The 288,358-nt window shown below is 40.6% G+C and overlaps 8 protein-coding genes across 15 annotated transcripts in view; 3 read left to right on the top strand and 5 right to left on the bottom strand.

Moving 5' to 3' along the window:
* robo2 (roundabout, axon guidance receptor, homolog 2 (Drosophila)) overlaps positions 1-128,329 on the bottom strand; it is a 573,599-nt gene extending 445,270 nt beyond the window's left edge. For 3 of the 7 annotated variants that reach the window (XM_072691587.1, XM_072691592.1, XM_072691591.1), the window contains exon 1: positions 16,337-16,733. In XM_072691587.1, coding sequence (XP_072547688.1) covers positions 16,337-16,460 — 124 coding nt within the window. In that variant the 5' untranslated portion in view covers positions 16,461-16,733. Of the gene's footprint in view, positions 1-16,336; positions 16,734-118,336; positions 118,469-126,018; positions 126,039-128,149 lie in introns of those variants that run through there. The other 4 variants (XM_072691588.1, XM_072691590.1, XM_072691589.1 and 1 more) reach the window with 4 other exon arrangements.
* A 5,152-nt stretch (positions 128,330-133,481) lies between these two features.
* Positions 133,482-145,099, top strand: trpc2a (transient receptor potential cation channel subfamily C member 2a). The gene is made up of 13 exons (XM_072691741.1): positions 133,482-133,496; positions 135,350-136,042; positions 136,135-136,335; positions 138,014-138,178; positions 138,891-139,065; positions 140,042-140,242; positions 141,600-141,762; positions 142,361-142,450; positions 142,557-142,749; positions 143,446-143,573; positions 143,692-143,753; positions 143,851-143,955; positions 144,852-145,099. The coding sequence occupies exons 1-13, from the start codon at positions 133,482-133,484 to the stop codon at positions 145,097-145,099; spliced, it is 2,439 nt and encodes an 812-aa protein (XP_072547842.1).
* Positions 145,100-146,726: 1,627 nt separating this feature from the next.
* Positions 146,727-162,948, bottom strand: LOC140565697 (protein sel-1 homolog 3). The gene is made up of 23 exons (XM_072691740.1): positions 162,895-162,948; positions 161,032-161,524; positions 160,805-160,931; positions 160,467-160,588; positions 159,412-159,527; positions 159,015-159,079; positions 158,803-158,935; positions 156,862-156,991; positions 156,617-156,760; positions 156,319-156,518; positions 154,709-154,888; positions 153,929-154,048; positions 153,700-153,840; positions 153,354-153,416; positions 152,009-152,182; positions 151,519-151,646; positions 151,153-151,236; positions 150,943-151,033; positions 150,583-150,670; positions 149,364-149,473; positions 148,887-149,014; positions 148,672-148,774; positions 146,727-146,879 (listed from the first exon to the last, which is right to left on the bottom strand). Exons 1-23 carry the CDS (start codon positions 162,946-162,948, stop codon positions 146,727-146,729), a joined length of 3,147 nt encoding a protein of 1,048 aa, XP_072547841.1.
* Positions 162,949-164,062: 1,114 nt separating this feature from the next.
* On the bottom strand, positions 164,063-222,305 carry stim1a (stromal interaction molecule 1a). 2 transcript variants are annotated; one of them, XM_072691584.1, is made up of 14 exons: positions 221,688-222,305; positions 217,574-217,703; positions 206,717-206,847; positions 200,007-200,121; positions 197,202-197,313; positions 196,337-196,452; positions 191,808-191,985; positions 175,749-175,926; positions 172,933-173,100; positions 171,988-172,088; positions 171,072-171,304; positions 170,186-170,266; positions 168,679-169,060; positions 164,063-168,021 (listed from the first exon to the last, which is right to left on the bottom strand). In XM_072691584.1, exons 2-14 carry the CDS (start codon positions 217,683-217,685, stop codon positions 167,517-167,519), a joined length of 2,412 nt encoding a protein of 803 aa, XP_072547685.1. In that variant the 5' UTR covers positions 217,686-217,703; positions 221,688-222,305; the 3' UTR covers positions 164,063-167,516. The 2 variants fall into 2 exon arrangements, with proteins under 2 accessions (XP_072547685.1, XP_072547684.1); XM_072691583.1 differs by lacking the exon at positions 170,186-170,266 and having other exon boundaries at positions 168,997-169,060.
* Positions 222,306-224,873: 2,568 nt separating this feature from the next.
* rhoga (ras homolog family member Ga) lies at positions 224,874-229,174 on the top strand. Its single transcript, XM_072691582.1, has 2 exons — positions 224,874-225,028; positions 226,784-229,174. Exon 2 carries the CDS (start codon positions 226,804-226,806, stop codon positions 227,377-227,379), a length of 576 nt encoding a protein of 191 aa, XP_072547683.1. The 5' UTR covers positions 224,874-225,028; positions 226,784-226,803; the 3' UTR covers positions 227,380-229,174.
* Positions 229,175-233,304: 4,130 nt separating this feature from the next.
* chrna10a (cholinergic receptor, nicotinic, alpha 10a) lies at positions 233,305-243,766 on the top strand. Its single transcript, XM_072691167.1, has 5 exons — positions 233,305-233,362; positions 236,223-236,368; positions 238,029-238,183; positions 240,946-241,478; positions 243,057-243,766. Exons 1-5 carry the CDS (start codon positions 233,305-233,307, stop codon positions 243,764-243,766), a joined length of 1,602 nt encoding a protein of 533 aa, XP_072547268.1.
* Positions 243,767-248,875: 5,109 nt separating this feature from the next.
* On the bottom strand, positions 248,876-254,294 carry mrps23 (mitochondrial ribosomal protein S23). Its single transcript, XM_072691043.1, has 5 exons — positions 254,137-254,294; positions 251,558-251,740; positions 251,379-251,456; positions 249,497-249,620; positions 248,876-249,227 (listed from the first exon to the last, which is right to left on the bottom strand). The coding sequence occupies exons 1-5, from the start codon at positions 254,178-254,180 to the stop codon at positions 249,078-249,080; spliced, it is 579 nt and encodes a 192-aa protein (XP_072547144.1). The 5' UTR covers positions 254,181-254,294; the 3' UTR covers positions 248,876-249,077.
* A 3,289-nt stretch (positions 254,295-257,583) lies between these two features.
* Positions 257,584-267,571, bottom strand: LOC140565158 (nitric oxide synthase, inducible-like). The gene is made up of 25 exons (XM_072690970.1): positions 267,521-267,571; positions 266,193-266,294; positions 265,852-266,000; positions 265,592-265,754; positions 265,407-265,498; positions 265,162-265,303; positions 264,905-265,044; positions 264,312-264,486; positions 264,102-264,203; positions 263,208-263,402; positions 262,815-262,900; positions 262,555-262,699; positions 262,194-262,298; positions 261,966-262,015; positions 261,698-261,872; positions 261,485-261,605; positions 261,303-261,381; positions 260,996-261,180; positions 260,599-260,765; positions 260,280-260,490; positions 260,024-260,111; positions 259,730-259,851; positions 259,279-259,427; positions 258,171-258,362; positions 257,584-257,673 (listed from the first exon to the last, which is right to left on the bottom strand). The coding sequence occupies exons 1-25, from the start codon at positions 267,569-267,571 to the stop codon at positions 257,635-257,637; spliced, it is 3,225 nt and encodes a 1,074-aa protein (XP_072547071.1). The 3' UTR covers positions 257,584-257,634.
* Positions 267,572-288,358: the final 20,787 nt, after the last annotated feature.

Genomic DNA, 288,358 nt, shown 5'->3' with positions numbered 1-288,358 from the left:
ACTCACAGGCCCATTCTGTGCAATATAGACCATAGGGGCTAGCCTTCACTCCCCCTCCACCCCATGCCTGGCATTAGGCAGGGTGCCAATAAGTTCATGTTTATTTGCTCCAGATAGTCCCATGCTAAAAGCAATACTGCTCCACAGGGACTAGACAAGCTATGTGTGTGCTTTTGCATATCTGTGGCAGAAATGGGTGGCACTTAAGGTAGCTGAATGCGCTCATTAGAAGGGGTGTCCATACATATTTGGACATGCAGTGAATGTAGATTACTTCTGTCCAGTTCTAGCAGGTCTGTGTTTCATTGAAGGGGCAAGTCCAGCCCAAAAAAAACGAAATAACTTGGTTTTGTGACATCACAAAAACATTTAATTAAAACTGGGCCAATTCTGCAGCTTATCCCCGTTTATGGAGTGTATGGATTAGGAACTGACCAGTAGGTTTTGAAACTTTAACAATGTTTATATTCCACATCAAACTTTTATTCCAAACCAACGAAATTTCATTTTCCATTACACTGATGCTTTAATACCCTTCAATACTTGCTGCCTTTAATTTGTAAAATATTATTTCAGCCAAAGTAAGACTTCTTAAGAACCTGCGGACACCCCATGGAACAGCGGAGATATTAAACCCTGCAGGAGTCTAATACTTAACCTGTTTCTGCGTCTCCATTCCCTTCTTTTCACAAAGCTGGTTTCACGTTTTTTGCAATTCAAAGCACTGGCCGTTATTACTTCTGCAAGCATTCACTAATCACCGATACAGCCTCATCACAGGTCATTGAGCAGACGAGTGTTCCTTTATCCTAGGTATCCAAGGTTTGATCTGTAAGGATAATCTATACACAGCCCTGTCTGGTGGCTGTGAGAGGAGGATCATGTGTGGATGAATGGTGCGCTCTTCTTAAAAGCCAATAAAAGTGTAATTACATGCCTTGGGCCTTGGTGACAATGCATGGTGCAGGTGACAGCTATGGGGCTGAGAGAGGCAGGACGGATTACCGTCACCCCACCACGTGCTCTGTGTCTTCGGCCCGGCATCACCTCAGCGGGGTCACCTTGAACGCAGGCGCTACAATTTTACCAGTCATTAAACTCTTAATCCAGCCTGCGCGCAAGCTCCTCTCGTCATCGCTCAAAACTGACAGGGCTGTCATATTACCGCCGCTGCGTGTCTCTCGACAGCAAACGAGGAGCGCAAAAGACACAGAGGGAGGCACGGGCGGCTGAGCTTTTCACCCGCATGCCGGCAGCCTGCACTGCAATTAGCAGTGCCATGTAGTCAGCACTGTGACACCGCCAAGCCAGAGATACCTCAGCCCACCAAAATAAAAAAAAAACAGATGCCTTTATGCGATTAACCAAATCTGCATGACGCTCTTGACACTTGACTTGAATCCCTCCTGTCTGGCGCTCCCAGCGCTGTATCGATTCTGCTCAATTCAACACACTTGGCACACATTCTTCACGAGTCTGTTCTAGCATTGTTCAAGGTACGCATGACGACGTGGCTTACTTAATATTCTTCGCATACCATTTCCAAAGCGCCAGAGCTCACGTATTCACTGATGGCTTGATATTTTTCAGGCCAGACAAAGCGAGCGTGATGAATTGGACAATAAACACTCTAATCCAATATGGGAGACGTGCATAGGAGGCTAATGCCGCGGTGAATATGAGCTCCGTGCTTGCGGGGAAGCTGCACCTGGAGCGAGCGGATAGACATACAGAGAGAAAACGCAGCCTCAATATTGCCATGGTCACACTCGGCTGCTCATTACGGCCCAGGAGCTGGAAGGAAGTGCCTTCATAAGCTGATCCGTGATCAGTTTCAGAGGGTTCAAGCCAAGTTCTCCCTGCTGATTCAAGCTGAAATTCAAACTTTATGAAGATGACAATCTCCAACAAAAAAGGGAGCTGATCACAGGGCTATTTTTGGCCCGTTTCTTTTGGTGTATTTTTGTCGACGGCGAAAGCTGAAATGGATCTACAGTGGAGGATAAGCGTTGACAGACGCAAAATGTGTCAAATGTAAAAATAGCCGAACTGTGAAAGTTATTTTTAAGGACTGCAGCTACTATTTGGCCTGTGATTAGTTCCCATTGTGTGTATCCCTGCAGGGTGACAGCTAGTTGTACATGAAGCAAAACACACACACACATGCACGAGGAAGTAAGTCATAGGGTATTTTGTTGAAGCATCATAAACTGTGTCAAAAGTTTTAGAACATCCGCAATGTTTTCAGCAGTCCACTGGCACTACTGCTTGGCCCAGACAAGTCTGCTTTTCTTGTTTTGCCATCGTAACAATGCCCTTCTTACTGCCATGCCACCCGTGAAACCTACAACTCAACCTACAACTCAACCTACAAGGCTTCTCTTTACTGCTGAAACTGAGGCTTGGTCCAGTGTTAAGATGAGCTACATAGTGTTATCGTCTATGTGAGTGATTGACTCTCAGAAACTCATCTTCTGATGCTGTTGTGGACTTAAATTGGTCAGACCTCTTCCTGTACGAGACCTCTTCAGTTTCCAAGAGTCTTTTGATGGTGTAGAACAAGGCTGTTCAATCCTGGTCCTGGTCCTGGAGATCTACCACCCTGCAGAGTTTAGCTTCACCCTGAATCTAACACACCTGATCAGGTAATGAAGGCCTTCAGGAGCAACTAAACAGTATAGTCAGCTGTGTTGCATCTGAACTCTTCAGGGTGGTGGATCTCCAGGACCAGGATTGAGCAGCCCTGGTGTAGAACATCAGAACTCATGACACTCTGTAAGAAAAGAGCTCCACTTTTTAAGGGTGTTTACACACTTGACTCGAATACACAAGTCTGCACCCTAGACTGATCCTGAGCTTGTTGAAGAGAGGGGCTCATTATTGCTGGTTCTCTCTTACAGAATTCCATACAAACCATGGATTGATTGGACAACTTCAAATGTCACTTTTTTTACACACATTTTTGCAATATGATAGGGCCTAGATTCATCCACTCATTTTCCACGGATACAAACTCTCAAGTAACAAATAACCATGCAGGAACACCTGCAAACAAGCATCCGTTCTCATAGGAGAGGGTTTTCAGCCTTGCAAGCGATAAGTTGAAGCAGTCATGTGACAAAATGAACCAATCATACAATCATGATAATGGAAGGGGAATAGATTCCACACCTGCAGCAGACTGTACCAGAGACCACTTTATAAGCTAACCCTTGATTTCAGGAGGACCAAAGATCAGTGTTTTGGACCCCAACTTTCACACTTGAACATACATCCAGAACTCTCCAAGCCAGCGGTCCTGAGTCTGGAAAGAAGAGTTCTAATGCTCTACCTGTGTTTCTTTGTTAAGTATCATTATCTAGATATTATGATAGCAACCTAGACGTGCAGTTTTGTCTAAATACTGCAGTAACACAGTGTTTGTATAAGGGTTTCTAAATTGTCAACTGTTTGCATCAATTTTCTTTCTGCAGATTGCTACAGATAAAGTCATTAACCAACTTGTTTCCTTAAAAAAAAGGAATGTGCAGAACGGTGCTCTGTTGATGGCAGGGAGGTGTGGAGTCACCGCCACTGATCAGTGCACATATCAGCTGTGAAGACAAGTGTGCATTAGGGCATGTAATTGAAGTCAATAGGCAACATACAGCAGAAACCTTCAGTACTTTCAAACTTATTGGTCCTAATGACTGGGGTTAGTGTTCTAAACCATGCTGAATAGACCTGGGTGACAGAATCAGAGCTCAGCCTTCGTAGACACACTTTTTTCAAAGAGAATACACTGAATGGATCTTCAACTGCTTTGCAAAACGATGATAAATCTCCTTAAACGCTGCATACGAGGATATAATGTATTAAACATAAATGATGATAGAATAGTTATCTTCATCCATCAATGCAACCGCTGCTGGCCTGGAGTTAATTCATCATTATAGACTATTAGTGGGTAAATGAAGGTCTTATGGGTTAATTAAGTGGGCTAAGGGCATTGTTAATAATGCAGCAATACCACCAGGTCTGATAAGAACATTTCTTGATTACAATTTTAAGGTGTTATTTAAAATCTATAGTCTACAAAGCTCTTCTTTATAACAACTAACTATATATACAGCCTACCAATCAGCCATAACATTAGTACTATGTGTGTAATGTTGAGTTGGACCCCCTTGTGCCATCACAAGAGATCTGATTATTCGAGGCACCTCTGAAGATGTCCTGTGGTATCTGGCACCAAGATCCTTAAAGTCCTGCACGTTGTGAGGTGGAGCCTCCATGGATCATATTAATGAGCCTTAGGTGTCAATGATCCTGTTGCTGGTTCTGGTTGTCTTTACATGGACCACTTTTGGTAGATACTGACTGCTGTATGTTTTGGAGATGTTCTGACCCAGTTGTCCAGCCATCACAATCTGGCTGTGGTCAAAGTGGCTCAGATTCAAATGCATGCTTCTTAATTTTTTTTACACATCACCTTCAAGAACTGACTGTTCCCTTTCTGTCTAATATATCCACTCTTTGATAGATGCCACTGCCGATGAAGATAATCTTTCACTTCTTTTTCACTTCACCTGTCAGTGGTACTAATGTTATGGCTCAAAAAAGTACAGTAGGAGATAGGTATGCACTGCTTGATGTTTAATTTTTTTTGTGCAAGTTTTCAATTGGGTTTAATTAAGTGAACTCAGCCCTTATGTCACAGCACACAGGTTCTCTTTTCCACCAAGTCAACAAGACTGTCGTACTCCATCTTAAAGCACTGCTACCGTGGCTAAGGCGAGGGTTTAATTATGCATTAGCGAGAAATGCTTCTTAGCTTTTTACCTCTGCACTGAGCTCCTGTAGAGCGCCCGACTCGAGATGAGCAATCCTCTTACCATAAGGCTTCCTATTGTATTTCCAGCCTTGCATTTCAGTAGCAGTCATATTTCCAGTGCTACTGAATCATATTTTCTTTCCTCCATAAGCTTCTTTCAACAATCAAAACTTTCCACAGCTAAACAAGTCGCAAAGCTGTGTTCACAGCTAAGGTCACGGCAAACCTCCTAATCCAGTCAGCACACGGGAGCACACACTCTGTCCTGCTCTGTTGGCTGACTTCTGCATAGAAAATTGCTCTAATTTAGCTTCATACATTAACAAACGGTTATGCTGAGCCAGTTATCAGCCAATATGCTGTCTGAAATTGCGACGTGCCCCAAAAAATTAAACGTCAATGATGATTTCTTGCAATTTCGCTTTAATCTTCGCAACTCATTACAGGTGATAACACCCGTTCCACTCCGAAATGTGTGCAGGAATAGCAAAAGATGATGCATATTTGCCCACGTTTCTCCCTGGATCCCATTCTCCTGTTTCTTCAGCCCATTCTTGCCTCATCCACTACACTCTGCCACTGCTTCACTTTCTATATTGGACAAGACAGAAACATGGAACATTTAGAGGAGGCAGAGGAGCGTGGACCGTCAGCAGCAGCCTCGCCAGCTGTGATAATGATGTATAATTTAATCTAAGGCTGCGTTTCTACCCTCCACAGGCCCCCAGCCACTCCTCCCCATGACCATGCATTATTGAAGCTAATGGTGACCCTGAAATAGAAAAAAAAGGTTCTTATCTCTTAAAAGTTTCATTGCTCGGAGTGTGCTGAGTGGAGGAGTGCACAGCAAGCGGCGTGTCAGCTCTGATAGAAAGTGAAGGATGACTGTTTTTGGCCTAGACAGCGTCAGCTTCCCTGACGACAGCAGAAAATCTCTGATTGGACGAGGAAGTGACATAATTCCTTGAGGGATTCTCTCCAGTGGTCACGGTCCGTGCCGTCCATCCGGTTCATGCAGCATGGGGTGATGTTTAATTAGAACGACATTATTTTGACTCTGACATCATCTGGGAGATAAGCAGGGTCACCGGACGACGTCAGTGTTGATGCTGATGGGTTTAAGTGTTTTTCAGCAGCTGGGATCAGGAAGCCACCAGCAAAGACAGTGAGACAATGATGTAATGCAACGAACTCACTCCAGTCGCTCCAAACCGCAACAGTTTTCAAACTCTGAGGTCATTAGAATCAGTGCATCAAAGAAAAGATTTAAAGGAGCACCAACGAAGGTCATTTGAAGTGGCATGAACCTGCAGAATATCAGCTACAAAATGATGACTCGTTCAGACACTACAAAATTTTGTACCTTGTACTTGTAACCTTGGTTGCAATACCTTGTTCTGTCCTGTGTCCAGTTGCTCCCATCTCCCCAAAACACACATGGTAAGAGTAGGCAATTGAAGGTGTGTCGTATCTTGAGGTAGACTGGTAGCCTTGCGCCTAGTGATTCCAAGTAGGCTTTAGACCCACCATAACCCTGTCCAAGAAGCAAATCAGGAAGCCACCAGCAAAGACAGTGACATAATTTGGGAGCTAAGCAGGGTCACCGGACAACGTCAGTGTTGATGCTGAAGGGTTTGAGTGTTTTTCAGCTGCTGGGATCAGCAAGTCACCAGCAAAGACTCAGTCACTCCAAACTGCAACAGTTTTCCAAAGAAAAGATCTGAAGTGGAGCTGAAAGAAAACACCAAAGAAGGTTATGGGAATGGGTGTGAACCCTGCAGAATATCAGCTACTGACTGTGAGTGAATAAGTGTGTGTGCTACCCTGTGACGGACTCAAGCCCTACAGGGGGTATTACTGCCTTGTGTACAATGATTTCATAGGTTGGCTCTAGAACCACTGTGACCCTGCCCAGGAAGAAGTGGATCAAGATGCCATCAGCAAAGGCAGTGAGCTAATGATGTGATGCAATGACCACACTCGGTTGCTCCAAACAGTTTTACAACTCTGATGTCACCTAAATAAGAACTTCATAGAAAAGATTTAGTGGCGCTAAAACAGAACACCAAAGGTCATGGGAAAGGGTGTGAGCCCTGCTGAACATCAGCATCATCACTGGTTCAGAAATTCCATCCCTGGTTACAGTACCATGTTCTTCATGTGTCCACTCTGGGTGCCTCAGTTTCCTTCCACCTCCCAAAAACGCACAAGGTAGGTTGATTTAGAACTATACTAATTTGCCTGTAGGTCTGAGTCTATGAGTGAATGGATGGTTGTGGTACCACTGCGATGGACCGTCACCCAGTCCATGGGGTATTCCTGCCTTGAACCCAGTGATTTCGGGAAGCCTCTGGACTCAATGCAACCCTGACCAGGAAGAAGCAGATAAGAAGATGGGTGGATGGATGGATGGTTACAGTATCAATGAAAAGGTTGGACACTCCTTAAAAATGTCAAAGTAACAGGGCTTGGGATTCGAACTTGCGACCCTTTGACTATAGTCACAGCATAAAATCCACCAGGTTCACCATTTATAAACTTCAGCTTGAAGATGAAAAAAAAAGGTGTTTACAAACTTAACTACACCACCTACGCTTCCCTAATCTGCACTATTTTACTTGAACTTGAAGACAGTCGGAATGACTGAGGGGGGATAAAGAAAAGGTGCCAGTGGTGCAAAAAATGGACGAAAATAGATCCGTCTCATCCATCACTAATTTCTAACAGACTGTACACTAAAAAGGTTGACTTAGCACTATCACAAGCTATACTGTAATGCTGTCTAAGCAGTCCTCAGCCCTTTAAGGCCTCCCTTATTTTAGGTGTGTGTGTGTGGGTGTGAGTGAGTGGAATGGTGGGTGTTAATGGGAAGGCTCGGGTGGAAGGGTCTTGAGCAGTAAAATCTACCTGCTCCTATCCATCAAACACTGCTGTCATATCAGCAGTCTAAAATCCCCCATAAAACACTGTTATTGTTGGACGTACTTTCCGTGGCAATTAGATAGCAGCTTCATTAGTGTGAGTGTGACTGAAATGTGGCCGTTAAGCTCTGTAGCCGGGGAGAGGAGGATGAGTAGGAGAGAGAGAGAGGGGGGGGGGGGGGGTGTAGAGGAGCCCAGGGTGAATCCGGCTGACACACAGCATCCAGCAAGTGTGTCACTGGCAAATGTGTTGAAAATGCCATTTTCTACAATCAGATTTTGAATAAACAAAATAAACATGCAGTGTCTCTCTCTCTCTCGCTCCGTCTGCTCTATCCCTTTGCTCTGTAGTTGATGTGCCAGATTCACAAAGCTACTGTGAATGAAATCTTTCAGTTTATAAATCTCCAGATTACCTGAGCTGAGATAAAACCCCACACGTTTGACAACACCACCTTTAATCTGTCTCACTTACAGCTCCAAAAGCTTTCACAGAATGGATCATATGTGGCAGCTCACTAATCCGCTTCTGTAGTAATGATTCTAGCTTTAAGGTGTGTATGTAAAAAACAGTGTGTAGGTGTGCATTAGCATGTGAAGGCATGCAGACAACTGAGTAGACATGCGTCATTTTTTAAGGTATTGTTACAGCGAGCAGTGCAGTGAAAGTAGTGAATACGAACTTCCTGTTGTAATCTTTGGAGAAGCAGAAGCAAGTAAGTAAGAGCATACTGAACTGATACAAGGTCAGCAAGGATGCCGGGCACTGTTCCTTGGATAAATTGTCATCTATTAACAACATTGATCTAAACAACGTGAGTGCAAAAGGTCGGAATGCTGACCCTGCATTGCTGACTCCAAGTTCGCACACCATATAAAGGCAAATAAAAAATTGTTGCTTCGCTTTTGTTAGAGAAACTGTCTCTACTCTCCAGGGAAAGCTTTCTACTAGATTTTGAAGCATTGCTGGGAGGATTTGATTGCATTCAAGGCAAGAGCATTAGTGAGGTCAGATTCTGACTCTGACTCTTGGCATTGATGGCAAAGTAGCAGGGCTTGGGATTCGAACTCGTGACCCTTGGACTATAGTGACAGCATGAGCCACTCAGAACCTTGAGCAAGACTTCTAACATTACGTTTGCCTACCTGTGTAACATGGTTCAAATGTAATTTGCCCTGGATTAGAGTGTCAATCAAATACCATGTATATTGAATGATCACCACCCTACTTCATTCCCAAAAGTATTGGATGGAGCCTGGCATTAGACATGGTGCCAACAGGTTCATCAAGTTCTCTGTTCCAGAGAGTCCTATTCTATTGGCAGTGTTTCTTCCCTACAAGGACTAGACAAGCTGTGTGTGTTTGCATTTGCACATCGGTGTCAGCAATGGGTGCAACTAAGCTAAGAAGCTGAATGGATTCAGTAGAAGGGGTGTCCACAGACATTTGAAGTGGAGATAGCCTGGCCACCAATGCTCCTCCTGAAGATCTACCTTTTTGCAGATTTCACCTTCAAATTTAAATCTAACACACTTCAGTCACAGCGACTCAAGGCAATAATTAGGTGAGGAAGGGCAGATTGGTGCTAAAGCTAAAGTCTGTGAGAAAGAAGATTGTCAGGATGTCAGGAACAGGGCCCGACTCCTGGTCTAAAGAATATGAAGCAACCAGCATTAGCACTTAGCAGTGAAGTGTTACGCTCACTGCACTTTATGCACTATATGTCCAAAAATGTATGGACACCCTTCTAATGAATGCATTCAGCTACTTGAAGTTGCACCCATTGCTGACATTGATGTGCAAATGCACACAGACAGCTTGTCTAGTCCCTGTAGAGAAGTATTGCCAATAGAATAGGACTCTCTGCCAGCTGTGGGCTTGAGGAGTATATGCCCCCCAGTATTGAGCTGTGGAGCAGTGCTACTGTGTTCTTTGGAATAATGGGCGATGCTCCATCCAATACTTTTGGGATGAGATGGAGTGTTGGAGATGTGAAGGGGTTGTGATCACCCAACATTCTGACCTCACTAATGCTCTAATGTTTCTGAATGCAATCAGATCCTCACAGCAATGCTCCAAAATCTAGTAGAAAGCCTTGCCTGGACAGTAGAGACAGTTACTCCAAAAAAAAAACAAAAAAAATGGATGAACTCTTTTTTAATGGTCTTGATTTCAAGAGAAACAATCAATTATCATGTGTCTCAATACTTTTGTCCACATTACACTGTGACATTGCCAGAAAGAAAATGTATTGGCTGTTACTCTTATTATCACCCACAGCAAGGTTATATTATTAAGTTATGTTAATGGTGCAGAAATTCCATATCGGCACATTCCTGAGCACCACACTCTGCTACATTTTGGAGCGTATAAAGCATCAGTCTCATCAGGGTGCTCTGTAGAGTTGTTACCACAATGATGAAGAAGGGAGCAAATAATTGAATTTGCCATTGTTGTCAGGCACTCAGCGAGCACTCTTAGCGGCGGAGTATTCAAAGGAACAGACAAATTATTTTTTCTCCCCCACACATTTGATATCGCTTGTCTCGTAGCCATATAATGGAAAGCCTAGAGGGCGGCAGCAGTGGCACGGCAGCTTGCCAAAGAGACCTGAAATTCAATTCCACGTAGGTGGAAAGTTGTGGGAAATATTAATTACTTCTTGACTCTACCTGCTCGGTAAATCTGGCCACCTGGACCCCGGACACTCAGTCACGCTGAGGCCGAGAGCAAAGAAGGAGTGTGCATGAAGGATTCATATGTGGAGCACCTCTCCTCCACATTAGTCTTCCAGGAGCAGTGGGCCTCAGCTGGCCACTCCACACTCAGGCTGGGACGAAGGCCTCAGGGAAAAATTACACTCCTGAGTCCTACTTCCAACACCTAACGCATCAGTCTACCGGCCTGCTGCGATAGTGCATTCCACTCGCTACACACTGCACATAAAAATGCAACCAAATTTCTGCGGGGTCGTAATGGACTTTAATATTTCCCCCTTTTCTCTTAACAGGGTGGCTTTCAGACTCTACATTACTGCTGGTCTATAAAAGGAACCTAACGTGAACGATATGTTGCAGAGTAGGAGAAAAATGGTAAGCATTCAGAGCAAGACTGTCCATTCCATGTTCACAAGACAAGTGGTGTGTGATCAAGCTGACTAACAGTGAAGCAATTAGAGTGACATTCAATCGGTATGGGCAACAGTCAACCAGTTAGAACAACAGTCAACCAGTTAGAGTAAAATTCTACCAGCTGGAGTGACACTGAATAACATCAATTAGTATGACCAACAATCAAACGGTTAGAACAAAAGCCAACCAGTAAGAGAAACTTTCAATCATTGTCACTAACAATAAACCAGTTAGAACAACAGCCAACCAGTTACAACAACAGTCAACCAGTTACAGTAAATTCCAATCGTTGTCACTAACAATAAACCAGTTAGAACAACAGCCAACTGCTTAAAACAACAGTCAACCAGATAGAACAGCTAACCAGTTAAAACGATAGTCAACCAGTTAGAACAACAGCCAACCAGTTGCAACCACAGTCAACCAGTTGCAACAACAGTCAACCAGTTAAAACAACAGTCAACCACTTAGAGTAACAATCAATCGTTGTCACTAACAATAAACCAGTTACAACAACAGTCAACCAGTTAGAGCAACTTTCATTTGGTGTGACTAACAGAAACTCAGTGAAAACAACAGACAACCAGTTAGAGTAACATTCTACCAGTTAGATACATTGAATGACATCAATTAGTATGACCAACAATCAACCAGTTAAAGCAACAGACAAGTCATTTTCCATCAGTGTGACAAACAATAATGAACTTGAACGTTCCCAGTCACCAGATCTCAATCCAATAGAAAACCATTGGGATGTGGAAAAACGGGAGATTCCCAACATGAAACAGCTCTTGAAAAATCTGCAAGAAAGATTCCAACATCTTGTGGACAAACTGAGGCTGTTTTGAGAAAAAAAGGAGATGATTGACAGCAGGGCTTGTTAGTGTGCACTGGTCATCTATTGGCTGTTTCTTCATGGGGGTGTGGCAAGTCTCAAAAAGATCGGGACATAATACGTAAAACAAGTATAAGTCCTAGTACTTTCAACTATGATGAAGACATGTGCGGTCACATTGACTGGGTCCACCCTGCTTTCTAAACATAAAGCCACACAGCTGTCCCCAGGGAATACACCTCTATTAGGATGGAGAGAATGACTGGCACGTTCAAAATGTGTGTGCATACAACTCACCAATCTATGTGTGTGTGTGTGTGTGTCAGTGCACGAGGGAGAGAAAGATAGAGAGGGAGTGTGTAAGACGAAGAGTATGAGAGAGATAGGGCACTTGTGTTGCCCCCTGAGAATACCCTACTATCAGGACGTCCACAGTGACGGTCGTATTAAAATACATGGGGGGGACAACATGCTTGAATTTAATTTCAGATAACCTGTGAAGCTGTGGAAGGGCATTAGAAGGGCATGGGCTAAATGAACCCTAGTCTGCAGCCTGTTTGCCATCTATTCAACTCTTTTCAAAGCTTAATGTAACAAATGTTAATACAGATTCTCATACAAATGGCTTAAATGCACTTCACTGCGTCTGTGTTAAGATTACATGAATAGGAGCTCTGGCAGCAGCCTTGACTTAAGGGTCAGGAAAGTGGCAATTTAGAAATTGTGCTCTTGAGAGTTTTGCAAAGACAATAAAAGACTTAAATAGGATGGTTAAATCACTACTGGTGAAGGATGCTGCCTGACAGAGAGCACGCAACAAAAATACATAACTGCAGCCTACATAAATCAATACAGGGCTCATATTTTGGCACATCACTTTTGATACCAAATTCATTTAAGTCTGCAGACTAATAAAACAGCATATTGCAGCAGTTACAGAGATAATAAAGTCTATCACCAGACTGTACCATATAACCCCCCCACACACACACATACACACATGTAAAATTGGAACCAGGGGTTGAACATCATCCCATGCTGGTAATAGCGGCATACCCATAAATATGCATCCCTTCCAGGCAGATCTTATCATATCCGCGGGTAAAATTACACCTTTTCAAGTATGCGATGGAGTTGTAATTCCACATGTTGTGCCAGCGCTCGGTGCCTGAATAGACTGCAGCCCCACAGCTGGGCTAAACAGGGCCTAATTGCTCCATGGGAGGTCACTGCCATCCATCCCAACCAGAGGCCAAAGAATACAGGCATGTCACGTCTATTTATTACAGTGTTTGAATGCACAAAACTGAACGTGGTGCCCGATTATTTTCCTCACTCCCATCATCACCTGAACTGAGCTATAACTATAGGACATATTCCAGTGCACATAGCCAACTGTGTATGGATGCTAGTCAAGGACATTTGCTGTGCTTATTGACAGGAACATAATGCAGTATGTCTGTGTTGTTTGACGGAGGAAGGATGTTGCTGTTGCATGGCAGAAAAATAAAAGAATAAAAATACCACTTTGAAGTGTAAGGCTCAGTCAATCTAAAGAAGAAGATTGCATCTCTCTTCAATTTCCCAGTATTAGAAACTGGGCCTTCTTTTATTATATGAGGTCTACAGACGAAACAGGCACTTTCCGTTCAGTAAGCATGGCAAATGTCCTTGAATGCTGTGCACACCTGAATATGTCTAAAAGAGTAAAACCACAAGCTTACAAATGTAACTTTTTTTCTTTGCTCTGGAGATTCCTATCTCATATCATACTGCAGCCTTCAGTCACAGGCAATACATGTAGCAGTTGCACTGAAGTTGGCTTTTCAGCTGTACGACTGGACTGGAATGCAAGCTCAAGCTCAACTCTGTTATCCCACCCATAATGCTAAACCTGGGGTTCTAATTTTTTGGCTGTATTTTATGACTACAAGCCAGCTGTTGAGATGTTAAGCAGATTAGGTGTAGATACTGTATGTAGATGTAAATATGTGTTTATTTGATGGAAGCACAAGCATCATCTCCAATAACATATGGCTTTTATGAGTCCACTGAGCCACCAACAATATTCAGACTCATTACACCCCAAAATGCTTGGAGCAGACTCTTCGAGTTGGGTTAATTACCAGTCTCGAAGCAGTTCTTAAAGATCCAGGGTGCGATAAATAAGGGACTAAAAATGATCAATATTGTTCAAAGAGGGGAGTTGTGAAACACACAACTATGGGGTTACATATAGGGGCCCTTCACCCCTATTCTAATCCCCGCTACATTACAACCTCTTCACCAGGGTAATCAGCAAGGCACTTCCCTCAGTCAGTGCAATGCTGGCTTAAGCCCACCTCAACCACCAAATACACTTTACACTTTAATGTTGATGTGAGCAACTTGATAAGGATCCAAGGTAGCACAGAAGCACAGTATCTTACTATGTTTACTGGTCCACTGCCTCAACCGCCAAGTAGTCAGACCTATGAAATATAAATAAGCAATAATAAAATGAAACACTGCAAAAAAAACAAAACCCTACACCTAATAATCATTTTCATCCATATTCTAACCATCCATCGCATTGCAAGCCTCTCACAAGGGTCATCAGGTAGGCACCTCCCTTCGGCTGTGTTTCATGGCACCTCTCGAAGGCAGTGAAATCCGGTATCCCAGACACACTTCCCTTCAAGCTCACTTCACAGGATTTTGCCAAATTACTCACAACTTTGATAAGATTACACCAACAGCATGCACACTGCAGACGTACATCTCCCACCAGATTTTGACTTCTTGTTTCAATTTTCTGTTCCACCTTAAAAGGTGCCTCAGTTATATGTTGCCATCTGCACACTATTTAAGGTGGAAAGGAAAATTTGAAGGTTGGGGTATAAGAAGCACTTCAGAAGAACTTCAGTCTTCTGAAAAGAGGAACTGCCCCAGAATGAACCCCTTATTCTTAACAAGTATCGGTTAATGTTCAAAGAATTATGACTAGAGTAAGAACTTTCTCTAACTGCTTGAGCTCCAGCTTATTCTGTGAAACAGGTGATGGTAAGGTGTGTTCAAACAGTTGTCAGCTGTAATCATTTGTCATGCAAACGAAGATTACTTGGTATAATCTGCAAATATGCCTCTCAATGATGTGTAGATACTCACAAATTGGCTAAACTATGCTTAGGATGGTCTAATATCAGCTATATTCCATAAATTCCAGAGTCCAATTAGCCATAAGTCAGACACCCTTTAGAACCTTCTTAGGAGTCACTACGAACGCTGAATTCTTAAAAATAAAGGGTTCTTAATGGTTCTTGGCTTGGATAGACACTCGCAAATCTAATAATCCATTCACTAAAAAAGTCACTAAATGAAGCAATAGTGGTTCCTCCACATCATCTCGGTAAAGAATCCTTTTAAGGAACATTTTTCTATGTGTATGAAACTCCTGACAGTCCAATATGCTCCTGCTTTGGACTTGGGTGACGATGACTGGCTTAACATGCAGTTCCACTCGGGAAAAGGCACGCGAGCGGTAGCCATCCGAGGCTGTCAAGTGCATCGCTACGGGACCATGCATCAGCGCGCATAGCGGCTCAGCGGGGTGCGCCAGCCTGGTGTCTGTAGAGCGACTCTGGTGGGATCCGGAGCTGGTGGGCTTGAGGCGAGCATCACTGTGCCTCCTGCTTCGCTTACCCTGCAGCAGCCGTTAAGATTAGAGCCCCCTTTAATCCGACAAAGGGGATTAGACTCCGACTGGGAAGAGGGAGAGCAGCGCTACCGTGGAAAAGAAGCAAAAATGGAGGGGCGGGGGGCAGCATGAATTATTAACAACTCTCCACAAGAGCGGTGAGCCGGGTCTTTAACCTAAAATCACAGCATGGAGACGGGGGGGCTGCTACTTGCACCCACTGGCATAATCTTGGATCTATCTGGCATTGTCTAGTTTGGTGGAGGACAGTGGAGAGTCTATGCCGGTCTTGCTTCAAGACATGTCCGATAAGGTCCCGAAAAGAAAGGGGGAGAGAGAGTAAGAGAGAGAGAGAGAGAGAGAGAGAGAAAATGAAGCAGCCATCTGGAGTGAGTTTAGCTGAGTCGTGTCCGCATGCGGGACAGGACAGCACCAGTGCTGATGGGACAGGAAGCAAAAATAGCAGCTTGTCGAAAATGCACACCAGCAGCAGGAGTGGTCAACTTTCAGCATCCACACTTTCCAGGAGTCCGGGAGGAGAAGGACTGGGAAAGGACTTCAGACAGTATAGCACATATGTCAATATAACCAAACATAGGAGATGTTACCTCAGAAGCTCTGACCCCCTAAAGGACCTACTATCAGGTTCTATTCCTACTACAAACCTTAGACAGTAGTTTCATAAAAGTACTAAATAATCCATCATAGCTATAAGCCATTAAGTCATAATAACAAGCCTACATATACACTACACCCACAATTCCAAGTTCTTCTGGTCCTTCAATCAGATCCGAGGACGCTGTCCACACAATGTTCCTCAAGCCAGCCTCCAAAACATGAGTGAAAACACGAGCTGCCCACTGTCAAACAGCCAGGACAACATGAGCACATGGTGAATAACAACCCAAACAAGCATGAATCCAGAGGAGGGGCTGCTGAGCTGAGACCCCCAAACTTACCCCCCTTGTTCCATCTGCCCTTATTCCTGCCCTGGAGCGAGGGCTGTGGAGCGGACAACAGCAGCAGCACCAGCACTAGACGGAGAGCCGGAGAGAGGAATCCACGGCCGCTCCTGAGGAACATCTCCAGGAGTTTGGGGCTGTGGGGGGGAGGTCTTTCACCTGTCCGTGGAGGCGCTCGGCCGGACGCTGGGCGCTGTCATCGGTGCTCTGTCATCAGTCACGCTCCAGACAGAGTGTAAGAGTATGTGTATGCTTCTAGCAGGCTTTTTCTGTGCAAGAACGAAGCTCTGCTGCTTCTTACAGCATCATCTCCATCGCACCAGCCTTCATCATCATCCGAGAGAGAGAGTGAGCGAACGAGAAGCAGGCGCAACATAAGGCACGGCACAGCTCTCACTGCCTACTCCGCTTACACACACACACACACACACTCACACATGCGCTCTGACAGTGCACTCACACACACACACACACACACACAAGCTCTCGTGCTTGCCGTGCCTGCAGCCGCTGAGGGATTCTCCTGCTTCTCCTTTTTCCGCTTTTCGACTATCTATGGGAATTCTCTCTCTCTCTCTCTCTCTCTCTCATTTGCCCTCCATCACTTCACCACAGCCACACACAGGAGTTCACACTGTACGAGTGTATGAGACATATGTGTGTGTGTGTGTGTGTGTGTGTTTGGGGTGGGGTTGGGGGTGTCTGGGAGCAAGAAATGAGATGGCAGAGCAATGCACACTGTTGGATCATTAAGGGCGTGAAAGGGAAAACAGTAAGATTTCAGAGAAGGATGAACAGAAAATGAGAGAAAATTGAGAAAAGATAAGAAAGAGATATGAAGAAAGGAGAAGAGAGGTGATGAGAAGGGTAAAGAGAGAAGAGAATGAAAGGAGAAAAAGAAAAGAAGAGGAGTAACAAGAGAAAAAACAAGGAGAGGGGGTGAGAGGAGAAAAGAGAATTTAAAGAAGAAAAGAAGAGAAGAGAAGAGAAGAGAAGAGAAAAGAAGAGAAGAGAAGAAAAGAGAAGAGAAGAGAAAAGAAGAGAAGAGAAGAGAAAAAAAGAGAAGAGAAGAGAAGAGAAGAGGGGAAGAAGCAAAGAAGAGAGAAGAGAAGAGAAGAGAAGAGAAGAGAAGAGAAGAGAAGAAAAGAGAAGAGAAAAGACGAGAAGAGAAGAGAAGAGAAGAGAAAAGAAAAGAGAATTTAAAGAAGAAGAGAAGAGAAGAGAAGAGAAGAGATGAGAAGAGAAGAGAAGAGAAGAGAAAAGTCGAGAAGAGAAGAGAAGAGAAGAGAAGAGAAGAGAAGAGAAAAGAGAATTTAAAGAAGAAGAGAAGAGAAGAGAAGAGAAGAGAAGAGAAGAAAAGAGAAGAGAAGAGAAGAGAAGAGAAGAAAAGAGAAGAGAAGAGAAGAGAAAAGAAGAGAAAAGGGGAAGAAGCAAAGAAGAGAGAAGAGAAGAGAAGAGAAGAGAAGAGAAGAGAAAAGACGAGAAGAGAAAAGACGAGAAGAGAAGAGAAGAGAAGAGAAAAGAGAATTTAAAGAAGAAGAGAAGAGAAGAGAAGAGAAGAGAAAAGAAGAGAAGAGAAAAGAAGAGAAGAGAAGAGAAAAGTCGAGAAGAGAAGAGAAGAGAAGAGAAGAGAAAAGAAGAGAAGAGAAGAGAAGAGAAGAGAAGAGAAGAGAAGAGAAGAAAGTAGAAAAAAAGCAGAGATGAAAATAGATGAGAAAAGATGAGAAGAACAGATAAGATAAAAGAAGAGAAGGGAAGAAGGGAAGAAGCAAGGAAGAGAGAAGAAAAGAGAAGAATCAAAGAGAAGAGAAAAGAGAAGAAAGTAGAAAACAGAGCAGAAAAGAGAAAAAGCAAAGAGAAGAAAAGAAAAGGTTTTTGTGGGTTTTAGGGATTTTATTGTCTGTGGCCTCACTTATCAGTGAGGTGAAGAGCTGATGTTTTGCCACACCACTGCTCCAGGGACTAAGCTGCAAGGTTGTTAAAGAAGAGTACATAAAACGGATGCTTCACAGAGCCAGCTGGTACACACACACACACTAATACACACCTCACACATAGTGGCTTTAGTGTCCTAATTACAGCTTCTGAGGGAAGCCATGATTAAGTCCATATTTTTTATACAGAGAGCAAAATTAATATTCTAATTCCACACATGAGCTCCATGGGCAAGTGGCACTGCAATGCTCATGCTCAGTCTCCAGTTTCCAGTGCCAATTCCTCATTGCCTATAGCAATGAGCAATAGCAATAGCTATAGCTCCGTAAGTGAACAACACACACACATGCTTACACACACATATACACACAGACCCTCTACTTCTTCTGATCTCTCGCCTCTCCAGCTATCTTACAAGTGCTGGGCCAATGTAATGGCAGTGCAGTAATTAAAGCCCTGCAGAATGAGAAGAGAGCTGACTTTAACTTTAACAACATCTGTTCCCAATATAAACATGCAGGGGAACAGAAACCAGGATAACTCTTTATACAAAGATAGATCTGATACAGCCGCTCCAGTCGGGATGCGGCCTTAATCAAGACAAACTGAGCTGCTGACAAACTTTGTCCTACTGGCAGACTGGAACAGTGAAGTTGGGTACAGACGGAGCTTTAGAATCACCACATTAACTTCTTCACTCATCTGTATGCAGTGCGTTTTGCTCGCTGGCAGAATTTCTGCAGATTTTTTGAATAATGTCAAAAAGTAAAATACATAAATAAACAAATAGAAGTGCTCGAAGTGGGCCGGTGCTCACTTGTACTCAGGACTGGCACTTCTACAGTTTTTGCTTGGCTGTACTGGGACTTTGTCAAGCGTACAGGCACTTCTCACAAGTTGCCGGAACTCTCTTCTGCTCTCTCCAGATCAGGTTCTGGGCGATTTGCAATGACCCCATGGTAGTGAGTCTCAAAAAAAATCATAATTTATCCTAATTAAATCAAATTGTATAGCGCTTTTTACAACTCAGCAAAAATCATAAAGACCCCCTGGTCTTCATGTGTGCAATAACCAAATTATACTGTTATACTATAATATGCAATAATAACAGTACTGTAATTCAATTTAATATGTAATAATTTCCCATATTTATCATCACACATATTACCACTATTCCATTATCTTCATATAATTTATATAATTTACTATATATATATATATTATATTTCTTTGTTTTATTTTTTTTTCTTTCTTTGTTTTTTATTTTAAATAGTGTTTATTCTTACACAAATGGTTGCAACTACAACAACTGTAATTTCACTCCTGGGATCAATAAAGTATTTCTGAGTCTAGGTTTGAGTCCAAATCTGAGTCTGAGTCTGATTCTGAGTCCGATTCTGAGTCTGGTGAGCGAGCCACAGTTAAAAAAAGGAGAAACTCCCTCAGAGCTGGAAGAAGAAACTTTGGAAGGAACCAAGACTCAAAAGGGGGACCCATCCTCAGCCAAGAACAAGCCAAGACTGTTCTCCTGCTCAGGTGTGCTGATCTAATCATAATATAATATAACTAATATAATCACGGTAAAAATGATAAAAGTAATGAAAGCAAGGACAATGGTTAATGGTGGTCTGGGGCGCTGTATTGGGGGAAACCTCCAAAAAAGGTTAATTAAAGGTTCATCAAAGCTCTTAAACTTTTACCAGTGCAGGAGGACTGAACACTGTGCAACAGTGGATGTTTTAATAGCAACTGACTTTCTTTCAGTTTTATACATTTCATATTGGCATGAAATATAGGAATAATGATAATTAATATCTCCTACAACTTACCCAGAGGAAAATGTTATGGTGCAAATGTTGGAAACATATTTCAGGAAACATATTTTTGATCTCAGTAACATTTGATTTAGAGATCAACACTGTTACAGATTCTTCTAAAACTGCTTAGCTGAAACAGTGTTAGACAAAAAAAAATAGATATAATTATTGTCCTAATTTAATCTCTTTCGATGTCTTTTCTTTTAGAATGAACAGGAATTCCTCAATAAAACTCTGAAAAAGCTGTGAAATCATTCAGATAGACTAAAGTTTCGTAACCCTAATTAAACACATTAAGCTCAATTAACACAAACAACTGTCCATTCAGCTTGACCTTTAACTCCTCAACCTTTTATTTCCTGAACAGAAATAATTCTACACAATAAAAACAAACATATGTTTTTTTTTATTATTATTATTTTGTGTGTGTCTTCAGGTTTATTAAGCAGCTCATTCATGATTTCCCTGTTTATATCCTTTATATCTAGTCGCTGGTCATGCTTTTTCTCTGCAATCCTGAGCACAATGTGAGCCTTTATTGAGATCTGTACTAAAACCCATGCAAAACCTATTGCAATGCTTTATCCAAAGGACACTAAACAAGCACAAAAATGTATCATAACTAAGTAACGATCCAAAAGCATGGTATCAATTGCCAGAGATAAATTATGCAATCTTCAGGTGTGAAAACATCTCTCTGCTCATGACTCCACCATCATAAAAACACTGGGCAGGAATGTGATCCATGGTAGAGCAGCAGAAACCATTGCTAACCAAGAACAGTATAAATGCTTTGCCAAGAACCGCCTATATAAGGTCAGCAACCTGTGGCTATTTCTATCCTCCCTTGTGGCTTCACAGCAGAGGTGGGCAAATGGGGGGCCGGAGTCTAGCACAGTTTGCTGATTTCCTTGCTATATCAGGCCTAGTAAACCTGGCAATTAACAGGTGAGTTAAATGTGCAGGAAAAGCACAAAACCCCTCCGGGCCTGGAATTGCCCACCCCTGCACTGCAGCATAATTAGCAAACAGGTTAAAGTGAAGTAATAGCTTCAGCTAAGAATTCTTTCTTGCCAAACACTTCAGTACAGTTTTAAAGCAATGTCTGTAATCGCTGGACTTCAGGTTATGTATTACTCCTGATGTTCCTCCTTTTAAGCATGATTTATGCTGCTTTCACAGCCGGTCCCATAGCAACACAGACGTGGGAGTCTCGCGCCGCTCAACTGTCAAAGAACATAAAGGCCATGGCACGCCAGGCACAACCACACTGCACAGTACTCAAAAATGCATTGTTTTTAACAAAGGTGTACAAAGCGCCGGACATCCAGTGTCTTGCTGATGGGCTTGGCGACGTCCTGCACTGTCCAATTTCTCTCCGAGCAAATTTTACTATTACTGCAATTAACTGCAGAATGGTTGTGCAGCTAAAGTGGATTTCTGGGGTGTTGCTAATTGGTTTCTATGGTTTTGTTAAGTGGCTGCTAGGATATCATCAGGTGGTTGCTATGGTTTTACAGATGGTTGAGATGGTGTTGCCCAGTGGTCACTACGTGGTTGCAATGCTACCTCAGGTGGTTGCTGTGATGTTCCTAAATGGTCGGTGTGGTGTCCCAAGTGGTCGCTATGGTGGTTCTCAGTGTCCACTGGGGTTTGCCACATTGTAGCATGGTGATTGCTCTGTTATTTCAGGCAGCTGCCATAATATTTCCATGATTTTGCATGAATTAGTAGTGGTACCCTATGTGCTTGGTTTGGTATTACAAGCATATTTGTGTCAGCAGTAATTTAGTAACTCAAAACAAATGTACCTGTAAAGAAGCATTTGAATATTTTGGTTAAAAGTTAACAGACACATTTCAATGCATTTCAATGAGAATGTTTTGGCCACAGTTTTTGTGTTAAAATTATTGAGCTTATCCAAAAGCTCAGTAACTGTAGGAGCAGTAGTGGCATTAGAAAGTATATATATAGAAGAGCAATAGTGTAATATAATGAAAGAATAATATAGCTGGGATTGCAATACAGTTGCTTTGCAATGTGAAACCATAGTAAAAAGATACAATATAAAGAGATACAGTATGCATTTGGTTGGAGTATTGATATTTTCTTGAGGTTTACTATAAACTTCACCTGCAATTGCATCTTACAATCCTGCTTGAAAAGCATGCAGTACACCAATACAATTCTTACCTTAACAAAACAATGAACCAAAGCACACAAGTACATCAACCTAACAATGGTTCCAAAATAAGAACATTTGGAAAAGTCCTGAACCGAACCTCATTAAAATGTTGTGATAGGACCTGAAGGTCTTTGAGTACTTTTGAAGGTCATTTATTCTCAGCGAAAACACAAATACTTAGATGCTATTTGAAGTACCACTCCAGTATTTTAGCACACTGATGGTTACTGCTACTGTTTTAAGCTATGTGATATTCTTCGGTCCACTTTAATAGATAACAGACAATACAGATAGTGCCCGGAACCACAAGGATGTCCATTAGAGATCACTTAACAACTCAATAAAGTTTAAGGCAAGCATGTGCAAGCCATGCAGTTTGCTCAATACTAATAACTGGGGTATAGGCTTCTGCTGCCTGTAAGCTATCATAGCTCCAGTGCAAATCTAAGGAAGCAAACCTGAGACCCCTGAACATGTCCTGGCTGATCAACCAGTCAAGTGGTACAGGGAACATTAAATAAATATCATTTTTGCCAAACTATTCCTTTGTGAAACAGTATCAATATAATGTAATATCAAGTGCAGGTATGTGCACACATGGCCAGGTGCAGCTGAGCTTCTAAAACTCCATCTGTACCCAGGTTCGCTGTTCAAGTCTACCAGTAGGACAGAGTTTTGTCAACAGCACAGTTTGTCTTGATTAAGGCTGTTTCCCAACTGGTGTGGCTGTATCAGATTTATCTTCCTTTACAGGATTTCTCCTGGTTTTTGTTTTGTATGTGCTTGTATTGGGAACAGATGCTGCTAAAAAGGCAAAAATCAGATCTCTTCCCACTGTTACTTTTTTTTTAATTGTTGTTTTTATCCCCCCACCAAACTACTGCTTTAAGGTCGCAGTGAAGTGCTCCCAGCACATTAACAGTGGGGTGGATTAATAAGCCAGAGTACGCCAAGGGCACGAGCGATCCGAGACTGTGTCAGTGCCACGGCTCATGGGAACGAGAGAAAACAAACCCACGCAATGTCACAGCAAATGCTTGCGCCACACAAAAGCGTGGCAATGCCACTGATTGTCTGATAACTGCATATTCATTTGCATAAGTCGCTAATTGCTCCCACGAACGGAAGCACAGATAGTAAACGAATATTACGGAAGCATGGTGCTGACAGAGGCCCTCACGTTGTGCCATCAACTGCCATGCCCATGCAGGGTTTCAATGGTGATATGATGGAGATATGATGAGCCTGGACCCTGGTGTAACATTAAATCAGACAAAGGCATAAATCTGTGCAGGCAGAGGAGTAGTTAGTGTCCATATTGTCTTAGTCCAGCGTCCCCGAGAGGCCATTCGGCTGAACGACTCGCAGATGGGTTCGCTACCCAAATCAATTCCTACCTCTTTATTACTATGGCCACAAACTGTCGAGGGAGGAGGGAGCAGTGGGCCGGCCTGGGCTGTGCAGAAAGCGATAGGCGAGCATGGGGGCCGTGCTCGGAGGCTATAGCCCCTGCCATGGTGCTCGGCTGGCGGGGAGGAAAGGGGGTAAGAAGCCCCCGAATCTACGCTGGAGGGAGCCTGTTGGCTTATCACCCCCAGACAAGAGCCCCCCGGATAAACGCAGCCCAAAACGGAGCCCAGGCAGGAGACAAACAGTGGCGGGGTGCAGGACAGTGATAAGCAGAGGAAGCTCCACGGGGCAGTAGAGAGAGAGTGAGAGAGAGAGGGAGAATACGAGAGTGGGAGAAAATGAGAGAGAGAGTGAGAGAGAAAGAGAGAGAGAGAGAGAGAGAGAGAGCTTTCTGCGGCTAAACCTTTTTAAAAATTTACACATGGACATTCGCTAGGTGTAGAAGATGTAGGTTAGCACAGCCCCAGTGTGTGTGCAAGTGAACATAAGCGAGAGAAAGAAGAAAGGTTAGCAGGGGTTTAACAATTCACATACTCCAAAATATCCACTGATACAATACAGCATCGATTCGATACTTTTTTCAATGTAGCACAAAAAGGAGTGCCTGAAATGTGCCTTATATTTTCATAGCTTTTCACAGCATTCTACCTGTTCTAACAATGCTTTATAGCGCACAATGTGTCTAATGTCTAACCTCACATTACTATATTAGCCCTAAATGAACATGATAGTACAATATCATATTTTGTATATAAACAATAAAAGTATATCGGTGTTGTCACCATCATGCTCCTCATGTCCTGATGACCACTCTTCAGCACGTTTAGACAAATAGATTCTCTTAGAAGATGATTTTAAAGGCATGCTTTGTAATAATGGATGGGAATGAAAGGCAGGTCCAAAGGAAGGCATCTGTTTCAGTGCTGTTGTGTTCACCGCTCGAGTTGCTCCTGACTAAAGGTCCTTTAAGCTACTTGAAAACTTTCATTTGCATTATTTTCCTTTGTAGTTTTATTCTTCTTATTCTTTTTGTATTATTTTCCAGCGAATATCTCTACATTTACCCATGTAAAGGATTCGGCCACCCTGGTAATGCCCCTAGAGAACAAAGTAGTAGTTTGTTTATTACTACCAAAATGTACTTATTTACTTGGTCCAACTTTTTTATAAGCAAATGTACTTTTTTACTTACAGGAAAGAAGCGAGATAGGTTGTTTGTTTATTTATTTATTTATTCGTCACTGTAGTGGCAGCAGCAGGCAGCAGTTGCAATGCCAGCCGTAGCTTAAACAAGAATAAACCATTTAAATAGTGAGACACTGAAGCGAAAGGAAAAAGTCTCTCTTTTCAGTCACTCTGCCAGAGCACTCTGAAGTAAAGCTCTTGAAGACACGCCATGAAATGGGCTTTATTCACAGGAAGTGCCAGAGCGTGTGCTCAGAATGGATCCCCTGATGGAAATCTGGCTCTTGTGTAACTGGGTCCTCCCTCGTGCAACTGCTAGACAAGATATTGGATAATCTGATGGCAGTCTTTTTCTCTTTCTTCTCGTAGTCCTAATCTAAACCCCTCACGTTCCCTTTCACCCCTCCCCAGCGTGGCTCTTTTATAAGGCTGGGTTACGGTTGGTAAATCTGTATTGGACCACGTTGGGTTGTTTGTCTTTTTTGAATGACTGTAATGCAGCTCAGAATAATTCTCCAGCATTGCTACCATCTGGCCCTGTGATTAACATTCAGATTAGAATTCACCACAATCAGAGCTCAGCAACTTCCCGCACGGAAAATAACTGCTGCGACTGAACTATTATTAGCCTTCAAATGCTTCGGCTTATGAATTTTAATTCTACAAAAAAATATAGTGCGAGGAGATATTGCATTAAAAGCTTCTGAACCGGTGGCAAGCGAGCTTTAAAACCCACAGCACCGGCATGCCAAGTGCTGCATTTCAAAGTCAAGGAGCCACAGGGCCTATTGGAAAGCGCAGATAAAGTGGGACATTTCCTTGTAAATTTAACCGCATTCTAGTATATCAGTAAACAAGGCTTGTGTTCAAACGCCTCGAAACACACGGTCTTCACAACTGCTTGTGTATTCAAGTCCAACTCCAGGCCCATGTTTGAAGTAGAAATAGTAGAAACACACACAAATTTGATGTTTTCAGGAAATAACTATTTTCTCTGTCCTTATCAGCATCAGGATGGAACGTACAATTCTGTGCAGATCCTGTGCAGAATTTAAACATATCAAATATCAGTGCAGATCTGCAGAAAATCTGCGAGACTTAAGCCTCACGCTGACTCCACTGGCTGGGTAACCTGCGCCTACTCTCAGTTTGACCCAAAGTGGACTTTATTTCTTGTTGATTTAGCTTGTTTGCTTTTCTTTGAGTGATGCCTATGAAGAACCACTCAAATGATCCTTTAAACTGATAAAGGTCTTTTACATCAAGAGATTGCACACACACACACACACACACACACACACACACACACACACACATACACACACATACACACACACACACACATCTCTATTACAAAAAATGACTCTTTATGGAACCAAAAGTGTTTTTTCTACAGCATCTCATCTCTAACCCGCTGTAGCACATTTATTTTTAACAGTGTTTTCTTTATCACCAACAGTAAAGGTTAGTTTTTAGGGTTGGAAGGTACGATTGGCTGTGTATTGGTATCGGCCATTTTTCAGACCAAATATGTGATTGCCGATCGGCCGATAATTTAGCTGATCCTGAGAGCTGGTCAGATCATATTACCATTGGGCAATATTCACTAGTTTCATACTGTCATTATAACATCTCAAAATAATAGTGTGGTATAAGGTATAGCCAGCGTGGGGCAGGGGGGAGGGTGGTGTTCAATGTTTACGTGGCTTCTCTTCAAATGCATTCTGCCTTCTTTTAAAACTAAAAATTATTAAATAAAATGTGAAGTTTACAGGGTGACAAACTGTGTGAGTCATTCAATAAATATCAGTCTGACAATGATAAACGTAAAACTGCTCTGAATCAGGAGAGAGAAGCTGGTTAGTATTAGCTTAGTTAGCAGGATAACAGTCTACTCACACAGAACAAATTTGAGTCTTACTGATGGAAACCCCATTTATAAGCACTTAGATGAGAATGACTCGAGCGCCTGGTCACTAATGATGGAGAGACTGCTGTTGAAATGACAGAAAGCTTAATTGAAAAAAAATTGCCATGGTTTTGGACCTGTAGAGCACTCACTAAGCTAGCCGTTGCTTAGATAGCTCGGCTACAGCCCCACCGAGTATCAGACAGCCCAGAGTGTTGACCATATACATAAACTTGACTTTAAACTATACATGTCTGAGAACAAAGTCGAGTGACTGGTGTTGGGAGCAACAGAAAGGTGAAATGAGAGGCCGGTTCTGCTGTGTTTGGACCCTTAGCTGGCTATCTGGGCTTAGACAAATTAGCAAGCAGGCGAAACACCACAGCATAGACCACAGTCCAGCTAACTGAGGCTCAAACCATTACATTACATTTACATTTATAGCATTTAGTTGACACTCTTATCTAGAGCCACTTACAACATTACTTGTATTACAGAGGTGGACCAATGTAGTGTTAGGAGTCTGGCCCAAGGACTTTTATTGGTGTAGTGCAGCATAGGCACCCAGACCGGGAATCGAACCCCAGTCTCCCACATGGTGTGGTAACTCACTGACAAGAAGTGTTGTTATTTGTTGCACCACACCGACCACAAACCACACACATTTAGAGGAAAAAGCCTCATATCTGAGAGCACAAAATGAAGTGAATGGTTTTAGGAGTGTTTGACTGTTTTTAGGCACATTGAGTGGACTGGTTCATGCAGGTTTCCTCGCTCTGTCGGTCAATCAAACTCATCACAATCGGAAATTGCTGCAGCTCTGCTTATGGTCACAGAACCCTGCAGTTTCTCATTTAACTGCTAAATAGCTATACAAACCTCACTCATGGCTGCCGAAGCCCTTATAACCAGTGTGGAAACCATGTTTTACTGTATCTAACTCTCATATTTGTAGAATGTGCAAAACTTTTAACACCACTAACCGGATACCCCCCTCTCATCACTTAACCCAGTACAGTGAGTATCAGCAGAGTTAGGAAACACTGCTAACCACACTCACAGATCTGGCAGCGTTGTGAATGCGGTTGATTCCAAAAAGCGAAAAAGTACATTTCAGCTCAAGAGACGAAGCATGGGACATTACAAAAGCCCTGCACAATGATGCATTGCAGAGTTTGCTGGGAAAGGTGATTTTTGACATCCAGCCCACCCTCGATCAGTATTGGTGATCGACCGATGGGTGATTAGTATCTGTCTCAATAACACTGATCGGTCTATCTGTAGAAAGCTCTACAAAGAACATTATAGTATAAAATTGGGAATAAATTAGAATCCAAAACATTCAAAGACAAAAACATATAAGAAATATCACTAAAAATCTCATTATGCATAATTATTGAGCAGAATGTGCAATCAAAACAAATCAGACATGTTTGTCAAGCACACATATCACGTTCTCAGGCACTCCCACTGAGTGTTCTCCCACGGGCCAAAAAATTACAGCTGTTAAAAAAGTGCTAATTAGCACAGGCACAATTTTCCTCCTTATAGTCATATAGTTGTAATCATGAAGGTTTACACCTGTTACTTAAGGGGTGTGACTCTGACCTCAAAACAATTCAATTTGATTACAAATACAATGATTAATATGATTCAGTGTAATTGAATCAATCTGAGTCATTTTAGTACCCACTGATAGTAGAGGTGCAGGAATAGGCCCTATAAATTTGAGGGCCCCTTAACATCTGAGCACCTTATTTCATAAATTATGCAATTTACACCCATGGTTCATAAATAGCTACAACAACACTCTCAAGCACTAGCCTACAATAGAACACTATCTTGGTGGAGCTGTGGTATAGAACAATACTGAGTTAACAAGAAAATTATGTAGTATTGTTTTTATGTAGTCTACATTTATACAGTAATTGGGATAGACAAGTGTCAATATAAAATATGTAATACCATAATAATAACCTTTTATTACAGTTTATGATATTATAATAATATTGGATTAGGAGAAATGTAGTCTTTTCTTCACAGCTAGAGGTCCCATTTCCCACAGCGTAGCAATGGGTTGCTTTAGAAGATGAGATATAGATGCACTGTAGTGTCTGGCACTAGGACACTACAGCAGATTCCTTGTGAAGTGGGGCCTCAATGGATCACATCAATGAGCTTTGGGTAACCATGACCCTGTCACCAGTTCGCTTTTTGGCAGGTACTGACCATTGCATACCAGAAACACCTGACACAAGACCTGCTGTTTTCATCTTTACACTTGAACATCTTTCCTGCCTCCATGTTCACTTGAACACTTCAACTTGAACGGACTGTTCACTTTACCTGTCTTCGCTGGTTTTAATGTTATGGCTGATCAGTATATGTTGTTGTTAAATATTATATATTGTTGCTGCAGTTCAAAATTGTCACTATATATATATATATATATATATACACACACAAACACACACACCCAAACACACACAGACTAGCTGAAGACGAGCACTCCTTCAGTATGCAGCAGTGTTCTTATGAGAGATGGATCATATTCCTCACATTTCACTGTGTCCTTTTCACTGACGACCCCGGCACACTGATTATGCTCAACACACTGAATGCCACTGTCAGAAGGGTGTGTGTGTGTGTGTTTGTGGATGAGTGTCTGGGTTTGTGGGTAACACCCCGAACACCTGACCCAGCTAAGCCACAAACACAAACAGCATTAGCGCCAGCAGTGCTAACATGTTCCTGAGAGGCACCTCATGTTTTCGATGCCAAACCTTCGGCTAAGCGCAAGCTGCCTGGTCCTATAGGAGGAGGACTGGTGGAGAACTAGCAGGAGTGTTACTGGAGCATGGCTTCAGCACTCACTCCACATGAATAAGACATCATAATCCACAGTCACATATAAAATATGGATTACTGCACTCACTGCACTCTATGTGCCACCACAGAAAGTTACCAGAAGGACACTACTGTATATTCACATACAAGTGTTTTTATAGCTTGGTCCTTAATGTTGCTAATTATTGCTGCAAAATATGGTGACAATATCACAATAAAATATAGATTATGAATGAAGAGTTTACATGCAAAGATTGGTGGTGTAGTGGGTAACACCACTGCATTCCCCAAGGCAGACTGGGGTTTGATTATTTGGCTGGGAAAGCCCTCCACATTACACCTTGGACAAGACCCATAACAGTGTATTTTTAAGCTATGAATATGAATGTAAACAAACACTACCAACACACACATTTTTACACACTTCTGAAAAAACTAAAAACATATTTTCTGGACATTGTAGGCCTTCAAATGATTCAGCCACAGTATGGAAGACAGACATTAAAGAATCCTTATCATAAGAACTGTATGCTCCCAATATGCCATTCCTAGAATAAGCTGATGCAGATTACTTTTTGACAGCATTCAAGCTCTCAAATCTCACGCATGTTCCCGAAAGCTGAAAAGCCATACATCAGAAGCTCGGCAAGGCTGATTTAATGCACTCCACCACGCCCCACAACACCTCACCCCACCCCATTCAGCGTCCACACACTTTTGCGATTATGCTGGAAAATGGTGACTGAAGTCGATGCTGTGGTGCTTGTTAAAAGCACAATTACACTGGAAATAAATCCTTTTACAGTCCAGAACACAGGACAGGCACGGAAACAGTGCATGTTGGGAGTGGCAGCAAGCTGTTGAGGCAGCAGCAGCGGCGGCGGAGTGGTAGAGGAATAAGAATCAGAATGAGTTAGTGATGGAGGCCATAAAATATGGCAGGAGCTTCTATTTACAACCTGTAATAAAAGTGCCACCAGTGCGATTTATAACAGAGTTTGGCCCGCAAAGCCAAACCCCTTTTTTTTTTTGCCAAGGGCACAAGAATACCCTCCGCTCTGCGTTGGAACATGTTGGCAGATGGAGTTTTTGTCTAATAGAGCATTGCGGAAAGGGGAAGTGGGAACCGAAACAGGCCGGGCTGCAGTGGGAAGGTGAGCTGACACCAGCGGGTCGGCTCCCAGCCCTCTCATGTTTTTGCATTGTTCCGAGACAGACTGTGCTCGTCATTGCGCATGAACTTCTTCCTGTCCCATAAGCCGTCATGGACCCCACAAGCCCCTCCTTGTATCCTACTGACGTACCGAAGAACAGTTATTAATGGGGTCGCCCCGTTAAGTAATGGCAGCAAATGTGCCATGAGTTATGGGTGAAGCTCTCTCAGCCAGCCTGACCCAGTGTCTTGGCTCGCACTTTATGAGTTATGCTATTGATTTGAGAGGAGTGATCTTGAGTTATGGTTCAGATTAAGCTGCCATGACAGAGAGGGTGCCAGACGCAAGCCAAGGTTTGAGACTTTTTGAAAAGTTTGAGCCAGTTCTTCTGACCTACCTCGCAACTTTGAGAAACTGGCAGAAGCTGGCAGGAGCTGTCATCCAGCAAACCAAGCTGTCTCGCTTATGAGAGAAAAAGACTGCACTATGTGGCTGGGTTTGCTCACCTAATCCTACAGCCAGTCTAATGCTTTTGCATTTTCCCCCTCTAGTCTCTGAGAAGATGCAAGGTTTTCATACACTTAAAAATAACTTCCAAAACCCATCCACTGGAGTGATGACAGAAGTTCTGGAGAACCCCCTGTTTGTGTTTGCCCTGCTCATAACACACCTGACCCAGCTAATCAGCTAATTAACACACCCTTCCTGAGTTAAAGGTAGTGTGTTGAAGCAGGTGACCACTAAAATGTACAAGGCAGGGGTTCTCCAAGACCAAAGTTTATAGACAAAAGTATTGGGACACCTGCTCATTCATTATTTCTTCTGAAATCAGGGGTATTAAAATGAGTTTATCTTGCTTTTGTTGGTGTAACTACTTGGTCTGTCCAGGGGAAGGGTATCTTCTGATTCTGGAGGGTATCTTCTGAGATTTTAGAGTGGGTTCACTGCTCCACAGCTTTTTTTTCCTGTCTTGCCCACGCCTGGCATTAGGCAGCATGGTGCCAATAGGTTCATGTTTATCTGCCCCAGAGAGTCCTATTCTATTGCCAATACAATTCTCTACAGGGGCTAGACAAGCTGTGTCTCTGTGTATTTGCACATCTGTATCAGCAACATCTGCAACTTAAAGTAGCTGTATGCATTCCTTAGAAGGGGTGTCCACAAACATTTGGACATATAGTGTGTGTGTGTGTGTGTGTGTGTGTGTGTGTGTGTGTGTGTGTGTATTTGTATTTTTATGCATATGAACTAGTCCTTCAGTTTCAGTCATGTTCATCAGATGCAGATTCTTTTTATTTTTCTCCTACTGTGGAAGGTTTCTGTGCACTCCTGCCTAGAAATCTATTTTTTTCTTCTGAAGGCAAACTGAAAAACACTGAATTACATACCCACCATCCCTATTAATAAATATGTACCTGAGGCATCCAGAAATCCAACATTCAACTACATTGTTAAAAAAAAAAGGAAAAATAAAGTTTCTGAAAGGTCCTAGGCATGGATCTGTGGTTCTAGGAATAGCCACCATACATCACAGTCAGCTACTGGCCAGACTTGTATTAGGGCATATCAACAGCTGCACTACTATCACTAAATAGGTACAATAATAAAAACTATGGCTGCATGGAATATGGAAATTGTGGGCTGATACTGATCAAAGTTTTAAGATTTGATTCAGCATATTTTTTCACCATTGCACACCATGGTACAACTCAATTCAGCCTTCTCATCTGACCCATCTGTGGCATTGAACACACACTCCTGATTAGGGGAGTATGAACACACAGTATACGGACACCTCAAGCACCCGGGGAGCAACTGGGGGTTAGGTTTTGCTCAAGGGCACCTCAGCTATTGATGCTGGTCTTGAGGGTTGAACCAGCAACCTTTAGATCCCAACACTGCAACTTTAACCTTCTTCTTTAATTTAATTATATTGTATTAATGAAAGGTATTTAATTAGTGGGCAGAGTGCAGATATTCTAGTGCAGAAACATCTTAACATGCAGCTCTGGAGTGTAAAATGTCACCAAATACCAGTCTGAAACATTGATTTAATCTGTCAAATCAAATCCAAATGCATATATCTATCATAGGCAATCATCTGTCCATTCCAATATGATGCAAATATCCCTATTAAAAACTTAAATGAACAATATCTGAGTGACATGTTCAAGTGACTAATGGCAATGTGTCTGAAATGTTGAATAATGATGATTTGTCTCTAAGTGAAGTTCAGTGGCATTAATATGAAATCAGAGTAAGAATTAATCAAATACGTTTGGTCATTTAAATGACAATATTCATAGCACAAATTAGTGTGGCCTAATACTGTATGTATTTCATGTAAAGCCCTATTTGCTGTTATTTCTATTATTTTGTTTGTTATTTCTGTTATTTCTGTCTGACTGACAATCTTGCTTTAACCCTCCATGACCTTGCTTCAGTTGCTCAGCTGGAGGGCACATATTTTTTCTTTGTTTTAAAAGGTGACCAGCGTTTACATGGAAATGCTATGTCAGTTTATGATTTTAGTCTGTGAAATTTTCATGGTTGACCAACGAGGCACCAAGAAATCGAAAATTCAAGAAAGCTCGAAATTTACAAAGGACTTGGTCATGCACATGTGACAGACAGCTGCCCCATGCAGAACTGGACATTATCTAAGATTCCATATGGAAACCATTAACATTTCACATGCTTGATTCACTCCATTGACATTTAGTGAAATTGCAACATACCAGAACAGTAAAAACACATTTAACACTGCACAGTTTGAACACTCATATAACCGGAGGTCATCGTTCAAGGTCAACTGAACACACAGGTGACCAATTTCAGAACACTGCCTCATTTTTCCCCTTCTATTTCAGCTTAAGACTGAGCTATAGACTTCAGCTATAGCCACATTGGCCAAGTACTGTAATAATGATGTCATCATGCTATCATTTGTTTTATATATATATATATATATATATATATATATATATATATATATATATATATAAAAGTTAGGTATATACAGCTTGACGAATGTAGTAGGAAATCTATATATGGAAATGCTATGTTTATGTATATATATATATATATATATATATATATATATATATATATATATATAGATAGATAGATAGATAGATATCGCAGTTAAACATAAATAAATATTAAAAATACAATAAATATTACAAAAACTATTACAAGTAACGCTATATGTACAGTTTTTGAAGATAGTGTGTTAAAAGCAGGAAAAATGGACAAGCATGGGAATCTGAGCCACTTTGACAAGAGCCTGTGAACTGTGAAGGCTAGACGACTGGGTCAAAACATCTCCAAAACATCAGGCAGGTCTGGTAGGGTTTTTTTTTTTTCCTGGTATGATTTGGTCAGTGCCTAACAAAAGTGGTCCAAGAAAACATAACCAGTGAAAACGCAACAAGGTCAACAACTTACAGGACCTGAGGGATCTACTGTTACAGTCTTGGTGCCAAATATCACAAGACGCCTTCAGAGGTCTTGTGGAGTCCATGCCTTGAATGGTCAAATCTGTTGTGGTGAACACAGACCTCTTGAACATTGCAACTAAATACAACAAACACAGGAAACGAATGGTGACTTAAGGAAAGAAATGATACCTGTGCTAACACAGAAATGACCTCAGGCAAAGAGAAGAGCACCAGGGCTGCACTGAAAGAGTGGTGCTTCACAGCAGTGTGACTGTATGTCCTTAAATTTTCATATTTGTACTCGTTTCATCCTCCTACCTCTATTGCTGCCTGACAGTAGAGCAGCATTTATGATGTGTTTTCCAAAAACTTTCCAAATTCCCCCTCTCCGTTTCATCTTTGAGTGATGTTGCAACATCTTCACTCCGACACCAGAAGCACTTTGATCTGTTTGTGTGAGAAGGCTCTGCAATCATGCGCTTGAATGGCAGCGCAAGTGTTCGCCATGTCTGAGACCGCTCTTGAGTGCCCCGCTGAGCGAACCAGTGAAGACTTGCACACTGATTACAAAGAGACTGCTTCCTGTGCAAGTGCCCTGTAATGAAAATAATCCCTGCTAATTTCGCACAGTGGAGTAACTACTGCTTAAAAAACTTTTCACTTTTTTTTCAAGAGTGACTATTATTGACTTAACTGTAAAATTTGTGTCAGGTCGATTTAAAATGCTAAAACAAAAGTTAAAAAAAGAAGTTCCCCTAACTTATTAATTCTGCATCTCAGTTAAAACATTATTATATGAGCTGCAGCTTTGTTTACTGTTTTTTCTGCAGGTTAGGACTCTTATCACATAGGAGGCGACCTTTCTTTTTGGAGACTCCCCTGTGAATCTACTTGTTTAGATCTATTTGTATATATGCCATCTTTTACTCACTGTTAACTGGCTGTTTTTGAGCTGAAAGAAATGGGCTATAGGGCTACAATAGTAATGTTAGCTGATGTAACCTAGCCTTAGCATTTGTTTATTTACTAAACAACTGGCAGTCTTACTCTATGTCAGTTATAAGTCATGTGATCTACTGTGGCTTTCTGTGGTCTCCATATGGCTTTAATCTAATGTAGTCATACTGTAAAAAGGACGTGTGGCGAGCTGAGGAATTGAAAAGTGCTCAGAGTCATGAAGTGCCTGCGTACGTCAACGTGCGGTGCCTCCAAACAAATTTTTGACCACGGTGAGTCCAGTGTGTGACCAATCCAGCTGTAAAATCTGATTTAATGTTAGCTAGTTTACATTTACATTTTTGGCATTTAGGAGACATTCTTTTCCAGAGCGACTTACAAGGTTACTTGAATCACAGAGGTGGGCCAATGTAGTGTAAGGAGTCTGGCCCAAGGACTCTTATTAGTGTAGCACAGCACACTAAGTCACCCAGACTGGGAATTGAACACTGGTCTCCCACATGGTGTTGTTACTCAGTGGTAGGTAGTGGTGTTATCTGTTGCGCCACACCAACCACCAACCACCAGTCTACCTGTCTCTCTTCTCTTCTCTCCTTGTTTTTATTTCTCCCTCCTTCTTGTTGGGTGCATAGAGATGGGAAGGCTGGCTTGGGTATCATCATATGTCACCACTTTCCTAAAGGCTTCGTTCAATTAAAAGCCCTCTGCAGAGTTTTGTTATTGTGTTTTCATGACATTTCAGAAAATTCTGAAATAGTGGCGGCAGTATTTTCTTATGCAGCGAAAACACTGACATTTCTGTATTGTAATCTAACGTAATATCATAGCTCTTGAGTGGCCCTATGGTCTAACTGCTGCTCATCAAGAGTGAGGAGATCATAAGTTCAAATCCCTGCAAGGATTTAATAATTCATTCTTTAAAAAGCTAGGAATGTCATGTGATGCAGGGCAATAGCCAAAGGTTCTCCCAACTTACTTTAGCATCTCAGATAGGTCAACAATCCATTTTAAGATGAGTTTATTGTCATCTGCAAGTTAGGACTCCCCCTATCACAAGACGTCCCCAGACTGGAAGGAGCTTTGAGCCCTTGTGGGATTTAAACTTATAATCTTCTCATCACTCTTGCTGCGCAGCAGTTAGACTGTAGGGCCACTCTAGAGCTGTGAAATTACTCTTCATACAAACACAGTTCTGAGTAAATCTGTCTTTGCTGTGATGAGATGTTATTGCAGGTTTTTGGGGTGTCCAAAAAAAGGCTTCCTGGACAGCCCAAAAATAGCAATAGCATGTCATCACAGCAAAGACAATGTTTGGGAACAGTCATCAGTGATTCCCTCTGTACCTGAAAACGCAGAGAGAGAGAGAGAGAGAGAGAGAGAGAGAGATGGAGCATCAGTGGAGTCTCCATTAGGAGCGGAGGGGCGGGCTTCTCCTCCTCATTTGGCTTGGAGGGGTTCACCTGAGTGCGTGCTAATTAAGGCCCGCATCTGCACTCAAGGTCGTCTGCTCCTCAGACAAGTGCACGCCACGCTCCATCTCGCACATTCAATTAACGGACTCGTCTAATGACTTCCTGTGGTCCCCACTCACCACTCCCCCTGCCTCTTTCTCCCATGCAGCCGTGGCACAACACAGACACACACACACAAACACCAATAACACCCTCCATTACAACAATGTGTCCTGATCTGTGTGGGAAGGGAAAAAAAACAATTTCCAAATGATTGTGTTGACAGCATATTTGCGGAGCATATTGCTAATGAAGTATTCTGTCGGGCGCTGCGTGAGAAGCCACATGGTACCGGCCTAATGAAACTGGAGTTTAAGGAGTGCAAGAGAGCTCAATGTCAAATTAGATTAAAAATGAGGTGATGAACCATTTAGAACATAGCGCTTTCCACAAACAACACACTTTACAGGCTTGTTTAAGGAAAGGCTAGGACAAATTTTGACATTATGCTCTAATGACAATATGCTCCATCGCTTCTAAACACAGGTGATCAGCAACAGGAATTAAAGCACTCTAAGAAATGGCACTAATCCTGTGCAATCACAATGCAGGCTTTAGCCTCTTAGCTGCTGGTAGTTTGGTATTTAACAGACATGCCTTTATCCAAACTGACTTACAAAATATCCCTATGGATACCTAGATACACAATATTCAGCATACACTACACTTTGCCTGAATATCAACCAAATCAGGCTATACTTGAGTACAATTGTAAGTCTTAATGAGTGCAGGATAAGTGCTGACTTAAGTACTCTTGGAAGAGATGATTCTTCAGCTGACATTTGAAGACAGCAAGCTCACACTCTATGTTTGGACACCCAGGGGAAGTTAATTCCACCACTTTGGTGCCAGGACAGAAAAGGTCTGGGTGCCTGTGTTCCAGTCATCTTTAAGGATGGTGAGTCAAGCTGAGCTGTACTTGAAGCTTGAAGGGGTCTTGGGCTTAAACCATTTCCATCAAGCATGAAGGGGATGGTTAATTTGTGGCTTCGTAGCCCAGTGTCAGGGTTTTGTACCTGATGCGGGTAGCTACAGAAAGCCAGTAAGGAGAACGCAGCAGTGTAGACCTACATGCCTGTCATTTATTAGCTTCTACATTAGTGTCTAGAGTTTGCATTGGCTGTATGATCGTATTTATGTAAAGCATGCTGGGTATTGCAGTAAGACAACCTTGATGGGCAAAAAGACAAATATTCTATCAAACCGATGAGGCTGAGGGATGTAATGCTGCATAACAGAAAACTGCCTGACAACATGATAAATGATGTCCCTTTAACTTTGGAATGGAATAGGTCCTGGTTCTTTTTAGAGCCTATGGCTCCCATTGGTTCCAGTCACATTCCACTCTGCAGACAGCAGGAATTTCAGCCATATGTTATGGCCATGCAGATACACTGTATTGACAAAAGTATTGAGACACCAGCTCATTTACAGTTTCTTTCAAAATCAAGGGCATTCAAATGGGAGTTTATCCTGATTTTGTTGGAGTAACTGTCTCTACTGTCTAGGGAAGAAGGCTTTCTACTAGATTTTGCAGCATTCCAGGATTTGATTGCATTCCGTTACAAGAGGATGTTGAATGATCACCCCCCCACACCTCATCCCCAACTCATCCCAAAGGTAGAGAACATGGTTCCACTGCTGCACAGCTCAATGCTGAGGGGCTTTATACCCCCTCTAGGCCACACCTGGCATGACGCATGATGCTAACAGGTTCATCTTTATCTGCCCCAGAGATTCCTATTCTATTGGCAGTTACTAGAGAAGCTGTGTGTGCCTTTCCACATCAGTGAATGCATTGATTAAAAGGGGTGTCCACAAACATTTGGACATAGCAGTATGTGTGGTGTAACAAGTTTGCATTAAATGGATATTGGCTTTAATTTGTTTCCAGATTAGCTGTTAAGGCCCTTTGAGTCTAGCCCGGAAGTAACTCAGCAACATACTGATGACCCTCATCTTCTCCAGGCCCACTACTCCTGCTGAGGTACTGCTGAAGCTCCTCAGCTTGCCCTACATACCAGGCATCCACACAGTCTCTATCAGGTCCAGCACTTGGGCTTGCTTGACACTTCAATAGCACTTTTGATCACCGCAAAATCGAATGAGCATAATAAGGCGGTCAATAGGTAATTTATGCCCTCATAACCAGCTCAGAATATGGCTTCTGTGGGATAAGGGGCTGAGTGCGGCACTCAGACTGGAGTCAGATGCCCCTTAATAAAATATTTCTGCTCTCTCCCACTCTCTCTCACGCTCTGAAAATAGGATCGCTTTTCATGTTACGCAGCGAAATGCTTTCTGGAGGCTTCTGCTGATGGGACTCAATAACTCTGAGTGGGAAGCTTCCTCAGTCTCGCTCAGCCCACAGAAGCAGACTGAATGTGTTTAGCGAGGGTACAGTGCAGCCTTATGTCATAACAAGTAACGATTAAAGCTGATAAAGCTGGTCTACAAGCCCTTCTAGCTACTGTCTGGTAGAGCTTCAAGTATTTGTCTATCTGAGTCTGACAGGTCTGACAATTCATGTCTGATTGACCGAGTTTGGACTTTGTTAACCAAGTTATGTCCAGTCCCAGAATGCATTTACAATACATGGACAAAAGTATTTGGACACCTTCTCATTCAGCTTCCAAAATCAAAAGTTTATCCTGCTTTTGTTGGAGTAACTGTCTCTACTGTCCAGGAAAGGCTTTCCTCCAGATTTAGGAGGAGCATTACTGTGAGGATTTAATTGCATTCAGTGACGAGTGTCAGTGAGGTCAGTATGTTGGATGACCACCACTCCACCTCATCTCCAACTCCCCTACTCATCCCAACAGTAATGGATGAAGCACCACCCATCGTTCCAGAGAGCACAGATCCACTGATCCACAACTCAATGCAGGGGGGCCTTAAACCCCTCTAGCCTAAAGGTTCATGGTTATCTGCTCCAGAGTCCTATTTTATTGGCAATACTTTATTATTATTTAGGATCTATAATAAGTCATTCAGTATCTACTATGAATTATTCAGTGTTCAGTGCAACTAAGTCAGTATCCACTATAAATGATTACTGTCCAATATGACTTATTACAGACTTTTTCACTTATTCCATACTACCGTGCTTTTGCATACTTCGTATTAAACTAAGGTGTTATTTATGTCACTAGAGGACAATAAATGTAAGTATGGGCCCACATACAGGCCTACCCTGGCCTCCAACCCTGGTCCTGAAGGCCCACTGCCCATTACATTTTAGTGTTTCCCTTGCTCCCAGTACACCTGACCCAATTAATTAACCCATTAACAAGTCCCTACTGAGTTAAAGTGGTTGTGGGGAAATCAGGGGAATCACAGCATTGTGCAGTCCAGTGGGCCTCCTGGACCAGAGTTGTGGACCACTGCTGCAGCTAAAAAGGTTAAAGACCAAATGCTAACCCAGCCAACTGGTTACAATCTCAGCTAGCTAACCATATACCACACCAAGGGGACATTGTCATTGTACTGTGAACCAGCCAATCAAAGAAGTAAGAGCAAAGCGTTTTTTTATATCCCACCATACATGGAAAAGTTTACCCCCAACAGTCACATACTCACTATTTATACATCAAACAACAATCTAAATATAATAAATACAATACTTTTATTATTTATTATAAAGTAAACTAAAATTTAAAAATAATAAATATATGGCACAATTAAGCTTAATTTTGGATATATGACAATCAGGTATTTTTATCAATGACCTGATGGTGGCCAAAAAAAGTGGAATTTTACTCTGGAATTTATTCCAGATGATGGCTGAGTTGGGTTTGGAGAGGATTTAGTCAGCCTACAGTAAGATTTCAAAAGGAACTGTGTCAGGCTTCAGTCAGGTTCAGATTCTAAACGGTGCTGTAGCAAAGGCTGGATCCAGTCAGGCTCAGGCAGAACGTTCCCGGGCTTCATTCAGGAAGGGACGTAAATTTCATGCCCGATTAAAGCTCTGCAGCCTGGCACTGTGTTGCAAAAGCAACACCCTAGGAGTCCGTACAGGGCATTAAATCTACCAGGGGAGGAGCGCTGGTGTCAGCCTCAAAGACAGGAGGTTTGAAAATACATTCTGGAATTTCATCACAATGACAAGTTCCCTCCACCTCTCAGGCCGAGCTGACAGGGATGACAGCCCTCCGACATTTTCCAAGCCCCCGTGAAGGTTGGGGGGAGGAAAGGGTGAGGCATCCAAAGACAGAGAGCAGGCAGGCGGGCTTGGCTGGCTGGCTGGCTGGCTGGGGGGGAACTGAGGACACTGGTGTGATTTAGGATGAGGAGTCTGCTTCCTAACTTTTAATAAACTGCTCCACTGAAAGTAAGGAATTGCTAACCTTTAATAAATATGGCACGAGGCGGAAAATTCATTGGTAGAGCATCATTTATAGTGCTGGAAAAAGGAGAGGTCACGACAGTCCAGGGACTTGTGGGGGTCCAGAAATGCTTGAAAAACCACAGTCAACAAGGCCACAGACAGAACTCGTCATCTCCTGAACTTTGTAGATGCGATGCAACTGGGAATTAAACTGTTCAACATAACAAATGGGCTGTCAGGGTGAGCTGTGTGTTTGTGTGTATCATGTATATCCATCTTCAGATGGACCCAAGTATAGGGTACACTTCTGTTAACATCATTTACAGCGGTCAATAATCAGCTGCAGCAGTGTTACATCCCAACACACATTAGCAATGCATTACGTTCCCAAGCTGGGAGCGCCTCAGCCAAGAAGACGAAAGTTCACATGTTTGATAAAACACACATCTAATGCAGACGAGGACCACTGGCATATTGCATTCTATCGATCAGCCGTGATTGATTCTCCACGGGGAATTCAACACGGATCAATGTGGCATTAAAAATGTATGCTGCCGAGTTGACGCAAGAAGCGTGGATGAAGAAATTCATTTATTAACAGGGATAAGTGAACTATAACAGTGAGTAACATGGCGGTATATGTTAACAGGATGTGGAGGAGATCTGCTTTGGACATGCTGAAGAGGAGAAGGAGGGAAGGAGAAGGGAGAGTTGAGAAGGTGAGATAGAGAGATAGGTAATATGAGAAGAAATCCTTTCTGGAGGTCAGAAGGTCAGCGTAGATGAGTGAAATAAGTAGGTTGCTTAGACAGAGGACAAATCCACCAGGGCTACACTATCATTCTGATGAATTTGCAAATAATGAGGTCAAACACTTGTGTGCCTTAAGATGAGCATCAGCAGAAAGGATGCTTAATCAATAGCGCATGAACTACAGGCGAAGAGAGCCACACACAGTAAGATAATGCACACATTTAGCTGGGTGTGTTTTAAACAAACCTATTTGCTTAATTTTTTTATCACTTGCAGCTCACTGATGCAAGAGGAGAAATGAAAGTTCTAGCAGACGTTCTACTAGGAGTCTCTAATGCAGCATCACCTTTCTTCACCCAACCTCTAGCCTCCATTTGCATTAAAAGATCTTTAATTACACTGTTTTTGTTTTTTGTTTTTTTTTGCTGCTTTCAGAAGTGACGTCATGTCTCTCCTTCCCCACCGCCACCAGTTCAGTCCAGACTTTAAGATTTTATCTATCAAAGATAGATTTTATCTAACTTGCAAACATTGTTCCCATCTTATTATTTATCAAGATTAAAGTTTGAATCCGAACATTTCTTAGTATCAGTTTAAAGATTGGTATCCACAGATTTACAGGAAAGGTACCAGAAGGAGACTCTGGAGACATGAGAGCAAATGTCTCCAGAGTCTACTTTCGGTACCTTTCCTGTAATCAGTGAATACTAATCTTTTAACTGATACTAGGAAATGTTTTGTTTTGAATTAGAGCGAATGTTATTGAATAGTGAATAGAAACAAAACCCTCCAGGGTTGCAACTCATAACCCTGGTAAAGCTGAGTGTTTTTAGCTTGTAGTTTCTACAGTAAACTAATATTATCACTATTATTAGTGTTCAGGGGAACTGTGGAGGTCAAGGTGAGATCTGGAAAAGTCAAAGAGAACTGACTATTGACCAGGAAAATGCCTGTACATTTAGCTATAGAGTCAGGAGGGTGATTCACTGTTCCTTTCTGCAGGGTTGTTTGCACAAATGATCTTCATGGAAGTGTCATAGGAAGGAAGCCTCATCACAACACTCACCGTGTTTAATGAGATATAATACAGACCATCCAAAGGAGGCAGATGGGCTGTGAACTAAAGAAATCAAAATAGAAATAGTATTTGCCACAGTCTGCAAAAGTGCAATTTGGAGAAAAAGAAAAACTGCATTTCATGAAAAGAACTCCTTTCCAACTATGGAGCATGGTGGTTGTGCTGCTGCCAGTGGCATTGCAATACTGCAATGGTGAGGGGGCAAATGGAATCCACAAAACACCAGCAAGTCCTGCATGTAAGCCATCTGTGAAAACAAGATGGCTTTTAGAACAGGATAGTGATCCTAAAGATACCTTAAAATCTCAATGGACTACCTGAGGACACATAAAACTGACTGAGTGTGCATTACTGACACAAAAATCTCATTTGACCAGGAGTGATCGAATAGTTTTGCACTGTTTTTGCACTATTAGCCTCTATTAAAGAACTCTTTAAAATGATTGAGAATTGACTTCAATGAATGTTTAATATCCAAATGAATTTAATCACTTGTTACCACATCCTTTTAAGCAGTGGTGGCTCAGAGCGCCGGGCTATTGATAACAGGGATGTGGGTTCGATACCCGGGCTCAGCAAGCTGCCACTATCGGGCCCTTGAGCAAGGCCCTTTACCCTCTCTGCTCCCTGGGCACTGGAGTTGGCTGCCCACCGCTCTGGGTGTGTGTGTGTTCACTACCACAGATGGATTAAATGCGGAGGACACATTCAGCTGTACATAGCACAGTGACAAATACGTGCACCTTTACCTTTTACATTTTTTAACAGCATTTACAAACATCGCAGTAAGTCTCTAGACCTCTAAGGTCAAAAATCATATCTGTACTAGGAATAAACATATGCTCGTTCAAATCCAACATGCACTGCGCTACTAGACTTATCGGCTACTAGGAGACCTTGCTCTCACAGCCGAGACATTCTTCAACTCATATGGAAATACAGTGAATAAGAGCGATTTTGACCTCTGACCTGTTTGCAGGCTGCTGATGGGCAGAAACGTCCCGCTGGTGCAGGGACGGAGCCAGCAGGCCCAGATCCCGCCCATCTCCGTGCCTTTCACAAGGTGATTTAGTGAGGGCCATTCAGACCATAACGATGAGTAAGTGTGCTAGATGGACATGGGATCGTCCACGCTGAGCCGTTCGAAACAGGCCAGCCTGGGGTTGAATGGCGGGTCGCGGCCCATTTGGAAGACTGACAGCGCAATCAGAGCTGTGTTAATCACAACCACACACCCAGTTAATCAGGAAAAGTGTCTGTGCTAATGGCGGGACAACCGCGGCCTGGCGAACGCATTTCCATTTCTAATTTGGAGGCCCTCCAACGCTGTAGAAGAGCTGGAGAAGTTGAGCAGCGGCACTTGTGGTAAGGTCGACTCCGAAGTTGCCAGTCGAGGTTTCGTTTAACATTTCTTATATTTTCTCTCACCTGTTGTGGTGGGTTTGCAGACACCTTTAACCCTTTAGCACAGGAAGGTTTCTTACACACTATTATTCAGTAACTACAGGGACTTCTGTGCAAACTGGTGGTAATGTTTTTAGTCCGGCGGCGACCCATAGGTGTTTTAAGGGGTTAAAACAGGAATGACACGTCTTCTTTTGAAACTGCTGCTGAAAAAATGGGTCTATTCTGTTTCGAGTGATTTGTGCTGTGAATAATGAATAAAAGAGTGTGTTGCTTTGCTCAAGTTCCCTTGAATTTACAAGCTGTTTTAATATTTCATGTCCTTGAATTAGCATGAATTTCTGCATTGTTGAAAAGTCTACACAGCAAAACCAAACAATTGCTTTAGAGAGCGGGATGGATTTCTTTCCACTTTCGTTTTTTTTTTTGTTGTTTTTGTTTTTTCACATTGCCGGAGACACATGCCCACATACACCCACCATTACTCTCATCACACAATTATCTTTGTTACGCACTGTATGCATTCAGTTACTTTAAGTTGCACCTTTAGCTGACACAGCTGTGCAAATGCACACACACACACACATACACAGCTTGTTGTGTCCCTGTAGAAAGGAAGTACTGCCAACAGACTAGGAATCTCTGGAGCAGATAAACCTAGAATAACCTATTGGCACCATACCCAATGCCAGACGTGGGTTAGAGGGGTATAAAGCCCCCCAGCATTGAGCTGTGGAGCAGTGGGACTGTGTTCTCTGGAATGATGTTTGGTGCTCCATCCAATACTTTTTGGATGTTGGAGAGGAGGTGGGGTGGTGGTTATCCAACATACTGAACTCCCTAAGGCCCTCGACACTGAATGTAATCAAATCTCCACAGCAATGGTCCACGATTTAGTAGAAACTTTTAATACCCTTGATTTTGGAAGAAACAACGAATGAGCAGGTACCCCAATACTTTTGTACATATTTATATATCCACACGCACAGACATATAAATATATATGTGTGTATGTGTGTATGAGGACATTTCACAGCTTGCCAGTACTTGAAAACAGACAGACGTATACATGCTCACGTTTGGCATTCTTGTAGTTGCTCATGTCAGCACGAGTGTCATTCCCCCCCTCCACACACAGACCTTGACATCCCATTAAAACCTTCAAAGGTCACCATGCCAACCAAGCAGCCAGGTGTCTTTCGCAACGCAATGAACTACACACATCTCTCCCTTTCCTAGAGCGCTTGACTTGTCAGTCCAATACCATACAAGGACATTTAACATTTCGACCCAGGCTAAGGCATTGATTGCCCACCAATGTATACATGGCCAGAGGAGATTGCCTGCGTGCCGAGCAGAATTTACACACTGACTTCTGTGGTAGCAAAGCGAATCTGGAGTTCAGGAATGTGGGTGAAAGTTGCATGCAAAGTCTTAGAAAAGTGTTAGAAAGCAATATTTTCGTGAATAAAAAATATTAGATAAAATAGAACAACTACACACACTTCCAATGTGTTTATAAAGGAATTAAAAAGAAAAAAAACATACCATAACATCTAAATGTCTTCCTGGAATCCTGGAATATTTGCTCCTAAAACATGGTCGGCAATAAAACCAATTGCATGCAATGAGATTTCACCAGTTGTAACATTAACGTAGCCACCACGAGAGTCCATGACAGCAAGTGACCGTTTCTTTCTAGACCTCCAAGCATTTTTTGATGCCTGCCATGACAGCTGGTTTAATAAAATATTCATTTACTGTCAGTGGCAGTGCTGATAATAAAACAGACTCGGATAACAATGACGAGTACAAAAAAAAATAAAATAAAAAAGCTACTAGAAACTTCAGACTGAAGTGGGAAGACTGTGTATGGCTGTTCTACTTAGGATGCCAGGGTGCCCACCTGTCGTGAAAAAAACTGACAAGTCCACAATATCCGAAATACACAATATCTCAATGCACCACTGCAATATTCAAAAACACAAGCGCTGTTATAGCTCAAAGACCTTTAGCGATCCCAATAACAAAGCAGAAGATGAAGGTGGGTCGGTATGATCTTCAAATCTAGTTGGATATATTGTGGAAAATAGACATCCTTCATTTCATTCCCTTTTACAGGTATAATAAAAAAATGGACATGTAGGATGTGGAGGCACCTGACTGGGTTTGGTACTGATATATATATATATATATATATATATATATATATATATATATATATATATATATATATATATATATATATATATATACAGTGAGTCCAAGAAGTATTTGATCCCTTGCTGATTTTCTTTGTTTGCCCACTAATAAAGACACTATCCTTCTGCACTTTTAATGGTAGATATATTCTAACATGGAGAGACAGAATATCAAGACAAAAATCCAGAATATAATTTTAAAGAATATATTTTAATTAATTTGTATTTCAATGAGGAAAATAAGTATTTGATCCCTCTTGCCAAACACACTCAATACCTTAGTGGCAAAGCCTTTGTTTGCAAGCACAGCGGTGAGACGTTTGTTGTAGTTAACCACAAGTTTAGCACACACACCAGGGGGAATTTTGGCCCACTCTTCTTTGCAGATCCTCTCTAAATCATGAAGGTTGGTGGGCTGTCGCTTGGCAACTCTGACCTTCAGCTCCCTCCATAGATTTTCGATCGGATTGAGGTCTGGCGACTGGCTGGGCCACTCCATGACCTTAATGTGATTTTTCTTGAGCCAATCCTTTGTTGCCTTTGCTGTATGTTTAGGGTCGTTATCATGTTGGAAGACCCAACCACGGCCCATTTTCAGATCCCTGGCAGAGGGGAGGAGGTTGTCCCTCAGGATTGTGCGGTACATGGCTCCATCCATCTTCCCAGTGATGCGGTGAAGTAGCCCTGTACCCTTGGCAGAGAAACACCCCCAAAACATTATGCTTCCACCTCCATGCTTGACGGTGGGCACAGTGTTCTTGGGGTCATAGGCAGCATTTTTCTTCCTCCACACATGGCGGGTGGAGTTGAGGCCAAAAAGTTCAATTTTGGTCTCGTCTGACCACAAAACCTTCTCCCAATAACTTGGTTCATCTTTCAAATGATCATTGGCATACTTGAGGCGCGCCTCCACATGTGCTCTCTTCAGCAGGGGTACCTTTCGGGCACTGCAGGATGTGAATCCATTGTTGCGCAAAGTGTTGCCAATTGTTTCCTTGCAAACTGTGGTCCCAGCTGCCTTCAGGTCATTTGCTAACTCCTGCCGAGTGGTTGCAGGACGATTTCTGACTGTTCTCAGCATCATTGCCACCCCACGAGGCGAAATCTTCTTTGGAGCACCGGGCCGAGGTCTGTTGATTGTCATGTTATACTCTTTAAACTTTCTGATAATTGCACCAATAGTTGTTACTTTCACATCCAACACCTTACTAATCTTTTTGTAGCCCATTCCAGCTTTGTGAAGGTCAACAATTCTGACTCTGAGGTCCTGTGACAGCTCTTTGGTTTTACCCATGTTGGAGACTTGAAATCTGTGTGATCTGTCTGATTCTGTGGACAGGTGTTTTTCACACAAGTGATTAGTGAGAACAGGTGGCTTCAGGTCAGGTAACAAGTTGATTGGGAGTGTCTAACTGGTCTGTAAAAGCCAGAACTGCTAATGAATACTAAGGGATCAAATACTTATTTCACTCCATGAAATACAAATCAATTAATATATATTCCTTAGATTTATTTTCTGGATTTTCTTTTTAATATTCTGTCTCTCCATGTAAGAATACATCTACCATTAAAAGTATAGAATGATCATGTCTTTATTAGTGGGCCAACGAAGAAAATCAGCAAGGGATCAAATACTTCTTGGACTCACTGTATATATATATGTATAGATAGTACTGTCTCTGTTGTGTGGTTTTTTTTTTATGTAATTGAAGCATAAGACCCACCTAAAACATAATGTCCTAGCCTAAGTAACATAACCAGCTTTAGTTTACAATGCAATACATCAACTGACAGAGTCAATTAAATATATCCAACATTTAAGATTACCCAAAAGACCTCAAGACCTCAAAACTCATTACTGACAACCTCATATCAGTGTCCACAGAAGTGACACAGAAGTGATCCAGGATTGATTTCAGTTGATGGCGAGAGAGAATCACAGAAAAAATATAGGACACCCTATGAAAAAACAGCTTAGATTTTTCATTGGCAAGAAAAAAAAAATAAATAAAAAAAATAAATAAATATTTATATATATATATATATATATATATATATATATATATATATATATATATATATATATATATATAATAAAAAAAACAAAACACAATAACACTGTTTAAACATATGAACATTATTTTATATGTTTGATGCATGCACTACGACAACAACTGTGGTAACTGTGGTATCTACCTGTAAGTCCTGTGATGGCATTTAAGGATTGTAAGAGACTCTTTACATATCTTGTGGTCTGCCCTTGGTTTGAACTTCATTCCAACTGTGAAGCATGGATGTGGAAATGTCATGGTTTAGGGCTGCTTTGCTGCAGCAGGGACTGGCAAGCTCTCCATTATGAAATCCAGAATGAATTCTTTATTGTATCAGATGATGAGAAAAATGTGAGACCATCTGTCCAGAAACTGAAGCTGGAACAGCTGAAAGATTCATGCATGGAGGAGTGGGAAAACACTTCAAGATGATGTCTGATAGAGACTGGTAGACGATTATAGCGAATTAAGGTTATTTCAGCCAAAGAGGGAAATACCAGCTATTCAGGCATAGAGTGTGCAAACTTTTTTTCTCACACGAAAACTGATTTCTATTAATTGCATTTTTAAAATTATACAAGTATTTTTTTTTTATGAGAAACTTGCTTAGTTCCATTGTTTTTTAATATGGCTAAAATAAAGATCAAATGTCTGTATGTTTTTAATATGTTAATAAAAGCCAATGTTTTAATGGGGTTGTAAAGCGAGTACATCACTACTTTTAAATGTCCAGAAAAGTTCTGCAATCAGTGAAAATGGGACAGAGAGGTGAAGGACAGTGGAAGTAAAAGGTGCTTTAGAAACCCGCCGTTTAATTCAGTGCTTCCATGGAAGACCTCATCAGTGAATTGATTTGAATATAATGCGATGGCTGACTGCTACTGCCGGAGAGCGATAATGTTTGAGTGGACGGCGGCTCTTGCCAGTTACTCTCTCTGCGCTGGACTTTGGTGTTTATTTCTGAGCGCCTCTCTTTTTTACCCCCTCTCCATCGCCACCTAATCCTCCACACACAGCTGTTCCTGCAAGATTAACATGCCATCAACCCACCAGCACACCCAAATACCCAAATAACCAGGGGTTTGATCGAGCCAGCATCATGGCCAAAATGAATAAATAAAAGGATAGAAATGTGTTTGTATGTGTGTGTGTGTTTGTTTGGCTGAGCTTTTTTTTTCTTCTTCTTCTTCCATTGGCACACACACTAAAGGACTGCTCTTTGTCACATACTTAAGATATGCTTTCACTGGCCTCACATTGGAGGGACAAAAAAGAGCGAGGGGGAAATTGGGATTTTCCACGTTGTTTGGAAAAGGGCAGGCTTTGTTTTTCAAGGGGGTGGGGTGGGGAGTTATTGCTCTGCTGGAATGAGAGTATGATGACAGGGTGTATGCCGGTCCAGCTTGTGAAGATATGCACTGTTAGAGTAGGCAGAGACTAATCAATCTCCACATCACGGCCTATGGATCACTATTCTACTGTGCAGACGTGTGGAGACTGCTTATACACCTAGAGTATGCCGTGCCATCAGATTATTGCTCTCTGTGTGATTCTTAAAATTAGCTTCTTCAAAGGTTCCTCAGTAAATGCCATGGTTATCTACAGAACCACCACAACCCAAAGGATCGCCAGAATGATTAAATGGTTGTTTACAGTTCAGAAAGTGATTGTGTGCACGATTTGCCAAGGTTAGAAGGTCATGGAGGTCAATCATTAATTCTAGGAGCTTTTGAGAGTGTACAATGCAGGTTGATATCTATTAAGCTAGTTATAATAGAGTAAGCAGATGTCCTCTTGTTGACAGACATGTTCTGTTTTGGGATCTAAATGCATCTGAAATTCTAAATTGATTTGTCTTGTTTGCTTCTACCATCACCTCATATTCAGGATTTTTGTACAGCATTACTCTTTATCTTTAACTTGTCTCTCCACAATAACTGTTTCATATTTTGTTTCGTTGCTGTCCAATGAAAATCTCCAAAATTATGGCGACTTTACAGGAGAAGGTAAAATAGTCTCAGCTTTAAATGGAGGCAATGGTAAAAATGAGTTTATTCAAAGTAATTTAGAGCATTTATATTGGTCCATTCATCCAGAATTATTTACACAGTGTACAGAGCAGCTACAGGGTTCTAACGATGGAGAAAATTTAAAATGGACAATACATGGAGATGGAGAATAAATGGAGATACATGTTTTTCATATGCAATATGGACCTGCATTTACAGAACTAGTGGTCAAGCAACATACAACAACCTTGTATTTCCAAATCTGCAACAAGGAAAAGCCTCTCTTTCAACTGTATAAAAATATCAACTACATAAACCAAATATTTTATGTTTTAAGTCATTTTGAAGCATTTCTATTGCACTATTTATCTTGACATTCTATCACAATAAAATAATAACTACTAGATTAAAAAATGTCAAAGGATATGTATATTTGACATATATATTATATATATATGATAATAAGTACAAGGGCTTAGGATTATCAGGTCATAAAGCTAAGCGGACAATTCTGAAATGTCCAAATGAATAATCAGATCAATATCATACACAGTTATAGCCTGTTGTACAGACCAGGAGGGCCGTCCAGTAAAATTGTGTTTCTATGGGTATTTTTTGTTGTTGTTGTTTTTTGGGGGGTTGTTTTAGGTGCTTAAATTTAGTTACTCACTGGTCTTGGTAAATGAGTGTGTGTTTATGTACTAATGTAGCTGCATGTTTTTAAAGGTATTAAAGTCCCTCCTACCCACACACATACACACTGCCATGGTCCTACATACCAGGCCTGCGTCAAGCCCCCTACTGACCACAACATTCTAATCATGGTGGACAACTGTGTGTTCCCAGTGTCGTCAGGCCCCTGCAACTTATCCAGAATGCAGCGGCACGGGTCATCTTCGACGTTTCTCAATTCAGTCATGTCACTTCACTGCTGCGCTCTCTCTTCACTGGCTTCCTGTAGCTGCTGCCCAGGTTATCAGATTCAAAACCTTGAAGCTGGCCTACAAAGCCAAGACTGGACCAGCCCCTCCGTACTTGATTGCGACAGTCAAAAGCCGATCTGCACCAAGAGCCCTTCCAGCTTCAAGTATGGTTTGGCTCGACCCGCCATCCCTCAAAATCCATGGAAACAAGCATCCAGGCTTTTTTCTGTCCTGCATCGAAGTGGTGGAACGAACTTCCCCTGGGTGTCCGAACAGCAGAGTCTCTTGATGTCTTCAAATGCAGACTGAAGACCCTCCTCTTCTGAGAGTACTTGGTCTCCTTATTGACTTGTGTTTAGTAGTGTCTAAACTTAGAGGTATCTTTTTTGAATTTTTAGTCTATTTAAACTAGCTGAGGTTAAGAGTCACTCTGGATAAGAGCGTCTGCTAAATGCTGTAAATGTAAAATAATAAAGAGAGAATACTCTTTAGAATAATCTATACTTATTATTTATTTTTTATTTTTTTTATTTTTTTGCATTTAAGAACTTTCTTGAACATTCATACATTTTTTTCTTAGGAAAGCTTTTGTGTGTCTGGCTCCAGGTATTAAATTATCACTACAGTTAATACTGTTCTAAGAAAAAGTTTAGAAATGGATAAACAAACACATTAAGAGACATAAACTCATTATTTTCTGAATTAATGTCATTTGCATTTATTCTAATATCAATGTTTATCTGGGCAAATTGATTTTCTGTTCCCCCACAGTACTATAACTAGTGGTGGACCACATGAAGACATATCATTACATATTCGGTATGTCCAAATGTTTGTGGACACCCCTTCTAATCAATGCCCTCTGACTTTAAGATGTGCAAATGCACACACACAGCTTAGAATAGTACTCTCTGGAGCAGATAAACATTAACCTATTGGCACCATACCTAATGCCAGGGATGGGCTACAGGGGTATGAAGCCCCTAGTATTGAGCTGTGGAGCAGTGGAACCCGTAAATAGTAACGTTAAACGCTCTCTTCTCTGCTTTGCTAAACTCGTCACAGGTGGATTCCTAGCGGATTCGACCAAGACAAACTAGCCTTTCGTCTGTGTCGGAGGGACTTCCAGACATGTTAACTGCCCTCTTGTTGGCTGTGTTGAAGACCAAAGTAGATTGTTGTAGATTGTAGGTTGATCACCGGTGAGCGCTCTGTCAAACAGTGCCGGCTGAAGTTTGATAACGCTACTATTCAGAACCATAGTCATGGCGAATGTCCACCACAGCTGAGATGAACTTGAGATAGGACTGACATGTGGTACTGTTTGCTTGATACAGACTAAATTTCCTCACTTCATCAACTCGCCACCGACTACACAGCATGCTCTCTAGACCTTCCTTCAACTTCCTCCAGGAAGGACTTTTACATTCCAGTGTCACGCTGTCTGATACGTTAGAAAAGGAAAGTTCTGCATATGTATAAAATGCTTTATATATACACACACGCACACATTCACACACCGTAGGCCTTGCATAGTAATGTCTAATGCTTCTGCTGTTTTTGTTTCAGGGCAGCACATGAAGAGGCAGCACATAAATCAAAATGTGGAATATGCAGAAAAAGGTTTACTGTATCTGTGAAATGCTTTCATTTTTCAACAGAACACCATTCCTGGGGTGTGTATGCATATGGAAACCAGTCAGCAAGCATGAATGTCAGTTTGTGGGTGGGTGGAGGGAGGGGGGAGAGTACGAGAGCACAGGAGGACGAGAGAGAGAGAGAGAGAGAGAGAGAGAGAGAGAGAGAGAGAGCGAGAGAGAGAGAGAGAGAGAGAGAGAGAGAGAGAGAGAGAGAGAGAGAGAATGTGTGTGAATAGAAGAGAGCGAGAGCTCATGTTTACAGTTGCACTACTGTGACTGATTAATCGTGTTTACACTGACATTATTAATATTACCTATGCTGTTATATGAACCTCTGTCCCCGAAATGAACGGCCTTGATAAATGACAAGCAAGTATATTGTTTGTTCACATATCACCCCCGTACAAAAACAATTAATCAAAATAGGTTCAAGAGAGGCAGGCCTGACAAATTACTGTGACATGGGGTCAGGCAGAAAAATGAAAACCTGGGGATTTCTGTACGTATAATGTACAGACCCGCTAATATACGTCACCACATAACGCCAAGTTAAACAACACATGACAAACTATGGAGTCAGACGTCCAGCATAATGAAATGGATTAGTCTGTCCAACCTGACTGTAATGCAGTGTGGGCAAAATTCACAGAAACCACAGAGGAAAAGTCTGTTTATACACTATTCGGACTAAAGTAATGGGACACCTGCTCAATCACTGTTTCTTCTGGAATCAAGGGTAAAAAAAAAAGTTAATTGTGCTTTTGTTGGAGTAACTGTCTCTACTGTACAGGGAACCAGGCTTTCTACTAGATTTTGGAGGAGGATTGCTGTGAGCGACCAAAGCATCAGCGAGGTCAGGATGTTGGATGGTCACCACCCCACCTCATCCCAAAAGTATTAGATGGAGCAACAGCCATCATTCCAAAGAACATAGTTCCACTGCTACACAGCTCAATACTGGAGGGGGGGAGGCTTTATACCCCCCTAGCCCACACCTGGCATTACGCATAGTGTCAATGGATTTATGTTTATCTGCTCTGAAGTGTCCTATTCTGTTGTCAGCACTTCTTCTCTACAGTGACTAGTTTTGTGTGTGTGTGTGTGTGTGTGCTTTCACTGGAAGGGGTGTCCACAAACATTTAGACATGTAGTGTATGTTTGTTACTTTCAGTGGGGCAGAGTGAAACATGTGATGTGCAGATACAAAGACTTACATGGAGCTGTATGCTGCATGTACTTCCCAGATAAGCACATTAAAATTTTAGTGAGCGTCTCTTTCTTATTAGGTGAAAAAGGTAAAGGCGCACGTATTTGTCACTGTACAGCGAAATGTGTCCTCCACATTTAACCCCTCTGTTGTAGTGAACACATACACACTAGTGAACTAGGTGCAGTGAGTACACACACACCCAAAGCCAAGGTACCAAGGTAAAGGGCCTTGCTCAAGGCCTTGCTCAAGGCCTTGCTCAAGGGCCCAACAGCGGCAGCTTGCAGAGCCCGGGAACCGAACCCACAACCCTGTTATCGATAGCCCGGCGCTCTAACTGCTGAGCCACCACTGCCCGTACGCACCACTGCCCTTAGGTAGGCCTAAGAGTTAGCCATGGCCAGGGATGTCAAAACTGTGGAGATATCTGTGACCCCTAGTTCAACTTCAGTAGATGTCTAGTGTGGGCAGAGTTCATCTCAAGCTCAAACAGAGCTGGATGAAAAAGACCAATAAGGAATTCTGAATATAGATACAGTAGCCAAGACGCAAAGACGTCCTCTTTCCAGTGTGCAGAAGAAAAACCAAATACTGAATTATGCTACAGTTTATTAACATTCACATTTAAATCATGTAGATTCAATACACTGCTATTATCTTCATACAGACATTCTGGGCCTGTTTACGCCAGTTTTAAAACCTGTTTTGTATCTCAATAGGATCTGGATCTACTTTGAGCAGAGTCTGTTTAAACATGACCAGATGAGATCCAATTTTACTTTGCAGTGTAAAAAGCTCACCAACACGTACATGATTTCCCTTTAATTAGCTGTAAACAACGGTCTCTAATCAAAACTGTCCTGCTCTTAGGGGCCCCAATTGGTCCTGTGGAATAAGGCGCGGTCACTATGACCAGAGAATCGCTAATTCGAATCCCGGTCATGCTGCTAGCCGTCGGTAGCCGAGGCCCCCAGAGAACACAATTGGCCCTATTCTCTTCAGGGTGGATAGATTGCACTTTCTCCACACATCACTCCAGTGCAACATTGGCTGGCACTGGCATCAGAGACGGATACATGGTGCTTTCCTCAGTATCAGTTGCTTGCCTGTTGACGTTGTATTGGCGGCAGTTCAGGAAAATAAGCGCTGGCTGGTGGTTCTTCACCGATCCAGAATGGGAGTACTGCATGTGATTGGGGCGAGGGGGGGAATATGCATGGATTGTGTTATTGGCAGAGAAATTGGAGAGAAAATGGGTCAGACGTCCAGCGTGATGAAATGGATTAGTCTGTCCAACCTGACTGTAATGCAGTGTGGGCAAAATACTCAATCTCTGGCTTTCACGGAAACCACAGAGGAAAAGTCTCTTTATACACTATTTGGACAAAAGTAATGGGACACCTGCACATTCAGTGTTTCTTCCGAAATCAAGGGCAAAAAAAAAGTTCATCCTGCTTTTGTTGGAGTAACTGTCTCTGCTGTCCAGGAAACACAGCTTTCTACTAGATTTTGGAGGAACAATGCTGTGAGGATTTGATTGCATTCAGCGACAACAGCATAAGTGAGGTCAGCAGGATGTTGGATGGTCACCACCCCACCTCATCCCAAAGGTACTGCATGGAGCAACATTGAGCAGTTCCACTGCTCCACAGCTCAATGCCCCCTTAATACCCCTCTAGCCCACACCTGGCATTAGGCATGGTGCTTATGACCACCTCTCAATGTGGTTTAAGTGATCAGATCGTAATCCGATCACAATGCTTCTGAATGTGTTCATACCTGGCTTTCCATTCAGACAAGTGAAATCCGATGCTGTTAATGCCAGGTGTAAACAGGTGCTCTTACTGGGATTTTTATACACAGACATGCTTAATTACAGAAAACACCCCCCCATCACCCTCGAACCTGTACACACAGTGAACATGCAACTGATGAGAGGCAGGAGAGTGCTTAAAGCGGCGACACAGAAAAAACACTGCAGACCTGATACCAACCACCCATATAATTAACCCAGTGTGTGTGTGTGTGTGTGTATGAGTGAGGGAGAGAGAGAGAGAGAGAGAGAGAGAGAGAGAGAGAGAGAGAGAGAGAGAGATAGTGACAGAGTGAGAGCAAGCAAGGGCGAGAGGAAGCAAGAGGGAATGTGAGAGAGCGTGAGAGAGAAAGTAAGAGAGTGGTATGAGCAGAAACAAGAGAGAGACAGAAGGAGTGAGAGTGATGGAGTGAATGAGAGGAGAGAGAGAGAGCAGGAGAGAGATAAACAGAGTGAGAGTAATAAGGTGAATGAGTGGGTGAGGGAGAGAAAGGAACATGTGAGAGGGAACGGAGGAGTGGGGAGAGAGACAGAGTGATAGAGTGTGAGTGAAAGAGTGAACGAGAGAGAGAGAGAGAGACAGAGAGAGACAATGTGAAAGAGATGGAGTGAAAGAGTGGACGAGAGACAGAGAGAGCGAAAAACAGAAAGACAGACAGAGTGAGTGGGGGGGTGAGTGATGGCAGGGGAGAGGGACAGTGAGGGTCTGCCGCTGCTGCTTTAGTGTGTGAGGGTAAACCCAGACTGACAGGTAAGCTCAGGAGAATTGACCAGCGAGGATCCAGCTGTCAGACAGGGAGCTTATCCAACACCAGCCCAGTCAAACCACACGCCAACCAAACAACAAGAAGGAGGAGGAGGATGAGGAGAAGGAGGAGGAGTGGAAGGACTGCCACATATCTAATCTACATGCTTACACAGCTGTGCATCATCAGCTTCTCTGTCTGTCTCACTCTCTCGCTGTCTCCTCTCTCTCACGCTCTCTGTTGGACTACATTTGGCTTTGCTGTGACGCACTGAATTGACCTTAGATAGCAGCTTCAGAATCATCACTGATGCTCCACTGACTGTAATGAAGAGAACGGCGTCTCTGTCACTGCCACTCCAGGCCGACACGCTGCTACTGCACTATGAAACTTGGGTGGAGCTGCATAAGACCTCCTACCGTGTAACGCTGCGTAACCCAAGTCATATTTGTGTACAAACCTGTCTCTGTCCACATGCTTCTTTACCTTCAGATACCAGTTTCCGACCAGATGTACACGTGTACACCCTGTAGGGGGAGCCCAGAAGCAAGACATACCAATATTTGCATAATGATGCTTTAAATATGTATAAATAAGTGTTTTATTTACGTGGAAATGATGAACACACCAGGTAAATTCAGTGTGCTACAGTCTATGGGGAAAAGGCCACTTCTACAGTATAATGTAATTCTTGTATTTACATTTACATTTACGGCATTTAGCAGACGCTCTTATCCAGAGCGACTTACAAAGTGCTTTGCTATTTACCCAAGAAAGAAACCTTAGCTAGTTAGAATAGACTAATAATTCAAAGATACCTCTAAGCTTAGACATTACTAAACACAATACAATAAGGCGACCATAGTACTCTATTCGCCCAAGTACTCTCTGAAGAGGTGGGTCTTCAGTTTGCGTTTGAAGACAGCGAGTGACTCGGCCGTTCGGACACCCAGGGGCAGCTCGTTCCACCACTTTGGTGCCAGGACAGAAAAGAGCCTGGACGCTTGTCTTCCGTGGATTTTGAGGGATGGCGGGTCGAGCCGAGCCGTACTTGAAGCTCGAAGGGCTCTTGGTGCAGACCGGCTTTTGACCATTGCCATCAAGTACGGAGGGGCTGGTCCAGTCTTGGCTTTGTAGGCCAGCGTCAGGGTTTTGAATCTGATGCGGGCAGCTACAGGAAGCCAGTGGAGAGAACGCAGCAGTGGAGTGACATTTGCATATTTGCATACCCCAGCTTAGAAAGTGGAGGTCAGAACGTGGGTCAGACATGCTACAGCATCCCTGGAGCAAAGGGGGTTGAGTCAGGCTCTGCCCCCACATCTGCCCTGTTTGGGTCATGTGCAATCAATCTAAGCACATGGCTTTATGTTTTTGTTATGACGCATGTCTTCACTCCCTCCTGCCTACCTTTTAAGACCTATTTACACCGAGCCAGCAGACTGCAATGCTGCAGAAATGATCACCTGCATAAAAGGTACCTTTAGGGGTTCTTCAATTTAAAACTGTGGAGGAACCTCTAAAGGTCCTTTGAGGAACATTCAAGGAAACTTTTTTTTCTTCTAAAAACCTTTTTTTGAAAAAATATTGCAATTGCAGTAAACACAGGTTTTCAGCAGATTTATCCAGAAATCAGAGATCCAACATGTCATGACACTGCTTTTGATGCTAAAATGATATATTATGCAGCTCTAGTCTGATCTATTTTCCACATTTTACAGATGTGTTAAAATCTGACCAATCAGAGCTTTGTTGTCATGGCGGCAACCAAACAAATGAGCATCAAGATGATGACAGATTACTAAATCATCCTGTTTGTAGCAAAACACAAACGTTTGTATGATAAGTAACATGTATACTCTAGTATATATACATATATATATATATATATATATATATATATATATACTAGAGAATACATGTTACTTATCAGGATGATTTAGTAATCTGTCATCATCTTGATGCTTATTTGTTTGTTTTGCAACAATGACAATGAAGCTCTGATTGGTCAAAAAACATCTGTGTTTTTTTTTTTTCAATGGATTTTATTTTTTTTATAAATTAGATTTTATTTCAAGTTATTTTGGCATATTTCTATAAATACAAACCTAAAGAACAACCGCCAGATTCATGTTATCTCAAAGTAAATATGAAAAAAAAACTGAGGTTCAAAGGTTTTCCATGACCACAATGATCTAGTCCTGTGTTTGTGTCAGTCCTTTATGTGGTGGTGTTGGGTGGAACACTTTTAACGTCTTCACATGCCTTGCTGTTGTGTCTAGCTCAGCCCGTGATCTGCTCTGGCTTCATTTTGATGAAATGTCAGAGAGTTTTACTTGTGTTTCCTTTATTCATTGTTGTTTTTGTTTTGCTGTTTTATTTTTAGTAAAGGCTTTGCATTAACACCCAGCCTCTCTGCTCATACGTGGCAGTTTGTAGTAGGCACTTTATGGTGTAATACTGTTAGTGACAGTAGTGTTGGTAGAAGCTTTTGCAGTTGATCAAACCTGCCAGCACCAACCAGCGGCACACCACCCTCCACCCCCCACCCTTCCTGCCAGAACGCAAAAGCAAAACAATAATTCACAGGCTTTCCAATAACCAATAAGAGAACACGTAAGGAAACATGCACTCTCAGCCCAGAGGCCATTGAGGGGAAAAGGGTCAGTAGGATTTCACAAAATATAATTAAGTGGTTATAAAAGAGAAAAGAGAAAATGGATTTTCTTCGTCCCATAAGAACAAGTTAGACGGGAAAAAAAGCAAAAAGAAAAGCTGTTTGCCTCTTTCGATTGATTGCAGAGGGTATTGATTTGTTGCTAAGCCCTGTGAGTTTGTTTAAGATGGATCTATGGGCACAAGGCAGACTATCTTGTAGCGAAAAGCAAACAGACTTGATAATGGAGGATCAAGCCACTTTATGGAATGCCAGGTTCAGACATAAGTCCAAAAACCTCTGAATGGGAGTTCAGGAGATTGCACACGGCAATAAGAATGGACAAATATTCCACTGACGACTGAATGGGAAAAAAATGGATCTTCTGGTTATTAAGGGCTCCATGACAGCTTGGGGCGTGTGATGAATGACAGGGTTGGTGATCAGTTTCTATGGGGGAAGTCGTGGAACTGAGGCGATGGCATTGTCTAGACCAGCGGTTCTCGAACTGGTCCTCTGGGAAGCCCGGACAGTACAGATTTTTGCTCCTACCCAACTCACAGCACAAAGGGAACCAGCAAAAAATCTGGACCATCAAGTGTTTTCTGAAGATCAGTTTGAGAACCACTGCTCTCGATCTACTGCTCAATGCCATCACGCCTTATTTCAACTAGCGGCTGACGCATTACCCAGTTCACAACACACAGGGATATAGTAAAAATCTGGACCATTAAGGTGTTCCTGAGGGCTGGTTTGAGAACCACTGGTCTAGACCTACAACTGTTGATTGGAGCAGTAGGACCAGTGGTTCTCAAACTGATCTTCAAGAAACCTCTTGATGGATCCAGTCTTTTGCCGTATCTGCAGAGCTAAACTGCTGTATGCTGTCAATATGTTGGGTAGCACAGCAGGTGGTATGTGTGCAGATTCTTAGTCAGCTTAGTTTCTCCATATACAAACTGTCTGCACTGCAGAGAGAATGGTACTTGAAACTTTAACGATGCTTCCATAATACATTGATTCTTTCCTCTTTCCATGATATGAGCCCTTTACTGGTCATGTAGTAGAACTCTAAACGGTTCTGTCTTAGCACAAGCCTGCTCCTCAGGGACGCAGGTGCTTCTTTTATCCTCCTTCTGTCTCTATAATGCTGCTCCAGCAGGGGGCAATCCACTGGATGAGCGAGTGAATTAAAGCTTTGCTTAGCTTGCTTCATGCCAACGGCTCAAAGCGGCATGTGTATGTGTGTGTGTGTGTGTGTGTGTGTGTATGTTACAACTCATCTGAACAAGCCCAATGAGGATCTACCTACAAGCACAAGACACCAGCAACACTTACACATTCACAGCTTACATGATAATCACACCTGACACTTAAATGGCACTTTGATTAAAATTCCTCTGGAAATATTTCATCCAGGGGAGAAGCTTGAGACACAGAGAGACAGAGAGAGAGAGAGAGAGAGAGAGAGAGAGAGAGAGGGAGAGACAGAGCCAAGAATCTTAGCCAAGAACATTGATGAATTAGTGTTTCCTCAAAAACAACAAAAAAATGATCATGGGTGTGACGTAATGGTACTTAAAGGACGCAGTAAACTATAGGATAAGAGTGATACATGGGTATCAGCTTCTTCTGATGCCTACATCAAGCAGGGCTAACAGTGGCAATGTTAGTCTTCCTTTGACTGCATTTTCCCATCACTCCTGCCAATTGTTCATATGTTCAAATGTTTGTAGACACTCCTTCTAATAAATGCATTTTATTAGAAGATTGAGTTTGTGTTCAGGGTTGGGATTGGGTTTTGGGTTTGGGATGGAGTTCGATTTTGTGTTTGGGATTGGGCATGATATTTAGTGTTCTTTGTATGGAATAGGGATTGGGTTTTGGGGTTTGGGATTGGGCATGATATTTAGTGCTCTATGTATGGAAAAGGGATTGGGTTTGGGTTGGGCATGGTATTTAGTGTTATATGTATGGAATAGGGATTGGGTTTGGGTTGGGCATGGTATTTAGTGTTCTATGTATGGAATAGGGATTGGATTTTGGGTTTGGGTTGGGCATGATATGTAGTGTTCTATGTATGGAATAGGGATTGGGTTTTGGGTTTGGATTGGGCATGATATTTAGTGTTCTATGTATGGAATAGGGATTGTGTTTTCAATATGTGTTTGGGATTAGGTATCCATTTTTGGGTTTAGTTTTGGGATTTGGATTGGGTGTGTTTGAGTTTGGGATTGGGATCGGGAATTGTTATGGTTCTTATGTTGTTATGGGTTTTTTGGGTTGGGATCTGGAATCTTATAGTTCTTATATTCATCTTTGGTATTAGGATTGGGTTTCTGTGTTTGAATGGGATTGAGATGGGTTTATTGTTTGGGTTTGGAATAACTTTCAGTTTTGTGTTTAGTATAGGTTCGTATTTAGTTTTGGAATTTGGAGTTTTCTTCAAATTTGGGAGAGAGTTTGCACAGTAGTGCGTCAAGTTGAAAACGTTAAAATAAAAAAAAGTAAAATTATTATCCTTTGAAAACAATCAGTAATAAGTTAAAAGTTTTTGGTAAAACTACAGGACATTAAACAGAAGAGACTTCGCTACTTTTTGAAAACTCTGTGAATAACCAGAAGGTATTAGAATTTACAGAGCATCTCTCCCGTCACTTGTGTTACTCCAGATGTCTCAAGGGGTGGAGCTTAATACAGAGAGCTCAGGTCCATGCATGCCAGCGCCAATCCATGCTCTTCAGCCGAGCACATTAGCTGATGGAATTTGCCATCGTTCATTAGCACATTAATGAATCCGTGTTCAGAGCCACAGCATGCGGCTTCCTCATCTGTAGACGGCTGATGCACATGGGAAGAAGCTGACACTGTGGCACTCCGGGGTGGCTAATCCTTCTACTGGAGGGTGACCCAGACTAGGTTTCCCAGCTCAGCATCTTGGCCAAGTTCATGTTGAGGAGGGAGTTTGTTAAATGGATACTGAGAGAATGATTATTATTTCCAGTCATGGCACAGGGTGTTTGGATGCGGCCTGCACGAGGTACAGGGTCTCAAATGGACGTTTGTTGATGTCTTCAGTGAATTAGGGGGCTGATTAAAATGTAAGACATGTCAGGGTTGGTGGAACACATACTTCAGCTCTGTATTTTCAATGAGAACACACTGATACATTGATACTTTTATTATTTAATTATTGGTATTATTTTAAAGAATAAACTTATGTCCTTTTTAGGGTTTTTGCAGTCTTCTCAAGACTGGTGACCTTACTGTGCAAAATCAGAAGTAGCAGTTAAGCAAAATCAATGAAAGGCTCAAGTATCATAGCACAGACTTATTGCAAGGTGTCTGAGGGTGTGTCTATACTTGTAGTTCAGTTCCCTTTGTCCAGAGCAAGCAAGAAAAGATTGCATATGTGATCCATGCAATAGCTAGCAGGCGGGATGTAATTAGCAAAAGCGTCGCGATCAAAGCTGGCAAACATCTAGCAGCTTGTTGGTTAAAGTGGGAGGGTAATATTCCCCTCACTGGGAAAAGCAGAGCATGGGCGGATAGATCCCTGGCTGCTCTTGGAAGTGAAAGTTAACTGCGAAGGAAAAAGAAAACACTTAAAATCTAATCCCTGGCTTATTAAATAACGTCGTCTTGACATCCATATTAAACCAAAGTGATTGCATCCCAGCTCACACGCGTCTTTGCTTTACTGAGGCAACTACACTAATGAATGCAATTCTAATGTTGGCTAGTTTTAAAACACTGCGCAGTAGTGTGGTACTGTGTGGTTTGGGACACAGCCATGCTAAACTGAAGCATCAGAGAGAAGAAGTTAAAGCATAGAAATGTGGGCAGCCCTGCACGGGGACTCACCCATGCTCAACTCTAGCTAATCTTGTGACATCACACCCTGTGTTTGGGTTGCGTAGATGCCTTTGGGTCGTACTGTGTTCATATTATAAATGAACCGCACCAGAATTCGTTTAGAAATGGGCCGAGTCCTACTTGCTTGTTTGGTGCGCACTAGATTTTGAAAGGCAGCATTCACACTTACTCCAATGCCCAATTATGAAGCCCTACACAGATGTCTCTCTTTCCTTTCCAGAAATGAGTGAGGCAAGATCGATTGCATGCACGTTTCTCTCAGTTCAATGACTTTATTCCATGTACCATTTTTTAAAAACATGCGCGGGAATGAAAGCAATGAGCAAACACCCAGAAGGTTTACAGTAGGGATCCACTGATCCAGCTTTTTTGGTTCTGATACAGATACCGATACTGATACATGAACTTTGTGCATTGGCTGATACCCGATACTGATTCAATACCCTTGTCGAATTAATGTATATAGGATTCATGTAATCATTACTTTTTTAACTTTGTAAAACAAACTATAACAAATGAGCACAGATGAAAATGAACCCGATTTGCCACAGTGATGTCCAGGCTCAGGACTTTTATTCTGAAATTTGAAGTCTACAAGATTAATTAGGAGTTAGCAGCTCCTCCCTTCTCGGTTCTGTCTATTCAAATCTTGCAGATTTAATGAGATTTTCTAGGAAAGATTGATATTTGCCATCAAAACAGCAGCTGGGAAACATGACCTCCTGGTCAATAAACCATCTCCCTGAAGAAATGGCAGTTGGAGATATAATTAGCTAATTAATGAGCAATGAAAATCAAGCACAGTCCCCTGACCACCTCAGTTTCTCAGTGTGGTACAAAAGTTCTGTACCTGTAGTTCCAGGAGACCGAAGCCAGAACTTTTGGCAAACTAACTTTTAATCTAGGCTGGGCAAATCTCAGCACGGAAAGGAAAGCAGAGATGTGTGTAAAGGGCTGTGTGGCCCCACCACGGCGAAGGCAATAAAGCATGCAGTGATTGGTACAGTCTGTTCAGCTCATCCCCCAGCTCTCTCAGGCCTTTATCTACGCTCTGCAGCTCCAAGCGCACAAACACCAGTGCTACATATGGGAACCTATTATTCTGATGCTCTCTCCAAAGAGGCTGAGTGTGTGTGGAAGACAGCCACAGAAACAGGGAAGGCAAGAGACAGTCAAAGAGAGTGTGTATTGTACACTCTCTCTGTCCAAACACAGAGGCCCAAATCACTGGTATCAGACCATTTCTCTGGGACAGCGGAGTGCTGTCCAGTTCTCTGAAAGCAAACTTTTACTAGTTAAGTTGAGAAACAGATGAGGGCAGTCACTATTTCTGTATATCAGTAATTAAGTAATCTACTGTTTATTATGACGATTAATGGAGTAAAGCATAGGAGTACTGTACACTGAAGTGACATAACATGAATCTCAAACACTGCTGTATCCTCCTTCAGAAGAAAATCACCAACCAAAACAGGACCGGAAAGCAGGCTAATCCCATGTTCTGTGAGAGTATGGTGTTGTTGATACTGGAGAGTAGCACATCACCATCAGACTCTGCTAATTAGGGGAATACAGGTGACTACAAGAACCTGGCCTCGTGAACATGACCTTTCCTGTTGCTGTGTCTGCAGAATAGAAGCTCAAACACACCATGCAACTAAGCAAAAGCCTCAGAGAACAGGGATTCCTCCTATGCTAAAATGCATTTTTGCTCCCTTGAAAATGCTGGCAATAAACTTACATAAGAAAAGAGTATAAAAAAAAAAGTATAGCTTTTTTACCAGTAAGATTCAAGAAAGCCAAACATAGGAAGCAAGTGGGGGCAAGGGTACAAGCTAACCGGCTACAATTTCTTCGGCTTGCTTTTAAACAAGGAATGAATGGACAGAAACTCCTGTAGAAACGGTAAGAACTTTACCTTCTACTATGGTTATGGGTAGGGACAGGGTTAGGATAAGGTTTTGGTGAAGTTTAAGTCATGGATATGGTTATGGTTAAGATGATGGTAAGGGTTGAGATATAGGTTAGGTTAAGTTTAGGTTAGGTTGAGTCTAGGATTAGGTTTAGGTGTAGGTTAGGTTAAGCTGAGGTTAGGTTAAGGTTAGCTTTGGGTGTAGTAGGTTAATTTTAGGTTTCGGTTTAGGTAAAAAAAATCACTGTTTGATTCCTGTGTGTCTGGGACGTGTCTGTAAATCGTACATGTGCATGAGGGTTGAACTGTATTTAGTACACATTTTACAAATGAAGACAAGCGTCCAGGCTTTTTTCTGTCCTGCACCAAAGTGGTGAAACGAGCTTCCCCTGGGTGTCCGAACGGCAGAGTCGCTCGCTGTCTTCAAACGCAGACTGAAGATCCACCTCTTCTGAAAGTACTTGGGCGAATAGCAGAGTGGTCTCCTTATTGGCTTGTGTTTAGTTGTGTCTAAACTTAGAGGTATCTTTAAATTATTAGTCTATTTAAACTAGCTGAGGTTTTTCTTGGGCAAATAGCAAAGCACTTTTGTAAGTCGCTCTGGATAAAAGTGTCTGCTAAATGCCTTTAATGTAAATGTAATTGTAAATCCTGAAATGCTCTTTTAGTCATATATGTAGGAAGTAAGTGCAATCTTACCGTGTTCAAACTATGCTATAACATGCAGGTTCTGTGAGCTTACTGTAGTGCAGCAGAGACCTCTGTAAAAAGGAAACCACTGTGTTTCATTCTGAGGATTGTAAAAAAAAAAACTGAGCATTTTTACCTCATCCAAAGTCACTTACTTACTATTTATACATCGAAACATTGTACTAATGCAATGTTTGGCACCTTTAAATACGCCAAATCTAACATAACATGACCAAACATAAAAATGATCTTAAATGAAAGGGGCATTCCAGCATTAAACAGCATTAAAATAGATTGCATTATATGAATACATCATACAACCAGCGGGAATCCCAAAGGCACTCAAGAATCCTGGCTGCAAGCCGGTGATCTAAGTTTAGTTATAGGTTATTGATCTCCTTACAAGGGAAATTGATCATTTTGCTTTCTAACTGTTCCCAGTCTGGGAGCAGCACAGAGTCATCAGCAGAGCAGCTCTGCCTGGGGCAGTGGGGGTTATGTGCCCTCCCTGAGGGCATAGACAGGAATACTACAGACTTATGAGTTCTACACACTTATGAGTTCTTGTGTGCCATTAGTATTTACTTTTTGTTGTTTTAGCCAATGTTATCCTTTGCCTTAGGGAGATTTCACAGAACAACTTCTTTCCAGACCCAGGTCCACTTGTTCCATGGGTTTGGCTTCTTTGTTCAAGTGTGAAAGCGGTTTTGGAGGCTAGGAGTGGTCCAGAGCACCGATATCTGGTCCTGGGGTTCGCTTCAAGCTGACTCTGGAGTGGTCAGCTGCAGGTGTGGAAGCTATCCACCCCTGGTGTCGCATGTGGGGTTGTGTTATTTTGGGGTTATCTTTATTTTTTAAACGTGACTGCTTCAACTTATCGCCTGCATGGCTAAAAACCTGCATGGTGAAATGCCATGACTGCAGAAAAGCCCTGCTCTTTGTTACCTGAGTGTTTCTTGGCAAGGACGAAGATGAAAAGTAATAAACATGTGAACCTAGACTCCACTATTTAGCAAAAATGTGCACAGAAAAGTGACGTTTGAAATTTCTCAATGGATCACATCTCAATGATTCACATGGAATTCTGGAACCAGTGATAATGAGCCCCTCCCGCAAACGATCACAACATCGGCCCTGGGTACGGACTTGTGTACCTGGGACAGGTGTAACAATGCCCATAATCTTGTCATGATTCTGGAACTATCACAGTGACCTGTGCTTGCATGTCAGTAAAGGTTTGTGGGTTAGCTAGTGGGAATGAACCCACTGAGTGAATCTTAAAGGTAAACAGTAAATCATCTTTTTAAAAGGCAGCAGTACAGAACATACTCTGTGTTTGAGTATTTCAGGCCATCTACTTCTAAATGCCTAACAATAAAGAGAATAGTGGAACTGGTAGTTCTCTAAGATTCTGGAGCAGATCAACATGAACCTATTGGCACCATGTCTAATGCCAGGGGTGGGCTAGAGGGGTATAAAGCCCCCCGGCATTGAGCCGTAGAGCAGTGGAACTGTGTTGTCTAACTAAAAGATCCTAGTGCTTCACGTTTCTTTAATATTTTAAGTTGTCTCAGCAGGTTCTTTTTCACAGTGTAATCCTTGCTGAAAAGGCACGTTTTAATCAACGGTAAGTTTAAAACAAGCTTAATCGGCCAGACAGCTTTAAAACACATACACTGTGTTCAGCTGATACTGACAGAGAGATACAGATGTAGACACACACATACACACACACAAACGCTTCTGTCCACTGTCAACCCGGCATGCTCGCCTCACTACATACGGCCCCTTGCCACAGTCAGGCCACTGAAGCATAGCACAGGCAAATTGAAATGCCGCGGAACATGAGTGAAGCACACGCTCGCACAGGCCTGGACAGCAGCTGTCACAGTAAACTGCTGCTCCTCCGCCAGCACTACAGCTTGTTCAGTATAGACACACATACACACACTCACTGGCCACTTTGTTAGAAACACTTATTTTCTGCCTCCAACTTGCTGACAGAGACTGGAGCCCATCTGTTGGTGTACAGTTGTAATGGTCTTCATTGGTCAGCTTCTAATCACTGATGCCAAATTAGACAAGACAAGACAACCATATTCGCCATTAATACACACTAGTGAGCAAACACACACAGTGACAGTGAACACACATGCCCGAAGCGGTGGGCAGCCATCATTGCTCAGCGGTGCAACAGCCCATTGCTCTAACTGCTGAGCCAACACCACCCCTGGAAATGCTGGAAATTGGGATATCGTGTGAGAGAGTGCAACACACCAGTGAAACGAATGCTGACAGTAAGGGTGATCAGATACAGACAAGCTGACTGACCCCAGCTCAGCTTCTCAGCAGCTTCATAGTATTTACGTTCAGCTTAAATGGTAGGAAGAGTGTCTCTTGTGATGCTTGCTTTACCATTTAACAATGATCTTTAATCTGTGCTAATAGAAAAACCCAGCCCTACAGCTGAGAACACGGATCAGAAAACAGCATGTCGTAATATTACTGGCCTTTAATTGTGTGCTCATCCTGAAGACTAAACCAAATAGATCACATCTAAACACACAGTAAATGAGAGAATTTTATAGAACATTCAACACAGTGAAAGTGATTACAGGTGGGTCTTGGCATGTAATAGTCTGGGAGCCACTGCCTCAAGTCGTTATGCTAAGCTTTGCTCAAGCTGACTGGTTTCTGAATATACACTATGTGGACATAAGTAATGAGACATCGTCTCATTTTCTTCTGAGATTAAAAAAAGAATCCCTTTATCTTGCTTTTATTAGAGTAACTGTCTCAGGAAAACTTTCTACTAGATTGTGGAGGTCAGGATGTTGGATGATAACCACCCCACCTCATTCCCAACTCCCCAACTCTCCAGCACAGTGCCACTGTTCTACGTGTTAATGATTATCTGCTCTAGTGAGTCCTATTCTTTTGGCCATGCTTCTCTACGGGGACTAGACAAGCTGTGTGTATGTGGGTGTGCATTTAAAGGTAAAAGTGCATGTATCTGTCACTGTACTATGTACAGCGAAATGTGTCCTACCTATCTGTATCACACACATACACTTATGAACTAGGGGCAGTGAGCACACACACACCCAGCGCGGTGGACAGCCTCCAGCAGGTCTCCAGCACCCAGGGAGCGGAGAGGGCGAAGGGCCTTGCTCAAATGGCAGCTTGCCAAGCCCAGGTATCGAACCCACAACCCTGTCATCAACAGACCGGAGCTCAGCTATAACCGGTGATGTGCCATTTATACATCTGGGTCAGCAATGGGTGCAACTTAAAGTAGCTAAATGCATTCATTAGAAGGGGTGTCCACAAACATTTGGACATATAGTGTATAAACGGTCGTGTGAACCAAACTGTGAGTTTTGTGCCCTGGTAAGTGATAAAATCTGATAAAATCAGATATTGATGATGGTTGACAAAGAGGCCAAATAGAGACTGTCTTTAAATGCGATAATCAACATAATGAGAAAGAGAACTGAGAGAACTAGAGAGCTCAAATTTTACTGTGAGAAGCTTTTTAAATATTAAATAATATGTATATGTGACATTTGACTCCTGTTTAATGTTAAAACAGTAAATTATTATGGGGCATTAATAAACCATTAAGCTGCAGTACAGTAAATTTACCACTGCCTCACTGGGGGTCTCACAAGACTTCGATATGCTAGACTCAGCATTTTTCACACCTTACGGGTCATGCAGACACTTCGGCTTGTTTTTACACATTTTTGAGAATTACTTTTACATAAACCTCCCCTGGGAGTATCGTATTCCACAACAGTGAAAAGACAAGTGGCTGTTTCAATGAAAGCATGAGCGTGCAGAAGAAGAGCTTACAACCAAAAAACAAGATGCTGGACTAATTACACTTCTTATGCTGCATGACAGCAGTGCTCTAACAGCCAGGCAGCCACCCAGAACCAGCCATGGGGGTCTTCAGCCTCATCACAGAATATATCCAGCAGAAAGCCAAGTGCAGTTTATTCTTCTTATTCTATTCAAGTCTGGAACAAAAACAAAGCACCTTCCCTGAGTGTCACATGGAAATAGGTGGGATATGATACACTATGTCCAAATGTTTGTGGACACCTCTTCTAATAAATGAATACACGTACACACAGCTTGTCTAGACCCTGTAGAGACATACTGCTAATAGAATAGGACTCTATGGACCAGAAAAATGTATTGGAACCATGCCTAATGGTAGGCTTGGGCTAGATGGATATAAAGCCCCCCAGCTTTGAGCTGTGAAGCAGTGGAAGTGTGCTCTCTGGAATGACAGTGCTCCATTCAATACTTGGCATGTGTTGGGAAGTTTGGGATAAGGTAAGGTTTGTGATCATCCAACATCCAGACCTCACTGAAGCGCTTGTCGCTGAATGCAATCACATTCTCACAGCAATAAGATATATATATTCTATCGCCATAATCACGTAAAAAGCCTTCCCTGGACAGTAGAGACAGTTCCTTCAACAAAAGCAGGATACAATCTTTTTTAATATCCTTGATTTCATAAGAAACAATGAATGTAGGTATCCCAATACTTTTGTCGCACACATGCGAGGACAAACTGATTTAAAAGACAGTGTTTCAGTGTTTCTATTCCTGCCAGCTGTTTCTCTAGGGAGCGTCACCCGTGAGTCAACACCATCGCACTCAGTAAATGGGTGTTTACCCAGGTGGGCTCTGCAACTGCACCATCTGGCGTGGCTGAGTGTGCCAGCAGGTAGCGCTCTTCTAACTTATTAACTTCTGCACTCACGCTTAACCAACCAATGACCACACACACACTCTCTCACACACACACACACACACACAGGACTGTCAGATGCTGTCTCTTTTTCCCTCTCTCCCTCTAATATTATATAAATAGATGTTTCCTGTCAACAGGAAGCAAAGTCATTGCCAAAGTTAGTGTTGGTTTTGTAATTCTGCCAAAAATGATCATTACTCTCACGTAAAAACCTCAATTTCTTTTTTATTTGACCAAAATGCTCCAAAAGGAGCATTTTTTTTTTACATTTTTGTTTTACTTAAACTTTTTGATTTAAAGTAGAGGCCTGCATAAGGCGGATGTGTCCACTGGCCCTGTGATTCACACAATAACTAGTAAGAAAAAAATTAAAATCTAACTGATAATTTCTTTTTTCCTCTCTAATTCTCGCCCCGGCAGGTTCTGGTGGTACCAGAATGCTCAGAACAATCCTTAAATAAATAAATAAGCAAACAAAGAAACAAACAAAATCAGATTTAGCTTGGTGTGTGAAACATGCAGTGATGAAAAATGGGCTGGGTTAAGAAAGAGCAGGAAATTGTGATGATGAAACATGCAACGTTAATCACGGTGGTGAAGCTCACAAGGTTAATCGTTCGCTAATGCTACGGAGAACACCTTGTAATGGCGTTCACAACAGTTTGTCAATACGATAAACAATTAATCCATGGAAAAAACAGTGAGAGTGCTCCCATTCCAGGTTTCTTCATACACTCCATCAACACCTTCTCCTTTTCCAAAGAAAATGATCGCACTTCATCAAAACCACACCACAGCCTAATAGGCTAATTTGTCCATTTTCAAACAATCGCATGCAGTCCATTTGTATCCATAACAGAATACAGGTAGGTGCCTGCCTCTATCGACGCAAGGTTTCTCCTCTGTAGTAGTGGTAATTAAAGCTAGGCCTCGTCCCAGGTCGGATGTTCATTAGTGGGCGCTGAGGAGGGTGGCGGGCGTGAGGTATTAATAGGTACGGCCTGCCACAGCTGGCTTTGCTTCGTGGGTGTGTGCCTCTATGTCTAATGACCTGCGGGGGCACGCTGCCATCACCACGTAACGACTGCTCTTTGCAGATGTGCAGTCAATTAGAGGAGCGTCTCTCCTTCACCACTCCCTCGCTCCTTCGCCTCCCTCCCTCACAGGATCTCTCATGCACCTCCATCCGTCTTTCCTTCCTCTCTAATGGAGCCTGTCTTCCAACCTGTCGGGCCTGAGGGGATGGTGGGGTAAACAACATTACGCAAACGATAAACAGAAAAAAACACAAAAAAAACAGCCGATCTAATGTGGCGACAATCTCGAAAAACCCACCTGCTCCGACTCACAATTTTTGGGCATTGCGGAGAAACAGAAACACACATCACTGGATGCACTGGCAGCACAAATTCGGCTAATTTGGATGCTTAAAATCTTTCCCACACTCCAATTACCAAATTACCAAATGTCTACTGAGCTGTGATTTTTTGAGCCTTCTAATTGGCAATATAAAAAAATATATATTTTTTAAAAGAAAAAAAACATTGAAACGTTGAAACATTTAAGTCTCAGTAATGCTGTCCATGCTCAATACTATGGGTGTAATGGTACGGGTATTCGTCCTGAATCATCACGAGACAGACGTTACGGTTTGGTGCATGCAGTCGTACGGTGTAAGGGGTTGGCCTGTGTGTAATGATTGATGGATGTAATATGAGGCCAAATATCCGAGCTGTAAGGACTGATGAGCGTAATGCAACTTTAAACATCTGTACCTTGGCGGTTCGGTGCATGCAGTCGTACAGAGAATACGCGTTAGCCTGTGCGCCATTTGCACTCACCACAGTCAGACGCCAATCAGCTCGTGCTAAGCTTAGTACTGCATATTGCTGCATATGACTTGCAGTTCACCGCTTAAGGTTTCTGGTGGACCAAGGTTTCTTGGTTTCTCATTACATTCATCAATCTTCCAATAAAGGCAAAAAAAATTATGTAAATTAAGACAGAAAACTGTGAAGAATGATGAATGTCAGGCTAAACTAAGCTCAATCTGATGGGGTCTGACTATGGTCATGTGCAAATGCCAGGAAATCAGCATGGGTCTTTTCTTTGGGAGGGTTGGGCCTGAGCTTTAAGTGTTTTAACACAGCCTAAGTGGAACAGGTGGAACACCTTTAATATTTTAATCAGCCCCATGTGTATTATATTATATTATAGTTATGATCAGTTCAAAAGTGTAGACATTTTTTTTTATCAATAATCTATAAATAGTTCTGATCAGAGGAAGATGGGTCGGGTCTCTGAGTCTTGGTCTTGAGTCTTGGTTCCTTGGTTTTTCCTTGCCACTGTCGCCGTTGGTTGCTCACTGGGGGTCTTGGATCTTTCATGTCTTACGTCATTTCTTTTTTTTTCTGTCTTTTCCTAATTACTAATTATGTTAAGCTGCTATGTGATGACAACAGTTGTAAAAAGTACTATACAAATAAATTTGACTTTACCGGACCCCTATTGAACCATAATGTCCAAACCGTACAAATTTACAACCTTCATAATACTGTAAAAAATAAAAAATATTAAAAATTAAAAAGAAAATTGTGTCAAAACATCATGATGGATGGATGAATAGAAATAAAATATTTTCATACTTCCATTGATAGGTTAAAAAAGTTGTTTTATTTTTTTTCCCCAGCAAATTATCCATTTTGGACATACAAGACTTTTGCATGATAGTGACGATATATTAATCAGCCTTACCCATTTTGGCTAGAGATTGACATCACTCATTAGAAACTGTCTGTAGAGTCCAGTGCCACTACATGACTTTACAAGGCCAGTATAGCAACCTACTAGTAGAGTGACTTTGCCTACCGGCCATGTCTTCTCACAATGAAACAAAGCCTTTTCATTTGGTTCCCTTTCAGTGTGATTCTGTAAGGGCTTTACTTGAGCCCTGGCTAATTTAATATGGCCCTGTGTCTGTGTCTTGTGCTTTTCATGAGAAACCCACTGTGAGTTCATGACATCTGTCAAAACACTGTTCAAATGTTCTCTTCACGAGTTCCTTATGTAAAACAGAACATGACCCAAGCTCGACTGCTAAAGACTGTACAGGCAATGTCTAAAGGAATCAGTGAATAATGTGAATGATACATGACATGGACAAAAGTACTGGGACACCTGCTCATTTATTGTTTCTTCTGAAATCAAAAAAGCTTATCCTGATCTGTTGGAATAATTGTCTGGAAGTAGAGGCCTTCTACTAGATTCTGAAAGAGCACTGCTGTGAGGATTTGATTGCATTCAGGGACAAGAGCACTAGTGAGTTCAGGATGTTGGATGATCATCATCTCACTTCATCCCCAACTCCCCAAGTCCCCCGAAAAAAAGACTGGATTGAGCACCATCATCCTTCCAGTGAACATAGTTCCACTGCTCCACAGCTCAATGCTGGGGGGCTTTATACCCCTCTAGCGCAGGCCTAGCATTATGCGTAGTTCTCTACAGAAACTAGACAAGCTATGTGTTTGGATTTTCTAAATCTGTGTCAGCAATGGGTGCAATGAATGCATTCATTAGATAGGTGTCCACAAACATTTGGATATATAGTGAAAGGACCTTTTATGCAATGGAGTCAGACAGGGCTGTTATAACTGAGAAACACTGGTAATAATTACATTACTCACCCATTTATGAAGCCTCTTCTAAACCTCTTTTGACTGAAGCCTGCAGTTGTTCAGCGCTCAAGTGCGAACAATACCTGTGATATGCTCAGAAACACTCTGTGACAATTTATCCCGACACTCTCACAATTTCACTCTTTTGCTCTAGTGCTGGGACGACCAGACGGGCTGAAACAGGTTCAGCGCAAGAGTTTCCGAATGGAATGAGTGCTCCTGTAGAGTCTCCCTGTGCTGTGGCAGCTGCTATGAGTGTGAAGGAGCTTTGGAAGCCCGCGAGACAGCGGAGGAGAGATGATGATGGATTCCAGCCATGCTCAGACAGTGGCTGCTCAGTGAGAAGGACTTTTAAGCTAAACTGTTTGCGGATTTATGATTGGGGCAGTGCTTGAGAGTGTCTCCTTCAACCTCAGCAGGGTTTTACTGCACCTGCAGGAAAATTGAAATCTTCCTTTTGACGGCTATTTCCAGATTGAGCCATGTTGCGCTGATTTGTGGCGGTGACCTCGTGCAGTCCACTGCCTCTTCTCACACGCTGCTGTAAAGCACAGTTTATCAGAAGACTTCTGATGATGATCGGCCAGCAGATTAGAAAGTCAGTGAAGCAAACCGAGAGTACATCAGTGTGAGATTCACCTCCTACAAGTACAGTGCAATTCCAAGGACACGTTAAGCCTTTTATATGCAGGAATTACAGTATATTTATCAGTCTGTGACAAAAATAGTTTTCCAAAAATGAATCAAATTCCCTGACACTGGTGTCCCAAGTCTGTTTTTGTCAATTTTGAGTTGAGGAAAAAGTCAAAATTGATCAGACTGTTGCTTAAAGAAGCAGGACTTTCTTTTGTCCGTGTTGAGTCTTGTGTGAGTGACCGAGAGAGAGTCAGAGGTATAAAGAGAGCCAGGATGAAAGAAACAGACATGTCTTTTTTTACTGTCTCTTTCCCCAGCATTGCAGCCCCTGCTCGACAGCAGAGCTGTTCAACAGCTCCCCCTCTTCAACCCTTTTCCCTCTTCTCACTCACCCGCTTTTCATCTGGGGCAGAAAAGCTGGAGTGTTTGGTGTCAGTAAGCGAACTGTTAGGACTGACGGTCATGTCAAGCTGACAGACTCGCCTCCACATGACCTGCATTGGTTAACCTCTTGTTCCCCATGCTCAGTGCTGTGGTTGTGTGTGAACGTGTGTAAGAATCAGACGTGTGTTTGACTGAAGCTGCATGTGTATCTACAGTACAGTATCCTTTATAGTGTTGTGAGAAGGCAGGGACAGGAAATCAGCAAAATATGGATGAACAAATTCAGATTTGTTCACACTCTATCAGACCACCCTGAGAACTATGTGGGCAAATGCTAACACGACTGGTTGGATGAATGGACATAGAAACAAAAAATAGGCAAAGTGACAGACGGTTGAACAAACAACCTAACGAACAGATGGACAAACGGACCCGTTAACCAGCTTGCTCTTTGGTTATGTTGGTTGATTTAGCTTTAGCTCGCTTGTTAGGTTTTGATTGGCAGGTTTCTCTGACTAGAACACAATTTGACAGAGCAGACTTCAATGTGCAGTATATGTGCAAATGTTTGTGGGCACCCCTTCTAATGACTGCATTCAGCACCCATTGCACCAACACACACACATATACACACACAGCTTGTCTAGTCCCTGTAGAGAAGCACTGCCAATAGAATAGGAGCAGATAAACATGAATCTATTGTTCATGCTTAATGCCAGACGTGGGCTAAAGGGGTATAAAGCCCGCCAGCATTGAGTGGTGTGGGGTGGTGATTATCCAACATCCTGATCTCTGATTGCATTGCTAGTGCTGGGGGGGGGGGGGGGGGGCACAAATAGGTGGGTTAATTGGCAGTACCAAATTGGAAGGAAAAAGTGAGCGTGGGCTCAGTGAGTGTGGGGATATGCTGGATCAGTGGTTAGAGCACTGGGTTGTTGATAGCAGGGTTGTGGGTTTGAATCCTGGTTTGCTAAATGTGGCAGCCCATTCCAGTCTAGTGTGCTCACACTCACCAGTGTGTGTTTACAGATGGGTCAAATTTCATCTGTGCCCAACACAAATAATGTAAATGTCTTTACAATTTGTGATTAATTGCTTGGTTTGGCCATAAGACACTAGACATTTGCAGTTGTAGCACCTGGCGTTACAGCACTCCTATCTTTCCAGCAGTATTTATAGACAATCTAGCTTCCATATTTATTAAAATAGGGATCACTGTTCAAGCCATGATGCCACTAAAGGACAGCTGGTCACACAGTGTTTTTCCAGACAAGGAAAAACATTGCATGCAGAAAGACTCAACACTGCTGCCACTTTCTGCCTTTTCTCCACAGTGGTGCTGAACCCCTCAGGCAGCATGACAGGTCTTTTCCAACCCTCTCTATTACTGATTTGCATCTAGCATTAAAAAAGAGGCTTCACACACTCGCTCTCTCACTCTCTCCGCCGCCTTGCACACCGCCTTACAATCAATAGCTTCCCCAGTCGCTCACTAAAAATGGTATTTCCGTCTGTGTCGGAGCTCAGAGGGAGGCGGCGGCGGGCGGAGAGACGCCACATATCACTCTCCCTCACGCACAGCAGCTGATGAAAAATCAGAGGCCCGGTGTCAGCCGGCGCTATTGATTATGAGTGAAAATGTGATCATTTTGTATTAACTCGCCCCCCAGCGCCCTGTTCTGTCAGCAGGGCCCAGGGAAATTAATGCGCTCATATTGCGATTAAGAAAAATATGAGCCCCTGCTCGTTTGGCCCCCTCTAGACAAAGAGGTGTATGCCACTCACAGCAAGGTAATGGCTTTCAGAAGAGAGCACAATCCTACAGATTAGATTAAAGTCATTATTTAACTGCTCCTTTTTTTTTAATCACCCCCACCCCTCCTTTTCAGAGTATTTATTATTGGCACTGACATCTTTTTAATGAAGGCCGGATTTGGCATTTCAAATATCAATTTCTGCCAATTATAGATTCCATTATTTAAAAGGAGAAGAATGAACGGCAGAGACAGGAACACGGACGGCCTGCATTAAATCCTATAAGCGTCTGGTGCAGTCAGCGTTTCTATCAGTCAGGCAAGAGATAAGATGCCACGCCAGGCTTTAAACAAGAGAGAGAGTCAAAATCATCAAGTTTAAATCTTGTAAAAGGGTGGGAAATATGGAAATAATATATCAGCGCCACATGAAAAGACGTTTAAGTCAAAAGAGAAAATGCACGAGCCGAGTAGTACTACACAATTCAAGAAGGCCACAGAAAATATCAAATGCTATTGTCTCTCATGTTAAAGGGCTCATATCCTTGGTTGGTGTGGCGCAACAGATAACACCACTACCTGCCATTGAGCTACCACACCGTGTGGGAGACTGGGGTTTGATTCCTGGTATGGGTGACTATGTATGCTGCACTACACCAATAAGAGTTCTTGGGCAAGACTCCTAACACTGCATTGATCCACCTCTGTAATATGAGTAACCTTGTAAGTCGCTCTGGATAAGAGCGTCAGCTAAATGCCATAAATGTAAATGTAAGAATATCCTACATTTATTACTGCATGTGTACTGTATAGAGGTTCATGTGTGACATTTGTGTGGTTAAATGTACCAAAAACAGTCATAACTCAATGTGTATGATCATTTTCCAGCAGCTGAAGCTGAAACACTCCTTCGGTGTGAATTGGAAGAGAGAGAACACGCTGTTCTAAATAAGGCTAAATAAGTGGATATGTAGAAATGTGGAATGGAAATAGCTTCCATAAATTGACAGGGAACACAACGGGATGTTTTCAAACTTCAATAATGTTACAGCAAACTGTGTTATTTATTTTTTATATTCATTTTGAATGAACTTATTTATTAATTAAGTCAATTTAAAATTTATTTATAAAATAAACCTAAAATACTTAAAAGACCAGGTTTCAATCAGGTAATAATCACCTCTGCAGTTCTATCCCAAACTTAGCCCTCCTCCACTCCCAATCACATAATGCAACCAGTGCTGGAAGCATGAAAGCTAGCACCTGCTTCCTCACAGTCACATAAAATCAGATACTGGATCTTTTCAAACTGCCGCTAGCTCAACGGGCCTGCGTGTATACGGCTGCTCCACTCAGAGGCCGCCCAATATTAATTTTAGGGAGCCAAAAATTCCATTAACTAATAATACCAGTCAATTAAATTTAATATGGTCCAAGAGCTTCAGCTTAAACAGTGCTTCCTGACTAAAAATTTTATTAGCAGTTTTTGCATTCCTTAAATTTGCTAGTCTTGACTCTAAAGACAAGGTCACTAATGTGAAATAATTACATTTACAGAACTAAATAGCTCTCCTCACTTTGGAGTCGCCTGTTACAATACAAAACAAGCCAAATAGCATATACCGCTGCTTTATTGGTGGTATTTTCCACTCCAACAAATCTGCAAGACCTCCATATCGTGCAATATCATTGGCCAAGAGATATCAGCTGAGCTCTAGCAAATTATTAAAATATTGGTAACAGTCGTATAGCTCACCTCTAGGCAGCACATTATTGCTTTCCCAAGAACTGTGCACTGTTCCTAACCCCACACACATATACACACACAGACACACACCCCTCTTCCCCCATCACATACCCATCACTTCTTCCAAAAGCATGTAAATGAAAGGAGCTTAGAGACGGGCGCTGAGTGCAGTGGCGTGTGGCTGAGGCTGTGTTACTTTGAGCGGCAGATAAAGGCGTTTGCAGAGGGATGCAGGTGGAGCTCTGCCGCCCGTCACAGAGAGCCTGTCAGTGCCAGGGCCATAATTATAGCCTACAGTTAGAAGGCCACTCACCCCCCCCTCCCTTCCGTATCCCCCTCCCTTCCCTATCCCCCTCCGCCACACAAGCCCCTTCTCCTCCGCAATAATGAATGCTGCCCCACAGGAAAACAACCTGTGGCACTTTATTATCGGGTGGGAAATTTTCTCATCCTGTTCCAGATTCAATAAATCTGCAGCAGGCTTCCAAAAAATAAAATAAATCTCGCTTTTAGGCAATAATGCACTTTTTTTTTATGAGGGTAGTGAGGAGAGCAGCCAAACAGGTGACACTAGGGGTGGTCCGCGATATTGTGTTCATTTTTCGCATCGGGGTGGGCCATGCGACGTCGGAGTTCATAAAAGGATGGACTGAATAAATAACTTGGATGAATAATAAATGGACAGCCGCCAATATCTGCAATAATGGTTTCATAAAAGATGCATTTGTGGAAAAATGTAGTCCATTTCCTACAGTGATAAAGTCTCATTTCGGGAGGTCAGCTTTAAAATGATAGGCCAAGCAGGCCAAAGTCACACATGAGCCTAAAGCGTTATGGTTATGGTTGTTTATAGGACAGTCAAAGCAGTATATTGTGAAAAATGGCCTTTCTTTGCTCCTGGGCTCCCCCTAGAGTTGGGAATTGTAATTTAGTTAAACTCCATTGCAGTAAATACAAACCGTGCTTTGAGCGCCCCCACGTGGACAGCTGTGCATGTGCATTTGTTAACGAGCTGAGATCAGAACCAGGAATTGACTCATTATTCAGTTCTGGTGAGTGCTATCCTGCCCACTTCACCAAAGTTACATAGTGCAGTTGTAGAGTTTCGGCCTGAAGTGGCAAAGACAGAGATGCAGTTCTCCCTAATACAGTCAGTCGAGCATCTTCATGATTCTGAAGGTGGTTTTTTTTTTGGTACAGCTGCTGCATAATGTAGATTTAAGGACCCACACTGTAGATGCGACCTACAATTTGATAAAGCAAGTATGGTGTGTAATAGCACAGAAGACAGACGAATGGCAAACCACAGATGCACAGATACACAGGTGCATGTTTAATGCAAGCGGAAATCTGTGCAAAAGCTTGTCTGAGTGGTTGTCTGGCCTATATATAGAGAGAGGTCAAGGCTCTGACAGTAATACAGCACATCCAGAGTTTGTCCAAACAGGCCTTTTCAGAGAGCTATCACGCTGCCGCTGCTGCTCACAAAGACTGCCTCTCTCACACTTCCTGCGAGTGCCACCCAGGTGTCACAGCAGAGAGCCACTTTCGATTTCCCCCTCACAGCCGACAGGTGAGAACAACTGCGCTACGATGAGCTGTACATCAGCATCTGGGAGTGAATGAAATATATCAGCGGCCTGGTTGTCGACACCTTTAGAGGGCAGCAGGGAGGAACTCTCCTTACAAAACAGGAGCAAGAGATAAAACGTTAACATTAATGGATGCATGGCTGGAGGAAAACGACTGAAAGCAATGAAATAAATCTGAATTTTATACCAGGTCAGACTCTGCAGAGAACACCTCCCTACATCTAGTATTAATATATTCACATACATTTACATTATACTAGAGAGCTGCACAGGAATGGGGATGGCAGTAACACTGGGTATGTGGGAGAAATGCAAGGGTGACACGTTACACGACTCATCCACAAGTTAACACAGTTCCCTGGGGTCTTAATCATTCATGTCCCGATCAAGTCCCCCCCCCCCCAATCGAATTCAAGTCTCTTAATGATCTGATCAGATCTTGTGTTTGTATGAATAATAATCCAGCCCCACAGTTTAGATAAGGCATGCTGCTAAAATCCCTTTATTTTTAGCATCAGTTTCTATAATCAGACATTCTGGACTGATTGATTTAGTTTAGTCGAGACTTTTCTTAAAATCACTGTTTTATAGTGTTTTTAATATCTTATAATCCAGTCTGACTGTCCTCCCTGACCAATCAGCTCCCAGCTCCTTTACAACAATGCAGTCTAATCACTTCCTTTGTGTGTGTGTGTGTGTGTATGTGTAGTGGTACACACTCTGGACCGATATCTGATGTTGTTGGTCTATTGGTGTGTAATAGCTGGTTTATAGTGAGTGAATCTGCTGTGTGTGATTTGGGTTTCTATAGCAAGTATGTGTGTGTGTTAGCATTAGTGCCAGCCTCCACTCGGTTCTGAATGTGCTCTTCAGTGCTGGTTTATAAAAAGAGAAAGGCCAGTGCCGGTTCTCCCGCTGGTAAAACAGAGCATTTCAGTAATAGTTTTAGAAAGGGTCAGATATTCTGGTCTGTTTTCATGTTCCACTGTAAAATAGCTCCACACTGCAGACTCTCAACTCCTTTATTTACCTTCTGAGAACATCCGTGCTGCTACCGGCTGGGCTATAATGTCTGATAATGGCATCTTGAGGCCTCCAGATGGTGCTCTGAACAACGTGGTTAAAACACAGACTCAGAACTGGTTTAAAATAGCTGATCCATTAAATCAAATCTTCCAGACAGTTTGATGGCATGAAAGTGGTGTCTGATTGTAGCTTTGAGGATGCAGAAATGTAGCCCAATTTCATCTGCATTTTCTCAAATCTTCTCCATTTTAATGAATGACTAAATGTACTTGACCTCATGTGAAATAAGAAGGCAGGTAAGACCACAAAGAGAGTTCCTAAGTCCTCTAAAGACTGCCGTTATGCTGTAGGAAATGTCTAATGTCTAACCTGGAAATATCTAAGATCGCTTGCTTTTTTTTAAAAAGTATATTTTCTCTTTTCATAATTTTGCCTCTATAAAAGGTTAGATTTCTCTCATTTCCAGCAGAAGATTGTTTGATAAACTACCATTTTCTTCTCTTCATCTTTCCCAAAGACGTCAACAATTCTGGAGGGAACTGCATGTCTACATGAACTGATCACGGCCTTCACAGAACAGTCTCGCGCTCCACCTGGGCCTGAAACAGTAGCATATGATGAAATGATAATGCAATACCAATGCACTCTCTCATTTTATGAGGAGCCGCCATTCTCCACGGTCATTTACTCGCAATAGTCTCTGTACAGTCTTTGTACAGACATTCTTTTTTTGCAATTCTGCTTCATTTGCGTGCCACTAATAAAGCTGTCCTTGTTTGTGTTTTCCCAAAACCACATACAAAGCATAACTTGAAGCCAAGTGTTTAAATGCTAATTAAATGGAGTAATAAGTGCCTAACTGGTGTCGGTTCATTCTTTGGAGAAGATCCCTGAAGACCAATTCTGCTTAACTACTTTGAATTCACTACAAAATGTGTAAGGGACAGAACAACTGCTCAATCTGAACAATGCCTAGAAGATGCTGTAGGACTGTCGGCCTTTAGCGGTACATTACTCGGTGCTGTTCAGAAGGTTGATGGCCTGTATTATACACTGCTGAGTCGTGTCAGATATTTCATGGAATACGTTATGCTCTTCAAAACTAATGATAACAATGTACCTTCTCTCACCAAGCAAATGGACAAATGAAAAGATACAAATACACTATATGTCCAAATGTTTGTGGACACCCCTTCCAATGCATTAATTACATTCAGCTACTTACGCTACTTTACTGCACCCATTGCTGACACAGATGTGCATGTGCACACAATCACATCACATTGTCTAGTCCCTGTAGAGAAGTATTACCAATAGAATAAGACTCTTTGGAGCAGATAAATATGACCATATTGGCACCATGTCTAATGCCAGGTATGGGCAAAAGGAGCATAAAGCTCCCCAGAATTGAGCTGTAGGGTAGTGGAACTGTGTTCTCTGGAATGATGGATGGTCCAATATGTTTGGGTGAGGTAGGGTGGTGATTATTCAACATCCAACATTTACTGACACTAAAGATCTTACCTAAGGTCTTGTGATTTCCAATGTGGGGAAATCTGAAAAAAGCTGAGACACAAAAACATGCTTCAGGTTTAAATATAAAAATAAACAGAATTTAAACATATTAAACGGGTTGTGTATTTTGTTCTTATCCTATGCTGACAACATTTACATTTGCTGATGTTTAGGCTACTCTTTGCATTTATGCTGCTATACTTCTGTACACCTTAGCATCTAGCCTGTGAACCCCAGTGAGGTGTGTTGTGGGTTAGCTGACTGATTTTGAGAGTGAAAGGAGTCTTAGTAGAAGTCCATAATGGAAAAATAAGGGTTCGGTACATGGAACTGACATACAGTGAACCTCAAAGACTGTTGTTACTGGCATCACCAAAACAGAGCTGAAACAGGTCAATTAGAAAACCCTAAAACTGTTGAGTAGCAGTTTCGACTAATTTTTGAGTCATATTTAGGCACCACAATTTACATAAACCCCGCCCACTTATGCAAACCCTAGTTAAAGTTGGTGAAACGGTGAAACATGATGGTGACTTGATGGTGGGAAAATATAGAGAACCAACCAACCTACTACTTACTATTAACACTCCCTAACAGCAAGCTAAAATTCCCAATCAACACAAAATTCAATATGTCAATATTCATATTAATGCAGGATTATGTGAGAATTGGCATTTCTTGGTCCTGTGCTCCCCTGGGCTTGTATGTCTGGATGCTATTACAATCAGTGAAGCATCACAACAATTCTGAAGCTGTTATTTTAAGGTATTTTAAAGTGCTACATACTGCCATTTTTAAATATGCAATGCGAAACATCAAGCTTTTATGTCGCTGTTTTAAGCATCACAGATTATCATTCCTTCGACATAACTAGACAATCTCATACTTCAAGGGCAGCAGTTTGAATAAACTCTGTGGCAGTGACTGAAATGGATCTCTATTTGCATTTTTAGGGCACTATTAAGTACATCTGCCATTTCCCACAAAGTAGAATTTCAGATTGGTTTTGAGGCCCTGTAATCTCCTACAATCCACTCATGATTCCACTAGTGAACACCGTAGGTCACTACATCAGCTGAATGTGGACCAGAAAGTCATGTGAGTCCCTTGTTAATAAGCAGGGGCTATTACTTACCCTATCAGGCTCTCCCCTCTGGAGAAACAACAGCAGCTCTGTACAGTTCAAATCCAAGACCATTGTTTACTGCTGCTCATCATACAGGGGAAAACCTACCTGCAGATTAATTGCAGTCATAGACCAATAATTGAATTACAACCTGGTTATTTATACTATAACTATACTATAACTCACTACTACTATAACTAACTACTTATAACTATATTCCTCCCTTTTTTGAACTGTGGTGTTGTCCATAAGAAACTTCTGTCTTGCTCAAACATGAATGCTGGCCTGTTTATACGAATGGTGAAAGTTGACTCAGGTTGATGATGGAAAATGATGGAATACATTCATTCAAAGTGTTTAACTGTTATTTTGTAAACGTAATAGTTCCTTATTCATACTTATGAGGGAGCCATTTAGGCTTCTAGCTGAAACTAGCTGAACATTTTGTCAAATCTAGTGTGATTTCTTTCCTTCAACCCCTGAGACCCTGTAGCCCACACTTCTTCACTTTCATAACTACATTACTGTCATAATTAACATCAGATTCATGGGCCCTAAAATAGAACCCTGTGGGACCCCACAAAATATGCAAAAGCAAACTATTACCAAGTAATTCACAATAGTTTCTACATTAGGATTAATAACCTAGGTTTCAAGGGGTTAATGAGCAACATTAAAGTATTCAGTTGTCATTAGCGCCCCCTTGTGGAGAAGCCTTCTGTATGAGTGAATGTAAGACATTTTTAGAACTTTCCTATAAAACAGTATCATTCAAAAAACTGTCTCACCTGTAGTGTGTAAGACAGCCCCCTATATTATATTATATATATAATATTTAGATCCATAATTAAAAATGAATAAATCTGTGAAAATCTAAGAATAAGAAATTCTTAAAAATAAAAAATTCTAACAAAATTCTAAAAAAAAAAATAAGAAAGGCTTCATACCATTAAATTATTCAATTTCGATCCCCAGCCCTAGTATGTGAAGTGTGTGTCTTCAAAGAGGTTGACACAGAAAGCAAACATGTTGGAGAAGGACAGACAGTGTGTGTATTATGAGCGTGTGTGTCTGATCATAAGTGAGAGTTCTGAGTGGTGTTTCACAGAGTGTGCTCCTCTACAGAAGAGGCTAATTAAACAATCACTGTAAAGTCGCTCCTCTGAGCCTTACGCCTCCCGTCCCGCTGACTTTGTCACGCCGCTCAAACAGCCTTCTGCCACAAAGCCAGTCTCCGACAGCAGCCTCCTTCCCTCTGGCCAGCTCAGAGAAGGAGGAAGAGAGGGTCTACATCAAAGCAGGACGCCCAGAGAGCCCGTGATGGGGAGGCAGAGCTCACATTCATTTATCATTTGGATCCGGACAACAAGCAGAGTCATCTCTGATGGGTGCTGTGAACCGCCACCGCAAATGCGAGACAGCGGCACATGAGTAGTCAGCATTGGGTTGCCAATAAATGTTTAATAGAGGCACTGAGGCCACACTCACAAGGACGCTGTGGTTTGCATTAAAGGCATACCTCATCTTTGATATCAATGAGAAGTATGTACTGCTGGATAGACACCCACATATTAGAAGATTTGAGAATTACACTTCGCTGTCCATTGACAAAGCTGGTTGGGTAATTATTAGGGGTGTAACAGTTCACGGGGTCACGACTCACACCTGGACATCACAGTTCGGTACAACAGGAAAAAATCCATCAAATGCTAAGGCTAGGTTTCTTTTCATTCATTTTTAACAGAAAGCAGTGCAGCAAAAAAATTTGTTCCACCTAGTGTTGTATAGCGCACCCTGTGGTAGCTGGTACAGCCTGTAGTGTACACACCATACAAGCTATACAAATGCAGTGAACATACATTCTCGCATAGGTTATATTTATAACGCTATGACCCGAGGATCGCAAGTTCAAATCCTGGGTCATGCTGCTTTGCCATCAGCAACCAAAGCCAGAGAGAGCACAATTGGCCATAAGCTGTCTGGGTGGGTAGATGGCGCTTTCTCCCTCATCAGTCCTATTGTGATGCTGGCCAGCACAGGTGGTTGTTGGCTGATGTATCCAGCACTTTCCTCCAAATGCATTGGCTGCCTAGTGATGATTCATTGGTGGCAGTTTGAAACAATGCGGTGGCTCTCTTTACTGGAGGAGGCATGTGCTTGTCTTCATTCTCCTAGTGTCAGGAGCATTTCGAGTGATAGGGGAGTACTACTCAGTTGGTGGGTTAAATGGCTTAGCTAAACTAGGGACAAAATAAAATGATGAAAATATAAAAGGGAAATTTCACTAAATGTAAGCATTCAGTGTATAAGCATGACCCTCCCAAAGAAAACAAAGACACCCTTGGTTATTTGAAAGAAGCAAGGAGACCTTTGATCACATGTACAAACTCATGTACATCATTTGCATTGCTGGAGTCACCCCCCAGTCAGGTTAAGCTTACTAACAGCTGACAGTTTAAGGTTTCAGGGTGGAACTCATACTGATAAATCTGGCACAAAGTCATCCACGTATTCTCTGTATGACTGCATGCATGCCAAAGCATCTGTACTGTAATAGTTTTGGATAATAACAAATAGTGTTACTCCTAGTAAAAATGCTGCTGAAGTAAAAATTTTGCAGAAAGGCTAAATCTTGTCTTGCTCAGTACAGTTTGGACTGTCAAGAAGGCCCAAATAAATCTGGTACTGATTATTAGGGCTCGAGGAATATTATAGGGAAGCTCTTTTTCTGGTCAAAAGGACAACAGACACATTAGTACTACAGTACTAATTAGTATTACCAAAGGGCTTCTTTGGTAACAGAAGTTTGTAATAACACTTTCGACCTGCCGGCTGGCCATAGGCTGTTTAGGGGTTAAGGGTTGGATATTAGCTGGACTAGGGTCCTGAGTTTAGTGCATTTTTACATTTCAGAGCAGTCACAGGAGGACTTTCACATGAACTGTAGTAAGTCTATCGCCGGCAGATTGTCAGTCTACTGGGATTTCAGCTTCGGCTTGCGTTCACACCTAAAAACCCTTCCTGTTTAATTACTGTTAAAGTCTGTTGTAAAAGGATTGTGTGAAGTGGGCTCTAGGGAAGTTCTAATTGCAGGGGAAATGCTGGCATTACAGATATCCAAATATTGAGAGCACAGGAGTCCTACTGTATGTGTATATGCATTAACAGCTCTCAGATGGTCAAGAAGGAAAATTCATTATTTTAAATAGTGTTTTAAAATGATTGTAGTCCAGTTTTGAACTTTCCTGACAGTCAGGGAGAATATAGGTTATGAAAATAGTCTGAAAATAGTCTGAGAAGGGGTTAACTTAAGCGTTGCACAGTTGAGAGACTAATGCTAATTCGTTTGGCTGGAGATAAGCATGGCTGGATTTTTACAGTCATGAGCACAGTCAGGCTTATGCGATAGTGAGGCATTTGTCATCCAGCAAACTGTCACAGATGCATACATGCCTGACATTCCTACTTATTGCATTTAAAAACAACAGATGTGCCTGGTTAGCTATTAAGGAAACCAGGCCACACTTTCTGGGCATATTATGTTTTGGTTGCCCACTGATTAAACATTCATTATAATGACCAAAATCAACCTTTTTTTTCCAATACTGATGATGCATGTTGAAAGTATTTTCTGATAATAAAAAGCTGTTCTGTTTGTGATTAACAGAGGTTTAAACCTGAAAGTCTTGGATGGCTTTGCTGGTCCTGTATATTTGTTTACTGACAAAGTTTCAGTGTAAAAAAGGCAAAGTTTGTAATCCTTGAGTTCACATTGTCCACCACTGTGCAATTCTTCATCTTTATACTGTGTAAATGTAGTGTATATATTGCTATTCCATTCTTAAATATTACATCTTATATTTTACTATGTATTTTTAATTATTTTATATTATTATCAATATGTATAATCTTCTTATTTTATGTTATTTGACATCTTTGCTTTATCTTTATATTTTACTTTTTACTTTTTTGACAGTTTTTAAAGTATTTCACTGCTATTTGTACCGTGTATGATTATATATGTGACAACTGATTTGGTTTAATTTTAAACAAGAGAAGACAGAAGACAGAAATGGCCACATGTCTAAAGTGGTGTGGAACTGGTTCGGTTTTAAACCATATACAGAGCAGAGAAACCACAATAAGCCCTTAGTTTTCCTCAGAGGTCAAAACGCCATGGTTCTCAAAAGATGAGGACTCCATTAGTCAAAACCACATGACAAAAAATTCAATTAAGACATTGTTGTTACACTTAACACTGTAAATTAAAAAGAAGTTGACTTCCAACTACAAAAGAAGCTTTGTGGATAGTTTGTTATGCATCAGGTCATGCTCTGAATCTTCAAGCTGATCAGTTTTGTGTGCACACCATTACTCTTCTGGTAGAAGAAAAATCCAGTGAGAAAATCCATTCTTCCATTCTGCTAGTGGAATGGCCAATAGGAGGCCTTCACAAAGATGCTACCAACATTTCAAATACAGTGTTGACCTTGCCAAGTTTGGTTTTGGAGATAAAAGCAACAGTAGACTGAATGAAATTAAAAACGTTCTAGATGTTTATTTATAGCAGTTAAACATTCTCACTTAAAGAAAGATTGTGTTATAGAAGAACCACATTTGGTTCCATAAATAACCATGTTTGTAGGAATGTGTTGAAGAACCTTTCAGTTGGTGCTAAACCTTTACAAGTAGCGAAGGTTCACAACTCATTCATGGCTATTCCAAACATGGTTCTTTATGGACACAAAGTGGCTCCTCTATGGCATTTGTAGCACCTTTATTTTTAAGAGTGCTCTTCAGGAGAAATGAATAGTGAGTCTGGCCACTGTTTGCGGCTCAGCAGATTGCTAAAAGCCAAAAGCCACACATTGCTGGAGAAAAGCTAATGCTCCCATCAATTATCAAATATGATTAGCCTAAAATTAATAGCCAGACAGGGCTCCCTGGCTGCAAAACGTTTGAGAACCCCTGCTTTACAGGCCTTTAAATTGGGAATTAGGCAATGCATATCTTCACTGTTTTAATACAATGCAAAGTGACAGAGCTCCCACTCTGCAAAAACTTATATTAGGGAGGTAGCACCAGGCTATATGTAGCGAGCCCCAGTGTGCCACCATATATAGTGATCTCCCTTGTGCCACCACATATAGTGACCCCCCTATAGGCTGTATATTTGATATATTTTTTCTTATGCTATACTTTTTGATGTATAATCTGTAGACCAAGGTGGATGTATGCAGAACATGTGACATTAAAATATGCGCTTATAATATAATATAATATAATATAATATAATATAATATAATATAATATATTATTATTAGAGGTGTCAATCAATTAAAAAAATATTCACATTAATCACAATAACAAGAACAAATACTGTACCCAATAAATTGGCTAGAGGAATCATTTCTTTTTCTTATAATATCTAATATAGTATAGTTTACAGAACTTTAGACGAAGCTCCAACACAGAAGCTTTAATAGAGAAAAGCAACTTTTTAGGACAAACAAATGATCAGTTTTTTAACTGTTAAAAAAGGTTAACGTGTTAAACTATGCATGCGTTAAGGCTTTAACGTTGACAGCACTGATTATTATCCAAAGACTGGATCAAGATCCAGTCAGGATGCTTTTTCTGTCACTCTCTTGTTCCATCTGTCACTCACTTGCACTGTCTCGCGATTTCCGGGATACTGCACATGATTCACGGACGCCAGAGAGCCTCTATCAATATGCAGGAGAATCCCGCAAGTCGCAGGAGAGGTGGGATGTCGGAAGAAATGTATGGTAGTTGTGGCGTATGACATCACTGGTGTGACATCAGCAGGCAATGATGAGGAGAGAGGCTGAAAAAAGAGGAGAGGAGGAAGTGAGAGGTGAAATAGGAGAAGTAAAGAGATTGTAGGAGAAAGAGAGCGAGAAAGAGAGAGAAGGCGAGAGGGGAAGAGTAAGAGAGAGGAGAGAAAGGCACAGAAGCAGTTCACTCTGCCACTCTCGGGATGGATGTCTCCCATCATGCAGCTCAATCAGCCGCCCAATGATTCATTTCACAGACACTTGGGTAATTCTAGGAGTCAGCTCCTCACCTCCAGGAGAGAGAGAGAGAGAGAGAGAGAGAGAGAGAGAGAGAGAGAGAGAGAGAGAGAGAGAGAGAGAGAGAAAGAAAGAGAGAGAGAAAGAGAGAGAGGATTTGAATAAGAAAATGTGTGTGTGTAAGTGAGAGAGAGTGAAGGCACAGTGACGAAGAGAGAGAACAGAGAGAGTATGAAGGAGTGAAGGACAACCATGTGTGTGTGTGTCAGAGTGGTGTTTGGCTCAGTGAAAGAGAGATGACACACAGATGTGCAGCTGATGATGATTATGTTGTTGCCGACGACAACAACATAGTGAGTGACTAATGAACTCTCGGTTTTCACACAAGTAATGATGAGTTTTTTTTAATAATGCAGTCGGATTACCTTGTTGTCGTGGGATTGATACAAGGTCGTTTTCTAATCTTATCCACTTCATATGTTGTGTGAAACATTGAAAAATGGGAAATAATTGAGGTGAGAATGAGGAGGAAATTGGCAGCTGATGAGCGGGAGATGGAGAAACAAAGAGAAAGAGCCGGAAACGCAGAGGGTGGAGGCAGAGGAGGGTGTCCTAGAGTCAGGGACGCAGAGATGGCAGACTGGAAGAGTATTGTTGGGCTTTGAGCTATTTCAAGTGTAAAAGCTCCCCCTGTTGGTCATGACTGCTCATGTTAGATTTGATACTTGAAAAGAATGAACACCGCCACCTTCCCTGTAATGTCTTTATATGCCCATATTCCCTACAGTTACACACTCTGTCCATAAGTATTCAGACACCCCTTCTAATTAGTCAATTCAGCTGCTGACACAAGCACAAAGACATCTTGTGTAACCTCTATAGAAATACACCACCAACAATACAAGATACAGGAGGCAGCTTGACATTGACCAAAATCACCACGCCCAATGCCAAGCATTGGGTTGTGGAGCACTGGAACTGTGATCTTTGGAAAAATTGAGCTCCATTGAATACCTTTGGGATGAGTTGGGTGGAGTTTGTGACCCAGAACTAAGCATCTAAACTCTGCACCGTTCCTCACTAATGTTTGTGGATGAATACAATCAATCCAAACAACAAGTAAAGCCCCTCCAGGATAAAGAACCAATTAAAGAACCCTATAAGGTCCAATTAAAGGACCATATACATATATATAGTACATTAACATCTACAATATATGCAATATCTAGTCAGCCAATCATGTGGCAGCAGTGCACTGCATGAAATCATGCAGATGCAGGCCAGAAGACTCAGGTATTGTTCACATCAATCCTCTGATTGGGGATGAGTTGATCTCAGTTATTCTGGGCATGGCAGGATTGTTGCTGTCAGATTGGCTAATTTGACTATTTCTAGAACTGCTGATCTCCTGGGATTTTTCAGCACAATAGTATCCAGAGTTACTTAATATGGTGTGATAAAATATGATGTGTGGCAGTTCTTTAGCCTTGTTAATAAGAGAGGTCAGCAGAGAATAGCAAGACTGGTGTGAGCTGACAGAAAGGCTATAGTAACTCAGATAACCAAACATCTCAGAATATACAACACATTGGACCTTGAGGTAGATGGGGGTAGAAATTGAAGGTTGCAGTGGACACAGACTAAACAAAACTGGACAGTAGAAAACTGGAAGAACATGCCCTGGTCTGATAAATCTCAATTCCAGTTGAAGCACACAGCTGGTAGGGTCAGAAGTTGTGCCAACAGCATGAATTCATCGACCCAACCTGGCTTGCTCGGGCTGGTGGAGGAAGTGTAATGTGTTGGAAAAGTTTTCCTGGCACACTTTGGGCCTGTTAATACCAATCAGTTATAGCTTGAATGCCATAGCCTATTTGAGCATTGTTGCCAACCACGAACACCCTTTCATGACCACAGTTTATCCGTTTTCTAATGGCTACATCATAACATGAAATTGCTCTAGAGTCTAAAATATGCAGGATTTGTGTGATGCAATCATGCCAACATGGATCACAATATCAAATGAATGTTTTCCACTTATTGAGGAATTTATGCCACCAAAAATTGAGGCTGATTTGAGAGCAAAAGGTGGACCCCCTTAGTATTAGAGTAGTGTTCTTAATAAAGTGTACCCTACAGCAGGTTAGCCCAGCCCATTTATACAAACATCATGAGGAGTTTCAGCCTGCAGTGCTTTTAGAATTAGGCTTGGAAACAGGGTAGGGGTCAGTCAGAGCAGAGGTCATTTACATATGTCAGTCTCTTATGGCTCAGGAGCAGTCAGTTCCACTCTGAGGGTTGATGAGGGGCGAGAAAGAGGTCATGAGGTCAACTTAATTATGACTGTTTTTGGTGCATAAACCCACAAAAAGTGGAAGCAAAAAGGTAAATCTAGCATCAAGACCATTTAATATTTTGGATTTCAGAGAGAAAATGCAGGATAAGCTTTAGTCTAATTACTTTTTAGCACAGTTTAGCTCCAAAAGTAACTGTCATTAGCATATTCTGCATATTTCCAGCCCAAAGTAACTTTCAAATAGTTCAAACTGTTTCATTTAACAGACTGAAATAGCAAAGGCTCATTTAATCACCTTCACAAACGCTGGAATTCTCACGTCACGTCTTTGAGCTGACTGTGGCATCAGGAACAGACAAGATCATTAGTATTGATTATGATAACTGTGAAAAATGGCCGCGCTTTAGAACCAGCGGCGCTGGTCCCACGTGCCGCGGTGGCTCTAGCCATTGTGTTTGTGTGAGCTGCAGGGACTGTAACGAGTGGCCATTGATTTTTTACTGCTGTTTTGCCGCCACGCAGCGGTGAAATATTCATGGTGGGGGGCTTGTTAAAGCATATCAGATTGAGCCAGCAGGCTAATTCAGTTCACTGGACTGTTTAGGCATTGATTGCAGCGCCACAGAGAAAACAAGACAGCCATTAAAGCAGAGACACAGATTCAGTGGCCCTATGGAGAGCGTACAGCAGCTGCAAAATGCTGCACTTCCATTTATATTACATTTGCTGGCCGCTGTACATGACAAGGTCACCGGTGCCATTTTTCCCATGCTGAATTGCTTAGGCCATACGCAGCCCAGGCGAGACCTGCATAGCAATCGTCGTGGATATCTTCATGCCGTATAAATTCAAACATCCTCTTACATGAGGCAATCTCTAGCCATATAAACTACCCAGAGTACAATACAGCCCTTCTAGCATTTGTGGATCTACACCCAAATGCCTTCCAGTGCAACCTGATCCTGTTTGCGTAATGGCTGCTGTATGTATCCATAAGCTCAGGTGCAGTGCAAGAGCTCAGAAGTATCCTTGTCATTTGCAAGGAAATCATGCAGCCCATTACATGATTTCACGAGTTGTTTTCCCCCCTTCTCCGTTTCCATCTGGCTCCCTGCAATGGCTGTCTTTTAGCTCTGTGCACAGAAACAGAGATTCCAAGACTGGTTGAGCAGGTGCAGGGCCAACGTGACAGCCGCAATTTATCGGTTTCTCCCGCACTACAGAACACATTCAATAATGCACCGGGAAGACTAATCCATCCACACACACACAGTCAAATCCAAACCCGTTCACTGACACGTCTGCGCGAGAGTAATTTACACATGCAGGCAGCGCGACTCAGCAGTACGAGTGTTCGGAGCTGTAAAAAGGCTGTGTATTAGTAGTTGGAATCCATTTAATTAGTGCTTAAACTTTCCAATCTGACAACATCGTAAATTAAAAACAGTGACTGCAGCATGGAAGGCCGTGGTGCAGTCCTACGAGGTCTGTGCAAAGCTGCTCGCTTTGCTGTTTGCAGCCACAGATGCTTGCTTAAGTAGGAGAACGTCGAACTCAACTAAACTTGCAGCTATAGAGGCATGTCGTGCCATCTTAGATGCCAGGTATGTACATGATGCAACTGGAATACATCTACCACCTGGAACTACATCCACCACCTGGAACTACATCCACCACCTGATGTAGTAATTCAAATTAGGGCGGTCACGATTAACCGATTAAATCCAACTATTTAATTGCATAAAAAACAATTAAAATGTTTAATGAGTCTGAAGTGTTTAGCTGCCAATTTACATGATGTTAATACATACATTAAACTGTCTTAGTGTTCTCATTATAGGAAAGAGAGCTAATTGAGAACTACAGCAATCTAATTTAATTTTAAACAGCTTGCCGAATAATATAACACTACATAATATGTGCACACAATATTTAATTGTGTTTTACTGGTGGATTATTAAAGGGCATTATTAAGCTGTTAGGCTACTACAAGTAGTAAATGATTTGCTGGGGGTTTCCCAGGGTAAGACGCATCATTTGAGGTACATTTTTGAGCATTTTCATACCTCAAAGGAGCCCAAGAATGGAACATTTTCATGGCACAGTTGATTAATTTACATATAAGAAACATATTATAAGTTACATATAAGAAACTGACAAACCGTAAAACCTCCAACACTGAAATATTCAATCCGGCATAACCAAAACAGAGCCGGAAAACGGGTCAATTCCAAAACCCCACAACTGTTTTGTAGTAGTCATGACTTTATTTATACAACCCCAAAATGTACATAACCCCCACCCACCAACAAAAGCCGTAGTCAAAGCTGGTGAAGCAGTAAAGGTACCCGTGACATTAGGGTTTAATATGGTGTTGTTGATACTGGATAGCAGCTCATCACCTCCAGACTCTGCTATCTATGGGAACACGGGTTGCTACACAAACCAGGCCCCGTGACCACAGCTTTTCCTGTGCCAGTGTGCCGCAGAAGAGGAGCTCAAAACCTGACACATGCAAAGCTAACCTTTCATCGTCTCTGATCCTTGCACAACCTCTGCTACACTAGCCTGCTCCCTTGAAGACAAACAGGACTACCTCAGCTGAACCAAACTGGAGCTAATCACACATCAGAAGGGAACGTAAATCCTGTTCCTAAATCCTTAATTTGCTCCTAAATTCAGCCATGTCACTCCACTGCTGCGTTCTCACTTCACTGGCTTCCTCTAGCTGCTGCCCACATCAGATTCAAAACCTTGACGCTGGCCTACAAAGCCAAGAATGGACCAGCCTTGTGGTCACCCTACTGACTTGTGTCTAGTAGTGTCTAAACTTGGAGGTATCTTTGAATTTTAGCTGAGGTTATACTTAAGTAAATAGCAAAGCACTTTTGTAAGTCGCTCTGGATAAGAGCGTCTGCTAAATGCCCTAAATGTAAATGTAATCCAGGGAAGTGAGTGGGGGCACATCTAAAAACTAACCAGTTACAATCTCTTCAGCTTGCTAACGGCACGTTACAATCAGAGGACACAGCGAGAGGGACAGACACCCTCTGCGGTAAGAGTTGGGAATAATTACAGTGTTTTTGTTAAAAGTTGAACCTATGGCATCACATGCGGCTTCGGGGATCCGTAAACCAGCTAATAGAAGCCCAGCTTTTTTCCAGGAACGGAAAATCAGCTGCTTCATCCTGAGGCAAAATAACAGGTTTATAAATACGCTGTTAACATTACGTCTATTGATATGTATCAAAAAACAACTTTATGCAATATTTGGCATTCTTTTGATGTAACTCTCACCAACAGACTCTCACAAATGCATTTCAACCTCTTAACGCAGCAAGGCTATTACACACAGTACCTACAGGGACTTCTGTACAAGCTGGTAGGGCTATTCGTTGGTAATAGAGGTTTGTAATAACGCTTTCATCCAGCTGATGGGCCACAGCGTTTTAAAGGGATTAAAGTGACATAATAGGTTATTTTCCTCCATTCATTCAAGTACTTTTTAAGTTTCTGTCACCAGTCAAAATAATTATTTTGGAGTCACTGGACAAAAATATGCTTTTGCTATTATTTAGTTAAGCCCATTATCATCACCTGGCCTTTAAGAAAAATTAGATTACTCTATTAATCATCCAAATAACCAAAAGATTACATCTAGGGGTCTCCAATAACAGAACTAACCATGTTCTAACTCAAGATCTAATTCCACAGAGTGTAAAAAAGTAGATCACGCTGCCCACTCTAATCCTGGTAACAGGGTGGGCAGGTTTGGTTCTTTTCTTTTAGAAGAAAACCCGGAGTCCATACTAAAATAAGAGCATTAATAATCTGTCATAAAACACATCCCGCAGTCTCCGGGCATCAGGAAGCTGATCGCTTGCTCCCTTTCTCTTGCCCATCAGAGGCGCCCATCACCCTCAGGCCCGCAGTGGGGCCACACTGCAAACAAGCAAGGAGATTTATGAGGCCCACGCAGACACGGGAGATAAAAATGCAAGCTTCAGGGCTGTCGTCCTAACAAAACAGCGCATGAAACAAACAAAAAAAAAAGACTTCCTGGGAGAACATTTCTCCTCGGGGTATTGCTGCTATGACATCACACTTGTGCTTCACATAATTTATAAGCTCTGGTAGAGGCCTGGTGGAAAAGAGCTTTTTTTTTCTTTTTTTTTAATCTAGCGAGAATAATATTAATAGTATCTCCATAAGCAGGCTTGACGCTCTCCGCTGCTGACCCAGCAGATGGAGAAAAAGAGTAAAGCCTGAGGAGTGACAAATATGTTGAATTGGGATTCCTGCTCTGAAATATGCTCACCGCACTATTCTTGATGAAACGGTCTGCTTACATACAAGATTTACACCACCAGTGGTGTTTGCTGTTGGGCCTTTCATTTCAGAACAATGTAGATGTATCTGGTCCCACGAGCACATGCTTCAATCTTTACCTTAGTTAATATTAGCGTGAGAGTTTCTGATCTGTTCTAAGCTCTGAGACGGTGTTTAATATGAACGCTACAACTGGAAGAAAAACACTCTGCAGAATGGGAATGTAATGTATGAACTAAGACAAATGGTGATTACATTTCTATAAAAACAATGTGGATTTTACAAGAGTAACCATTTAATTACAGAATAAAAAAACAGTGTATCGGAACATAAAACATTCACTGATACGGCCCTTTCTGGCCCCTGTCTCCTTTGCGGACCCAACTAGTGGAGAACGTAGTAGGAACAGTCAGCAATATTTTTGAAAGGTTTCAGGTAGGTTAGTCTGTAACGTTACAGTTAGACAAATACTAACGTTACAGAAATATCTGAAATAACACAAAAATTTTAATATTTATTTTATTCTAAATTTAGACTGATAATAAAAAGTTGAACTTGATCATTTTTCAACATGATATCAAACATGATACTCTAATACTGCTGAAAAGAGCATGTCATCTTGCCTTTTAAAGATGAGTTCATCTTTTATTCACTACACTATTCACAAAATACAGTTAATACTTCAATGTATAGTTCAATGTGTACTTCTAGGGCTTTATATAGACACATCTGTTGAAAATATTTGTTGAAAACTAGAAGCCCACCTTTTGATAGACAGAAAGAATGTGAACACAGAGGTTTACATACTGAGGGAGGTTATTAGCAAACCAGCACAGCTCTGCAGGAGACAAGCTTTCATTTGCATGTTAACTGTTGCACTCTGGACATACATACCCCCCGAATATTTGGCAATGCCACTTCGTATTAGCCTTATTCTGAGGATACTCTACACTCCAGGCGACAAACTTCAGCATAATGAGCTAAAGTTCACTCTCAGAGTTCTTCCATTCCTAAAGGGCACAGCGCTGAGATAGAGGACATCTCATACAGTATCTCTATTCATAGGAATAGAATTAACACTGCTTCTAGAGGGCACTGTTGCCAAGTCTGGTTTCAGGCACAATTGTGCTTTTCAATGGTAAAAAAAATAAATAAATAATAATAATAATAATTAAAGTTTAGCTTTAAGGATCAGTCCCCTGGAATTAACTTGAACACATCAAGGACGTTAAAGCTCAGTGCAGAAAACTGAGTGCAACAATACTGTCTATCATATTGAAACAATTTAGTATGCAAGGGCATGAAACAGACTTAAGCAGAGTGCTCATTTTAGTACTGATTATTCTGCATAAAGTCCATTAAAATATACCAAGCAAGCCTACAATAAGGGTAGACCATGGGTGAGTCCCAAATGTGTACTGCACACTAATACTTAATAATAATAAGGTATGGTATGGACTATATGCATATTTTTAAGACTGTGGGTTTGGTAGCTTAGTACACAAAATATTAATATACCAAGCCTAACAGTAATTTGTACTAACAGGAAATGATGAGACATACTATGCCAAGCTTTCTGACACCATCACCTCAATGCACTGTAATATACAGTGTACAAATGGTGTACACTAAACAGACATGAAATGCCCATAATCCATTGCATTGTTTGGTTTGAGGATTCACTTGCAGCTTCTCTGTGGAAGACTGACCGTCAAATTGTTTATGCAACCCACTCTGCTGTCACACAGCAATGAGCTCTCACAGGATAGTGAATTGGGCAAGCTTTGGTTTTTGAGAGTGGTTATCTGTTATCCCACAATGCAATGTGAAACGGAAAGGGAGGAGCTACTAAAAACAAAAAACGGATAAGTGCAGTTGGGGGATGGCGTCAAGAGGACTTGATATATGTTGTTTTTGTAATTAGGGTATATTTTGGACTTGGCCAGAACTGGACCACAAACTGCTAGTTCAAAAATAATCATTACAAAAAAAAACAAAAACATCCTTGGTTCAGAGCAGGCCATTAAGAGACACATAATTTCTAATACTATTTTTTATTGTGCCACATTTTTCTGGTATGAAATTTGAAACATTGCAATATGAAAATATCAAGTACCATGATTATTTGTCTACCATATCAGCAGCCGCTACTGGCTACAATAATTAGCTTTCATTTAAGGCCATTTTCAGTCAGACTCGACCTCTGCTGGAGTGGATCGGGAGCTTGACCACATGTCCGAGAGTGAGAGAGGACTGAGGAACGCATGCATAAACGCTAGAGTGAAAAGACACAGGGGTGGGTCCCAGCCAGAGCAGCAGGCAGACAGACATGATGTACAGCCCAGCATAATCAGCTCCCACTCTCATTAATCTACAGCCACCGCAACACTTGATGAGCGTGTGATGCATGGGAGACAAAGTTGCTGTCCAATGTCACCCTGAGCAAGCCACTGCTTTCAGCAAATACACAGAACTGGAGGAACCTAAGAGTGACGAGTAGGACAGCTCATTCACATAAACTAGGCCTCCTTTAGTAATAATAAGAAACCTGCTAACAGACAATGCCATCACCTTTTGGCAGCTAGAAAACAAGGCATATACATCAGGTGAGTAATCCTACAATGAAGCATGGCTTTATTCCCAATGCAGACCAATAAGGTACACTATTTTTCTATGTACTCTGTTTCCTTTGTTGCTGCCTTGCTTGCAGTGCAAAGTAGTGTAATTAATGGACCTGCCTGTCATGTAATTCCGATGTGAAACACCAGGCTATAACGGCCATGCCATCTGTGGTAATTTGGGAAAATTGCACATATACTTTATTTCTTATAAATTGGCCAGACAAATGTGTACATCACAGAATTTCCACCTCAAGCCATTCTTTAGTCACACAAACAGCAGCTGTTTTAGCATTTCTAATAAAACATGCGTCAAACAGGACTTCCACAGATTTCTATGTAATTCAGTGTCCTATTTCTTTGCAGTGGTGGTGAGAGGTACCAGGGTCACAATGCCTACACGCAATGTGTTTTCCATTTTATTTACTTGCCAAGACCACAAATTCTGCATTCTGCAAATGTCTCCTGAGTTTTACATGTAATATTAAAAGGTAAGATAGTGGAGAGTCAGGTTTAATTTTCTTTCTAAAACCAATGAAAAAAAATGCATAATAATAATAATAATAATAATAATAAAAATTCTGAGAGAAGGAAAAAACCTTCATAACTTTTAATAGAAGGCAAAGTGAAAAGATTTTATTCATCCATTCGTTCGTTCATCCAGACGTATTTACACAGAGTATGGGGCAGGTACAGGGTTTAAAGGATGGAGAAAATGAAAAACTGATAAAAATAAAGATACATGTTTTTCATTGAACAGCAGCAATATATATATACACTGCTTTATGGTGATAATATATAATATATATACACTGCTTTATGGTGATAATATATAATATATATACACTGCTTTATGGTGATAATATATAACATATATATACTGCTTTATGGTGAAAATCAGAGAAGTTTTTGGCCTGAACCATTTTTACTACTGCCGTTTTAGTAGTTCATAATTTCATGTTGTAACTTTCTATGATGTTGCTTTGTAGCAGAAAAACTGCAATAATATTACTGGTATACGTCCACTACATCCAACCTACACGTAAGATCAAGATACAAGCTTCAATTCAATCTAGGAAATCCAATCTGTTTACATGACCATCAACATTTGCACGTTTAACATTGCTGCCATTGCTGTTATTATTCTATATATTATATTATATTACAGGTATAATGCACATAAATACACTCCACTCCACCTGACTGTTACAAACTAAATATCCAGAATGACCAAAACCAGAAGAATCTGTGAAATACATTCCAACTGATCTGGATGTGCATCACATTAAATTAAAGATGAGAGTCAACACCTGATCATTCTATTCAATTACGATCTTCTACAGTCCAGAGCCAACAAAAATTACTGCCCAGTTTTCTGCACTGTATCTTTTAGTAGTTGACCAATATGTGTTTTTGGGGCGGATGTTGATAGCAATACCAGATACACTGGGCTATCCACTGGACATACATTCAAGTGTACATACCTTGACTGGACATAATGCTTAATAAAGCACCAAAACTCCGTTTTGCATCAGTGCATAGAGCTTACAGACAATGTAAATATGGTTTCTATTGTTTCGTTTAAAGAATCTTCTAAAGCATTAATATTTTAAGAGTGTATGTTATCACAACGACTAGCTTTACATGCTTCTCTGTGTTTAGAGGAATGTGATCTGAGGAGAATAAAAGAGGCTTTCTCGCCCTTTTATAGTGAGCTTACTCTCACCAAAGAAACGTCCCAATTCAGACTATTTCAAACTCAGAATTTGGCCTTTTTGTGTCGTTTCCACCTTAAATGACGGCAGTGGTAAATTTGAGCAGGGTAAACGTAAATACACTAAATGTATGTAGTGACTCAGAAATAAGCATATTAGGAAATGCTGGGTGGGTTTGTAATGGAGAACAAGCCTGTTTGAGGTTTGAGACATTCAGTAAAATTGAACTTCACTAATAAACAGTCATGCAATCTCTTCGCCTACTGTTCGGCTGCCTCGCCCTCAACCTCATAAATGGCATTTGGAGCATATTTAGAAGCTATAACTACAACAACACTGCATCTAATTCTGAGGCAAAGCGTCAGAAAGATCATGAAATGCCCCTAAGGGCTGAACACTAGGAGGTGGCGAATGATATCCAGGCCCGTAAGGTCTCCATGGAGATCAGATTGGGGCTCCTGGGACTGCAAGAGGCACAGACTGAGGCACACTCCAAAGGTTAAAGGTCACCGCTGAGCTTTTCTTGTGTAATTGTAACATTTCCCTGAGGGTGGTTCATATCAACAGCAACATGTTCCATCATACTTCTGTGTGTTTATCTGAAAGAGCAGACGTGAGCTACAATCAGAGCAGCTCCATTAGATTTAACCACCACGTTTCGGGTCAAGAGGGATCCTTTTTTTCCTGGAAGGGCAAAATTCTATTTAAAACTAATACCATTTCACATTTAAAAAATGATAATCTCCTGGTATTTTTCATCATGATTGGGCCATCATAACACAATAAAAGTGGAAAATTGTATGTCCTCAGGGGTTCCACATAGGCTGCAGTGTTTTAAGGGACAATTACTAAAATAATGTTCTTTCTCAGACAACAGCCTATATGAAATTGCCTCCATTAAAGACGGGTACATATTAACTGCTAACTTCACTTATTCTCTCAAGGTTATCAAGCAAAAACACTCCATAGAAAACCCTCGACCGACAGAAATACACTTCTACTAAGCATTACAGCCACTCTTTTCATTTATATGGAAATAAAGATCACTAGCATTTCCATTAAAGAAAAACTTAGGCCCTGCTAAAGAACGGCTGGAGGAAGAGTTAATGGGGCTTGTAGAGTGTTGCTGAAGTACACCGGGTCGCCCACAATGCCACTGTGTTCATGAGCTCCCCATAATGTTTCATGAGCCTCGCTATTGACAAGCGTGAGGAGAGACGCCGAGCGGGCCTCACAGCTGTGTTAGCATCACATGGCTCAGTGACATCAAGGTCATCTCCGCAACTTAATGAAGGCAGACGCCTTAAAAAGGGGGGCTTAAATAGTGAGTCATAAATATGTCCATAATGTCACTGTGAAAGGGTTATAGGTCCCGCTGTACAGAGACCGTATGGAACTTGACTACCAGGAACAGGGACTACCAGCAATATTCATAAACAATGAGGGAGTCGCTGGTATTAACATGCATCACTGCTGCACCTTTAAACTTTAAACTTAAACTTAAGCTTGTTTAAGATGTTAAGATGGAGATTCAGTCTCTAGATCTTTAGGTACTACTGTAGTAAACGTAACACTTGAACAGGTGGGGTGCAAAAAGCATCAGTGCATTGTGATCCTAGCACCTTTGGCATTGGTCTGAAGGTGTCAGTTCTATAGCAATGCTAAAGTCATTAACAAATTAAAGTGTCACCAAAAAAAGCTGGGTATATTGTAATGTATATTGTTGGTGTATTATAATGTTTATATGCAACTGCTGTCTAATTTACAGTCGTATGTAAATGTTTGGACACCCCTGATCAAATTACATGACATTTATAATTTCTAGGTGAATTAAAGCTAAATTCTTTACAGAACTTAAAGAATATACTACAAATTAATACAACATACAGAATATCTGAACCCGAAATAATACTACAAATTAATACATCATACAGAATATCTTAACCCAAAATAATACTACAAATTAATACAGCATACAGAATATCTGAACCCAAAATAATACAGTATACAGAATATCTGAACCCAAAATAATACTACAAATTAATACATCATACAGAATATCTGAACCCAAAATAATACTACAAATTAATACAGCATACAGAATATCTGAACCCAAAATAATACAGTATACAGAATATCTGAACCCGAAATAATACTACAAATTAATACAGCATACAGAATATCTGAACCCAAAATAATACTACAAATTAATACAGCATACAGAATATCTGAACCCAAAATAATACAGTATACAGAATATCTGAACCCAAAATAATACTACAAATTAATACAGCATACAGAATATCTGAACCCAAAATAATACAGTATACAGAATATCTGAACCCAAAATAATACTACAAATTAATACAGCATACAGAATATCTGAACCCAAAATAATACAGTATACAGAATATCTGAACCCAAAATAATACTACAAATTTGACCACTAAAGACGCATGTTAATGCCAGGCCCCAACACATCTGACAGTATTATGGTCACTTTTTCAGTTTTCCATTTGTAGTCCTGGTTAGACTACTGCTCCCATTTGCAGCCAGTAATGTAGTATCTTAAAGGCCCATAGTGATGTACTTCTCATTATGGTACTGGACCCACATATCAACACCCTGATTCCACTGCCATTCCAATTTTTCTGGCAGTTAACATGGCTCATCACACCTTCTGTACAGTTAATGGCTGCATCAAGTTGCATAGCTCAGTTGGCCGTGTCTGCCTGGATACCACAGTGTAAATTCAGGATTGGACAGTTATCTGTTTTCTTCCAATTTCTTCCTAATGAATTAAATGAGAGAATAAGAAATATTTTCTTTATTTTTGAAGAGCAGAGTATTTTCTACACAAGACTGGAGGACTGCTTTTAGCTCTGCTTCCCACTAGGCACTATAGCCGTGTGCCTTCTAAAAAGCAGGACACTAGTGCCCTTTAGTGTTTATTCTGAGTGCTGCAGCTGCTTAAGGCGTGGCTCTGGTGCACAGCACCAATGGTTTAGATAAGGGCTGCATGTTCTACTGCTTTCTCTACTGTAATTCAGACAGTTTTAGGCTAATTTAGGCTTGATGGAGCAAGAAAATGCAAATAATAATTATAGAGTGGTCCTCTAAAACAGCACTCCTTCTACTTTAGGGGTTAAAATGCAATTGGGCATTGGACTGTGTCTCAGACACTATGAGGACAAAAGTATTGGGACAACTTCTCATTCATTGTTTCTTCTGAAATCAAGGGTATTAAGCAACAAGAGTGTTGGTCAGGTAAGGATGTAAAATGATCACCCCTCCACCTCATCCCCTACTTCCCAACTCAGCCCAAATGTATTGGATGTAGCACCACCCATCATACCAACCATCATTCCAACAGTCTCTACCCCACACCTGGCATTAGGCAGCATGGTGCCAATAGGTTCATGTTTATCTGCTCCAGAGAGTCCTATTCTATTGGCAAAATTATTTGCACATCTGTGGCATCAATAGGTGCAACTAAAAGTTGCTGAATGCATTCATTAGAAGGGGTGTCCACAAACATTTCTACATATCGTATACTTTCGATTATAAAGAAAAGCCCTGTGCAGCAGCCTCTTCTTTACTGAACAAAATACAATTTAACAATTTGAGTTACTATTTAGGGATAGATTTGTGGATACTGTACTGCATTTATTAATAAAAATAATTCTGAATTAGAATTAGTTCTGCCTACCTGCTATTTAGAGTAGAACAACTTATTCAAATAGAGAAAATCACTGTAGTTTTTAAATGCCTTTTTTTACTGTTTTAATGCTTATCAATTATCATTATATTTATGGTGTATTTAATCATTTCAACATTAATATAAATGTTATTAATAAAAATAATACTAATCAATAGTAATAGGTCTTTAAACACACAGCCTGTGCACTCTTAAATCTGAAGATGCCAACAAATGATTCTTTAAATGATGCCATTGAAGAGTCCCATAGCTTTTGCTTCCACAAAGAACCATTTTAAATGAGCTGTAAGTGTGAAGACTCTTCAAATTGGTAAAGAACCCAAACATCGACTTCTTTAAACCTTCAAAAGGTTCTTCACACCTGTGTCACTGTCACAAAAAACAGTCTTTATGGAACCAAAATGGTTCTTCACCCCAAGAACCCTTTGAAGCACCTTTAATTTTAGGGGTGTAACACAAGTGTGACTAGACTGAGAGCACTGAAATGATGCTCCGTTCATTGCTACTGATCAGAAGTCTCACCTACACTGCGAGATATAAGATGTTCTGGTAGTGTTGTCGGCATGAACCACTGGAGGGCGCCAGTGCTCTGGCTTTTGTGTTAAATTTGAGCCTTTTTGGCATGGACAGGATTTATGAACAGTTTTCACTTCATCTGTGAAAGACCAGCATAACATAACGTTCCTTCTTTCTTGTCCTTCAAGTCTCATGCAGCATATCTACACTATATGTCCAAATGCGGACATCACTTCTAATGAACGCATTCAGCTACTTTAAGTTGCACACAATGCTGATTACGGTTGCAATGGTATGAGATTTTGACATTATGATGACCATCTCAGATCATATCACAATTTTATGGTATTTATGGTTTGTTGTTAGTTGTTATTGTTAGTTGTTGTTGTTGTTATTATTATTATTGTTGTTGTTGTTATTATTGTTGTTGTTGTTGTTGATGTTCTTCTTCTTCTTCTTTCTCATTATCATCATCATTATTATTATTATTATTATTATTATTATTATTATTATACACTGACACATAAGGAATTCAAATGTTATTTTCTGTTAAACAAAGTATGAACTATAGTTAAAATCATTTATTAATGAAAGTAAATGTAAATGTCTCCCTTTAGAAAAAAGCTGTCTTGGGGTAGAGCTAATTTGAATTTATATAATAATCTACAGATCTTTTTCTCCATTAATAGATCAGTTCCATTAATCGATTGGTGGGATTTTTTTTGCATTTTGAATTTGGCCATATTTCATTTAGTATTAAGCACATGTACACAGTATAATAACCACCATCCAGTTTCATACTGTGGTTTACCTAAAATAGGTAACCCTACTGACAACACACATGTGCAAATGCACACACACAGCTTGCATAGTCAATGTAGAGAAGTAGTGCCAGTAGAATAAGACTCTTTGGAGCAGGTAAAGATTAACCTATTGGCACCGTGCCTAATGCCATGTGTGGACTAGAGGGCTCTAAAGCCCCCCAGCATTGAGCTGTGTATCAGTGAAATTCTCTGGAATGATGGTTGGTGCTCCAGGCTTTGGGATAGGTTGGGGAATTGGGGAAGGGATGCTGATCATCCAACATCCTAATTCTCACAATGTTCCAAAATCTAGTACATGGACCTTACCTGGACAGTAGAGACAGTTACTTCCACAGAAGAAGAATACCCTTTTGTGTGAATACCAATGTCCTTGTCTAAGAAACAATAAATGATAAACAGGTGCCCCAGTACTTTTGTCCATACAATGTACATTTAGGCACCTACACACTAATTTGCAGTTATTGAATAGAATCAGATGTCTATTCCTTTAAGGAGGCTCATTTGTCCCACACTAACAGTAGGTATGGCCTTGAGAAATTACAGAAGATAGATATTTCAGTAGACGTTTCCCCCATGAGAAGAATACTGGACGACAGTCTGATGCCAAAGCCGTTTAGAGCAGATGTGATACATAGCTTAATAGGATCAGTCTGGCCGACAACCTGCACTCTCCCATACAGGCCTTAAAAACATTAGTGTCTTCTTGGCCAGGCTTAACTGCCTCTCATGCCCTCAATATCCATCTGTAATTTTAAAAACAAAAAGCTATTGCCAAGGTACCTGGTGCACCCTGCCAAGAGTGTCCTGGTACAAACTAGAACTCACCTGATATGAAACCTGATTGTGTGACTGATGTGATTTTAAGGGGCTGCAAGTTCTGGTAAGCAACAACATCAGCTAATAGAACATTGAAGGGCCAGGAACCTTAGCCTTAGTGATGGTCCTTATGGTCCCAGGCCTGCTTCTCTAACCCTTAGGCCACACCTGCCCCCTGCTCCAGCCATCATGGGGCTCACATGGGTGAAACATAGACAAGGGGGGTTTCAGGTGAGCATGGGCTCTGAGGGGGGTTGTACATATTTTGTTTCTGGGACCAGGTTGGGCTTTCCAAATTACAGTCCACCTTAGTCTCTAGGCCAGCTGCTGCAGACTTGCTGCTGACACCAGTCTAGAACTAGATCTTGGGATTATGTTGAGATTAAGGTGCCAGGATGTGGGCTAGGATTAGGTTAGAGTTTAGGTTAAGGTCAAGGTTAGGAGCAGGGTGAGGTTTAGGATTAGGTTCTGGGTAAGGGTTAGGTATGGGTTAGGATTAGGACCAGGTATAAGGGTTAGGATTAGGATTAGGTTTAGGTTAGGGTTAGGATTAGGGCCAAGATGAGGGTTAGGATTAGGTTTAGGTTAGGGTTTGGAGCAGGATGAGGTTAGGATTAGGGTTTGGGTAAGTGTTAGGTATGGGTTAGAATTAGGGCCAGGATGAGGGTTAGGATTAGGTTTTGGGTAAGGGTTAGGTATGGGTTAGAATTAGGGCCAAGATGAGGGTAAGGATTAGGTTTAGGTAAGGGTTAGGAGCAGGATGAGGGTTAGGGTTTGGGTTTGGGTAAGGATTAGGTATGGGTTAGGATTAGGGCCAGGATGAGGGTTAGGTTTATGTTTGGGGTTTAGATTAAGGTTAGTTTTAGGATTAGGATTAGGTTTTGAGTAAGGGTTAGGTATGGGTTAGGATTAGGGCCAGGATGAGGGTTAGGGTTAGGTTTTGGGTTACATCAACAGTAAATCTACTGAATGTCAGTAAAGCATCAACAGAAACATCTTCAAGATTATCCACCTCAGATGCTTCAGTGCTGCTACTGCACTGATATGTTGCTGATGGGTTACTGAAAAAGTTTATTTAACATTTACAAAGGACCACTCAAAGTGTTACGATGTGTAAAGAATCTTGTTAAGGTATATCAAGGTCAATGTAAAGGTTCTTTATCAATTTCAAGGTTCTGCACTCATCTCCCTCTCATCTTTTGAGAGCATGGTTCTTTATGGTACCAAAAGGGTACTTCTATAGTATCGCTCCAACAACCCTTCAAAATCTCTGTGTTTTTCAACTTTAAGTGTAACACTGAATTGACATTTCATAATCATTTAAATATAGCGTACGTAAGCACATAATTAAACATGCATAGTTAGTTCCACCTTCCACACTACAATTTCTGTATTTATCTGCTTGTTCTAAAGTGGGATAAAATGTCTTTAAACTAAAATGTTAATAACATGAATCATCTCATATTATTAGTCTACAAGGGACCACTTCAAATAAAGTATTACTGGGATGTTTTGTTACAACAGCAACAACATTAGCATCAATATCAGTCTGCTTTTCCATTCCTGCACCGCCATTGCACATTTAGCCGTCTTCATCAGTTGAAAGCCCGCGCAGCCCATCAGAGCACAGTGACTGGACACACTAACTAATTAATGGCCATGCTGAAAAATAAATCTGACCAACATAAAATGGTTCTAGGTAACAGCGAAAATGGTTTAGATTACCTGAACAAGATTGTCAACTATCCTTTGCAGCCACTTATTTCCATGTCCTTTTTCATTACAGCTACATATGAATATTGATTGATCAGTATTATTGCTAAATTAGTTCATTTGTGTTTTTGAATGTTGTCAGTGCTGCCAAATGAGGAGTCAATCGAGAACTGAGAGAGGCAGCTCTTATTGTCCAGCTGAGCCAAATGACTTGCTGGAACAGAACTGGTGCATCAATAAACTGTGGGGAAAGTGGGTACACTATTCAATGTCATTTTGGAAGATAGTTTTTTGGAACCATGTGATAACATTGGTAACATACTATAAACAGAAACCTAGCTAGTAGTGCTCACTACAGCAAATGTGAATTACAGTAAGGGCTGTGTAAAATACAGCAAGTTGCTGCCAACTCTGCTACCAGTAAAATGATGTAAACTCAAACACAGGGTAGCGCATTGGATTTGGTACAATATTATTCACTACAATGTGAATTAGAGTCCTAATAAACTGTCTGACAGCTCTGTTGGAGGAATGCTGTCATTTTAGGGGATATTTATAGATTGACAGCACTGGGCAGTTTACCATCAGCCCCGATCTGGCCTCTGTGCTCGGAACGGTGGAGCCGGCTGGGTCTGCGCTCCGCAGGTAGCCTCCTCCACTCTCACAGATGGCCACTTATCAGAAATCAGAAAATAAATCGCCAGGCAATTTGTCATCTGTGATTTAGCTAATATGATTCATGGCTCATGGAGAACGGGGGTAAATAAAGCCATTTTGTGATGATATACAGGCCTGCTTACCGCCCTCATTGCTCTACTGTAGGAGAGAGCGATCTTTAAGTTGAGCTGTATTGGCCATATAAAGCCATCAGTGCCCCAAAACACACTGAGAAATGTCTTTCTCTGGCATTAATAACTCAAAAGCACTACACTTTACAAATTGACCCGAACCGTGGTTAGACACGAGCCGGCTGTATTTCACTCCAGTTTGTATTCAATTGCCATTGCTCAGCGGTTTCTGCCCTTAATATCAATCACCCTTCCATTTATTTGCAGGCAGAGGGGAGGGGCGGCCACCTAATGGACGACTGCGAGCAATTTCTATGATGAATCCACAAAATCATCTGTAGATGAGTTGAGGAATCCTTTTCCACTGGATTTATTGTGCAGTAGCTACACTGTTTGATATACTGCCCAACACTATCTCGCAGGCAGATTTACAGGCCGCATCCTGCTGTATGTGTGTTTTTCACTCTGCTAATTAAGGACAAGGTATTAGCAAAGGGACGCTGGATCAGACACCAGAGCTCTTTAAACAGCCTAAGGAGCTTATTTATGGAGCATAAATAGTTCTAACAGACAAAGGATTTCTATATATAGTCAGGTCCATAAGTATTTGGACAGTGATTTTTTGTAAATTTGCCTCTGTACACACACAACGGATCTAAAAAATAAAGCTGAAGATGAAGATGCTGATTTACATTTATGGCATTTGGCACTGGAATCCTATTAATCTCTGGATGCAATTTCTTGAAATCTGAAATCTATGAACATCCTCAAATGCTGAGATTCTTCCCTTGAGATGCTTTAACTGTAGCTGCCTTCAGTTGCTGCTGGTTTGTGAGTCTTTCTGCCTCCAGTTTTAAATTCTGGTCTCTGCCATTTAAAAACATACAATTTCTTTGCTTTGCGGCGATCTTGGTTTGCTGTTTACATTTTGATTTGGGTCACTATCCATCTGTGGTGTAAAGAGCCATCCTATCAGTTTTGCAGCATTTGACTGAATCTGATCATTTATATTTACGGCATTTAGTTGACACTCTTGCCCAGAGCGACTTACAAGGTTACTCATAGTACAGAGGAGGGCTAATGTAGTGTTGTAAGTCTTTCCCAAGAACTCTTATTGGTGTAGCACAGCACAGTCATCCAGACCGGTATTCGAACCCCAGTCTTCCAAAAGGTGTGATAGCTCAGTGGCAGGTAGTGGTGTTATCTGTTGCGCCACACCAACCACAGAGAGTGCAGCCCTATCCAAGTCAAGTCAAGTCAAGTCAAGTGGGTTTTATTGTCATTTCAACTACATACAGAGAACACAGTGAAACGAAACAACGTTCCTCCAGGACCATGGTGCAACATAGACACAGTGCATACAGAACACAAGTGCAACATAATACAAGTGCAGACACACAATACAACACAATACAGACTAAGAATAATAAATAATTAGGGTTAGTGTGCAAATTATGCAGTGTGCAATAAATATTGAGTCCAGGGAGGTAGTATAGTTGTATAGTATAGTATAGTGTGTGTGTGTGTGTGTGTGTGTGTGTGTGTGCAAGGAACAGAAAAACCATCAGTTCAGTCTCTGGAGTTGACAAGTCTAATGGCTTGGGGGAAGAAGCTATTGCAGAGTCTGGTCGTGTTGGACCGGATGCTGCGGTACCTTCTTCCTAATGGCAGGAGGGAGAACAGTCTGTGTGAAGGGTGGGTGGAGTCATCCACAATGCTGGTTGCTTTGCGGATGCAGCGGGCAGTGTAAATGTCCATGACGGAGTGGAGAGAAACTCCGATGATCCTCTCAGCTGTCCACTTCAGAATCTCAACCTCCTAATTTTACGAATTACAGTTTATTGTAATCTTTGAATCGCATGAAAGTCATTTCATTACCCAATTTCTAAAAACAAATCAACCCAAACTTTTAGGAAAGTTCCTTGAAAAGTTATCATTCTCAACCTTAAAAAATCCACTCACCTATCAAGCACCGGTAAACATACTGTATGTAAGCAGTGTTCATTCCGATGTGCCCAAATTAGGCCAAGTTCTGCCTGTCAGTACCTCAGCTTCCTCGCTAAAAGTAACTTTCCTGTCAGCGCTGTATGAACACCTACCTCACCTTGACAGTGTGTCATCTCCCAGACGCAGGAGCTCGAGGGGAGCGGGAGATACGGAGGCTGATGAGCAGATGGGACAGAGTAACACCACATCCAGCCACGCCACAGCATATTAGCTGCTTTTAGAGCTCTGGGCACCCAGAGCGAATGACACGCTGGCCAAGTTGGCAAACACAATACACAGAAACATATCGGACAGAAATACCTGCTACTTTTTTCTAATTTTTCCAAGAATGTCCTTTCAATACATTCCTGTTATGCATTTTAGCCTGTATGCTTCAGACTCTAAAGACCATTAAGTGTCCAATTCTGGAAGCAGCTCCACGTAGTCTTTAAGTAAATTGTACTCTGCATAAAATCAGTGGGTCTCAGAAATTCTACATTTCTGCTTTATTCCACTACATTGTGGGATGGACTATAATAGGGAGAAATCACTGAGGACCAATGGTCCTGTAGGGTAGTGTTTAGGAACCCAGTACAATGGAATGGGGTTCTGGTGTCTAAAGTCTGCTTCTTTAGCTTTGCCCTAATGCTATTATGCAGATCTAACTAATAGGCACATAGAACCTGATGCATACTGCATGCCTAAATCCCATACACTATGTGGATGAAAGTACCAGGATACCTGCCCATTCATTTCTTTCGAAATCATGGGAATGAAGAAGGGGTTTATCCTGCTTTTGTGGAGTAACTGTCTGGACTGTCCAGGGAAGAAGGCTTTCTACTAGATATTGGAGGAGCATTGCTGTGAGGATTTGATTGCATTCAGTGATGAGAGTGTTAGTTAGTTAGGTCACTGATACTTCTGAGGACACAGAGACACTTTACCCACACATGGACACTTTATCATGCTACTTCACCTCATATTGTGATTAGATTTCTTAAAATTTCTTTCCCACTTTTCCTATTTATGTCTACCCCTCTTATATTTTAGATTTTTATTATTACTATTTTATTTATTTAATAATTACTCGTTGGGTGTTACTGGGACCTTGAGATCTCAATTTCGTTCCACCCCATGTACCACATGCGATGTGAATGACAATAAAGTCTCCTTAAATCCTTGAATCCTTGAGAATAAGATGTTGGATAATCACCACCCCACTTTATCCCCAACTCCCCAACTCATCCCAAAAGTGTTGTATTACGCACCATCCTTCATTCCAGAGAACACAGCTCAATTTTACACAGTACTAACTGGTGACATATGACTTTATTAACTATGCTACTGTAGCTTCATAGCTCCACAAAAAAAAAATCCCACTTTTAAAAATTCTGGACTCAGCTATAAACTCAGTGGGACCCCAGCTCATCCAGGCAGTTAAGGAAGCCTGACAGGGGGTGCAGGGGGTGCAGGTGATCCAGCGATACAGTACAGTGTGTATCTAAGGCAGCTGGCATATTAAGGCAACAAAAATGAGAGAGGACAGCTTGCACACTTCAGACCTATGAGAGAGATAGGTGTGTGTGTGTGGGGGGGGGGCTGGTAGAGGCATGGAAGCAAGTCTATGCTGGACTACACGAGAGTGTGTGTGTTATTCTGGGACCTGGGGAGGGAGTGCATCTGGCAGGACAGCTGTTTGCAGTGCAGCAGTGTATACTGATCACACAGCGCTGAGATAAATCACAAGTCATGCAGCATTACAGACTTCGCATGGACACAGACAGTGCAGGTAGTACAGAGAGACTCTCATAATAAACAACATCAACCCAAAATGACCATATTTCAATAAAATAAAAAAGAAATTTACATCACAAATCTAATAACACCTACTGGCAGATACACCAGAACAATCCATAAGATATGCAGACCAAATGGTGCTGCATTAACACTGCTGCAGCTTTTAACACATGTTGGTCTCTGCAGCATTTCTTCAGCCGAACGGTTGAGCAATCAGTTGTGATGATGCTTTGAAAGGGATTGGAAGTGGAGCGAGTGAAAAGCTGCAGGGGTTACCCGTAGTTACTTTGGGGCCCATTCTAATTTAGACTTCAAAAGGGATGCTTAATCGGCATGGTAATTTATTTATTTAATTCATTATTCCACTTTTGTGGATGCTTCCAATTTCAAAGCATCTTTATATGGAAGCATTTAAAAGAGGTGCTATTGCTGAAGTTCAGGTCCATAAAGCTGAAATAATGTTCAATTTACTGACAGAAGAGGTTGAACCTATGGAGTATGCTGTCTGAAATAATAATAACAATAATAATAATAATAATAATAATAATAATAATAATACTCTTACATTGATCAAAAGCACCAGGTCGGAGGTACAGCAATTTGCAGTAGTATATCCAAGTTAATACTCTGTAGTTCTGTGCAATAAAACCAGTGTGTTAATGTAGTTTCCCAGGGCTACCACATGGCTAACATTTCCATAGATGTCCATGGCCATCGTTGTGTTAAGTGTGAACCCTCTTTTACACTTTTCTATATTTCTGCATAAATTTGACCTGAAACGTAATTATATCTCTATTCAAGCCCTTAAACTAGATCATGAAAACCCAATAAAACAAATGGTGCAAAAACATTTTAGTTTTTGCATGTATGGATTGATTAAAGAAAAAAAATCTACCATTAAATATCTGTGTGAAAAAGTATGTGAACCACTTCTTACATCCCGGCACATCTCAGGTCACCATGAATAATAAACAGGAGTAATACAACAAACAAACTACTGGGGTTTGCAGCGTCCAAAGAGAAGCACTCAGAAAAATATACACAGACTGAGTGCTCTCCCCGTCCCTCCCAAAGCATAGAGCTGCAACCTGAGCCGAAGCCACACAGGAGACAGTAAGGCCAGCGATGAAGACTGATACACAGTAATGCAGTTAGTATGCAGCCACAGTGAGCGGAGGATTCCAGCATGGCTGAGCGTAATGGAAAAAAAACAAACAGGCACAACCACCCAGATATGGCACACTTGATACATCTGCCCAATTGATTCCAGGAATTCAGAGAAGCAACAGGAGGAATTAATAAACACAGTTTATGTAGCATTACAGTAACATTGCCAAGCACTGGTTCCTAACTGGCTATTGGCATAGATGTACAGTTCTAGAAAAAAACTTTAATTGGTACCAAACCTTTACATTGCGTAGAGTTTTCTCAAAATAAAGGCCTGTAGTTCCCTTTCCCCCAGTTGTACATGATTATTTTCATACTTTTGGGTCTTTATATCATACAATTAACAGGCTGTTTTTGTTACTGTGTCACTGTGGTCTGATTGGCTGTCCTGTGTTATGTCTGGTCTAGGCTGAAATACACTACAGGCCCTATTTAGTGATCTTTAGGCGAGCCATCAATCGCACACTGATTTAGGACGTCAGTGTGTATTTGCTATCGTAATGATGGAAAAAGTACAAACGCACAAAAGGTATGGACTAAATCTCTTAATTATTTATGAGTGTGTTTTGGGAATAACGTGCAAGAAACCAATCAGCTAGGTGCGGTCTGACTTTGGCAGATTTCAATGGCGCATCACACACGGTCCTGGGAAGGCTTGCTGAAGCAGTGAAGCGCCTCCCCTCTAGAATTATGTTATTTTATTTTGTATTCTGTTTATTGTTGATGTAAAAATGTACATAGCTGCCGACTGGCACAAGCTATGGGTTTGTGCACTGCTGCGTACCCATGTGTGCGTAACAAGTGGGGGTATACATACGTTGGGCTCACAAGTCAATGCCAAGATTGCAATGAACATATGACTGTAGACATCTACCTGGGTTGTTTTCAGTCAGTGGTGCTCCTGTGTTTTCCGTTGTCAAGACAGCAATATGCCAGAAAGTTACCTGAACGCACCTCATTGACCACCACGGCCATCATCCTAGATCTATTCGCAAGTTTAAACAAACTTTAGATCTATTGCTGTTTAAACAACGCAGCCAGATGGCGTGAAAATAGACTGTTGGCGGGGTGTTAGATAGGGCCCATTATAAAGGCTTGAACAGGTTTAAGTTTAAGTTTAAGTTAAGTTTACCAGTTTAACAATTCAAGATGATTTGCAGCTTACAGACAAAAAAAAATTATCTCCAAAATGCCAAATTTACAGGAGAAGGAAAAACCTTCTCATCTTTCAGTGGCAGTCAATGTAAGATTCTATTCCAGGTAGTTTTGGCATTTCTATTGGTCCATTCATCCTGAAAATCTGACACAATGTAAAGATCAAATGCCAGATTCACATTTTGTCAAGAAGTTAAAAAAGCAAAGATGGAGACAAGATGGAGAGAAGGTTTCGCATTACGGCAAGGATATGGACTACAAGGACTGGTAAATTTTAAACAAAATTAATTATTACAAAATTAATATCTATTTCCATGAGAAGAGCCAATTTCCCTCACACTAATCTCTCATTTACAAGCATGGGTCATTAAGGAAGCCTCCACTGAAAGGTTCCTTAGGGAACTAAAAGTAGTTTGTCGACAGAATCCCTCCACAGAAGCTTTTTTAAGAGTGTAGATGGTAATACAGCCCACTATTCATCCAACCCCAAACCGTCCGATTCTCCTCTGGCCCTTTCCACTATAATTTACTGCCCTTGTGAAAGGCGAACTTCAGAAGTAGCACAGCAGAGACTTTATGGGCTTGTCTCCTGTCACCCTGTGCTGGTATTAGTCATCAATCTTTGCCTGAGGGAGCCAAAACAGAGGCAAAGGCAGTGCAAAATAACTAGGGCTCATCAATTAAAGTTCACTTTTCTGAAATTAGATTAGAGATAACGACACTGTATCTATATAATATGGCAGGAGCATAACAGATCAGTCATCTAATGCAACACTTTTCACTTCTGAACTCAGACTGTGGCTGGAAAACGTGCCTCAAATCTGTCCAGACTTGACGGCTGTGTGATGAACAGCTCTCATCTGATCAGCATCAATGCATATCTGAGGTGTTTATGGTTGTTATCATGCTTGACTTGCACTCTCTCCGCCGTCTTGGCCCAATCTTTTTCACTCTTTGGTAGATCTCCCTCTGGCATGTATCACAGCCGAGTCTCATTAATTAGGCCTGCTAGTATGAGGGCTGACTGTCAAAGCTTTGCTCCATTCCTCTTCATCCACCCAGCCACAACAGGCAGAGCATTAACCTTCGGCACGCCTTCATTTCCAATTCCCGAACACTTGGCAACGAAGGCAAGGAGAGAACTTCCCAGATTGTTTTCTTCAGGAGCCGAGCGAGGGAATGGCTTGGTGTGTGTGTTCCTGGTTCTGCTATAAATAAGCTTGGCCGCAGGGGAAGGAAGGAGTGAACATAGGGGCTGACAGCAGAGGGCAATGTGGCCTTGTCTCCCTGGGAGATGCCAATTAAAACTCGACCCAAACTCAGAGCATAGCACTACAGTACAGCTACGGAGGTGTGAGAAATATTGCAGTCGGACAGCAAACACAAGCAAAGTGGATTTTGCATTTCAGGGCAGAACTAACACTAAACTGTATGCACTGCTGTAAGTCTTTCAGTGTCTCTTTCTGTTCTGTTGTTTCATGTAAGTGGACATTTCTCAAAGCAAAAAAGTAGAAGTAATAAAAGTATAGAAAGATAAAAAATGCAAATATATAAAATAAATAAAAATTAAAATTAAAACAGTCAACAAAAGTAGAATCAGATATGGATATAATACTAATACTACTACTACTACTACTACTACTAATAATAATAATAATAATAATAGCAGACAATGTATTCATAAAAGAATGAAAAAGGTAATAGAATTAGTCAACATAATAAAACTGATTTTAAAATAAAATGATATTCCCAGTGTCTCTCTCAGGCACTGATAGACGAAGTCATGTTTTCACTTAGTTTTGCATCACAGCTACAAGGTTGACTCAACAGAATTCAATTATTTTAAAGGAATTGGGTGAGAGACATCCATTCTGTTTTAGCTACATTATGAGTTCAAGAACATACCTAAAGAAACAAACTATTGACATATTGGCATATTCATGGTGAAGAAAGAATGTGTAAATGTGAGTTTTCTGTAACCCTAACTTTTAAGAATGACATAGAAATCCAATATAGGTTATTTTGACTTTGGACTTTTGGAGGCTCTTCAAGTTGAAACTGTGGAGGACGCTTTAAGAAAAGTTTTTTTTAGAAGAAAACAGTTCCTTAAAGGTTCTTTAAAGCACCTTAAGATGTTTCCCCTATCAAGTTTCATATTTAAGAACCCCTAACAGTTCCTCAAGGAATCCTTGTTTATTGTATATACTGCTTTTTTTTAACGAAGACCAAAATACTTGTCTACCTCTTACTTTAAGCAAAGCTTCAACTTTGCCTCACTTCTGAGACCCAGACTTTTGCTTGTTGTGCATTTTTAATTTGGGATTAGTAGGATCTAACAAGTATAAAAACTAACCTTAGTCTTGTACAGAAAGTCATTTTTGCAAAAAAACAATGTCCTCATTAAGTATCATGGTGCGGAGAAGCAGAAATGTAATGTCTCCATATGAGAACGCAAGATCTCAGGAGGCTAGACCCACACTTTCTACTTTGTTAGCTGTGAAAAGTTCAAGTCAAATGTACCACCACCAGCAGAATGCAGCTACTCGGCCAAGAGATACAATCTGCAAAATTCAATCAAACAGGCAGCAGCAGGCATTCCCAGTCCTTTGACACACAATGACTGGCCATACACACCTCACACAGAGAGAATAATCCCAGGCACCTACCTTGCCCTTGAGCGTCCACTAACCCGAAGAGAATGATCCATAGCAGAAGCACAGTGATAAGGGCAGAGGGCCCATCTCGTACAGCAGTACACCCCACTCTGTCTGAGACCATCGCCATGGCACCATTGGATGCTGAAAGACAAAGTACAGAACAAAAGAACGCAAGTTTTAGGTGGACAGAGTCTATTGGATTATTTTAAAGAAATAGTATTTGGAACCCTTCACTAAGCCCCACCCACCTTGGTTACTATCGCTATGCCCAGGATACCATCAGCATTAGATATCCTACGCCTGGTTTCCTCTAGCTAGCGATATACATTGAGAACTACACGCCATTAGCTTGATAAGTTGTCAAATATACTATATTGAAAAAAAAGTATTGGGACACCTGCGCATTCATTGTTTTTTTGTTTTTTTTTTAAATCAAGGATCAAAAAAAGGAAAAAGCTTCCAGGGAAAGTACATTTTTTGGAATTGCTAACGGAATCTGATTGAATTTGTTAGTGAGGTCAGGATGTTGGATGATCTTCACCTCACTTAATCCACAACTCCCCAATTCATCCCAAAAGTTTTAGACGTAGCACCATTCATCATTCCAGAGTACACATTCCAGAGGACAGCTCAATGCTGGTGGGCTTTATACCCCTCTAGCTCATGCCTAGAATTATGCATGGTGCCAATAGGTTCATGTTTATCTCCTCCAGAGAGTCCCATTCTGTTAGTGTGTGCTTTTGCACATCTGTGTCAGCAATGGGTGCAACCTAAGGTTGCTGAATGCAATTATTAGAAGGGGTGTCCACAAACATTTAGACATACAGTGTAGCATTGTCATATCAGAATGTCCTCCAGCCTTTTTCTTTTTGACCTCACAACATTCAACATCAGCAGTTGTAATCATGTAAAACGCATCTGCTCACCTATTACATTAGCTCTATATACTGTCTTGGTTGACTCTGTAGATGAATGCTGTAGCAGACTGTTGTCATGTTTGTCAGCCAATCTTGTACCCCAGTTGTCACCGTTGTCAGTTTCTGACCACAGGGCCAAAGTTGACCATATATTAATTGGTTGGTGGACCATTCTCAGCACAGCACTGACATGATGGTGTGTGTGGTACTGGTATGAGTATATTTAACACAGTGGTGTCACTGCTATCTTGGGAGTGATCCACCATCCAAAAATTATCTTGCCAAGAGTGGCCCAGTGGTCAGAAACCAAGAAAGGACCAGAGGGTAGCTACCTCACATGTATCATTGTAACAGATGGCCATCCTTCTAAGTGAACACCAACCTAATTTATTAGTTTTCCTTGTTGCTTTCAGATGGTCTGATTTCTTGGGATTATTTATTTATTTATTAATAATAATAATAAGAATAAGAAGAAGAAGAAGAAGAAGAAGAAGAATCATACATACTGAATGTTCAGATGTTCCACAGTTAATCTAGGCAACATGGGGTTAGATTTACGACAGTAAATTCTCAGTTAATCTATGGAACAAGTGGGAGATTTAAGACCACTGTTCCACAGTGAATCTACACTGTTAAAAGTATAAGATCCTTGAGGAACCTCCAAATGTTCCACAAAGATCTTGTTCTTGTTACAGTGTGCATAGAAAATGAAAATGAAACTACTACGCACAGCAGGCAAACACATTCTCTGCTCTCTGGAGTGAATTAGAATGTTTTTACACACTGAAATTAACAGGACATATTTACCAAGGTTAGTCTAAATCAGACTGAAATCTGGCACCAGAATACAATGGATTTAATTCCCGGTGCAGTTGAGTATCCTGTACACCAATAAGAGTCCTTGGGCAAGACTCCTAACACCACATTGGCCTACCTCTGTAATATGACTAACCTTGTAGGTGGCTCTGAATAAGAGCGTCAGCTAAATGCCCTAAATGTAAATATTAAAAATATGACAGAAATATGTCATTCATAATACATAGAAATAAATAGAAATAGTCTGTATTTTGACACAGACCATTGGACTGCTTCTAAATTATATTAAAATAACAGCAAGCAATCTCTGCATTAATAGTGGAGTGTCTTAAAAACATGTGTGTCATTTTGGTAAAGCTAAGATAGTCAGAGGGAACATGTCCACCATATTAAATAGCCAAGCTTGTTTTAATTCACTGCATGTGCTGGTCTTAGATATTAGTCTCCATCCTGAGAGGCCATTCATTAAACACAAAGCTTTTATGAACCAACAATTCATCAAAATCTTGTAGTTTGTAGCTGAGCATTCAGGCCTGAAATTTATGGAGTTATCATTGTGCTTAATGAAGTATTATGTCTCCACGATACGAGTGAATAAAAACTGCCCCGCATAGATAGACTGCTGTTTAATAGGGGACCTGGCAGATCTTGCAGGCCAGAATTACTGCTGGATATGAAAGGAAACTGAGATTTCTGTAAAGAATACATGAAGGGTAATTGAGTCTATACACACTGTACACACTGCATGCAGTCCCTAGCATCTTGCTGTTAGAGTCCAAGGCATTGGTATATCATGGACCTATGCCTTGCAACTACATATACAAAGATTTAGGGACACTTTTGGGGACATTAGTTAAGTGTATAGTGATATATATGATATATATTTGACTAAACTGTAGTGTTGATGGTGGTTCACCAATAAACATCCCATTTATTCTCAGATGAGCCTTAGTCTACATCTAGAAAACAGACCTAAAATGTTTACAGGTTTCTCTAGATTCACTTCTTGCTTATACATAGTGTCCTTTCCTGCTCCACAGTCTGCAAAGTATTGACATATTTACTCTTTTCCTTTTTACAAATGCCCAGTGTGTGTGGTCCATTCAGACCAGTGACCAATGCACATCACCTGACTTGGTCCACTAAGTGCCATCGCTCACCCTGGCGCCTCACAACAGGAATGCCTCTGAGCAGAAGCAAGAAGAAATCAATAGCCTTCCATTTTACATCACACCCATTTATTTCTCCATCAATAAGGCCTAGGCTGGAATTAAATGCACAGGCATTTGCATAGGCGCCTAAATCATGCCATGATGCAGCACAGCTCAGAATAGAGAAAGAAGGATGACTGACAGGTACAAAGCCGTGAAGCAGGCTTAGGAAATTTGCAGACACTGTTTTCTCCATCATTGTATTCTCATCTTATCTTCCTTTTTTTACATTACACACTAAAAAATAAAGGTGCTACAAAATGTTCAAAATTATCAAGAGTAAAGTTTTTAAGTCTTTAAAAGTTCCTGACACTCACACATCTCTATGACAAACATGGTTCTGTAGCGGACCAAAAGTGGTTCTTATATGGCATCACAAAAAAAGGTCAGGATCAAAAGAATATTCATAAGAACTCAGGAAAACTTATTAAGTCAGTCTATAAATAGATTTCTAAGGTTCTAGGGCATCAGGGAGCCACAATGAGGGGGTTAACTACAAACTTCTTAACATTGGTAAATCTTTCCTGACATGGCTGGCCTACTAGACTGTGCTCAAAGTTGCAGTGATAATTCCTGGAAGACACAAAAAGCCGCAAAAGAACAATAAAGGGACTGCAGATCTCTATATCCTCAGCCAAGGTCAATGTTCATGACTCTACAGTCTGAACAGTATAAGTGGCACTCAATACTGTGAACCACGAAGAGCATCTGCTTGATTCACATTTGCAAAAAAGAGCCAAGACAATCCCTGGGCCCTCTGAGATAGTGTTCAATGAAGAGACCAGTCCAACTTTAAACTGGAATTGAACCATATTTTCTATTCTGTATCTGAAAATTCTTAAATAGCCTGTCTATCTGTCTACACGTCAAAATAATTGGGTTATGATCCTGGACAGAACGGCAAAGCCACATCTAAATAGCTGAAAAGAAACAAGTGATGAAGGGGCCTAGTTCATTTCCTGACTGAACCCAACTGAGAGGCTAAAACTATAACGGCAGTTAAAACCCAACATCGTTTTTGGCTCATAGACATACAACCATCAACTGTGAGTGGTATTTTTGAAAATTCCTCTTTATTGAAAACTACATGTAAAGTTACAGAGCGGGCCGCAGAGTGCTGAGGAGCATGGTGCATAAAGGTCTCCAGTGATCTTCTGACTCAAAAACTGCAGAGCTCCAAACCTGCTGTTAGAGCTGCAGAGAGGTATCAACTCCAGTAAAAGCTCCTGTAGGTGTAATGTGTAGGTGTCCTAATACTTTTGTCCGTATAATGTATGTAGCCATTAAATGTGACAAAAATAGAAGATTTCAGGAACATTTATATTTAAATGAATAGTGTTTAGCTGAACACCCTCTTCAATAGTGACTTCATTTGAATTGTGTTACACAGGTAGGAGAATCTAAACCCAATCTGCTATGGGGAAACACATAAATATGTTTTATATTTATTTATTATATTACAGTACTGTGCAGTGCTCAGTGCAGTGTTCGGTAGCTAAGTATTTTTTCAGAATAATTGCTCAAAAATTAACCTCAAAAATTAAGGTGCTACACAGGGTTTTATGAGAGATGCCATAGAAAAAAAACACTTTTGGTGGATCTGGAAGTGTAAAGCAGGTAAAGAACCTTTACATCAAATGAAGTTTCTTTAAACCTTTAAAACATTCTTCACTCTTCCAGAATTACTTTCAAAAAAAAATATTTATGGAAACAAGTGTGGTTCTTCTATTTCAATTCTTAAAAGAACCCACTGTGGTTTATTTGTATAGTAACCATTATGTATATAGTAGTGTATGGTTTATAATACCCTTACTTCCATGTAATTTAACATGGGTTAACACATTAACACTCCAATGTTTATTACACACTAAGATGTATTACTCAGTAATAGGATTACAGGGACGTCTTTAGAAACTAGTGGGGCTATTATCTGGTAATAAAAAAAATTATAATAACACTTTTGGCCCACCAGTGGCCTGTAGGCTTTTTAAGGGGTTAAAGCCATGGCAGAGTAAGCTTGCCTGAAGCATATACGCTGCAATATTTCTATTATGACATATGATTATGAAAAAACTCATTGACACTGACTTAATAACATTCATGAGAAAACACACTGAAACAGCACACACAGTGATCTAGATCTGGAGTTCTGATTCAGGCATACTACAAAATGACTACTGCTGACAGAAGACTCTTAGAGAGCTCTAACTGGAGACTTTGAGAAAGTGGTTAAGAAACCAGTTCAGAAAATAAGTCAGAGGGCAGTGACTGTGTCAAGAGGCCAGCCTAGTGCTGGCCCCACGCCCAGTGGTAACAGATTGGCATGGCACAGTCTGCTATAACCAGGCGCCGGCGTTGCTCATAGCCTCGCCCCTTCCTTCTGCCTTCTTGCTTCTAGATCAACATGCACCGTGCCACTCAAACACAGCAACCTGTTCGAGATTAGCCATCCTATTTTGAGCCGAGACGCTCAAAACATTTCACTTTTATCTCGTCATTTGTGCCGTGCAGAAATGGATGCAGATATGCAGGAACTGTCCAGGGTCCTGAATCTTTAAAGGCTAGCACATTGTAGAGGTGGAGGAGAGCACACTCATGCTGTCAGTCATTCTGTCAGAATGTAATTATGCAGCCTTGTCATGCCAGAGAAGAAAAAATGAACTAATATAGGTCTTGGGGGTGCAAGTGTTCTGCTGTCGCTTTCGGCAAACAATTCAACAAGCTGTCTCAGGCATGGAAGACTCCTGCCAAAGCAGAAACCATTTAGAGTGAGAGAGCCCTTGGAAGTTAAAGGCACAAACCAAATTATGCTCTCCATTATTAAACTGCATAAGGCGAACAGTTGTTCTGGAATATTTGATTACAACTGAAGTCCAGCATTCCTCTTGAATCTTGAGTCTGATCATTATAGTGCTTTTTTATTGTCCTATTATAGGTGAATTCCCAAGTTTGGTTCCACAAGAGTACATGAGAGCACAACTCCATTAGTGAGTAAGATTGGCCAGTACATCGTTCATGGCTGATTTGTTGATGAATGCAAGCTGATTGAAGTTCATGGTTACATATCCAGAATTAAGCAGTGCTCTATTAATGCTCTCTTCCAAATACATTCAGCTGTCCTGCAGTGTTACAAAATAAGTACTGATTGATTAGATTTGTCAAAAAGCATCTCAAAATAGTGACTTTTGTCAAAATTGTAAAGACATTGTCATCAGCTTTATTCAGTTCAAGTTAAGCCAAATTTGATTTACTTTGTAATTCAACACATGACATTTGGTCTAGTTTGGCTTTGGACACCTCTCTGCAAAATTATTTGACTATATAGTACAAGTGTTGTAACTCAGCAATGTCAGTTTAAAATACAAATAACTTCCTATCGTGAGTTTTGTGCACTTGTTTATATGATTCAGTTTATTATGTAAGGTAAAAAAAGTCTTGACATTACTTTGGGAATGTTGAATATGAATTTTGGACCCAAGTACAACTCAGAACAGAACAGTAAATGATAACTTGCTCTTACAGTATTCACCTCTGACACCAGGCAGTCAACCATTAAATAGAAGACTGAATACCTAAGAGAATGTAGCGTGGAGGGAATGACTACACACTGGTGGTGAGTCAGGGGAAAAGACACACCCAGTATGCAAATAGATGGTGCCAGGAGCCAATAAGAAAGGTGTGAGTTGTTAGTGAGATGTTACATTGGATACATTCACACAATGCAAAGGACTGCTGTTGTTTTTAGTGATGATGGCCTTGGAAATGTGTTACTCCTTACTCTACCAGGCTGGTAGCTTTCAGAATCTGGCCAAAACATATTATACAATTGGGCCAAAATAAACTACATGTATTTGATATGTGTGAAAGGTCACACTTTTAAGTGCAAAACAGAACAGGCTGAGCATTCTGGTTGAGACTTCCAAGCAGTTCCTATTCTGTTGCTATGAATATTAAGTGGCTGCTATGAGGTTGCAATGTAGTTGCTAAATGGTTACTTTGCTGTTTTAAGTGGTTGACATGGAATTCTAAATTGTTGCTGTGGCGTTGTTAAGTGGTTGGTAGATGGGTGCTATAGTGTTGCTAGGTGGATGCAATGACGTTGCTTAGTATTTGCTAGGTGCCTGCTAGGACCATACAGATATTACACAGTTCCCTCAACAATACTGTCAAACACATTTTAGGACCCCTGCCAGTCATAAACCCTAACTGTCCCCCCTACATATGGCATCCCTTAGTCCACAAACTTGGAGAACATTTCAGCTAGACTTTGTGTGTCTACGTCGCAACCTTTTCAGCTAAGATTAAAGTCTAGAGATTGTGCCAGTCAGTGTCTGTGTCTCACTGTTCCATCATGCCTGCTTATCTAGATTTGGATCTCCACTAACCCACAGTTGCCATCCTGGAGTGTGGGACTGTCAAAATTGTAATTGTTAAACTGCTTAGACCTAATGTTTGTAAACGAGTGGGATAAAATAAACTCATTAAAGACTGGTGTGATCCTTTGATGCTCTGTAGCAAAGAATCATAACTGAAAACTATTCTGTAATGACTCTAAATTCCAATCTTCCAAAAAACTATTGATCAGCAGAAAATGGAGAAATCAATTAAAACACAAATATATAAGCATGAGAACCTTTTAAAGATCTAAAGAACTATCACAAATATTCTTTGCCAAATTGACCATTGTATATTATTAGCAAGGATGAATGGTTGGTTATACATCTCCTTTCCTTAAAAATATCCCTACATTGGAATGCAGGAATAAACTAGGATGGTGGCAAATTCCAGTGTTGCAACCAATATTCCAGGAAGCTTGAATGTATTGGTCTTCTCTTTGTCCAGGTCTGTCCTGTGTGTGAGAAAAGAATGTATTCTTTGCTAAATCAAGTAAGATAAATCTCCTAAAACACTAAACCATTGCATGGTTTCTTTAAATAGGCCAAAACAACATCCTAAAGATGAGGCTATTAGAACCTCAAAGAAGTCATGTTCTCATCTTTAATAAAACAGGCACTGAATGTGTATTGCTAAATATAAATAAAGGTGACTCTAATAACATAACACACTGTAAACCTGGATAAGTTCACCTAACTTAAAAACTTGGCAATGCAAAAGTGAATGATGCAGTACTCAGCCAGCCAGAGTCACACCCAACAACAGAAAATGTTAACCTGCTCTTACAGCTTTCACACTGATGCCAAGCAGGCATCAAATAATATTACAAAATATACAAAAAAATATATACAAAAATATAACTACATAGCTAAGTGAGGGTTGCCTGTGGGGAATGACTACATGCTGGTAGGGCGGAAGACACACCCAGTATGCAAATAGATAATGCCAGCAGCCAATGGGAAAGGTGCAAGTTGTACCAAATAAGTTGTATCACAACTTACACACAAACTGTCTGTATATTACTGAACCAGCAGAGCTGACTCAACAAATCCAGCTTCAGTGCACTTTCTTTCCCTACAGACTAACCTTAATTATTATATGTTGATTTAACTCAAAGATCTGGAAATCTGGAAAGATTCCCCCAACTCAAAACAGTTAAATAATATATGGATATATCCAGTTTGGCATATGATAGACTTGACAGAAGTGCAGTGTACTTCATAAGTTTACAAGAGATATTAAAAATGAGATTCCCTTCTCATTGAAAAATGAGAAGCTATTCTTTCTTTCCTAATAAAACTGTACAAAGCTTTGGTTCCCAGCTGTGATAACATTTTTATAACCTCTTGCATAATGCAGCACTCCTAATAGTATTCAAAAGCAGTACAGGGACCTGTTTCAAACAAGGAGCTCGACACCTGACTCTGGATGACTCAGCTGGCAGCAGTTTAGCTGTTTTGAAGCGTTTTGACACATCATGACACTTTATGACTAAAACAAGAGGCTGACACATGCAGTTGTTGAGAGGCCTGTGATGAACTCTACAGAGCTGGAAGTGTGTTGTGCCTCTTTGTACAATTACACAGTATTTAGAAATAGTTTGAGTGAAAAGCACCAGCATCTAGTGTGATAAATGTATTATGGTTCATATACACTATACAGCATGTCCAAATGTTTATGGACACCCTTTCTAATGAATGCATTCAGCCACTTTAAGTTGCACCCATCTAGTCTAGTCCCTGTAAATAAGTTATGCCAATAGAATCAGACTCTCTAGTATAGAAACTGATAAACATGAACCTATTGGCACCATGCTGCCTAATGCCAGGCGTGGGCTAGAGGGGTATAAAGCCCCCAGCATTGAGCTGTGGAGCAGTGGAAGAATTGTGTTCTCTGGAATGATGGTTGGTGTTCCAGCCAATACTTTTTTGGATGAATTTGGGAGTTGGGGATGAGGAGGGGAGGTGACCTTACTAACACTTTTGTCGCTGCATGTAATCAATTCCTCACAGCAATGTTCCTCCAAAATCTAGTATAAAACCTTCTTCCCTAGACAGTAGAGACATTTACTTCAATAAAAGCAGGAGAAACTGTTCTTTAATACCCTTGATTGTAGAATAGGTCAAATTTACAGGAGAAGGAAAAAAAACTCTCTTTCAACTGTCAATGAAAGTCAATGTAAAAACATTTTACTCCAAATCCTTTTGAAGCATTTCTATTGGTCCATTCATCATGAACTTTTGACACGGTGAAAAAACAACTGCTCAATTCACATAGTCAAAAAGTGACAAACAGCTATCATCTATTTATACACATAACTACCTTTATACATATACAGTGTTGTAAACCCTCCACAAGCAAGAGAAACTTTACTTCATGACCAGCACTATCAGCTCCTACCTCCTTAACATACGTACCAGTTGTGTGACCAAACACACACATGCACACAGATACACACAGACACACACTTATGTTCACCTTACCTTTATCGTACCTTTTTGTCACGCCACAGGCTGATGGACGTCCTGGCTGTATTTCCAGCTCACAGGGACAAGGACTGCTCCAAACACTCTGAGCCCGCTTAGAATTCCTGCCCCTTCATACACACACAAGCATCTCCCCCCACACACACAGAGAGAGAGACATACTCACACACAACTGGCAGAACAGTCTGCCTTCTACCCAAGCTCAGCCCTTCTGCAACGAGAGAGAGAGAGAGAGAGAGAGAGAGAGAGAGGGAGAGGGGAGGAAAAATTGCCTCGATAATGCAGATTGTCATAAGAGAGCTGTATTCCTGGTAATTCAATACAAGTGAAGTAAAAGCCTCTGTCATTTCAACAGACTTAATGAGTCCAATTTGATTATGCATTCCTGGCGTTTATGCAGCTTCTGCCACATTCATTGGTGCTCATTTTCACTCGCCTGACCCCCCTCTCAAATGAATTTGCATTTAATGTATTTAATGCCCAAACACTGGTCTAAATTGCGGAAGGTTTTAAAGGAGAGTGTCCGGATGCTGTTGCACAGAGACAGACTCCAGCTCATTTTAAAACCAACGTTGTTCCAATAAAGTAAAAAGTGCAGTGTGGTGGAGAATAATGGCCCATAATCAGAAGGCTCTTACAGTCTTAGTGTCTGGTTTACTGAAGCACTCAAACAAACAAAACTATTCGAGTCAGCGATTAGTTCAGGCATGTGTAATATTCCGCTCATTAATCATGATATTAGAGTTGCATGTGCAAGTCTTACAGCATGCATTAAGGACCTGGGCAAATATAACAACGCACTGCCCACAGTATCTCCAACTAATAAAAAAGACACCTCAAATGGTTTTATAGCTGAACCACTTTTGATTCTATCAAGAACTATGTGCCTCATTCACCACAATTTCCCTGAGAATTTGCCTAAATTTGTAACAAATAACTACCTCAGATCAGTAGTTCTGAAGAAGTTTGGGGGGTTTTGGTTGGGGTGGGGGCCTTAAACAGTCTATGGACCACGGCAAACTTCTATTATCAAAGAATGGCCCCACCAGTTTGTACAGAAGTCCCTGTAGAAGCCTCTCTGGGTTAAGGGGTTAATAGATATACATTTGTTTGTCAAATATTTCCCCTTTTCTCTCAATGTGGTACTGGCAATTAACCCATCCATAACACTAGCAATGTTCCCAACACTAGGAGAATAAGGACTTAACACACGTCTCCTCTAATGCATGTGAAGCCAGTCACCGCCTCTTTTCGAACTGTCATTGGGCAGCGAACATGCTCAAAGGAAAGCAGCAGGTCCAACAGATGTCTGTGTTGGCCAACATCGCTTTAAGAGTGATGAGGGGAAAGAGAGCGCCATCTACCCACCCGGACAGAGCACGGCCAGTTGTGCTCTCTCAGACTCTGGCTGCTGATGCACATATGAAGTGTAGTGCCTTGTGTAGAGTAGTGTGGGCTCCATACTGACTTCTGTGTTTAGTAGTAGCTAGGCTTAGATGTATCCTCTGGATCTTAGTCTGTACAAACTAGCTAAGGGTATTTTCTGAATAAACAGTGATGCATATTTGTAAGAACGTCTGCAAAATGCTTTAAATGTAAATAACAGGAACAGACTTAATTACGGGTGGAACTGGCCGTGACTCAAATGAGGAGAAAATTGGGTAGGAAAGCCACTAAATGCCACTAACTGGTTCTTGGCTTGAATGGTTCTACTGAAAGTTCTTTAGAAAATCACAAGTGATTATTCTATGGCATCAATCTAAAAAAAAAAAAACATTGTGCACCTTTAAGAGCCAGATAAGCTATGGTCTATATTCAAATTTTGCATTGAAAATAAAAATATCTTCTGTATGAATGAATCTCTCTGGCTTGAGTTTCATCATCAGACTTGAATACACTGGATTTGTCAGTAATGCAAACTGTATATTATACTATACTCTTAAAAATAAAGATGCTACAAAGGGTTCTTTAAACAACGCAATAGAAGAACCTTTTTAGAGCCCATAAAGAGCTATTTTTGTAAAGGAGATTCAGTTCACCTCTCTCGCCATTACCCTGCCATTTCATTTATGGGTAATGGAGAGCCCATCCAATTACCCTTCCCCGAGGTGCCATGTAAATCAAAACGTAAAGTAATTACACATAGTTAAGATGATGGCAACAAGACCACTGAATCAATTCCTCAAATAGTATTAGTTATTGCAAAAAAATCATAAGTCATGGGCCGTATGTACAACCCACAAGTAACAGTAATGTAGATCCTACCTCATTTATAATGATTTCCCTTTAGCTTAGGAAAATTAATGTAAACTAATCCGTGAACTGCATTTACAAATGCAAATCATCTAGTGGGCAAACTATTCATCAGTGACTCACAGCACATGTAGGTTACAACTGTAAAAGATCCATAAAAGGGTGCAAATCAATAAATCCACCTGTTGGTGCGTTTGGGCACTGTACAGCCTATTTATTTCAATAACATTATATGGATTTAATGGACATTTATATCATAATCAGCAGAAGCACATTACAGAGAGCACATATTTTTGATATTATCAGCAGATTTATACAGTGAGTGAAATGTCCAGCCATCAGGGCCTGATAAATGGCCACTCATTAGAATTGCAAAGGCAGAGCAGTGCGGCAGTGGCCGCACCGCTTTCCAGAGGGAGTCTGACAGGGCCGCGAGACTCCATCTGCGTAATTAATTTGCCACATTGTAGAGGACATGAAGTGTACTTCTCAAAATGAGACTGGTAAAATGTGCCAAAAGGTCACGATCAATTGATTAATATGACAAGAAGGAAAGACAGGGAAGCAGCAGCGTGGTGTTTTTAAAGGTAAGAGTCTCTCTCTCAGTCTCTCTCTCTCTCTCTCTCTCTCTCTCTCTCTCTCTCAGTCTCTCTCAGTCTCTCAGTCTCTCAGTCTCTCTCTCTCTCTCAGTCTCTCAGTCTCTCAGTCTCTCTCTCTCTCTCTCTCTCTCTCTCTCTCTCTCTCTCTCTCTCGTTTGTTTGTTTGTTTGTTTGTTTGTTTGGTTGGTTGGTTTTTTTGTGGATTTCTGGAACAATGAGCCCGCAATTACAAATTGCATTACAGTAAATAAGCTCTTTAGTCCCAAGGTAATTATGCGGAAAGTGTTCAGGATTTTATTTATTGTTTATTTGTTTGTTTGTTTGTTTATTGGTTTGTTTGTTTATTTATTTGCCAGGCAAGTGAGAGAGTTGCTTTAAACATCTCCCTCTGTGACTATTCTAATCTCAGCCTGCAGAAAAGCTTGAGCTTCACTCCTTACAATTTACAAACGCTTTACAAATAAACATTTGAACTTTAATGAAAATTTAGTGGTAAAACAAGACACGTGCCAATGAGTTATTTGTTTCTCGTATTATCAACAGCCTGCTGTACTTTAGTCAGTATTTGCTAAATAATTGTAACTATATGTATATGAGATTATAATTTATAAATTAGTTTATAATATTTTAAATTAAAGCAAACTTTGCTTTTCTTCTACAGATTCAGTTTTGTTTAATAATAACTTTGATACTATATATATATAAAGGAGTCATTTTAAGTAGTATATAGGACTGTAGTTTAAAAAAAAAAAATTTGCTATTAAAGGTGCACGTATTTGTCACTGTACTGTACAGCAAAGTAGTGAACACACACACACACACACACACACACACACACACACACACACACTAGTGAACTAGGGGCAGTAAGTACACACACACACAGAGCGGTGGGCAGCCACCTCCAGCGCCCAGGGAACAAAGAGGGTAAAGGTAAAGGGCCTTGCTCAAGGGCCCAACAGTGGCTGGTTGCCGAGCCCGGGAATCGAACCCACAACCTACCACTGCCCCTTATTGAGAAAATTAGAGAAAGGTGGTTTGGAATTCTTTGGAAGTCTTCAGTTATAACAGTAACTTAAAGGCCAGTGTGTTGAAGCAAACAATTCATTAATTAATTGATTCATGAATTTATTCATTAATTACAGTCCTGCATTGTTTGAACAGATGGATTTATGCATTGTAATTTATAGGATAGTAAAAAAGGATAGTAAAAAATACACTAAACAGTAAAAAGAAGCACAGCAAATATATGCACAGTATATAACCTGACAAAGTCTTAGACTATGGTTAGCAAAATAGCCTCGAGGCATGTCACTAACTGTAATTAGGAGCTGTCAGCTGGATCAAATGTATTTATTAAGCTTCATACTGTACATTCTCTGACTCCTGAAATCGTGTACTAACACTCATCAAACCTGGGCTCCTCTAAGCAACTATCTAAAGGCCTGAAAACAAAACTAATGAATGCCCACAAGGCAGAGGAAAGTTTGAAGAAGGCAGTCAAGTGTTTTCAGCTTACAGTTTCCACAATGAGACATGTTATTGGGTAATGGTAGTTCGAGGCAACTATGGAAGCCAAGATGAGATTTAGAGGACAATAGAAACTCTCTGAGAGAACTGGTCACATACTGCAGGAAGATTGAGCTAAGAGCTAAGAGTTAAAGGTGGTGGTGGTCATTTTCATGGATGATTCCTAAATGTGACCTCTTTAATGTGACCTTATCACAAAACTCAAATTTCTGAGTATATCACAGAACATCTAGACAGGCCAGATGACGCTGGGAGGAAAGCATCAGGTTCCTAGCCCCACTGCACCAGATGTCTGTACCGACCAACAGATGCCAACACTGCTTGTAGAATGAGAGGGAAGTGCGTGTCATCTACTCTCTGACTCTGGCCCTTGTGTTTGGCTGGCTATAGAGACTATGTTTACTACAATAAGTAAAAAAAAAAAAAAAAGTGTGATTTGGCCAAGGGACCCCAAATTTTATTACAATGCTGTATATGACATGTAATGCAGCTGGAATGTAGATGGTTGACACCTATATGCTGCTAACACCTTTGTTCGGAGTGGAGTTTTATACTTAGTGAGAACGCTGAGCTTTTACAACTGATTCCAATTACAACCGACTCCAATAAAGCATAAAATCGTCATGCAGAAAAGGAAGGTAATGATTCTAATGAGGTTTAAATGTGTCCAGCGCTAATTATGGCTCCTCCTCAGGGAACAATTCTGCAGTATGAAGTGGTTAGTAGATCTACCCAGGGAAAAATGCCCAGAATGAGAGGGCCAGCCCAGGGATACATAAACAGAACTGTCTAGAAACAATCACCAGAGCAGCTGCAGATACGCCAGCCACACCTGGCTCCTTCAGCAGGTAAACAAGCATAATTCCTTTACTGCTGCCACCAGAGAGCTTTACGGGATCTCAGCTTCTATTCTGAGAAGAGGAGCCTTCAGCTACACGCCTGAGAACATGGAACGACTTACAGTAAGTTAGTAAGATAACTTTCTCAGACACTTCCTTTAACCCTTTCTGGAGGACATGAGAGCGCAGGGCACACACTGGTGGGGTAAAATCTAAAACAGACATAGTTACATAGTTAAACAGGTCCAGGGCATCTTTCTTACGTTCCCTTTGCAACATTGCATGCAAATGTTGACTATATTTGGACATTTTTTAGCATTCACACTAAAGACCATAATTTTTTAATACCAGTTTATGTGTAAATGTGTGTAAATGACAGAATGCATAATGTTATTTTAATATCCTTAAATAGAGCATAATTTTAAAGCATGCAGATCGCAAACTTGAATTCACAGTGACCGTTATAGCCCAATTGTCTTTTCTTACATTTCGTTCAGTTTAACTTTTAACTTGTAACTTATTGATATAAGCAAAGTTCTGTAAATAAAATCACATTCTACATTTTGATAAAACTGATATTGCATGTGTTTAAGAACAAAGAAAAGGTGATGTGTTTAAATTGATAGTTATTACAGTATGAACAGCCTTGTTTTATATAGAAATATGAAAAAACATAGATTTTGATATTTTTACCATGTTATTGTACATTTTGGGGATTGAAACAAGCAGAGAAATTTAAGCGCAGAACCAAACCATGTAAATATAATATGAATTTGAAGAAGTGTAACCACCCAATACTTGACCTCATGAATGCTCTTGAAGCTGAATACAATCAAATTATGCTTAAACAATGTTACCAGAAGAGTAGAAACAGTTCAAAAGACAGAAAGAAGAAACTTATAATTGAGCTATTGTCCACAAACTTTTGGCCACATAGTGTGTGATTTTGATTGATGTGTCTTTTTAATTATGGTTGGATGCAGTAATGAAAACCTACACTCAAAATAAATTAGTTAGTTTAAAACAATGACAAATTAAAGGTAAAGTAGGCTATAATGTCCAAATGTTTGTGGACACCCCTTGTTTTATATAGAAATATGAAAAAACATAGATTTTGATATTTTTACCATGTTATAGTGCATTTTGAGGATTGAAACAAGCAGAGAAATTAAGCGCAGAAGCAAACCACGTAAATATAATATGCATTTGAAGCAATACAGTGTAAGTAATTGTAGAAGCCAATTGTATAAGTAGTTGCATATCGACACAGTCAGGCAATAACGTATCTCCATTTTTAAATTTGTTACAGAATTTTTGTTACATCAAGCAGACTAGTACCTAGCAGCCAGTAATACCTAACTCCAGCCTCATCCAAAACCTAACCCTCATCCTGGTCATAATCCTAACCTTAACCTTAACCTCAACCCAAAATCGAATCTTAACCCTCACTCTGGCCCCTTAATCCCAGTCAAATTAAGCTCCAGTTCCATGCTGGTGTCAGCAGCAGCAGGTCTACATCAGCTGGTTGAGGATGTTGAGGTGGTCTGTATTAGACCTGTTAGATGATCACTGATCTTTCAAGAGAGACTCTTCAAATAAAGTGAAGGTCTTTAGTAAAGGTATCTAGGTGATCTACTGAATGTTCAGATGATGCTCCATCACTGAGATGTTGATGATCTGTTGAGAGTCTGATCAGTGTTCATTGACAGTTGTTTTTTTTTTTTACACTGTCAATCATTTTAAGATAAATGGGCTAATAGAAATGCTCCAAAATGACTTTTACATTGACCTCCATTGAAAGTTAAGAGATATAAGAGTTTTGGAGATGATCAAGTTCAGTTCAGTTCAGTTTAGTAAAGCATTTGATCCATTAGCATTTGACAGTAGCTACTATGTCACCCATATGATTTGTAAGCTACAGATTTCATTTATCATTTATTCTAGTTGTCTCATGTACTTGTGGCTATTTATAACAGACTGATCAGTGGCGGGAGATCATCAACAAGAAGATCCACTTTCCACCAGAGCTGATCACAGCCATCCAAGAGAGCAACATGGCCATGGTGGAAAGCCTGCTCTCTGCAGGAGAAGGCATAATACACCAGCTGGTCGACTCTGAAGATCGGCTGTGGAGGGAAGCTCTGAACCTCTCAATCAGACTGGGCAGTGAGGAGACCATGGCTGCTCTTTTGAGAGGCATCAAGTTCGACTTCCGACAGATCCACGAAGCCCTGCTGGTGGCAGTGGATACTAATCAACCAAAAGTGGTCAAACTTCTTCTGGACCGTCTGGACCAGGAAAGAGGCAACAAGATGGATGTGCGCTCCTTCTCCACAGCCATCTTTGACCGCTCCATCGATGCCTCACAGTTTGCTCCTGGGGTGACCCCTCTCACGCTGGCCTGTCAGGAAGACTTGTACGAGATTGTGACCATGCTCACTCAGAGAGGTCACATCATCTCGCCACCTCATGCCATCTCCTGCAGCTGTTTGGAGTGCAGGAACGCACGCCAGTATGACCTGCTCAAGTTCTCACTCTCTCGCATCAACACGTACCGAGGCATCGCCAGCCGTGCCTACCTGTCAATCACCTCTGAGGATGCCATCCTCAGCGCCTTCCACCTCAGCTCAGAGCTGCGCAAGCTGTCCAAGAAGGAACCAGAATTTAAAGTGAGTGTAAAGTACAGCTTGTTATTCGGAGTGTGCTGCAGCTGACTGAAAATAAGCGCTGGGTGAACTGGCTCTCACTGTTCTCTCCTCAGCCGCAGTACCTGGCTCTGGAGCAGCTGTGTCAGGAGTATGCCGTGGAGCTGCTGGGAATGTGCCGGAACCAGAGCGAGGTCTCCACTTTACTAAACTATGGTGAAGAGGTCAATGATGAAGAGCTAGATGAGCAGACCTTTGAGGAGGGTATCCCCAACCTGGCACTCATCCGCCTGGCTATTACCTACAACCAAAAACAGGTAACCACTGCTACTGCCGGGTGAGGAACAAATGGGCCCGGATATGAAGTCAAAGTGGTATGTTGGTTGCTGTGGTAATAGACAACATGTGACAGTGACAAACCTTTGCTGTCAACTACACCAAAAATTTGTGGACATTTTTTTTCCCAGTGAATTTAGATACTCTAACAGTTTACCGATTCTGACACAGGAGTCTAAATCCATTGCAAAAGAATTGCCAATATATATAAAAGGATTCTCTAGAGGAGCTGCACATGAGCCTTAGTAGACCATGCCCAATGCCAGGTGTGGACTACAGGGTCCCCCCCCCCCTAGCATCTAGCTGTGGAAGAGTAGAACTGTAATGGTTCGCCATTGTAAACCTTTGGAGAGACTTGTAGAGGCATTTGTGATCCAGCACTAACCACCCAATGCTTGACCTCATGAATGCTCATGAATACAATCAAATTATCCTTAAACCAATGTTACTAGAAGAGTAGAAACAGTTCAAATGACAGAAAGAAGATGATTGAGCAGTTGTCCACAAACCTTTGGCCACATAGTGTGTGATTGATTGATGTGTCTTTTTTAATTAAGGTTGGATGAAGTAATGAAAACTTAAAATTACTTCAAATTAAATTACTTAGTTTGGTGAAATAAAATGGACTATAATGTCCAAATGTTTGTGGACACCCCATTGCTGACACAGATGTATAGATGCACACACACACACACACACACACACACACACACACACACACACACACACACACACACACACAGCTTGTCTCATACTGCCAACAGAATAGGACTATATGGAGCAGATAAACATTAACCTATTGGTACCATGCTGCCTAATGCCAGGCGTGGTCTAAAGGGGTATAAAGCCCCCCAGCATTGAGCTGTGGAGCAGCCCCCCAGCATTGAGCTGTTCTCTAAAGTGATGGTTGGTGCTCCATGCAATAATTTTGGGATGAGTTGGGAAGTTAATACCTTTGATTTAAGAAGAAACACCAAATGAGCAGATGTCCCAATACTTTTGCCCATATAGTGCACCTTTCCAAAAAAAGTAACTTAAGCAGGTGTACAGCATCACCAGATAATACTTATATGGACTTTACTTTTTGGTGAAGAACATCAATTCACCCATCCATCTTCCTATCTACTTCTTTCTGGTCAGGGTCACGGTGAGTCTGGAGCCTACCTGAAATTGTTAGTGGCAAGATAAATAAAATAATAAAATAAAATAAATTTAAGATAATAAAGTAAAATAAAGTGCAACAGATCTAACAGAGATTTAAGCTGAGCTCAAAAAAGTTTTCAGACCCATTTAAGATGGTCTAGTGTCAACTGGCTCCACATCGATGTGGTGACCCAAAAAAAGAATGAGCAACTAAATATTGATGACTTGAAGGACTATATTTCTTGAGAAATACACCTGAGGATGTCTAGTTCAGCTGATCCAATATACTGCTTAGCTGATTCTGAGAAACAACAGCTGTCACTTTACATCATCTTTCAGAATCCATGTCTCTACACAACTCGCCCCAGATTCAGCAACACTTTCTGTGCTGCAGAGAAAACTGTGGATTACAGTATATGATCCCTGCCCTAGCTTTAACGCTAACATTGCCAGTCCACAAATAGCCTGACTGACAGCCGGGATCAGTGTTTAACTGTGTTTCTTTCACGCCTCTAGTTTGTGACTCATCCCATCTGCCAGCAAGTGCTGTCCTCCATTTGGTGTGGCAGTCTCTCAGGCTGGAGGGGCAGCAACACAACCTGGAAACTGCTGGTGTCTTTGGGGATCTTTGTAACCATGCCATTGCTGTGCCTCATCTACTGGATTGCTCCAAAGTCCAAGGTGAGATTAGATGCAGATGCAGAGTCCCATGTTTCCTAGAGGCCAAGTACTGGCTTCTGCTTCTCTTTAACAACATTAAAGCTTGCTTCATTATGTCAAACTGGACAGAGATTATATTCTGACATTTCCTACAGATCTGGGATCTCTGGGACATTATTCAAAGCTTTTAAAAATGACAAGTTCCTAAACGGTTCTTGACTCTCATTTAGAGCATTTAGCAGATGCTCTTATGCACAGCGACTTAAAAAGTGCTTTGCTGTTTACTCAGAAAATACCCATAGCTACTTTGCATCTGCTAAAATCCAAAAGATACCACTAAACACAAAAGCCAGTATGGAGAAAATAATACTCGACACTACACTTCACCCAGCTACTCTTGGAAGAGGTGGGTCTTCAGTCTGCGTTTGAAGACATCGAGCAACTTCCAAAGTTCGTTCCACCACTTTGGTGCCAGGACAGAAAAAAAGACGTAGATCTTAAGGGATTGGCTCTCGGTTCTGATCCGCTTTTGACTACTGCCATCAAGAACGGCCAGGGTCAGGGTTTTAAATTGGATGTAGGCAGCAGCTACAGGAAGCCAGTGAAAACAACACATAAACAAACACATACTCAAATGCGTAAAGAGCCATCTATTTACAGGTTCTTTCAGGAACCGAAGAAGTTATATAAGGTTTTAACATCTACTTTGGGATTACTATCTTTTCTCTCCCAGATTGGAAGGACTCTGAAGATTCCAGTGATAAAGTTCCTGCTGCACTCTGCCTCCTACATGTGGTTCCTGATTATCCTCTTAGCTGAATCGATCTTCATGGCGATCTGCCGCGATGACATCGCTTCCCGCGCACAACACATTCTCTACAACTCCCTTCACATGATCTGGGTTGTTGGTGAGATGTTTTGGATTTGAAGATATCAAAAAAACAGATTCTCAAGATTGGTTAATCAGCACACCAGCTGATTAAGCATGACTTCAAGAGGAAATAATGGTACAGTGACAGGTTTGTTCATTTCTACCAGAGGATCTCTGCCATGTTTTACCTGTTCCCTGATACCTGTGATATCTGGAACTATAGCTCTTCAGGGGAACATCTGCATTTACTGTTAGTGATACATTAATCACGCAGTCACACACAAAAAACAAATCCACATAACAGGGTCTGACACCCTCTGTGGACTCCCTGTGAACCTATTGGTACCATGTCTAATGCCAGATGTGGGCTACATGGGTATAAAGCACCCCAGCATTGTGGAACTGTGTTTTTTCTGGAATGATGATGGTGCTCCATCCAATACTTTTAGGATGAGTTAGGAAATAGGGGATCAGGTGGGGATTATCCAACATCCTGACCTCACTAACACTTGTCACTGGATGCAATCAACTCCTCACAGCAATGCTTCAAAGTCTAGTAGAAAGCCTTCTTCACTGCACAGTATGGACAGGTACTCAGACAAAAACAGGATACACCCTTTAATTCTGTTGATTTCAGAAGAAACAACGAATGAGCCGAATACTTTTGTCCATATGATGTAGAATTATACCAATTATTACTTTACTATAATGTCACATGGCAAGACTTCCTAAATAAGCACTAGTTGATTTCTATTGAATGACTGTTAATAATTTCACATATGAGCATACTACAATAATAAGGAAAGTGCTGAGTGCTGACTACCACCACTTTACATTTTATGAATAGGATATTCATAGATATCGTTGTGGTGATGTATGTTCTGCATGGTGTACTGGTGGTACAGCTGTATTGAATGACTCTGCCCAGTGTGAGTCGAACACCTGACAGAAGGTTTAAAACCCTCCTCCAGTGTCACAGACCTCCTTAGCAGGTTCATTTTACGCCCTTCCAGGTTTCTTCTGGTTTGAGTGTAAGGAGGTGTGGATTGAGGGACTGAAGACCTACTTACTGGACTGGTGGAACATTCTGGATATGCTGGTGCTCAGCATGTACCTGGCCTCCTTCACACTGCGCATTTTAATTGTGCTAAAAGGCCATTTTCTCTGCCAGGATCCCAGCGCCGAGGACCTGTGTGATTACTTCACAAACACAGGTGATTCAGACAGGACCACAGATTGTTTACAGTGGATTTACAGTGAACGTATTTCACTGTAAGAGACTGTACAGTGCTTTACACTGATTTTGCAAAGGTTATTTTTAGACATGACACAATATAATGCAATATATATTATAATACACAATATAATACTCACTATAATACACCAGTGTTCAACAAATCATTTATGATTAAACATAATGGTTTGGTTTGAATAAATGGTTTGTAAACCGTTGGCCACAGCTGCCAAGCAACATAATGCCAGATTAGTCTATTTATAACTGGTTTTAATGACTTTGTGCTTCAACCAATGGCCTGTTTGCTGACCTATACTTGCATGCCTTGTCCTCAAAGCATTTATATTACTGAATCATTTATATTAGCTACTGAATTAATAATAATAGATACTAAATTATATATAACCATTACTAAATCATTTGTAACAGTTTTTGAATAATTTACAGTAGATACTAAATCACTTGTAGATCCTGGATGATTTTTAGTGGATACTAAATTATACATAGCAGTTACTGAATCATTTGTGTGAGTTGCTAATCATTTATAGTAGATACTGAATCCATTATAGTAGATACTGAATCATATATAGTAGAATATAATTCACTTGTAAATACTGAATAATTGATAGTAGATAGTAAATATATATATATATATATATATATATATATATATATATATATATATATATATATAGCAGTTACTGAATCATTTATAGTAAATATTACATTATCTGTAGTAGAAACTGAATAATTTATAGTAGATGCTAAATCATTTAGATAGTACTGAATCATTTACTGTAGAAATCACCTGAAGTAGATCCTGAATCATTTATAGTGGATACTAAATTATTTATTGCAGTTACTGAATCATTAAAATGGTACTAAATATTTTTTGTAGATATTGAATCACTTGTAGTAGATACTGAATCATTTAAAGTAGATACTGAATCATTTATAGTTGATACTAAATCATTTATAGCAGTTACTAAATCATTTAGATGGTACTGAATCGCATATTTTAGATACTGAATCACTTGTAGTAGACACTGAATCATTTATAGCACATTAAATTATTTATAACAGTTACTGAATCATTTAGATGGTACTGAATCATTTATTGTAGATACTAAATCATTTATAGCAGATGCCAAATCATTCGTAATATTTACTAAATAATAGATCCTAAAACTCAAAATAAGCCTAGGGGGTTAAGGCATTAATACAGAATTGAGTTGTGTGTGTTTGATACAGTGTGTATTGATATTTTAGATATGTTTTATACCCATGATTCTAGACTGTCACTAAAGCTTCTACATGTGTATGTTAACTATGAGCAGCACGAGAAAACTGGAGACAAGAAGATCCTCAGCTGATTGCTGAAATTCTGTTTGCTGTGACCAGTATGCTGAGCTTCACACGTTTGTCCTACATACTACCAGCCCACGAATCCCTGGGAACCCTACAGATATCCATTGGAAAAATGATAGACGATATGATGAGGTGTGGATTGTTAAAGATGAGACTAGGAACATACACTTCAACATACATGTCCAAAAAGTATGCGGACACCCCTTCTATCAGTGGATTCAGCTACTATAAGGCACACCCACTCACACAGGCTGTCCATTGTCCTTGGAAAAGAATTGGATGCTCTGGAGAATCTGCACAAGACCCTAAGTCCACCATGGCCAATGCCAGAAGTGGGCTACAGGGGTCTAAAGCCCCCTAGCAGTGTGCTGTGGAGCAGTGAAAGTGTGTTCTCTTAAGTAATGGAGCTCCATCCAATAGTTTTGAGATAAGATGGAGTGAAGTTTGTGGTCCAGAACTAATCATCCAGCATCAATACCTGACCTCACTAATGCTCTAATGGCTGAACACAATCAAATCCTCACAGCAATGTTATGTTTGAATGTAAATCCTTCCAGAACAGAGCTGTTAGCGCTTTTTTAATACCCTCGAGTTCAAAAGATATGTCTAACGAGCAGGTGTCTACAAACTTTTGAACATATGCTGAACTTTTAGATGCATACCTTGATTGCAGACCAGTTTCTCACCAATGTTGTGGCATAAATAACATTTTTGGTCTTTTTCCCGACAGATTTGCGTTTATCCTGTTGATCATTGGAACTGCTTTTCTGTGTGGGATGAACAACATATATGTCCCATATGTAGGCTCTCAGCTTGGCAGGTACTGACAAACGTTGCCTAATATGGTCTCAATATGACATTTCAACCATGCTGAACATATACATGCTGCAAAAACTAACCATCTTCCATGACTTCCTTAACTACAGGCTCAACAAGACCTTTAACTTTCTCTTCTGGACTATGTTTGGAGTGTTCAAACAGGAATATGTGGACATGCCCGACTACGTTATGGCCGAGTTTGTGGGCAGAGCACTGTATGGGATTTTCACTCTGATCATTGTCATTGTGCTGCTGAACATGCTCATTGCCATGATAACCAACTCATTTCAAAAGATTGAGGTGAGCTACCTGACTTGTGAACACCCTTTCTAATGAATGCACTCAGTTACTTTACATTGCACCTATTGCTGACACAGATGTGCAAATGCACACACACAAACAGCTTGTCTAGACCCTGTAGAGAAGCACTGCCACTAGAACAGGCCTCACTAATGGCCTCTCTGGACCAGAAAAACGTAAACCTATTGGTACCATGTCTAATGCCAGCACTTTTGGGATGAGTTAGGGTGATGATCATTCAACATCCTGACCTCACATACGCTCTTGTTGCTGAATGCAATCAAATCCTTGCAGCAATGCTCCTCCAAAATCTAGTAGAAAGCCTTTACTGGACAGTCGAGACCCTAAGTCCACCATGGCCAATGCCAGAAGTGGGCTACAGGGGTCTAAAGCCCCCTAGCACTGTGCTGTGGAGCAGTGAAAGTGTAATGGAGTAAGTAATGGAGCTCCATCCAAGAGTTTTGAGATAAGTTGGAGCGAGGTTTGTGGTCCAGAACTAATCATCCAACATCAATACCTGACTAATGCTCTGATGGCTGAACACAATCAAATCCTCACAGCAGTTACTCCAACAAAAGCAGGCTAAGCTCTTTTTTTTTACATACCCTTGACTGTAAAAGAAACAATAAATGAGCAGGTGTATTGATCAATGAAAATAAAAAGGAAAACAAAAGAGTACCTTTCTACATCTTCCAGAACGATGCCGACGTTGAATGGAAGTTTGCTCGTTCCAAGCTGTACCTCAGCTATTTCAGAGAGGGCCTCACTATGCCCGTGCCTTTCAATATCCTACCTTCCCCCAAGGCATTATTACATGTGATGAGGTAGGTCAGTTTAACAAGCAGCATCATAAGTATTTTGAGGAAGGTTTCGCTAGATTTGAATACAATAGATCTGACAGATCTGGCAGTGATTACAAGCTTTTCTCTGTGCTTTATGTAGGAGTACCTTCCGAAGAAATACTTCAGGTAGCACCGACTACCCTCCAGTCTCATCCGTGGTAAGTGTTATGGACAACCATTCGTATTTTAAAATTTCAGTGTTCAAGGTTAATGAGTTTTCGCTCTGATCAGTCTGGCAGTACCCAGAACCTGAGCGAAGGTCAGGGGGAAGGCAGAGTGCCATATCGCCTGCAGGTGATCAAGGTCTTAGTGCAGCGTTACATTGAAGCAGCTCGCAGAGAGTTTGAGGAGACTAAGAACAACGGTAGGTTATGGCTTTATTTTCTTGTTTATTTCTACCATTTGAAAATATTTTAGTTAAAAAAAGACAAACATAAACTGTCATAAAAAGGACTTAATTTATAATTAACAATGTCCTGTTAGATCAACTTGCAATAAAGTGAAGAAGGGGCCTTATTCACTAATATCTTCCTAAGAACTTGTTCTTGCAAAACATCCTAAAAACAGACAAGCCTAGTTTTGCTGGGCCACCATTGGCCAATAAAATGGTCAATGGCATTTCAACAGTGGGGAGGCTGGTGGTTGGCGAAGTAGACATGCGATCGCCGCAATAACAATGCTGGGCAAAGCCAGCAGTCACTGTGGTATTAATGTTATCAGTGCAGTAACAACACCGTGTGAGACTGGCAGCTGGTGCGATGGAGCGATGCTAACGCCATGGTAGCAAAGTTGGGCGAGGCCAGTAGCGATGCCAACACAGCAGTAGCAATGCTTGGCAAGGGTGCTGCTAATGCTGCGGTAGTGATGTTGAGTCAGGAGACCCAACCTCAGCTTACCTAAGATTTTATCTATTTTATTGTTAGCTTTGTGGCAAAATGTCTTCTAGATAAACAGGAGGTAGGAGTCTTTGCGCATGGGTTTTTCAACAATGTTCAGTCAGTCATTCCCTCAGCCAGTCAGTGAAGCAAAATTGCCTCTTCTGGGCAGTCTAGCAAAAAGTCTAGATGTCTCAGATGTAGGATGTGTTTTTAATCTCTAAAAATTGTTTTGAGTGTCAGAATCTTTGTAAAAGAAGTGTGTTTTAAGAAGAAATTTTGGTTGGTGAATAAGACCCAATGGTTTTAACATTTCTAAGACTTACAAGGCTTTGTTATGACTGTGACAGTAGGCTTTTATTGTGTAATACTGTGTAATACTCAGATGTAGGGCACAGAATTACAGAACTCAATAAAGTGATGGGAAGACTGGACACAGAGATGATGAAGGTTCGCGAGAAGCTCCAGTGCAAACGTGGTGCATCCAGACCAGAGCAGGAGGCCAGTGCCATTCTGAGCAACTACATCATTGGGGCTAAGAACCACTTCCGTGGCTTTGATACGACAGAGGCTTCGGGAGGCCGAAGTGCTGGGCTGCAGGTTATAATCCACCACAGAGAAGGACCAGAATGAAAATAAAGGAGAGGCAGTCTAAGAGGAGAGGATTGCCCACAATATCTTACACTAATAAGAAGACAATAAGTGATGTGACACGGGTGTAGCAGCCTTCACTGTGCAGATTTGCATATATATTTATTTAGTTGTATGCTGCTAACTTCAAACATATTAAAGTTGATTAATCCTGTTATTTCCTGTTTTTTTTTTCTTTAAAAAAAATAAAGATGTTCCCTACACTCCTTTGGTTATGAAATGCTGTGGGGTTGAGTTATTCAGGCTATTCTTTCTGCTAGTTTTATGTGAGCGCAGCATATCCACGCCTCTCAACATCCTTCCATGTAAAACTGCTTGAGCCACTCCATTTACCATCCAGTCTATAAACACAAAAATAATTATTCCAACTGATTCCAAGTTGAAGGTTTCACAGCAAGTGCCTAATCACTTTAGTCTCAAGCAGTTTTTCACTGGCCAAAGTCCCCAGGACAATTCAACCACCTACATAAAGGCCGGGCAGAATACGCCCTCCTCTAGTAATCAGCAGGTCAGCTGGGTTTTAATTAGCTGACGCTGTGTGTTTTCCATGTCCTGGTGTGACTCAGCAGAATACACCTGCTGCCAACGTCCGTCAGTGCAGTTGTTCCCCCGCGACCACACTGCCATTCATTACGGTCACACACACACACATAGGCACACAGTGGCCTCACGAGGCCACCATACTTTACTTCCACATTTAAAAAAGTAGAAGCGCTCAGCGTCATTGAGAGAGAGGGGCAGGCATCATTGGAAAAGCAACTGCAAATAAAAATAGATCATGTGTGAAAGTTGATAGCACAGCTTTTTTGTCTCTGGTTCTACAGGCAGTTTGTCCACAGAGCCACACTACTTTTTAAATAAAAATAAATTAAAACATTTGTTTGTCACCTGCTTTAAATAAAACCAAATAAACTGGCCACCTGACACTTTTCCATTCCTATAAGTGTACAGAAAATAATCATATATAATATTAATAGTAAATGTTGGGTATTACAATCAGAAATAGTGTATTTTTGGTGCCACAGTGTGTTATTTTACTGGTTTTGGGTCAAAAAATGCATTAAAGCAATGTCTCTGTCTTTGCCACTCCAGTCCAGAACGCTGCTACTGCACTAAAGAATTTTGATGGAGCTGCACGAGACCTTTCTCTAGAACTGTGTATCGCTGTGTAGTCATATTTGTGTAAAAGCCTGTAGTATTACTCTACCACCTCGGTCCACATGCTTCTTCACCTTCAGATTCCAGTTCAGTATCTGCCAGCTTGTCCAGAAACGCATGTGTAAAGTGTGTCCTTTAGGAGCAGCTCAAAGCACGATTTGCTGATTAACTGCAGTGGAGTGAAAGTGACTTATACTCCAAAACTGTAGGGGGAGCCCGGAGCAAAACATACCAATTCTCACATAATGCTGCCTTTACAGTATGCCTGGCTGAGATATGCAAAAAAAAAAAAAAAAAAAAAAGAAAGGTCACAGTAATGTAACTAACTGTTCGACAATATACACACTTAAATATGTGTATCTTTTAAGCAACAATGAAATCCTGATATTCTTTTGGGAAGATCCTCATAGACCTGCTTATAAAGCAGTGAGCATGAACACTGAGGAACCGCTCACACCCCTGAAGACCCTTCCTGCTCTGTAGGCTGCTCGGCCTCAGAGGGAGTCGAATTCTGCTGACCGGATGCTGACCTCTGGCGGAGAATCGCTGGGATGATTTTGCAAAAAGAGAGAGTAGCAACAGCAACAGCCACGGCACCAAGGAGCTGCATTAACACAGAAAAGGGGTGGAAAAAATAATCAACTACAGGATAACTAAATGAAAAGGTAGTGGGCTTAGTATGGCTAGACAACAGAGGTTCCACATTATATTAAATATCTCTTTTTCATTACAATCCATGCAATAACACTGTAACTAGATGTAACGTACCATGCGTACAGATGCATTACAGTAATACAACTTATGTACAACACATGAATCAACTTTAGTATTTTAATTACACAAGTAAATCTTGATTGGTGTGACAATACTCTTTCTAATGTGTAATAAATACATTTTAAAGGGATGTTTTTTGTAGTAACTGCTTTTTTGGTTACAAATCTAAAACTGCACATGGGAACTCGCACTACTGTAATAATGTGTAACAGTGAACACCATCTGTAGTTACACTATTATTACAAGGATGTGAAACTACAGTTATAAGAGACATTTAACAAAGTGGGCCCAACAAAACATCATAAAATCTTGCATCACTGAAATGCCTTCATTTTAATGTACACTAATGTATGTTTTAGGGGTATATTCATAATGAACCACAGCCCAGTAGTCACGGTTCTGTTTGGTTCATGCAGTTGTTCTAGGAAGGCAAGCAATGTGTAGCCTATAGGAATGTGTTCCTCCCAGAAACCACTTCTAAAGCACTTGTGTAGGCAGTGGCGGTCATGTGTTCAAGAAGTGCATCAAATGTTATTATATGCACAGCTTGATTTAGGGTGTCGGTGTGTTTTTGCTATCGTAACAACAGGAAAAGTAAACCTTGCGCATCTCTAAAAGTGCAAAAGTCATGTACTAAGTTAATCATGGGTGTGTTTGGGACGTAACGTGCAATAAACCAACCAGCGTGTCACTCATCGTTCCCTTTTAGAGCCAGGTGCGGTCTGACTCTATTTCAGTGGTGTAGACAGTTACAAGACTAGGTTGTTTTCAGTCAATGGAGCTCCTGTGTTTTCCATTGCCGAGATAGTAATATGCCAGAAATTTACCTGAACACACCTCATTTCGAGACCACCAAGCCCATCGTAGATATATTCACAAGCACTGTTGCTATTTAAACAACGCAGGCGAAAAGTATGAAAATAGAAAGTTGGCGGGTTGTAAGATAGCAATGAGCATCGCAACACGCCTTGCAAAGGGTGTAAGATGGGGCCCTTTGAAAGTCCACTTTCACTGCTACACATCAGTGAAATGACTGTCGACAGTAAGGGTGATCAGATACAGCCAATTGACAACAATTCAGTTTCCCAAGAGCTCTGTATTATTAAGATCATCTTAAAGCGAGAGAGTGTTTCATGTGATGCTCTCTCTACCATTTCACAACAGTCTTCAAATAGTGCTAAGAGGGAAACTCAGCTCTACAGCTGCCAACACAGTGCAGAACATTCTGAAGAGGTGAACAGAATAATTTATTATTTATTATAAATATTTTATTGAATTTGTCCCTTTTTCTCCCACTTTGGTACTGCCAACTAACCCAGTTGCTCCCCCTAGCATCCGCGATGCTCCAATACATGCAAAGCCAGCAATTGCCTCTAGCAGCAAACATGCTCGAAGAAAAAGCGCTGGGGCCCTAGCTCCACCGCACCAGCTAACAGATGCCTGTGCCTGCCAGAGGGCATGGCCAGTTGTGCTCTCTCTGACTCCTGCTGCTGATGGCAAAGTGGCATGGCTCAGGATTCGAACTCGCAACCCCCACTGAGCCACTTAGAGCCCATTTCATTACACAGAAAGTCAATTATACGTAACATCACTGAAGATAAACATGTTTGGCATGTGCAAACCTTCACAGTAGATTGTCCGAGTGTTTGTAGGGACTGTAAGTGCGCTGCCAGCAGAGCAAGAGTACAGGGAAGATGTGCCTCATCGCTGCTTGAGTCTCGACATCTTTTGGGGGGAGGGCAAAATAAGTGAAGTAGTAAGTATTGTTCCAACAGTGTTGTTGATTCACATTATTTTATGATATAAAAATCATAGGGAGTGTGTATAGCTAACATACCTTTGGTACAAGGTGGTAAGAAGTGTGTGCTTGTCTGAAAAATAATGCTGCAGCAAATTTAGCTGAGAGAGTAAAGTGGCTGGCAATCGCACCCCTTCCTGAACAAGGAGACCCAGGCTGTACCAACCCTGCAGAAAATACATAAAACACCAGCATGAGGAATCAGAATTATGGCACAGAAAAACAGCCTAACCAGTTAAGAAGATTTTAAGAAGGACATTTGGAGGAAATGTAGCTACATTTCTGTTTACTAGGAATGTCTTAAAACGACCATATGTATGAAAATGCTGATAATCCCTGATAACCCCTTAAAGCTACGGTCCGTCGGCAGGTCGAAAGTGTTATTACGGACTTCTATTACTCCCACTAGTTTCTACAGAAGACCCTGTAGTTACTGAGTAATACACCTTAGTGTGTGATAAGCCTTTCTGCATTAAGGAGTTTAAGCCTGACTGCAGTCTGAAGTGTGTGTAATACCTGTGGGTCGTTTTTGAGTGCTGCTTCTCTGTACATTTCAACTGCAGCAGAAAGGTCTCTTTTACCTCTAGTGTGCTCCTCATAGAACAGGTCACCCATTTTCACCAAAGCTGACCCAAATGAAAAAAAGAAATAAATATCAAAATATTGCTCTTTCCAGAAATAGTCATGCCTTAAGTCCAAAGCACTAATATCTAGTAATGGAGAACCAGCCAAAAAGAAAAAGATCTGAGGAACAAAACGTTTGCTTGTTTGTTTGTTAACTGGTGTGGTGTTTGGATGGTGCAGAGACCAAGTTTGCTCTAGTCCTGCTCGACGGGTGGGCAGCATTGACTTATTGTTGCTGTTTTTTACAGAAATAGCTCAGTTATGTCCAAAAGCAGCATCCAAAACACCAGCCTCGTCCAACATCACTACTGCAGTGTTAGCACGGCAGCTAATGGACCAGTTCTAAATGATTACCTGGTGGTAACACATGGAACAGGTTACACATTTTCCAACATTCAGCACAAGGCCAGCATTATATCTCTAATGTTGTGTCATGATAATTGATCGTACAAGAAGATCGTACAAAGGATTTTATGGCCATGAAGATCTAAAAAGGCGTTAGCCTTGTTTGCTGTCTTTTGGTCTACAAGCCCAGTGTCATTACTCTGGCAATGCACATGCATGATTTGGGGAGGGGGGAGGGCTTCAGAAGGAGCACTGAAGGGAGGGGTGTGCTTCTTTTGCTGTTGAGTTCAAATTTTAACAGTCGTTCTCCAGAATCATGCCCAATGCCTTTAAGGTGTGCTGCATTAAGGGGGAATAATTGAGAAATCTGCGACAAAAGTTTTTTTTTTCTTCCATCTCAAACTAAATGATTTTTTGTTTTATAAAACAGAAAAATCTTGTTTTTTACTGTATTTTTGTTTATTTACATTTATTCTTATCATGTTGTTTGTGCATAAAACCCAGGTATTGCCCAGATAAATGGCTTTACATTTTTTGCTTAGGTACCCAAAGGCTGGTTTCCTAGACAGGGATCAAGTCTAGCCTTGGAATACAAAGAATTCTTAAAGATTCTCTATTGAATAAACCTTAATCCAAGACCAGGCATGATCTTTGTCTGGGAAACCAGCTCTAACACTTTTAGACTTTGACATACACTATTAGATAGATGGGCTGTAAGCTATGCTATGTAAGGATATAGGCCTATAGAGCAAACATCATGAATTACCATAAGAGGTGGGATTCTGGCTCTGAATGGACAGGTTGTAGTAGTGTAGCATACATTGTGTCACAAATGAAGAATTCAAGGATCCACGCTAAAGATTACACATGAAAACACACACACACACACACACACACACACACACACAAACACACACACACACACACTTTTACTATACTTTGTCACTCAGTAAACCAAAATATCATCTAAAATGAAGCAAATCTTTGCTAGTGCTAATAATGTTCTCTGCAAGCAATATAAAATTCTCACACTGAACAAATCAAATAACATTAACAGTGAATGTTAATTAAGTATATTAATTAATGATGTGTAAAAATTAAGCAGTGGTATTAGCATGTGACTCACAGGACTGTGCTCACACAAGAAAGCCATGTTAAACTGTGCAGCCTTAAACCCACACTCTGAGGACATCAGGTAATAAATCAATGCCATGAACCTGGAAAAAGAAAAAAAAATGAACAAATGTAACAGTGTCTCCAATGACACAATGCCATAACTATATAACCATCATGAATGACAATATGCCAAAGGACTAAACAAAGACGTTGAGTTTACCAGTTCCCCTGAAGATAAGCATTCAGGCCTTTCCTCAGGACTGTCCCGAGATATCCATTCTGCTCAGATGCCCACTTAACCCACCTAAAACCAAGACAACAATTGCGACTATCAATCATAATGTAATGTGCCTTAATTGTCATTATACCTATACAGCACAATGAAATCCAGCTCTTTACATAGTCCAGCTTAGAAAGCTGGGGTCAAAACACAAGGTCAGAGGGTTGAGGGCCTTCCTCAAGGGCCGAGTAGCAGCTTAGTGTACCCAGGTTTAAACCCATAACCCTGTGATCAGTAATCCAACAGACAGACCACTTATCTGTACATAGTCGTTTCTTTATTACAGTAATAAAACTTCCCACTTACAGGACAGCATCTGATGGGTGTCGCGGCACATGACCAGGAATCCCTCGGCTCCAAATTTCAGCCAGTTCAATGCCTCCATTTATGTGGCCTCTCTGCGCTGACTTTAGGAAGTATTTGTAAGCCTTAACCTGAAGACAAAGAACGAACAAGGTAAAAACACATTTTTTTATTATTATTAATATGTTAAAATTACTTTCATGCTTCAAAAAACACATAATTAAAAATTCAAAGCAGTTTATAAGATGTTATAAGGAGCAACCATCTGATGTATTCTGCTGCTAATCTTAAAGAGCTTCAGTAGATTCTAATAATTACTAAAAATTAAACATCTCTATAAATAACTAAAAGACCAATAGTAGAAACATCTCATCAGTGTCTGGACAGGGGATGCTGGTACATTAGGTACATAATTTTATTTTTACCATTGTAATTATTATAAATTATCACACACAAAAAATACAGAAGAAAGTCAGTAACTGTGTGCACAGACTTTGTCAGCTGGTTGTCCAGGATAGAGGCCTTGCGAATGGAACACTCCTAAATTCATGGCAGCATCAGGATTCCCCAAGAGATCAGCCTGTTCCCAAAGCTCTGCTGCTCGCTCATAGTTCCCCTCAAACTGCTCGTAGTACCAGCCCAAAGCTGTGAAGGCTGGAGCGAAGCCCTGCAGTGCACAAAGGAGAATCAACAACTCAATAACAACTAATTATGAGCTTTATAATCGAACAGTGGAGTGGGGTTAGATATGACCAGTGGTGGTTGGTGTGGCGCAACAGATAACACCACTACCTTCCACTGAGCTACCACACCATGTGGGAGACGGGTTCGATTCCCGGGCTGGTTGATTATGCTGTGCTACACCAATAAGAGTCCTTGGGCAAGCCTCCTAACACTACATTGACCCACCTCTGTAATATGAATTACCTTGTAAGTCGCTCTGGATAAGAGTGTCAGCTAAATGCCATAAACGTAAATGTAAATGATGATATACACATGATGATATATCACAGCAAAGAATTAAGAATGTAAAAACTTACATTTTTGCCTTAATCTTTACTTTTTTGCCATAATTGGACATGACTTCTTTACATTATGTAAAAAAGTGAATGGACCAACACAAATGCTCCAAAAGTACTTATAATAATAAATAAAACCTTATTCCATTAACCTTGTTTTGTGCATCTATTTAGATCTATTATTTGGTCTCTTCTGAGAATTTCTCATTTGCTTAATTTCAAGAAATCCCTCATATCTATATTTCATGATGAACTGTCCAACAGAAATCTTTCAAAAAAGACTTGAAGTGGGCCAGTATGCAGCACTGGCACTTTAGAAGTTTACTCTTTGGCGTACGGAGGCTTTTTCTAGCATACCAGCACTCACAAGCTGCCACTATGTAAAAAAAAAATGCTAAGAATTTCAAGTGAGTGGATTTTCACAGCTTTAAACACATCTGTTTATTGGTCTATTGGCTGTAACTTCATCTACATCAACCATTGGTCAAAGAAGACAAAGCCAACCATATTCACCATTTGTGTTGGACAGAGATGGAATCTGGCCTCCGCTTTTAATCATCCATCCCTGTGCAGTAAACACACACACACATACCCACTAGTCAGCACCCATCGCTGCAGTGCCTGGGGGGCGAAGAGGATTAAATGTCTTGCTCAAGGGCCCAACAGTGGCAGCTTGCCAAGCCTGGGTATAGAACCCACAACCCTGTTATCAATCGCCTGGTGCTGAGCCTCCTGCAAAGTTACTGTTTGGGAGATACAAGGCTTTCCTATGACAGCGGTGATATGCAATGCAATACAATGCAAAAAAAAGACATGCACCTGGTCCATTGCTTTTTTCAGGAAGGCGACGGCTCTTGGCACATCTTTTGGAACTCCTTGGCCCTGAAAGTGCATCACAAAAAAGATCTGATTGCTTGGTTTTCCATTTCCGTTGTCCATTATTATAATACTGGTTAATCCTCACAAAAAAAAAAAATTATTAATATTATTGGTAGCATCAGAACAGTAACACAGTACTTAAATACCCACACTAATCTAAAGCTGTGGTTAAAATCAATCTATTTCTAAAGAAAAAGCTCAATCAGTGAAGCTAACATTGCTAACAGTGTACTGGATAGACTCCAATTAGCAATGATGCTCTCTATGCCATTCATTCCATTCTGACCGTGAGCAGGACGATAGCGTAGTCGTACATGGACACAGGATCCTGCAGTCTAGTAGCTCCCCTCTCATAGTGCCTCACAGCGGTCTGGATATCCGAAGCCACCCCTTGCTGCCCCCAGAACAGCATTCGGCCTATCGCTTGCTGTAGAGCCAAACATTTGCAAAGGAATAAGTGAACATTTGGAGGAAAGACTCCTGATTTGGGATGTTTCTAGGTGCATTAAATTCACCTCAGCGTCTGCTACCCCGTTGCGGGCCTGTAGTTTAAGCCAGTGAAAGAGATCATGGTTTGTGTTGGTTTGGGCCTTCAGCGTTTCTTCATCATTCAGGAAGACTGACTCAACGAATGTCTGCAACACAAAACTTTTAGTAAGTTAGACTGGTGCTGTTCGTCATATGACTCTTAGCGATGACAAGATGTCAAGATGACAGTATGTGCTCAGTCGGTTGCCAAGAGACACATTTACACTGCTGCTGGCGTTTCTGCAAATTGTGAAGCTGTTATACAGTCTGTGCTGCAGCACTTTCAGATCTGGGACTTGCTCTAAAAAAACAGTAGTGACAGAATTCCAAATATTAACATACATTGTGGACTATATTAGTAATGTCTTACTGTATGTCCAAATGTTTGTGGACACCCCTTTCTAATGAATGCAATCAGCTACTTTGATTTGCACCCATTGCTGACACAGATGTGCAAAAGCACACACACAGCTTGCGTAGTCCCTGTAGAGAGGTACTGTCAATAGAATAGGACTCTGTGGTGCAGGTAAACATGCACCTATTGGCACTATGACTAATACTAGGTGTGGGCTGGAGGGGTATAAAGCCCTCCAGCACTGTGCAGTTGTGAAGCAGCAGAGCTGTGTTCTCTGGAATGACGGTTGGTGCTCCATCCAATATTTTTGGGATGAGTTGGGGAGTTGGGAATGAGGTGGAGTGGTGGTGCAGTATGCACAGTACAGAATGTCAGTTCTTCTAAGGGCTAAATGTTTTACGGTGTCAAGCACCTGTTGTGAGGAGGGATTCAGTCGATCTGCTGAAGTCTGCTTAGCGATGTTTGAGTAATAGGCATAGGAGAGGTCAGGGTCTGGAGGCACAGTCTGGTCACCAACATGATGCAGGTGCCCCAGGCGGAGGAGAGCCAGCCTCCAGTCCTTCTGAGCTGCCAACAGTGAAAGCAGCCAAGCCTGAATTCACATAGACACAAAGTATATCAGCTAATTGTACATCTAATAACATCCGAACATCATACACCTAAACCTAACCCTAAACTCAATAAACTACACCTATACCTAACTTTAAACCTAGTCCTAAACTCAACAACCTACACCTAAACCTAGCCCTAAACTTAACAACCTACACCTAAACCTAACCCTAAACTCAACAACCTACACCTAAACCTAGCCCTAAACTCAACAGCCTACACCTAAACCTAGCCCTAAACTCAACAACCTACACCTAACCTTAGCCCGAAACTCAACAACCTACACCTAACCCTAGCCCTAAACTCAACAACCTACACCTAAACCTAGCCCTAAACTCAACAACCTACACCTAAACCTAACCTCAACAACCTACACCTAACCTAACCCTAAACGCAATAAGCTACACCTAACCCTAGCCCTAAACTCAACAACCTACACCTAAACCTAACCCTAAACTCAATAACCTACACCTAAACCTAGCCCTAAACTCAACACCACACACCTAAACCTAACCTTAAACTCAACACCATACACCTAAACCTAACCCTAAACTCAATACCACACACCTAAACCTAACCCTAGACTCAACAACCTACACCTAACCTAACCCTAAACTCAATAACCTACACCTAAACCTAACCCTAAACTCAACAACCTACACCTAAACCTAACCCTAAACTCAATAACCTACACCTAAACCTAACCCTAAACTCAACAACCTACACCTAAACCTAACCCTAAACTCAACAACCTACACCTAACCCTAACCACATCATACACCTAAACCTAACCCTAAACTCAACACCACACACCTAAACTCAACACCACACACCTAAACCTAACCCTAGACTCAATAACCTACACCTAAACCTAACCTTAAACTCAACCTATACCTAACCTAACCCTAAACTCAATAACCTACATCTAAATCTAACCCTAAACTCAATAACCTACACCTAAATCTAACCCTAAACTCAATAACCTACACCTAAACCTAACCCTAAACTCAATAACCTACACCTAAACCTAACCTTAAACTCAACACCATACACCTAAACCTAACCCTAAACTCAATAACCTACACCTAAACCTAACCTTAAACTCAACACCATACACCTAAACCTGACCCTAAACTCAATAACCTACACCTAAACCTAACCACAACATCATACACCTAAACCTAAACCTAACCACAACACCATACACCTAAACCTAACCCTAAACTCAACACCATACACCTAAACCTAACCCTAAACTCAATTACCTACACCTAAACCTGGCTGAACTTGCACCAAGGACAATACCAGAACAATGTCCTCACTTGAGCTAATTTCACACACACACACACGCACAGCTATATATCTATATATATCTATATATGCATGTCCAACTTCATATAAACATTCATGCACCTTATAGGGTTGCTTTTTAACACCAAGTCCACTGCTGTAAAGAACAGAGGAGAGATGAAGCGCCCTGTTGTCTCCTAAGCATCCTGCTTGTAGGAGAGAAGGCATCAGTCTGTTTATCACCTCCACACTGCCATGCGCGGTCAGCTTACGCAGGACAGCAGAATACAGAGCTCGGCCGATGGCTTCTGGATCAACTATGCCTAAACACATGTGGGGTAGAGAATGATGTCAACCACACGCACTATTAAATAGTTTCACCATATGCAAGTTTTGGGGATTTACTTTTGGTAGGCTATACCTTTTTGTTTGTACAGCATCTTGACCAGCTTGGCCACCATTCGCCTCTGAGGCTTGCTGAGTGGTTCAAAAGAGCCACATTCTGCCCTTGAGGACGTTGTTTTGGCTTTCAGTACCAGGGTCGTGTATATGTCTGTACATCTCCCTGGAAATGAAACAGTAACGGCCAGAATAAGGAATGGGATACTGTGAGTGGATGCAGGTTTGCAGGAAACAATGCCATCTTGTGGACAGAGAATGACTTACCTCTCTGTACCATCACTGCATGTGAAGAGTTGGATATTGTGCGATCAACTTCTGACTTAAACTCCTGACAGGCCTGGAACCACCCTGAGAAATTCACCATCCTTACAGGCTGAGGGAGATGGAGCTCCTGCTATTGAATAAATACACACACAATAGGAAATGTCATTCAAGGCCAAGTTTATTTATTTCTGCATAATTAATGCAGCATGGGTGAAATGTAGATAACCTACCTAGGCAGAATTGTGAGGTACTAGGAAGCAAAGATCTGAAGCCAGTAATGCAGCTAAAGGAAATGTACTACACAAAATGTAATCAAATGTGCTGCCTGATGCAGAAAAAATGTTAAATTCTAGGTTTATTATATAATTTATTTATTATAAACATATTTTATTATTTCATTTAGGGTGCAGAGGTATATGCAGGTTGTGGTAAGGCACATTTGTAGCCAAAAAATACATATATTATATAATTTACCATCATATGAAAACTAGAAAAGGGGCTGTGAAGTTACCTCTGTAGTTACTAGCATAGTAAAGAAATCACAGTAGATAATATTTTGTACACATTTCAACATTTTAACAGTGATGTATCTAGGATCATATAGACCAAAGTGCAAAAAAAAAACTTATATAAATGACTTTCTTTTAATAAATGAATAAAAACAACGATTTAACGGGTTTGTTTTGATATGTCTAAACCAAATTGGTGCTCTACTGTAAGATAATCCCAAATAACATGCCTATGTGGGACCTGTATGGGTAGCCCAGCTGGGTACCAGTAAGTTTTGTCCATGGGTTCCATGTTAACCCAAAATATGGATGAGGTCAGTCATGGGACCAGGAATGGTTAAACATGGGTGATTAAACATCTGAGTTATACACTGCACTTAAGGTCCTAGATGGGACCCATATGAGGTTTGGATGTGCTGTAATGATGGGGCCCATTTAGGAAGCCCATCTGGGTCCTAGTAAAAACACATGTACTAACATATTCAGAGCCCACCTGGAATCCACCTAGTCCACATTCATTCCACATTTATGTGAGTCCTGCATGAGCGTGTTGGCTGGGAACTGCTCAAACCCTGTACAGAGGCCTACACATCAGTTACTCACCCTCATAACTACATTACTCTCATAATTAACATCAGTTTTAAAGATCCTACAATAGAACCCTGTGGGACCTCACAATGTGTTATAGAGTGGTATACAAATTGTATATCAAAAAGTTAAAGATAAAAATTTCTTATCTAATATAATACATTTTAATTTAATAGTAAAAGCAATATTATTTTTGTTTTAAGTTACAAAAAACATTTTACTTTGGTTAGTATTTAGTAACACCCCCATTTGGAGATTTTCGGGTCTTCATTCGTTCTTGCAAAAGGCTTCTAGTTAGAGATTTTTGGGCCATCTTGCTGCTCTTTTAAAGGTCTATCCTCAATTCTTTAATGATGTTTAGGTCAGGGGAACAATGAGGGCCATGGCAAAATCTTTGAGGTACTCCAATGTGGATAGAAGCCATCCTCTAGTTATCCTTAGCTTTTTAACAGACAGCATGACATTTACTGTGATTTCCCTCTACCAGTGAAAAGCTCGCTGTGCCACTGGCTACACAACAAACTGCCCCCCACACACACATCCGCCATGCATAACAGTTGGAGAGGTTTTCTTTTCATGAAATTCTGGATTGTTTTTCCTCTTAAGAAACTTTTTTGCTTATTGTACTTGCAGAACTACACAGGACTTGTGTCTACAGTGCATGAGGCATGTTTATACACTATAATACACTGATCTTGCTGAAAATGTTGAAAGAAACATTTTATTGTTATAGAAGGCATGACTGAAAATAAGTGTTCTGATGAACTTGCTATTTTGACATTGCCTTGCTGGAGTAGCTGCATCACTGGTTTTTAATACAGTTCAGAGAAAAGGGTGATCTTACCAGGTCAAGTGAGGGAATCCTTGTTCGGTAGTATGTGACAGGACCGTAAAAGCCTTCGATTCCCCTTACATATTTTCCTCCACCAACCACAAAGTAGCCATCTGTGTCATCCAGCATCACCGCTACACTAAACCTGCTCAAAAGAGCAGATACACTTAGAATGGCGCAAAGTGAAGTTGAGCTATACCCTGAAATAAGCTACAGAATCTTACATGTGCTCTGAAGAGTAAACAAGTGGATCTTTCTGTCCATCGATGCATGCAACTGTGATACTCCCCTATAAAGTAAAGAGACAAGATGATCTATACATACATATTTTACTACATATTACTGTGTAGTACTACATTTTGTCATTGTCACGCATAAAAAACATTGTATCTTCATTTTCACTGTTTTTTGGATTTTTTCCTGGCAGTTCTTCTTTACATTGTGTCATAAATTCATTAGACCATTAGAAATTCTCCAAAACTTAATACAAATCTTTTTACATAGACTTTCATTGAAAGTTAAGGAGTTTTCCTGTGTCTGTAAAGTTGTCGTTTGTGGAGAAACAGTGTTTGTACTGTACATTCTCATTTTCAAGAAGACAATGATATCTTAGTTTCTTACCAATCGGCCCTTCAGCTCCAGCCTGAGAAGGCACCACAAGCCTAAAGGCATAATGAATGGAGAGAGAAATGCTGAGGAATGGCCATCCTCTCCTTGTAGCTGCACATGGAGCTGACCTGCAGAATACACCGTGAAACAAAACCATGACGTGTCCAGACTGCAATAATACACACTCATCCATCCACTAGGACATCAGTAATAAAATAAAGGCTTTGATATTATTATTTAAATTACTAATCGATTCATTGTAATTAAGAAACACTTTGTTCATTAGGATAAATTAGAAAGCCTTTATTAATTGCTATAACTATAAAGCACACCTGCATATTAATGGGTGGCCTAGCTCTGTTTGTTACTGCAAGAGAGCAGCAGGACAAGTAAAGCATTGTCACGATCCTCAGCCTTTTATTCACCAGTGTGAACATGATCTAGATTTAGTTGCTATCACATACAAACTCCATTTTTTTGTTACATAATGTGAATCCTGTACAAAAACACAGACAATATACGGATAGTTGAAATGTAAGGTTTTCCTGTACCTGTAAAGTTATTATTATGGAGATTCAAGGATTTTGCATGAATTGTCATCACATTAATATAATTAAAAAGTAAACAGGCCACTCTCCCGCATACTTTTCACCTGCCTAATCCATAAAAACTAATCAAAAAGGAGAAAAGTTAAAAAGGACACACATAGACCATCCTCAGCATGCTCATAGGACCCCAGCCAACACTGCTATATAGACCAAACAGGAGGAGGGTGTGTGTGTGGGGGGGGGGGCGTATTTTTGTGTAATTTTTTTTTTAAATGTTATGTTGGAGGATGATGAATTATACCAGTGACTTGCTGACAAAAACATTGATAATATCTGGTACCCCCCCCACCCCCATTTGGTCTATAAAGCAGTGTTGGCTTGCGTATAGAATAGTATAGTGCAAACTGCCACCTAATCTTTATCAGACGATCATTTGTTTTTTGATGATTTTTGATCAATGAATGCTAACGACCCTATGAGCATTTCCTCAAACCGTATGAAACCTTTATCTTCAGTTACCTGTTCTTGTGAGAAACACAGTAGGGGTGGCATAGTTCGCTTTAGAATCTATGCGGTGTAAAAGTCCACACAGCCGGTCTCTGCATGGCTGCTCTAATAATACCCAGATTGAGAAGGCACACCTGAGGAGAAAAGAGTCAGTGCTATAGATCCAAGGTCTTAAATTCAGGTTCCAGTCTAGTGGACATTTACCAAGGATTACAAAGTCCGGGACTGGAAACTGGATTCAAGGCCCAGATTTGAAGACCTCTGCTAAAGCTCTTCCAATTCATCATCTAACTGCTGCAGCACTTATTTTCCACAAGAGGCCACCAAAACAAACTGGATATCTGAATTACCAGGGATATGAAATCGCTTTTAGCCGGAGGCCCTCTAGCATTTCATTCCTGAATGGCTGGAGTGTTTTCGTGATGCCGAAATGCTCCCCGGTGGATCCATACAGTGAAGACAGCAGACTGGATACCTCTAAAGAAATGAAAACCGACATCACGCATTCAGTACATGCTCTTCCAGAAGGAATAAAATGGCATTAAATGCTTTTTGCAACTTCCCTCTCAATCCTCACCATTTTCCTTTAGGCACTGCCATCTATCACCAAACACAGTCCAGCGAATCTCTGTGTCCCAGCTGGGACATAACAAGTGCTCTTTAAAAGGGCGGCTGAGCGGATTCTGAACACGCAGGGGCACCACCGCACTGGCGAAAGGTGTCCGGCCGGGTTCAGCAGCTGCACTGCTGCTCACCCAGCTACGTAAAAGACATGACAGCACCCAGGGGGATTCGTTTATGCTCCAGTCTGGGTGGTACACCAGCCAGTCAGGGAAATGAAGCAACACAAGTCTGATTCTGTTTGGGCCGGGCACGCAGGGCCACCACCTGTGGAAGATCATTAAAGTGTTTCCAGTGTCAAAAGACACCAAAACCTGTACGTGAACCACTAGAGGTTTACTGCATGAGTACTGGACCTCCATGGGGTAGACTGGCTCCGGCACCTCAGGCGGGTTCAAAAACATGACTGAATCTGACCCTTCTTGGCTCAGGCATAGAGGGACAACTACCTGGGTGAGAAAAGAGTAAGAGACACTGTAAAAAAGAAAAAAAAGTGATATACCAAAGATCAAGATTTCCAGACACTGATTAGGTTTAGTCTAGTCTAGAGCTACACTAGACTAATGGTATTTTACCATTAGACATTCTTTTCAGTCTAGGATTAGCCTTATATCTGGGAAAACATAAATTACATAAAATTATGTATTTAAAAATACATAAATTTATAATTGGTACTTGGTTATTAAAATATATATTATGTTAAAATGTTATTATATTATTTTGCAATAAGTATAAATAAATATTTACATAATAAGCATAATTAAACCCTCCTGAAGATTTGTGAACATCAGTTCATCTTCCACAGAAACAGCTATGGTAAATAGTTATAAAAAGTGTAAAATTAAAGATTAAACTTTATGCAAAAATAACTCACTAAAATGTATAATACAATTTAGAATCAGTTTAGTGAGTTACTTCTGCATAAAAGTAGGATTGTTAATGTTTTTTTGCACAACTGTATAGTTTAAAAAGGGTAAAGGAGCATTATGAAGTAAGTTTGGACACCCCAAGAGATTTCAGCTCTCACTTCTACCAAGGTTTCAGACCCTGCTTAGCTTGTCCGGCTACGGCTTGTTCACAACCATCAATAGTCATTAGAGAGTCATATTTATTAAGTCTTTATTAAGTATTTTGGCTGTCTCTGCATCAGTTACCTTTTGTTCCTGCACCTGCACTTTTAAAAATACAGGTACTTTAGATCTTTATTTGATGTCCTAGAAGAGCCACTTTTGGTTCCATAAAGAACCGTGTTTGTAATAGAGATTCAGTGATATAGAGAGAGAGATAAAGAGAGAGATAAAGAGAGAGGTAGAGAGAGTGTAAACTCTTAAAGGTCTGAAGAAGCTTCACTTCATGTAACCGAGCTGAAGGTTCTTCATGCTCAAATATCTCACATACAAACGTGGCTCTTCTATGAAATTGCTCCAACAACCATTTAAAGCAGAACTGTCTTTCTACTCCACACTTTTTGCTACTTGTCTTCAACACTTGAGTGTGGAGTAGTAAGACAGTTCCAGGCTATAAACATGGATGTTGTCTGATTTCTTTGCTTATATTTTTAAATTAAATGTTTTTTATAAGATGGAAATCAGAGCACAACTTTTGGAGAACACAGCATGCTGTATTAGCTGTAGATTATAGGTTTTTAGGGCAATCTTCTCATCTCAATTTGCTCCTCGTGTTAAATTACAAGAGATGAGCACAAACTTCACAAAAAGTGATTCATCAATAATAAATCAATAAACAAAAGCCCCTGCAAACTAAAAAAAAGGTTTTAAAATACTGGAGAATTCCTTCAGTACTGTAGAAGAGTGCTCACCAACAGAATGACCTGGAGAGACAGCAGACAGCGGCTCCACACAAATGCTCCCATATTTAAAACAAGAGAAATAATCCAGAAGAAAATATCCAGTGTCAAACATGCGGTTCCTAGTTAGGCTTAAAAGCTGGCTGTAGGAACTTATTTCAGCAGCTGGTAGACCATTACTTTCATTGGCTCTGAGCCCACATGTCTCAATTTTACATCAAGCTTGTTTTAACCCATGTCCTGCAACAGGGCAATGACTCAGTAGAACCTGTATGACTGATCTCAATGGACGTGTGCAGCATTAGCTGATCAAACGGAACAACATCCTGTTTGGTTCACATGTGGAGAAACCTGGGCAAACACAAGGCCTAGCTCCACCCGCAAATGCAAACGGTCTGGTTTCCCAAGGCCTCTTAGCACCCGGATCATTGTTGAATAGTAAAGCCAAAGGTATGATGAGCTTGATACTATAAAGCTCACGTGAAAAGAATGCAAGGAAACCTCATGAAAACCATATTTAAACATATGGACATTTGATCGTCATTTAAACAGTACTGGGAGATGGAGGTAATATAACTAAACTCACACAACTGAAGAAATGTCTTCAAAAATAATTTGTAAAATTTATTTAACAGAAATGTAAAAGTCTTATAAGGAAAAAGTTAGGACCCCCCATTAATTACTACTTAAAATCCCTAAAATCAGAATGAGGTGCAGATCATTAGAACAGGCTTAAAGACAATTCTGGAGGAGCTTGTCTTATTTAGTTTAGTTTGACTATTACGATCAGCAATAACCATCATCATTACCATCATATTAGGGTATATTATGTTAAGATATATATCAACAGTCTTATGTGGTGGTATAGTGACTTTTACATATAGGTAAAGCTGTTTATCTGGGCAGTAAGTGATTATTTACTCACACACAATAAACCCAGATAAAGTTATGTATTGGGATAACACCCGATTGTTAGTGAAACCATTTCCAGAACTTTCCTCGATGAAGGCCAGTATTTCCAGTTTAAATTCAGTACCTAGTTCATCTAATCAAAGTTTCATTAAAGTGCATCAGGTGAGCTGCTGGTGGAACTGAACCAATCCAGTGTCTGAAGTTGACAGAGAAGATCAGCAACCAAACCAGTCAAAGAGGAAAACAAAGAAGAAAATCCTTATAAACATTCCTTTAAAACCGTTTATTGCTTTCATGCAGGAGTGCCAGAAAATTTTGAAGACTCAGACTACAGTCTTGAACACTACAGATGATGCAAAATAAATTTTCCCCATTTCTTTCTGTACAAACGTAGATCATCATAAATAGAAGCTCAAAGAGAGACATAAGTAGGAAATATCTGGGGTGGGACAGAGAGTCCAAAACGCTCCTGCTTCTCCCCTCCCCGAATCTGCCAACTGGTATTGCAGCAGGGTAACATGCATCAACGCAATGGAGTGCAGTTCACTGAAATCAGACAGATAACAGACACACACACACTCACACACACACTGACAGCAAAGATCATTTACAGCATCTTCGTGCAAAAGGAGAAGGTACAAATGACAAGTTGGACCAACAGCGCAAACCTGTGCTAGACTGACTGATATACATTTGTGAGAGACTTTTAACACCCAAACCACCTTCAGCAAACAGAAACGAGTCCAGAGCAGAGGGGGTGGTGTCTCATGCAGCGCTGCTTTGGTTAGTCCAGAACTGGGAGACCCAGAAGTGAATACCACGGGTGTAAAAACATGGGAGAACTGCAGAAAAATGCATAGTGCCAACCCTCTCTGTTTTTAGCACTGTTTTAAGATGTGCTTGTTTTTTTTTTTTTCCTTTATCCCAGTGTTCTGGAGAGCACCGCTCTTCTTTCCAACCAAACCAGCTTCAGAGAGGCCGGAATGGTCCCAGTCCTCTCTCATTACAACACGGAAATGCAGTATAAACTCCTCCTCATGTCTTTAACAAATGAAGCTTTCCAAATACACTATTCCTCCCCCCAAAACCTGGACTCTAGCAGATGATCAGTAGTAGGGGATTTTTTTTTTTTTTACTTCTTTCAGAAGCTACACAACATACAGAACTGTGCAAAAGCCTTGAAACACCTGACAAATACAAGGTCAAGCTGTTTATCTGGGCAGTAAGTGATCATTTACTGACTGTTTATTCACTACAGATAAAGATATTGATTGGGATAAATAAATGGCAAAACCATTTCCAGAACTTTCCTCGATGAAGGCCAATAATTCCAGTTCAAATTCAACACCTAGTTCGTCTAACCAAAGCTTCATTAAAGTGCATCAGGTGAGCAGCTGGTGGAACCAAACCAAACCATAGCATCTGGAGTTCACAGAGAAGATCAGCAACCAAACCGGTCTTCATCTAAACCAAGATACCCTATATGGACAAAAGTATTGGGACTCAAAATCACAGGGATTGAAGATGTTATCTTGCTTTTGTTGGGAGTATCTCTACTGCCTAAGGAAGAAGGTTTTTCACTAGAGTTTGGAGAGCACTGCTGTGAGGATTTGACTGCATTTAGCCACAAGATAATTAGTGAAGTCAAGATGTTGGACAATCATCACCCCACCTCAACTCATTCCAAAATTAACCCAGTTCCACAGCTCAGAATTCTAGTCTATTGGCAATTACAGATGTGGGCCAATGCAATGTTAGGGGTCTTGCCCAAGGACTCTTACTAGTGTAGCGCAACATAGTCACCCAGACTGGGAATCGAACCCTGGTCTCCCACATGGCATAATAGCTCACTGGCAGGTAGTGGTGTTATTGGTTGCCCCACACCAACCACTTTCCTACAAGGACAAGACAAGCTGTATCAGCAATGGGTGCAACTTAAAGTAGCTGAATGCTTTAATTAAAAGGGGTGTCCACATACTTTTGGACAAATACAACCAGTAAGGTAAATTTCCATCAAACACCTAGTTTATCTAATCAGTCCTTCATAAAAAGTAAATAATGTGAGCTGCTGGTGGAACTGAACAAATCCATACACCGTCTGGAGTTCACAGAGAGGATCAGCACCCAGACCAGTGTTCTCCTAATGGTGTTCTTCTAACCAACATCGCAATAACTTCACTGACCAACAAATTCTGATGATTTTATTAGCATTTACTCTCATGTTAAGAATTTTTTACACAAAACATTTACCCCTCAGATAAACAGTGCTGAACAATGTCCATGACTGCCTAAGACTTCTGCACAGTACTGCGTCCAAACCGTTTCCAGTTATCGTGAAGCTGTCTCGGAGAAAGGCCCATGAAGACCTAGAGACGGTAGAGATAGTAAAGACCAACACAGATATACACCCTAAAAGCAGCATTGACGGAGTCATCATCAGGCCCCTGGAAAACTTGAAACATCCCCTAAACAAGTTGAAGAGGCCTGGGACCGAAATATCCGTATAATCATCCTTTCAAATAGAACAATTTCTGAGCCAATTCTGTAAACTTTTACACCCATTAAAACCAACTCCCGGCTGGGGTTCGAACCACCGGGACAGAATTTACCACAGTTATGACAACACTTTAACTGAGAACTACGTGAAATTTGAAATCTTTGGTTTGGCACTTCAAACATGATTTTTTTGTTTTTTTTTTGTTTCCCCAAAATATGTGCGCTGGTATTCCATTACAATCACTTTAACAACTACAGTTCTACGCTCCATCGGTTTTCAAAGGCAATCGGTCAATGCTGACGGCAGGAAAATGTCTTTCAACCAAAGTCAGTGTCAGAGAAATCCATCCCAAGAGACCTTCTCAATGCTCCTCTTTATTTTTTTCCCCCTCCATGTGTCCGTCCGTTAGACTGGATGAAGACCGCTTCTAAATTTGTCGTTATTCCGTCCACGTCTCAGAAATCCCTGATCTCCTGGAGGTACTGGTTCTGTGTCAATGTGTGTGTTTCAGCATGTACTCTTGATTTCTGCAAATTTAATAAACATTCAGCAGTAGTGCAACAGATTCAAGGAGGGTTTCACAAGTATGGTTCAGCCCTTTTCTACTCCCCTTGCCACTGACGAACACTGATCTCACAGTTGCTTTAAAAATGTCCAGTCAGGTTTTTGTTTGTTTGTTTTTTTGTTTGTTTTTTTAACTTAAACAACAGAAAGGATGGACTGGCAGAAACGAAACATCTGATATTCTGTGTTTAAGCTATAGGGGAGGAGAACCAAGCAAACATCAAAGAGCATTCGAAGGTGAAGACATGCAAACTGATGTGGATTATACAAGAAAACAAGAAGTCCAGCCACAAAGGGGCATCCCTCAGAAGCGCTGACACTGCACTGCCTCCTGCAGAATAAATAGTGCTTTACACCCGCAGAGTTAAATCCTCTCAGAAAAGAAAAGAAAAAAAAAATAAATCAAGTGAAGCAAGAAGGAGAAAAACAAACAATCAAACAAGCCCCCCCTTCCCTTCGACAGATACTGCTCCCAAAGTTCCCGAGAAGGAGTACCAACAAAACCCTTGGAAAAGGTATTTGCTTGTGCCATAACATGATCAGTTGGGGGAAAAAGAAAAAAAGAAAAAAAAGGGAAAATATCAGGACATCCATAATAACAGTGGAGTACAGATGGAAGGTGGAAAAGCTGTGCCAGCTTTTAAGCAGTCTGCAGCCCTCACTACTTCTTCTGCTTCTTGAAGATCTTGAAGGTGTGCTTCTTTTTGCCGACCGAGTCAGTGTCTTCACCCGTGGAGGCGCTGTCCTCCTCCAGGGGGCTCTTCTTGGACGAGAGTTGGGGGATGCGGGTTCCTGGCTTGATCCCGGGAATACCGGGCTGACCTGTGGGTGATGGCGTGTCCGGGTCGGTGGAGTTCGGGCTCAGGGAGCGCGATGATTCCGTCATGGACATGATCTCGCTCATGCTGGCAGACTTCTCAATGCCGTAGATTTTCTTCATGAGAATGGGACTATCAGAGCCCCCGTCAGGTGAAGCTCCTCCGTCGTGGATTCTGTTGCCCCCGTTGGGGGTCTGCGCGTGAGCCGAATCTTCTGAGCGAGAGTGCGGGCCATGGTGGAGAGTGGTGGGCTTGATGGGGAAGCCCTTGGAGCTGTAGGAGAGGCGAAGCTGCTCGCCTGTTTGAGATACGGACAGGGAGGAGTCCGAATCGGAGCGATTCAGGTCCCTAAAGAGGAAAGATTTGTGGGTCAGATATCAGAGATACCTTTCCATTTCCATTCATTCTCATTCACGTGCAAAGAATCATCTCTAATGGCTTTAGGTGTCAAACCCAAGCGTTAAAAGCGACAGCAGGAGTCTTACGACATCACTTTTGTGAGGTTTGTAACACCAAACAAGTTAGCGAGTAGAAAGCGAGTGGAGATCGGTAATCAGCTGTCCGGTGCTCGTTAGTATACAGCGAGAATGGCGTCCATCACTTAAGCTGAAGCACATTCTAGGCACAGTCTAAAACCGGTGTTGGCCAAATCCTGACCTCAGAAACTGCACAAAGTTAGTTCAGCAAGCAGGAAGAAGAAGAGATGCGTGCGGGCATGCACTGAGTCTGTGAAAGTAACAGAAGAGGAGTCAACGTGGAATGAAAACGGTAATGCACAGGCTTGTGTGAATGGCAGAAAGACAAGAACATGGAATGACACCTACTGGTGATTCTCTGTTACTGCAGAGAAAAGTGCTGGCAAACACAGCAGCCCCCAGGGGCTAGAAATACTACAGTGGAATAACTACTGCAAGTAAAAGCTGCGCAAAAATCACGTTCACATTAGTCTGCAGTCCCACTCTCATGCCGGGCAAGCAGAACAAAATGTGGCGAACGCAGGGGTACCCATAGCTGCCAGTGCGGCGTGGCCGCGGCGGGGTGGCATCAGGGGGCAAGTCTGGGATGGGATCCATCGGCTGGAAATGATGCGAGTGAAACAAGGAGGAATGATGCGCAGAGGAGGAGGAGCAGGGAGGGGAAGCGGAAGAAGAGGCACAGATGATGGAAGGGTGCGAAACAGATGAAGAGATTGGGGTCAGGCCCATCGCTTCAAAGTGCCCAAATGATTGGCTGCGATTCTGCCACAGGTTGGACCTAGGCCAGGACGGGTAAGAGCTACACTCCCCCTGCTGGCCCCCATGCGTGTGGCTGCCCTCTACCAACCTCTGCGAGCCCATTGCTAGCTGCGGGTCGATGTGCCGCTGGCGCAAGGACAGCATACTGGGAGCTGTGGACAGAGACAACAACAGATATTACAGAAAATACAAAATCCATAATAATCAAGCTCAACAAAGCAGCAAAAAACAAAAAACAATAAAGGAAATAAAAGGTGTATGACAGGAGGTGCGTGTCGGGCCAGACAGGCTTAAAAAGGTTTGACTGAGGTGCTGGTAAGGAGAAAGTGGACAAGGAGGAGGTGCAGACAAGCTTTCTTTGGAGAACACCACAGAGTGAAACACGAGGACCAACTCTGATCTGTTCACCAGTCTCTCTCTTTTTCTCCAAATGGAGAAATGTCCAAGAATTCCCACAATAATATTTTTAGCATTCAAATATTCTTCAGCATTCAGCTGTGAGGGCAGCAAATAGTGCCAAATTATCAGCTGATCAACCAGCTTGATGAGGGAGAGCATGTGTGTGTTGGGGGGGGTGAGGTCACTTTTTATATATACACATTCTATTTTTATATTATAAGATTTATTTTAAGAATGTGTTTACACCTGCTCATTCATTGTTTCTTATGGGGGATAAAGGTTTTTCCTGCTTTTGTTGGAGTCCAGATAAGACGGGATTCTCCTAAATTTTTTAGAGCACCACTGTAAGGATTCGTTACAGGATGTTGCATGATCACCACGCAACCTAATCCTCAACTTAAATGTAGCTGAATGCCTTCGTTAGAAGAGGAGTTCACATTTAGACATACACTGAACATACACTAAGCCTAAATGTAAAAAAAAAAAAAAAAAAAAAAAAGGGAAGGAAGCTTAAGTTCAATAGCAAGTTTATTTTTTTAAATAATGGTTGGTGCCAGAAAAGCAAAGTAGCTTGAAAAGTATCTGAATGCTTTAATTTGGACATTTTACCTCTTGAAATAAATGAGTACAAAAAATATTTTTTCTTATTTGTTTTTCAAAACACTATCAAGAACTAAATAGCTGGAGAGAACGAAAGAGACAGAGAGATCAGGGTTTTTTTTTTGTTTTGTTTTTTTAAGAGCACTGCAGTGCAGCCTCTCTTGGACTTTATCTCTGCATGCCCTATAGTCCACTGAAGTGGAGACTGGTTTAACAAAGGAGGGAGAAAAGCTCAATGAAGGAGGTGAAGAAGGGGTATTAAGAGGGGCCTAGCCCACCAGAGTACTTCCGCAACGACCGGCGATCCAAACCTACGGACCTGAGGTCACTGGCTCGGCGGTCCTTAAACCGACTGGCATCTGAAACGGGGGTGAAGTAAGGGGGAAGGGAACAGCTGTTAATAAACAAAGCGTTCTGGTGTTAAAAACCAAAGGTCCATGGCTGTAGTTCATTTGGCTGCAATCATATCATTACTTAATTAAGATATATTGTAACAACTGGCAGTAAGTGTTAGCTTGAAGCATGACGCCTCAAAACCAACACCAGCTGCAAGGCTACATGTACTGACTCAGTCGGTAGTTGTTCATTGTCTCTATTGAAAAGCCACACAAGTTTTAGGCTGCAACATCTTGTCATACTCTTCTAATATTGTGTAACAAAGCACAAAGGGTGTCTGTCCTCTCAAAGCCTCCCAACAGGCCACGAATAGCCTTGGAAAAAATACTGCAGTGCTTTTAGCTCAGTGGGCTAACTCACTGACCATCCACAAACTTTAGGACAAACCATGAAAAATGCAAAGAATTGTTGCCATGACTCATGTATTTAAGTGCTATTTTCCAAACGTGACAACAGAACTGTGCGGAATATCTTCCACCATTAATGAGGAGACAGTATCTGAAGTCTCTAAACACCACTGGAAGAAAACCCATTGCATTGAAAAAAGTAAACACAACTTGTGCCAACATACAATTCCATACACATTAAAAGAAAGCCTGCATCGCTGAATCTCTTCTCAGCGAGAACACAAGCAGCCACACTCAGGGAAGATGGAAGACTCCAGTCAGAAAGAGGGTTTTTTGGATTTAATCAACAGGCCCTTATGTTGTTTGTAAGAGCCTTTACTGGGCCGGGCTTTGGACCCATTGGAGTCTGGCAAGTCCTTACATTGCAGAGCTCCATGTGCCACGATGTCCTCGTCCATGTCATCCATGTCGTCAGACATGACCATATGCTGGGGTGTGGCACGGCCCCCCATGAAGCTGGGGTCCAGGTTCAAAGCTGAGGCCAGAGAGGGGAGACCAGGGTTGTTTACTATGGTAAATCCAGTAAGAATCTCGATCTGCTGCCATCGGTTGAGCCGTTCCCGCAGGGCTGCCGTTACCTCTCCCAAGGCCTGCCTGAGAAACAGACAGTGAGAAGGAAGAGAGGGAAAAGGAATAAGGCAAATAGGTATATTTAAAAAAAGAGGTAAGTTATAGAACACAAACTGGACGTGCACAGAGGATGTGGGTATGTATGGACATGGCAAGACTAATATTGAGTATGTCCCCCTTTTGTCACCACAACAGATCTGACCATTCGAGGGATGGTCTTCACAAAATCACAAAATCTCTGAGGGCGTCTGCTATGTATATGGCACTAATACGTTAGCAGCAGATCCTTACAAGTCCTGTAAGCTTACAAGTCCTGTAAGCTGTGAGGTGGGACCTCCATGAGCATCAATGAGCCTTAGGTGCCCCTGACCCTGTCGCAGGTTCACCGGTTGTCCTTTCTTGAAGCACTATTGGTAGGTACTGATGTTTTGGAGATGTTCTAACCCAGTCATCTAGTCATCACAATTTGGTTAGTGCCAAATTGCCTCTGATCCTTAAGCTTGACAATGTATTTAACACTTCACCATTAAGAACTTGCTGCCTAATATATCCACCCCTTGACAGACGCCACTGCAGATGAAAATAATCAATGTTTGTCACTTCACCTGTGGTGCTAATGGTATGGCTGATCTGTGTATGTTTAAGTTGTACTGTTAATAGTGATGCCAAACTTGTGCAACTGAAACTGTTTGCTGAAACAGACTTACTTGGCTGCCAGGATTTTGTGGTCCACATCATCTAGTGAGGAACTATGCGCCACATGAAAGGTCCCAAAGAGCGTATTCCTCTTCTTTTTTATCTTCTCTGCCTGCGAGGACATAAGAAAACTTTCACAAACTCTACCTCTGCATTTTTATTATTCTTTAATTTTCTACACTCTTTTAGGCACTTAAGTACAGTATTTAAACCATTTATCTCAAGTACAAGAGTCTTTTGCTTGTAATATCTCCAGATCACATTGGAGGCAAAGATAAAACCAGTTAAATGGAACAATAATTTCTAATTTTGAAGAAAGTAGATATTGTGAGCTAGTCTGAGGAACAGAGCTTGGTTCCAGGTTTCTCCTGGATGCCCCCATCAGCCAGCACAGTGTGGATGTGTTTAATTCCATCATCATCAACAGCAGCTCACCTGATTTACCATCATTAAGCACTGTTTTACCAAAGCAGGTGCTGGATGAGAACTATAAATAATAAATACTCCTATGAGGGGAACCTTTAATGAAGACAGTGATGGAAAAATATGACTCTCTGTATGAAAGAGCAAAAGTATTTATTGTAACATTAGCTTTATACTGAGTAAATCAACACTTACTGCGCAGATAAGGAGCGGTTTACTCTTATTTACACAGGTTACTAAACCTTTTGCACAGTACTGAACACTGATTTTTGCCGTCCCCTGTACAGGTACCAGAAATACATATTTCACAAAGTTGAATTTCTTAGTTTAGCCTGCTTATAAATCCCAGAACTTTCTGACTAGATAGCATAAGCCCAAAGGTGAGATCTGTAGATGCAGATGACCTGAGCGACATTTCTATTGGACAGTTCTCACCTTTGGGCTCATGCTATCTGGTCAGAAAGTTCTGCTTTGTGAAATACGCCCCAGCACTCATGGCCAAGTAGTAAGATAATGACAAGAAACACACTAACCCCTTCTTTAGCGACCAGAAGTTGTTTCTCAGCGTTCTGCTTCTTGATATTATAGTACTGCACCTCCACCTCATGTGTGAGCTGCAGCCACTTCTGCAGAGCATCTGGAGGAGACCAGCTGCAGCGCGACTCCAGCTCTTTCTCTGCTTTCTTCAGGGCCATTCGTACCTGCAGGGGGCACCAGAGTCAGCTCAACATCAGCAGTACACAGTGAATCAGTGCAGCACTGTCATGCTCTGTGCTTCCAGTTCACTAAACACGGCGACTCAAGATCAAGGGTGGGCAACCGAGGGCCAGAGTCCAGCATAGTTGACAGCTGATTTCCCTGCTCTAACAGACCTACTACACCTGGCAATTAACAGGGCAGTTAAATCAGGTGTGCTTGAGCAAGAAAAGCACAGAAGCGTGCAGGAATTGCCCACCGTTGGTTAAGATAAAGGGCAACCTGACTCAGGTACTGTACACCAAACTGAGCAATTAACATTACCTCAGACCTAAAATCACAGAAAAAGCAAAAGCTATTAAATGCAGAGTGACGTAAGACGAGTCACACCTATCCTCCTAGCGTGTTGTTTCCCAGCAACTAATGGAAATTTGGTTGGGCATGGCAAAAGCTCAAGCTGTTTGAGTGCATTATGTCTGAACGAACAGATAAAGCACACAAGGTTCTTGGGGCAATTATATAGTGAAATTGCTTTTGTCCGGTGTTGCGTGAGAGAAAAAGCCAAATCTGCCCAAAGATAGCAACCCCAAACTCTACCAAACACGGCAAAGCCACTTTTCTGTTTGTACAGTCACAAAGCAAAAGGCCTCCATATAGGCTCTGCGAGTAGGAACAGAAGGGAAGGAGGAAATGGATGAGAGAGAAGAAAACAGAGCTGCACTTTTGTCTCCAGGCTCATTAGACAGCACTAATGAGCTCCAATACCATAGAGACCCTGCACTCCTTTCTGACCTGAAAGGCCTGGCTTTAATAGGGCAGAGCAGTAGGGCGGTAATGGGAGACTGGCATGCACTGAATGATCCCACACACTACCATGGTCAAACAGCACTTGACATCCTCTCTGACTACTGGATCCTTTTTTCAGATTTATGTAAAAGTCAAGGCAAGCAATGACAGCTACTGGTGACATTTCCAGTTATGTAAGGATTAGAATGGTTAGCAATGTGACACATCTGCAAGGTAATATACACATGCAATAGAGCAGTGTTTTTTTTAACCCAGTGCTGGAGACCATATGGCCTGCACAGGATCAGTATCTTCTGCCCCAAATAATATCCATTTCAGCAGATGAGCTGGATCATGTGTTTTGGGGAAGGTAGTAGAGGAAACTATATGGGTTAGTGAGCACAACTGAAAACCACTGCCAGAGACCAGAGACTACCACTGGTTGTCTTCAAACACTGGTGCTAGCACTAATCTTGCACTTTTACAAAGGCTTGTAAATGTTGTACTATACATAAACTATATGGCCAAATGTTTGTGGACACCCCTGTGCAAATGCACCCACCCACACCCACCTTGTCTAGTCCTTAGGAGAGAAGCACTGCCATTAGATTAGAACTTTATGGAGCAGATAAACATGAACCTATTGGCACCATGCCTAATTCCAGGTGTGGGCTAGAGGGTTATAAAGCTGACCACCATTGAGCTGTGTATCGGGAGGACTGTGCTCTCTGGAATGATGGATGGTGCTCTATTTAGTACTTTTGGGATGAATTGGGGATGAGATAAGGTGGTGATCATCGAACATCCTGACCTCAGTAGCGCTCTTCTCTTAGATTCAATCAAATCCTCACTTCAAAATCTAGCAGAATGAATTCCCTGGACAGTAGAGACAGTTACTCCAATTATATAATTTTAATAATCTAGATTTCAGAAGAAACAATAAACGAGCAGGTGTCCCAATATCTTGTCTATATAGTGTATGTAGCTGAGCATCATGCAGCTGTACCTAGGGCTAAGCTTCTGGAAGTTGCTCTGAATAAGTGCACCGGCAAAATTCCTTAAAACTGAATGTACTGGCCATCAACAGTGGTATCCTTTAAGGCTGTTTTCAATCCCATGTCACACCTCACTGGACATCTAGGTTGCAATCACATTAACAGAGCATGTCTGCGCACACCCCTGAAAATCCCTGACTCTGCAGAAAACAGCTTCAGAGAATAATGAGGAAGTAGGAAACGCCACTGGATGCGTCTGCATTTCCTGAGAACTACCCAAGAAGAGATTTTTTTTTTTAGAAATATTTAGAAAATGAAGGTCATCTTACAGCCAGACAACATTCATAAAAATACTGAAAGAGATAAATGATCATACATTTTTGTTTGTTGCATATACTGAAACGTCTGCGTGTGAAAGGCTTCTGAAAATACCCTTTAGAAACACTTTGTGACTGTAGTAAAATCAGTAGAGTAGCAAGCTGCACGTCGCATCCTAGTACAGTATCAGTACTGCAGTGGCCAATATCACAAGAACAATAATTAGCAAATGATACGTGGTGCACCCTTACACCCCTGCATGAAATAAAGGAGCTGCAAATGCCATGGAAAAAACACTTTTGGTTTTATAAAAGAGATGCGTGAAGAACCTTTTAAAGGTCTAAAGAGCCTACCCATGATGTAAAGGTTCTTTACCAATTTAAAGGTTCTGCACACTAACAAATCTGTTCATTATAGAAAATGGTTCTTCTCTGGCATCTCTTAAAGAACGTATTGTTGTTACTCAAACAGATACTCAAATACCAAGTGGAACATGAGCTGTACATCCAGTCCTATGTGGGTGTCTGGATCATCACAGACTCACAAACTCTTACCTGCTCTAGTTCCTCCTCTGCGTACTTCTGTCGGCTGAGCTCATTTTCTGTGCCCTCTCGTAACTCCCGGAGCCTCTGCGCCTCTTGTTTGGCGGAGTTAATCTCATCCCTAAGCTTCTGCTCCAGGTTCACCTTCTCTACCTCCACGGTGCGGTGCTCCTCCTGGGCGATCCGCAGCCTGAGCATCAAAACAACAGGTTTTGGCTTTAGCGTGAAAACTAGAACACCAATGATGAGCTTGAGTGAAGGAAGCAACAGTTTCAAAGAAACAACCGAGATTCATTTGAACTGATTAGAAGGGAAACATCCTTGAGGTTATAACACAAGTCCAGTTAATTAGTAATTCACAGTGCATTGCTGTGAATTATTGCTGGAAACCAACAGTGCAGGTTAAATTCCTACAATAGAAATCTCTGTTCTGTAGTTTTATAAAGAAAAGGGGAAAAAAACAAGCAGGTACATGTTTGGTCTTTGGCAAATTTAGACCCCTTTCATACAAAAAGTCAATAAGCTCCCCGGACAGGAATTACTTTGCTTGGGTGTTTAAGGTAGTAGTAACTTCAGGCTCCTGCAGATGGCTTTGCATATGGCTGATCAGGCTATAAAACCTGTGAGGTGTACGGCGGAATTCATAGATTGAGAAAAGGTGGTGCAGTGCAGTGAACGTCTCGTTGGATGAGTGGAAAATGGGTCGCAAAACAGATGTTACATTTGGGTGTGCCAAAGGCCATGTTGTGAAGAAAGTAGCTGAATCTGCAGGTGTATGGAGGGGTATGGTCATACTGGTCTACCAGCAGTGGCAGAAATTCCAGTCTACAGGAAATACTGGTCAGAATTGTGGCTGAAACTGAAACATGCTGCCGGTGTCTGTCCGTTGTCACTGTTTGTGAATGAACATCGTATTGCTTCGCTTCCAATCAAGAAAACGAATAAGGAGTATTTCCTGTGCTGCTTCTTCTCTATATAGTCTGATCAGCCTCGTGCAACGCCATCTGCAGAAGCCTGAAGTTACTACCACCTAAAAAAAACGCAAGCTGACGCAATCTGCGTCTGAAAGTTTATCAGGGTCAATACAGCCACACACTGGAAAACCTTGACGCTATAACATGTCAAAAAACCTTGAGGTACCATGGACGTTTTGTATCAAGGTAAAAAGCAGCTGGTTTAGCCCAGCACTAAACCCATTCTAGTCAGCAGTTAGGGATTGTTTCATCTAGCAACAGAATATTTGCGAAAGGGTAACAAACTCAAAATGAAAATACAGAACATACAAAGAACCGCATACACAAGCTTGATGGATTGCACACTGCTGAAGAAAAAAAAGAAATCTGTGCGCTCAAAACTTCATTCATGTCAAGGTTGCAAGACTGCAGTACTGCAGACTGTTGCTATGCTTCCAGCTGTCCTCATTATTCCTGCCTCCAACGCTTCGGAGCAGTGCAGAGTTAGCCTTGCATGGTGGACACTCTCGCTGCTCCAGAGGGCAGGCTTAGTTGAAAGAGGCCTGGGAATCTCAGGCAGGGAAGATACGAAGACAACAAAGGGTCGCGTTACAGATCACAGCCATGTCTCATAACAGAGTGCAGGGCAGTCACAGAACATTATTAAACAAGAACAAACAAGTATTAAGTCACAATAATTAATTCACTAACTAAAGGTTAACAGCTTATACCACCACTAGAACAACTACTATTACAAGTACAGCTTCTACTGCACATACTTATTACTACTACTGCTGCTGCTGTCCTATGCTACTACTACTGTCCTTATACTACGTCTGTCCTATAATACTACAGTACTTGTACTACTAAAACAACAACTACTACTACTACTATCCTTATGCTACTATTAGTACTACTACCACCACCCTAATACTACTACTGTCCTCATACTACATACCTCATACTACTGTTCTAATACTACTAATGTCCTCATACTACTACCCTAATACTACTACATACCTCATACTACTGTCCTCATACTACTACCCTAATACTACTACATACCTCATACTACTGTCCTCATACTACTACCCTAATACTACTACATACCTCATACTACTGTCCTCATACTACTACCCTAATACTACTACATACCTCATACTACTGTCCTCATACTACTACATACCTCATACTACTGTCCTCATCCTACTACCCTAATACTACTACATACCTCATACTACTGTCCTCATACTACTACCCTAATACTACTACATACCTCATACTACATACCTCTTACTACATACCTCATACTACTACTACTATCCTCATACAACTACTACCACCACCATCATCCTCATACTACTACCCCAATACTACTACTACTGTCCTCATAGTACTATAGTACCTCCTAGTACTACTATGCTTACGCCGCTACTACTACTACTACTACTACAATTATACTACCTCTATTTACAGGGTACTTTCACAGATGCTCAGATGCCTTTACAGAAAAGTGATAAAGGGTGAAACTGTGAAGAGTATTAATAAGAGTATTCATAAAAGAGGAAAGTAATACAATTGTATAACATAAGCTAAAAGCTAAATTAAAGAGATGCATTTGTTTCCTCAAAATTATCATTATTATTTATTATAGTAATTGTTTAATTAAGTCAACAAATCAGCAGCAAATACCATCAGTGGGTCAATTTGATGGAGTTACCAGGTTTAATTGAGAAGGCACTTAGGACAGGTTGGACATTTGGACACGACACACTACCTGATGCTACAGCATGACGGTGTAGTTAAAGTTTTTTAACTGTGGAGATCATGTAAGGACAGGATGCAAGTTTTTAAATTCTTTCATGAAGGCGTTGAACTCAAGATCTGCACAGAGAGCTCAAGTGAACATTTCCTTCTTATTACCCAACTACACTTTGCTTAGGGCTGGAACTGGGCGCATGGCCATAGCTGACTGGAGCCAGTGGAGCCAGTAGGCTGCTAACAGAGGAGGGCGTTCAAAATAACCTGAAGTCACGGCAGGAGGAAGAAACGGACCATGACGACAAAGACATGGCCTCTCGGAGCTATGACGGGATTAACGATTTTCCTTGGCAGTAGCAAGCATACCCATGCTGGCCCTGAATGCCTCCACCATGCCTATATAAAGCCAGAGATAAGACTCCCTCATGGGAATGGCCTTTGTCTGTTTGACATGAATTCAGCATGCCTGGAAGGCGGGTCATATGACCAGGCACACAGGACAGCAAATAGAAACAGGCTGTCCTTTAATCATTACAAACAGATTTACTGAGCACAGAACAGCAGCATTCGTCTCGTAATTGAGAGGATTTACTTTTGCTACACTTCTTTTGTTTGATTAAAGTCTATTCTATCAGTATTAACCTACACAGACCCAACTGAGCCAACATACCAACGAGCCACCTCATTAGTTAATCATTAGTGCAGTATTCACAAATGCATGCTGTTGAGACTTCCGCGGTCTCACCAAGATGAGGCTCACGTTCACAGGAAGAAGGTAGTTAATGTGGGATTGCCACATCTAGGATGGGACTTATTTTTTTTGTATTCCTTTGAATGAGTTTTTCCACTTCCTTAAACTCAGAATCTGCACGGAAACGCGGCCCACAAGTGGAATTGCTAACTATTTAGTGGTTGCCAAGTGTGCTGGACTTAAACGGTCACTGATCATCACAGTCATGTGAAAACCTTGTATCTCCAAAAGGAAAACTTTGCATGAGAAGGAAAAAAACTTTTTACATTTCAATGGAAGTCAATTTAAGGAGATTTTATTTTATTAAGTCATTTTGGAGCATTTCTATTGGGCTATTTATCATGAAATTTAAAGTGAAGAACTGAAAAATTTAGATACAAGGTCTTAGCATGACCGTGATGATCAGTGACCGTTCATTCCAGCACACCTGGCAACCAAAAAATAATTAGGTGTATAGTGTGGTGCTCCTGGTGCGTTTCTGTGCATGTAGGATCATTATGTAGTATATATTATGTAGTTTGACAGCCTGAATACAGATTATTATAAATGATACCTGTTAATGTTAATATGCAGTAGTGAATAACACCACTACCCTCCGCAGATAATGACAGACTGTGGTTCAATTCCCCACCTCTGCAAGAAGAGCAATAAGGCTTTGTTCAGACAGGTACCTCCAATCTAGTCTGCTAAACGACAGGTCATGTGGAAATGGAAAAAACTGTTCTCCAATTGGACTTGAGCTACATTTGTTTGTGGTTTCTGGACGTGCGAGTCTGACCAATCAAAACAGAACCTGCAAATAGAAAGTCACTATACAAGTGTATGTTAATGAATGAAAGCTTAAATATGGAGAGCTGATGTTTTAATTAGCTATTTAGAAAATATATTACATTATATGGACAAAAGTATTGGGACATCTGTTCATTTTCTGTTTCTTCTGAAATTAAGGGCATTAACAATAGCTTTTGTTGGACTAACTGTCTCTATAGTCTAGGAAAGGCTAGATTTACTTTTAGTAAATTTTGTCTACTAGATTTTGGAGCATTGTTGGGAGATGTTAGTGTTGGGAGAGGTAAGTGAGGTCAGGATGGTGGATGATCACCACCCTACCCTCATCCCCAACTCATCCCAAAGGTAAGCACCAACCATCAGTTCCACTACTCCACAGCGCAATGCTTGGGGGCTTTATACCCCTCTAGCCCACACCTGGCACAGAGAGTCCTGTTCTACGAAGAATACTGCAGTACAATACTGCTTACATGCACAAGCATAATCACAGTAAAAACCTATATAAAATCAGATTAGGTCACAGGTAACGTCAAAATAAATTAATAAATAAAGAAGATAATTTAAGATGCTACGACTAGTCTACTTCATCATTAAAGATCATCCAAAAAAAATGTGACATTTATAAAAACTCAAATATTCATGTTTTATTTGGAGAGATTTGGATGATAAATTACTTAAAATGTTCCTTAAATGTTTTTATTTTTTTTATTTTATTAAAAGTGGTCTCTGGCTGACTGCAGCCCTAGTTAGACACCTGTTAGACTCTGTGTCAGTAAAAGCATACAATCATTCAGCCAGGAGGGGGCAGTAACAGGCTCCTGAGACATAAAGGGGATAGGAGAGTAAGGCAGCAATGGGGTGAAGGGCTAGTGTAAGATGATCCAAAGAGAACAAGAAGATGGAATACCTTCACAATCCCCACTCCTTCCAATACACCAAATTCTGACCTTTGCTATTTGATATTCAACACACACACACACACACACACACACACACACACATTTAAACAGCATCAACAGGGTATTAAAATGATCCGCAATGATAAGTGACTGACATTTAACATTACATTTTACATCAAGACTGCATTTAAATACACAACCCACTGCAGACTGAGCGCAATCATCGGTCACTGCCTTATAAATCTGACCAGAAAAACAAGAGAGACTACTGTAGCTTTACACTAGAGAGCCAAATCAAAATCCAACAAGAGAGCTGCTTACATAAAAGCTCGGGACACCTGGCTAATTAACGTCCCAAGATTTGGAAAATAACAACATATGGTGAAAATGTGCTCATCATCCTGCCACTAAGTGAAAATGCTGTCTATCTGCATAATGGTCCGTTATCACCTAGTCACTGTGTTTAAAATGTCTAACACTGTAACATGAGTTTATATTGTTACTTTAACTTCAACAAAGGACGGGAATTTGAGACAACAGCTCTGAACAGCTGCGATGGAAATTACTGTAGCATTTCCCAACCTGCCACCTGTCGTGGTTCAGCACAGGACTGTGAGGCTGTTGTATGCGAGCCAACAAATGATTCTCACCAAGGAAAAACTGAAACGTAATTAAAAGTATCCTTTTTTCTAGCATTTAGTTTTCATCTGAGGTCTATTCATATACCACATGTATCAAAACCAGTCGCAATTCAAGGTTACATTTTCAACCTCTAGACTTTTTATTTATCCATTAATTAAACAGGCTGGTTTTGGTTACTAGGCCTTTAAGACAGGTATATGTTCTGCTCTGTGTTGCACCTCATTCTAAAAGCACTCTGGACTGGAACATGCCGCATAACTTTAGCATAAACAGATGAGGCTAGACTGCTGTAAGCTGAACAGAAGGATATGTAAATATAACATGGCAAAAACAGGGAATTCCAAATGTGCAGACTGCCTATATAGCTGCACAGACTGTACACTCTTAAAAAGAAATAAAATGTGCTACAAAAGGTTTAGATGAGTAATGCTATAGATCAAGATCAATTTCAGATACCATGAAGAGCCATTTTTGTTAACAAGGTGTGTGAAGAACCTTTTTAAGGTTTAAAGAAGTTCATGTAAAAGGTTCTTCATCAAAGTAAAGGTTCTTCACATTGGCGAACCCAGAGCCATGCCGCTTTGCCATCAGTGGCATCAGAACCCGAGAGAGCACAAATGTCCGGACTCTCTCCGGGTGGGAAGATGGAGCTCTTTCCCCTCATCACTCACCACTCTCAGCAGTGCAAAAAGAGGTGGTGTGCTGGCTTTGCATGTATCAGCGGAGATATCCTAGTGTTGGGAGCATTGCTAGTGCTAGGGGGAGTTATGAACAGGTGGGCTAATCAGCAGCACCAAAAATTTGACATTTTATTTAATAACAAAAATATACAAATACAAATATTAATAATAATAAATCATAAAAAAATCATTTAAAAAAGTTGCAATCACAGCTTCTTGTCAAAAATGGTTATTTACATAACCAAAAGTGTTTTGTACAATATTGCATTTTATAAGAACCCTAAAATTTCACCAAATTAAACTAGGTATGCTACTCTTGAATCAACCAGGAGTAGCATACCAAAGAGAATGGATAATTTGACAGTGTTCAGGCAGACGTGGAACAAAAGAATCTGCGTTACTGGTGAAGAACCAACAGACAGTCGAACAAACCCAGAGACAATACAGCAAAGACTATTTGGCTTTACTCTCTCCACTGCGGAGGACAATGTGTTCCACATTCCAAAGCAGGGGGTCACCAATCTTATCTGTAAAGATCCAGTGTGACTTCAGGGTTTCATTCCTGGAGCACAACTGACTTTACTCGTTTAATGACTTGCGCTCCTGTTCGGTTGGAGTGAAAACCTGCAGCAACACTGTCCCACTCTGGACAAGACCCGTGATCCCTGTTCCAAAAAAACTGGCTTATAAAGTCTCCCTACCACCTAACAGAGGGGTTGACACTGGTCAAACACCATCAGCCCTTTAATTGGGTCAGTGAGTACAAGTATGAGAACACGAGAACAGATGGTTTAAGTCTGTAGTAATTTCAGTTTAGGCCTTCAACACCAAACAGAGTCACTCTCAGTGTGCCAGAACTTCTGTCTCGACAAGTCTCTGGCGTCAAATGTTGCGTAATCGACACACACTTCCTGTGTGAGCTGTAGAACTGAAGAGAGGCAAATACTGACGGGGTGAAGAAAGTGGAAAATCCTGCCAAGTCACATCCCTGTGGTTAAACAATTCAAAAGAAATCAGAGGAAAGTTACAAGCCTGTATATGAGACATACCTGGAAACTGTAGCTGCTTTACCTTCAATGTTGGGTCGTCTCATAATTATTAAGGAAATTATATAGGAGATATTTAACAGTTTTTAATTGGTCTAATTGGACAAACACAAATTTATGCATTTTGTTTAGAATTATTGAATTTCATCATTTTTTCTTCCCAATTCGGTGCTACCAATTAACCCTGTTTGTACCTTCCCCTAGAACTAGCAATGCTCCTGACACTAGGAAGGTTAGGAGTTAACACGTCTCCGCTGATACAGACGAAGCCAGCCACCGCTTCCAATCGAACCACCGTTAATGCAACATCACAGGGCAGTCGACACAACTCTAAGGAAAGCATGTCAAACCTGCAACCCTTAGGGCCATAGTGGCAGTGCAACAGACCGCTGAACCACCTCCGAGCCCCTCTTTTTAAGAATTTTACACTGTTTTATTTTAATTATTTTTAAACACATCACTGCATTGCACTGCACCATTACTGTACTTTATGTCCTAATACTATCGCACTATTCATATCTGCACAGTCTAATACTGCACCACTCTCATCCACAGGCAGTTACTGTACAAACTGTACAGAACCCCCCTGTACAAGTTATTTTTACTCTGCCTACTATCTGTTTACATATGCTGCTCTCACAGTACATACAACCTACATTTACATTCTCCTCAACTCACTGTGTATATATTGTGTACTTGTAACATATTTTTATTTTATTTAATTTTTTGAACCACTTCTCTGTTCTTAAATGCACTTATTTTAACCATAGTATTTCCTGCCATGGTTACTTTCCTGCACTTTATATGCAAATAATACTCCATTTTGCATTTCACTGGCTCTGTAGCTGTACTCTGCACTATGACAATAAGCTTAAATCTAATCTAATCTTTAAAAAAAAACATGGTATCACAAAGGGTTCTTTGAGCAATACCTTAGATGAACCAAATGAAAAGATTCAATAGAACGGTAAAGAAGCTTAACACTGAGGTTCTTTACATACACCTCCTCTACAAAATTACAGTGTAACCTTCATACATCTCTGCTACTAACGACAATGTAAACTTGGTTTCTGAGTATGAATATATCAGCATGCAAGCAAGGTTTCAACTCCAGTGTTTTCCCCACAGAAAGGGTTCATCTTAACTGATGGAGGACTGATGAGAGTTCTAACACTTGATAAAATGTGTGTAGAGAATTAACGGTGCCTGTATTCATTTAACAATTTTACGTTGCTTGAGCCAAACAAGCTTTCCAACCTACCATACATACATACATACATACATACATACATACATACATACATACATACAAAATTAATATCTATTTAATTATGTTAGAACAAATGAACTGAATTCATTCATTTATATTACATTGCTGCTGCTTTTTTATTTCTTTACTTTTCCTATTTATGATGTCTACCCTTTTTATATTATATTATTTTATTTATTCAATCATTGCTCTTTGGGTGTAGCTGGGACCTTGAGATCTGAATTTTGATCCACCCCATGTACCACGTGTGATGCAAATGACAGTCTCCTCTAATGCTTTTATCCTTTATCCTTTACAGTGTTCCATACATTCTAAATAAAGCTTTTAATTATTTATATGGGGACTATGGACTGCTTCTCTTGTGCAGATTTCAGCAATGTTAAACTAACCCCACTGTGTCTAGGCTGTAGTTTATTCTGGCTAGTTTTCACTGTGAGGGTTTACCATGCTTTAGACCTAGTTTACACCAGGCCACCTCATGTGACTAGTATCTGGAACGTATCCTGGTAAGATTTTAGACACTTGTATTTACACGTGGTAGTCAGATGCGTCTCCAGGTAGTCAGATTGACATCCATCGCTGTGCGGGACAGAATATGCAAATTCACCAATTATTACTGGTGTGTTGGATGTACTGGGTGGAGTTTTGGTAGAGGAATGAGTCTCGGAGTGGTGGATGTGTTTACACTGCTATAACGTCGCTCAGCTGCATTTCAGAGGAGCTCCTGAAGTATCTGGCTTAAATGCACGCTCACACTTGCATTTTTATGTGGTTTGGCCTTTTCCGGATATAATCAGGTTGTGATACTCAAGACAGATAAAGTGACTAGGTGTAAACGAGGTCTTAGTCACCATGTCAGCTGAAACCTACATAAAAATGCCATTAAAAATGCATTAATGATGACTGGATTCATCAAGACGGGTTGTAGACAGCTTATCCTGTAATGAAGCACTCTTATCTCGCTCTCTTCCCCACGTCACAGGCTGCACAGATGGCACTAATAGCTGATGAGGATACAGTCAAATGTTTCAATGCTGAGATCTCAGTGCAGGCAAAGAGAAACATTCAGTGCTTAAAGCACAGAACAAATTCAATTGCAAATATAATCACTGTCTCAGATATTTACCATTGATCAGCTTAATGAACCCATGCTCTCATTAATTGTACATTATGTTCGAAAAAGACCCTACAGGCCTGACCGTGTGTTTTGAACTGCGATTTTTGAGAAAATAAAACAGTGGACTGTGTGGATAAGGTTTTTGATAGCAGTACTGATGAGCCCTGTTGGTAATTAGGGTTTGGCAGTATTGACTTTTTTATTCATACCGTCATACAGTTTTAAAATAATACCAACGGGGTATAGTATTATCGGGGGAGGGGGGGATGGATTGTACGGTAGCCACATAAACACAATCTTATGTTTATATTACATGCTTCATTTTAAAAACTTTTGAAACATTTGAAAATTGACCAAATACAACATTTTGTTTGCTGGCAGGATGACAAGGTGAACAAGGCACAGTTTTTCATCAAACAATCATTCAGTAAATGTTAAACCATCAGTCGGACAATTACAAACGTTAAACTGATCTGAATCAGGAGAGAGTCTGGTCAGCATTACCTACCATAGTTGGCAGGATACAGGAAACAGTCTGCTCACCACAGCACAACACAAATTCAGGTCTGGCTAAAAAAAGCCCACTTATAAATGTTTCGACAATTCAAAAAAGACTCGAGTGCCTGCTGACCAATGACCGAGCGACTGCTGTTCAAAGAACAGAAAGCTGTATTTAAACGTTTGTTTCTCCATGGTTTCAAATTTGTCACCCAGAGGTGCAATTGAATGTGAAGAACCTTTAAGAGATCCCTCGACACATCTCCTTTACAAGCATGGTTCCTCATGGAACCAAAAGTGGTTCTTCTATGTCAATGCTGAAAGATTTTTTTAAGAGAGTATAAAAAGGCCTATACTGTTGTACATAGTGCACCAAGAAGCACAAGGTTAGACGTATGTCTACCTCTAATAACCATGCCAAACACTAGGACTGGCACTACATTGTAAAGCACCTGCTTATTCATCTAAAAAGAAGCTGCTATGGCAACAGAAAAAGGACGTGGAGAAAGAAACCCATCAGATGGACCATTTAAAAGTGAAGGTCATGAAGCTTTCGTTCCCACATCAGGAAAGGATTCTGCCATGACTATGAGTAAACCTTCAGAACATTTTCTCTAGTGGCCGTTTACCATCGTTATGAGTGTACGAGCGTGTGTGTGTGTGTGTGTGTGCGTGTGTGTGAGTGAGAGAGAGAGAGATAGAGAGAAGCACGTCATTACACCTACACAGGAAACCGTTCAAATGCAGTACTGTCGTAACCTGACTCAACTTCTGCAATCATGAGGAACACATTTGGAAGGGAAACAGGAAACCATTTTCCAGCATCTCTGTAAACTGGATCGGAACTGGATCTATTCAACTGTAAAACGTCTTCCTTCGCAGCGGCTGCTTCGTCTCTACACAGTGACTGTGTCAGGAAGCTAAGCAGCTATGGAGACAACCGGAGATCCGTTCAGAGAAAAATTCATTACACTTTCATGGCCAAATTAAAGAGGATACTACACTACAACCGCAGCGTCTTCCTGAACGGATTCTCCTGAACAAAGATTAGACTTTAACTCAATCTGCGATTGCTGTCAGATCGGCTGCAGGGTTAGGGACAGTCCAGAAACTACCAGAATTAAAAAAAAAAGCTTATTACTGATTACTGTGAGTGGAAGTGGTAGCAGAAGTTATATCCACAAGGATCTGTTAATGCTTCTGGACACAATCATGATGATGTTCCTGGGAGCATCAGCCAATGTACTTTCAACACTGACGAGAAGACTTGTCCTTCTGTTAAATTACAGATGGTCCCTAACTCCGAAGCAGCTGTGGAAACGTGCATCGGAGCTTCATCATTGTCAAATCAACGGAACTCAGTTTAACAATTTACTGCGGTTACCTTTCATACAGTTATTACCGGCATAGACACAGCTCTAACGCTAAATTCAGGAAATTAATGATAGCCCTTATTGACGTTTATAGTAGAACCCCCTAGCACTGACACCCTTATAACAGTAAAAACACATTCTGAGCTTTACTCTTTCTAGCCATTGTTAAAAAGCAGACCCACCTGCTGGTCTGCTGGTCTCCTGCCCTCTCAGCCCACTTGAAAAACCACACATTAGGGGGAGGCAGGGAGTTTAGGGAGATAGAATGCAGAGGAGCAAGAGCTCTGTACGTCACTGCAACTGCAACTAGTGGGAGCAGCAACATTTGGGTGGTCACTATTTTATCACCAATTGAGGAAGCGTTACAGATACAGTAGAATTGAAATTTGACCTGGGGGCGCGTTATCCAGGAAGGACAAAAGTGTAATTTATCAGAACAAATATAGATATAGTCATATCAGAATATTATGACCACCTATATAACAGTGGTAATAGCCACCCTTGGCTTGAATGACACTACCGTAACATCAGCATGGACTATATTGGGTGACCGAAGGTGCTTATTACAAAGGTGTTCCATTCAGCCGTCACCCCCCTCAATCATCCGTGGCCCGTGGGGCACCACTGGTATGCTGCTGGGAGGCACCCAATGTGTGTGAAGTCCATTCTTGGTACACCTCCAACACAGCACCTCTAGAACATCCCACAAAAGATTCTTCCAAGACGATACCACCTTCCACCCCCCATCGTCCTACTCACCTAGGTTGAATAGGACAATGGGATATCCTATCAGTTCATATCAGATATCATATAATATCTGATATGATCATGACAGTGGGCCAGGAGTGGTAGCATCTTGGAAACCGCTAACTACATGGGGTGTTCTAGAGCTGCCAGAGTGAAGGCTTACAGAGAGAATGGACTTCTTGTGCATTTAGTGGTGCCCCACAGGCCACTAATGCCAGGAGGGAACGGCGACACCGGTGAGTGGTACAAAGCAATGAACGAGCCACTGTGGAGCAGTTAAGCTTTATACTGAACACCTTCTATCACCTAATACAGTCCATGCCATGACATGTTGCTACAGTCATCCGAGCCCATTATTAGGTATGAAGTCATAATATACACTGTGTGCAGAATTATTAGGCAAATGAGTATTTTGATCATCATCCTTTTTATACGACCACCTTGAACAACATAAGATAAAACATCAAGACTGGGCCAAGAAATCTCTTAAGACTGATTTTTCTAAGGTTTTATGGACTGATGAAATGCGAGTGACTCTTGATGGGCCAGATGGATGGGCCCGAGGCTGGATCAGTAAAGGGCAGAGAGCTCCACTCCGACTCAGACGCCAGCAAGGTGGAGGTGGGGTACTGGTATGGGCTGGTATCATCAAAGATGAACTTGTGGGACCTTTTCAGGTTGAGGATGGAGTGAAGCTCAACTCCGAGACCTACTGCTAGTTTCTGGAAGACACCTTCTTCAAGCAGTGGTACAGAAAGAAGTCGGTATTGTTCAAGAAAAACATGATTTTCATGCAGGACAGTGCTCCATCACAGGCATCCAAATTCTCCACAGCGTGGCTGGCCAGTAAAGGTGAAAAAATGATGACATGGGCCCCCTTATTCACCTGATCTGAACCTCATAGAGAACCTGTGGTCCCTCATAAAATGAGATCTACAGGGAGGGAAAACAGTACACCTCTCTGAACAGTGTCTGGGAGGCTGTGGTGTCTGCTGCACGCAATGTTGATCGTAAACAGATCAAGCAACTGACAAAATCTATGGATGGAAGGCTTTTGAGTGTCATCGTAAAAAAAGGTGGCTATATTGGTCACTGATTTGGTTTTGTTTTTGAATGTCAGAAATGTTTATTTCTAAATGTTGTGTTGTTATATTGGTTTACCTGGTGAAAATAAACAAGTGAGATGGTATATATTTGTTTTTTATTAAGTTGCCTAATAATTCTGCACAGTAATAGTTACCTGCACAAACAGATATCCTCCTAAGATAGCCAAATCTAAAAAAAACCCACTCCAACTTCCAAAAATATTAAGCTTTGATATTTGAGTCTTTTGGGTTGATTGAGAACATAGTTGTTGTTCAATAATAAAAAGAATCCTCTCAAATACAACTTGCCTAATAATTCTGCACACACTGTATATTATAGCTGATATTATTATTAATATATTATTTTGTATTATTGCCTAGTTCTGGTGATTGAAAAGTGAAATACATTGCAGCACAGAGATTACATTAATAAATAGTAAATTTAAACAGGCAGACTTAAACAGAGACTTGTTATTTAGCGTGCATTACTTGCTCTGGTCAACAACTACTGTTTAAATGAATTCAGTCCTGAAAACTGCTTTTCAACTGAGCAGTGGAATGTGTCATGGGTTGCTGCATAACAACAACAGGTTGAGCGTCCTCCTACACATTTAGACTCATTACATATTTTCCACTCACTGCATCTACTCTCACTGCCGTCTCTCAAAAAGGTGACAGACTTTGTGTCTGTGAGCGGCAGATCAGGACGTGGTGGTATTAAGGGCCACTGCTGGTATTAGAAGGGATTTGACAGAGGGCATTTCAGTGTCATATACTCAGGAAATATTCAACATAATAGTTTTATGATATTCTTACTTTCCATAATAAGAACATGATGACATGACTCGGTCATGCAGATTTCAACAGCCAGAGAATTTGATCCTTCCTCTCTAGAGAGGCCACCCTGGTACTCGTTCAGTCTCTTGTCACTTCAAGACTTGACTACTGCAAATCTCTTCTGGCTGGTCTCCCTTTGCGCAACATCAGGCCCCTGCAACTAATCCAGAATGCAGTGGCATGGGTTGTTTTCAACGTTTCTAAGTTCAGCCATGTCTCTCCACTGCTGCGTTCTCTTCACTGGCTTCCTGTAGCTGCTGCCTGTATCAGATTCAAAACCCTGATGCTGGCCTACAAAGCCAAGATTGGACCAGCCCCTCTGCACTTGATGGCAATGGCTTGACTCACCTTTCCTTAAGATACACAGAAGACAAGATTTTAGTTTTTTTCCTGTCCTTGCACCGAAGGGGTGTAACGAACTACTGAACGAACTGGGTGTCCGAACAGCAGAGTCACTCGCTTTCGTCTTCAAACCCAGACTGAAAACCCACCTCATCCGACACTTGGGCAAATTGTAGAGTCGAGTATTATGGTCTCCATGTTGACTTTTGTGTTTAGTAGTGTCTAAGATTAGAAGTATCCTACTCTATACAAACCAGCTAAGGGTACACAGCGAACTACTTGTGCTTTGGATAAAAGCATCTGCTAAATGCTGTAAATTACTGTATAATACTGTAATTGTATAGTGATGTGAAAAATGTGTTTAAACTGTGGGCTGGTCTCTTTTCTATCCCCGATTCTCCTGCACTCAGATCATCAGGTTCATCTGTCATTTCATAGGCAGAAATCCACATTCTTGTCCAGACTCGCTACTAAACAGTGAGTCATTAAGCAAGCTTTTTGGCCTTGCAGATCTCGGAATGAATAGAAAGAAGAGTCTGTGATTCATTAGGCCTTATTCAGTATTCACAGACATTTTCTTGGAATATATTTTGATTCTAATTTGTAAAACTATACAGAGTCTATACAAGAAAAGTGTGACTAAAACTGAACTTTAAGGACTACCCTTTCAACATTAGCCACAAGCATGTTTTTGGGGGGTGGGTGGATGGAGTATACATAATCTGCTCTAAGCAAGGGGTGCTAATAGCACCGTAAACCTCTTCTGTATTTAAAAATCAACAGACATGAATCAGCATTAGCTCACCAACTACTGAATGGCGCAAAGAGTACCACCATCTGTAGGTCCAGTCATAATTTAAATTAATTTTTTGATAAACTAACATTTTGGCACATCGTTCACTGAGGAGAAGACATCTTGTCTAGATGCCAATGGTTCCTCCTTAGCATCCACTTTTGTTGTGCTTAGCTGCAGTCAATTGCTGCCACACTTAATCGTATGAATGAAATTACAGAGGTCCATAACCTTTTACCTCTCTAGCTCCTGCTGTGATAATGGAGGCTGTGAGGTGAGGCTCATTTAGGGTGGAATGGAAAAATTCAATAAGAAGACAACTTTTCAATTTCAGATAAATTAATTCTACAATGTAACTAAACCAAATAAAGCAGGCCTTAAATCCCTAGATATCCTATAGGCCTTGTCCTGCTTAGCATAATAATCTAAAAATAAATAAATAAATAAATAACAAATGAAAATCCAAAGACAAAAAAAATTGCTCTCACTTCTGCTGCAGGTCATGAAGGCTCTGCTCAGCCCTCTGCAGACCCTCCAGGTCCTTCATCATCTTCTTCATGTGGTCTTTGGAGTGGCGGTTCTGGATAAAAGCAAACCAGCAGCCTCCCATTCCAATGACTATGGACACCACCAGCATGAAGTCCTTCAAATGGTTGTGACTGTTCACTGTATGGGAGAGAGTGAAACAAAGAGCATTAAAGAGAAAGTACCTACAAGATGTCCAGATCTCACTGTCCAAGATCATACATTTAACACACTAAGGATTCCAAGGACATTGCAAATTGAAATACGGTTTTAACTGACAGATGTACACCCCTCTACATTCCTGCAACCACCAAATTATTAAGTTTTAATACTGCAATTTGGCAAATTCAGCGTTCACTTTCAATAAGGTCTTTGAACAAGCAAGAACCAGGCTGGCATGGCACTTTACCTACATCTGATGATTTTTACACAGATAAAGCATATATCTGCATGCTAATCAAAAGGTTAAGTGCAAAACCAAACAACATATGTCCCTGACAGTTTCGTCAAAGCTGCCTGTTGTTCACTGAAGACGAACAGATCCTTATCTGTAGGTCTATTGTGCTGCATAATTGGAGTAGCAGTCTGTACTGCGTCTTGCCGTTCTGTTTCTAAGAGCGCCTGACGTACCACAGAGACACGATGAAGGCTGGACATGACTGTCCTGTCACCATCAGGTGAGCATGCTGATTTAACTTCAAACACTATGCCAACAAGCCATTGAAATCAGTTCAGCGAACCCAATACGTAAGCTATTCAGACCATCTCAACAGTATCTGCAGACACTTATGCAGAGCGCTGTCGGAAGGATACTGGCTCCTAGAGCTAGAGTCAGTGTGTGGAGACCAGCAGGGGTCGGGCAGACCAAGCATTGCTGCTGTCACACACAGACTGCACCAACCCCTTGAGCCCCTCACACAGACAATGAGACATGCCACATGCAGACCCACTGTACTTTTTGTCCATTTCCTTTTTTGTTGGCATCCATGATAAAGACCTGGTACCTTTTAATGAAGTGCCAGAGACACTAAGCAAGGACATGGTGTGTCTGCCAGGCAGCTGCCACTAAATGCTGAAAACGATCCATACTAGCATGTGCTGATAGCAACACATTGGGGTGAGGGTAAAATGCCCTTGTCTGCTGAGATGCTATTCCAACATCTAGATTTTAATAAGGGCTCATATCCTACATCTTTTATATATTTTATTCATATTTTTTATTTATTTGTGTTTCTAAGAAGCCCTAATAATGTGTATTTGTACAACTTTGATTCTTTCCAGTGCAAAATACACACATTAGCACACACGTTTCTATGTACAGATCGTGACAAACTGCTAACGACTAGGTCAGGGCTGAGAAAGCACGCCAGGAATGCAACAGCCTTTGGCCGTACGATAACACCGCCTTAAACGTTAAGAAAAGAATGACAAAAGTGTAGACATGGACACCTAGGCCAATCAGACCTTTTGCACAGCGCTCAAAAGCCTGAGATACGTGAGCTTAGAGGAAAAGGAAGAGCATGGGGCTTATCAGGTTCAGAGCGCCATGGATCTGTGCTTTGAATACAGAGTGATCTTCTACAACCCCTCCTCCTTCAGTCGACACACGGGCACCCCGAAAAAAAAAAAAAAAAAAAAAAAACCCAGACTGAGCAGCGTCTGGAGGGGCTGCCCAGCCCAAGACATTCTAACGCCAGAGAGGTCAACCTCCCTACAACGTGAGAGTTACATAAAGCCAAGAAGACGGAAGCTGGCCGAGATGCCCACAGCCCGTTCTGGTCTACCACAAACATTCCTGCACATCAAAGTCATGGCTGTTCGCCAAACATCAAGCCCGACAGAACTCAAACAGCCAGCTTTGTTTCCTCAAGGTCCTGCCCAAAAGCTGAGCTGGCATGTTTGCCTTTCATCGGGCTTCCCCGCCTGATGTGATGTCACCAGGAGGTGTATGCAAATAAAGCAAAGACACACGCTTGCTATGAGGCCACTTCGCAAGGCCAGCCAGGGCATGGAGTTACATAACGAGAAACACAGAACAGAATGTAGGACTTAGAAAATAAAACTAATGGCAGCTCAGGACCAAAAACAACAGCCTGTCTGCAGACAAACCAGAGGAAATTTCAATTAACCTGCTGTGACCATGTTCTGTCATTCCTGTCCAGGGAAGAAGACGTTAGTGATGTCAGAGCCTTGGATGATCACCACCCCACCGTCCCAGCAGTTCCACTGCTCCACAGCTCAATGCTAGGGGACTTTATAGCCCACGCCTGGCATTAAGCAAGGTACCAAAAGGTACATGATTATTTTCTCTAGAGAGTATTATTCTATTGGCAATGCTTCTTCCTTGAACTAAACAAGCTTTGCGTGTGCATTTGCACATCTGTAAAAAAGTAGCTGAATGTTTTCAGTAAAAGAGGTTTATTTTGTTAGAAGGCAGAGCGGCAGACAATGGGAAAAGTTGTGTAGTAGGCTATCGAATTACTTCTATATTCTAATATGTAGCTTGAGTATATATGAAGCATTTTTAACAAAGCGGTTTTAAAAGGATCCATAAAGCACATGAAAGTCTCAAATATTGCACTAATTATTAACCTCAGTATTCAACATGGTATCCAACTTAAAACTAAGGACCCTGTTATGCTCTGGATGTGCATGCGCGTTACTGGCTGTACGCAGGTTGTAACCATGAACATTATTGCGATCATACAAAAATATATTTCCAAAATGTCAAATTTACAGGAGAAGGACAAAACCTTTCGATGGAAGTTAATGTTAAAAGATTTGGAGCATTTCTATTGGTCCATTCATCTTAAACACAATTTTGGAACTTTTAAAATTAATTTAAATTGTAATTGAGAAAAATGGCAAAAATTGGAGATACAAGGTTTTGTGGGACAGTGATGCAAAATTAACATTTACATACGAACGCAAGGTAACATATTCAGCCAGTCATTTATTTTACAATATGGAAAAACGGACATTGTTTGTGGTCGCTAAAATAATCTCTCATTTTGTGTGCTTTTATTTTTCGTTGGGTAATCCGTAATCCAATCTGCCGAACTAAAAGTACAAATAAATTTGAGTTTAAAAGGCTTTGCTATCAGGTTGGACTCAGGTTGGACTGTGTTGTAGCTAACGGCTCGGCTTGACCCCCCATTCCTTTAAAATCGGAAGACAAGAATCCAGGATTTTTTCTGTCCTGCACCGAAGTGGTGGAACGAACTTCCCCTGGGAAGTTCCTGGATTAGCTACAACACAGTCCAACCTGATAGCAAAGCCTTGTAACTCAAACTTACTTGCACTTTTAGTTCGGTTGAAACAGACTCTGGTTCGTTTTTCACTTTGGTGCGACCCTTGAGAACAGGTGGTCTCGACGCGATCCTAGAGCAGTTTGTTTATGGCGAGAATGTGATTGGACCCAAATATCTGGTGGACTATACGTTTGAGCAAACACATGACTGATATTTACATTTACATTTAGGGCATTTAGCACATGATTTTATCCAGAGCTCCAAAAGTGCTTCTCTATTTACTCAAGGAAAACCTCAGCTAGTTTAGAAGACAAAAAATTGAAGTGTTAAGACACTACTAAACACAAGTCAATAAGGAGACCATAGTACTCTACTCTTCGCCCAAGTATTCTCGGAAGACAGCGAGCGACGCTGTTCGGACACGCAGGGGAAGTTCGTTCCACCACTTCGGTGTAGGACAGAAAAAATCCTGGACGCTTGTCTTCCTTCAATTTTAAGGGATGGCGGGTCGAGCCGAGCCGTACTTAAAGCTTAAAGGGCTCTTGGTGCAGATCGGCTTTTGACCATATACTGCCTATACAATTAATACAGCTATGAACAAATGCCATCTCTGCCACTGCTCCATATTAAACTGCACAGAAATCTGCACTACTCCAGAACACAGGACCTTCTTACTGTGTGTACCTTCTTGCTCCCGCCCCAGAAAGTTCTGACCAATAAGCGGAGAGACCTCGCTCACATGGTTAGCCGTGATGCATTTCGGTGCGTTTGGATATTTTCCTCAAACCAAGGGGGAAAGGTTCCAAGTTTACAACCCCCTTAACTCATTTAGAGCAGAGAAAAATAAACTAACTACATATGTGAAAAGAAAAATTATTTATTTACTTATTTATTTTTAAGATTCACAGGAATTCAATTGGAGAACATTCTGTAAAGCTTGTCCACTCTGGTAACAACTGCTAGAAAAGAATACAATAGGCGAAGCACAGACAGGAGAATTCCTACGAGATCAGAAGTCAATTCAATCATTACCCTGCTTAGACCAAATCTGTGTTACATCTGAGATACCAAGAGGGCAAACAGGGCACTTTCCAAGAGGCCACACACACACACATACACACACACACACATACATACACATACTTTTTTTATATATATATATATATATATATATATATATATATATATATATATATATATATATATATATATATTCTGCAAAGAAGGAAGAGCTCTCTTACTCATTGGTGCTCCAAACAGAACTGTGTCCAGAGCCTTCAGCTGAAGTTTCTGAGTGTGACTGCGGTCCAGAATCTTCAGCACTGTCACTGTTAAAGTGGAGTTCTTCACAGCCAGGCTGGACCAAAAAATAAATAAATAAATAAAAATGCAGACAAACGCACCAAAATGAGTACTGCACTGCAGCAGCGGAGTAAAGGTGAAAGAAAAATTTGACTACACTGTTCAGGCTAATACACTTGAAACACTCAGTAAGAAACACTATATGGACAAAGGTATTGGGACACATACATGAGCTTTTATGACCTCCAATCCTAAATCCATAGGCTTTAATATGGAGTTGGCACCCCTTTGTAGCTCGGAGAGCAGGTTTGGAGCTCTGCAGTTACTGAGCCCAGCAGAGCGGCAGAGACTGTTCTGCACTATGCTCCTCAGCACTTGGCCCTGACCCTGCTTTGTAACTTTATGTGGAATATCAATACCACTACTCACAGCTGATGGTGGAATACCAGAAAGCAAGAAATTTCACCAACTGACTTGTTGTTGCAGCGGTGGCTCCTATTACATACAGCACCACGCTGGAATTCAGTGAGCTCTTTAGAACTACTCATTCTTTCCAATGTGTGTAAAGGCAGATTTCACTGCTAGGTGCTTCATTTTAAGACCTGTGACTGAATAAAACACCTGAAATCATTGATTTCAGAGGCGTGTCCCAATATTTTTGTCCCCACAGTGCTTGCGTTCGGTGTATACACTGGATTTGATGAACAGTCTGCTGTAAAACAGAAAAAGAAGAGCGAAGAAGAGGACCATACTTGTAGCTACACTAAGAGACAAATCTTCTGAGATCAATAGATGATTGCTTACCGGGGCATAGTAGTTCCATTGAAATTCATTTTCCGGAAAGCCTCCACATACTGCGGTAACTCCACATAGGCTTCCAGCCACTCCACCACCTCATTCACCGTCCAGTTATATACTGGGCAAAAAAGAAACAGACTTTAAATGCAGCAGATTCATGATATTAAAATGTAGATATCCATGAAATAAACTGTTTGGTAACCGACTGAGTAGGTTTGCCCAAAAAAACAATCATTAAATAAATAAATAAATAAAATGGAGATTCTAATGGATTTAGCATTAACTGTAGCCATAATCGTGACACTCAGAGCAAGAATTATATCATCAAAAGGTCTACTGGGAACGGCTCAGTGCCACGCGGCTTCTGGAGTTGATAATGTGTTTTCTTGCTTTGTTAATGAATTAACAGAAACACAACACTGTGTAATCAGCAAGTGCTGCAACTATTCAGCTGATTAGATTCAAAGATCATCGCAAAAATCAAAACTGGGACTATGGTTTTACAAATGTAATTCTGTGCAAGACAGCCTAAGCCTTCGACCATTTTGCACAGCAAGTACAAGTAGGAGAACATCCTCCTCCTAATCCGTAGTGAGCCCAAGATTGCTCAGTTTGCCCAGTTTGCTCTGTCTTCTGAGCTCACCTTTGAAGAAGAGCTGCAATGCAGAGTAAATAAGATGAGAGAGGGAGAGAGAGAGAGAGAGAGAGAGAGAGAGAGAGAGAGAGGGAGAGAGGGAGAGAGGGAGAGAGGGAGAGAAAGAGAGAGCGCAAGAGAGCGAGCAAGAGAGAGAACAAGCCAACAAGTAACACAGGCCAGCGCTGTAGCACTAGCTTCGAGGAAAAGGGCAGCTGCAGAGAAGCTTATCAGAACTTAAACGAGCTGTTGAAGGCTGGATGATGTGGCTTCTTCAGACCTCTTTCACCAAGTGGCCTGCTTTGCTCTCCATATCTCTAACCCAACACCTGATAGGCACATGGCCTGCTCTGCTCTGGCTTCTGTACAAGATCTGACCACACAGCTTTCAACAATTATCTCCAATAAATAAATAAATAAATAAATAAGAAGATAATCTAAATCTGGACATAGGCTGAAAATGGAACATTTAGTCAGACTAGCGTGACAAATCTGCGAGCCAAAAAAAAAAAAAAAAAAAAAAAAAAAAAAAAAAAAGGACAAGCAAATGGTTACAGCTTGTACAGAGCAGATCATTTCCTTACATCGTTAATTACTTTAATTATATACAAATAATCCCCTGGAGAAAACTTTATTTTTGGATTAGCTGAAGATAAATCCTGTTGAGTCAACGTGTTCCAGAACAAGAAATATATATATTGCACATCAACAAGGTCATTAAAGCCATTTAGCCTTCTACTTTTCATTCTGTGAACACTGCAGGACTCCGACATCTTCACAAACTGCAGTGTGCCAAGATGCTCCATTTCCTTCCCTCAGCCTAAACCGCTGCAGTGTGCTTTTACTTTGCTTGCACCAGGCTACACTGCAATTTGGCCAAAATGCAGAAGCGCAGAAGCCCAGAAGCCATGGAGTTAACCAGGTCTGAGAAAGTGCACATTACAACTGTTGTTTGCAATGATGCAATTTTAGTACCAGAGCTGCCAGGACTATTTGAGATGCATTTTTTAAAAACCCTTCTCTCAGCTTTGCTCTTCTTACCATCATTTATGTCTCGGGCATTTGTATGAAATTTATGTTGGCAATGTTAAGTCAGTAAAATATTTAGGCTAAGAGTAATGTGCAGATGTTTTAGGCACCCAAGCACATTATTCAAAACCATTTTTTTAACAATAAGACATTTTTTTATCGTTTTATTATTGATCCCATTAGAACAGATCCAGATAAACATAAGTTCAGTAAAAAAGGGAAATATTTAGACTGGAGAAGAGTAAAGCAACTATATATGTGGCACTGTAACTATTTATTTTTAATTTTTTTTTTAGATTCAATTTAATTAAATTCAATTCAATTCAAAATATTCTCATTTTGATGAATAATTGACCTATTGATCTTGTGAGCTAGTCTAAAGAACAAAGCTTGGTTCTAGGTTTGTCCTAGATGCCCTCAGCCAGGGCACGGATGTGTATAGCTCCATCACCAGCTCACCTGATGTACCATCATTAAGCACTGATTTACCAAACCAGGTGTTGGAGGAGAACTTTAAATAATACTAAACTCCATTTCCATTTGATGAAAAAACACGACTTTCTGTAGGAATTTTATTAGTACTGATCCTAATCTTAAGTTTTTCCAAGTCTTTTTTTGTTGTTGATTTCTTGTCTTTTTACTAATTACTGATTGTGTAAAGCTGCTTTGTGACACCAGTTGTAAAAAGTGCAATACAAATAAATTTGATTTGATATTTTTTGTGTTTTACTGCCCAGATTATGAGCTTCCAAATTCTCAAACCTTTTGTACAGTACTGCAGTACTGCAATTCCTCAATACTAATTCCTAACAGATTACCAGTTAAATTACTGTCTGATGTTCTGTTTAAACTCTCATTAACTCTCATGGACATAAACATCCCATCAGAGTTCTGGTCCTATTCAAGATGATTCAGGCCTATTTGAGACTTTTCCGAATGCAGCTTTTTTATCTCTTCCCCAGGTCTTGGCACACTTGGCTAGGATTGGAGCTGGAAATGTTGAAGTTTGAGAAGTGCTACCAATTCAAAGCACAGAGAAATGCAAACGCACTTCATCATCACCATCATACTCCACCTTCATACATACTACAAGGGAAGCCCACACCGGTACTGAGAGAGTGAATTACAAAATGTGAACAGAAGTCTACCTTTAGAGGTCTTCCATGAGTTCCACAGGTCCTCCACACTGATGAACTGGTCATCACCATGAAAACTGTTGTGCTTGGCTTTGGGGTCATGGTAGTTGAGGTCCTCCCTCAGGAACTGTAGGAGGAGACATAAAACCTTATAAATGAGGCATACCAACCCGTCTGTTTGAGAGTTAGTCTACAGTTTAAGATTAAGAACACATCTAAGCTATTCAAAGGCTACCAATTCCTAGAGAACATTGGAGTCTATAAAAGGTCATGCATGTAAAGCTTTAAAAAATAAAATTAAAAAATAATAATAAAATAAAATAAAATAAAATAATAATAAATATTTCTCCACAGCTTACGCAAATCTGCAAAACTGATAAGCTCGGCTGTATGCTAGGTCACTCCTAACCCAAGTAAAAAGCTTATCAATTTAGCTGTATATTCTGCATAGGGTTGGGTGGAATTCACTTTTTTCATATCATACTATTTCCAAAATATTACTGTGGTGGAGTAGGGAGAAGAGAAAGTAAAGCAAAAGTACAGGATTTTACACAAATATGAGAGCAGTGTTAACGCTGTTCTTGCAAGTGCTGTCCTGCCTGCCTCACCAGAGTTACACTGTGCATGCCAGAGGAGTCACAATGATTATGAAGCTGCTATTTTAAGGTAAAATTATGTTACGTTGCGTTATGTTGCTTTACAATGTTAGCCGTCAGTAACGTGACTGTAAAGAAATTGGAACTGGAATTAGTTCCTAAAATAGATGATCTGTGAACCCCCAGTAAAACCCTACAGAGTGAACATCAGCGGTTTAATGGGAAAACCGCTTTGGGAAAGTACCATCTATTCATTTAGATTCTACTCAACAGACTACATAGAGTTACTAGCAAATTCTTAGACAACCAAATGCAAGCCTCCAAGTGAGTAAGCATGAACCAACATGAACTGCCTCAGGCCCACTGGCCGCGCCTTTCCCTTGGTGGAGAGACTAATGATGATGTTCTCCTTTCCAGAGTGAGAAACATAATTTAAGATTCAAGAGTTTTTTGTCATGTGCACAGCAGAAACAAGCAGTTACACTGTACAATGACATTCTTACTATGCAGTTCCTCCATTTACCAACAATCAGAGAGTACAGTAGAGTATAGATGTGCATGTGTAAAGTGCATAGTGCAAGTACAAATGTAAACAGTATTGTAAAACAAGCAGCAATATATGTAGCGGGCTGATATTAATGGGTGCAATAGTGGGTGATCAGTTTATTTCATGTTAAATCTTATGATCTCTTACGATTCCAGCACTACAACCATATCTATATTACTTCCTACACTACTGTAACATTTCGTTACATTTATGGCATTTAGCTAAAGCTGTTATCCAGAGCGACTTACGATGTTACTCGTATTACAGAGGTGGGCCAATGCAGTGTTAGGAGTCTTATTGGTGCAGCACAGCAAAGTTACCCAGACCGGGAATCGAACCCCAGTCTCCCACAGGGTGCAATAGCTCACAGGCAGATAGAGGGGTTATCTGTTGTGCCACACCAACCAACATAACCACGTAAATGTAGCACTTGCTTGGTTAGGGACATGTACAGTATCTCATCAGATGTTGGGTATTATTGTTTTTTTGTTTATTTACTCCAGTCTAGCACTCTAAATGCAAAGCAGCTTGTCCCAAATTGTGTCTTGGGAGAAATGAATCTAGCACTCTAGAATCTCAGCACTCTAAAATGTTCCAGATGGTACATGGGAAATGTGATTTAGGCTTGGCAATACAGTCTCACAAGACATCTGAGGAAGCGGTAGCCCAAAGGAAGGCCTCATGTGTGCTTTAAGTGCAGCTGGTGGAACATGATTACTGTGCACAAATGAGGGTCAGAGTGCAGTCTGAAAGGTCCAGTGTGCAAAGTAGACACGAAGGTGGTTAAACAACAAACTGCTGAATCAGTGGGATCCATGGTGAGAATTAATGCACCTGTACAGCTCTGCAACCTCAATGCAAAGAGGTGGTGGCCCGAGTCCAGTATCAGCTGGGGTTGAAGTAATCCTGCTTAACAGTAAGTCATTAAACAGTAGGTCCACCAATTGCATTTATAAGACCTTACTGTAGGGCATCATTTTTAAGGCTACTTAACTACTGACAAACAATTATAAGGGCTTATTGTACAAGGCAGCAGATGTCAAAGGCTGCCTCTATCAGTTTTAAAGCCAAGTTGACGTAATACTTAATTTTAATAAGAATATCTGTCAATCATTGCAATCATAATGCATAAACCATTAAACAACTGTACAAACAACTGTTCTTGTACAAAATCAATATTAGACCATACATACAGTTTTGCTGTATCTCCCTGAGACTGCAATCCACAAAGTATTGGGAAGTTAAACAAAAGACCTGTGGGTTTAAACAAAGCTTGTAAGATATCTAAATATATATTTAAAAAATAAATACATAAATAAACTGATTTATCCCACCTGTCACAGTAACTTTTAGAGTAATATGGTTGCCAGATTCACGCAAAATTTTAACCCTGAGGCAACATTAATAATAAAGAGAATAAGACCACCAAGCAGTAACCAATGGCAAGAGAAAAGGTGTCTGCACTGCAGAAGTACGTCTATTATGGAACAAGGAAAATTATACAGTGATTACGGATCTTTAGTTCTATCTAATTAAAAGTGCTCTTAGGTAGGGGTGGGCAATCTGACTATATTTTATGGTATTGTGATCAATTTTGTGATGGTGAGGCACAATGCGGTTAAAGAACATTGAACACCTTGTTTGATTGGATGAAGTGCAGCACATTTTGAATAAAAGTGTAAGTAGTGTAGTAAGTATGTGAGGACATTTGAATAGATATTTTTAGGACGCTCTATCTGTGCATGTATCATGATGAATATTGTTTATCCTGAAAAACGTCCTAACAATCATAAAAAACAACCTTCTCTTTATGTACCCAAATCATACATATATGGTTGCTACCACTGTCCAATGTCTGCAAATCCAACAGAAAGCATATCTTGTTCAGGGCAGATTAATCTCCGTACATAAACTGGCTAACCCAGGGGTGGGCCTTGGGGGGTCGGAGTCCAGCACAGTTTGCTAATTTCCCTGCTCTGACAGACCTACTAAACCTGGCAACTAGTAGGCAAGTTGTATTTAGTGTGCCTGAGCAGGAAAAGCACAAAAATTTGCAGGAATCCGGTCCTCAAATACCAGAATTACCCACCCACTGTCTAACTAAGAGTGAATGCTACACTTTTTAAACCAAAATAATTAAAATAAAAATGTAATTAAATAAGACATTCTGGTAATGCCCATGATATTGACCCTTTAGTGTTCAAAGGTTGAAAAAAAGACAGGAATTTCACAGAATGCCTCTGGCTTATGGTTCTCAGCAGCCATAAATTGTGAATGAGAACCCCATTATGTTCTCATTTTGGGTTTTTGTATTTATGCAAATAAATATACTGATATTGACTTTCTCCCTGTCTGTAGAGAAGTCTCAAGCATAAGCCAGTCATGTTAATATTGAGCCCCATCAAATCTTGTGTCAGTTATATACTATGAATAATAATAATATAAATAAAAATGCTCACCCTAATAAATCCATAAAAAACTGAATGAGTCATCAGTTGCATTATTTGACTCTCTAAGGCAAGACGTATCATTTCTCCATACACCCACCCATGGTCACGGAGCACCAGACATGGGTCAGCGCATTGCAGATATCAGCCCCGGACAAGGTTCAACTATACGAACCGATCAGTATCCATGTGCAAGCCACTATAGCTGCTGTAAAACTGATTTTAGGACAGTAGGATGCAACAAGCTCTCGCAACATCTTTTAAGCATAGCCTTTTCAAGCAACTCCAAAACCCCTGCCAGTAGAGAGCAATGACAGGATCTCGGTGACTGCTACTATGTGCGCAGATTAGCAATCACGCAGCCTGGAAAAAGCTGGCTGCAGTAGGACAGCACGCCCCCACAACATACTGCTCATATGACAAGAAGCCAGGAGAGGCACTGGCCTTGGACTGCTGTTAAGATTAGACGGTCCAAGGCGCGGAGTGGATGTCCATGTGCTTATTCACATGTGCTTCGCAGGTTTGGATTTACTGTGGAGACTTTCCATGGTAAGGATTCCAGCAGTTTTATTTTGCCAAGGAATTTGAAGTGGCTACTGCCTATATGATGCCTTCTGGCTGTTTCCAATGGGGATGTAAATGGATTTCCCTTATTTTAAAATACTGATTAATGGCCGTTTGCCTTGCTGGTGGACCCATCAGCTAATATACACAGAGGTAATATTATATTCTGAGAATAAAGTTATTCTTTATTAGGATATTGTAAATTACAGTGGTATCTCTCAAGGGTGGGACATATTAGGCAGCAAGTGAACAGTCAGTTCTTGAAGGTGAAATGCAGGGAAAATGGGCAAGCATAGGAATCTAAGCCACTTTGACAAGAACCAAACTGATGAACTTCTTGACTGGGTCAGAACTTGTTGGGGGTTTTCCTGTATGCCATGTTCAGCATGATGCTGAACTGATGCGTCTAAGGCTCGCTGGGCTCATGGAGGCCCCACCTCACAACTTACAGGAAAACTCTTGGTGCCAGAAACCACATGACGCCTGCAGAGGTCTTGTGGAGTCCATGCCTCAAATTCTCCGATTTGTTGTGGTGGTTCTAATGTTATGGCTGGTCAGTGTATGTTTCCTATTCATCCTGCTGTAGGCCAACAAGATCCTAACGAGCTCATAATGCACAAGGTTGTCTGTAGGCTTCAGTCAGTCACAGACATAACGATAAATTCATAAATCATGAGCTGGCAGCCAAACTGCAGGATGAAATCTATACTGTAGAACAGATTTTAGGTCCCAATCAGTCCAGTCTGGGAGATTTTGCCATTTCTTAATTACAAATATTCAGACCAACTGACCTCTGGCTGAATGAAACAACATCTCCACTAAAGCAGGTGTTCAGTTGTTCTTTATTGCTGCTCTCCACGCCATTAAAAACAGCAGCAAGCTACTGAGGAAGCAGCTAAATCAACGTGGGAGGAAGTGGATCAGCTTTGCTTTGGTATGGGGCAGAAGGCTTATGTAGTAGCTTTTGAAGGCATTCCTCAGCACTGGCTCAAAGCCAGGCGCATACTGCACACACCTCATGGTTTTTTGCCTGGGCCTCTGAGGGCCTTCTCTGAAAAAGAGCTCTGCAGCTGCTCCACCAGAAGAGGCTGGGTTCCCTGGACTATAAGCTGCAATAGAAGCCATTTCATGCAGAATAGTCAAAATGCTGCTGAGAAAGTCCAATTATGATTCCCAATCAGACTTTTCCTAGTCATGACCAAGGTGGCTAATTTGCTTGAACTGTTCGCAACCTATATTCTAACTAATGAGGTTTGAACATTTACAAATCACGGGTATCAATCACACAGTATCTTGGTTAGCTGCATTTCATACTGGTGTTACACACAGCTCAGGTGGGAAGGCCCCTGTAGATCATTTGCTAAGAGTGCCGAACACCTAATCACTAATGCCTGTCGACAGCCTGCTTAAATGTGCTCTGACCATCATGCAACTTAAAGAGGAAGTGTGTAAGGAAGCAGAGAGAAGTTTGAAAACAAAGGCGGGGGCCCCAAGCATGATGATTAAATCCACACCTTAAGAAGACAGCTGGAGCAACCAGGCGAGAGGTTAGGGTGTGAAGAAAAACACAAATGCATCTTATTATACATGACCACTACCAACAGATGCGTCTCAGTGGATAAAAAGGGATTACTGTGGTCAAAGACTGAGAAATTTAAAACCGCAAACAGCTCAGATGGAATTACCGCCACTACTCTTAAAATACCAGGTGAGAAAAATGCATCACGCCACTGATGTTGCAATGCAAAAACATGAGCACATGCATTGTTGAGAGCTGACAATGCACTGTGGACAACAGGCATTCTGTAATAATGGTTGCACACAGCAAAGCAAACTTTGTTGTTCTTCAATTTATCTTATTATTTTTCTGCCAGGTTTCGGTCTTTTTGATCGGATATGCAGTTTAAAAACGTATTTTTATCCTATAGGAATTAATGAGTGCAAAGGTTTTGGCACTCTTGAAACGTCACAATAAATCAAATACACTAGTAAACCCAACTAACCCCCAATGGGGGGCCGCAGCAACCATCTGACAACAACCTAACAACAACCTGAGACACTATCATCATCACAGACCATCTGGGATTCCATAACAACCGCCAAGCAACACCCTTGCAACCACTACATTTACATTTACATTTATGGCATTTAGCTGACGCTCTTATCCAGAGCGACTTACAGGGTTACTCATATTACAGAGGCCAATGTAGTGTTAGGAGTCTTGCCCAAGGACTCTTATTGGTGGAGCGCAGCATAGTCACCCAGACTGGGAATCGAACCCCAGTCTCCCACGTGGTGAGGTAGCTCACTAGCAGGTAGTGGTATTATCTGTTGCGCCACACCAACCACTAAACAACCACTAAATAACACCATGCCTCCATCACCTTGTAATAATGTAGCACCCATCTGACAAGGACTTAGCAACACCATAACAACTACCTGGGACACCACAGCAAACACCTAGCAACACCAAAGCAACCACCGAGCAACACCACAGCAACCACATGAGATTTGGACATTACATAATGCCCAAAAGTAAAACCATACTTTTATAAATAAGGCACTAACCCCATCCGTCTCTGCAACGTCCACGTTTCCGTTGGCGTCGTCATCCATTTGCTTGTGAATATTGCGGATGGCTTCGAAGCTGAGGATGGCATTTTCATCTTGGCACAGGGGCTCATCGATGCGGCACAGCTCTAGAAGAGAGACAGGCAGTGGTGAAGCACTGAAACAAAACTAGACAGCAGACATTAATACACCTTTACTTTGACAGAAGACTGTGATCCATCATCTTTTACATACTGCGACGGGATCATTCTGGGCCAACATCAGACGGAGCAGGGAATGAAACCGTGCCGTCTAATTAAGCATTATGGGACGAGAGTGACCTTTCACATCCTGCTGCCTAAGTGACTGGAGCCTTGACTGCTCACTGCCACTTACTCACTTCAACAGCTATTTAAAGAAGAGCACCTTGTGCAATTAAGGACTGTTTGAGTTCATGTAGAACATCATCATATTCAATACTCAGCAGGCCTTTCGAAGAGTCTCCTAGAAATCCCACTCTGACAGTGGAGCCCTCCAGCCCACAGGACAAACTGTGAAAAGGGGCTAAATATAGACCCTTCCGTGGTATTAACTTAAACTGGCCGCCCCTATTTTTAGGCACCAAATCTGTACAGCTGTTTTGGTACCATGGTGGAGGAGGTTATGGGGACTATGGAATGTTATTCTGAAGTTTGGAGTAATGTTTCAAAGAGCAGCGTAACGCTAGGAGGCTCCAACATCCATGAAGAAACAGAAATAGCCATATAAAACATGGACATCAAGTTTCATCAAAATTAATTAATTTAATTAATCTCAGGCTAGAGTCAAATAACTGCTTCAACACTGATCTATTCCAAGACCTATTCCAGTTTTTTACATTTCAAGCAACAAAATCTGAGACATCTTGAACCCCAAAAGCATTTTCTTTAAAAGACAACTGGTGAGTGCTAAAGTCTTCACGATATCCATATTAAGAGCCTTGCGAACACACTGGGAGTCTAATCTTAGTTGACATATGGGACGGCTCATACCAGCAACCTCTGAAGACGCAATGGGATAAAGAGACGCCCTAAAGAAATAGCAATACTTCGAGGCAGAACAGAAAACACAAGTTCAGCTAATTCCAAGGGGATCAAGGGTATCACATGCTACAAGTGGTGGTCTGACTAGTCACCGTTATGAAATGGGCAGTAGTCTGAGGGTCTGCAGTCTACCCCTTGCCTTTCTAGGGGCCTGAAGTCCACAGCAGAGTGTGGAAATAGACCAAACGAGAGCATGCAACCAATGGAGCTGACATTTTGCTACTCAGCAGACCACGAGCCTAGGCCTCAGAGGCAAACTCGCATGTCTCGCTGTACTAGCTGTAGCCATTTCAGTGTTAAATCCCTGTCGACATAAGGGTGGGCTAGTCAATGTAATTTATCATCACACGCTTTTTTCAAGCACACTGTGGTAGATAATTAAGCATGCAGAGGGAAAAACTTCCCAAACTACGACATAAGGTAATTTAGCAGGCCTAGAGAGTCCGTCCTCAAGTCCCACTCAGCCCGACAGGCCTCAGAGCCGTGAAGTACAGCGTCTTACTGTGGCAACCTGCATAGGAGGGCTTCAAGCTGCAATGTAGAGACACTGACAGCCTAGGAAACGTCCCAGCTGTAATGCAGGGGCACCTGGGCCACCGGGCGGGAATCCCTCATAGCCTCAGAGCTTCCGCAGTAATATGGAAACACAGAAGAACATTTTCATATCCATGTGGAAAACTTACTGTGGGCCAATGGGAAAATACCAGAAACACAAATAATACAAAACCACCACAAAACGAACCCGGTAGCCAAGCTGTGGCACCATTCTTAAGGTGGGGAAAAAAGATACACACACAGTGCCCCATTTGTTGAGATTTTGAGGCCTGTTCCAGGCTGCCTGAAAGGTTATTTATATTTGTGATACACAGTTTGCTTTTCTTATCATATTGAGGAGACTGTTAGTGCTTAATAAACACTGATCAGCTGCAGGTTTCAATACTAACAGTGTAATTTGACTGGTTTAATTAGATGAAGAGCAGCAGATGTTGAGTATAAATCACTGTATTCAGTACAGAAGAGGATCTATTTTTTTAAGAATCTGTCACTACTGATGTATTTAGTCTGTGATAACATGATAAATATCATGTATCGTGAAAAATGTATTTAAATATCATGATATAGTATTTTTACCATATCTCCCAGCCCTAGCGTACACTGATTTTAAACACTAGCTTTGCCGAAACCCTGTTTGCTATCACTTATACAAACAAACAAAAAAAAAAAAATCACAATATAGGGAGCACTATTATAGTGAACAGAATTCAACAAGGTAGTGAAAAATACATTTTTGACGATACATAATCATAAACATAATTCTCCAAACCAAACCATGCAATGGATTATGGATACACATCGTTTTTACACTATATCGTACTGGGCATTGTGAGATTTTAACATGTCAATTTTACACTACATTTTTCAGACACCACTTCAAAATGGCTGAACTCCAAAGCAGTGCACTATAGTCAGTAGGGCACAGTGCCCGACCCAGCTCATATATTGTGACAAATACACAAAGAATTACAGTAAATACCTTTTTTATGGTGCTGAATCAAACATTTCACATTAGAGGAGCTTAGAAATCCTATAGATCGTGAGAATCCATGAAAGCTCAAATGATCCTTTTTGACTGAATGTAGAGATGCAGAGTAATAAAAAAATATTCTTGATTAAAAAAAAACAAAAAAAAAACAGTAGTGTTTTAATGAGCATTACGGTTAAATAACTTAACCCAAATATCAATATCCCAATATTAAGTTTCAATCTTACCACTGGCACCTGACACTCTGATATCCCAGAGTATCATGTAGGTGATCTGACCTATTAATCTTGATTGTTAATTAATGAGTTTGGACTGTGATAGACTCTGACCCTCAGGAACACAACTGGGCATTCCGACCAACGCAAAGACAAGCCAGAGAATTTCTTAACTTACCAATGTGATGATTTAATTTTATCATATGTAAACAAAAAGCAACCTAAAACAATCTAGAGAGTCTATTCTGTGCATGTATAGGAATATAGGAATCATCTTTACACCCTATACTGAACAAAACTCTTCATACCAACCATATAAGATCATCGGGCCTCATTCAGAAATATATTTCTAAGAATTCACTTAAATTTGTTCTTGAGAATAGTTCTAATCGAACATTTAGCAAAATCCAAATAATAAAACATTGGTGAATATCAGAGTCCTTGTGAAAACAGTTTAAAAGGGTTTTAAGAAAATTCTATACTTCATTCTTTTTTGGAAAAACAATTAATGACTTGCAAAACATGCCATAAATACTGAATTATTATTTGCTCTGAGGCTTTTCCTACCCACCCAAACACACCAAGTGTTCAGGACAGCTTCCTAATTCACAGTTTAGATTCTCCGCCTGCACAGCAGTGCTGTCCTGTTTGCTGTTATGGGTGTGACGGGGAAGAATCTCTACAGAGTCAATATTCTATGCTATAGGATACTCTCTCCTAGCAAGTGATACTGTGGTTAGACGATACAGTCATGGTTTGTTGACAAGCTTTTCAAACCGCTGACTTTCAATCCATGATCAGAGAATTCAGAGACAGACAAAAAGGTAACAAAGCCTTTTGTATTTATAAACTCTACCTGAGAACAAGTCACTGCTCTTCTGCAAACTCTTCAGGGACTAATTCAAAGAGATTTCCAAAGCACAGAAACAGCTGACAGTTATATTTCTCACACTGTGCTCCAGACCTAGGGTTCATACTCGATGAGTGACAGCAAAACAGCCAAAAAATAAACAAGTAAAACATTTTGAGCAATGAAATTTCAACTAAAAGATCAAACAGCGAAAAAGGTAAAGTAAAATAATTTTAGACTAACATAATTCCAGTAATATTGTGATATATTATAATATATATATAGTGAAGGGTTTCTACCTAGTAAAAGTGTATTTTTACTAGCAGATATAATGACAAATACATGCAAGAAACAAGCAAAATATTTTGCCAGATACTTTATCATTAAAATATAATTTAAATTAAAGTAAAAAAAATACATTTACAAAAGTTACATTTGTAATATTCATACAATTATGTAAAAAAGGAGAAATATCAGATATTTAGACTAGATGTAGGAATTTCAATGTTTTGCAGTGAATCTTACACCTTGCACAAAATGCACAGGACCACCCTACTTCTCTGTAGATAAGATCACTAGCCCTCATTTCGCAATATCTTCCTAAGAATTTCCTAAAATTAGTTCTTAAGAAATGTCCTTAAAAAAATAAATAAAATAAAAATCCACGCCAGATTCATGATGTGTTTTAGAACTGCAGGATTGTTCACAGCTCTGCTCTTATAATAATGATGATGATGATATGATATAATGATCTGATTGCCTTTGGAAACCTCACAAATCTCAAAAGCTCAAAAAGTTGAAATCTCTTCTGAAGAGCAGTTGGTGAGTGAAGCCCATTAGTCCAGATTTGTACTACGGGGTAAAAACAGGTTTATCAGAATGCATTTCCTCCATTGAGGGTCTGGACTCACATTTGCATAACAGAATTATAATAACTGTCAGGCGTGTCACCAGCCGGCACAGCTAAAGCCATCAATCATGACTGCATAACAGAAAAAGAAATGCTGCCTCGCTGCTGAATTCTCAAGGTCGACACTTACACAGGCTTACACAACATTCCCCTTTTGATTTCTGCATAATTCAATTATTAGTCGCAAACCCAGTTATTCAGAATGGCTTGATGTGAAACGTGCCATTCCAGAGAAACATGCCTCGTTTCAGATTCAGGACATTAGACAAAACGGTTATAAATTTAACACTGAACATTCATGAGGTATTGTTTTATTATAGGTTAAGATAAGGTTTTGACCCAAAACAGTGATGACATTTAATCAATGGAGGTTTGGGGCAAAATGTTTTGTTTGTCCCCCCCCCCCGATTTACCACTATTAAATCAACATTACATACAACTCAGTGAGGGTTTTGGATACATAAAATTGCCTTTTGGACTTTTCTTAAATGTGTTTTTTTTCCATATTGAAGAAAAAAAAAGACCAATAGCTATTCTTACAAAATCCTCTTAAATTTGTTTTTATTTTTTTCTGGGAATAAATGGTATTCTTACAAATATGTCCTTAAACATTTCCCTGACTTTACGATAGCATCACACTGGTCTTGCAATGCAAAAATTCAGAAAGTCAGCCTCAGAAATGATGAGTTTAAACAGTTAAAATACTAGAATGAATGTCAAATTTCACAGAAATAACTGTTAAAATACTGTTATGTTTATGTACAGTTTGTCAATGTAAGCAAAATAATGGCTTTCCAATGTCACACCAGTTATCTTGTTTTCTATTAGAGGTTTTATAAGTTTGGCTTGATTCGGTTTTTCCTCCATTTTGCTGTTTGCACTGATTTAACTGAATAATATAAATAACAGTCTTGAGAAAATTTGAGTAAGTGTCTTGGTGTTCATGGAAAAAAAGAAAATAAAATAGAATAAATACTTTTACAAATAGCAACATAAACAAATAGTGATTTTAATTGAATTAAAATAATTAATTAAAATACTTTCAGAGAATATTTGAGAAGCCTGAAAGTTATTTTTTCTTCAAGGATTGCATTTTTACAAACTTCTTAGTGTTTATCCTAAGAATCATCATAAGATCCTTCTTAAGAGAGCTTTAGTGAATCTGGCTCAGGTTTCCATCAGCACCACCGTTTTAAAAAATAAAAAATAAAAAATAAATAAAAAAAATCCAGCAGGTAACTAACAATTAATCATTTCACATCATCCCACCTTACTACTTCTTTAGACCTATGTATCTATTTTCTGTATATAGATTCCTAAACTCTGTTAGGGAAGATCCACTGGTGTATGTCAGACGTTTGCATATGCTGAACACATCACATCAGATTTCATCAAGATAGGAAAGTAAATGTTTTGTCTGTGCGGTTAGTGGGAAAAGCCCCACATTTGCAACTTGATTTGGAGACATTTCCATTGCATTGCAGACAGCTAATTTAAGCAAACAGCCACCGGCAATCTGTGAAATGTAATAACAGTCTATCATATTTATCTGTAATAAGCGTTCTTTCATCAGACCTGCTTTTTTGCCAACAGAACACAACGCCATACAGTTTGGCAGCCCTTTGACAAACAGTTTAGTCCAAAAGTATTGCTCATGTTTCTGACTGAGCAGCCATCTACTGTATGTATGCAGTCTACTGCAGTTGGCCTTAACAGTTTAGTAGACAGACTGTTGCTGATACGCAACAAGCCAGCAAGCCAGCTTTACCGGAGACGGACAAAACCTTCTTAACCACCTTAATGGAAGTCAATGGAAAAGGATCTTCTTATTTTGGAGCATTTCTATTGGTCCACTAATCATGAATTTTTTTTTTCCAGATTTTTTCTCTACAATTTAGAACGCCCCCCACCCATTACATGCAACATCCCCCACCTAGTGAGGGCGAGATCAACATACACCCCCTCCAACACGTGCGCAGTCAGCTAAGCCTCTTTTTCCAACTGCTGCCGATGTGCTGCACCAGGCAACCAACGCACCTGGAGGGAAGTGCCGTACACCCGGCTCTGACACACCGGCTAGCAGGTGCCAGTGACAGCCAGCGCTGCACTAGTGTAATGTCGGGTGGGGGTGGGGTGTGTGTGTGTGTGTGTGTGGGGGGGGGGGGGTAGCGCCATCTACCCACCCTAGAGAGAGCAAGGCCGATTGTGCTCTCTCAAGGCCCAGGCTGCCGATGGCTAGTGACTGCACCTTAGTCTGCTGGACCACCCAAAAAATGAGGGAAAGAAACAAATAATAAAATAAAATAATAAATAAATAAATAAATATAAAGGTTATAAATGAAGGTAAGGTTTTTGTGAGACAGTGACAGTTGTTCACACCCTTTGACGACTGTCAGCCTACAGTATGTCATACTTCTATTCTTCTATAACTTCCCTAATAAACTAAAACCTTGTATTCACCCTCTTAACTTTTAATGAACGTCAAAATAAAAATAATTTATTCCAAGTAATTCTGGAGCATTTCTATTCATCACGAAATTGACACAATATGAAGAACAACTAGCAGCTTTAAATTCCAACAAAACATGATACAGCATATTATATATTATAATACGGCTGTTTCAGAAGCAGCATATTGCTTAAGTGACTAAGCGGCTCTCTTGGTCTTCCATTATCTGGTTACATTCATTCATTGCTACTGAACTATGGCACAGTGCCCCGGTATCTCAGCTACAACTTCAAAGTGCAGAAATCAGCACACCGCTCCACCCCTTCAGAAAGGTGCCTTAACACACTTAAGATTATGAATGGATCATAAAAAAATGGTCCACAGAGTCAATTATGTGTTTTTAATGAGGGGTCAAATGGAAGGGGGTTCAGTTACAGCAGACTTGACAAGGTTGGATGTTGTATTATTACTCGATGCCTGGGCTCTGGTCCAGCTTGACTTAAGACGTGGTTGCCAAAGGTCCACCAGTCATTAAGACTAAATCATTTTGAAGGTTCAACTTTGAAAATACCACTAAAACACAGGAAGGAGAAGCCCTAAAGCCAGACTGCTTTCAAAAAGGAGTTGAATATTTATAGGGCACCCAGGAAGGACATGCACTGATAATTAACCTTTAATAATTACTAGCCAACTTGGATTTCCCCCCCACATGCGATTATTTGGACCACATTTAAAACACAAATACATAAATAAAATATAGCTAGCACTTGACTGTTAGATCACAGTTTTGTGATGAAAAACGAAAAACCAGAAGAGAGTCTGATTTGGCAAAAACTAAATGTATGTATGTGTGTGTGTATATATATATATATATATATATATATATATATATATATATATATATATATATATATATATATATATATAGTGTTTAGAGGTGCCCTTATTAAGTCTATGTAGACTTTGTATACTATTGTTCTCTGTATATTGTGTATTGTTTACTGTCTGTAAATTATTATATTATATGTAGAGTAGCTGTATATTGTTAACACTAGAGAGTCACTAACAGCTGGAACAAATTCCTTGTGTGTGAACATACTTGGTCAATAAATCTGGTTCTGATAAAAATAGAGGTGGCATGATACAATTTTTCCATTACAATACCAATACTGAAAGCTGTGCATCAGCTGTTTGGGTGTACTGGGGGTTTGGTTGTTCCGTTCTATGTTAATTGGTGAATCAGTTATTTCAGTGTTATCAGTATAACTCAGGAACAGACATGCTGTAAATACATGTAGTGTGTACCTGCTTCAGAATAGAGCTTGTTTAGAGCTTGTTTCAGATATGGCTTATTTAAAAAAAAAAAAATCTCACGATACACTATACTGCGATATTTTGATAAGAAGACTAAATGCATCTTAAAAACAAAGCTATTTAAATACTCGCCCATACGGAGTATAGTGATTATTACACACTCCGTAATAAAATGTATGTACAGTTTTTCAGACTTTAGGCATTGACTATATCCACAATACGCTTGCTTGTCTCGTAATATCAACATTTCAATAAATTAAAAAACAATATCGCCACATTGCCCACGCCTACACTGCACTCTTCATGGTAATTTACTGACTCCTTAATCTGCACTGGGTTATGTTGTTTGACATGGAATGGAGAAATGAAGTCGTCATACTGGTACCTTTAATTGCAATGTTTCTACGATTGTACTTGGTTAGAAGTATTTTTTTTATGAAATCACACACAATGATAACGTGTGTAGCAGGCACAAGGATATGAATATGGTGATTTTTATGTCTTAATTATTTCTACACTCTAAACAGATTTTATTTATGATATATAATGCCCAGCCCTACTTTAGAGCTACAACAAATAAGCTGTAGTAAAAAGGTCTTACAATTAGCAATAAGCACCTATGGCTAAACGGATGGCCTGCAGATCAGACCAAGCTGTAAGGCTATACTGCAAAATGCTGTTTACATTTTCTCATGGCTGGTACTCATGGCTCCAGTCCACCTGAACACAGATACGCACGTCCGACCATATTAAAGCTAGGTTTTGTTTTAGGTAAGCTTTTGAAAAATGCTCTCCAGGGCAGTGGAAGTTTTTAAAACTCGTGTGCTGGACGGACGACCGGCCGCTTAAAAATGTCGGATTTGAATACATCCCCAAACAAACACGCATCTTTATAACCCACCAGAAAGTGTTTTTATTGTACCTGTATTAAAAGGCCCTTCTCCTACATTTTACATTATTTCCAATTATGTGTGGGTTTATAAACTAAAGACATAAAATTCACAATTCATCACCGTCTTCTCTTCATCCCTCAGATTTAATCCCTTAGACCGTTTTGTTGCTAATTTATGTAAATAGCTTCTGCTCTGATTGGCTGTATAGTGCTGTGGCTCATACCAAAAGCAGTCAAGACAGAAGCACTGTGCTGGAGGCTGAGTAGGTGGATGCATGTAAATGTGCTGACTTGTGTTCGGACATCACAAACTTTTTTGCAGACTAGTGAGATTATGGTACACTGTGAACTCAACAAAGAGGACAATATATTGCTAAGAGGAGAAAAAAACTGTTAGCTGGGCCTTTAAAATTACAATGCTCAATGGCTGGACTTTATTATAGTGTTTATTATATTTTACATAGCACAGATTTCTTAAATTAGTCTGGGCGAATGTTAGAATGTTACTTTGAGCAATTTGATGTTATCAAAGATTACTAAACATAAAACTGAAACACACAACCAACCCCAGTCTGTCATGCTAGATCATCATATATTGAAAGAGGAAGCCTAAGGCCTGTTTTTCCCCCAAAACTCCAATCTTACTTCTAAAAATACTGAAAAAGTTCAAGGCAGAGGTCCACTAATAATGAAAAAGCCACCTCTAACAGTACGAGGTTTAGCTTATTAAACATGCAATGCTACTGAAAGACTTGGGTGCTATATTAATTTTTTATACTTTCTTCTTATTATTTTTTATGTATTCTTTATAACACCCCTTCTAATGAATGCATTCAGCTACTCTAAGTTGCACTCATTGCTGACACAAATGTCTAGTCCTTGGGAACTGACAAAAACATGTGACAAAAATGTGAACCTACTGGAAACATGCCTAATGCCAGGCGTGGACTAGAGGGGTATAAAGACCCCAAGCATTGAGCTGTGGAGCAGTGGAACTGGGTTCCCTGGAATGATGTTTGGCACTCCAGACAATATTTTTGGGATGAGTCAGAGTGGTGATCATCCAAAATCCTGACCGTACCTAACGATTTTGTAGCTGAATGAATATCAAAACCTCACAACGTCCCTCCAAAATCTAGCAGAAAGTCTTCCCAGGACAGTAGAGACAGTTACTCCAGCAAAAGCAGGATAAACTCTTGTTTAATACCCTTGACCTCAGAAGAGACACTGAATGAGCCTGTGTAGTGTACTTACTCTCATTCAACTGGATTTCACACAACCCCAAATGTGAATGTGAGCAGAAACGCTGCAGTGCAGTGTTGACTCGGAGAGCGGAAGTGGAACTGCACTACGATGCTCCACTCCCCTTTATCTGACACACTGCCATGATCTCACTGAGGACAGTGCTTCATTGAGAATGCATACCCTGTCTATTCTCAGCATGGCTACATTTAGAGCCTAAACCATTTCTAAACAAGACCCTCACTATACCATATGCTGCTCTATGGTACACCATGTTTGGGAAACACCATTAAGAGGTTTGAGCGATAAAATCAAAGATAACGCTGAAGGTTTTTAAAACATTTAACATGCATTTCTTACAACAAACATCCAACATACCATTGTCGACTTGTACGTGCTCTGTGCTGACTTGATTGAGCTTGTCTGTCCAACACTTTCCCAGGAAGCAGAAGCACACAATCCACAGCGTGGCCAATTTGCTAAACTCCATAGTGACACTCGAGTCAATCTGTAAAAAAGATAAGGTTACATTTCAGTTTTAGCCAGTTCAAAGACATTTCTCATACAGTATCAAAGTCTTAGATACTCATAGAATATATACATTCATATATTACCAACATTATAATAAATAATAATAAAAAATAATAATAATAAAAAAAAATAATATATATATATATATATATATATATATATATATATATATATATATATATATATATATATATATATATATATACACACACATATACACACACACATATATAACAAATGTCTGTTGGCATTAAGACTATTTGTTAATGAGACTATTATGAAAACAAACATATAACCACTCCATTCTGCCAGATTAGCTTCCATATAAAAATAAAAATAAGATTATTAATACTCCAACCTATTTCAGATTTAAGTAGAAAGAGTTCAAATCAGAGGACTATCAATAATGAAAAAGCCAAAGCTAACAGTAAGAGGTTTAGCATACCAAACATGTAATGTTACTGAAAGATCTGGGCCATTTATTATTATTTATAATGAAACATGCAAAACTACACTTGGCAACAAGAACACAGCTACTTTATAGTCATTGTATCATGGGTATAACAGACGTTTTCTTTACATACAGTATTTTTAAAAAGTAGTAAAGCTTCTTGTCTATTACACATGGGAAAAACAACGGAAGTATGGTGGGATTACACCATCTGGCCCAACCTAATGTGATACTACTGGCAGTGTTGGTTCTAGATAATATTAATGTAATTAATCAGTAAAGTACTACCCCTACTAATACCACACACACACACACACACACACACACACACACACACACACACACACACACACACACACACACACACACACACACACACACACACACACACACACACACACACACACACACACACATTTTAGAGCTGCCTTTCTATCAAACTACTGGTTCAATAAACAATGTATGCCAAATGACCCACCCTTCTGCTATTGTTGGTGTTAGTTCTAGATATCATGTGTATTATGAATTTACAGCAAAGTAAATAAAGTACTACACCTACTAAAACCATCACACACAACACAACAAAGTGATCTGAGAGCTGTATTTCTATCCAACTACTGGTTCAATAAATAATAATGCTAGAAGGCCCACCCTTGGTGGTGCTGGTTTTAGTTATGGCCATCATGAGTCAATAAAGTAAACCAAGTACTACACCTACTAACACCATCACATAATACACTGAAGTGATTTCAGAGTCTACCCAACTACTGGTCTAAATGAGCTTATTTATGCCATATGGAGCATCCTTATGTGCTACTATTGGCAGTGTTACCAGTTATCATGACCAACATGCATTGACAAAACAATTAAAGTACTACACCTACTAATACCATCTCACACAATAACTGACAATAGGTGATTTCAGTGTTTATATAACTACTGGTTCTTTAAATCAATGAATTTCCGCCATGTGACCCACCCTCATATGCTACTATTGGCAATGTGGGTTCTAGTGTTTAGGATAAACATGATTCAATAAAGTATCACATCTACTAACACCATCACACAACACAATAAAGTGATTTCAGCGTTGATCCAACTGCTGGTTCTCTAAATGAACACATTTACGCTATATGACCCACCCTTATCTGCTACTATTGGCAGGGCTGGTTCTAGTTCTGGTTCTCTAAATGAGCTTATTTATGGTCCATCCTTATGTGCTACTGTTAAAAGTGTTGGTTCTAGCTATTATGAACACCAGGAATCAATAAAATAAAGTATCACATCTACTAACACCATCACACAACACAATAAAGTGATTTCAGCGTTGATCCAACTGCTGGTTCTCTAAATGAACATATTTACGCCATTTGGCCCACCCTTATCTGCTACCATTGGCAGTGCTGGTTCTAGTTATTATGAATATGATGAATCAATAAAGTAAACAAATATTCTACATCTTCTTAAACCATCACCCAACACGTTGAAGTGATTTCAGTCTATTCAACTGCTCAATATTCAATATCCGCTATATGACCCACCCTCATATGCTACTACTGGCAGTGTGGGTTCTAGTTTCTAGGGTGTCAGGAATCCTAAAATCAGGAATCAATACAATAACTCAAGCACTACACCTACTAACACAATCACACAACACGCTGAAGTGATTTCAGCATTCACCCAATTACTGGTTCTCTAAATTAAGACATTTATGCCATATGGCCCATTCTTATCTGCTACTACTGACAGTGTTTGTACCAATTATCATGAAAATCACAAAACAATAAAATAATTAAAGTACATCTACATCTACTAATACCATCATCCACACTAACTGAAGTGATTTTAGAGTTTATAAAAACACTGTTATGTCATATGGCCCACCCTTATCTGCTACTATTGCCAGTGTTGGTTGTAGTTACCTTAAATATCAGGAATCAATACAGTAAACAAAGTTCTACACCTTCTTATACCATCACACAGTTGGTAGTTAAAGTATTACATCTACAAATACCATCATCCACAACGACTGAAGCAATTTTAGAGTCTATATAACTGCTGGTTCTCTAAATGGATGCATTTAGGCCATACGGCCCACCCTTATCTGCTACTACTGGCAGTGTTGGTTCTAGACGTCATGGTCATCATGAACCAATAAAGTAAATAAAGTATTACAACTACTAATACTGTCGTACACGATAACTGAAGTGATTTCAGAGTCTATTAAAATACTGGTTCTCTAAATGGATATATTTAAGCCATACGGCTCCCCCGTATCTGATAGTATTGGCAGTGTTGGTTCTAGACGTCATGGCCATCATGAACCAATAAAATATTACAACTACTAATACTGTCGTACACGATAACTGAAGTGATTTCAGAGTCTATGAAAATAAAGGGTTCTCTAAATGGACATATTTAGGCCATATGTCCCACCTGTATCTGCTACTACTGGCAGTGTTGGTTCTGGACGTCATGGCCATCATGAACCAATAAAGTACTACAACTACTAATACTGTCGTACACGATAACTGAAGTGATTTCAGAGTCTATTAAAATACTGGTTCTCTAAATGGATATATTTAAGCCATACGGCTCCCCCGTATCTGCTACTACTGGCAGTGTTGGTTCTGGACATTATGGCCATCATGAACCAATAAAGTAAATAAAGTATTACAACTACTAATACTGTCGTACACGATAACTGAAGTGATTTCAGAGTCTATTAAAATACTGGTTCTCTAAATGGATGTATTTAGGCCATATGGCCCACCCGTATCTGATAGTATCGGCATGATTAGACATCATGAACCAATATAATAATACACCGAATAACAGCATATCACACACACACACACACACACACACACACACACACACACACAAAGAAGCATTTTGATTTTGAGCATCAGATGAACTACAGGCCTCTAAATGAATGTGTCCATTCACAATTCATAGATTTGCTTCTGCCAAGCAGAGAAGTCCAGAATTGTGAAATGTAACCTCAGGGCCACGACCTGGTAGCTAGTAATAGTCTGTGTATCAAGTTACAGCCCTAGTATGAGCTTACTCCATCAAACAAGGATAAAAAAAAGTCAATAACATTTTTTATAATAAATAAATAACATCTGGCGTGACATAACAGCTATTATTAAACAAACATGGCATGAATCCATGGGTATGTCAGTGACAAACCAGCCAGCTAACGTTAGGTGAGAAATCCAGGTCCAGAAAGTGCAAATCCACCTCCGGATTTCGCTTCAACTGCCTGGGCGGCTCGCCTGCAGCGGAGCCGATCCCGCAGCGGACTCCAAATCCTGGCGTGGATTTTAACTTTACGGACCTGGATTCGCGTCCGCTAGCGAAGCTCAGCCAGGACTACAGCAATACTGTAATACAGAGGGAATTTCGTTCCTTTATCAAACCCACATGCGATAACTGAAGAGTTTAGTCATTCATATCGATGAACAGATATTTAAAACGACATATAAAAACCTTGCAGTTTCTCACTTTTGGGGGTGAAAGTCGGAGAAGGTGCGTGTCGGTTATGCCCTGTTCCAGCTCCCATGAGAGTCCCGCCGGCACTCCATCCACACACACAGGCGAAATTAAGAAGCAGGCTGGCTATTTCGATTAAAAATGTGCATGTAAGTCCTCTAGAAATATCCAAACCCACCGGTTTCACGAATGCGATAGACGTGGCCAAGTATATCTGGCTCCAAAGCTGGCTGTCACTCGTCCCCTACTTCCCAATCAGTGTCAGGAGCAGAGAGGAGGACACTGAAAGGCAGCTGTTTACACACATATATATAAAATACACCTATTAGCCTAGATATATTTCTCTAATATACTCCTCCTTTCCCTCCAGCCGGCTGGAGCCAGCTAACGTTAACCCAACCTAGCCTAGCCTACCAGGCTCACCCAATTTGCATTGCAGTGGATAACCAGCTACGTGCCAACACAACATCAGCCAGCTCAGACAGAGGCTGACTCCGGCTGCGACCAAGACCAACTGACCGCCTAAAATCCAGAGCGATCCAGAGAGGTCTCCCTCTAAGAAAACCCTCAGACATCCACCTGACTGGCTGTCTCTGTCTGCCCTCCTCAGCCAGCACCTCGCCTTTTTGAAACACCGCAGAGACGCGCTTGTGTTGGTCTGCCTACAGCGCCCTCTGCTGTGTAGGTGATGTGTTACACTAGGCCTGTGCCCAAAGGGTTTAAAGGGAAAGTTCCCAAAAAAAAAAAAAAAAAAAAAAAAAACAGTCCAGAGGGTGGAGCTGGATGAGATGCAGCTTCTCTCTCCCCCCCGCCATCATGTTTGTGTTGAACTGAACCAATGACTGTAGAAAATTTGGGCGGTGCAACGTCTCTGCAACGTGTATTGGTGTGGTGCAACAGATAACACCACTACATGCCACTGAGCTACCACACCATGTGGGAGACCGGGGTTCGATTCCCGGTCTGGGTGACTATGCTGCGCTACACCAATAAGAGTCCTTGGGCAAGACTCCTAACACTACGTTGGCCCTCCTCTGTAATACGAGTTACCTTGTAAGTCGCTCTGGATAAGAGCGTCTGCTAAATGCCATAAATGTAAATGTAAATGTCTCTCAAAAGTGAGGCCAACCAGGCCTTGGGCCTCTGCTAGGCTTCCCTATGTGTTTTAATGACAAATCAGCCCAGTCTTTCCAACGCCATCTAATTCCAACAGTTACGTTTCCCCTGTGATAATACTGGCCCATTTAAGGAACCCATTTCAGGGGTTACACTTAGGAATGAGGTGATTGACAGGCTTGGCTGGACGAGGCCGGTCGTCTGCAGGGCCTGCGTTGCACCCTTTCTGTTCATTACATGCTTGGTCTGGGAGGAGGGGCTGGTCTACCACATGAGTAAAGTCTGGCTCCACCTCTGGTCTCTACTGTGCAGACTCTGGTAGCAGATTTGGCAACATGGCAGACAGTTTTGGCTTTGGAATAAATGGAACCACAGTGTCCACGTTTTCTACAGTCGCTGGATTGAATAAGCAAGGTTAATAGCACACTGTTCAAATGTTTAGGATCGCAAGTGTGCAAGTATCTGTATCCTCTGCATTTGACCCATCTGTGGTAGTAAGCACACACACACAAACACACACACACACACTAGTGAACTAGGGGTGTGGTTGGTGTGGCGCAACAGATAACACCACTACCCGCCAGTGAGATATCACACCATGTGGGAGACTGGGGTTTGATTCCCAGCCTGGGTGACTGTGCTGCGCTACACCAATAAGAGTCCTTGGGTAAGACTCCTAACACAACACTGTCCCACCTCTGTAATATAAGTTACCTTATAAGTCACTCTGGATAAGAGCATTAGCTAAATGCCGTAAATGTAAATGTAGAGGCAGTGAACACACACACACACACACACAGAGCACTGGGCAGCTGACTCCAGCACCCAGGTAGCAGAGAGACTGAAGGGCCTTGGTCAAGGGCCCAACAGTGGCAGCTTGGCATACCTGAGCCTGGGTATCGAACCCACAACTCTGCCATCAATAGAGCTCTGCCTGGAGCTCTAACCACTGAGCCAACACCACCCCATTATATTCATATATTTATATTATATTATATGTTATATTATATATTATACGCCCATTAAATACATTTTTATATTTAAGACAGACCAAGGTGGAACAAAAAAATGTTATTAGGTAAGAAAATGTTATTAGATTGTTTGGTCAATAACAAGTTTTAAACTTTGGGTGTTTTTTTGAGTGAGGAGGAGGAGGAGAAGAAGAAGGAGAAAGAAAATACCATCATACATTCCCATAAGTCTTATCCTTCAATATCAGTTGATTTCAACTATTATACCCAGATGATTATTTTATAATAGACACAAACCAATGAAACCACAAAGTTGGAGTTGTTAGGTGTAATCTGACTCCACCCTCTGGACTTCTGGTCCATATCACAAAAGTTTGCTTCAGTAGTTTTGCACTGGATATCTGATGTTAATGCTAATGCAACTAAAATTAATGGATGTTAAAGCAGCATTATGTAAAAACAGCAGCTTCAGTATGATATTGATGCTACACTGGCTGTAATAGAGTGAATAGCGTCTCTGCCATAGCCACTCCAGTCCAGATGCACGCTGCTACTGCACTATGGAACTGCACAAGATGTCTAAACATTGTGTTGCCCAAGTCATATTGTATAAAGTCCCTCAGATCTTCATGCTTGTCCAGTATCCCATCACGTTCAGGAGCTGCCTATATGTAGATTCCACCCCTTGATGGATGCCACTGTAACCAGATATTTGTAATGGTCTTTCCTATTTTAGAGAAACTTACACTGGCTGATATTGTATGGTTCTGGTGTCTGGATGAACTGTTTATTTTAAAGGCTAATCTTCATTCAAAATGTTGTGTGTAGTCCAGAACTAGGCCCATCTATCTGGAACTATCTACCTACTTACAAATCCGACCCTATGTGTACCAATGAACTGAAGCCTGTTGAATGGGTTGGCAGCACACAGTGCATTCACAAGTGACTTTTGCCTTACAGATGGCTTAAAAATGTCCAGTTGCCTAAAATGTCTTATTTCTTAGCCTTTGCACCAGTCATACTATTTTGTAACACTATTACGCAGACGAGAGGACCAAAAAAAAAAAGTCTTGTGAGACACAGAACTTCCTCACAATGACTAAGCTACCGAGTCTGTCCAACGTTTCTGTTCAGTGAGTGAGGGAATGTAGCTGACATGGTTGGATAGTACTGTGGGTGTGGAGGCTGAATTTAACGTCCCATGTGATAGCACTCGGAGAAAGAACTACACTTCCAAAGTCTTCAGCTAGAGGATAATCGCTTTGGGTAGGTTTGGGCAAAGAACCATTGAGTACTAGACTGTTTATTGACGGTTTTACTCTTATGTGATAATTGAACTGAGACAGGACTGAACCAGGGCCAAGACTGAGAGAGTTCCTTTTAATGTATTGCACTATAGTTGACTATAGGTGAAGTTCATGGTTAAAACTGAATTATCTCTGTATATTGTTGTTCCTTTTAGTTCCTTTGTCTTCTAAAGTACATAATAGGATTGTATACAACATGTTATGGCTTTCCATCAGATACTCTTCTATACTATCTGTCTGTCTGGGTTTTCTTGTCTACTAAAACTTTTAAACTCCGTTTGCTTTCTACCAAAGCATTTCTTCTTAGTTTCTTCAAGGGCTTCCACAATCAGGTTATTTTGCCCCTCCCCTGATCCTCGATCTGAGTCTCCTAATGATAAGTATTAGCTGATACAGATCTGATCTGATCAAATCTTTGTGTTTGTATAAATAATTAAACAGCCAGATCAGATGAGCTGCCGATTAATCTGTTCAGTAAAATCCCTTTATTTTTAGTATCAGTTTCAATAACTAGACATTCCAGACTGATTGATTTAGTTTAGTCAAGACTTTTCTTAAAATGACTGTTTTATAGTGTTTAATATCTTATAATCCAGTCTGACTCTCCTCCCTGACCAATCAGCTCCCAGTCTAATCACTTCCTGTGTGTGTGTGTGTAGTGGTAAACACTCTGGACTGATATCTGTGGTTGTTGGTGTACTGGTGTGTAATAGCTGGTTTATAGTGGGTGAATGTGCTGTGTGTGATGTGGGTTTCTATAGCGCGCGCATGTGTGCGTGTGTATTAGCATTATCATTAGTCTCCTGTGCTCTTCAGTGCTGGTTTATAAACAGAGGAAGGTGTGCGGTTCTCCCGCTGTTTTACCAGAACCGTTAATGGCGACTTGATGAAACCAGAAGGCGCTCTGAACACTGGGTGAAAACAAAGACTCTGATACCCCATCTATTAAAAAATGCCTGGATCGGCGGTAGTTTCCTCAGTTGCTATAACAACATATTATTTTATAAACAGTAGATTACAGTCACAGGGGTTGGTATAAATAAGTAATGACAATCAGTGCTCAGAAGACCTGATTATTTCTTATTTATTTAATACCATAATTCTTTGGCAAGCAAAAGTCAAAATACCTAGGTAGGCCTTTTTTGATTTTTTAGGTGATATAAATAAATATAAGATAATTAGCATTATAACAAATAACAAGTGATACCTTTTCTTTGCGTAGTTAGATTTGCATAATCTATGCTCCGCCCACAAATGTGTTCATTTTGTAGCAACAGTTAACAGTAAACACTCCACTGTGGTTTTCTGCATGGTCAAATGATTCTTCTTCATGATAGGAAGCCTGTTGTTGAAGTTTTTTCAAAGAACTACAAGTCAAAGAACCTTTTTTGGGACACCAGATACCTTTTTTTGCTAAGAGTCAGCAGAACACCTGGCCAAATTCAATTGAATCTAATAAAAAATGCATAGTAGTAATACTTTTTTGGTTAATTTGGAGTGTAATGCGTCTCAGATTGTGCTTCTTTTGTATGCATATGTAAGACTATACAATTAGGATAGATCAAGTATCCTTTCTAAGCCTGAGAACCTCATTAGATTGTTTCCACTGTTCTTTAAAGTGTGTCCAACTTTGCAACAGTTGCTATGAAATAAAGCATTTGTAGACAGAACATGGACAAGTCAACTGACAATAACAATGTTTTAACTTCTTCAGGTCTCTAAAAAAGCTGGAAAATGCAGACCGTCAAGTGCGTAGTGGTTGGCGATGGAGCTGTGGGAAAGACCTGTCTTCTTATCTCCTTCACCACCAATGCCTTCCCTAAGGAGTACATCCCAACTGTGTTTGACAACTACAGCTCACAGATCACAGTGGATTCCAGACCCATCAGCCTTAACCTGTGGGACACAGCAGGTCAGGAGGCCTACGACCGGCTGCGTACCATATCCTACCCCCAGACCAATGTCTTCATCATATGTTTCTCCGTCTCTAACCCAACGTCTTATGAGAATATCAGGCTTAAGTGGTATCCTGAGGTATCACAACACTGCCCCAATGTACCCTTCCTGCTGGTGGGCACAAAAATGGACCAGCGAGAAGACCAAGAAATTTTGAAAAAACTAAAGGAGCAGAACTTGACTCCTGTCACCAAGCCCCAGGGGGAGGCCCTTGCTCGAGAAATCAGAGCCATCAAATACCTTGAATGCTCAGCTCTCAAGCAAGTCGGAGTGAGGGAAGTATTCATGGAGGCAGTCCGCGCCTTCCTGAACCCGAAGCCTGTGCCTCCTAAACGATTCTGTATGCTATTATAAAGAAATGCATTTAGGCAAATGCTAATTGCTGATATTTTTCTTTGTGCATTTTTACTGATGCCAATATTAATGCTGATTCATAAAGTCATAAATAATAAAATTCTGAAATACATCCAAAGTCAAAGAAATATAACACTCTGCACTTCTGAAGTGCTGTAAATACAGCTTCAAATATCCGCATACAAATTAACATATCCAGAAAAACCATAGACTCTATGTAAGAGTGGGTAGTTTGTCCCCATTCACTGTTCAGTGAACAAGAATTAAAGCCAAAAGATGGCCGAAATGGAAGCTGCCATCTTGTTTGCACTTTCACAGTAAAGGAAAATTGGAGCCAGATCATGCATAGTAGATCGGAAGGCCCATACTTCTAAGTTGCAGGCCCTTTGTCTGTCTCTATACTGGGAGAATGCACAGTAACTAAACTTGACTTTCATGAAAAACTAAAGAAAACGCAGTTACCACATGATGGCTCAATTATCTGCATGCCAAGGATATCAATATTACATGTGTTGTCTAAAAATTCCTGCGCATTAATTAGTATTAGCCGCCATCTATCAACTTGCCCAGAGCTGGTAATCGATTCTTTAAATGAATATCAATTTGGCGGAAGCTTGTAGAAATGAGTGAACACAACGAAAAAAGAAATAATCACTGGATGTTCCACATTTACAAATTTTCCTTCCGTTCTGTTTACTTACCTGGGATTATCTTATTATTATTATGGTTATCTGGAGTACCTACCATCCCACAAACTGTAAAATCGTAAGGCAGTGTTGTTAACTGCGCCGCTAAGCCAACCGACATTTCACGCATATAGTCACAGTAGAGTTATTCCACCCCTTCTGAGAAGCTCCACCCACTACCTTTTGTTTCAGAAACTACATCAAGACTCTATATCGATCCTGATTTGAGTAGCTGGAGACCTAAGGTCTGAAAGCAGCCGAGCAGAGGCTCATAATCATTTAAACCCATTTTAAACCCTGAAAAGGGCAGTTTAGACTAGACGAGAAGGGAGCTGTGGTGCTTGACCTTTGTGTTATTTTGACCAAAACACCTTAACACAGTTCCCTAAAAATAATTAAGGGAACTGTATTAAAATAGGTATAATATATCACCTTCTGGCATCTGCCAATCTGATAATGGTTCCAACATCATTGTGGTTTCTGCTGCATATTTCACTGAATATTGACTGAATATTAAATTCCAATTTTTTGAAAAATCAAGGGCACAACTTTTGTCAAAATCTGGCTTTAGAGCACATGATCAATTTCTGAAGGTATTTATTTCATATGCATGTGAACGGTCACACTAAGTCTGTGCTGTGCAGTGGCAGCTCTATGGCAATTTCCAACCTGCCTAGTTTCGATTAGCTACAAAAACACAGTCCAGCTCATTATTGCAGCATTTCTGACTAGAAACTCAACATGATCTAGTGAACCTAACCAAATCACACTAGTTACTGATGATGATGATGATGGTCAGCTTTAAGTAAAACTTGTCCAACCTCACTACCTGACATTTGCAGAGTTAAAAAAAGATTCACAGATTTGTGGGCGGAGCATGAGTATCTTAAACTGAGCATGGAATTGTTGATATTGCAGATGATACCTGTGCTGCTCTTTGAACTCAATTCCATGGATTCCAAAGTGATCATTAATGTCTTTAAAGTCTTGAATGAAAATAATTTCAGGAAAATTGTTGTTTAGTTTAAGCTGTGGATTAAAAGTGGATTTTTAAAGATGTTTGATGGATACATTGATGGATACATTTGACATAAATCTGGATAAACTTGTCTGGTGCAATTTTTACTCTACGAAACAATGTAATGTGTTTCTCCTTCATCTTCCTCATCATGCCTGTGTGAATCAGAGGTATGCATCAGTAATAATAATCGTCATCTGACTGAAGTCTGTGAGAGATGTTGTGAGAATTCATGATTTTTGAATGCATTGTAAATGCTGATTCGGCCCTTTTCCAGTCACAGCAGCAGAAAATGGAGAAGTAGTCGTGTCACTCAGTACTTCTTTTCCTCACCTCAGTGTCACACTATCCTGTACTTTTGGACTAAATATGAAATGAAAGAGGAACCAAATCGGAGTCTGTAGGAAACGCCTAAGCTGGTTTCCTTACCACTCTACATCAGAGAGAGCAAGAGAGGGAGTATTATTATAGTCTCTCTGCTCTCACAGCTTTGTTTATTGACTTCTTTTAACTTCATTAAAATTCCTTGTTAAATCCTTAGGATCCTTATTCAGTAATTACATTGTGTTACTGTTACATTATGGGAGTGTAAGATATGGAATCCTGGTGTTTGCCGTTCACACACAGCTTGTATGATCTCTATAGAAAAAGCATTATCAATAAAATGCTCTGGAGGTTAGGACTGTGAGGTCCCCACCATGGAGCTGTGGATCAGTGGAACTGCATTCTCTGAAATGATGGAGCTCCATTGAGTATTTTTGAGATGAGGTGGTCATGATGAGTTTGTGATTTCAAGAGTATTGATTGAGCCAATCTAAAAGTGTAATGCTGAAGAGCTGTCGAATGCTACCACAGGAGTGTAAATAGTTATCAGTTCAAATGCTTCCATCATCTGCTGAATAAAGACAAGACAAGACAAGACAACCATTTTTACCATTAGTGCTGGACACAGATGGAATATTGGCCTCTACGCTAAACACACAGTGAACACTTTGTGCCTGGAGCAGTGGGCAGCCATTTCTCTGCTGCGCCCAGAAAGGGCCAAAAGCTGGCAGTTTGCCGAGTCCAGGCATCAAACCCACAACCCTGTCATCAATAGCCCTGTGCTCTAACTGCTGAGCCACCACTGTCTGAGATTTGTGCCTGATCTTGTTTGACAGTGACCGGCCTGTAGGGGAAGCTGCTCATATTCTAAGCTCTAAAACAAGTAAATCTCTTATGCTTTAAACACGTCTGGATTCTGAAAGCACTGTCAGCAGAAATCATGCTGCATTTACATCCATTCATTCAGAATTATGGATTATACAGTGTAAAGAGCAGCTACAGGGTTTAAATAATGAGAAAAACTAAAAATGGACAAAAATGGAGATACATGTTTTTTCACTGGACCGCAGTAATATTTATTTATATATTTATTCATTATTTTAATTCATATTTAATATAGAACTGGACAAAGATTGGTGTACATATGTCAATCAAAATGTGTATCTCCACTTTTGTCCATGTTTAATTTTTTTTAAGCTGCTCTTTACACTGTATAATCCATAATTCTGAATGAATGGACCAATAGAAATGCTCCATGATTTTACTATGACTTCCATTGAAGTCCAAGTTTTTTTTCCCTCTTCTGTACATGCATACATGCATAATCAAAAACACTTATTTTGGTGGAAGACAGCTGATGCTTACTAAATCACTTGCTAGTTGGGTTCAGTCATAACATTTTTAATGAAATCTTAAGTCACCATGGATTTGTCCCAGAGTTGCTCTGTGTCAGTCAGTCGTTGTCTCTGATTTGCGTCAGCCTAATTTGAAAGTGAAATATAGAGGCCTTGTCTGCCAGAGTTGTTAATGCTATGGTTCAATTTACACCTGGTTCACAACAGTTCATTTCCAGGCCTACAAGCACATTTGATAGTAAAAGTAGGCATAGCCTCCGGGTAGACACACACTGGAATAACTGATAACAGCAGTTCTGTTAGTAAGATCTCCTTTTATTGCTTTCAGTCTTAAAGTCTGTGCTCACAAGTCAAGAAGCTAAAGCCTCAGTCTGGGCCAGATGTCACAATCGAGGCCAACGTCTGCTGCTGATGTGCCAGTCTCTCTTCCTGTTTTTCTGTTGATGTTAATATTGCTTTTTTCTAAAGGTGACCTGTCTGACTTATCAGTAGCACCAGCATGTGTCTTTTAAAACTAATTAAAAAACATTGTACTATTGCTTGTAAATCATTAGCGACGACTATTTCTTCCTCAAGTCCCTTGAAGAAATGTATGTATGCATGGTTAGATGTACTACACACTGTGTGTATATTGCCACACCATGGTCACAGATTAACCATACCTCAGATGAACTCTTCTGTGACACAAATCCGTTACAAATGGGTGCAAGCAGATCAGCAACGCATACAGTGTGTATTCACCACTGAAGAATAATTTTTTATACTGTATTATACATGGTCCTATCCTCCTTCTTCTAAATGCATTCATTGAAAGGTTCTTTGGGGAGCTGAAAGTAGTGCCCCTATGGCATCACTCTACACAACCAATTCTTGCACCTTTGTTTTTAAGATGTACAAGGACTCCTAACTGTCCTTTTTTTCCTGCAAAGAATCAAGAATCGCTGTAACATTCCCAGAAGGTCGTAAGCACTATCCATGGTGCTGCTAAAAACTTTGGTGGTGCACTGCAGGATTTGGATAAGGTCATGATTGAGTCAAATGAAGAAAAAAAAATTAGACAGAACCATGTGTACTTTTCTGATGTCAGTGATATCTCTCTCAACCACTCCAGACCACAAATCTTATACAGATTTATTAAAACACATAAGTAATAAGACATTAAAGTCAAGTCCAGAAATATTGGCACCCTGCACTTCTTTCAGCAAATGTACCACTTCTGCTTTGTTGCAAAAAGCTGAGACAAAATGATGGCTAATTACACACTAAGGTGTATTATTCAGTAACTACAGGGACTTCTGTACAAACTGCTGGGGTTATTCTTTGCTAATTCTTTGGAAGTTTGTAAGAACACTTTCGGCCCACCGGCGAGCCCTAGGCTGTTTAAGGGGTTATTGTGTATTTATGGCAGTAACAGGTGCATAACAATGTAGAAATCACATGTTTAACCAGTTTAAAGCAACACTATGGAAAAATGATATTTCTGGCATTGGTAACCCATGCTTTAAGCCACAGCTGGATGGGCTGAGATATACAGAATTGTGACGGAAAGTGAAAGAAGCATGTGGACTGACATGGCACAGTATTTCTCTGACATGGCTCTCCAAATTACAGGTGAGTACAAATATGTCTTTCTCTGTCTGGGAGGTTTTGGGAGGTGTCAGTCTGGTCTGGGAGATTTTCAGTAAACTGTACAGCGCTCATTTGGGTTATTGCACGCTTTAGACAGTGGCAGGGGACAAATGAACATTTTGCCTAAGATCATAGGAGATTAGGTAAAGGTCTGATATTATTGATCTTTGGAATATGGAAGGTGGAATATTTAGATTATCAATACTAACACCCAGGGTCAAGACTAAATCTAGGGTATGATTGCAGTAATGTAATATTATAACTACATACTTATAACTTATAACTACAATACTGTCATAATTATCATCAGTTTCACAGGCCCTTAAATAGAACCCTGTGGGACCCCCCACCCCCCCCCCCACCCCCCAAAAAAGTTGTTGGGTGTTATGTTCAATAAATTAATAATCAACATAGGTTTTAAGGGGTTATGGTTAAAATGCTACATAGTGTTGGTGCTTTAAATTAAGAAAAATACCTTTTATTAATGTTATTTTCAATCATAAATATTTTCTTTGATCATTGTTTACATGTGGTGCCAGTTTATATGTTGTAACTCCAGGGGACAAATATGACATTTATTGTTGTACGTATTTGCACTGTCTTTCACTAATTGTATGTCAAAAACATAGGTCAACATAAGTCTAAGGCTTTAAAGGAAAATTTCACACACACACACACACACATATACACACACAAACCCATAGGATCATCCATGTGATAACTAACCGGCAACATCCACCACTTCATGGATTAGATGATGCAGTGGGCTGGGATCCGCCCTCTGCGAGCTGTTGTTAGAGAGCTCTGGATGAGAGCCCCTATGGTCTGACATTCCCTTACTCTACCTGGACTTCCTGCAGCGACTCCTGGTCTATGATGAATTAGTTCTAGCAGCTGAATGAATTCCAGCACGATGAGAGCCAGAATGAGGTGTTGTTTTGTCCTCACTGTCTGCATCAGTTTTGCACCAGGTAAAATCTCTATATCTTCATATTTCATCAATCAGCCACAGCGTGTTATAATACTGAACGAGTTTTTATCTTAATCTGAAGATGCACTCTTACCTGAAACATTTTCTTATTGTCACAGATTGTTTAAATGTGATATACTGTTTAAAAAATAACTTTTTTTTTAATTTTAGACATTTTTCCAATAGTAAATACAAAAATCATACTAAAATCATATGAATTACTGAAGAAAATTATGTACAAGTGGAATACATGAATTATCTGTTTTAATAGCTTTTAGATGACAGTTTTAACAAAATTAACTATTAAAAAATGATTATTTATTAATAGAACTAATAACATTTTCTGTACATTTACACACAAATACATTTGTTATGTTGATCACAGTTTATGATGGCATGAAAATCTTTAAAATTCTATTATAGTTAAAAACATTTTTAGTAGACGTTTAGTAGTGGTTAAAACATTATAATTTTGTGTTTTTTTATGATCTAAGAGATGTTTTGGTGTGGTTGGCTGCTTGTTTTGTGTAGTTCTAAGTATCCATCGCCATAACGGCAACTAAGCTGAGGCATAGCCTTTTTAGGGGTGTATAAGCATGGGCTATCTCTATTTTCTAAAAGAGTTCTGAAAGAGTCGTGTTGTTTATGCTTTATGCAGTTGTAACTGTTTGTGATTGAGAAAAGGTCTTTATGAGACATGTTGACAACCTACTTCAATATGGACAGTTTTTTGTGGTTTTTAATGAACTTTGAATTTTGGTTATTAGTGTCTTATCTACAAAAAATCTATAAAAATAGATCATTTTCGCAACCCTTCTGATATCTCATTTAAATGAGGGCTTTTTAGTCTAACAGTAAACAGCAGTGTTTTTGACCAACAGGAAATGTCAATAAAAAGGGTTAAGGCTAGAAACGCCCCTGCTGTTTTTTACCCTTACTTCTTAACAGTGTACCTACAAGCCTAAATACACTGAATATATATTTTAACTTAAAATAAAGAATGATTTCATTATTTTATTATTATAGTTATTTAAAATAAAATATTTCTAATAAAAAAAAATATTTTTGCATATCATCGCTGTCCAATGAAAAAAAAAACATGTATCTCCAAAATGGTGACTTTATGGGAGAAGACAAACATGTATTAAACTTTGAATGGTCTTATAACATATAAAATAATTTAGAGCATTTCTATTGGTCTGTTGATCAAGAATTATTTACACAGTAAAGATACATGTTTTTTTGTTAGACAGATATGCAATGTTTTTGTAAAATATTCATAACAAACTTGTGAAAATGGAATACATCAAAGAAACATGTTTTCCTACGGAGTTGCAGAAGGTGAAGAGTTGTGTCCTGCGATGTTGAGTGGTTCATGGCTTGTGCAAAAGATTTTCATCCATATTTGTATTTCTCAGTGTTTGACAGGGCTGAGAGTAAAGATATATGTCAATCTTCTGACTTTATATCTATATATATCTACTTAAACATGGTTGGTGTGGCGCAACAGATAACACCACTACCTGCCAGTGAGCTACCACACCATGTTCGATTCCCGGTCTGGGTGGCTATGCTGCACTACACCAATAAGAGTCCTTGGGCAAGACTCCTAACACTACACTGACCCACCTCTGTAATACCAGTAACCTTGTAAGTCGCTCTGGATAAGAGTGTGAGCTAAATGCCATAAATGTAAATGCATTAACCTAAACAGTCTACATAAACAGCAAAAAGAAACCCTTCAGACCATTAAAGCTTACTGCAAGGACTTTCCTGTAGATGCATTTACATTTACATTTGCAGCATTTAGCAGCTTACAAGGTTACTCGTATTACAGAGGTGGGGCAATGGAGTGTTAGGAGTCTTGCCCAAGGACTCTTATTGGTGTAGCACAGCATAGCCACCCAGACCAGGAATCAGGAACCAGATGCCACATGCAAATCATGAATGTGATTGGGTGTCAACAGAGAGAAATGTCATTATTCTATATTCCCACACTGCACCACATTCAACCGCATTTTTCCATCTAAGCTTCATTTTGCCTGTTTTCTTTGTTGAGGAGGACAACAGTGACTGTTTCATGGATTACATGGTCAGTGAAACAGGCCAGCTTAATTTCAGCATTGGGGGTGGGGGAATGCATGACATCTGCCCATTCTCTTAATGGCAGATTTACCCAATCTCTTCTTTTCTGTTGCCTCAGATGGGTAATCTAGTGGGAAATCCCATGTCTCCGCCCTTCCAGTCCGGACTAAGCCACGCAGCATGTGCACATACTCATAAAGACAGTCCTTACACGTGTCGTGACAAGACTGATTGACTAGAAAATCAAATTCTGTGAGGTTTAAACCTATTTTGTGCTGTTTGACCATAGAATCACTTTGACTGTGTGTATAGACACTATATGTCCAAATGTTTGTGGACACCTCTTCTAATAGATGCATTCAGTTACATTAAGTTGCACCATTATAGAGAAGTATTGCCAATAGAATAGGATCTCCCTGGTGTAGATAATTCCAGGTGTGGGCTAGTGGGAAGAGTATAAAGCCCCCCAACAGTGAGCTGTGGAGTTGGGAAATGTGGTCTCTGTAGTAAATTTGTGTGGCGTGTCCTGTAGTTCTGCTCAGCTTTTACCACTGTGATTTTAGTGGGACACAGCAAAAGTAAATGGGGCTTATGAACACACTCAAATAGGCAGCCATCAGACGACCCTGCCGCCTATTCAGTTTGTACAGATGTTTACAGATGTTACAGGTAATTATAATCCTGTAAAATGTACTGCACAACATACCCAATCTGTCTCTTTTCCCTTGTCTCTCTGTCTCCCACCATCTGTGTATCTGTCTCTGTGTCTTCTACAGCTTGCTGGGGAGCTCATGGGAAATACGCACAGAGGCTGCTGAATGACTTGTTCAGAAACTACACCAGCGCACTGAGACCAGTGGAGAACACCAATGACGTCTTAAACGTCACACTACAGATTACACTCTCCCAAATAATTGACATGGTAAAGCCGTTTCATTTCCAGACCTTGAAACTTCATATATCAATACATATATACATTTTCATATGATTTAGTAATGACTGCTGCCCTTCAAATACATGTACAAAACAGTATAATACATTAATGAAATTAGCCCAGTAGAAATGATTACTTGGAAAACTGCTAGCAAACTGCAAACATTGGAGATGCAAGGTTTATTATGGCATTAACAATATCAGACGATAGCCCTGGCCGATCAGGAAAACATCACATTTCCATTCTTGTGCTGTAAATACATTTTACAGAAGGCAGGAAAACATGATGTGTTTCATGTTAAAGGTCCATAAAGCTCATAGCAACACCTGCCGGACCCACAAGTGGTACCAATTCTGTTAAAAATAAAAGCGGTTTTAGGGATTAAAAACTCAGATTTTCAAATTAAATAAACGTAAAATTGATGTGAAATAGTTCCTTTTTACCATGGTGGTGATAGTTACCAGGGTCATGATTAAAGTGATTAATATAGTGATTTTATTTAATACCTTAAACCACCAGGGAGCCTACGTGTCATCTAAATTGGATATTTAATATTAACAAAAAATAAAAAACGATTTTTTTGAGGGGGGAGCCTATGTTGTCAAAACCCTTTATCAAACTGTAAAAAAATAATGTCTTGGGTATCAAAAGCATATTAATAACTATTGTGTATAATAGCTTTTTGTGAGGACCTTTTATACACATTACACTCTTTAGAGGGCCTATCACTATCACTGTAAGCAAGTCTGAATGAGCTTTCTTAGAACTGACCATTTCACACCAAACTCTCTAATAACTTTATTTTTATTAATCAAATTTGGAATATTGATGGAGTTTCCCTTTACATGGTTCAGACACTATGGTACTGCCTGTGATCTTCAACACTTCATGTACTTATCAGTTGATGGGCTGAGCCACGGAGATGCTGGATTGGTAATTATTTGGTTGTAATTGGTTGAGTCCAGCTACATCCAGACCTGAAGACTGAAGCAATTGTGTATTCTACTCACTATCAGAAACTGATATACACCCTTAACCCCTTAAAAAGCATATAGGCTGCCAGCAGGCCGGAAGTGTTATTACAAACTTCTATTAACAGAGAATAGCACCACTAGTTTATACAGAAGTTTATACCTGTAGTTACTGAGTAATACACCTCAGTGTGTGATAAGCCTTGGAGTGTTATGGTGTTCATTAGAAATCTGGGGTAAAATGCTGTAGGGGAACCACTTTATCTAAAGATTATCTAAATACCTTTTCAGTGGTGTCGCTTATTTAAGAATAAATTCTGTACATTTGATTATATATAACCATTTTATTAAGGTTTAAACCCTTAAACAGTCTATGGCTCATCGACCATACAAACATTTATTACCAAAGAATAGCCCCACTAGTTTGTACAGAAGTCCCTGTAGTTACTGGATAACACAGCTTAGTGTAATAATCCTTTCTGTGTCAAGGGGTTAAAGAGCCTCTACATAATGTACACTATTTCTCCAAGCCAAGAACCCTTTACCAACCTAAATTTAGAAGTTAGGAGTTTAGCAGGAGTTTAGGAGTTAATACAGAATGAAAGAGACACATTAACATAGCAGACATAGCAGACACTGGCCTTCTCAGAACTCTGTTGGGTTCCCGTGTGTTGCAGGATGAGCGTAACCAGATTCTGACAGCGTATTTATGGATACGGCAGGTGTGGAACGATGCATATCTGACCTGGAATAAAGATGAGTATGATGGACTCGATACCATCCGTATACCTGGTAGTTATGTATGGAGACCTGATATTGTCCTATATAACAAGTAGGTCGGCATGGTGTTGGGTTTATCTCTTTCCCTAATGTCACTATCACTCTCTGTGTGGAGGCACAAGCTGAACACTTGAAGAAACTGTTTACCAACAAGTGTTCAGGCGACTCGTTGCTTTCTGCTTTTTATATCTACAGCATCTGTTGTAGTAGATTGTTTGTTAGTTGATTGTGGTAGAAAGTTTGCATCTGTTCCAGTTCTAGTGAAATTTGCCAATATCACAGAAAAAATTTTTATATATTTATTATTGCTTACTATACATTCCATTTATGGAATTTGAGCTGTAAAAATAAGCAGGTTTTAAGTAATTGTTTTTATGATGTTGTTTATGTATACATACATTTACAGTGCCATGCAAAGGTTTGGGCATCCCTGGCCCAAATCTCTGTTAGTGTGAATAGTTAAGTGAGAATTTATATATATATATATATATATATATATATATATATATATATATATATATACAGTATATATAAATATTTGTATTATTTTATTATAATATTTCCTTAATACTACTTTTTTATTTTTATTCAGAAACAAATGTTTGGATGACCTTCATCAGTACTTACTAACACCTCCCTGGCAAGTATCACAGCTTGCTTTTTTGTAGCTGCTAAGAGTCTTTCCACAGGTCTATCCACAGATGTCCGATGATGTTTTGGTTGGGGGGCTGTGTGGGTCATGGCAAAACCTTCAGTTTGCACCTCTTAATGTAGTCCACTGTGGATTTGTGGAGGGGTGTTTGGGATCATTATCCTGCTGTAGAAGACATCCTTTTCCATCTTTAACTTTTTTTTTTATAAATGGGGTGATGTTTGCTTCTAGAATTTGCTGAGAAATGTGAAATGTTCCTCGTGCCACTGGTTGCAACACAAGCCCAAACATGATCGACGCACCCCCATGCTTAACAGTTGGAAAGGTGTTCTTTTCATGTAATTCCGTTCCCTTTTTTCTACAAATATTCCTTTGCTCATTGCAGCCAAAAAGTTTGATTTTCACTCCATCTGTCCACAGGTCCACCAGTGCACCTCTGCTGGAGTCAAACAGGGCTTTTGATTTTTTGACTGTTTTTGAGGGTGTCCAGACTTGGTGGTCTTATCCTTGTTTCACTTTAGATGAATATCTTGATTAAAATTTGGAAAGAATATTTTACGTGATTCATTTTGGAGATCAGTTCAACCTCTACTCACTTAACTCTTCACAGTAACTGCAAGTTTGACCAGGGGTGCATAACCTTTTGCATGCCATTGTACTGTATATGCCGACTCACAGAAGCTTCATCCCATGCTTTTAAAAGATGTTCGGGGCAGCTAACAGAACAGAAATCAGCCTAAAATTAGCTTTTGACTGGTTGTAGTCATGCAGTCACATAAATACAAGACAAATGTAGAAAATGGACTCTTGTGGGTTCAGTACCCACACCCACTTAGCTGCCACCATTGGGCTTTTGAGCAAGGCCCTCAATCTTCTCAACTCCAGGGGAGTATGCTATAGCATGGCTGACCTTGCACTCTGCCCCTGCATCTCAAGTTGGGATGTGTGTGGAGAACAATTTCACTGTATTGGGAGGCTTCCTTCAATGTTCTCAGGCAGGTGTGCTTGGTTTTGCACACCTTTTAAAAAGCAGAAAGAAATGATGGCACAGTAGATCATTGTGCCATTCTTGTGCCTTCACCCACTCCACAACAACATGACTTACAGTCTTTGTCTTGGTAGAGAATCTGTGAGGACATTTACCTCCTTTTTATTAGTTACTTGAGCAGGAAACTCTTAAAAATGAAGGTGTCTTGGAGTAGGTTTATGGAAGGCCCCAGCTTTTACTTACCTGAAGAACCTTTTAATGGGTGTTTAACTCTTGAGTAGTCTTAAAATGCTGTCCTATGGGTCCAAATTGGTACGACAACAGTGTATGTACCCTGAAAGAGTACAGCTTTCATGAAGGTATGAACAGAAGTCATTTTCTCTCCTCTTAATGTACTGACAATAGAGGGTCTGAAGGGTATTTTTGATATTGAAGGCCACTCAATGATTAAATTCAATTAAATTCTGTTAAACTTTAATGTCATTATACTAATACAGGGTTGTACAGTACAACCAAACAGCGGTAGGCTATGTCTCCGGTGCAGAATAGGTAGGACATGATACAATAGTGCAAGGACAATACGAGACAGGTTGCATAGATAATAAGTACCAAGACAATAAACAGAAAAATAAACAAATGTGTAAATATGTGCATGAAGGCTGGGCAATTCAGGTCCAGACTAAGATACTATACTAACAGCAAAATGGAATACATTAATAATATATAGAGCAGTGATGGATGTGCTGTGCATGTAAATGATGAGTAAAACAGGGAGTTTAGGAGAGTATGCTGAGGTAGACCAGTCTAGTGTTGTAAACAGCACCACATGCATAAACCGTATGCAGTGCAGTACAGTAATGGGTATAGCAGCTAGTGTTATGGTGAGAGAACAGCACACAGCTATGTACAGAGAGGGAGTTCCACTTAAAGTGCAACATATCTGGTGTAGCTTAGTGTGGGGGACGGGACTGGAACTGGATTTTCTCCATAGAATCATAAACTCTAGTCAAGGGACCTTTATTTTTTAAAGTGCATCACTGCCAAAAATGTAACTATTCATTTCTACCTTTCCATCTGAGCGGTGTTTTCTGTAAATTAATGACCAGTATCTTTCATGGCAGTCATCCACACAGAAGTGTGATGCCATTTCCCAGCAGTCTTCACTTTGTTCCAGTGCGGACGACCATTTCACAGGCACCATGGACACCAACGTAGTGATCCGCAGTGACGGCCAGATCATGTGGGACTCTCCAATCATCACCAAAAGTTCCTGCAAGGTGGACGTGTCCTTTTTCCCCTTCGATGCCCAGCAGTGCCGTCTCACCTACGGCTCCTGGACCTATAACGGCAAGCAGCTAGACATTCTCAATGCCTTGGAGAGTGCAGACCTGGCTGACCTGGTGGATAACGTGGAGTGGGAGGTGCTGGGGATGCCGGCGAAGAAGAACATAATCCTGTATGGCTGCTGTGCTGACCCCTACCCAGATGTGACCTACACGCTGATGCTGAAGAGAAGGGCCTCCTTTTACGTGTTCAATCTGCTGATCCCCTGCGTCATGATCTCCTTCCTCGCGCCGCTGGGCTTCTACCTGCCTGCCGACTCTGGAGAGAAGGTGTCTCTGGGAGTTACCGTGATGTTGGCACTCACTGTTTTTCAGCTGTTGGTGGCAGAGATTATGCCTCCCTCTGAGAACGTGCCACTCATAGGTGAGTGAGGGATTAAAATGGCTACATGTAATGCTACATGTAAACAATGTTAAGCTTTCAAGGTGCCCCATTTAGCTCTCAAGTATGCTGCAAAAACAGCCAGTTCTGAAATCACCACCTATTCAGCCAACCACAGTTTAGCCCCACCCACTGATATTGAGTATTTCAGCCCTCTGTACTTTTTGAATGAGGCAAACTCCAGGCCAGCCAATTAGAGCAGAGCTCTTTTATTACAAAGCTACACAAACAAAAATACATATATGGCCAAAAGTACTGGGACAGATTTTGGGGATAGATTTTGGAGGAGCATTGCTTTTAGGATCTCAGAACGTTAGTGAGGTCAGGATGTTGGATGATCCCCACCCTACCTTATCTCTAACTCCCCAACTCATCCCATAAATATTGGATGGAGGACCATCCGTTATTTTCTGTACCGTAGTTTTAAGTAGAGTAAGATGTATTATGTTAAAATAAACTAGACTTAACCAAAAATAAATTAGAAGAAACGATATACAGCTCTGGAAAAAATCAAGAGACCATTTTCTTTTCTTCTCTTTGTGTCTCTACATGTTTGGCAGTCATTTTATTCCAGGCATTTCATCAAACAAAGCAGAGTTACCTGAATCTGCAGACTATGAATGGCATAAAGGCACCCAGCAGCAATATGAAAGACTAGTGGAGAGCCTGCTGAGACATGAGAGCTGTGATTGGCAGTCAAGGTTATTTTACCATAGTGCTTTTTGAATGCTCTCAAAGTTCAGATATTAGTACTGTGCTGTTTGAATCAGAATAATAATGTATTTGCATTATAATTATTAGAATCATTTCTTTGCATTATTTGGGAAGTTGTTTTTGAGTAGTTGTTCTAAATGCTCTAACTTTTTATCTGGAATTTAGGGGAAATGTTGTCCATGGTTTATGAAATACAACACAAATGTTCATTTCCCAAAACACATTACTAATAAATAGTATAATAGCTGTGCATATATATATGTATATATATATATATATGAATAATATGATAATTGATCATTCATAAATTACTTATATAATAATTAATAATAATACATTTAATAGATAATAGACTCATGTAATGAATGGAGCTATAAAAACAAACATTGTTATAACTTAAATTATTTTTTCTTTTTAAAAACAAATAATGTATTTACTGTAATTGTAGTAACCAAACTTTCAAACTTGTAACTTTAACTTTAAGTGTAAAAAATGTTGTTTTTTTATTTTTTATTTTTTAACATTTCCACTAACCCATTCATGTAAATTGGTAAGCTGGTGTTTTTAATGTTGAAAATAAATACATATATAAACAGAAGAAAAGGAGGAAACATTGACCAGATTTTGGTAACAATATCAACAAAATCAAGAATTCAAGTTTTCTATACATAATTAATGTACATCCTGCTATTGTTGTAATAAAATATCTGTTGAAATAAAATAAAGAAAATTGTAATTTTAAATGAAAATATAAAAGTATGCTCATGTAACAAGATTTTAGTTTTTGGATCAATAATAATATAGTGTTTTCTTCTTTTTTCTGCAAATATGTTTTACATTTCACAGGAAAATATTACATAGCCACTATGACCATGATCACTGCCTCCACTGCTCTCACCATCTTCATCATGAACATCCACCACTGCGGCCCAGAAGCGAAACCTGTGCCCAGATGGGCTAAGAAGTTCATCCTGCAGTACTTGGCGAGGATCTGCTTTGTCTATGAAGTCGGCGAGAACTGCATGACCCCACAGCCTGAGAAACCTGACCCCCCACCTCAGAGGCAGCCTCAGCATATGAACGGCCGAGCAGGCAAGGATGACCTCGTCTTCAAATTTGACAGAGGTCAAGACAGTATGCCTTTGAAGCCCACAGAGGACAAAGAAGATATGTCTCAGATTATGTCCCCAGCATGTTCGATAGGGAGAAATCCCACCAACCACTACAGCGTCTGGAAGAATGGAGTGTTCCTGAGTTTGGACGGTGGGGACGGTGTGTCTGCAGCAAGCGGAGGAGTGAAGGACAGTGAGAGGTCTGGAGGACCGGAGGACGGAGGTAGACTATGTGATGAAGAAAAGATGCGGTGCATGACTGAACAACAGCATCACTTCAGAAACATTGAGTACATCGCTAACTGCTATCGAGACCAGAGGGCCACTCAGAAGAGGACAGGAGAGTGGAAGAAAGTGGCTAAGGTGTTGGATCGCTTCTTCATGTGGATTTTTTTCATCATGGTGTTTTTCATGAGTCTGCTCATAATGTGCAAGGCTATCTGAGCATGCTAGGTCTCTTAGTGAGGCAGTGGATTCGGATATGGTGGGACGTAATCTTTTATACCTAGAAACCATAAATGATCAGATCTGACTATTTCTTCCAGTTTTCCAGTCTTTGACTGTCCAGTGTTGGTGAGCCTGTGTCCACTGCAGCCTCAGCTTTCTGGTCTTGGCTGACAGAGGTTGAACTAGCTGGGGTCTTCTGCTGTAGTGAGTTACTGTAGCCTTTCTGTCAGCTCCGATCAGTCTGATCTCTCTCATCAACAAGGTGTTTTTCGTCTGTCTGCAGAACTGACGCTCACTGGATGTGCTGTCTGTATTATCCTCATCATTCTGAGTAACTCTGGAGACTGATCCCAGAAGCTCAGCAGTTCCACACTGCCCTCCCATTTTAATGGTTGATGTAAACTGACCCATATCTGCATGATTGGCCGAATAGATAATTGTATGGATGAGTTTAGGGGTAAGATCCTACTGCTCAGTTATTGGAAATTCCATCCTGAAGTCTGAACTCACTCTTCAGTGTCTTAGACAGACCTACTTTACGCTTCCACCCACTGCCTACTTTACACAGGTGTATAGGTACACACTGTAGCCCATCTGTTGGAATAAACACCACCTACCCCATTAATCATTGCTCAGTTTCTTTCCCCAGGATATTATGTGGGTGTATCGTTCTCATAAGAGCAGTGACATGTTAGTGTAGTGTGTAGTGTAGTGTAGTGTAGTCTGTCACAGCAGTGATGCTGGGGTTGATATTCTCATCAGTATCACTGCTTGGTTGAGAGTGGTCCAGCATCCAAAAATACCCAGCCAAGAGCGACTCTTGCAGTCTTACGTTTACACCGAAGTTGTTTACACTAGACCTTATGATCCCCTTTCACAACACACATGCTAATCATTAGCACATTCATCTTCACATACTGTAAGCTTACACACAAATGGCCACAGGTAGTTACAGATAAAGCATAGAGTAGTGTGCAAAAGTTTTAGCCCCAATGGTAACTAGCAACCGGCTGAACTGGGCAGTAAGTGCTTATTTATTTGGTAAAATAATAATATTAGAATAAATATGAATAAAATTCATATCAAAAGTAGCGATTTTACATCAGTGTGTTCATTAAGCCTTCTCCAAAGCTCTTCAAAATTATTTAGAGTGATCATCCAACACCTGGTTTGGTAAATCAGGGCTTAATGATGGTAAATCAGTAGAAACCTGGAGGAACCAAGCTCTGTTCTTCAGACTAGGTCACAAGATCTCACCTACTTTTTTTTTTTTTTTACTATATTAATGTTGACCTGCATCTGTTCTAATGGGATCTGATCTTTCTACAGGGAAAAATGCTCTTATTACTGAGAGAAATGGTTGTAAATAATGTGCTTTCCACAACAAGTATAGCACAGATGCATCAATAATTTCATCACAGCTGTGGTAGATGTGTAAATGTGCACTAAGCTGCAGATGCACAGATTAACCCTGTTTCAGGGCCGGGGGACAATTCAGCCCTAGAGCTCATAAGCTGAAAGTCAATGAGTATAGTATATACTGTATACATATTTCATGCATTACTTAATGGAACGATGGTCATCTTCAGAAGCAGTGTTTTGCTTTGACTTCGCCTTAAGGCAATCAAAAGTCTGATTTAGACCATCTGCTTAACTGTGGGAACAAGAAGGGTGGGCATGCGAGGCTAGAGAAGTCCCTTATGAAAGCCTGAAAGCCCAGCTGATCACTCCACAAAGACACTGATAATTGGCTCTGCTGTTGTTCTGAAGCCACAAGTCTCTTGCTAAATGAATGCACAGTGGGTACGTCACAGATCAATACACTTTCACAGACTGAAACGCACGAGGATGAGATTCCGGCCTGCCATTTCTACCAGCCACTACTAGCTTCTCTCAGTGCAAATTTTGCAAGGCGGTTCTCTCTAAGCACGTTTCTGATGGTGTATCTTGGTGTATCTGATGTTAGCAGCTCCGGTCCTTGTGGGTCCAGAGTCCAGCGCATTTTGAGTTATTTCCCTGCCCCAAAACACTTAATTCCACAAATCAGCTAATCTCCAGATTTAGTAGTGATGTATGAGCAGGGAAATGACCAAGCTGTGCTGAGCTCCACACTCGCTCACACCCGGAAGAAAGAAGAAAGTTTAATATGATAATTCTTATTTTAATAAGCTAACCATTAGAAAAATGAGATAAGCAAGACGAAATGGACATCAGCAGTAAAAGTCAAAAAAAAAAAAAAAAAAAAAAAAAAAAATATATATATATATATATATATATATATATATAATGATTAATATTTATTCTAATATTTTAATAATAAACCTAACTGTGTGATGGGTTTATTGTAGTATTGAAGTAATAACACTCCCTTTTTCATTTCAAACTAGGGTTTGATTCCCCTGTGGAGTAAGTACACCGCTCTACACCAATAAGAGCCCTTTTACAAGACTCTTAAGACTACATTCTCCTACCAGTGTCACATGAGTCAAAGGTAAGTCGAGGGTAATGACACTTAGTGACGCTAGGCATTATAAATCCCTCAAAAAAGGCAGTCGTAATATACTGTAAGACAAGACAACCATATTCCCCATTAGTGTGATTTTGGCCTCCACTTTTAACCCATCTGTAAACACTTACATACACACTAGTGCTCAAACACACACAGTGACCGTGAGCACACACGCCCAGAGCAGTGGGCAGCATCGCAGCTATGGCATCACCTGGGGAGCAGAAAGGGGGAAGGGCCTTGTTTAACAACGGTGGCACCAACAGTGGCAGCTGGTCGAGCTCAGGTGTTGAACATACAACCCTGTCATCATGTGACCACCACAGGAAGTGGTTGGTGTGGCACAACAAATAACACCACTACCTGCCAGTGAGCTACCACACCATGTGGGACACTGGGGTTTGATTCCCAGTCTTGGGTGGCTATGCTGCGCTACACCAATAAGAGTCCTTGGGCAAGACTCCTAACACTACCTTAGCCCTCCTCTGTAATATAAGTAACTTTGTAAGTTGCCCTGGATAAGAGCATCAGCTAAATGCCATAAATCTCATCAAGGAAGGCTTGCAGCTGGAGAAACCATCTAAGTCGTCACTCAGGCACCCAATAAAGTCAACTAACCAGGATACATCTGGGTTAAGTTTGCTTCTTTTGTCTTGCACTGATGTTACAAGGCTACACTCCTAGAGATTGAGTGAAGGACCCTTTTAAAGGTCCTTTACATGATTCATTACAACCAAATAAGGTTCTTCTACATGGCTTCACTCAAAGATCCATAGGAAGCACCTGTATTTTTTAAGTGTAGTGCAACTAGTAAATAATGGAAGCTTACATTTACATTTATCCAGAGCGACTTACAAAAGTGCTTTGCTATTTACTTAAGAATAACCTCAGCTAGTTTGAATAGGCTAAAATTCAAAGATACCTCTAAGCTTTAGACATTACTAAGCACAAGTCAATAAGGTGACCATAGTACTCTGCTATTCGCCCAAGTACTCTCTGAAGAGGTGGGTCTTCAGTCTGCGTTTGAAGACAGCGAGCGACTCTGCTGTTCGGACACCCAGGGGAAGCTCGTTCCACCACTTTGGTGCAGGATAGAAAAGAGCCTGGACGCTTGTCTTCCGTGGATTTTAAGGGATGGCGGATTGAGCCGAGCCGTACTTGAAGCTCGAAGGGCTCTTGGTGCAGAGCTTACTGCCACCCTTTGGATTGTGCAAACTGTACTCCTAAAGCACCACATATTAACCACCTCAAGTTAACTAGACTTTCTAATGTAGTTGGTGTAAGCTGTTTAGCAGCGCTAACAAGATCTACAAAAACTGCTACAAAAACACCAGATGCATCATGAAGTTTGGGGATTTGGGGTGTTGGTGAGATTGTGTCCTCTTTGTTTTTGGCAGAACCGACTGGGTTTCCAAAGTCTTCAAAAAGATTATTCTTAAATTGTAGAAAGAGAATTACACCAAATACTCTCTACCGGTTAGGAGGATCTTAACACCATGACGCTGGGCCCTATTTCTTTAAAGACCCATCTGATGGACAGGGCCTCTTGCTCCACAGCTGTGTGTCGGCATCCTTACATGTCAGCTGGATAAAAGAGGTTGCTCCTTTTCTGTCTAACTTGTGTAATAAATCTGTGCCCTGGTCTGCGTCAGAGGTATTGTTCTGTCAGTTAAAGTCCAGGGTCTAAATGTCGAAAAGTGAATGGTGTCTCCTTGCACCAGGTCGAGATGACCCTTCTTTCTTAAATGGGGCATTCCCTTAAGCCCACTACACTGCTAGCAGATGAAAGTCATGAACAGTAAAAATAGTTCAAACAACGGGGGAAACATGGAACAAGAACTAGAACTGTTACATCCAATTAACTTTAAAGAAAAAATGTAGCCTAATGGTAGGAAAGTAAGAAACGAGCTAATGTGGACCTTTGATTGATTAAATCTGGCAGCATTTGTGCAACTAATGATCTGACTTAACCTTTTTGTTATGTTGCAGGTCAAATTGACCAGTTCCAAAGTTTAAAAATATGAGAAAAGTATAATCAGTGAAATATAACTCCACTACTTTAGGAGCATGAACCTTTTCTGCAGGGTTTATTAGGTGTAGCGAACATGAAACTTACTAACTTACTGTGTTTGCATTACAAAGAGTAAAAATATCAAAGAAAGGGACTTTTCTTTTGAAGTGTGACTGCATGTAAACAAAATTACTTTAGAATAAAAAAAATAATTAATTACACTGTATTTATAATAAAGACTGATTAAATGAATATAAACTGAGCTAAAAATAATGAAGAAAAAGATTTTGCTTTTGGATGGTTAAACATGGACAATGTCAATTTGACCGAGCAGCATTATTGCTGTTTCTTACATTTGATCATGACAGGAGGGTGAACATTTATTATTATTATTTTTTATTTTATTCAAATTAAAAAAATTCATTTGCAGTCAGTAAATATTGTAAGTGATTCTCAAAACACCATTTATAATATAATCATTAAAAAAATTACTACTACCTATTACCATGATATTACACTGAAACTGTAAATAAAATTCATTATACAGCCCTTATTTTGCCAACCCACCACAAAGAACATTAAGTCAATGATCTTTCCAAAAACAATAATTTATTGGAACACTCATCATACGCCAACAACAGACCACAGAGCACCCTGAAAGATCTCAACCTTGAAGATTCAACATAGGATTTATTGTTTCCAGTGAGCACTGGGACACTGAACATTCGCACCAGTTGTACCTGCAGCTCAGGAGCCATTAATCTACACCTGGCCGTGGCATTACAGATGAACTATAAAGCTGTGGAACCGTCAGTGGTAACTGCCTGCCTCTGCTCTTCTGGAGCTTGTGTCGTGTCTTTTTGTGGCTCAGCCAAGATCGCCTCACTCAGCAGAGGATCAGTTTGCTCACTCAGCACGGGATCAGGCTGCTTTGGCGCCACCTGGTGATCAAAAAGCAGACAGGACAAGATGAACACTCCCTGTGGTCACTGCTGAGGACAATACAACTGAGCACCGTGGCTGTGAGATATGGGGAACTACCCCAGAAAATGTGATTACAATGATGTTAACTGCACAGGGCACAAAACAATAGTTTCCAACACATTTCTGTATGAGAGGCACCTGCCTGAGAGTTCTTTTGCATTGCGTGTGAAAACAAGGAGAAACTACAGGGATGAATGTAATGTAATGTAATATAAGGTAAACTTACAGGAAGGTAACCTCTCCTTCTGATCAAAAGTCCTTCATCAAGTAGAGCCTTCCACGTCTCATTGATCAAATACTCAGGCTTTACATCCCCCCTGCTCTCCAATTCACTGTACTTGTTCACAAACCTGCACACACACACGTTTACACTGTATTACATTTAATCATACAATACTATACACTGATCAGCCCAACATTAGAACCACCTGCCTAGTACTGAGAAGCTCCCCCTTGTGCCATGCATGGGCTCCACAAGACCTCGGACTTGCTGCCTAATATATTCCACCCCTTGACAGACGCCACTTCAGATGAAGATAATCAATGTTTTTCACTTCAGCTGATCGAGTATGCACTATATTTAGCAACACATGCACTATAGAAAGTTGGCTAAGACAACTGCTCCTGCTTTTATCGTAAATGTTTTTAGCGTGGTACACAATATGTTTTTGGAAGCAAATCGAGGATATCATCAGTACACCAGTCTACTGCACATTTGAGCAGATGAGCAGACTCTACTTTCTGAGGAAGCTCAGGTCCTTTAACGTGTGCAGCAATATGCTGGAGACCTTCTACCAGTCTGTTGTTGCTAGTGCTGTCTTCTTTGCTGCAATCTGCTGGGGAGGCAGCATCAGGAGTGGAGATGCCAGTAAGCTCAACAAACTGATCAGGAAAGCTGGATCAGTCCTGGGCTGCTCTCTGGAAGGCTTTGAGGTGGTTGTGGAAAGGAGGACTCTGAGCAAACTCACTGCCATTCTGGAGAACACTTCCCACCCCCTCCATGATCTACTGGTCAAGCAGCTGAGCACTTTCAGTAACAGGCTCCTTCAGCTCCGCTGCAGCAAGGAACGGTACAGGAGATCGTTTCTCCCAACAGCGATCTCTCTGTACAACGCCTCGTCACTGTGCCGGGACATTATTGTGCACTGAGTGTACTAATAGAACAGTCCCGCTGTTTCTCAATCGGACACTATTCTGTTCATCACTATGTACTGCCACACAGCTCTGTCATCTGCACTGCCACTTTAAAACTCTATTGTTTATCACTTATACTGTACTGATACCCCAGGATGCCTTACATTATTACATTAATGTAGTTACTGCACTGTTACATTACACATAATTCATTCTGCATATTACATTATATTAATGTAATTACTGCACTGCAATCACTTCTTCTAGTACTTCTTATTATATAATTGGGTTATATTATGTATATTACAGCTGTATTTATTAATATAGCTGTATTTATAGTCAGGTTTACTGTTTCCTATTTGTAACTTCTTACTACTATTTTAAGTGCCTTTATTACGCTGCTCTCTTGTTTGATTTTGCTGCTGTAAAAACTGACTTTCCCCGTGGGATAAATAAAGTGATTTATCTATCTATCTATCTATCTATAATTTCATTATAAACAGTGTAATTGCTCTGGTTTATTTGGATGAAGTGCAGCATATTTTGAGTGAAAATCACAGTACTCAGTATGGGAGAGTATTTGAATTGTACTTTTTAAGAATCAGTAACTATCAATGCATTTTTTCTGAGATCACATGTATCGCAATTAATAGTGTGTACCGTGAAAATGACTTTTAAATATCGGGATATAATATTTTTACAGTATATATATTTTAGCGTATATTTTAACTGCTACCTCTTGTCCAAATCTTTGTATATAATTTTTTTTCTCCGATTATTTTTGTTTAATATATTGGTGAACAGGACCCTCTTGCTTCTGTATATTTAGTATAGTCTGTATATCAGTGCTATCCACCAGACTCATGAGAAGCTTGTCCATGCAGTGTTATCAATTTCCTTAAGTGCTCACTATTCCAAATAAGTAGGGTTTGTACTCAGTTCAGGTCACTGGTGGAGTATTAAACTCATCCTACCTCTGGCACGTTGACACATAGTTGCTTTTAGCGAGATTCAATGGTTTAGCATCGTTTCCATACGTCTCGAAGAACTTCCTAAAAATCAAGAACAGCAGAGTGTCAGTAGCTGATCGTTCTTTCACAGCTAAAGATTAGAACCCATCAGAGTGACAGTCAGGCAGGCAGGTGGAGCTTACACCCGTATTAGATCTTCCTTGTAGAAAATTTCAGGAACAGGATCTTCTCTCTTTTGTGGCCATATCCGTTTTGAGGACTTCACATAGAGAGGTTCTCTCTTGGGAGGGAAAGCCGTGTACACGTCAAACCACAGCGGCTTCTCGGACTCTTTGATGACTCCAGATCGCATCAAATCTCGAACTCTTGATGAGGGGAGAAAGACAAAAAGATGTTCACGCTTCTTAACCCAGTTTAAAAATATAGACATACTGTCTAATATAAAAATTAATAATAATACAAAAAATAATTACATTCAGTAAATAATAATACTAAATACTAAAATAATAATACAGTAATTACATTCACAAAAAAGGCCAATACAGCATAGAAAACACTGAATGCATTTTTACAACACATATGATATGCTTTTTCTCTTTGATAAATGATGTATTAACATGGACCAAAACAGTGCTGATACATTAAACCAAGATTAATCTCCATATTATAGCATATTGTTACCTTCTGATCGATGAATATCATTTCTCCAGGTCTCTTTAAATGAACATTTTCAATACAATATTCTCCATATAATATTTTATATTAGAGACCTACCCTTATCTCTGTGATTTTATACACTGCACAGCTAAAGGTAAAGGTAAAGGTGCACGTATTTGTCACTGTACAGTGAAATGTGTCCTCCACATTTAACCCATCTGGTAGTGAACACACACTCACACACACACACATGTGTTAGGGGCAGTGAGTACACACACACACCCAGAGCGGTGGGCAGCCAACTCCAGCGCCCGGGGAGCAGAGAGGGTAAAGGGCCTTGCTCAAGGGCCCAACAGTGGCAGCTTGCCGAGCCCGGGAATCGAACCCACAACCCTGTTATCGATATCCCGGCGCTCTAACCGCTGAGCCACCACTGCCCCACATGATTGGCTACCACATGATTGGCTGATTAGATAATTACACTAATGTGTGGCTTTACAGGTGTTGCAAATAAAGAGCTTGCTCAGCTTGTATTTATATATGCACATGCTAGTCGTTTTCACCCTCTCTTCATATTCCTCCAGGGTTTTATATACTATTCAACTCAACAGTTCTTTACCAGTATGGGTGTGGTTGAGTAGGCCAAGTACCAAACTTTGCTGAAGACCTCCAGGCCCTCCAGGACTGGAGTTGTGCATTCCTGGTGTACAGTACATGTACAGACACTCCTCTTACAGAGTGTGTCCAGCTACTTTACAGTGCACCCATTACTGACACAGGCATACTTCCATATATATACTATATAACAGGGGAGCACAGCCCCAGTCCTGGAGGGCCTGGAGGTCTTCAGCAAAGTTTGGTACTTGGCCTACTGAAGCACACACACAACTGTGCCTGGGAATTAACTGATGAGTTGAGGCCAACTACCACAGCTCCAGGACTCCGTAAAGTAGCTAAGCAGGTCTGGAGATGTGCTCCCCAGGTCTAATGCTGCGCTCGAATGCTCATCGGAAGGTTGTCCAGATGATTAACTAGCAAACACAACTCAGAGGATCCTCCCACTAAGCATGGAGATCTGTAGGAGATCACAAAACGATGACATTGAGACGTCCACAAACAGAGGAACCCAAATTTAAACTCTTACAGAAACTCAACTCAGTAAACTCAGTAAACTCAGTGGTGGCTCAGCGGTTAGAGGATGACAGGGTTGCGGGTTCGATGCCCGGGCACGGCAAGCTCAGCAAGCTATAGCCACATTTAGGGCCATTCACCCTCTCTGCTGCCCTGGCGCCGCAACAGTTCGTTTACAAGTGGTACAAAAGGCATTTCCCAGTTTCCGACACCACTCAGGCGGTCGTATTTACAGGTGCTGATGCACGAGTTTAGGCAAGACAAGCATATCCACCATTAGTGTTGGAGCGGTTAGAGCTCCGGGCTGTCGATAACAGGGTTGTGGGTTCGATTCCCGGCCTCGGCAAGCTGCCACTGTTGGGTCCTTGAGCAAGGCCCTTTACCCTCTCTGCTCCCCGGGCGCTGGAGTTGGCTGCCCACCGCTCTGGGTGTGTGTGTGTGTACTCACTGCCCCTAACACATGTGTGTGTGTGAGAGTGTGTGTTCACTACCAGATGGGTTAAATGCGGAGGACACATTTCGCTGTACAGTGACAAATACGTGCACCTCCACCTTTGACCCACACACAGTGACTGTGACTGTGACAGTGAGCACACATGCCCGGAGAGGTGGGCAGCCAAGGTGGCCCAAGGGTGGCAGATTGTAGAGCCAGGGCCTGGGCATCGAACCCACAACCCTCCACTGCACCACTGTCCTGCTGAGTTTACTAGGCTTTCTATGGGGACTTGAACGCAGCATAGAGGCCCACAGCTCCTGGACTGCAGGGCAGGGCAGGGGAACTGACCCCTCTGGAGTGCTGGAGCTGGAGGCTCTCACTCCTCTAGATTTTAAGGTTTAGCAGATTTGAACACGGTTACAGAGCTATTTAAAGCCAAACATCCCAAAAACATCCCAAAAGCATGACACTCCAATGCTGTGTCCTGCAGGGTAGTTAGCCAGTTAGCCTGCTAGCTAAAATAAAACACAGCACTACCGAGTGTACACGGTCCCGAACTTCTCCAGCCTGCTGCCCGCCATCGCGTCTCCACGGCAGAGTCTTCAGGTAGTCTTTAAACTGCCTACATAGACATTAAACAGCACAGTGGCACAGAGAGGTCATACACACCCCACCAGCATGCTGTCTACCCCACTGCAGCCTGCTGTACTGCCTCATTCTGTCCCCCCTCGCAACCTGCACCCCCTGTAAGGCCCCTCTCTGGTAGCCGTCGCGTTCGCCCGGTGGAAACGCAGATCACAGCCGGTAAAGACCCGAGCTAAATAATGTTTATTGATGTTAATTTGGCTTTATTAGGTTGGGTTGAACTGATTTATTCTATTATATATTTAACAATAATATGCTTAATGTGATTAAAACGTGTTTTGCATGGTTGGGAAACTGCATGCAGTATCCAGAAACTAGGCATTTTTACGTCTATGTTATGTCTATGTTTTTTTATGACATTATTATGTTTTTATAGCCTGTTTTTTGTATTTACAGTCTGTGTTGTTTAAGAAAAAAAAAATGCTTGTTTTGGTTTCCTGATGAAAATACAGCCAAGACCGGTTTCACGGTTCATCCAATGATGTTACAACAGGAAACCGACGGGTGCAGGTTTGAGCGGGGGTATTTTATAACCCACCACCTGCGCGATTCTTCTTCGTATACGAAAATACTGGCGGGTTGCAGTTAATCTTCCCTAGCGCCCCCTATCCAAAGAATGTGACCAGCAATTACAGGATTACAGTTCGGAGAGGACCTGTCTGTCTGTCTAACTGTCTGTCTGTCTGTCTGACTGTTTGACTGTCTGTTTGTCTGTCTGACTGTCTGTCTGACTGTTTGACTGTCTGTCTGTCTGTCTGACTGTTTGACTGTCTGTTTGTCTAACTGTCTGTCTGTCTGACTGTCTGTTTGACTGTCTGTCTGTCTGTCTGACTGTCTGTCTGACTGTCTGTTTGACTGTCTGTCTGGCTGACTGTCTGTCTGTCTAACTGTCTAACTGTCTGTCTGTTTGACTGTCTGTCTGGCTGACTGTCTGTCTGTCTAACTGTCTAACTGTCTGTCTGTTTGACTGTCTGTCTGTTTGACTGTCTGTCTGTCTGTCTGACTGTCTGTCTGCCTGACTGTTTGACTGTCTGTCTAACTATCTGTCTGTCTGACTGTTTGACTGTCTGTCTGACTGTCTGTCTGTCTGTCTAACTGTCTGCCTGCCTGACTGTTTGACTGTCTGTCTAACTATCTGTCTGTCTGACTGTTTGACTGTCTGTCTGTCTGTCTGTCTAACTGTCTGTCTGCCTGACTGTTTGACTGTCTGTCTAACTATCTGTCTGTCTAACTGTTTGACTGTCTGTCTGTCTGTCTAACTGTCTGCCTGCCTGACTGTTTGACTGTCTGTCTAACTATCTGTCTGTCTGACTGTTTGACTGTCTGTCTGACTGTCTGTCTGTCTGTCTAACTGTCTGTCTGCCTGACTGTTTGACTGTCTGTCTAACTATCTGTCTGTCTAACTGTTTGACTGTCTGTCTGTCTGTCTGTCTGACTGTCTGTCTGTCTAACTGTCTGTCTGCCTGACTGTTTTACTGTCGGTCTGGCAAACTGTCTAACTGTCTGTCTGTCTGTCTGTCTGTCTGACTGTCTGGCTAGCTGTCTGTCTGTCTGTCTGTCTGACTGTCTGTCTCAATAAACAAGAAATCAGCAAAATCACTACCAAACTCTTGCTCTGCACTTTTGTCCATCTCCCTCTTTATTATGCAGACTGCACCATTCAGTCAAGTCTAAAAGGCGAGCTAGCCTACTCTGTAGTCCACAGTTATTACACCACACACACTCTCTTGTAATATCAGGGTATCATGACTACGACATAGCATCATGTAATAAATACATGCTGAACATTATTTTAATTTTGCTTGCCAGCTTTATTTGTTTGATCTACAGAGGACATGCACAGTGTCTTTACTGCTGTTGGCCAGATTTAGTTCTAGACCTCAGTACTTTCAGTACTTGTGTTTTAATTGACCTAAAACATGTTTACCAGGTAAATGCACGTCTCTTCATTTCATTAAAAAGTGTTTCATTAAGTAAACCTCACTGTTTCATTAAATGGTTCAACTGCTTCGCTGGATGTGACTTTTAAGGGCTCTAAGCAGAATATATTGAGGTACTCCCAATGAGCCAGTCAGTCCCCTAGACTTAATCATTGTAAACAGTGCAACTAGAAAACATGCAAATACACCAAAATACCCTCACATTTCCACTGAAAAACAGTAGAAACCGGACCACTGACCATTTTAACCCTTTAGAAAAGTCACTGAAAGCCTGTATAATGTATATGTCCTGCTGTCCAATGAAAAACATGTCCAACGTCTCCAAAATTGTGACTTTACAGAGAAGGCGAATTTAGGGGAGTGTTTTTTCCCCCGAGTCATTAAGAGCATTTCTGTTGGTCCATTTATCCAGAACTATTCACACAGTGTGCAGAACAGCTACAGGGTTCAAACCATTGAGAAAACTGGACAAAAATGGAGATACATGGTTTTCATTGGACAGCAGTGACATATTTGTATACATATGTGTTCAAATGTCAGTAGGTGTTTTAACATTAACATTTTCATTTAATTTAATTTAATTTAATTATTAATTAATTATTCTATTAATTTAAATAATAGATTAATAATAAGATTTAATCATTTAATTAAACACAACATCTTGTGCCCCCCATCGAGTATGTTAGATAACGTAATCATACAGCAACAGCCCAAATGTTTGTGAGGTGCCCCCTGGTGGCTGTTGGGCCCAACTGATGTCACTGATCAGTGCACTTCGGTGAATTGGCCTTGGTCGAACAGCAGTATGGTCTAATTCAAATGAATGAATGATGTGATGAAGACAAGAGAGGCCTTATTTAATGCTTTATTTAAGGTGAAATGATCAGCAGGTCTTACAATACAACCTACAGCTGTGTTATTTATGTGTAGACACATTTAATAATTTTATTTTTTGCCATTTTTAAACTGCACATATTTATTTTACTGCCATATGTTAAAGCCTGAACATTCAGACAAGCACAGAACGACGGACACTTCTCTTTACAATCATTCGACTTCACCAAAGCACAAGATTAGAATCATTTATACAGACTGTGTTATGATTTCCACAGAGCAGTTATGGCCTAACTGTCCCAATATGTCCTGTTAGTCTGGTGTATAGGGTTTAGATAATACAAGAGACTACATACACTGTCCTGGAAGCAGACGTGAACATCAGGTTCAGTAAACAGAATGAGAAGGCCTGCAGTTCTATATACACACAGACTGAATCAGAGAGGGCTAAGACAAAGACAAGGCCTCCAGAATGGTGCATTTGCATGTGTAGCATCATCATTAGTATTCAGAGCATGTAGTTAAAGACTGTGCAAGAATAAATAAATAAATAAATACATCTCAGATATGAACCAAAAAGACCTTTCTTCAATCGTCTGACTGATGCATAGTAGAGCTATGCTCCGAAGATGTCCTCGTGGTATCTCTTCTCAGCCTGTTAAGATAAAGCAAAAATAAGGCAGGTTAAATCATGTGAGGACATTAGAACACATCCTTAAAATCCTGGAGTCATTTCTTATTGTTCTGAGATCTTTCTAAATCCCTTTCCCAGACTCATCAGCATCTACAACCTTCTTTCTGAAGGCCTCAGAAAGCTCTCTGGATCTGGCCATGATGATCCTCACCGCTCACTTCACCAATCGAGAGCAAACCAGACTAAACGTCTGAGGTTTAATGAAGGCAGACTCCTCCAGAATCTGATCATCTGCAGCTGATGTTCTGCTCCCGACGCTAATTTGCATTTGTATTAATTACTTAAAATCTTCTACCCAAATCTCTCAGCATTGTTCAAATGAAGACCAAGGGTGTCCTAACTTTGTCCCATGACTGTAGCTTTACTAAGATACAGGCCTGAACCCCCCAGTGAGCAACAGTGGTAGCTTCTACGTTCATCTGTAAATGTGCAAGCTAAGGTTTATCATGACTGGTCACCTTCAGTCGCTCCAGATATCCCCCAGCGTCTGTGAGTGTTACGCCCAGCTGACTCGCCACGATGTCCTGTATGGCGCGTGCCACGTCGCGGGCCATGTTCATGCCCCCACACACATACACATGACCAGCTTTCTGCAGGGCCTGCCAGACCTCCTCACTCAGCTGCTTCTTCAAGACATCTTGAACGTACACCTGACCCAAAAGAGCAATAATTAAGGATGATAGCATCACATGGCACATCTGTCTGTCTGTCTATCTGTCTGTCTGTCTGTCTGTCTGTCTGTCTGTCTATCTGTCTGTCTGTCTGTCCGTCTATCTATCTATCTATCTATCTATCTATCGATCTATCTATCTATCTGTCTGTCTGTCTGCCAGTCTGTCTGTCTATCTATCTGTATGTCTGCCTGCCCGCCTGTCTATCTATCTATCTATCTATCTATCTATCTATCTATCTATCTATCTATCTATCTGTCTGTCTGTCTGTCTGTCTGTCTATTTATCTGTCTGTCTGTCTATCTATCTATCTATCTATCTATCTATCTATCTATCTGTCTGTCTGTCTGTCTGTCTGTCTGTCTGTCTATGTGATAGCATCACATGGCACTTTTGTCTTGTATTAAATAAATAAAGGAGAATAAAGAGTTTCTAATATTAATAATTACAGGGTTGCAGAGAAATAGGCCTGTGTTTCAGAACAGGTTCTGATATCTGATATGTGTACTGTGCTACTGTGCTATTTAAAGCATGGCTGCACTTGATGAAAACATGTTATGACATAAGCTTTCACACTTTTCAGTTGGGGTTATAGTCACAGACCCCCTATAGGGACAAGTTGAAGAACTGTTTAATGGTTATCTGGAGATTTCCATTTTAAAGCCGTGGGATATTCGACTCACTGTTCTCTAAAAATGGAGAGAAATGTACAGTCCTGAGCCAAAGGGTTTAAGCATAGGTGAAAATTGTAATATTAGAAAATTAGAAAAGCTGCTTTTCTGGACAGTAAGTGTGGTGTGTATGGTTTTCCATCACTGTGTTCATTAAAACATTTCAGGTTTGGTTAGCTAGTAGCGCTAAAGTGTTGTGATGTGATAGGAAGTGTTAGCAGTACCTTGGGATGTCCAGCCTGGCGAGAGTACGCTGGAGTGATGCTCTTTAGAGTGCCATTTTCTCTCATCTCAAAAGTCTCCTCTTTATACAGATGGTCTGTGTCCGCGCCCCGGCAGCCAAACACCAGCATCATTGGACTCTCTTTCAGACCTGGAGTAAAACAGCTTGAGTCAGACACTACTGAATCTGATGGCTAACATTTGCTGTACTTCGATTGTGCTCTCACCATCGCCAAGCCCTCCATCCTCATCTCATACCTTGCATGCTACATTCCTTAATGTCTATTTTCTATATATTTATATATTTGAATTCCATTTGTATTTATCCATCAATCAATCTATCTATCTGTCTATCTATCTATCTATCTATCTATCTATCTATCTATCTATCTATCTATCTATGTCTGTCTGTCTGTCTGTCTGTCTGTCTGTCTAAGTAAGATCTCTGTGTACCTTTCTTCTTCATGTCATGGTAGCGCTGTTGCCAGAAGCTGCGGAAGGGGGCGATGCCACTGCCAGCTCCGATTAGGATAGTAGGGGTGGTGGGGTCTGGTGGAAGGTGGAACCCACTGGACCTTCAATTATAATAAATAAAAGAAAATTAACTTTTATTTATTAACTAACCAATAATAGTAGTATTGTTAGTCACTCTGGATATGAAATTAGTCACTGTGTCTTATGAAATCTCAATTACATATATGACTAGAGTACAAAAGCAACCCTGAAAGCAGAGAAGTCTTTAAGTACCCATGAATAAAGCAGGGAACTGTCTGCCCTTCTTTAAGTGTGTTGAGCCATGTGCTGCAGACGCCATGATGCAGAGGACCCTTTCCATCTGTTGAGTAAAAAAGAAACATCTTATGGTGTTGGGTATAATATAATATAATAATTATATAATACTAATAATAATATATAATACAGAATGAAAACTAACACTTTTTAAAGTTAGCAGTGCTAGCTAAGACTGTCAGTGTGCGGCGCTATGGTACAGGTTTGTCTTTACCCTGGGTATGATAGTTGACCACAGATACAGTGAGGTGGAGCTCATGAGGGTGGAGGCCAGGGGAGGAGCTGAGAGAGTAAAGGCGGGGCTTCATCAGTGGCAGCTGGCTGAGGAGAAAGGCCGCAGAGACCTCTAAGGACGGGAACTCCTCTAGAACCTCTAGGAAGTTGGGCTTGCGGAATGCCTTCCATTCTGAGTAGCCCTTGAAGTCCTACGAAAAGATGCCACAACATGAACGTCCATGAGTTATAACCTGAATTAACATTATTAACATTAAAATATGTGCTGGTTATAGTCGTAAATCCTGGCCTTTGCTTACCGAAGCTAAAGCCAGCAGGCTCTGTCGGTCATCTTCCTTTTTGGACACTTGTGAGAGTTTGCGCAGGAGGCTTTGAGAAGGCGGCGTGGTGATATCCAGGAGGTATGTAAGAGCCTGGGTTAGTGAACATGCTGGGAGACGCTCATCCTTCTGCCATCCCACACCCCCTGCAAGACACAATGGAAACAATCCCTGGTTATATACTGGGATTTTCCACTATATGATCATTAATATTAAATACATAGTATTGACCTATCCAGGCACCGCCCACAAATGCACAGCTTGTTTAATGGCAAAGCAGTAAATGGACCTTCTAACAGCTTAATATTATACCCTACAGTTTGTATTGGTTGGTGGCACCATCAATATGTCAATTTCTTGGTACACAGACTCTTACCAGAGTCAGGTAGGACCTCAAGGCGGATGCTCTGATTGATGGGAGGGGCATTGGGGACTTGCTTCAGAATGCCAGTCACCAGCTCGGGTGAGTTCTCTGGGAAAACGCCCACATGGTCTCCTGGAGCATAATTCAGAACATCCTTTCCTCCATGTACCTCCAGCTCTACCAGGATAGTAGAGCGTCTGAAAACAGTGGCAAGGAACAAGATCAACCAGTGGAAAACTGGAAGTTCGAAATTGGGATGGCATCCTTCAAAAGTGAGGTAAGTACATTCATCTGGTAGTACTCAGGACTCAGAACAGACCTTGACTGAGGGCTCTGCAGGTTCTTCCTTCTCTTCAGCTTCATTGGGAACACAGTCTTAGAGTGGAGGCCTGAGAGAGCTGTGAGAAAACATGTAGAGGTTTCAGGACCTTCCCATTTATGACTAATTCAAGCCCAAGCAGGAAGCCTGAGGGGATGAGGTTTGAGGTCTGGCAGTGTTACCTGAGATGCAGTCTAACTTGGAGCTATCAGGCTGAACTCTGAGCTTCTGGGGGTCCCAGCTGTCTGTTAGATGCTCAGCCCCTGACAGTTGACCTTCAATGCCAAACTCTTTACATGCAGCCTAAAGACAGATTTCAAACCCAGTCAAATGCAGCTGGTGTTGAATGTGCCGATGTTTCATTGTCAATAAATGGTCAATAGTGCCTCACCAACCTTGAACGCAGTGCAAGCCCAGGCTGAAAAAGCCTCTTCCTGCCCATTCAGCTCGTCTCCTTCTCCAATGGAGGTCACACGCTTGGCTCCCAGCTCTGCAAGCTTATCATCCACAGTATGAGCAAACGCACAAAACTGCGGGTACATCCGAGAGCCGAGGCCGAAAACGCAGTACCTGTGTGACAAAATGTGATGAGTTTCAACATCTTTTTTAAGCAGGTATAGTTGGTGATTATGACATTGTGTGCCTGCTCTGCTTAGTACTGACCTGAGGCTGTTTTTGAGGTGTTTCTTACTCATAAGCTGCTTCTGGAAAGTCTGTAAAAGGACAAAAACACTATGATGCCCAATAGGTCTTATTTCCATTAATCTAGTAGCTTTACCTAGTATACCAGCACTTAATTAAACACCTGCCTTGACATGGTATGTCGAATATTTAGCTCATAATAATAATAAGAAGAAGAATGTGACTAGCATTGAGCAAACTTGTTCATACCTCCCCATTTCCTGGAGATTCTCCATTGCCAAATGTGCTGGTCACCACCATCAGGAGACGCTCTTTCTCAAGATCACCAAAACTGTAGTCCTCCATACAGAGCAGCTGTATTGAGAAACATTTAGGAGTTGTACATCTCTGATCTCTAGTGTGTTTAGATTTGGTCTCTAAGATGAAAAAATAGCTTCTGTGGAGTTCTTAAAGCTACTCAAATAACACATTCATGTGGGGCAGAAAGTTTTGTCCTTGGGTTCCATGTTGGCACTCACATAGCCCACATAGCCCACATTCCACCTATATAAGCCCCTACATGAGCTACATGTTGGCTGGGTAGGCTGATCTGATGTGAAGATTCTCTTACCCTTGGGTTGAAGGCACAGCTGAGCATTGTCTTGAGCTTCTTGGCAAAAGTCTGAGACTTCCCAGTTTCAGTAGCATAGAGAATGGTGCAAGGCACTCTGTTCTCCAGTGCTTTCTGCATGAGTATTTGAGAGAAGACCACAGCCCTGCAGAGCAAGACAACTTGGTTACCATCTCAGATGTTTTGGATGAACACCCAAATGCTCAAAGATCAATAAAATGAGAATTAACTGTAGAATTAAAAGTATTGGGATGTCTTACTTTGCCAGTGCTTTGAAGCTGATTCTTTTTTGCTTCTTCAGGGCTTTCTTCTCATCTTTCCAGACATGTGTTAACCAGGGTTCAGTCTTCAAACAGAAGAATAAGTTAACACAAAAATAATGCACACTGATACTGACATTTAGAGACATGTTGCTCTGAATCTTTGCCTTTATTGAAGATATAGGACTTCCTTTGGATTACAGTGACCATAACCTGAAGGCATTGCTTTGGTAAATCGTTTAGGTAAAATTAGTCTTTCTCTTTGATTTACAATAAAAAATGTATTTGTGAAGATTGTAAAGATTGTGTGTTGAGATGAACTCAAACTATCCCTCATATATATCTAGAGGTTAAATCTTAAATCTTTTTTAAAGCCTGCAGAGTAAGGGATACCTGGTAGTAGAAGAACGGAGAGAGGATGTAGTTGATCATCTCCTGGTGGAACACTGGGGTAAGAGAGCCAGACATGGGCGGCACCAGCCAGACCCAGTCAGCGGGACAGCCCCCACGCAGGCGCACTTCAGTCTCCATGTACGTCATGAAGGACTCGGCTGCAGAGTGGTGGTCAGTGATGGTCACCTTATTTTTCTGAAGCAAATAAAAATCAGAGGCCAGGGCTACTTTAAAAGCAAATCTTTTGAACATTACATCCTTATGATAAAATCTATATTATTCTGTATGATATTATATTATAGTTTTAACACATATTTGAGTTTTTTATTTATTTTACTCACATAACACAACACTCTTTGGACAAAAATATTGGGACACTTGCCCTTGCTTATTATTTTCTTTTGAAATCAAGGGTATTAAAAAGAGTTTATTCTGCTTTTGTTGGAGTAACTGTCTACTGTCCAGGGAGGAAGGCTTTCTACAAGACTGTGGAGGAGAATTGCTGTGAAGATTTGATTGCTTTTAATGACAAGAGCGTTAGTGAGGTCAGGATGTTCAATGATTACCACCCCACCTCGTCCCCAACTCCCCAACTCATCCCATAAGTATTCGATGGAGCACCATCCATCATTCCAGAGAACACAGTTCCACTGCTCAATGCTCCACTGCCCATGTCTGGCATAAGGCATTGTGCCAATAGGTTCATGTTTATCTGCTTTAGAGAGTCCTATTGTATTGGCAATACATCTGTACAGAGGCCAGACAAGCTGTGTGTGCATTCAAACATTGGTATCAGCAATGGAAGCAACTTAAAGTAGCTAAATGCATTCCTTAGAAGGGGTGTCCACAAACATTTGGACATATAGTGCAAATGTCAATAAATAACCATTGTACCTGGAAACTATGAATGACAGCAACATTGATGGCAACCAGAGCCTCATCCTTCCACAGTGAGGACAGCTTCTGTGTTTCCAGGCCCATATAACGACCAACTTTCTGCAGGACACAAGGCAACAGAAGCAGGGATTAGTTTGAACTCAATGCCACAATCTAAACCTTTATACTATCCTGCATTGTTCTGGTTAAATGGAGTGCTAAAATCACCTCCAGAATGTTGTAGCGCTGAGGATCGCAGAAGTCCCTCACTCCAATCTCAGTGCCCATGTACCAGCCATTGAAGGGGCATGCTGTAAACTCAAGACCACCAATCTCCAGCAACATGTTGGCCACTGCAGGCAGGGCGTACCATCTGAGGTTCAGATCTTTGAACCACTCGTAACTAAATACAACAAAAAAACATGAACAGATTAACGAATGTCTTTCTTCAGTATATCAGTGTATCATAACTAGTGTTGACCACTGGTTGACCACTGGTTTCATCATGGATGATACTTCATTCAATTTAGTGATGGAGGAACATGCCTGAAGCCCCTCCTCCCAATCTAACACCCAATAATTACCACCTCTACCTTGTTTACATGTCTTTGACAAGTCTTCGCAACCCTCCACCACCCTGTCTCCCCCCTTTTAGCTCTGTCATCTCTCATTCCTGGCTCCACTGTCTAAAGCAGAAGCCGCCTGAGCTCCAGCCCAAAGTTCTATGAGTTCGCTCCCCTCTTTAGTCTCCTCCCAAATCATCACATGCTGATAGCATGGTCGGAACTTGCAAATAGCACATCATATCTGTTCGCACTTACTGAGGGTGCTCCATTTCAACCTCCAGTATCAGTTCTGGGGGAATTTCAAATAGTTCAGGATCCTCTCCATTAGCCTGCAGGACCAGTGGCAGCACATCAAAGAGGCCATACTTTGGTGTCCATCCAAGCTGGATACAAAGCTGATGGAATGCAGAGACGTGGCATTTCAGCAAAAAAACGCACAAGACGAGATGCTTTATACTACATGATACACCAACGAAGCCAGTATTGGTTAAACTGTGACTTTATATGGATACCTCTGTGAATTCAACACTGGCAGGATCCCCAATCACACTGCCATCCTCCATCTGATAGCCAGCGTATTTTAGGAGCTGACTGTTCCAAACACGGAAATCGTGCTTCCCATCAGTTCTTTGAGGAAACACAGTGATAGCTGACCTGTAAAACAAACAGATGAATAAAGAGGGATGTAATATTACCTCTGGATATGTAATATCTCATTAAATTAGTCAAAAGATGTAAGTGCCTGATTAATTTGTACCTTAAATTGCCTCCATTTGTGGCAAATTTCAAATGAGAGCACATGAACTGGAACATGTCCTTGGCAGTCTTGCATTGGCGTGCATCAAACATCTGTAGAAGAACCACTGCATGTTTGTATTCACATGTAACCAATGCATTCATCAGAAGGTAGTCTATAATTGAAGGAATACAAACATCTCATACCTGTAAATTGGCCCACTGAATCCGGCCGATGCACCTTGGCGCGTTCCTCCATGCCTGTTTGGCCCCAAACGCCAGCTCTTCTGTGGTGAGCTGATAAGTTCCTGTTGTGTCGATCTCCCGGGCCACCTCATCAACACGGGCCAAGTGCTCCTCTATCCTAGACCTGTGTTGGATGATTACAATAGAATCAGTCAGAATTAAGCCTAATGACTAAACCTCCAGTTTATTGAGTAAGTTGATGTGAATTACAGTAGACCTACGTTTTGAAGGACTTGTAATACTGGTTGATGAAGTCAATGGCCTGAATGAGAAGCTCATTAGGGGTTGGTGGGGCGTCGTCCGGTGAGCGGGTGAGAGTCTTCGGGTTCATAATAGAGCCTTCACACACTTTGGGTTTGCAGAGCTGGTTCTGGAAGAGAAAATAAAGTATTTTACCAAATGTTTTGAGTAAATTTAGGAAAATAATGGATTTCAGCCCTGTGAAATAACTGCCAAATAAAAGTCTAAAGACAGTATAGCAGTCATTTAATAAAAAAGACTGTAATTCTCTCATTTCTTTAGGTTTCAAATCCAGATTCCAAAACAATATTTGAATACACACCTTAATGGCTCTGTGAAAAAGTGTATCTTGGTGTGTGGAGCCGTTCTGATAGTTCCTCATTTGCATTGCCATTGGGCAGCGGCTGATCTTGTTCTCCCTGACCTGAAAAGCAGAGACAACCACACTCTTATTGTCTTGTTTCAAACCAGTAAAAGTTTCTTAGTACATTTTTTCCAGACTTGAAGAGTGAGGACAACAACGCTCATATTATCTTTCGTAAAAGCAGTAACAGTTTCTCAATACATTATAAAATGCAATACAAAATTACATGTCAAAAAGTAGCTCATTGAAAACCCCGCTCTGGAGGAATGGGGACTCAACCTATGTGGTGAACCAGTACAGTGAATGACCCACAGCTGGAACCAGAAGATTGTAGTTGTGGCTCAAATTGAGACACTTTTCCAAGCAGATTAAAAACCTTTAATTAGACTCATATTACATGCACCAAACTGAACTAGGGTTGTAGCAAGGATGTGTGAGGAACCTTTAAAAGGTCTAAAGAACCTCACTCACAAATCTCTTTTACAATCGTTCTTTATGAAATCGAAAGTAGCATTTCTAAAAGAACCCTTTGAAGAACCTTTAGTTTTAGGAGCGTACTTCATTATTCTGTATTTTCATTTACTTTACAATCCTTACTTTATTATTAATTAGTAATTAAAAAATGATATATTATTATTGTGCATGTTTGATGCACCTCATTTGTGTTTATTTTGGTATGTAAAATACTTTAGATATAATGGATAAGTTAAGTTTGCTTTGCCTTCCCAGCAACTAGACATCAGCGAAACAACACCTTTTACTTGGTCTGTCACTCTTAGTGGACTGTATTACAGCTCCACTATTTGGACAAAAAGTATTGGGACACCTATACATCACACCTGGAACTTTTCTGTTTATTAAGGCAGCAGAGTGTTAGAGACTTTTCTGCACTATGCTCTGAGCTCAGCACTCAGCCCTGACCCCGTAACTTTGTGTGGTCTGACACTTCGTGACTAATAGAGCTGCTCTCTGTGATTCCGAAACACTTCCACTGTTCAATAATACCACTTACAGCTGATACATATACGGTGGAATATGTAAGAGGTAGGAATATACACCAACTTGTTGCTGCAGCGGTGGTTCCTATTACAGAATCCAGTGAGCTCTTTAGAACCACCTATTCTTTCACTAATGCGTGTAAAGGCAGACTGCATGGTTAGGTGCTTGATTTTATACACCTGTGGCAATGCTATTGAATGAAAGAAACTGAATTCAGTGATTAAGAGGTGCGTCCCAATATTTTCGTCCAAATTGTCTGAATTGTCAGAATTGGGTTCCTTACTCACCTTATTAGGCTGAGTCTGAGGCAGCTCCTCTTCGATGGTCATCTTCCCCATGCTTAATTAAATATATTAGGTTCTGTTACTGTGATGATAAATATGTTGATGAAGAGCTAAAGAGAAAAAAAAGCACATAATATTAACAGAAAAAGAGACTAATAGTAGGTTACTACCATAACTATCACATCACTTTATCATTTAAAGACAAAATTAGGTGTGTTACTTAAACTAAAATAACAAAAATATAATAATAATAAAAAATAATAATAACAATTGTACCTTTGCGCCTTTCAGGTAGCAGGCTTTCTTCCTCAGTAACTAATGGAAGCTGCAGTGCCCTACAGTGAATGAATGTTGAAACCTGGGACCTTTTATAGTCTACACACCAGATTTGGGGCAGGTCATGTTTTGTCTCATCCCAGTGGGCACTATTCCAAGCAGGAGGAAAGAACTTTAAATATTAGATCTTTGGTTTCTGATTCATATTATCAAACTCTGGAATCTCTTCAACAGGCTCAATTAGTTTCACTTCTTCTCCACTACCGGGTAAAACTCTGCATACAGAATTGTGTAACTGTATACACTGAATACATGCAGAATGTCACATTTCTGAACCACTACCCCCACAAACTAGAAAACATCTGATAATCTGATGGAAAATACATCACTTAAGGAACAATGAATATACCCTTTTGTAACCAAAAACTTTTTGATTTCTAATAGCACAATTTTGACTTTTGGACATACTTATAATGTTTTGTACAATGTGTCAGTAAGGGTTCTTTAGATTAATGCCATAGACAAACCAAAAGAAACCAAAAGAAATGGGTTTAATTAACCCATTAAAAAACCTATGAATTGCAGACAGGCCAAAAGTGTTATTACAAACTTCTATTACCAGAGAATAGCTCCACCAGTTTGTACAGAAGATCCTATGATTACTGAGTAATACTAGTGTGTAATATATTATATATATAAATTATATATATATATATATATATATATATTACGCAGCAAGTGAACAGTCAGTTATTTCAGGACACTTTGACAAGTGCCCAATTGTGATGGCTAGACAATTGTGAACAGCAGACGGAGTCAGAGAGAGCACAACTGGCCTTGCTCTCTCAGGGGTGGGTTGATGGCACTTCCTTTCCAAATCACCCCTAGTGCGGTGTTGGTCAGCACAGGTATTTGTTAGCTGCTGTATCGGAGCTGGGAGAATTTAGAAATATATAAATACATTAAAAAAAAATAATAAAAATGTACTTTGTTTTATCACCAGCTAGTTCATTTTAGTTTTAGTACTAGGATACTTTAATACTTTGTGACGTGCTAATAATTTGTAACCTTTTGATAATTTATAACCCAGTTGTGATGGCTAGACAACTGGCTCAGAATATCTCCAGAATATCAAGCAGGTCTTGTGGGGTTTCCCAATATGCAATAATCAGTACCTACCACAGGTGCAACTTCTTATAGGATCATGGGCACCTACCTTATAACTAATAGGACTCCTGATGATAACATCTTGCTGTCAGACACCATAGGACGCCTTCAGAGGCTGTGTGGAGCCCATGCCTCGAACGATCAGAAGAAGGACAATTTTCTGTTGTTTATATTGTGTTAAACTTCCATGATGAATGGACCAATAGAAATGATCCAAGCTGACTTGGAATAAAATATTTTACATCCACTTATTCGACACCTTTATTGTTGTTTGTTCATAATGAACTTCCACAAAGGGCAGCTGCCATTTTTATATTATGCCAAACAAACAAACAAAAAAAGACTGAAAATGGAGATGCAAGCTTTGGTTCTAACAATTTTCAAAGCAGTGTCCAGATCCAAGCCAGCAGGACATTTCTGCCATTTTCAGAAAAAGTTCAGAAAGAGATTCTTCAGCCAGATTCTTTGTTTCTGGGGGAAGTAAGCTGATCATCTTAGTTGAAGCTGAAGCCTTTCTGACCCATATGATGTGTTATAATATATTTATATAATAATCTTCCATGTTACTGAGTTTTCCTTGCAGCCTTTTCCTCCTTCTTGTCAACCTGAGATTAAATAACTGGTGATTGACATCAGACTAAATACTTCACTGATTAAAGCTTTGGTCCATTTCAACTTCCTGCGTAGCCTTTTCCTTTATATGAGCAGATGAAGGAAATGAATGTTGTTGTATCTCCAGTTTTACTGAGCCTTTTTTCTTTAAGGAAGAAAGGCAATCAAGACAGCTGACAATCAACCATGAGTGCTTAATTATCCTGGCCCATTGAAGAAGTAAAATCAAACCTTTTCCTGATGTCTAAGCATCATACCAAGTTCTTACTGATGTTATGTTGTACAGATGAGTAATTACTTTCTTATGTAACAGTATTAAACCAAAGAAAATTCTACTGATTGGTCAGTGGTGGACTAATAGAGGGGCAGTTTAACTCAGTTTAACTCAAATATTCAACTCACATGAGTACTTTGATTAAAACAATGCCAAGCAAAAAATACATATTAACTGAAAAAGCCTCAGATCAGCTACTGCCCAGTTCAGCTTTTGTGGTTGTATCAGAGCTGGGGAGAATTTAGAAATAAATTAAAGAAAAATGTTCTTTGTTTTATCACCAGCTAGTTCATTTTAGTTTTAGTACTAGGATACTTTTGTACTTTGTGACATGCTAAAAATCCATAACCTTCATGACCTGACTTACAGTCTTATGCAAAAGTGTGGTGGCCCCTGGTCAAATGACACATTTTGTTGATTGAGCAAATGTTTTTTCCTAAATTTTACATTGAAAAAAAAACACATAATGTATTTCCTTTAGGATGTGCAGAAGTGTGTTCTTTGTAAAATGTATAATTTATTTCACCTAAAATCGGGGTGCCAAAAACTTTTGCATAATACCATATTAAGACTAAAATGAAAGCAAAATGAGCATGTGAGTAATTTACACTTTTGACCTTTGATGACGAGTTCTGTGCATTTCATCAGCAGAAATTCTATCAACTCATGACGGCTTTGAAAACTCCACACATGGAGAAATACAGACTAGTTACTGTAGCTAGTAAACTGTAGCCCAACGGCTCACGTCAAATGAACAACTGCTAACCTGTCCTTTTTTATCAACATCTAGTCTACATACCACAGGCTGGATGGAAAGTTGATATGAATTTCTTTTGAATTACTTGCAGATGCAAGTCTTTCACACTGGAGGGTGCTTCTGACACATTTCCACATTTTTATAGATGAGCAACAGCAGCAATTCTTTCTTTAAGCACCCATTTAACCATTCCATTCCTTCATTAATCTTACAGATGCCAACGAACGCATTCATGCAGTATTTTAAGTTGTTGTTTGATGGATAAATAGAAAGCATGTCCATTCGATTGGGTTGAAAATAGCTTGGTTTGCAGTTTAACAAGCCCTGTTACCACCCTGTTATTTGGCCTCAGAATAAAACACACTGTTTATCCTTTTACAGAGGGCTCCTGGACAAAGATCCACTTTTATTGGCTTGTTTACGTAGCTGAGATTGCAGCGTGGCATAGCTTAGATGGTTGTAGCATAGCTTACAACTGTAACAAGAACAAAAACTAAAACATAGTTTTAGTAATTATTTAATAATTTTAATGGAGTTACACAATGCAGTTGGCATGGTGTGGTTAGTCAGCCGAAAAGATTGTAGCTGGTTAGCCCTCTTCAAAGGCTATAGCTCGCTGAAAAACAGCATTGGCTTTTGCTTTGTGTTAGCCTAGTGTTAGCTTTTAGCTGCCCCAACGGCTCCAGTCATGGATAACAGCATTGGCCCTTGCTCTGGTCGTCTAGTGTTAGCTTCTTGCCAGCAGCTAGTCTGGGTTTATGTGGACCCAAATACAGGCCCATAGTAGTTGAATGGCCTTAAACAATAACAGTTTGGTCAAATACCATGTTTAAAACGGAAGCTTTGAGCCATTTTCTCTATATCAGGTAACATTCAGAAAGACTCCCATGATTTATTATTATTTCTGTTATTTGTGATATCTGTGTATAACTTCTAATTAGCACTGGTTTATCCAACTTGAATAAGTTATGTGAATAAAACACTCAATTCAAGCTTCATGAACAACTAAGTCAATTAACGAGCTGTTCCACCTATTAAGGCCTAGATTGATAACAGTGACGCACAGGAAAAGGTTCTAATTGTAGCCTACTTTCAGTATTGATAGCTTAGTGTGTCAAAGATTTACTTGAAACATCAATATGAAACTTGTCATTTTACTGAAAAGCTCTGTTGCAGAACCGAAAAGAGGAAGGACATATGACTATGATTGTGATCTGTTAAGCATGAGCCTTCAAATCACGCTATTTTTGGCGAAAACAGGATGAAAAAGCTTCCTCTATGTTGCAGGTATACTAAAGGACATCGTCACTGTCACACACATTTTTGATGTTATTTACTTTTTGATATAATATAAATCTGGCAGTTATACTTTACATTGTGTCTAAAGGTTATGGTGACTGGACCAATAGAAATGCTCCAAAATGACTAAATGAATAAATCAGATTTTTTACATTGACTTCCATTGACAGTTATAAAGGTTTTTTCATTCTATCATATAGACTACGTATTGCCATTTTCATGCAAAAACCTTGCATCACTCCTGGACACTTGACATTTTACTTAAATACCAATATATGCACATATTTACTCAGTATTGTCATATCTGCTGATACACACTCCAAGTGTACATTATGATTCATTCATTTATTATTCTTCCATTTTTCTATTATTATTCATTATTTTTTTATTGACCTGCAATTTATTATCTTTATTATTGTATTGTATTTACTGTGCAGTTATTGTGTGACTGCTACTGGCTGTTAAATTTTTACTTCGGGATCTAGTTAGTAGACCAGTTTTTTACTTTTGGACATCATTTAAACATAGAGAATTGTGTCCAAATGTCATGATGAATAGACCAATTAAAATACTCAATTTTTAAAACTTCCATTTAAAGTTAAGAAGGTTTATATATATATATTTATTATTCTCTGGTCTGTACTGTGTTGTGTTGTCTGTCCGCACTTGTTTGTTTGTGTTGCACTTGTGTCTTGTATGCACTGTCTATGTTGCACCATGGTCCTGGAGGAACGTTGTTTCATTTCACTGTGTACTCTGTATGTAGTTGAAATGACAATAAAACCCACTTGACTTGACTTGACTTGAGATATATATATATATATATATATATATATATATATATATATATATATATATATATATATATCTGGGGCAGCTGAACATGAGCCTTATAAAGCCCCCCAGCATTGGGCTGTGAAGCAGTGGAACTGCATTTTCTGGAGGGGTAGAAGCCTAGTGAGAAGCCTACCCAGAAGCGTAGATGCTGTTACTCAGGGCTGGTCCAAGCCTTTATTGGGCCCTAAGCAGTTTTTCATTTGGGGCCCCTCAAATCTTAGCACCAGATGCTTCATCATTTCATAGGCTACACTGTGTGTGTAACGTAACCACTATGATTAGCATCATCTGCATTTGCCCAACAGTGGCAGCAGCCAACAGCAGGAACTGAGTAACCTAGTATTGATGTGCCTATGAAAATAAATTCATATAAAAATTGCTTTTACCTGTGTAATATCATTTTGTTTTATTATTCAATGTTATTTTTAAAATATAGATTTTTTTACTATGATATCTTGGTGCTCTTGGGGGACCCTGGTGGCGTTGGAGCCCTATGCGGCCGTGTAATTTGAATATGCCTTGGGTCGGCTCTGCAGTTACTGCAGCAAAAATGGGGCAAACTTAATATCGAGAACCTTTTATTTAAGAAATGTTTGATGAGCAGGCCTCTACAAACGCTCGGACACACAATAAAGGTGAAGGCCTACTGCCCTGTTGTTTTAAGGGTGTCCGAATGTTCCCTGTGGCATTTTATTTTCCACAGCACACTTTTCCTGAATTTACATTCTTCTCTAAAAAAAAAACACCAGCTGGAGTTTTGGGTCATTTCACGGAACACGTGAGGCCTGTGATGATGGAGCCGATGAATGGTCTTATTGTTCAGAATGAGGAAAAGCCCCACAGCATAAAGCGTCAATTTTGCGTCTTCTCTAGTGCAGAATTCCCCACATTTACGTGGAGAAATCCAGCCCTTTATAAACTACCGACAGCCAAATATGTAGAGTGCCTGAATGTGATAGCATCACCTTCAGGGTTTGATTACAGCAGAGGATTGTTTATTTGTTCCATTTGTTCAAGGTGAGAAGAAAATGCTATTTATGAAAGCTCACGTTTCACCCTTTGGACTGTCACACTGATGACACATTCAGATGATTCTAATGTCTCCTCCTCATTGGCCAGTGAGGTATGGAAGGGGGAAATAACAATGGGACCAAATGGTGGTCCAATATGTTTAATTTAAACATGTTCACAGCTAGATGATCACAGATGCATGAACCCTAAAAAACAGCTGCATTAGCTAGTTAATGTTAATGTGTTAATGTGAATCTATAGTTCATAGTTATTTTTATTTGTATCTATTTATAAGATTATATATGGAAAGTTTCAACAGTTATTACTTGCTCAATGCTGGGGGCTTTATACCCCTTTAGCCCATACCTGGCATTAGGCATGGTCAGAAATTTAAAGTAGCTGAATGCGTTCATTTGAATTTATATATATATATATATATATATATATATATATATATATATATATAAATATGTATATATATATATATATATATGTGTGTGTATATATATATATATGTGTGTGTGTGTGTGTGTGTGTATGTATGAAGTTAAAAAAAAAAATTATGAACTTGTGGCATTTCGCAAAAATGAAGATACAAGACTTTAACCATTTCAAGCAGAAATACACTCCTGAAATACAGCATGGCATTAAAGGAAAGAGCTATTTTTTGTCCATTAAAAATATGTAGATGTCTTTTAAAGTTTAAATAGCTTGTCCACACACATTTTTAATTAACCATTAATTAAAAGGTTCTTTGGTGAATGAAGAGGCATTCTTCTGTAGAATCACAATATTTTATTTTATCTATTGCATGTAATATAAATTTCACATGCAACGCAGAATGTATTGTTAAACCTTCTATATGTAATATTTAATATATGTAATATATAAGGGTATTTTGCAATAAAAACCTAATGCAATGTCTTCCTGCCTGTAAGAGGCTTCAGTGAAGTTGATGGAAAAGATGACATGTGAAAAAATGCTTCAGAAGTTCCAGTGATGAGAATAGAAAGTATGGTGGCTAATGAAGGCAAACCAAAGCCACCAATTCTTCCTCTATCGTGCAGGAAGCCCAATGTTGCATCCTTCCGAATTCCGGCACACACGCCTCAACAATCTCACATGCTAACACTGAAGAGGGGTCAGATAGTTCTTTACTGACCAAGAGCAGAAAAAAAGAAAAACGAAAGAAAACTCTTTCTGGAAAAGTTTGTTAGTGAAAATCTATTTCCTGATTCCTGATCTCAGTCGACTTCATGAAAACATGCTGAACAACTCTTTATCAGTTCTCCGCACTACTATGAAGCATTCTTCCATTACTGAGAACAGGGTGTAGTTGCAGGGCAAGTTGGCGTTGACAGATAAGTGATCTGTGGTCTAACGTTGAATTGTTACAGTTGTATGCAGTCAGGAATGAAGGCATTGTGCTCATGTCTTTTTATTGTATTCTCTCAGATGCAGGTAAGCAAACTGAAACACTGATTGTCACTGAAAAAGTCATGTTTCTTGTTGAACAGTTGTCACTGACAGTCCTAGTCAGTCCTAGATTTGGGCACCTTTGGTCAAATGACACATTTTATTGAGAAGTAGTGAACACAGCCTCCATAGCTCATGAAATCGAACACTTTCTGAAGCTGAAAGTCTCTCAGTATTTGTAGTTGGATTTTTTTGCCCTGCACTTCTTTGCAGACGGCCTCTAGTTCTGAGAGCTTGTTTACACCTGGCATAGTATCTGGATCTGCTTTGACATACTTTGGATTCTGTTTACATCTGTAAACAAAATGCGTTCCCAGCGGGACCAATGCTCACCAATGCGTACATCACTTCCATTTTACATCCGGTGAACAATGTGGATGAGATCTGTCCCTTGAAAGGTGGGGGTTCTGCAAGTTGGTGGAACAATGGACGGTTCTTGTGTTCCCGGAATGTTTCTAACATCGGACTATTTCAAGCGCAAGAGAACAAACCATATAATACTGCCATCATCTACCAGTAAATAAGCACAAGCGTGAGCAGAGACACACAGCGAGAGAAAGAGAGAGAGGACGTCGAGCAAGAAAGAGAGAAGCCAAGCTCCACAGTAATTATTACTCATGTTAACTTGCCTGACAGAATCCGATCACAGAAAACACATTCCTTTACACTTGTATTAAATCGAGATCAGTCTTTGACCATTTCCGAACATGGTCTGAATGATCTGATTGCAATCTGATCACAATGCACCTTGGCGCTGTTTACAGCTGGCTTCCATGCAGACAAGTGAAATCCGAACGTTACCCGATTAGCAAAACTGCATGATAATGGCAGGTGTTAAAAAAGGTAAAGGTGCAAGTATTTGTTACTGTATCATGTAACACACACACACACACAGCAGTGAGCAGCCAGCTCCAGTGAACGAGGAGCAGAGAGTAAAGGACCTTGCTCAAGGTCCTAACAGTGGCAGCTTGCCGAGCCTGGATGTCAAACCCACAACCCTGTCATCAATAGCCCGGAGCTCCAACCACTGAGCCACCACTACTTTACTAACAGGTTCTGGGAGATATACTTGGGTCGTCTTGCTACACAGTTTGTCGATGTAGCAAGCAGTCGATCCACACATTGTGTAAGCTGTTTAGGTCAGTTTAGGACTTTCATTCCAAAATTCTTAGTTTGTGTCTTGTCAATGAGTCCTTTGCTGGATTTTGAGATATGTTTAGATTATTATTCTGTTATTGAAGCCACCCTGTTTTCAGCTTTAGCCTTTTAACAGGTGGTTTGCTATTTGCTGGACATCCAGGATTTGCTGACATTTTGTGGAATCTACTCTTCCCCCACCTGTGCAAATTGCAATGTTCCCAATTCCACTGGCAGCAAAACAACTCTAAAACATGGTAGATCTGCCCCCACACTTCACAGTTGGTAAGGTGTTCTTTTCATGAAATTTTTTTTTTTTTCAATTTTTGGAAGAAATTTTCTAAACAAAATTCTCTAATCTTGCTGATTGTGGCCAATGAGTTACGTTTTGACATGATCAGTTCACAGTTCTGAAACTCAACATCCGGATTACCTAGGTGTTCTGTAGCATACTTATTATTGTTTATTGTTATTGTTATTTTATATTAGCAGTTCTCTGTAGTTCCAGTATTTTTGATAGACACCTTGGGGCGAAATTGCAAACATTGTGTCACTGTCCAAACAGATTAGCAGATAATAAGGATAATGAGGATAACAACTGGCTAATATTCCCAACGTGTGAGGGAATAACAATATGTGGAACTCTTGTAAGACAACATTACTGCAGGTAACCTTTTCAACAGTATAAGGTTGAACTTCAGTACAATTCAGAGTGCTACTGTGGCTTTTTCAGTGGCAGTCTCCTTGAAACATCAACTTCAATATCTGTTATGGTTTATTCCATGGCTAAATGGGCATAAAGTGAGCAGTTCCCTTTTCTGTGATGGGCACGTGTTGGAAATGAAGTAATAACTTCTAAAAGTAGTCACCAACTACTTCTGGAGCTTTGTATCCAAAGCATTCACAAAACAAACTGGGCAGTGGCTTACTGTCACTGCCTTGTTTTCCTGTTGCCACACTTATGTAATCCTTACCTACTGTTATGTAAATGAAACCACAGAAAACCATGACCAGGTTCCAACCCTAACGTGCATTTCAACCAACAGTTTAATCATACAGTCCATATCCACAATGATATAATTAACGATTACATTTCCCATCTCAAAGGGAAGAAGCAGAAAGGCTGTGTCAGGTATGGTTGGTATGGAGCTAAGACCACTCACATGCAGGTAAGACCTGAAGTGCTTCTGGCTAAGTGGCCCCAGGCTATGGTGGAAATGGTGGGGGTTCTACATCGTAGTGGAACAATAAACGATTCTCGCATTCCCGTAACATCTCTATCAGAAAAAGGGAAGAGACTCTGTAATACTGCAATGGAAACATTTGGTGTTTTGTTTTGTCAGGAGGTAAACTTTTAACTTTCATTGGATGTCAATGTTAAAATATGTTATTCTGGTCATGCTGGAGCATTTCTGTTGGTCCATTTATTAGTCCAGCAACAACAACAACAAAAAAAGTCAAAATGTTAAAAAAGGCCAAAATAGAGTTACATATTTTGCATGAGCACAACTGTATTTATATATATATATATACTGTAATTCCAGACTCCAGTCCATTTGTTTCTCTGCATATATAGTTAGACTCAGTAATCAGTCATTTTAGGTGTTCATGACCTTATTAATAACTGTTAATTAAAAATATTAAACCATTCATAGTCCTTTATAAAGGAAGTCTTTCTAAAGGTTAGTTCTTTTTATAATTCTGTCTTCCCTCTGTGTTTCCAGTTGATTCTAGTCTTGATTTACCTGTTTAGACTACAGCTTTAAGGGCCTATTGTAGCACTGCCAGAAGAACCAAGGAGTCCCTTGATGGTAAAGCACTTGAGTTGATTAATGACTCACTCAACTCACACTAGACTCGCTTACACACACACACACACACACACACACTAAACGTGGCTAAACAGGATATACAGCCATTGCGTACATGTTAACTGACCAAGTGTCAGATAATAAACCCTGGTAAATCCCACTTCTGACATCACTGTATCTTTGACATAGAAAAAATACCAAATGACCAACAATATTGTCCTGGTTTTTGTAATGGTGTGCAGGGGTTTGGGTCAGTATCAATGACAAGCTGTTTGCAGGGGTGGCCAATTACAGAGATACTCTGTATGACTGAAGGTAGAAATACTATTTGTAAGATATTCCTGCAGTAAAGTCTTCTATTTAAAGTACAGAACTACAGCTTAATGGTTAGCTGGTATGATGTTTAGTGGTGTGATATGACTGTTTGACAGTTTTCTGGGCAGTTTTCACATCATAGCTTGCATTGTATTACTCTCCACAACTGGCAATAAGTTACAAACAGAATAACCATAACCTTCATAGTCCAAACCCCCCCCCCCCCCTTTCTACTTCTCTTAGATTCTTTCTTTCTTTTTCTTTTTTTCGATCTCTCATTTTCTGTTTTTATTTTATTCTTTTTCTTTCTTTCTTTCTATTTACTTCATTTGTTCCTTCATTTTCTTTCATTTTTCTTTTTATTTCTTTATTTCTTTTTCTTCTTTCTTTCTTTTCACTTTTTCTTTCTTTTTCCCATTTTATTTCTTTCACATTTGTCATTTTTCTTTCTTTAGTTTTCTCTCTTTTTATTTTCTCTCATTTCTTTCTTTACTTCTTTCTTTCTTTCTTTTTCCCTTTATTGTTTGTCTTTCTTTTTTCTTTTTCTTTCTTTCTTTCTTTTTGTATTTTGTTTTTATTTAATTCATTCTTTCTTTCCTTTTGTTTGTTTGTTTCTTTCTTTAACTTTTTTCTCATTTTCTTTCTCATTTCTTTCTTTACTTCTTTCTTTCTTTCTTTTTTTCTATTTTCTTCTTTTGTTCTTTTCTTCATTTTTTCTTTTCTTTCTTTCTTTTTTCTTTAGTTTTTTTATTTGTTTTCTATAACTTTTTTCCTTTTTCTTCTCTTTTTATCTTTATTTTTCTTCTTTTTATATTCTCTCTTTTTATTTTCTCTTTTTTCAGTTTTTTTTCTTATTGTCTTTTCTTCATTCCTTCATTTTTCCCCCTTTTCTTACTTTATTTTCTCTTTTCTTTCTTTTTCTCAAGTTCTTTCTTTCTTGTTCTTTCTTTCCTTCTTTTTCCTTTCTATTCTAGCATTTCTAAACAGTGTGGTTGACCTTTTATTCAGCTGAAGTATGTTATCATACTCCTCCTGTCTCTTGCCTATGCTGACCCAGTACTGTGCTTACAGTAATATCACTGGCAGTGGGCTGCATGATGACAGGCTTCTGAGGGCTGAAATATGAAAACATAGAAGTCTGGGCCAGGGAACAGTCCAGCTGCTAGAAAGCTGCTTTGTAATTCATCTCTGTCGGTGTCATCGGTGAAAATATTACTGCAGGTGCAAAGAAAAGGAAAGACTGAGGGGGAAAAACATAGGCGTAGGTCACTCGAGATGATGAGGTTCTTCATATCGTGGCTCATGTGAGCTGTCCTTGGATTATAATTGCACATGGACCGTTACGCCAAGGGAAGTCAGTTTCGTATCAGAAACATTACACTAATGGAGCCTTGCCTCACACTGGAAAATTAAAGGTTGACTCACGCTGCTGTAACTCATGTTCTACTGGTTTCTCTAAATAGATCTACCACAGACACATCAACAACCAAAACCATTAGAGCATTAGAATAGACCTACAGTGCCTTTTGTAGCATTAACTCTCTGATTTTATATTTAATTATTGTTGCTACAATCAGTGCTTCACATATTCGGCACACATGCATTAACTCAAAGCTGGTAATATTGTGTTCTTGTGCCATAACAGAGGTCTGTAGTTTGCACTGTGTGCAATCATTTAATCCAGGGGTTACTGATCTTATCAGGCCACCACGATTGCAGGTTGTCATTCAACCAAAGCAGGTGTGCTCATGCTTATCTGGAATAAAAAACCTGTAGCCACTGGTTCCATGTGAATAAATAGGAAAAAATACCACAGAGCATGTTGTAGATAGAGTGTGATGAGCTTGGAGACGTTGACAGACGCAGATTTTTAATGAAATGGCAAACCAAAGACTGAAACAGAACTGAAACAGAACAAAACAAACTGCAAACCACCATGAAGACACACATGCACAAGACCAGACAAGGGACGACTGAATCTAAGGGGTACTTATACAGAGACAAACAAGGGAGTCATGAAGAACACCTGGGATTAACAAGGGGGCATGGCTACAGAGGAGGTACAGGTGGTGACACTAATGAACAGGAGGGGCTAAAACTGACAACACACAAACAGAATCACAGAAAACAGAGGCAGACATGAGAGAACAGAGGCAGACATGACAGTTGTTAATGGTCTTAAGTGATTCAACTTTATATTCTCATACCCTGAATGCATCTCTAACTTTACGAGTGCTAATTCTTGTCATCATTTAAATTTACAGTGTTATTTACAATCAAATCAGGATAAAAAATATTTGGTAAATAAAAACAGTACTTCCATAAGACCAAAAGACTTTAATTCTTGCTATTCCTGTAATTTAATCTACTCCTGCCCACTACCAATGTGATGTGTCAATGTTGTAGCTGCCTTAACTTTGATAAGTTAAGAATGTGAAACTGAACATTCTGTGTTCTGATTAAGAAAACACATGAATATACCATCATCAACATGCAAAAACCTTGTATCTCCATTTTTGCAGTTTTTAATTTTAATGTCATTTGAATCTGGCTGTTCTTTACATTGTATGAACACGTCTTAAAGAATAGACTAATAGAAATGCTCCAAAATGACATAATGCCATTGTCTTTTACAATGACTTCCATTGAAAGGTAGTAAGTTTTTTCTTTGTCTGTAAAGTTGCAGTTTTAGTGACACAAAGTTCAAACCTGACAGCAGTGAGATGGTACTTTATACTTCAGTTGCCTTTTATTGTTACTCTGATTAAACAGATGCTCAATCAGAAACTGTCACAGTGCATCCAATAATAAAGACAGCATGAAGCCTCTGTTATGCAGTGATAGAGACATGGCTGAGCAGAGACAGTTCCAGTTAATGCTACTTTATACTGCACTGTGGACATGCAGCACACAAACCTACTGGGTCTTAGGGAAACATGCATTTAAAAAATGAAAAGTTTTTCACCATTGGCCTGTTTACACCTGGCATTAGCAGCCTTTTTGGTGATTGGATCACGTTCGGATTTCACTTGTCTGCATGAAAGGCCAGGTGTAAACACTCCCAAGATGCATTGTGATTGGATTACGAGCGAATCACTCAAACCACATTTGGAAGGTGCTCAGAGACGGATCTCGTCCACATTTAATTCCAGTGTAAAGCGAACGCGTTACCTGTGATTGAATTTCGTCAGACAAGTGGAAATATGTCTGTCGCATTTTCTGATAGAGCTGTTACAAGAATCTGAGAACCATCTATTGAGAATTATTTTTTCTTTATTTCCAGAAAATGAAAGGGAAGTGATTGGTATTGGTGTGTTTTCTTAACTGGGAAAGTATAATCAGATCTCATCTGATCACAATGAAGATGCATTTTAGTGACAAGTGTAAACAGAATCTGGTTAAAGTAGATCCAGATACTATTGGGGCACAAAACGCATGTCAAAGCCAGGTGTAAACTGGCAGTTTGTAACATTGACTGAGATTTGAGCTCAATCCTATATCCTGTCCTATGAGCTTTTATACTATACCTACAAAAATAAAGGTATCAATAAAGACCCTTAAGGACCATGTTTACCAAGTCTGTGAAGAACATTTTAAAAGTTTAAAGAACCTTAAATAATAGTTCTGTACCAAAAATACAAAAGTATTGGGACACCTGCTCATGACCATATTCATCTACAGAATCAGAATCAGAATTTGACTTTATTGGCCAAGTATGCTTAAACATACAAGGAATTTGTTTTTGGTTACAGTAGCTCACAGTGCATGATAACTGACATTACAGAAGTAACAAACACACCCATCCTACACACACACACACACACACACACACACACACACAGTGAAATACACACACAGACACACCTGTAAACTTAACATGTGCAGAGTTGTATATTTAAAGTGAAGTGGAAAGTGCAGCAGTAAAGAACAGTGCAGACTGGATTAAATAGATATAAATATGGAGAACAGAGGAGTCACTGGTTGAGACGGTAGTACAGATTGTTCTGAGACACTATCAGATAAATAAAGTGCAGTACAGAGAAAGAAGGAGTAAGAGAACATCTGGATTGGATGTATGTATGTAGTAGACTGTATTCAGAATGTAGTGTTGTAATGTTCAGCTGTTCATGAGTGTGATGGCGTGTGGGAAGAAGCTTCTCTGTAGTCTGAAGGTCTTGATCCTCAACTGGCTGAAACGCCAACCTGAGGGAAGATACTGGAACAGGTGATGTCCAGGGTGTGACGGATCATGGACAATGTTCTCTACATGCTACATAGACACACAGATAAAGCTCTGAACTTGCTGGTGAATTTTCTTACTTTGTCTTCTCCATCAGTCAGTGTTAAACCTATCAGCTTTATCAGATACACTAAAGGTTTAAGGTTTATTCAGCTTTTGTTGGAGTAACCGTCTCTGGTAAGAGTCCAGGTAAGACTTCCCACTAAATTTTGGGCCATTGCTGTGAGGAACTTTTTTCATGTGTCCAGAAGAGTTAGTGAGATCAGGATGTTAAATGTTCACCACCCCACCTTATGCCAACTCCTCAACCTACCCCAAAAGTATTGGATCGAGCTCCATCCATAATTCCAGAGAACACAGTTGCACTGCTCTACAGCTCAACGCTCTAGAAAGTCCTATTCTATTAACAGTACTTTTCTGCAGGGACTAGACAAGCTATGTGTGTGCATTTGCACATCTGTGTCAGCAATGGCTGCAATTTATTAGAAGGGGTGTCCACAAGTAATTGGACATATAGTGTATTTCACAAATGTGGCTCTTCATGGAGCCATAAGTGGTTCTTCTACAGCATAGCTCATAGAACGATGAGTGTGGACAGCTCGGGCAGTTCCGGTATGAACGTTAGAATCTGCAGAATCTGCTGACTGTATCCTTGTTTCATGTTCTGTTTATGTCTAACCTCACGTTATTTGATCGATGTATCAGATTTTAAAACAAAAGTCTTACATTCGTTTTAGTGATTAATACACAGGGTATCATGGGAAACTTTCAGTAATCTAATAGGCTTGTTTTTGATATGACAACAAAAACAGGTTTTGCAATACAAACATTCGACATCCACGTGTGTCATGTTCTGTTTTTTTTTAACTCAGAGCTTGTCCTCTGAGTCAGATCTGGAGCTTCTTTGGGGTAGTTTCTCAAAGGCTAACAGGTCTGAGAATGCACCCTGCCCACACAGATTTCTTTGTTTTCATAGCGTTACACGCCTACATGGAAACATTGTCTGCAGACAAGAACATGATGTATTAGGGGATTCTTTTTCTTAAAGGACATTAGATTTGTCTGCTGTCTGTGCATCTTGACTGAATGAGTATTTATTCACATTTGGATAATGAACAGTGTCGGAGTTTTCAATGGTTCAAGACAGATTTCATGATAAGCATCTTAGCATTAAAATCATCATAAATCACGGAGAAGATTGGGAACTTTTGGAAAAGCTGGTCTTTGTTGAGAGGGGTCTGATGTTATTATCTGATTACTCCACAAGATTCAAAATGTAGATATTTTCCAATTATATCCAATTACCACCCACTAGTGGGGACTCCCCCATCACACAGTGCTACCCCCATTGGGACAAAGAGGGACAACCTGCCCACCCAGAGAGAGAGTGGGAGGGAGATGCCAGATGTGCTCTTTGGGACTCCCAGGCTGTGGCATCACCAGGGATCAAACCATCAATCTCCCATAGATAGTTTCAATAGGTTAGACAGCTGAGACACTCAGGAGCTTGTCTATTAAAATCATCGAAACATTAAAATTAATCATGATTATTTATAAATGCATTTAGTTGCTGTCCAATCAAAAACATAACATAAAATAGTGAGTTTTCAGGAGAAGCATTTAAATCACTCAATTAATTAACCAACCTTTATTAAAACTCAAACAGCATAGCCTAGATACATGCGTAAAGCATAGGCTGAAAATAATATAAAACAAGCATAAAACAAGCAAGTTATGAAAAAAATGAAGAAAGTAGAAATCTAATTTGAGCAAACCATTTGAATTGTTAAAAATTACAAAACATCTACGAGCAAGAATTAATTTATTATTATTATTATTATTATTATATATAATAGTAATAATAATAATAATAATAATAATAATAATAATAATAAATGAGTACGTCAATCATTGTAAACATAAAACAACAAAAAATATACTTTCCCTAAACAGCCTATGGACCACCAACAGGCCAAAAGTGTTTTTTTATAAACTTCTATTACCAAAGAATAGACCCACCAGTTTATACAGAAGACCCTGTAGTTACTGTGTGTAATAAGCTCTATTAGTGTTAAGGGCTTAAGCACTAAATAAAATAAAAATAATAGTTAAGAAAAGTAAAAGATGGTCAGAGACTAAGGGTTGGTTTTTCAGACAGGGTTCAAACCTTGTCTTAGTCTAAATTTTCCTTTCAGTGGAGAAGATCCATTCAGAATGTTGTGTGTAGTGATGGTCAGTTCTTTCGAAAATTGCAGTTCTGTGCTGTGTCTCGTCGCTAAACTTACAGATAATGCTCCCACTGTTCGGCTCTGACCAGTTCCAACCCTCTCTTGGTGGTTGGTGTGGCACAACAGATAACAACGCTACCTGTCAGTGAGCTACCACACCATGTGGGAGACTGGGGTTCGATTCCCAGTCTGGGTGACTATGCTATGCTACACCAATAAGAGTCCTTGGGCAAGACTCCTAACAGTACATTGGCCCGACTCTGTAATATGAGTAACCTTGTAAGTCGCTCTGGATAAGAGCATCAGCTAAATGCCATAAATGTAAATGTAGTCAACGACTAGGCTTAATCCCTGTCTGGGAAACTGGGCCTAAGAATAAAATGACCATCTATTTCACTGTAGCTAAAAGTAGGTTTTCCTAGTTTAGCAGGAGGACTCTTAATACCTGAAGAGTGATCCCGTCGAACGAGTCTGGTCATTTCAGCATTGTTATGATATATGTGGCATATAACCTAACTTATTTTTTCATTAATCCAGTGGCTCAGTTTCCCACAAAATGTGTCGTCATTACCAGGAAGTCCATAAATCAGTTTTTTATTTTATTTGTGCATATGTCTGTGAAGTCCCTCCTTAGGGGCAGTCGGGCTGTGTTACATCTACTGGAACAAATTCAGTCCTCATGTTTCCACGACATCTGTTGCAATCAAATCAAAGCTACATCGGTTTCTGGCCTGTATAAGATGAAGGTTCAAGGATTATACAGTATGATGGACCTCCTGCTGAGAGGGACAAAATCAAGTTAGTGAAACTTTGGGTTGGGTAGATTGAAAGTCAAGATATTTTTAGTGAACTTCCTCTATAAAAAACTCAATAAAGAAACAATGTGTGTAAATGAAATGAGATCACACAGCCACTACAGCCACCTCCTTTAGTTTTAGGAATCCATCACAGTACTAAAGAAAAACGTCATAGTAATAGTTAGAGGCAAGAAAGACCCAATACCAGAGAACAACTGTAAATGGCACATACCTCTTAAAGCCTGCTGATTGAAAGGGCTCTTGGATGTCAAACTGTATTATTCTTGGCATCGCTGAATAATGAAAGTTTGATACAAGGAAGTGACATTTTGTGAACTCCAAACACTGTTGTTCCTTATTCAAAAGATAAACCCTTGTAGAGTAAATTTAAAACACCCACAAATGATCTGTTCATTCATTGTTACTTCTGAAATTAAGGCTATTAAAGTAGAGTTGATCCTGCTTCTGTTGGAGTAACTGTGTCTTCTGTCCAGAGAGGAAGGCTTTCTACTATTCCATTGTATTCAAGGTCAAGAGCGTTAGTGAGGTTGGGATATTGGATGATCACCAACCCACCTTGTCTTCCCCAACTCCCCAGTTCATCCTAGAAAAAAAGCAAAAGGCTCATAGAGAGGCCTTTTGGTACTTCATGAATTTATTAGGACCTTGGTTTGAGACCCCTGGACCACTAGCAGTAAAAGCCTCAAAGCATGAATGACCACCATCATTCACCACCATATCTCAGTCAGTGCTTATCAGGTGCTTGGTATGCCATCCCTTTTTTTGCCAAACATGGCGATGGTGTGCATGACCAGAAAGGCCATACAAGGCCTCACTCACATGCTATTCATTTTACTTTGCTTACAATTTATTTAAGTTTAGTCCAGGAGCTGTGTTTTGTGAATTGTGAAGGCATAGTCAATTGTTATCAATTGTTTAATGACAGTCAATCATTAAATGTCAACAAATAAATAAATAAATAATAAAATAAAGAAAAGTAAGCATGCAATATTTAAAAGGTTTAGATGTGTGTCTGCATAAAATGTATTTTGTACTGTTAAAAATCGGAATTATCTTGAGCAGAAATTTGTTTCGGGTGGACTACTTGTTTCCTGTACCCATTTATGGACTTCTTCCTCTGTGGACAGCCTGAAACAACGAGGAACAAGAAGGTGGAGCTGATATCAGTGCCTGCTCCTCTGTTCCTCCAGCAAATGATGTAGCTTTTCTTCCTCTTCATGACCTTTCTGTTCTGTTTGGTCTTTCTTCACCTACTTAGTGTAAATTCCTACACTCATGATTTGTCCAGCAAGACTCTGTAATCATCGGACAGCAGGTGACCTAATGAGAGGTAGTGGAGCCCCCTGTTGGGCTCTCTTAGATGAAAGCTTTGAAAGACTGGGGGTTCATACAGTTCAAGAACCTCACTACCATTGTGCTGCTTCAGCCTTACCTGATGAAGGACCTCTCGAAGGAAATGAATGAGTTGTTTACAAGACAATTCAATAAGCAAGATTTCATGAAAATTTGTTGCAAATATGATGATATTAATTGTGTATGCCTGGCCCACACTGCGGGCTGATTTTGAGGCCAAGTTGCTCCTGATTTTTAGGGAGATTGTTAACTATAATTTTCCTGATTATCCTGTAGAGTGTGGTGTCTATAATCCAACCTGTAGTCTTCCAATCTTCTTTCAGTACAGTCGGAGTCTGTTTAATATATTTAATATTTTTTTTAATACATGATTAATATTTATGACTCATTATCCTGATATCATACCTGATAGACTTTCAACCAATGAGAGCCGAGCTGAGCCAAACTTTACACATCATATAACTATACACAAACTATATACATCATATATATATATATATATATATATATATATATATATATATATATATATATATATATATATATATATATATAAGCTTTCATCTAAGAAGAGTGCAGCCTCTATCTGCTCAACAGGGGGCTCCACTACCTCTCATTAGTTCATCCTGCTGTCTTGCTGGACAAAGGTAAAGGTGCATGTATTTATCACTGTAAAGCGAAATGTGTCTTCTGCATTTAACACACACACACACACACACACACACACACACACACACTAGTGAACTAGGGGCAGTGAGTACACCCACACCCAGAGCGGTGGGCAGCCAACTCCAGCGCCTTGCTCAAGGGCCCAACAGTGGCAGCTTGCCAAGCCCAGGTATCATACCCACAACCCTGTTATCGATAGCCTGACGCTCTAACCGTTGAGCCACCACTGCCCCCTAATGACAAATCATGAGTGTAGGAATTTACACTAAGTAGGTGAAGAAAGACCAAACAGAACAGAAAGGTCATGCAGAGAAGGAAAACCTACATCATTTGCTGGAGGAACAGAGAAGCAGGCTCTGATATCAGCTCCACCGCCCTGTTTCCCCTGTGTTTCAGGCTGTCCACAGAGGAAGAAGTCCATAAATGGGTAAAGGAAACTAGTAGTCCACCCGAAACACACTACTGCTCAAAAGAATCAATATTTTTAACAGTACAAAACCACATTTATTGCATATAATCGTCTAAACCTCTTATCCTTAATTATATTTAATGATATTTACT

The sequence above is a fragment of the Salminus brasiliensis genome, chromosome 11 (assembly GCF_030463535.1).
Source record: "Salminus brasiliensis chromosome 11, fSalBra1.hap2, whole genome shotgun sequence".
NCBI lineage: Eukaryota > Metazoa > Chordata > Actinopteri > Characiformes > Bryconidae > Salminus > Salminus brasiliensis.
The sequence above is the reverse complement of the archived record's forward strand: the minus strand, read 5'-3'. Positions and strand labels throughout refer to the sequence as shown.

Coding starts and splice junctions, on each gene's coding strand:
- rhoga (XM_072691582.1), top strand. CDS start 226,804: ATGCAGACCGTCAAGTGCGTAGTGGTTGGCGATGGAGCTGTGGGAAAG.
- stim1a (XM_072691584.1), bottom strand. CDS start 217,685: ATGGAGTTTAGCAAATTGGCCACGCTGTGGATTGTGTGCTTCTGCTTC. Junction 206,848..217,573: donor GCACGTACAAGTCGACAATG/GTATGTTGGATG, acceptor TCTCTCTTCTAG/AGCTGTGCCGCATCGATGAG. Junction 170,267..171,071: donor GGCACATGGAGCTCTGCAAT/GTAAGGACTTGC, acceptor CCCCCGTTTCAG/ATGCCAGTCGGTTTAAGGAC.
- mrps23 (XM_072691043.1), bottom strand. CDS start 254,180: ATGGCGGGCAGCAGGCTGGAGAAGTTCGGGACCGTGTACACTCG. Junction 251,741..254,136: donor TTCGGGACCGTGTACACTCG/GTAGTGCTGTGT, acceptor CCCCTCATCAAG/AGTTCGAGATTTGATGCGAT. Junction 249,228..249,496: donor GAAGGAGAGGTTACCTTCCT/GTAAGTTTACCT, acceptor TTTGATCACCAG/GTGGCGCCAAAGCAGCCTGA.
- chrna10a (XM_072691167.1), top strand. CDS start 233,305: ATGAGAGCCAGAATGAGGTGTTGTTTTGTCCTCACTGTCTGCATCAGT. Junction 236,369..238,028: donor TCTCCCAAATAATTGACATG/GTAAAGCCGTTT, acceptor CGTGTGTTGCAG/GATGAGCGTAACCAGATTCT. Junction 238,184..240,945: donor GATATTGTCCTATATAACAA/GTAGGTCGGCAT, acceptor ACTTTGTTCCAG/TGCGGACGACCATTTCACAG.
- trpc2a (XM_072691741.1), top strand. Junction 140,243..141,599: donor TGATTACTTCACAAACACAG/GTGATTCAGACA, acceptor AACTATGAGCAG/CACGAGAAAACTGGAGACAA. Junction 143,574..143,691: donor GCATTATTACATGTGATGAG/GTAGGTCAGTTT, acceptor TGCTTTATGTAG/GAGTACCTTCCGAAGAAATA.
- LOC140565158 (XM_072690970.1), bottom strand. CDS start 267,571: ATGGGGAAGATGACCATCGAAGAGGAGCTGCCTCAGACTCAGCCTAAT. Junction 260,491..260,598: donor GCCTGCTGGCTTTAGCTTCG/GTAAGCAAAGGC, acceptor ATCTTTTCGTAG/GACTTCAAGGGCTACTCAGA. Junction 259,428..259,729: donor CCATGACATGAAGAAGAAAG/GTACACAGAGAT, acceptor GTTTTACTCCAG/GTCTGAAAGAGAGTCCAATG.
- LOC140565697 (XM_072691740.1), bottom strand. CDS start 162,948: ATGGGAGCATTTGTGTGGAGCCGCTGTCTGCTGTCTCTCCAGGTCATT. Junction 154,049..154,708: donor TGAATCCCTCCTCACAACAG/GTGCTTGACACC, acceptor TTTGTGTTGCAG/ACATTCGTTGAGTCAGTCTT. Junction 153,417..153,699: donor ACGCTATCGTCCTGCTCACG/GTCAGAATGGAA, acceptor ATGCACTTTCAG/GGCCAAGGAGTTCCAAAAGA.